At 40.7% G+C, this 211042-nt stretch overlaps 8 protein-coding genes across 11 annotated transcripts; 2 read left to right on the top strand and 6 right to left on the bottom strand.

Moving 5' to 3' along the window:
- Positions 1 to 28391: 28391 nt before the first annotated feature.
- LOC119745158 (alpha-1A adrenergic receptor-like) lies at positions 28392 to 29387 on the bottom strand. The gene has a single exon (XM_038221383.1). It carries the CDS (start codon positions 29385 to 29387, stop codon positions 28392 to 28394), a length of 996 nt encoding a protein of 331 aa, XP_038077311.1.
- A 4160-nt stretch (positions 29388 to 33547) lies between these two features.
- LOC119745159 (probable G-protein coupled receptor 19) lies at positions 33548 to 34567 on the bottom strand. Its single transcript, XM_038221384.1, has one exon. It carries the CDS (start codon positions 34565 to 34567, stop codon positions 33548 to 33550), a length of 1020 nt encoding a protein of 339 aa, XP_038077312.1.
- An 8093-nt stretch (positions 34568 to 42660) lies between these two features.
- On the bottom strand, positions 42661 to 65246 carry LOC119744515 (tyrosine-protein kinase CSK-like). The gene is given in 14 exon segments (XM_038220467.1): positions 42661 to 43568; positions 44014 to 44100; positions 44731 to 44926; positions 46104 to 46177; positions 49305 to 49345; positions 49348 to 49397; positions 53048 to 53150; positions 53862 to 53927; positions 55157 to 55259; positions 56523 to 56742; positions 58328 to 58428; positions 59304 to 59420; positions 62941 to 63026; positions 65161 to 65246. Coding segments are annotated over 13 exon segments (1353 nt in total). The 5' UTR covers positions 62950 to 63026; positions 65161 to 65246; the 3' UTR covers positions 42661 to 43382.
- Positions 65247 to 65261: 15 nt separating this feature from the next.
- LOC119744514 lies at positions 65262 to 71106 on the top strand. The gene is made up of 4 exons (XM_038220466.1): positions 65262 to 65727; positions 67411 to 67739; positions 68148 to 68420; positions 68806 to 71106. Exons 1-4 carry the CDS (start codon positions 65650 to 65652, stop codon positions 70358 to 70360), a joined length of 2235 nt encoding a protein of 744 aa, XP_038076394.1. The 5' UTR covers positions 65262 to 65649; the 3' UTR covers positions 70361 to 71106.
- A 2531-nt stretch (positions 71107 to 73637) lies between these two features.
- Positions 73638 to 105607, bottom strand: LOC119744513 (myosin-IIIb-like). 4 transcript variants are annotated; one of them, XM_038220462.1, is made up of 31 exons: positions 105276 to 105606; positions 104543 to 104608; positions 103739 to 103872; positions 101346 to 101448; positions 100464 to 100566; positions 99818 to 99974; positions 99274 to 99379; positions 97130 to 97252; positions 95989 to 96097; positions 94017 to 94136; positions 93434 to 93534; positions 92856 to 92942; positions 92068 to 92250; positions 91442 to 91553; positions 90654 to 90727; positions 90328 to 90378; positions 89885 to 90004; positions 89091 to 89176; positions 88593 to 88688; positions 87712 to 87803; positions 85881 to 86045; positions 84764 to 84858; positions 83852 to 84054; positions 83172 to 83261; positions 81013 to 81130; positions 80698 to 80745; positions 79964 to 80083; positions 78647 to 78766; positions 76195 to 76383; positions 74831 to 74860; positions 74546 to 74649 (listed from the first exon to the last, which is right to left on the bottom strand). In XM_038220462.1, exons 1-29 carry the CDS (start codon positions 105390 to 105392, stop codon positions 76207 to 76209), a joined length of 3276 nt encoding a protein of 1091 aa, XP_038076390.1. In that variant the 5' UTR covers positions 105393 to 105606; the 3' UTR covers positions 74546 to 74649; positions 74831 to 74860; positions 76195 to 76206. The 4 variants fall into 4 exon arrangements, with proteins under 4 accessions (XP_038076391.1, XP_038076389.1, XP_038076392.1 ...); XM_038220463.1 differs by lacking the exon at positions 76195 to 76383 and having other exon boundaries at positions 73638 to 74649; positions 105276 to 105607; XM_038220461.1 differs by lacking the exon at positions 74831 to 74860 and having other exon boundaries at positions 73638 to 74649.
- Positions 105608 to 106570: 963 nt separating this feature from the next.
- Positions 106571 to 169053, bottom strand: LOC119745161 (chondroitin sulfate proteoglycan 4-like). Its single transcript, XM_038221385.1, has 3 exons — positions 168933 to 169053; positions 114435 to 119207; positions 106571 to 113884 (listed from the first exon to the last, which is right to left on the bottom strand). Exons 1-3 carry the CDS (start codon positions 169051 to 169053, stop codon positions 111321 to 111323), a joined length of 7458 nt encoding a protein of 2485 aa, XP_038077313.1. The 3' UTR covers positions 106571 to 111320.
- A 4485-nt stretch (positions 169054 to 173538) lies between these two features.
- On the bottom strand, positions 173539 to 194595 carry LOC119745599 (nuclear cap-binding protein subunit 1-like). Its single transcript, XM_038222077.1, has 20 exons — positions 194440 to 194595; positions 193798 to 193892; positions 193078 to 193178; positions 192112 to 192196; positions 189338 to 189565; positions 188821 to 188894; positions 188024 to 188093; positions 187002 to 187220; positions 185770 to 185867; positions 184934 to 185108; positions 183822 to 183949; positions 181928 to 182002; positions 180677 to 180786; positions 179474 to 179602; positions 178260 to 178359; positions 177322 to 177415; positions 175856 to 176071; positions 174863 to 174997; positions 174166 to 174279; positions 173539 to 173653 (listed from the first exon to the last, which is right to left on the bottom strand). The coding sequence occupies exons 1-20, from the start codon at positions 194474 to 194476 to the stop codon at positions 173540 to 173542; spliced, it is 2397 nt and encodes a 798-aa protein (XP_038078005.1). The 5' UTR covers positions 194477 to 194595; the 3' UTR covers position 173539.
- Positions 194596 to 197021: 2426 nt separating this feature from the next.
- LOC119745301 (ubiquitin carboxyl-terminal hydrolase 3-like) lies at positions 197022 to 207418 on the top strand. Its single transcript, XM_038221566.1, has 15 exons — positions 197022 to 197675; positions 197999 to 198059; positions 198728 to 198811; positions 199129 to 199212; positions 199694 to 199790; positions 200492 to 200565; positions 200947 to 201060; positions 201665 to 201778; positions 202817 to 203028; positions 203826 to 203903; positions 204047 to 204165; positions 204707 to 204826; positions 205464 to 205528; positions 206008 to 206048; positions 206473 to 207418. Exons 1-15 carry the CDS (start codon positions 197570 to 197572, stop codon positions 206670 to 206672), a joined length of 1569 nt encoding a protein of 522 aa, XP_038077494.1. The 5' UTR covers positions 197022 to 197569; the 3' UTR covers positions 206673 to 207418.
- Positions 207419 to 211042: the final 3624 nt, after the last annotated feature.

Genomic DNA, 211042 nt, shown 5'->3' on the forward strand with positions numbered 1-211042 from the left:
GCGGGGGGTACGAGCGAATCGTTTGACTAGAATTTCCATCATCTTTCAGCGTTTAATACCGTCCCGGTTGCAGACAGATTGAGTGCTGATACTTTGTGATGTAGGCCTAAATGTGCGGCAAAACTGTCGAACATGACAGCTGAAATACATTCCAGAAAGGGACTCAGTTGTCAAAATGGAGTCTGTATGAATATTTCGCAGTGGCAAATATGGTGTTCTAAAGTCGCCAAATCTGCGTCGCGTTGTGCTTTCACGTCGTGCCGTCGCGTCGTACCGTCGCGTCGTGCCGTCGTCTGTCGCGTCGTGCCGTCGTCCGTCGCGTCGTTCCGTCGCCCGTCCCGTCGTGCCGTCGCCCGTCGCGTCGTGCCGTCGCCTCTTAAATAACCGTTTCTAAGCACGTACACCGCATGAGGAAGCGACGCACCATCAGACGTCGCGTCGTGCCGTTGCCCGTCGCGTCGTGCCGTCGCCTGTTACCTCGGCGCTTCTAAGTGGACTGCTTGCAGAGGCGACGCACACATTGCCCGTCGCGTCGTGCCGTCGCCCGTCGCGTCGTGCCGTCGCGTCGTGCCGTCGCGTCGAGCCGTCGCGTCTTGCCGTCGCGTTGTGCCGTCGCGTCGTGCCGTCGCGTCGTGCCGTCGCGTCGTGCCGTCGCGTAGTGCCGTCGCTCATGTTGGCGAAACTTGTAATTTCAATCCGAGTTATCTTGGAGGGTGTTTTTGGTCTTCTATAAAATCAAAAGGCTACAGAGCGCCATCTTTCTCGATCTGATCTAAAACACAGCACCTGCACGGTTCCCATACCACACACCAGTGCTATATCGCAATTTCTTTCCTTCTTCTGAAGCATACATCGTCCGGGGAATGAAAACTAACCAATCATATTCGCGTAAATCATAATTATTCATCACAAATCATGATTATTCATATCATCAAGTGTAGCTTTGCTATTCTCATGAAAAATAAAAGGGCCAGTACTAAATCGGGGCAATATTCTTGTGCTAGATTTGTGAAAGTAACAGTTCACTTAAATTTGAAAAGAAAGGGAAATTTCAACTGTACCTTTGTAAAAATGAACGAATTATGTTTTTATTTTCGAAATAATTTGTGGTTCCTGATTTAAATTACTAACCTTCCATTTTAATGTCCCTTTGAGTATTTTGCTCGATTATTGAATTTATACACAACAAATTGTTCTCTTCATTTTATTGTTTTTCGCTTTTATTTAATGTTCATATGGCGATTATAACTTTTTCTTATTAAAGTGCAACATTATAAAATGGATGTTTTTTCAGTTTTCTTTGTTTTGTGTTTGTATATTCATTATATTTTAATGTTCAAGTTTTTACCTAATTTTTATCGTGTATCTTTAAGTTTGCATTATAACAGTTTTCAGTAGAATTCTCTCCGTTACAGATTATTTTCTGAACCCATTTGCAAAACAAAAAAGACAAGCCAAGAGAATGGATGAATAATTGAAGAAAAATCAAATTAACCATTAGAAACCTACCAATCATTAATTCTCAGAATATATTCCAAAGTAAAGTATTTTTCAAACTAAATTATTCCATGTGGTGAGTAAGATGATTATATTCCGAATTTTCGATGTGTACTCCATGTAACAACATATCAAAGTCAATAACGAGGTCATCATTTGAATGGAAAATGACATATGGTTCCGCAAATCGAAGCGCTCTATGCACCAATGAGTCGCTTGCCCACTGTTTGGTGTTAAAACTCTGCAATCACGTAAGATGGCATCAATGACATTTAATAGCTTTCATAATTCTGTATAATTATAGGCTCTTGTTTTACAGAATAATCCTCACCTCTTCAGTATTCAATACCGTCCCGGTTGAAGACAGAGCGAGCGCCGATATGTGATGTAGGCTATTACAATGTCCAGCAGACCCTGGTATGTATCACAGCCTCCGCACAACGTATGGTTGGAAAGATTCCTGAAGAGAGTTTGATTGATAGTAAGCGCGTTACCTTCAATTCAGGTGTTGGGAATGGCGCATGAACAACCACAAGTTGCTCCTTTTTTAAATCCGCCGTGAACTTGTTGTTGAGGCTGGTCAAGACTTTGGGTTCAGTTGTCAAAATGGCGTCTGCAGTTAGTTAGACTGTATAGCTAGCGCATCGCGCTCATAATGATAGCTCAGGCGCTGAAGTGGTGTGGCAAAGTTCGAAGTACCATTGGAATGGAACTTGGTTGTTGACACTGGTCTCCTCATTATCGTTTTGACTGTGAATGTAGCTCGGGTCAGGAACTTTATATTTTTTAACCCGTTTTCTATGCAAATTAGATTTATGACAGGACTCGTATCTGACGGTTGAATTTTAAAGGGAATATACATCATTTGCTTTTGCTGTAATTTTCAGAAATGGATGGAATTGGGGGGTTGGAAATATATAGCAAATATAGTTACACTGACTTTTTTGAGGTTTTGGGTTCAAAAATGCTATAAAAACCAAGAAAAACAATCATTTTCCTGTAGTCTGGTTCCCTGACTCCGTTTAAGAAGAAACAGCAGTTTACACACATTGGGGAATGGTAAGGTCAGGGAACCAGTCTAGCTGGCTTGTACCCGTTCATAGGTGTGTAATCGATTGCAAACAAGTGCGATGGTCAACTGGGGCCAGTATTTGAAAAAAGCCAGTTTTTTTCCAACGCTGGTCGGCCGATCAGCGTTGGAAATTGATACAAAAATACCACTTTTCTTGAAAATGACAGTATACCAGGTGCCATGATTTTACAGGATGCTTTACACTGTCATTCACTAACAGTCCAGCAAAATATTTCAAAATGATTTGGTAGTTCTATATTTTGATGTTTGCAAATGTTGTATTTTCCATTTAACATTATTAACGGTAATTCGGAGCGCTAACTAAAGCCTGCCCTATGTTGGCGAAAGTTTTTTTCGACCCAAGTTATCTTTGGAGGGGGGGGGTTGTCTCCTGTAAATCAAAAGGCTACGGAGTGCCATCATTCTCGATCTGATCGAAAACACACCAGTTCCACAGCTACCATACGCTAGGGCTATAATTTCCCAATCGCAATTTCTTTCTTCGGAAGCACACATCGTCAAGGGAAATGAAAGTTAACCAATCATATTCGCGTAAATCATAATCATTCATCACAAATGATGATTATTCATATTATCAAGTGTAGCTTTGCTATTCGCATGAAAAATGAGACGGTAAATTGGGGCAATGTTCTTTGTTCTTGTAACTTTATGGCAAACAAGCAAACTAGAATGTCTACATACCACCTCCTTTATGTAAAAAAGAACGTTTGGTTAAAGACAGAGTTTTCTGAGTATTAAAATCACTTTCAAGTTCAAACACGTAGACTTCTTGAAGACAGACCTACTGGTTCTGTTAAGTTTACCAGTGGTTATCTCCCTTTAAAGTCCTTTTGAAGTTTTCCTGAAGGTCACGCTGTAAAATGTGCATACCCTGTATTCGAAGTAGCATGCATTGGGTGCGGTGCGCATGTACATGTACAATGTATTTTTACACGTATAATGCTCACACAGTGATGTGAACTTGAACGCGCAGTGGCATCCCCATTATGATAAATAGTCTCTCAACCTGTAAAAAGACCGGATTATAGGGGGACTATGTCACAGCCGGGGCCCCCTCCCCTCCCCTCATCCCCTCCCCTCATCCCCTCCCCCCCCCCCCCCCCACCACCAGAACGCGGGCGTGAAGCGACGAAATCGAATGAAATTTGGGACGCATGTAGAGCAAATAAATTTTCACATGACAAAGTGTTTTTTTAATTATTAGATTCGCAAGTTAGCACACTGTTACCACAACAAGCTGTACTACCCATGTATTGCATATACAAATGTAATGTCCGTGGTGCGCAGCCTCAAATTAATCTTTCTGCAGTGCGGTGACCCAAAGGTCAATCATAATTCTGTATCAAAATGTTCGCCATGCAGGCTTGAAGATAGAAAGTCATGAAAGCTCTAGGCGAGAAATGTGCTTTAAGCGAAGATAATTTATTGCTAAAAAAAAGGGACGGCTGGAGCACTGTCGTCAGGTATATACCGTATTCAGCTTGAATACCCGAATCCGATTCTGACACGATTGTTCACTCCCATCTGGATTCAAGCTCCAGTTTTTCAAGGTAAGAGAAATGCCCCATCTCTGATTGGTTTTTAAACATAGCCTACAAGGTAGCGAGATAAACCATGGACCGCCAGATCCCTAGTTCAAAGCCCACTTGTGCCCATTTGTTATCCACTATTTTACTTCTCCTGGTACCATCTATGCTAACTACGCATTATGTGTCCATTTTCAGGGCGCATTGTAAGGGTTTTGGGGCTTGGTTTTCATATTACTCGTTCATATATCAGAACCGTCTATACCATTTTGGGAAATGGTTACTGAAAACAAATTATTTAACATTTTGGGGCCAGATTTGTCATCGAGAGGGGGCACATTTATGTCCGCAAGAGGGGCACTTGGGTAAATGGGGGGGGGGCAAGTGGCCTCCTGCCCCCCCCCCCCCGGTTCCGCCGCGCCGCCCCTGCACAGGGCGAATAAAGCTAAACCGATTTGTCAGGGTGGACGAATCCTCAATGCCCCCCCCCCCCTCCCTTCTGGAAGAAACCATCGGATTTGTTGCAAGACATTGGCTAGCTAGGTAGGCGAGTGTTCGTTCTTACCCGTCTGTCTAACCCGTCCGCCTTACATATTTCTAATTATTTTCGGCCCAAGAATATTTCAGACGGATCTTTTGTGCGTTTGAGGCGCAAACGAAACCTCAGCAAAATTCCAAATCTGATGTTGTCGTAAACATTTCAAACAGATTTCATTCTGATGAAATAATTCAGATATGCTGCACTTAACATTACAAAGAGAACGAAACAAAGGACACACATGGTCCTATTTACAGCCAACAGACATTAAAGGTACATAGGATCTTTCTCTTTTTTTTTGCATTTTCTGAAGCAACAAAATTAATCAAAATATTAAGAAGGGTGAATAAAATCTTGTTCAAGTTTTCAGCTTAGTGGATACTATTATTTTAATAAGACAGAGAAAAGTGTATATATTATTTACAAAGTGATTGTTACAATGAATGACCATCATGACGCAATTGTCATCAAGATATTAATCTCACATTTACTGATAGTTAGTAAAATGATTTAATAAAATTAATAATAACTTTTTTTATATGTCCCTCTTACGAAGAACGCACACGATGCGGTTGTGTGTTTACTTTGACTGTACAGTCACTCAAAGCAACGAAATGATGTTTTTCAAACACTGATTTCTTTTTTTGGGGGGGGGCATCAGCAATTGATCAAAGTAACATTTCTTCCTTTTCATGAACACTTAAAGAAATTCATCTACAAAAAAATGGTTTATGATTCACGTAATATTTTAGACAAAGTCGTAAGAACTTTGGAGATTACGACCTCCACTCGTGACTTAATGTACTAAATCAATATTCAAATGAGAAACAATCGAGTACTAAATGAGTACTAAAAACATCGACAAGAATCTGAACTTTCCTTGCATCACTTGTTAATGTAATTAAGATAAAATGGCCATTTCATTCTTAAGGACAGTAAAAAAATAAAACAAGTCTTAGGCCAAAAAAAAGTCTCCGGTTTCTGGTATGCGCGCGCGTCGCCAAAGCCATGCGTGTCGGCAAAATGAAAAAGGTTTTTTTCAATAAAAGATGATGTCTCAAAACCGCCAATCTCACTGGTTTGACTGGAATCCTGCTGCTGCACAATTTTAACGTGTTTTTAGATGGGGTTATGATCGAGAATAAGCTTTATGTGGCCTCTCTGGACTCCCATATATTTGCACTATGTTTAGTCGGGCACCATTTGCAGTTATCAGCCGACATTTGAAGCAAAAAAAAAAACCAGGTAAAAAGAAAAAAGCCGCGTCGCCGCACCACTTTTTGCGCAAGCTCCATACCAGAAACCGGAGACTTTTTTTGGGCCTTAAGAAGGTTATCCCACTTGCATAATCTATGAAGGGATTTGGATTGGATTCATGAACTTAATGCGGTAAACACATTGAAGCCTGCATGTTTGGTTTATTTCTGACTAAGTCCACAAAAAAATCCTGTAAGATGGATGTCTTTTGGGAATATCTGACAATCAAAAGTGGAAGACTTGTTTCTAGCGAATCAGCTGTTACACATTGAATATTTACATTAATCGACTCAATTCCACACAAAATACAAAACGAGTTGTTCTTTTGATTTCCCTGTGGATGATTTGCCTAATATATAATTATCACACCAAAAATCAATTCCTCCATTTTTCTTTTCTTTGAGTTATTCACACAGTTACTATTTACATAAGATTGACTTATTTCAAAAGCTTGGCTTATTTCAAAAGATTGACTTGCTTTTTAAAAACAAATAAGTGGTTTGCATCAGGTGTTAAACTAACATAATCGTCAGTACACAAGAGTACAAAAAAGTCAAAATCCTAAAACCTAATATTTAGTTTTCGGCATATTAAAATAAAAGGAAGATTGGTTCGAGCCTATTTACAGCTGCTCTGTTGTTTTACTTACTGTTCTGTTTTTCGAAATAATTTGACAGGTCTCTGATTTAAATTACTAACCTTCTATTTTAATGTCCCTTTGAGTATTTTGCTTAATTATTTAAGTTTTACACAAACTGTTCTCTTTGCATTTTTTTATTTGCCGAGCTGTTTTATATTTAATGTACAATGGCGATTATAACTTTTTACTTAAAGCGCCACATTATAAAAAGTGTTCTTTGGGGTTTTTTTCCTATGTGTTTATATTTTATTTCTTATATTTTAATGTTTAAATTTTAATCTAATTTTTATCGTTTGTCTTTAAATTCGCATTATAACAGTTTTTTAGTTGAAATCCCTCTGTTAAAGTTGATTTCCTAACTCATTTAATTGAGTTTTATCATAATTTCCTTTGTAATCTAATTAACGGCCCGTGCAAAAAAACAATTTAGCAAAAGAACAATCCAAGAGAATGCATGAATAATTTGAAAAAAATCAAATTAACCACTAGAAACTTACCAATACTTCTCAGAAAATATTCCAATTTTGCAAAGTATAATGTATTTTCCAAACGAAACTATTTTCTGTGGTGAGTAATAAGATAATATTCCGATGTGTACTCCATGTAACAACATATCAAGGTCAATAACGTGGTTATCATTTGAATGAAAAATGACATGTAACGCTCTATGCACCAATGAGTTGCTTGCCCACTGGTTGCTGCTAAAACTCCACAATCACGTTACATCAAATCAATAACATTTAATAGTTTTCATATTTCTGTACAATTAGGCTCTTGTTTTATAGAATAATCCTCACCTTTTCAGTATTCAATACCGTCCCGGTCGTAGACAGAGTGAGCGCCGATATGTGATGTAGGCTTACAATGTGCGGCAGACTGTGGTATTGATCACAGCCTCTCCACAAACGTGTGGTTGGTAAAAAGATTCCTGAAGAGAGTTCTATTGATAGTAAGCGTGTCACCTTCAATTCAGGCGTTTGGAATGGTGCATGGACAAGCACAATTTGTTTCTTCTTCTTTTAAATCCGCCGTGAACTTGTTGTTGAGGATGGTCAGATTTTGGGTTCAGTCGTCAAAATGGCGTTTGCAGTTATACTCCAGCTAGCATATCGCGCTCATAACTCAGGCGCTGGGTGCGGCAAAGTACACACCATTGGAATGGGTTTTTTTAATCAGTTGTGAACTTGTTGTTGACACTAGCCTCCTCGTTATCGTTTTGACTGTGAATGCAGCTCGGGTCAGGAACTTTGTACTTTAAACCAATTCTATTCAAATTAGGTATATGACATGACTCGAATCTGACGGCTGAATTTTAACATTAGTAACGGTAGCTCGGAACGCTACTTAAAGCCCGCCCTATGCATGGTGGTAAAAGTTATTTCGATCTGAGTTGTATAAATCAAAAGGCTACAGAGCGCCATCATTCTCGACCTGATCAAAAACACACATGTGCAGGAAACCTGAACGGTTTCCGCAGCTACCACACGCTAAAGGCTATCGCATTTCTTTCTTTCTGTAGCACACATCGTCAGTGGAATGAAAATTAACCAATCGTATTCGCGTAAATCTTAATTATTCATCACAAATTATGATTATTCATATTATCAAGTGTACCTTTGCTATTCACATGAAACATGAGAGGGCAAGGACTAAACCGGGGCAATGTTCTTTGGAAAAAAAGGAAACCAAGACTTAAATGTAAATTATAAAACAAAATCTAATAATCATTTTTCAAATAAGTTCAAACATCATCAATGTGTCCTCTTTCCAATGATACCTTGATTATGCGTTTGTGGCAATGGATGGCTGAGCATTCATTGCTATTCTGTTAAAGGGTCAAAACCTGCACTGGGAAAAGTTGGTGCAAAAGCGTTACTAGTGTTCTGGACATGTGGAACGGCTCAATTTAAAGAAAGAAGCCATCCTTTCCTTTAAAACGATTTTATTCAATTTTGAAACAGTGATTTAACCACTCTCATTCTTGAAACGAACCACTCGATGGCCCAATGCCTTCAACGTGGCCACCACTTTCCACACAAAGATATGCAACATTTCAACTTTGCATAACAAACCATCTTAGCCAGGTAAAACTTGGCCCTGTGCAGGTTTCACCCTAAACAGAATAACAACAAATGCTCAGTCACACAATCAAGGTGTAATTGGAAAGAGAACACATTGGTGTTTTATGATTTGAAACAGATTTCGGGTTCAGTTGTCAAAATGGGTTCAATTGTCAAAATGGCGTCTGCAGTTAGTTAGACTCCAGCTGGCATATCGCGCTCATAGCTCAGACGCTGGGTGCGGCAAAGTACACAGTACCATTGGAATGTGTTTTTTTTTAAATCAGTCATGAACTTGTTGTTGACGCTGGTCTCCTCGTTATCGTATCTATATATATAAGAGCAAGTTTTACTGGGCCTCTGAGAAATGTTTGCTCCTGAAAGGATCCGAGACCGCGGTCTCCCGTGACGCCAAAATCGCTCCACGTCCGTGGAAAAATGTGGAGGGTGTCTTCTGCCGGGTCGGACACTTCGGGTCGTCCTAATTTTTCCGTACGGGCCGGCGATCCGTTCCGTCGATTTTTCGTGACTGCGTTTTTGCACAGGAATTGCCGTCGTATGCGCTCTCACGTTGACTACCTGGCCGCCCTCTGTGTTGGCTTTATTTCGAGTCAAGACTGTGCGTGCATGGTCAGCGGCTTTGACGTAGGGGCTCCGTTTACGTATCCTACTTGCCCCCGTTCTACCCCCGAGCAATGTTCTTTCGGGATATGCTGCAAAACTATCCACCAACGAAAATCGCAAATGAATTTATACATTCTATGTAGATGAAATATAACCCCACTGTCTTTTAAATTTCCTGTATGTACAGGGTGTATCACAACAAAAAGGAAACCCAGATGTAAATGTATTAAATTATAAAAAACAATCTAATAAATATTTCCAAATAAGTTAAAGATCATGTAAAACACCAATGTGTCCTCTTTCCAATCCAATGATACCTTGATTGTGTGTCTGTGGCAACGAATGATTAAGCATTAATTGTTATTCTGTTAAGCGTCAAAACCTGTCACAAGATGTAATTAATTCATAAATCAGGTATTTATCATTGGTTTTGTTCCAGTAAATTTATTACTTGATTTTCACTGATCAATTTATTTTAGTGCATTAATTTAATTTTCCCCTTCCAGAAATGAGGCTACCAAGAGTGTGGCAGAGATAAATATTCCTTATGTAAATGTATGCAGATTAATGATTTGGTTGAGTAATTTTGTTAGCTCTTAGATGCCATGTGCATTCCCCAGGGCACTGTTGTTCTAGCCTTCACTATTTGCAGTCAGCTTATATTCCCGTGGGAGTATACAGTGGTACTGTGTGTACGAGGACGTGGCCCATGATTTAAAAGCTAGTTTTACCAGTGACTGAATTTCTTCCTTTCATTTTAAATTTATCAATCACTAGTCAGTTGGACAAGTAGGCCTAAATAGTTTGCAGAATGGTGTAAGTTTTTTGGCAGAAAACTTACATTACAAGAACTGAATTTTGAAGCAAATCTTACGGATTCAAACACTGAGTTGCATTTAGTTTTAGTCAAATCAAATCAAATCAAATCAAATCAAATCAAATCACATTTATTTCCTCTTCATGACAAAAATGAAAATGTAATATAAGTACTTAAACATATAAAGGCCACTAGAGGTGGCAAAACCTTAAAAGCATAGCTTGTATCAGGCATGACATTACACAAAACAGACGAATAATAACAGGAAAAAAACAACTAAAAACAAAGACCAATTACACACATGTATAATTCTAAGCAGTTAGCAAAGTTGTGAAAAAGTTATAAAAATAATATTAATAATTAATAGTGGGCTACGAGTAGGATCGTCGTGGATACAGAGTCCAATTATGGCAGAGGCATATAACATATAAAATATATTACATTACATAAGGTACAATTTAAGTTTGCGTTTGAAAATATTATAAGACCTTAAACATCTGAGAGACAATGGTACATTGTTCCATATTTTAGGTCCGGTGTATTTAATGTTATATTGAAAGGCAGATGTTCTATGTTGCGGTATGTGGACATGTAGGTATCGGGACAACTCGTACCCGGGACAACTCGTACCCGGGACGACTCGTACCCCAAATTTGCGACCCGGGACAACTCGTACCCGAGACGACTCGTACCCGGGACAACTCGTACCCGGGACAACTCGTACCCGGGACGACTCGTACCCGGGACGACTCGTACCTTGTACTTTTCTTACCATTTACTTTTCAGTCCTTTTTAGTTAGATGTAATTGACAAATCCGAAGATGTGGAAAACCAAAAGCCGTTGAGTTTTGGGGAATTGCCAGTGGTGACAAGCAAGAGATTGTTCTGGAGAGATTCTGGCAGCTGGCCGATGATCGTGGAGTTCGCCGAATTCGCGGAAGGAGCTATAGCAATCATGAGCTTCTTAACTTATTTGATCTTCATTTATTGCGAAAACTTATTTCTAAAATAAGTGGACCGATTCATTAAAATTAGTGAGTAGCGTGAGATGCCATGTTTCACACGTCATTGTGTTCCCGTTTGCAGGGCTATAACGCCAGCTACTAGGGCGGAGTTTGCTCGTAACTTATTTGATCTTCAGTTATTGCATTACTAAATAAGTGTACCGAGTCATTATGAAATGTTACATAATTATGTGACCTTCTACAGTTTTTATGACATTTATTTTGTCTTTCATTTCATGGGGTTTTATTTTACGGGGATAACTCAATCAACACAAATCATCATACCATCAACAATCCGAGTAGCGTGTCAATCTTTGCCTATGTGAAATAATTAAAAAGCCACTTAATTACTATTATTAGCCTTGTATAAGTAGCGTGAGATGCCACGTTTAGCGAGTCATTGTGTTCTGGCCCAATGGATAGTTCTGAAGACGCCGCTCCCGTTTGATCGGGGCCGCCCACGCCAGCTACTGGGGCGTGCAACCCCGATGCGTGGAACGCGACGTCGCCTATTGGGTGGCGGCTCTTCAAAAAAAAGAAGAGAAATCTGGAAAGCGATTGGTGGATTAAAAGTGCCCAGAATCCATCATATGTCTATAAAAAGGGCACGTCGTCAAAGATCAGCATCCAGATGAGGCCAGTCCAAGTCAGATATAGCTTTCCAAGTCACTTTGCGAGATTCAAGAATCAAGATCAAGACCAAGATGCCGTCCAAGTTTCCCTGCGTCATTTGCCACACGAACGTCCGTCGCAACCAGCAGGCATTCCAGTGCGATGTCTGCGACCAGTGGCAGCATCGGGCGTGCAACACGGGTTTTTCGGCTGATGAGTACGTCCGGATTGTCGCATAGCTTTTGACTGGTTACCGCATTTTCATCATGTCTTCTAAATTGGCCCCTGCGCGGCGCGGCGGAAACCAGTCGTCGCCACGTGATTATAGTCGCCGTGACATCGAATTGCGAAGTAGCTATATCGCGAAGCGAATTTGTAAAATTAACGGAGGTTTCTTTAGAAAAAAAGCGAATGTAAGTAAGAAAACAAATAAATACAAGCATTTTTTTTTTTTGAGAAGGGTTTTATTTTTATTTATTCAATTTTTTTTTATATTTTTTTTAATAAAATTTTTATGGTCGCAGCCTAAAGATAGGGTCGGTCGGGTAACCGGAAGCAGAACTACTCTGTTTTTCAGCCTAATTGGTTGAAAATAAGTATGATAACAGTCGGCACAAGTAAGGCACAGATACGAGTACGCTGCACAGTGTTTTATTTTCAGACGGGTACGAGTTGTCTCGGGTACGAGTTGTCCCGGGTACGAGATGTCCCGGGTACGAGTTGTCCCGGGTACGAATTGTCTCGGGTACGAATTGTCTCGGGTACGAGTTGTCTCGGGTACGAATTGTCTCGGGTACGAGTTGTCCAACATTCGAAATGTACATGTATTTACGAAAATACATGGATGAAGTGAGATATAGTTGTGAGAGTGTGACGATTTTAGGGGTAATTTTCATGTCACAAAAAGTAACTTGAGTTGAGTTTGAGGATATAGCAAATTTTACTTTTATTTAATTGGTTGAAAATTTTTGGAATCTTATAGCTATATTGTCATTGTGCATTATGTTTAATCTTTCTTTAAACGTGGGTTTGCCTGTCCTAAGTGGCCTACGAGCCCATATAACCTGTGTGGATTGGGTTCAGATACTATGCAACCGACTTTTTAAGTTCTGTGTGAACTACCACAGCGTGTGTGTCTGGGTGTACCCAATTATGTGGAATTTTGGGCGTATGTAAATTCAGTTAACTCCTTCAACCTGCGACTTGAATTATGTAGAAAGGGAGTGAGCACCTTGATCCATCGCCCTAAATGGATACGCCGGACGTCCCTGAGTAGGCCCATTTACCCTCATCTGAGATCAGTGTTGGACAGATCGCGTGTGGGTCGAAGCGTCTTACTCACGGGGTAGACTTAAGTTACCTCAGGAGGAATACCCGACCAGAAATTACAGCCGACAACGTCGGGAGTTCATCTCACCTAGAACCGTCTGTTCGTCCCCAGGGGTCAAGATTAATTGTGTTGATTGTAAATAGATTATATTATAGTGGTGGTGGGTAAGTTGTTATATTAATTGAATAGTTTAATAATACTTATTTCTGATAGTACAATTATTCCGTCCTGTACGTGTTTTATTTTCTGTTCTACTGTTTTGTCAGTTCTATCCATTTGTCATGTCCACAATGGGAAAACGGACCCATGGTGTGACAAAAGTCATGCGTACTAATGATACATTGAAGAATGTGCATGTATTAAACTATTTATTTGACGTCACATATGCTACATTTTTGATAAGAATCTTCATATTACTGTAGATTATTTTACGAATCTATACGTAACTGCAGATTATTAAAAGAATCTACAGGGTTTTTTTTCTGTGAATAGCCTCTACAAACAATTCCAAACGAGTTAAGCTAGATTTGTGAAAGTAACAGTTCACTGTCAAATGAGAATAAATGGAAATTTCAACTGTAATTTTGTAAAAATGTTCGGATGATGGTTGTTAGTTTTTTGGAAAAATAAATTGCCAGGTACCTGATTTAAATTATTTGCCTTCTTATTTAATCAATTTTATCGACTGAACAATAAAATATTTTACACGCAGCACGAATAGGTTTTATGTTTAAGGGATTGATTGGAGCTCATGAATATTGCATTAATGAGCGGATTGGCTAGCCCAGCAGCAACGTGGTTAGACAGAGGCAAGGTGTGGGCTGTTGTCACGTGGAGAAGACCACTTCGTTGCAGTAACTGAATGTGGAAATCGTTATCGCTATTCTCCTGTTCAGCTTCAAGTTTATACTTCGAATTTCATCCGAAGTTATCTTCAAATTTCTTCGAGTAGTTTTGTTGTCTGGTTTAAGTTTGATCTCATCGAGTAACTTTACAAGAATGCCTCAATCCACCCGGTCGTCAGCTTCTGCGAGCATGATGGATGCCGTCATTGCCAGGAGGCTGTGTGGGAGACCCCGTACACGGGCCACGCAGTCTGGGGTGAGGGCACGTCGTGTTCGGATTGACGATGTGCCGACGCCGGTGGTCAGAAGTCAGCAGCCGGCGTTTGAACAACCGGAGCTGCCGATCGAACCTGCACCAGGACCGAGTGGAGCTGAGAGCCAACGAGCAAGGCGGGGTGAGTCTGGGGTGTCATCGTTGCCTGCAATGAACATTGATCGCGCTTCTTTTTGTGAGCCAGCCACGATTGGCTCACTAGTTAGTAGTGGTAGTATTAGTAGTACCGGTAATTTTGCACGGGTTGACGGTTCCGTGTCCCAGCTTGGCGATACTTAGCCTTTAGTCAAGTCCCACGCGCTTGCCCAGACACGTGATGCACCCCAGATGCTGACCCGTAAAAAGACTAGCACGAGCGGCGAAGCCGCGAGGGCCTTTACCATCTCGTGGAGAACGCTTATGTTTTTCTTTACATTTGTCTACTGATTTGGTAGACATGCATAATGCATTACCCGTTGTGAATTGACCAATGAAAATGCAGAATTACTAACGTAAATCAGCCGTCGTCTGGTGCCAGACAGCACGCGCGCCATGGCGCGGGTGCTGTTGCTGGTAACCGTAAACCACTGTTAGAAGATTGGTTTATATTGCTTGATTTATATTACGTGAATAAATGAATAAGTGATTAGTTCCACGAGATAGTAAAGGCCCTCGCGGCTTCGCCGCTCGTGCTAGTCTTTTTACGTGCCAGCATCCGGGGTGCGTTACGTGTCCGGATAGTCCGGGTATAGGCGCGTGGGACTTGAATAAAGGCTAGGCGATACTCGGCATGTGCCGGCCCCAGCATTTGACCAGTCTTTGTCAAGGCCCGACCCAGTCTTCTCAGGCCAGGGCGAGGCTCCGTTAGGGTTTCAAGTACCCATTGGGGTGAAAGAGAAAATATGGAGTGGGAAGTACATACATCTTTCTTTACTTTTTCATGATCCGGCCGCGACTTCTCTGGTGCAGCCAAATAATAAAACCTTAAAGTTAGTGCTTGAAAATGGGGCAATAGTCTGCAAGCCGAGTCTCCTAAAAGGAAACTCGATACCATTGATAAATGGCTAACTGCCTTTCACACATTTACGGCCATTAATTTTACGCGGTGCGCCACCCTCTCCGGGTAGGTGAATTACTCAAGAACGCGGAGACGGTGAGGATGGCTGCCTCCCAGTTTAGCGGCTTAGGATGGCGCGCGTATGACGAGCAGTTTCGTCTGCGCCAAGAAGCTAATCCGAGCTGTTCCTGGGGGGCCATTGACATGGAGTTGTGGGTTAAAGCCCCTTGAAGTAATTTTGTAATTTGGACACAAAATGTTCTCTCTTCATTTTGTTTATTTGCCGCGCTGTTTATTTTTTTATTTAATGTACGATGGCGATTATAGATTTTTACTGAAAGTGCATGTTATATTCTTTTTATTTTGTTTTTAGTTTTACTAATTTTTAACGGTCTTATTTTGATTTTATTATTTATATTTTAATGTTTAAATTTCAACCTATTTTTTTATCGTGTCTTTAAATTGTATCGTGTCTTTAAACCCCTCCCCCATTTGAAATATTGAATTATGCACCAAAATATATAAACGTTGCCCTCATTGCCCCATTGCAAATTTGGTGCACCCCCCCCCCCCCCCTAGCCTAACTTTATTTACGGAGCTGGCACGAATCTACAGTTCGTCGTCAGATTTTCACACTCACACTTTCTACTAAAATGCTATTTTCAACCACCAAGAGCCTTCGACGGTACAATCTGTGGACGTTTTTAATATATTGAGTTAGCATGAACGGAAGGTTCTTGTTTTACAGAATGGGCTAATCCTCCTCACCTTTTCAGTATTCAATACCGTCCCGGTCGCAGACAAGGTGAACGCCGATATGTGATGTAGGCCTACAATGTCCAGCAGATCGTGGTATGATGGTATCAAACAGTCACTCAACGAACGTGTGGTTGGACAGGATTCCTGAAGAGCCTGTTTACAGCTAGCTAGCGCGTTACCTTCAATTCAGCCGTTTGGAATGGCGCATGAACAAGCACAATTTGCTTCTTTTTTTAAATCCGCCGTGAACTTGTTGTTGAGACTGGTCAAGACTTTGGGTTCAGTTGTCAAAATGGCGTCTGCAGTTAGTTAGACTGTATAGCTAGCGCATCGCGCTCATATGATAGCTCAGCCGCTGAAAGGGTGTGGCAAAGTACAAAGTACCATTAGAATGGAACTTGTCGTTGACACTGGTCTCCTCGTTATCGTTTTGACTGTGAATGTAGCTCGGGTCAGGAACTTTGTACTTTAAACCCGTTTTCTAATCGCATTATAGGTATATGACATGACAGTCATGACTCGTCACTATCTGACGGTTGAATTTTAACATTATTAACGGTAATTCGGAGCTCTACCTAATGCCTGCCCTATGTTGGCGAAAGTTACTACGATCCGAGTAATCTTTGGAGGCCCGGGGTGTCTCCTATAAATCAAAAGGCTACAGAGCGCCATCATTCTCGATCTGATCGAAAACACACAGGTGTAGGAAACCTGCCCGGTTCCCACAGATACCAGACGCCAAGGCCAGTGGCGTAAATCTGTGCCTGCGATTGAGGCGGATGGAGGATGACCAAAGTCCAAGAATTGCCCAGCCGAGGAAAATCGAAAGGGGGGGGGGGAGCTGGACACGACAGATAAATATGTATACCAATACTCGCGCTTACAATTTATTGTTTCACCACTTTTCAGTGCTATCGAATACATGTTAGTTGTTGGGACGTTCGGAAAATGCCTCAAAGTCCGCAATTTTTTTTTCTCATCACAAAATAATGGGGCGGGGATGATTCAATAGCCCATCCCCCGGTCAAAAAGTGGAAGGATATATACCCCCACCCCCACCCCGGATTTACGCCCCTGGCCAGGGCTATCATTTCCCGATCGCAATTTCTTTCTTTTTCTGTAGCACATCGTCAGTGGAATGAAAATTAACCAATCATACTTGCGTCAATCATAATTATTCATCACAAATTGTTTATTCATATTATCAAGTGTAGCTGTGCTATTCCCATGTAAAATGAGACGGCCAGGACTAAATCCCACTGTCTTTCAAATTTCGTTTATGTACTGGCTATATAAAACAAAAGGAAACCCAGATGTAGAGTCTGGGTGCTGATAATTACCCGAGCAGGAGGCGAGGGTAATTATCAGCTCCCAGACTCTAATAGTCAGGTGGCTTAGTGAAATTACCGTTACTCGGCGGATAAAAGCACCATATTTGGCACAAGGGTGCCTTGCGGCTTATTAATTAATGTTAGCCTAGGAGCCCTCCGGAATTTTTAAAAAAAATCATGTAAAACACATAATTTCAAAATGGCCGACATCCATGACAAAATATTGCTTTTCTCGAGTCCTGGGAGTCATAAAAAGCACAGGGTGGTTGCCAAATTTCTGATTTTTAGGCAGTTGAAGGTTACTTTGGACATTGTAATAGTACCAGTATATTTTTAAAATATTATTAATATCAATATTCCAACAACAGGAAAATTTTCAATAAACGTCCACCTTCATCTGGTTGGAAGGGAAATGTTATCACCCCCCCCCCCAAAAAAAGTGAATAATCGCGAATCATGCATTTCAGTAATTAGACAACACTCTTTTTTGAAGCAACTAACACCACTGCTTAATTTGTTGGCCACCAAGTAGTTTTCAATTTTCATTACTACATGCATCTCACATCACAGAGACTAGGCCATTGCAGGCATTTGAGTAGAAATGCAAAGTATACAAAATTCTTACAGTTACTTACAATGTATGTGGCATTGTTCTGTAATGTCTAACACACACTTTACATTGTTACAACTGCAGGAGCGTATTTGATAAGCTCTCTGCACGATCTTGAAATTTCTGAAATTTTCATTTTTACTGGTACCCATGACTGATATCTTGGGCCAGGCAAACTCCTGCGGAGATGGAACCAATAGCTGTGTTTGTGAGCTATTCGTCCAGATTCCTGATTGATACACTGCCCGTCTGACATGCTGGAGTACCCCATCCTTGGTGGGTGGCAGTTTGTTCATTGCTCGATTCTTATGGCAGAAGAGTTCCCTTCTTATCCCATTGACAGAGCTCAGGGGACATGGTTTTGTCAAATAGGATTTAATACAGTCAGTCTCTCGATCCTTAGAAAATGGTCATCGTTGAGATCCAGCATCTAGAAAGGATGACCAGCCAGATACATGTCTCTGTGACGTCTTCATTGTCCTGCCACTGAGGCCTGCCCAACCGACCTCTTATACCCTTGAAGTTAAAATGCGTGGAACACAGGTAATGCTCATGATTGAGGCTCCCCCAGGTTTGTGCAGATGGCCTTGATTTGGTAAAACTTGTAATTTTTACTCATGCCAAAGACCACCAAGATGTCGGCCAAAGGTTGAGTCGCAATCAGACTTGGAATATGCCAACAAAGATGACTACAGCATCTGTGTCCCCAGTACACACATAGTCTTTCCCCCCTGTTTCAGTGCATGTAGCACATGAACCACAACACAGGTGTCCTCATGATTACAGTTTTGCATGGGGGTTGCTGCCACCAATGGATGCCACAGCTTGTTCTGATGTGACATGTACAGCTTTGGCTGATGGCCAGTTCAACTCTTCAACCTTGGAAGTCAAAAAGCAAACAGCTCCTTCTAGTTGATTGGGTCATGGAGGAAGTCCATCCAATTGCCTAGCACTGAGTTTGGTCTCACCCGACACTTTCCTGCGTACACCCTTACATCTTTTCCCCCGGATTGACTCCTTCAAACTGTCTGGGATGTATGTGTCCCACACAACATCCAACCTCGCGGCATCCTGCAGCTGCTTCCCATGTTAGGGACGAAGACCCTGTCTGCATACTCATTAAAGGTGCTGATGCCGATAGTGGGCAGGCAGTGTACGATGACGGCACCATCCAGGACTTTGCAGTCATAGGTTGAAAGGGGTTCTGATTGACGTGGCTGCTCAAGACATTTCAGCAGGTCAGACTTCGTACTTGGCAAATGAAGCTTGTCAAAGTCTGATAGGTAAGGAGGGAAGGACTGTATCTCATGTGCAAATAATTCGGCCAAGTCACCATCGCGGTTCTGCGTAGAATAATGTATAGCTGACCAAAGAGTGCCAGATTGTGCTGAAGCACTTTGATCTTCTTCACCTGCTTAGATGTTACCTTACGTTTAGGTTCCCTGAATAGTGCTATAGAGAATTACTCTTGACTGGATTATGGATAGAGTGGCTGCGCACATCAAGCACATTCTTGACGAAGCCTTGAACTGTTTCTTGCCTTTGTCCTCCATGGTTCGCAATGCGGCCACCACTGATTCATACGTGCAGTTGCGACTGTCCAGAGTTACAAGAAAGGATTGATCATTTGTCTGATGGTATCAGCGAGGCTGGCAACCTGTCTCTTGTGTCTCATCTGTGTTGAGAGACCCTGCTCATGGTGCTGGAAGTTCTCTTGGATCCCTGTGTCATCATTGGGAAGGTATTCTTCTTTAAATTGCTTCAGCAGCCTAGCCATCTCTGGTCCTGAGATCATCCATCGTTGAAAAAGCAACAGGATTTGCTGTGAGCCCAACAGCACCACCCAAAACTTTCACAATCTTGTTCTCAAACTCATCCTTGATAGTGTCGGGAAAGGGCTTCATAACCTTGATGTGGATAGGCATCCACATCAATGGACCCTGATGAAGATGAGAATGAGGGTTTCATATCTCATGATCAGGTCCCAGAACATGGAAGTACGACTCTTCTTCTGCATGTCGTTGCTCCAAGCCGTGGCCGACTCTTCATCTTTGGCGCCCTCGCTGCGCATGAAGGCCTCCATGTGTTTCTCGGCTCCGGCCTCAGCTAAGCACATCTCAACTGTAAATTCGTCACATTCTGGCACCGCAACAGCAGTAGTCTTCAAAGCTAGGGCTGGTACACAGGTGAGCTGTCAGGAAGAGTGTGCTTTTCATTTCCAGAAGATGGTATCGTAATAGGTGGTCAGCTCTCACCAGTTTGGTCTTGGTAGGCAACTGGAAAAGGCTGATTCCAGTCCCGTGGAATGAGGTTAATGGTTATACATCTCCTCCTCTTTTTAACATCCCCCCACTTGTTCAGGTATTTTTTTAACTATAACCAAAATTAATTCAATAGCACTGAAAAAAATTGAGATAAACAGGGGCGGATCTAGGAGTTTTTTGCAAGGGGGGTTAATCAGCAAATCAGTGCAGAACCATAGACAGGTTGTTTTTGTTTGAACACTTTGCTCCGTTATATCAATAGGTGGCTGTGCGGGTCGGGGGGGGGGGGCTCGCTCGTGCCGTTACCATACTTTCAACGGGGCGCTTATCATCCGACGATTATTAAGACTATATTACAGAATAGTGCACAAATACCCCCAACCAAGCTGGCTCTGTCCGTATTTTGTGCACAGGCGGACATAATACAAGTATAATTTGTTTCGGGTGTCAGAATGTTTTTTTGACAGAGCTGGGGGGGGGGCGCTTGGGGCCAAACCTCCCCACCCCCGGATCCGCGACATTATCAGTACATTCCGATATATAATGAATATCGTGCCAAAAGTGTAATGTGAAGCAGCCCCCCCCCCCCCCCCGTCCCCGCTTCAGTTTCGGATTCCTCAGCCGGGCGATTTTGGGCATCCCCGACCCCCCACACGCCGTCACAGATTTACGCCACGGAAAATCAATATTTTGCCATCTCTCTGAACTTCTTATGATTCCCAGGACTTAACAAAAGTGATAATTTCGCATAGATGTCGGCCATCTTGAAATTTAGTGTTTTACATGAGTTTTTTTAAAAACCTCCGGAGGGCTCCTAGGCTAACATTAATTAATAGGTCCTAAGGGAGCTTCATGCCAAATTTGGTGCTTTTATCCGCCAAGTAACGGTAATGTCAAAATATGACACTAAGCCACCTGACTATAAGCGGTATTAAACAGAGTGATAAATACCGACCGAGCACATATTTATTCCCATTCATAAATACCTTATCCGTAAAAAAAATATCAAATAATTCGTTCAAAAAATCCCGATTTTGTTCAACAAGTTCACTTCATGCTTTTTGAAACATCCCTCTAGCAAAATAATGGAGTGTTCAGCTGGCGAGTAAGATGTAAACAACCCTTTTATGGAGATTGACGCGCGCGTAACATGTTCTGCGCGATGTCACGCAGAACGCACCTGGGGCGTTGCGTTTTGAATTTAGAACTATAAAATTCTGACTCACTTGTAGTGTTGCGCATGCCTACGTGAGGATTGTGAACGTTCAACCAATGAAACGGTAAGAAGCACTGGATTTTTAGGAGTCCACATTTTATTGTGACACTGGAAAAGTGTTTAAGACCAGCTAGCCATGTCTTTATCATCCGTTTAAGACCGGCCACGTGACTGGCTCTCGACCAATAGGAATAGCTAAACTGTCTGAGGTATTTATGAATGCAAATTATAAAAAAATCTAATAAATATTTTTTCAAATAAGTTAAAGATCATGTGAAACACCAATGTGTCCTCTTTCCAATAATACCTTGATATTGGATCTGTACTTCTTTGCGAAGGGACGAGGAACACAGGAGAGAGGTGGTGGGTGAAGATCAAAGGGGGCTGTGAAAATACAGGCCTACAGCCTTACATTTCCCCCAAATTATACATATAATGTGATCAGTAAGCAGTTAATCCAATGATCACTTTACTTTGTAGTTGTCAAGAATTTATGCTATTTAATGATTAAATTCAAGAATGCGTACACCTTTAAAAATGCCGGTAAATCCACGAACTCCGTAAAGTGAAATATTCCGTATTTTTTGCCGTAATTTTACGGACTTTCCGTAAATGCAAATATTAATTATGTTAATTAGTGTAATTACAATCAACCACATCGGCCCAAACACCTACACATAATATAGTACATCTAGGTACATATTGTTACTCCACCCACAACCGTGTACACATGTCCAAACTCATCTTAAGGGTCTGTTTATTTTACGGAATGAAAAAAAAAACTTTTCCAGAAATTTTGCTGCAGGAAAGAAAATAGTGTTCCGTTTTCCTGCACCAAAATTTCCGGAAAAGTTTTTTCATTCCGTAAAATAAAGACTCTTAACATGAGTTTGGACATGTGTACACGGTTGTGGGTGAAATAACAATATTTACTTAGATGTTCCAGGCCTATTTTGGCCCGATGTAATTGATTGTAATCACGCTAATTGGCATAATTTATATTTGCATTTACGGAAAGATCCGTATAATTACGCCGATAATACGGAATATTTCACTTTACGGGCATTTTTAACAGTGTAGACAAGATACCCGGAAATACTTCTTCGACAAAACGTCGTGTTTAAAACTTTTTTGATCAAAGATAGATCAACGACTACATAAAACTGAAATTGTCACAGTCACAGTTTCTACTTAAGGTTGTTCGATGCTCAAAAACCTTCACAAATTATTGACCATTTCACGCTTGGCGACGATGCATTATCAACACCTTCAATGAATTTATTGTCGCTATGATCAACATGAATGGAAGACTCTTACTATGCAGCATAATCCTCACCTTTTCAATGTTAGGTTGAAGACAGAGTAAACGCTGATACCGTGCGATATAGGCTTACAATGTACGGCAGACTTGTGTCTGTACTGAGCCTCTCCACGAAACTGTGGTTGGAAAGGATTCCTATAAGAGGGTTCAGTTGTCGAAATGGCGTCCACAGTAATGTGCGGCTGTATAGAGCATAGCTCAGCTCAGGCAATGGGTGTGGCGAACAAGTACAGAGTACATTTTTTTTATTCATTATGGCCGTGAACTTGTTGTTGACTGGTCTCTTCGTTACCGTTTGCCTTGAAATGTACACGGCTCAGGTCGGGAACTAGCCTACTTCATTTATTTGAACAATCCAATTCAATAAGCCCAATAAAAGTTAAGTGTGAGCTATGAATTGTTGAACAGAATGTTAGATAAATAAATCCACTTGATGCTTAAATCTACGGAAGCCCGTTAGGGCCAGGTACCTCTTTCTCATTCGCGTAAGCCCAATAAAAGTTAGGTGTAAGCAATAAATTGTTGAACAGGAATGTTAGATAAATCCACTTGATGCTGAAATCTACGGAAGCCCGTTAGGGCCAGGGTACCTCTTTCTCATTCATGGCGGTGCGTTTCTCTGTCACTGCGGTGGTGCATTTCCATGGGCGTCGCGAGGGGGGGCAAGGGGGGAACTTGCCCCCCCCCCCCCCGGAAAAGCCAAAAAAAAAAAAGGAAGAAAAAAAAGAAAAGAAAAGAAAAGAAAAAGAGGCGCGAAGACAAAGTGGTGTAAATTTAAAGAGTTGGGGGGGGGCAAAATGTCCCTGCCCCCCTCTAAAACTGATAAATCGAGAATGTGTTGAGAAATACAAGCATTTTTTTGCAAAAAAAAAAAATTTTGGCACAAAATTTCCCCCCCCCCCCCTCTAGAAAAAATCCTGGCGACGCCCATGTGCATTTCCCTTCCATGGCAGCTGGCGCGAAAGCGAAAGCGAACGCGAATTTGTGACGTGATGGCAAGTATTCGCGCTGCGAATTCTTAAAAGTTGAACATATTTCAACTCGGGCGAATTTTACAGCGAATGTTTCATGACGTCAAATAGTCGCTTCGTATTCGCATTCGCGTGGAGTATGAACCGGGCGCGATATTTTTTATTACACAACTATCTGGGGTACCTTGTGCGCTTTCCTATGGGGCATGGTTATCCACTAGGCAACAGCGGTGCTCGACAATTCCGCAATTCCTAAATTATATACATTCGCACATGTGGAGAGAGCATACGCGCGCGCGCGTAGGTAAAATGTTACAGGATTGTACGCGGCGCTCTACAATCCTATAACCTTGATTCAAGTCGCCTAAAAAAATGGTCACCCTGTACTATTGTGTAAAAAAAATATTCGCGAACCGGGCTTAACTCGCGGCTGTGAATTATTGATCTCACGGCCGCAACTTATTAACTCGCGACCGCAACTCCCCCTCTGGCCGTTGCAGTTGTGTGAATTCGCAGGCAATGAAAAGGTCAGAATTTCCTCGGTCAATGTGTGGATTGGCGCATTGATGATAGGCCACCGTATATTTCGTTGGTACGGAAGCCCGTTAGGGCCAGGTACCTCTTTCTCTTTCACGGCGGTGCGTTCCTCTTTCACGGTGGTGCGTTTCTCTGGCGCAGCTGCGAGTTGGGGAGTCACCAACCTCATCCCCAGGGTGTCGAGCAGTACGCGCCCACCACTACCTGCTCTCTCACCCTGGTATTGGATCATTTGCATGTGCAAGATTTTTGCACACGTATGCAAATGAGGAACAGTCTGGTGCCTGGAAATGCGTTACACATTAGCGTTTGTTTTTGTATGCGGTGTCTGGGGTAAAAACAGAGTCAATTCGTAGCAGCGCGAGCACGGCGTGAGTTACGAAAACACGATTTTTGAAATCAAACTGTTACGATCTTATCGAGACAACATGCAGTATCATATTTCATATTAATATGAGCAAATTGGAATGGAAATTAGTATTTTTTAGAAGGCATGGACGAATGATCGCGAAAACACGTACTGCACGTTGTGAATATATAACACCAAGTACACGATAAAAATCCATTACTAGCCAATTGCGGTATCCAATCAGGATACAGGAAGAAAGTTTCCTATCCAGGGTTTACTATTGGAAACACGGTTGGAAATAAAGTAAGCACTGGGGACGAGGTTGGGGAGTCACAGCCCGCGAGTTACACGTTATGAAAGCAAGGCCAGCTACCATGGAAGAGAAATGCATCGCCGTGAACTTGGTACCTGGCCCTAACGAGCTTCCGTAGTAAGTAACCTCTTCACCTGAAGGGTGGGAAATCCGCCATTTTTGACGTCCAGCACGACGCTCGATCGATTGATGGTACAGTATGTACAACTGCATTATGATTAAGGTATAGTCCGAAGGTTCGATAGTCCGAAGGGGCGATAGTCCGAAGTGTACATTAGTTCAAAAATGGAGTAAGGTTAAATAATCCGAAGGTTCGATAGCCCGAAAACGTTCGATAGTCCGAATCGACAATAAGGTTCAACAGTCCGAATTGACATCATTGAACATTACAGTCAATTAGGACTATTGAACCTAGCGCGCTTTCGGACCAATAAACCTTCAGATTATCGAACCTTCGGACTATATGCACCGCCGCCGACTATATCGCATCAACATGCTCGGATTATCGAATCTTATTTCATTTTCGGACTGATCCCCGGGCATGGGAAATTTGTGTGTTTCAAACCTTCAGACTATCCCACCTTCGGACTATTGATTGGCCCCGCTTTTTTTTCTGCATTTTCTTGAAAATGTAATGAAATATTATTCGGGTATGAGAAAAGTGTGCTCAGACTTTCAAAGCTTCTGATCAATAAACCTTCGGACTATTGAACCTTCGGCACAATAAACCTTCGGACTATTGAACCTTCGGACTATCGAGCGGACTTCATTCATATTGGGTTTATAAACTACGATTGGTATCGGACGGTTAAATATTAATGACGATTCTCGGCTCGGAGCGCTATATTAAGCCCGCCCTCTGTTGGCAAATGTTATTTCGTTAATTCCGAAGTCCAACCTCCCACAATTAAAAAAAGCTACATGCTGCCATCATTCCCACACACAGGTGCACAAACCGGCACTATTTCCACAGACACCATGTTGACACCAGGATTATCCTTTCCCCGAACGTTTCGGCTTAATGAAGTTCGATCACGTACGAGCCAACACAATCTGTTCTTAGTTCAGCGTAATTAAAGTCATGCTTGCATAAAGGTCGTCAACTATCAAGTAGGCCTATGATTACAATATTCAGAAAAAGGATAAAAATTGGTCAAGTTTTGAACTAATGGCTGAAACTAGTTCGATGAATTTATGTTTCTTAATTCGATGGACCTCAACTCAGTCAGGCCCACCTACTAAGTGAGACACGGGACGCGTGGTTTGTCTCGATGCACTTTAGCCTAACCATGGAGCTATTATAGTTCCATGGCCTAACCTACTATATTTTAGACATAGTGTAGGCCTATTGACATTTTCTCACTGGCCAAAAATGCTCACATTTTCTGCAAATGCAACCCTCGTCTTACCCGTTTACACTTCAGAAAAATTTAAAGATCTGCAACATCCTTGAGTGCCAGTTGGCGTATCTAGGTTTGAGGGTCCAAGGGGGTGGGGATAAACGGATTTTCTTTTTAATCTGAAAAGGTGGCCCCCTTTTTGTTTTGTAAAACTGGTTGAAAGCGGAGAAAAATGATACAAATAATGGTTGTGACATTGAGCTTTCTTTTCCTACAAAAATGTATATAGGGGGAAAACAATGCCTTGGACACTGCTTAATCTTATCCGTAATACATGTAAAAATAAACGCGCTGAATTTACCTTGGACCAATTTTGTCCAGTAGCCACCCATACAAGAGCTATAGTAAAACTCGATTGGGGTACACGCCGCGCCTACATATAAAAGAGAGGAGGAAACCAAAATAAAAGGGGCTCTATCCTATTCTCTCGGCAAATCCTGTTCCCATGAAAAAAAACAATCTATAGACACGTTTGTTTAGCATGTATAATATTTCACATGGGCAGATATCGGATAGTGGGCAAAAACAAAACAAGGGGGTAAACGGTGCAGTCGGCACACACGACCGAAACGATGTCTCACAGTTTTGTACCAGCAGAAAATTGTCGCATTTTGTTCATATTGATGCTCGAAACGAGCGCATTGAGAGTCAAAGTGCATTTTGCATGATCAAGAAAACTTTATTTATCGCCTCTGAAGTCTCACTATTTTACAAACGTAGGGCCTAGCAATAAACAACTACGGCTATAGTTCGTTCGTTCGTAAGAAATCCATCTTTACATCTCGGCTGAATAAGGAGGTCAGACTTCAGTCAACTGATGGTGTCTTCATCTGACTCCAGGAGTCCAGGGCATGGGCGTCGCCAGATTTTATCTTTATAATGTCTTGCTATAAAAATAATTTACAAACTTCTAGAGGGGGGCAAAGCACATTTTCCCCAACAAATCCCTATATTTTCCAACATTTTCCCGATAGATCATCATTTTTTCGAGGGTGGGCAGGGACAGTTGCCCCCCCCCCCCCCCCAACCCATTAAATTAACAACAATATGACTTCGCGCCTCTTTTACTTTCTTTTTTGTCCTTTCTTTTTTTTCTCTCTCTCTCTTTCTCTCTATCTTTTTTGGTGCTTGTCGGGGGGGGGGGGGCTTTCCCCCTCCCTCGCGACGCCCATGGTCAAGGGACGCCGTGTGGAGATTTGTAGTTGGGGCAGGTATCAATGATGTGCTCTATGGTGTGGATCTCGACACACACACAGTTGGGCGATGACTCTGCTCCAATTGTGTGCAGGAATTGTACGTCCAACTCCGCGTCTGATTCTATTCAGGTTGACCCAGGCCTTTCTTGGGAGGTCACAGCCACTTGGTTTTGAAGAGGGCTCTGTAATGAACTTCTTCAGATTGGTGGTAGACGAATTCCACTGTTATTACCAGCATTCTGCTATCCAGGTGGGGGAGGCTCGAGGGGCCTCTATAGCGGCAGCTCAGCGGCTTGCGTTGGCTATAAAGTTATACTTAAAGAAAAATGCCGTCATCTGAAACACTGAAACATTCCCAACAACGTCGCTTTACTGAGCGACTATACTGAATATTTGAGAGTTACGTGCATATAGAGCGCCCTCATTGAGGACATGCCTGTGTTCCTCTGTGATACCCATGTTTAGACACTTTGCACTGTTGCAGTTATTGAATTTAGGTGGGGAAAAGACGACTACGGTGAGGGCGCTGTGTGCAAGGGGTATATGCAGTTTCACAAAAAGGGGTGAATGGATAGTGGATATATGATTGTGCATTCGTATTGGCAAAAAGGATCGACTGATGATCGAAACATTTTCGGGTTTAGACTTTCATTACCAGGTGAATTTGCACTCAAATGGAAACATTAATGAATAATTTAATTTCGTGCTTGGCACTGGCAATTACAACATTGTCCAAGACATTTTGGTGTACAGTCCAAAGCTATGTTGAGATTGACTTCTGACGAATACTAAAATTTGGAAAAAAGAGCCAATTGCAGTGGCACCTAATTTTTACTTTGCTTTCCGGTACATAATCTCCATGTCTTCTAGATCTATTCCACTTGAGAAATTCAAATCCATCCATCAAAACATGTTCCTAATGCAAACCCATCTGAGTGCAATGCAGCTCATGTCCGAAGCCTGAAACTTTGTCATACGTCTACGCTGTGTAGGTTTTTGTTTTCGCACCTACAGGAACAACATCCAAGAGTTTGGTTGGCTGTACGCTTCAAGGACCTATTGCTGTACAGGTGAGCAATAGGTAACGCACAGGAAACGAACAGAAACGCAATATTTCCAGGCAGCACCAGGTAGTTTGGTATCGGGTACAGACAGGCTAGATCTGGAATCAGGTCCATGGCCAGGAAAAACAAAGCGAAGAAACTGAGCAAGACCCAGCGGGCGATATTGAGCTTCAGCCGGCGAAATATCAAGACAGCGGCCCGGCTGAGGGTCGGGTCCGCACGGACGGTGTGTGGGGACGGCATGTCGGCGATAATACGACGCAAGTGTCGCCTCGCTATGAGGAGGAGGGAGCAGTGTAAGGCGTAGCCGATTACTGCAGGGATCAGCTTCACCAGGAGGTAGGCGCAGAAGTATACGGAGCGGGCGATGTCGTCCTTGAAGTGAGGCACACAGGCGTGCCAAGAAGACATGTACAGACCGCGCCAATCCGATAAGATGCCACAGAAGATCACAGCGAGAAGACCGATGGGTGCCATACCGGCGATGATGACTCGAGTCCGGCTAAAAGTTACCAAAACAGGATACCGAAGGGGATGCGCCAAATAGACGTACCTTTCGATCGAAAAGATGAACATGATGACCGAGAGAACTGACAGTATGGCCGCTAAGAGCAAACCCTGTACCGTGCAAATGCCATTACCAAGGATCCACTCCCCACCCGTGATTGAACTCAGTGCAGCCGTGGGGCCCAGGCACAGGGTCAGCCCCATGACAATGGTGCTAACACTCGCTACGTAGGCCTGGGTGATATCATTCCTCACGGGAGAGCGGTGAACGACTAGCAGCGAGAAAATGTTCGCAACCAGAGACAGCGGCGTTGCGACGCACCAAGACACCGCTGAAATGAAGTTGTACAGTGCATCTACTTCTTCAGCAGCTCCCCCTGTAACATTCGTCTCCATCCGAGCTAGTAAATTCTCCACATCTCAAGCGATTACGGGAAGCCGAACCTCATTGAGGACCTCTCCTCGACAAGAACTGACTGCGACTCTTCAGACATCTTCTACATCACGTTGGTTCAATTGCTATAAAACAAACCGTCATCATTCCTTTACTGTGTACCTACTGATCAATCATTTACAGATTACTCTCTCGCTTGAGGTAACACAAGCTCTCCGAGACAATCGATCACTTTAACTTTTTTTTAACAAAGCAAAAACTGATGAAGCTCGAGATATTTTGTTCTAAGTATAAAATGCGACGCTCCAGGAAGTGACACTTTGTGTCGGACGGATGGCCAGATTTTCCCGAAAGCAAAGAATCTGTACAAATAGTGAGTTTCGTCGTGAGCACGCACATCAAATTCGGTTTAATATGACAGCATTAATGGTTTTCTATTTATAATTGACCGTAATGGACGAGGAATTAACAGACTGACTTTGCAGGACAAGTGCACTGGACTACTCCACTGAAACACGTTTCAGGAGACACATCTAATAAGGCCAACACAAAATCAAGGATTGAGTTAAAATCTTAATTTTCACTTTTAAACCCCTTTTCTTTCATCAGCTGTGAAAGGCAAGATGCGAAAATTCACATGAATACGAATAAACATCATCGAAAATGTGTACACCCATGCTTTGAAGCCAATGTATCAGCACATTAAAGTTAAAGGAACATTGTGGGAATAAATTATACATTAGTTAATAATTTAATATGCTTCAAAATGATATATAGTTCATTTTGTGGCAGTTGGACCATTTTAATATTTTGGCATGTATGTATATTAATCAGTGGAATGCAATTCTGAAGAAAACGGAATTCCGACAACTTAAAAGCTTTCCAAAGAGCTGTCGACGGACTACGATAGGTTAGAAATCAATTACATTTTCGCATTATGAGCTCCCGAATGACTGTAGGGCCTACGTCAATTTAATACCTTTTCAAACCATATAGTAAAGGTTGTTAATTTCCCCTTCAGACAAGAGATAGGGGGCAACTTTCAAAATTGAGTGCAAACTGCAAAGTGACCAAAGTTGTCTCACATGCAAGCAAGTATGCGTTAAAGACTGGATACAGAAATTGGCTGATAGTATAGACAAGGATCTTGTCCCAGCAGAATTGTGGTGTGACATAAACAATCACGCATAAGGTCACAAGAAACTACGGTGGCCCACAACTGTCACGGCAAGCGCAAAAGCGCCACGGCAAGCGCAAAAGCGCCGCGGCAAGCGCAACAGCGCCACGGCAAGCGCAAAAGCGCCACGGCAAAAGAAAAAGCGCCGCGGCAAAACAAAAAGCGCCGCGGCAAAAGAAAAAGCGCCACGGCAAAACAAAAAGCGCCGCGGCAAAAGAAAAAGCGCCACGGCAAAACAAAAAGCGCCGCGGCAAGCGCAAAAGCGCCACGGCAAGCGCAAAAGCGCCACGGCAAAAGCGCCACGGCGAAAGCAAAAGCGCCACGGGTTTATTGGGGAGGGGCGTAATCATACATGCCGCTACTACATCAAAAAATAAAATGGGAAGGAGAATGGCCGCCACCAGGAATTCTTATTAAGCACAGAATTTAATTCTTTGAGAAGTGATTTTATGGCTGAGAAAATCATGGGCAAGGAAAACCGGTCAGTGAAGCAACGTTCAGGGACTGATAAATCGTCGATATTAATTTGTTGTAGGATGATTCCAAGATTATTCCAAGAGAGTTCCTGCCGTGAATCAGAGTTTATAAAGGAGAGGGAAAGTAGGACTCGCTATATCAGCACCATCAGGGCCGTTCCTCATTTCTTTACATTTCGTGGGATGCAAACAATTACGAGGACGGGAGGCTCTGTGAGCTGATGCATTTTTGAAGACATTTTTTTCCCCTTCCGACTAGCAAGCAGAGAAGAGTTCCGTTAATTTGAGCCTTTTTTCACAGGTGTGTATACCAGTGTAGGCACGCAAGTGAGCTGCCCAGAGTGTATGAGTTAAGTTTTTTTTTCTTTTTCAGTATATCATACACATCTAGGAAGTCGATTAAGGCTCTCCTGCAGGGCTGCGGCAGTGGGTAAGGCTTGTCAACACGTAACTCGCCCGCGGGCCATTAGGTTAGAAATTCCCAGAGAGCGGGAATTTCAAAACTCTTCCCTGAACGTTGCTTGCACTGACCGGTTTTCCTTGCTATTTTCTCAGCCATAAAATCACTTCTCAATTCATGGTGGCGGCCATACTCCTTTCCATTTAATTTTAGATGTAGTGGCGGCATGTATGATTACGCCCCTTCCTTGCCCCCCTCGCTACGCCCATGGGTGAACTAAGTCTCAAATTAACGGAACTCTTCTCTGCATGCTAGTCGGAAGGAAAAAAACTCTTCAAAAAAATGCATCAGCTCACAGAGCCTCCCGTCCTCCCTAATTGTTTGCATCCCACGAAATGTAAAGAAATGAGGAACGGCCCTGATGGTGCTGATAGTGAGTCCCACTCCTTTATAAACTCTGATTCACGGCAGCAACTCTCTTGGAATAATAATTATCCTACAACAAATTAATATCGACGATTTATTTCCTGAACGTTGCTTGCACTGACCGGTTTTCCTTGGCCTTGCTATTTTCTCAGCCATAAAATCACTTCTCAAAGAATTAAATTCTGTGCTTAATGAGAATTCCTGGTGGCGGCCATTCTCCTTCCCATTTTATTTTTTGATGTAGTAGCGGCATGTATGATTACGCCCCTTCCCAATAAACCCGTGGCGCTTTTGCTTTCGCCGTGGCGCTTTTGCTTTCGCCGCGGGCGCTTTTGCGCTTGCCGTGGCGCTTTTGCGCTTGCCGCGGCGCTTTTTGTTTTGCCGTGGCGCTTTTTCTTTTGCCGCGGCGCTTTTGCGCTTGCCGTGGCGCTGTTGCGCTTGCCGCGGCGCTTTTGCGCTGGCCGTGGCACTTTTGCTTTTGCCGTGACAGTTGTGGGCCACCGTAAGAAACAGATACCAAGCACGATATGTGTCATAGAGGTACCCCCTTCCAATACCCTATACCCTAGACTATATTATTGTAACCTAACACATTCCTCTAGATATCTCAAAAGAAATCCTGCGATTCAATGACCAACCCAAAAGATGGGGGTTTCCCTCAGTCACATCACGGATCCTAGACACCAGGATAAACGACTGTTCTGAGCTCTAGTACAAAATGCATTGAGCGGACTTGTCTTAATTGGTTAGACGCGTAATAACGGGCAATAATACCCGCTGGCGCGTAATCGCGTTTTTTCCAGCTGTGCCATTGTGTTGGGTTTTCGCATGACATCTAAAACGGAAATATTCATAAAACTGTAACCAAAACTACTCCTCATTTAAGATATAATTGTTCCAAAATTATTTAAAAATAAATACTTCAGGATATAACAGATGTTGTGCAGTTTTTGTCGTCATAGATGAAGTATTTACCCGGGAAATACACGTCAAATTTCGAAGAGAACACTGTTTACCCAAATTTCGTTTTTAATTAGGCTTTTATTAAAAAGCTTTAGAGAGATGTGATGCCGAACCGATGAAACAAAAGTGAAACAAAACAAAAAGAAACAAAACAAAAGAACCGATTAAAGCAAAAGATATTGTGCTCGGCATTACCATGGTTATGTAGTTATCACCTATCAGAATTCAATAATAAAGACCAAAAACGTTGATCATGAATATACAAAAATATAATTCGCTGGCTTGACAGACTTCGACGCCAGATCGGGCACAGATTCATGCAAATCTGACAGCCACCGCGCGCAGTGGTCTTTGTTTAAAAGTATTCATGGAATTTGCCACCAGTACAGGCCGTTATCACGCGTCTAACCAGGAGTTGGGCCGAGTCATTAATCCTTGTGTGTAGGATCCGTGGTCACATATCGTGCTGCATAATTATGAAGAAACAAGCCAGGCGATGATCGTTGACAAGGAACGTCGTCTTGATTCATTTAAATAGCTTTTGAATGACTTGAGACTGGAGGACTTGTGATTGGTTTGTAACTGGCTTGGTAAGACTCAGACTCTAGCATGGCCAAAATAATAATGCTGCAAACCTGCACATGGCAGTGCAGTCAAAGATCAATGACGTAAATGTCTTCAAGATTTAATAAACAGGCTCAAGTTTAAAAGTGACGACGATTACTCGTTGCTGTTCACGCTGTAACAACAGGTGAAAAGCTGCTTCGCGGTTTGCTTGAACACCCTGCTGTTGAGCATGACTTTCAACCCGATCAGAGTCGGTCCACTGAAGATACTAAGGTTCCCCACAAGGACTAAATACCTTGGTATCATGAAGCCGAACAGAGCAAGGTCTAGAATCAGGTACACTCCGAGGGCCAACGGTGAGATGAGGGTCAGAAGAATCAGCTGGGATTTGTTGACTCGGATCTTGCGGTCAAACGTGGCCACCTGCAGCCGCTGGCCGGTGATGGCCGCTCCGTCATCAGCCGTTTGTTGGCCGTTCGTATTCAACGACGTCCGCGGTATCTCGGCCATAATGCGTCTTAGATGCTGCCTGACAGTCAACAGCAGAGCTGTGTGGACGATGTAGGCGACCACTGACGGAACGACGGACAGAAGGATGAAGAAGGATAAGAACAACGCTTTGTTGAGAACAGGGTCGGAGTAAGGAGCGCAGACGTGACACGAGGGAATGTAGACTCCTTTCCAATCGGACAAAACCCCACTGAGGGGGATGTTCACGAGAGCTAGGATGAGAATGCATGCTACCAGGCGTTTGGCTCGTTCCACGGTGATCAGTCGAGGGTAGCGTAGCGGGTACTGCAGGAAAACAAACCTCTCCAGAGAGTAGCTTAACATCAAGAAGGCGCTAACGCAGTGCAAGTAGACCATCACGAGACTCTGAGCCGAGCACAGGAAGGTGCCTAGGATCCACCTGCCGCCTGCGATAGAGCTGATAGTGGACGGGAGGGCGAAGCACAGACAAATCAACAGGAGGATGAGATTGATGGCCACGATGAAGATGTGATTGACTTCATCTGCGTGGTTGGCAGTACGGTGTATTACCAGTAGTGTGAAGGTGTTTGTCACTATGGCCGTAGGGGTGACCATGGACCAGCACACGGCAGAGATAATGTTGAAGGTTATCGCTCCAGGATCCGTGTCCGCTGGCATCTCAGGCTGGGTCGTATTCTGCATCTTGATCAAGACGCAATCTACTCAGAGCATTCTTACAGCATGAATCCAACAAGACAAGGCCAGCCTAAACGCTGGTCCCAGAGTGCACAATGTTATGGTCGATTCAGAATGGCTAATCACAAAAAGTCTTTCATGCATGTGCCATGCACAATGGGCCGGATTTAGTCCGTTCAATTACCGGGTTGACCTAGTCTATCAAACGTTTCGGCAAAGGTGCGACCTTAGAAAGCAAGTCTAGTTCACAGATGACAGCCAGAGAGTGAGTAAGGTAGGCCTGCTTGCATAATGGGCTGGCCCAGTAAAAATTGTAAATCTTTCAGTTGATCGATTGCGGGTGCCTCTCAACAAATGTTCACGTTGGGTCTATTGACGATAAACTTTGAAGCTTGTGATGATCATCCGTTTGAAAGACTAGCAACAAATCTCAGCCTGCCTATACCACCAGTGTACAGAAATATGGTTTGGTTTGCCTATTGAATGTCGCACATGGTTGATTGCAATGACTTACCAGTGCAGACCTGTCGGCGAAAGCAATCAAAGCTTGTGGTGATCAGTTTGGGTAAACAGTGATGCTGCCTTCCTTTCACGTACATGCTATAGGGCTCACAGATTCACAAGCACGCCTCTTAATGTGACCATCCATTACTTTGTCATAGTTTTGACAAGTGTATCCAGAGCGGAGCATGTCTAAAGAGGCAATCTCCAGAAAGGTTAAAAGCAATGTCATGTATTGCACAGATGGCCCGATTTCTCATTCCGAGTCGGTGATGAATTCTCCAGAGGAGTGGCAGCTCCGTGATGAAGGGAATTTGCCTTGACGGTCACCCGGCGTGGTGGATTCATCCAATGGCGCAGCTTGGCGTTAACTTTCCAAAGACGAAGGCTCGGGCGTGAAATAAAACTGATTACAAATATATTTCTCGGCACGCTCAGTTTAGTGAAACACGTCTCAAAAGATTAAGACCTCTGCAAAGCTTTGAGAATCAATCAATAACTGATGAAAATGTTGTCAATGTTTCCATATGGGTTCAAATTAAGAAGAATGCGTACGAATGATCCACTCCGAAGCAAGGTAGTATAAATTGGCATGGTACATTACATGCCACTGGGGGAAAAAAACAGCTACTGAACTCGCCGCGGTGAGTTATGTTCCGATGGTAATTGACTTGTGCGGACTGACAACACGCAACGCCGGTTTCGGCACGGGATTGAGGCAAGTCACGCCATTCATTGCTCCGTTAGCATGGACAAAATAATGAAAGGATACGATGATGAAAGTTTACTTGACTCGTACCCAAAATCGATAATGTCGGTTAATGGCTAACGCTCTGCCTGTCAGCTGTGTCACCTGTACACGCCTTTGTTTTTTATTATAGCCATTGTACGTTGTATTCATGGGAGGCAATCGTCAATTTTCATTGGAGGGTTTACGGTTTATTTGTATAATAGTGAACCCCTGCCCTGGCTAGTGCACGCTGCAATTTATCTTCCTATTTGCTGTGCTATTCAAGTTGGAGGGTCGGTGAGTAATGGAGCCGAGATTAAAAACACTTGCGACGGAGAGAATCTGCTCGTCTCGGTTTAATAAATATCCCAAAGAGGTGATGGAATTTCGATCTTGAATGACGGCCACAAATCGGCGAGGCACTTTCCGTCGGATGGCGACGAGACAAACAACTTGTCATAAATTAACTCGGGCCTCGGTAATCTTAGAAATGTTAATTTCGATTCTAAACCTCACAATAGGCAGAAGATATTATAGCATTCAAAGCTCACATGCATGGCATACTACACGAGTTCCTTTCGTCTACATAAACAGTCCTGGTTGAATGCATACAAGTATGTAATTTGCAAATGCATACGATTTATGTTTGTTTTTTTAATTTACAGACCGAAATGATGATTTTGAAATTGGTGGTAACAAAAGACAACAACATATTTGTATACCTTTGCTGAAGAATATTACTGAGAAATATCCGTCTAGTTAATCTGATAGTGTAATAAGGTGATCTGGGAGAATAAATAACTGTTTCTACTTTCATTTTCGAGTATACATAAGTCAAATCTAATTAATTGTTGCGGTATGAAAGAAACAAGTTATTTCACTATGATGTTGCCATTTCCACACTATAAAATGTTACAATGTCGTTTAAACTTATTATACAGAGCAAAATGCAATGAATATGTAATGGTGTATTATAATGTACATGGATCAATACTAAAACAAATTTACGACAACATTTAGGTATAAGGTGAAGCGTCATGCTTTTGTACCCTAACCTATCGACAGACAAGTCGGGACATGACCGAGAAACAAACAGAGACAGCGACAAAGGACAAAATTGACAACAGTGCGACACACAAAGACACAACCTTGAAAAACACAAACCGATATGAGTCGAAAGTATAGGCCTACATCTAGATTCATAAATTATAACTGATTATTCGAATAACAATTGAGTAGATGTGATCTAAGGTTTTAACAAGGACAGAGAAGGAGGGTGACGATTTTAAGAAGTCATCTAGACTATTCCAGTATGATGTACCACGTTGAATAACGCTATTTTTAGACAGGCCAATCACAATTTAGAGAAGATTGATGCGTGGCACTGCGAACGAAAAGACGAGTCGTCTCGTATGATCGCCAATTACTTTCTGTATATACCCGTGCTTCCGAGTAACGTTCGAGTACCGTTACGTATAAAGTCTAATCCAACCATTTTGCTGCGGTATGCATACATTATGACAGGCCTATGTAAAATTGATGCATCATTACGATATACACGGGCGTTGGGGAGGGAGGGGGGGGGCACCGATTGACGCCTATGATCACGAACAAAAGGACGAGTAGTTTAATCATGCATTTCAGAGCTATCTGCACACTTTCGTCATACGCTACTGACGCCTCGCGTTGCCGGGCAACCCATTCCACACAAAACATGGCGAAGCGAAAGTACGGTGCCTAGTTTGTCATATTTTTTCATCAGTTATAAAAAAATAACGGCATCCGTCACGGTCTGAGTGATGAATACAGTTAGATACGCAGCACTGTCCCATTTTCCAGTCTTATTTATTCTTAATGTCTGAGAAATATCAACTAGAAAATGCCCACTTGAATCGCTCGTGCACAACGAACAGTAAAAAAAAAAAAATAGCGGACGAGATATTGTGTGGAACGGTCGCTACTGGAGACGAGCCGCGTGACGTCATACTTCTACGCGTCGTGTACTTGCTCATTATATGACTTGAAGCTTTGCATGGCGGATGAGAAATTAAAAAAAACAGAACAAGGTCGAGTTCTACACTCAACCAACTGGTTCTTTTCAGAACCATACTTCTTCCAAGAAGAGATTTCTTTCCACACGGGTGTTACCCGCAATTTGTCTACTTTATCTTGAAGCAGATGTTCCCTTATTCATTACAAAAAAATCTATTCGTGTAGCAAAAAGAAGCTGAACCCTTGAACGGAGATTACATTGATTAATGATTACTAGAAATTTTAAATGGATTGTAATTAAAGCTTGACGAGAATTACAAATACCGCAATCAAGGGCGGATCCGGGGGGGGGGGGCAACGGGGGCCATGGCTCTCCCCAAAACAACTTTTTGAAGTCACAATAAATGCAGGCAATGCGTACACCACATAGAGCTATGGTACACCACCATCTTTTCCTTTGCGATTTGCGATATTGCGATTTCGTGACGACTTCGTTACGACACAACGGTCACAACCGTTTGAGTACAGACAGAGAAGTTGATCGGTTTTTTATTTTTTTTGCCGACCATCACGATATGTTTCAACTGCCGACCATGCACGACCTGTAGGATGCCAAAACGGCGCTCAAGAAGTCGTTCAGATAAAGTTCAGATGTCGTTCCGAGTTTCACGATGTCGTCGAGTCTTCTTGCGTCTCAGCGCTGTCTTGTCGTGATCGGGAGGCTACATCGTGGCAGTGTGACAGGCGCCTCAAGCAGGCCCCGAACTCCTCGCCGTAATATTTTTGACCCAATGTTCGGACCAAAATTTGTTTTGCGCCCCCCCCCCCAAAAAAAATGTAATGCGATCTGGATCCGCCCTTGCCCATCATGGATGCTGCACGGCAGCCATCATGTCGATGGCCATAGTATCAACAGGAAGACCAACAAACACTGATAACTTGCCGAGACCATAGTTGGTGTTAGGTCCTTTGACAGTCCAAACGAAACCATTGGGTGAAAGTGAAAAACAAAAAACATGAGAAGCATGGCGTATCTGTACATCATACAATAAACTTTTATTGTTATCTTACACGTAAAACAAAGGAGTGCACTTCCATGCAACCTCTTTAAGTAAATGCCGCTTGGTGTAACCTTTCTGAAATAAATTCTTCACTAAATGGCCGGTTTGGTTTTTCGGAATAACATATTTATTATGTAGATGGGCCCAGAAATTTACTGTGCAACGAAACTGAGAATTTCAAATGAGCATTTCTTATTCTAATCCTCTCAACAAAAGACAGCACTAAGGCCCTCGGTTTCAATGTCAATTTGAAATTCTGTAACTTAGTTCAACATAGGTTACCAGCCAAAATTGGTCATTGTGATGCACACTTCTGGTGACTGGCTCTCGGCAGATATTTGCTTAGTTCGTAAATTTGCTAAGGCCAAAAAAAAAAGTCTCCGGTTTCTGGTATGGAGCTTGCCCCAAAAGTGGTGCGGCGACGCGGCTTTTTTTTTTTTTTTTTTTTTACCCTTTTTTTTTTTTTTTTGGCTTCAAATGTCGGCTGATGACTGCAAATGGTGCCCGACTAAACTTAGTGCAAATATATGGGAGTCCAGAGAGGCCACATAAAGCTTATTCTCGATCATAACCCCATCTAAAAACACGTTAAAATTGTGCAGCAGCAGGATTCCAGTCAAACCAGTGAGTTTGGCGGTTTTGAGACATCATCTTGTATTGAAAAAAAAACTTTTTCATTTTGCCGACGCGCATGGCTGCGGCGACGCGCGCGCATACCAGAAACCGGAGACTTTTTTTTCGGCCTAATCAGAAGTAAAAAAAAAAAAAAAAAGCTTCCCCTTACACTACTCAGGTGAGTCGCACGCAAAGGCGAATCGCACGCCGGCACACTCCGAACGATAAAGTTGATTTTGTACACTTAAATTCGTTCAGCAATTACGTGAGATAAGAATCGGTACCGGCCTGCCATTTGGACTCGAATGACTGTACTGTGCTGCAGAAATATCCAGTGTTTTTAGCCAGTCTAGGTGTTCCGCAGGATAGGCGTACTAGGAACCAGCACCAATGTCATGTTGATGCTAAGCTGTACTGAGCACTGGGATGAGATTGTCAATTAAAAAAAAAAAGTCTGAAAATTGGATGGAAGGTTTGAAAGATGCATTTTTTCATACTGAAAGTGTCCTTCTTTCAGATTACAAAAGTCTGAAAAATCTCATGCCTGTATTAAGCAAGCCAGGGCCAAACTTGTAGCTCAAAAAGTTCGTAGGACTTGACAGCACAGAATTGTCCAACAGTTCCCTCGTGATAGACAAAAGAGGTCCGCGTTGGAATGTGCTTATTTTAACTAACAAATTGAAGATGTAGTCATTTGTTTTTTTTGTTTTTTTAAAGCGTGCTTGGTTTTAGTATAAATGCTAGCCAACGATTTTTTGTATTGGAGGAAATTTGAGGACGAGAAAAGAATTATTCTGATTCCAATAAGATAGTTCCAATAAAATAGACCAGCAAACTTTCAGAAGAGGTTTCATGTGGAAATTATCCCAGATTTACACAAATACAACCAGCGCCCAAAGTTTTGATCAAGAAACTCGATATATTTCTGATCCCTGCTTGTATTTTGCTGGTGCTAAATCTTAAGCAATTTGGCCCAGAAAAAAAAGTGAGTGATACACAAATTTCACAAGAATTATGAAATGGAAAGACAACTGAAATGAACTATTAACTCATTAGTTGTTAAAAAAAAGGAAGCGAACGGATTTGTACACACTATCCAACATGGCTACCCTCAACGTAAGAAACTACTGTACCTTCCAGTGACAATGTGAAAACAAAATATAGACTATGAAAAATATAGACTATATGATGAAAGTATCTACACAAAGACCAAGATATCGCAAACCCTGCATGGCATATAAACTCAGTACATGTACACATGTACATCTATCATTCACAAGCGATAATCCATAGAGGAAGTTGTCAAGAAGCAAACCAACACAAATTCTATTTGGCGAAAAGGATGAAACAGGTTTAGTATAATAATGCAGGATGTTTACCAGTGAAGACATACATTCCGTTAATGTTTCGAGCGTTCAGTGTATTCCGAACCTGAGGGAGGTATAACAAATCGGAACTGACCACAAACAGTTCCATTTTTCAGCCTCGTCATTTTGCCCTGCTTCCGACACCTGAAGATACATGTATATATTTTGCATAGCATCTTATGAGTACATTTGAGAATCAAGACATGTAAGAGTATAGAACCTACCTATAGCCCCTTAAATGTGGCTCAAAATACTTGACTGCCTCCTCATTATGAGCTACACAGTGGTCATATGCTATTTGTGGGGAAATATAGGTTTTAGGGAAATTGAAATCGGGACTGTTTTTCTTTCAAACGGTATTCACTACGGAAGATAATTAACCTGATTAATAAAATGGGAAAATCAAAAGGTCAAGAGTACAATCTTTTTGGGACAAACTCACTGCAAATTTTGCCTGAAAATTACAGGATAACTAAACACCTACAGAAACAGAATTAAAATGTTCCTGGCTATTAACCAGGTAAGTATCTTCAACGGTGAAATTCAATTGAAAGACAGTCCTGAATTCAATCTCCTCTAGATCAACTTTTCCCCCACACATAGCATATGACGATGTGTGGCTCACAATATAAAGGAAGTCCAAGAGCGGATCCAGAACACAATTTTTTTTGTGTGTGTGTGTGGGGGGGGGGGGGGGGGGGGGGGGGGGGGAGGGCCAAAAAGAAATTTTGATCCCCCAAAAGTATGTCCCAAAAAACATACGGCATGAGGTTCGGGGCCCGCTTAAGGGCCCCTAAAATTTTTTAGATTGTAGATGCTCTGTGTTGCGATCCGAGGCAATTTCTGACCACTTTAACCAATGTTTTTGAGGAAAAGATGGTGGTGTACACATTGCCTGCCTTTATTGCAAAGTCACTAAAAATAAAAAAAAATTGGATTCGTTTTTTTTTTGGGGGGGGGGGGGGGGGGGGGGGGCATGGCCCCCTTTGGCCCCCCTGGATCCGCCCTTGAGGAAGTCCAGTATTTGAGCCACATTTTAAGGGGATAAACCTATCCTTACGTTCACCATTACAAATTGCTCTGAATTCCATGATATTTGCTGGTCCCAGAGGGCCAGCGGCCAGCCTAATGTCTATCTGACTGACTGACTGATTCCCCCCCCCCCCCCCCCGACTGACTGACGGACTCACTTGTCAGCCGGTCAGTGCTATCATACAGGATTACCCCGCAACACCAATAAATGGGCTAAATCCGGCCAATTGTTGAAGACCAGATGCATGAACAGACTTCCAGTGAATAGCCAATCTGAATCGATTCGGGTGTTTCACAATGCAGTGCGCCACCTAGAGTTTGCCATGGAGAGTTCATTTTTCCCAGTGCATTGGGGGAGATGGTCGACAAATTTGCAGCACGGGACATTTGAAATTGTTAGTTTTTTTTCCAGTCAGTAGTTTCGTAGTTTACAGGATACCTGTGCCCTTATCTATAACAAATTAGTTTTATTTTTCTACTGACACTCGTTCAATTGAGTCATGTTTTGTCGACTGCCCCTGTAAACTTGGACTCTCCACAGCAAACTCTTGGTGGCGCACTACATTGTGAATCTCCCGAATTGAAAAGACTTCAGTGCGCTCTGGGACCAGCTTTACTAGGCTTTCCTCGTCTTGTTCACAACAATTAGTCATTTTCTTTACACTAACCCTAAAACTAAACAGTGATTCATTGGCATCCTTAAAAACTTCCGTGCAGTATTTCGTCTTTACGTTGGCTTTTATCACAACACTCTTTATGATATATTTTAGTGTGTGGTCTTGAAATTAAAAAAAAAATATGTAAAGATATTCTAAATGTCAGAGAAAAACTCTAATAATTATTCCATGCACCCACAGTGGGTGTGGAAAGAGAGAGAACTATTTCCAATAATATTTGAAATCATAGGTAAAATACTGCTTGAAAAATCCCTGAAAAAAAAATGAATTGTATTTTCTGATATTTTTAATGTATGAAACAATTAGATACCGACATTTTGCTTGCATTAAGTAAAATACTTCAAAAATTAACAGGGAATGACCTATGAAGAATATCGTACAAACTTTTTGGTCGGATGTCACTACATATATGATTTATCACAATAATGTACTATACACATATCTGTTTAATATTTAAGACTCGAATTGCGAGCCCAAGTAACGCAACAATTTCAGGCTTTTAAATAAAAAAACCAAATTAGAGGGATTTTTCAGTCCTGATCCATGAAGCTTCTGCACACAAATCCAACGCTTCAAAATTTTAAGTCAATAAATATATATATTTTTGGACACGCCTGATACAAGTTGGACTATTAATCCCAATTCGCGATAGTAACACTTCTTTGTTAAGGTATGTGGCATTACATGTATAAAAAAAATGTGATAGACGGAATAAAAATATACACAGGAAGGCAACACTTTTGGGGTCTGTTTGAGGCAAAAATTTGGTGGCACACTGTGTCGTGAATCCCCCAAAATTACCAATGTAAACTACCTGTTTAAACGACACCCCTTATTTTTTTTACTTTAAAAATTAGTAGCAGGGTTTGATTTCATGCTTTTGAGTTGCCTGAGTATGTAGTCAAACGTTGGTCTGTTTCTGGGCTCAATGTCCCAGCACTGTTGCATGATCTTGTAGATGCTGTCCGGGCAGCTTTCAGGGGCCGTCATGCGATAGCCTTTCTCTATGTGTTCCACAACTACTGTCAGATTCTGTAGAACAAAAAAGTTGGGAACCGGAATTTAGCTGTGTTTGTGACCAAACCTGGCAAACTGAGGCATAAGTTGGCAAAGCAACTTTTCAGTTGTGGGTGCTTCAACGAATCTCGTGCAACTGAAATCAGTAGAAATGTTAGCATTCGCATACACAAAATGTCCAAATTCATCACGTCAAACAAATTAAAATGAACATCTGAGTATGCTTTATTCTGAATAGAAAATATATGAAAGGATTAAAATGTTCTTGGTATTAACAATTTGTAAGACTCCTGCATTTTTTGTTTTTGGTAGCACTTTCCAGCCTTGATACAGAAACATGTTTGTGTCTGTACCATTGTCATTTATCTTTGAAAAAACTTCCAAAAGGTTAGGCCAGGTAATTTTGTTGATTCTTTCCCTTGTTTAAGTAAGGGATGAACATGTAAGACCCAATACTCACAAGTTTTGGGTAGGGAAGCTTCCCAAATGAGTACAGTTCCCAAATGAGAATGCCAAAGCTCCATACATCAGACTGGACAGAGAAGGCCTGAAAAGATAAAGTCCAAACATATGGCAGACATGTCAATGATCAATGAATAGTTGAAAGGTGCTCATATGTGGCTTCGAAACTGTTCTTTGTACTCTGGTTCCCTTACCAAAAGCTTCAGACCAGACAGAACAATTTATACATGTAGTCGTCAAAGAATTGTCAGGTCAGGGAACCAGACTTGCTGGCTTGTGCCCATTCACGGATATGTGACCGACTTCAAACAATATGTGGACTCACTAAATTCAGTCAACTGGGGCAGTATTAAAAAAAACAATTTTTTTTGCCAACAAGCTTTCGTTGGAAAATGATACGAAATTCTGTTTTTTTTCTGGAAAATAACAGTATACCAAGTGCCATGATTTCACAGGATGCTTGAGCCTATTATTCACTTACAGTCAAGTAAGTTATTTGATAATAATATGGTAGTTTTATTTTTTAGTGTTAACAAAATGTTGCACATTATCTTTAACGCTGTAATACACAGTGCTAGGGTAGTTTTTGGAAGAATAAGACCCAAACAAACAGAGCACTTTAGGATGCTACAAGAGTCAACGAGTTGAACAACTAATGTTCTTTTTCACCATGCAAGTTTGTGATTGTGATTAACATCATTTGAAAGAAACCTACATTTTTTCGGAGGGCTTCAGGGGCCGTCCATTTGATGGGGAACTTGATCCCCTGTTGGGTGACAGTCACCTCTTTTGACAGACCAAAATCGGCAACCTTGGCAACGTCCATCTCCGAGACGAGAACGTTTCTGGCCGCCAAGTCGCGGTGGACAATGTTCTGGGCCTCCAGGTAGGCCATGGCTGAGGCAACGTCGCTGGGAAGAAAACAAAAGTAGTGTGGGAAAATATCAGTCCTTCTGTTTTGAGGCGTGCGATCACACCCCCACGCCATCACACGCCTAAATGCTTCCTGACAAGTGCGAATAATCGCACGCCTGAATCCCTCAGTACCGCACACCTCGACATACATATACGCCATACATGTACATTTACATCTTAATTATACTTCATAATTTGTGAAAAATACAGTACGTCGGTGAAGAGAAGATGGCTTTATTGTAAACCAAGATGAATATTATGAAAAAAAATACCAGATTGTTCAGTCCCACTCCCAGCTTGGACCACAGAATCACACACCTAGAAAAAATCACACGCCTAGAAAAATCACACGCCTAGAAAAATCACCCGCCTAGAAAAATCACACGCCTAGAAAAATCACACGCCTAGAAAAATCCAGGTGTGCGTTTTTCCACACACCTGTGATTTTCAAATAAGAAGGACTTAAATATCAGCATTTTCTCACAGTGCAAGTTTTTGCACAAACTAATTTTTCAATGAGACAAATGTTTGTGACTTTATTTGCCGAAATACTAAATTTCTACCCCACCCTGACCCTTTCCACTAAAAAATGAAACTAGTATTATTTAAACACTCAACAGACCACATAAAACCATCTTTCAGCTCATCCAAACCAACAGACCAGCTGTGACGTCATACTCACAGGCAACCAACATGAAGCCCAAACATTTAACCACCTTTGCATGGTATTTTGCCCACATTTAACAGTTTATGTCAACACTATTAAACACTCCACATTTCAAGAGATGTACCGGTAGGCCTACGTGCAGTGCTGAAGAGAACGGTATGCTGTAGGTTGGCATTACGTTACCACAACATCAATTATTAATAATAATAATGAGTACTAACAATGTGCACACATCCACCTACTAATAGGTGCTCATGGCGCTACAAAAGAAAACAAGTTAGCAAACGAGAAAATAAACAAAACAACCTGTACATTTGGGCCTATGTACAGTCTGCCAAGCATGAGAACCTATGCTGTGGTGTTGTAGGCTAGACTAGTAGTGAATTTTGAGAGCCATTTTGAATCAGCTGAGAGATGTGCTAGACAAACATGACAGGGTCTATACATGTATCCTTAAGCCAACTGGATTCTAAATCCTACTAATGTAAAGTTCCTGCAACACTCACCACGCAAATTTTAATAGTTCCGGCTGCTTGATCACTGTCCTTCCTCGAGATCTTAGATAATCTACTAAATTCCCCTGGAGAAAACATTGAAGAAAGAAGAAAAAGGAAGAAAAAAGTTCCTCTTGTTGTCTGTGAAGAGTATGTGATGGTATAAACCACCTCCACATCCGAGTTAAAACACCATTCCTTTAGACAATGACACGTTAATGTAAATTATATATTTTAAATTTAACAATGGTTTTGTTTTCCTTGTACTGTTAATTTCTAATTCATAAATACCTAAGACAGTTTACGCATTCCTATTGGTCGAGAGCCCGTCACGTGGCCGGTCTTAAACGGATGATAAAGACATGGCTAGCTGGTCTTAAACACTTTTCCAGTGTCACAATAAAATGTGGACTCCTAAAATTCCTGTGCCTCTTATCGTTTCATTGGTTGAACGTTCACAATCCTCACGTAGGCATGCGCAACACTACCAGGGAGTCAGAATTTTAAAGTTCTAAATTCAAAACGCAACGCGCCAGGTGCGTTCTGCGCGACATCGCGCAGAACATGATACGCGTGCGTCAATCTCCATAAAAGGGTTGTTTACATCTTACTCGCCAGCTGAACACTCCATTATTTTGCAAGAGGGATGTTTCAAAAAGCATAAAGTGAATTTGTTGAACAAAATCGGGATGTTTTGAACGAATTATATGATTTTTCTTACCGAAAAGGTATTTATGAATGGGAATAAATTGTGCTCCGTCGGTATTTATCACTCTGTTTAAGACCACTTAGAGTCTGGGTGCTGATAATTACCCTCGCCTCCGGCTCGGGTAATTATCAGCACCCAGACTCTAAGTGGTCTTAAACAGAGTGATAAAAACCTCCGAAGCACACATTTATTCCCTTATTTAAGCTGCTAGCACCTATATTACACTGTGTTTAATCACTGAACAATCCAAAACAATAGAGTGTTTGGGTGGTTCGGGGTGCTTTAGTGAGTAATACCCACGGCAGTTTCAGGTGTTACAGTGACTAAAAGGTTATCTGTACATCTTATAATTTAAAGAAAAAATGCTGATTCTATCGTAAAACTGTATTTAGTTATGCTTAAATGTAAATAAACCAGAATTATATTAACTTCAGGAAAATTGATGTAATGTATGGAGACTGTACGAATGCAACGAAAACAAAAAATATTTACAAAGCATGACTCTCGTTATGTGTATTCGTGCCAGTCAACTGCCAATATACGATAAAAGTAGAGTGCAGTAATGTGTGCACTCGAAGTTGTTCATATAGGCAGAGCTCTAAACTAAATACTGCACTGATAATTAGGCGGGACAGAAAACACGTCCTGTTGGCTCTCTGTCCAACGCATCAATTCATCTTGAAGGGTTTTTCAAGTGGGATGACGCACTTGTGACTGTCTAGAAAGGCCAACCCAGGAAGCTGTAAGGCCAGCATGAGTTTAAATGGAGAAAAAAATGCCTACTGAAACCCCATTTTGTTGCACTCAAATAATTGATATTACAGGGGAAAAATATATGACAAGCGGAGTTCAAAATAACTAGGTAAAAAACATTCAGATATACAAATTCAAATAAAATTTCAGAATTCTAGAAACACACAAACTGTTTGTTTTCCAGAGACTCTCGGTGATAAAATTAATAATTTAAACGAGAATACTATAAGCAGCTTAAAGCCAGAGTCCATCATTTGCAGCTATCCAAAAAGTAACTGGTGTAATTATTGTTGAAAAACATACTTGTTTGAAAGATAGTAAGGGGACTAAACTCCGTGTGAAATTATTCTTTATGGCAAGCTGTCATTTTGAAGAAATCAACGAAAGAAGGCCTTTCCAATGGTGCGTCTTAAGAAGCACCGTTGGAAATTTCCGTTAGTTCTTTTTTTTTTATTCGGCGAAGTGCGCACAAGCGCTGACACGACGCACACGCGCGCGTGGTTGCTTTAATTCGTCGGATCAGTGCGCGGCATCGCGTAGCTGCACTCGGCTAGTGAGAACGTGTCTCGGCCGCTGAATTCAGGCCCAATTCAAAACATGATTCAGCAACTTTTGATTTGAAATCGAGATCCTAGAATGTTGTTTTTCTCGAAATATACAGCTGAAGCTGACCTGAAACTTCAACAGATTAGTTGTTCAGCACCCTTCTTTAGATTTTGAGCACTTTTCTTGCTTCAAACGAACAAAATGCACAAGTTACAAATGATGGACTATACCTTTAAGGGTTACAAAATCACTTTAAAAAAATTCAGTGATAAGACTACAAGGCCATTAAGATAACTACAAATGTGCATGTAATGTAAGACGTTGAACTTAATATTAAGAACTCCTTGACTATGATGTTAAATAAAGTTTAGACTACTCTGACGTGCTATTTCAAACCAGGACAGCAGATACAAATTTCCCTATAATTACTAACTGGTTTGGGAGTAAGTTGAGAAAAGCATGCAATAAACTACCAGAAATCTCTATAATATGAGTCCAATGTCAATGGTTTCTTTGGTAAAGTAAAGTCTTTGGTATTATTTTTATAGAAAGTGTATATGGGTCATTCCACAAATTTGGGGCCCACAAGTGAGAAATGTTTGCGTCCCTGTTACACCTGACCTGTGTCATTTGCCGAACAAGTATCATTGAAATTGACTTCAAACTATTTCTTATTTGTTTTGCAAGTACTTTGCCTTACATAATCACTCTTGGAGATAGAAGACATTAACTCTAACCACCCCAACTCCATCAAAATCCCCCCCCCTCCCCCCCCCAAATTTTGGTGGATTTTGGGGGACTTGGTCCAGGAGGCCTGGCGTGACTAAATATTGATAAATATTGATGGAGTATGATGGACTTGGGCCTAATGGCCTGAAGCAGTGCTAGGGGTATCTGATTGATTTTGCCTAGCTTCCTGTTCTGCTATTGTGATAAAAGCCATGTGTAGCAAGTCCAAGAATGTCAACCAGTGCGTCAGTGGTGGATTCCATTATGTCATGTACAGTTTTGTATTGGACGCACAGTGATTGATGGATTTTGATGGACTTGGTCCAGTTCCTAGTAAAAGATGTTAGGGAGTTAGGGTTTAAAAAATGTGCCTGATGAATTTGCGAAATGTTATGTCAGATGTAATAGAAACACACAAAAAAGTTGGACCTCAAATTTATGGATCCATGTTGACGATTGAAATTAATCCTTCTTACCTTTTCTAGAAATTCTAGGACTATTAATATGGGGCTTCCCCGCTTGGTAAGGCCACGCCCAGTAACTGTACGAGGTTGGGGTGCTTGAGTTTCCTAGAAAACAAAAAGACAAATTTAGATTTCCAAAAATAAAAAAAGTAATTAAAGCCAGAGTCCATCATTTGCAGCCATCCGAAAAGTAACTGGCGTAATTATTGTTAAAAACATACTTGGTTGAAAGATAGTAAGGGGACTAAACTCCCTGTGAAATTATTCTTTCTGGCAAGCTATCATTTTGAAGTAATCAACGAAAGAAGGCCTTTCAAACGGTGCGTCTTAAGACGCACCATAGGAAAATTTAAATTAGTAGTTCGATTCGTTATTCGGCGCAGCGCGCGCAAGCATTGGCACGACGCACAGGCACGCGCGGTTGCTATAATTCTTCGGATCAGTGCACGACATCGCGTATAGCTGCAATTCAAAACAATTCAAAACATGATTTAGCAACTTTTGATTTAAAATTGAGATCCTAGAATGCTGTTGTTCTCGGAATATACAGCTGAAGCTGAGCTGAAACTTCATCAGGTTAGTTGTTCAGTATCTTTCATTAGAATTTGAACACTTTTGTTGCTTCAAACGAACAAAATGCACAAATTATAAATGATGGACTATGTCTTTAAATTTTTATTTAGTTTGCAGCCTAGTTTTGTACCTATCACACTGACTGCCTCGGTGATTGACTCGCTTGTGTGCTGGGCAGTGCTATTTTATAGGATTACCCCATAATGCTAATGGATGGGTTTAGTACGGCCCATAGACCTTATTCATGAGGAGTCCATTTTTGATCATGTTCCTGGAATGTAAATCATAAAATGTAATCTGTTGAATGGGATGGTGCCAGACTATTTATGTGTTCCAAGCATCGCATTCATTTTATTTTTTTAAATGTGGCTTAATACATTTGGGTATATTTAGTCACACATTTTGAATCATTCATCAGAGCAGACTGGTATTAAGTTGTAATGAACTTCATTTCACTGCTTTCATTTCTATTCGCAAGTTCCAAAAATGAAGATTTTACCGCGCTTTCAATTTGATATGGCCGACTTGTGAATAAAGCCTATCGTGTAGACAAAATGGATCAAAAGGCTTCCAGTGAATATTCAATCTGAATCAACTAAATAGAATTTGTGCGCTCTTAAAGGGACACTAGGTCCTGGAACAGCCCAATTGGGCTACAAAACGGACTTTGAACGAGATGATGATAATCGGAAATAACTTTTAAAAGTAGGATATAAACATCCACACAACTATCCTTTCAAAACTGGGCGTTTTTGTGTTATTCCTGTATTATGCGTGCGAAAAAGAATTTCGGGGTCCACTTTTGCGACCCCCATAAATTCGAGCTGTTTGGATGCTAATTGTGATTTCATTCGTACGCGTAAAGTGTTCGCCTTTTGCGGACGTTGAAGAAACCACAGTTTTTTGCATTGGTGATTGGTCACCGCACGCTTTTCCCGAGACACACAGCGTGTATAGCGTACATGAGAACGACACGAAAAACGTATTCGTACTCCGTCACGTCCGATGTAAACAAGCAGGTTTTTTCGTCTTTTCTCGGGAACGGTAAGACATTAGGTTGGTTTCCTTTCAACCAGATGTTTGAAATAGGCTAAGTAAACAATCCAAAACATAACATTTTCGAGGATTTCAGGACCTAGTGCCCCTTTAATTGTACCAGCTTTACTAGCTAGGTTTGCCAAGTCATGTTTGTTTAGTTGTGGGTAGCAGCTCAACAAATCATCATGTCTCTCGGGGAGTCAGTCAGTCAGTTAGTTGGTCACAAACGTTGACATTGTCTATTGCTCCTACATATTTTGACCGATTTCCACCGAACTTTGTCAAAAGTATCAGTATCAGTATCAGTATCAAACTGGGGTCAAAGGTCATCATGGGGACACTAGGGTAAAAAAAAACACTACTCCTTCCAGAAATTACATGGCACAATCACGTGACTCATGCATGAACACAAATTTGTAGGCCCACAGCTTCCGAGATCTGATCGCGCTTTTTTAATTGAGCGCTAGCTGAGTCTAATTCTACATTGTACAAAACGTGAATAAAGAGTTCCATTTGGGGTTATTAAGGGGCATTATCCTCAGCCAAAAGTGAAATTGCGGAACGACATTTCACAAATCAAATTCTTTAATCAAAGGTCACACAGGTGAAATGACTCAGTGCTTTTCCTTTTGTCACTGTTAAAACAAGGAAGAAGGGAAGGATGACATGACATCATTTTCAGTTTCACTGGAACAGGAAATGGTTGAAAAGAAAATGCAACAGGGCTCCAATTTCAGTTATCTTTAACCCTAACGTCCTAACCATTACTTTGGGATAGAAAACCGAGTACTGCAGAATACTACACAAATGATCTATGCAGGCACCAAATACCAAAAAAATAATATGAGTGCTGTGCCCACTTATATGCGAATGCCCTGCATACTACGGTTTACTAAATTTGGTAGCTTTAGGTGAGGTTAGGGTGAAAGGTAATATACAACATTTGCAAACATCACAAAACGAAACTATCAAATTATTATTGACTGAAAGTGAATAATAGTCTCAAGCATCCTGTGAAATCATGGCACTTGCTGTGCTGTCATTTTTAAGAAAAGTGGAAATTTTTTATATTTTTTTCTAGTACTGCCCCCAATTTACCAATTCACCAAATTTAGTTAGTCAGCATTTTGTTTGCAATCAGTTAAAACATCCATGAACGATTGTAAGCCAGCTAGTCTGGTTCCCTGGCCTGACAATTCCCCGAGGCTATTAATTGCTCCATTGCGTCTGAAGTAGGGTCAGAGAACTAGACTAAAAGAACGTTTTTTGTCTTGGTTTTTCCAGCATCTATGAACACAACATTTTAAACAGGTCAGTGTAAAAATATTAACTAGAAATAATTGACCCCCAAATCCATTCATTTCTGACAATTTCAGCAAAAGCAAATGTTGTATATTCCTATAAGCCAAGAAAAAATATCTGTCGTTCCTAATACCTCACCCAACCTAGAAAACCAAACAGAACCGGAATCTTTTTATTCAAAACAAAAATAAACAAATAAAATAAAATGAAAAAATATGGTGTCGCCCCCACCCTAGTTTTTTTGGAAATTGTCGTGCATGTTTTAAAATGTTTTATAACATTCGTTTTCAGTTGGTCAACAAAGCCAATCAACAGCTCAGCAAATGCAGAGTGAACAGTTGGTTCACATAATAACTGTTATGAATGCGTATAAAAAGATTGAATAAATTTTTAAAAATCACAAACTTCTAAAACTCTTGACACTTGGTAAATTTTTGGTACTATATCTGAATTTATATTCCATCTTTGTACATAAACAATACTAATACATTTGAAAAACACTATCAGTAAATGAGCAGTTCATTAAGCCTTTGCCCCAATAATGCACACATGTATGCGTCTGCACTACAGAGGTTTTGTAAGGTGACGTCTTAGCATTGTCATCTTTTTAATTCCTATACTGTGTAGAAACCTAAGCTGGAGTATACTCGCAAATTATAATTGAGTGTTGCATCAAAAGCACATTATTTGACTTTTAATCTATCTAAAAATAACATGCAATTCAAAATGTGTGAGCTCAGGATAGATTCAGGGTATTCTGTACAAGGACACAAGGAGTTATTTAACCTAGTAATTTATTATTGTTCAACGGTTGGGTTAATATTCTGTTCTGCAATACTCACGTCATAACGGACGCTTCAGCCAGGAATGTTTGTGCTGCTTTGCTGTCGTCTTTTAGTTGTTTGATAGCGACTTTTCTTCCTAAGTAGTAACCTTTTCTTACATCTAAAAAAGAGAACAATGACAATAATAATTCGAAATAGCTCCCAAAAACATGTCGAAACCTTTTTTATAACACTTGATTTTATTACGATTACAATCAGATTGGGGGAGGGGGGTTCCCAAAAATTAAAAAGCCCCCCCCCCCTCGAACCCTTTACCGGTAGTTATTTTTTACCAAATTCGGTACTATAATGTGCCAACATGAAAGGGCATTGCCGGGTTTAAGAGTGCCACCTATTGTCTGATACTGTCCATGATAGTCCGCTTTGAACAGCGCCCCCTATGAGCTCTGTGCGATGACGAAACATGGGCGGGACATTTCGCTGGTTGATGCGCACCGTTCCTTGTGTGTGACGCACGTACACCAGGGGATTTGTATTATGTACACGCAGTGGCCGCGCTTCGCGGAAAATTATTGCAGTCAGGCAAGATGGCGTCGGTCGGTCACCCCCAACTGTACTCCCTTTGCCGTTGAGGGGGTACTTGTGAACGGAGTGGATAGGAAGATGGTTTTCGGCATCGTCACCCCTTCATGAAAATTTGAGGACCGCCCCACTTTCAGAAAATGTCTAGATCATTGGTGATAACAATGAAGAATTTTAAAAAAAACTTGCCTTTGTTAGAAACTAGCAATTTATCTCCTTTGCATCTATGCACCCAAACAAGTTTTCTACTAATTCAAAAAAGAAGGAAAATAGTGACAAAGAATCTTACCTCCGAAATTTCCCTTCCCAATAAGATCCCCAACGTGGATGTCTTTCCTATTAATGGCCCAGCCAGCTGAAAAACAAAAGAATTCCATTATAAGCATTGCAAAGATTCGATTCCTTCGCAACCTTCTGATACAGAACTCTTAAAAATGGAGTCAGCGTCTCAATGCTTGGAACGTCCCCATTCCTTCGGAATTAATCCAGTTCCTGTGGGAACATTCCCTTTTTGATTAGGAATACTCCAAATCCTCAGGGAACATTCCTTTCAACCGTCAACATAGACTTTCCTTTCGAGAATTTCCTAAAGAAACATTTGTAGAGGAATAGGAATACTCTTACTCCTTTCTGATATGGAATGGGAAAAAGTATTGTTCCCCTGAAGCATTCCTTTTCCTTTTAAAACTCTCTTTTTTTAACAGGAATGCTGTCAGGGAATGGGAATAATCTTTTTCATTCCGGAACACTCCTCTTACTTTGTTGTAAAGGAATGGGAACACTCATGTCTTCCGGAATAGTCATGTTCCTTTACGAACACTCCCAAGCAATTTAGAAAAGGAATGATGTAATGAAACGGCAACAATCTGTTTTTGTTTTTTTCTTTTTCGAAACACTCGTACCCTTTCTGGAACATCCCAATTCATTTTAGAAAACCCTTTTTTTTTTCTTTTGAAACATCCCTGTGCATTTTGAGAAAAACTCAGTTGAATTTACTGTCTTTAGGATGGTCAGAAATAAGAACCACTCCAGGATTGGAATCAAAAGCAATGTTAAAGGGAATGAACAACATTTGATTTTGCTGCAATTTTCAGAAATAAATGGATTTGAAGGATTAGAATGTTATAGCAAATATTGTTAAACTGACTTGCTTCACGATTTGGGTTCGGAGATCCTGGAAAATCTAAGAAAACCAAACATGATCTTGTAGTCTGGTTCCCTGACCCCACTTATGATGAAACGGAGCAATTTATAGACTTTGGGGAATGGAAGGTCAGAGAATCAGTCTAGCAGGCTTGCACCACTTTACATGTGTGTAAACAATTGCTAATAAAATGCAGAATAACTAAACATGAAAAATACAGAGCAGTTTTTTTTAAAAGCCAGTTTTCTCCAACGGTGGTCGGCCGACCAGCATTGGAAAATACAAGTTTTCTCAAAAATGTCAGCACACCAGGAGCCATGATTGTACAGGATGATGTGGACTGTCATTCCCTAACATTCCAGTAAGGTATTTCGTGATAATTTGATCATTTCGTTTTTGATGTTTGCAAATGTTGTATCTTCCCTTTAACTCCAACTCACATTGCACAAAAGCATCCGAGTTAATTGAGTAGTTGAGTTCTCCCTTCTTAGCCAAAGCTACCTGTAGCCTTGTACATAAACCATCGCTGTCTTCCTCATAGTGCTGCCAAGGATTAAAAAGAAAAAGGCAATGTACTTGAGACACGCTTTGATTTGAGTTACATGACAACACATATGATAACATGAGAGGTTCCTTCCTTGAAAGTGCAGCCTCACATGTATGAAGACAAACGCACTGCAAGAAACACCGGGGCGAACCCCCACTCTTAGCGATAAGTGTTACTGGGTTCTTTTACGTGCACAACTAGTATACAACGCACGGGACCTACTGCTTTATGTCCCATCCGAAGAACGAAGCAATAATGCTTACGTGCCTTGCTTAAGGACACAAGTGTCCAGACCGGGACTCGAACCCACACTCTGCTGGTCAGAAACACCACAGAGCTTGAATCATGTGCTCTTAACTGCTCGGCCATGACACTCCCTTGTTTTTTTATCCGGAAACTTGAGCTACTGTTTGCACGTGAGCGTACCATCACTGCTTCAGAGTGTCAAACAAAGCTTTCCCAGCCACTATCTATTGCTTTCAGGAGTAGGATGTGTAAACGTGATCTGGCAATGTATATTCGCAGGGGGGGGGTTTGACTTGTTAAATCGTCAAGCTTTCCCCAAGTCTTCGGCAGTCGACATACATGTATAAATACATGTACACATCAGTGATGCCCGTTGTTTTTGTACCCACTTGTGTGTTGATCTTTAACTTGGCCATTACAAAAGACCTGTCCTCATAGCAGATCTTACACCATGACGGCGCCTCATAGTGTTGTAAGATATGAAGATATGGTGAGAAGTATCACACAAATATGGTACAAATGAGAGTCAGAAACCCCACGGAGCAGTGTTTCTTGTGTGTGACCTTGTTTAAAAAAATTGGCAGATATAGTTTGGATTTTCAAAAATATTGCTTTTTGGCCCAAAATAAGTTGTTAAAGATTCATTTTGATATGAATTCTCAAAGCTATGTAAAACCAATAGAACACTCTTTCAATGTGCAAAACATGAGTAACTTTAGCTTAATCAAGCATTTTTGTGCGCTTGTTACAAAGTTCCTTGCAAAGTTGTTTTTTTTCCCCTTAATTCCCTGAGTTTCCCCCGACAGGAGAAATGAAAAACACTGTCAAGGTTTTCCCTGATTTCAAGAGTGGCTAGGACGGCTGTGTTTGATACTGTGAGGCAATAATGGTACACTCACTTGCAAACAGTAGCACGCCTTTGCACATAAAAACACAACAAATGGCAGTGTCTAGCTATGGCCCTGGCTCCCTGCCCTATTGTTACGAGCAAAGTAATACAATTTGATGCCTACCTCAACTAGTTTGGTCAGATTCTCAAAGTATCTCTCCTCATCGATGGTGAGTTTGTTGTTGCGGTACAGTACGTGATAGTGCTCCACGTGGCCCATCCAGCCCACGCACAGCGTGTAGTCACCAGGGAAGTTGGTACTCTCTCGGACCAGGAACAGACCGTCTGAGCAGGGCTGGAGTAGCTCCTCTGCCTTCTCTCGACTGATTTTGCCGTGGAACCACCTGCAGGTGTCAGACAATTACTCGAGGGTCAATTACAATTACTAGGCTGACAGGTGTCTGACACAAATTTGCATGAAATGTTTGTTTATGCTCCACATAAAGATCCAAACTGTAAGTGGTTTCCAGGATATGGACCCCTATTAACCCTAACCTTACCAACTCCATCAAAATCCATCCCCCCAGTTTGGGGGATTTTGGCAGATAAGCAATGTGTACCAAGTCCATCAAAATCAACCAGCACTAGTGGTGGACAAGTGGTGGATTTCAATGGATTTGGTCCTGAAGCATTATGTGAAGCATAGTGAGTGATGGATTTTGAAGAACAAGGTCCCTACCAAGTCCATCAAAATCCACCAGCACTAGTGGTGGATTTCAGTGGATTTGGTCCTGAAGCATTATGTGAAACATAGTGAGTGATTGATTTTGACGGACAAGGTCCTTACCAAGTCCATCAAAATCCACCAGCACTAGTGGTGGATTTCAGTGGATTTGGTCCTGAAGCATTATGTGAAACAGAGCGAGTGATGGATTTTGACGGCCATGGTCCTCTGCTTAGGGTTAATACAGCCCCACCTCCCTTTTCCAATTCGCTGTTGTGCTGGTGAAGTTTTTGTGCATTAACCCTAACTTCCTACTGAGTTTTACTAAGTAGAGTACCAAGTCCGTCAAAATCCATCACTGACTCTGCTTCACATAATGTCTCAGGACCAAATCCATTGAACTCCACCACAAATCCATCACTGCTATAGGCGGATTTCGATGGACTTGGTACTCATGGCTTATCTACCCAAATCCCCCAAAATGGGGGATGGATTTTGATGGAGTTGGGAACGTTAGGGTTAACTTACAGGTCCGTGCCCCAAATTAGATTCTTTCAATTCATACTGGGAACTTGTTATCTAGCTAAGATTCTGAAGTCAAACGTAATTATGCTACTAAATTTCCTCTCCATGATATAGGGCTCCACATATTATTTTTTTGTTAATTTTACAAGCCCTACCCGATGTCATCATGGAAACATAAAGAGCTTCACAAAAAGTTTATCTATGAAGTCCTTTTTTTAATAACCAACTTCTGATTTATGGTATTGTACATTTGTAGTTCCTTGAATCAGCAAAGACACAACACCAAAATCAACCCTGGTTTTTCCTCACTGCTTTTATCTTAAAGATACGAGAATGTCTAAACAATAACCCTCACACTCTGGCTGGCAAATTCAACAAAGCTAACCCAGCAGTCAAAACCAACCGAGTGACGTTTTCAATAGTTGAGTGCTCCCTTCTTACATGTGCGATGTAAAGCAGGATTGACTGTCTGTGATTGTTACTTGATACAGCTATGCATGGACTGTAAGGAGATTGATAAGCCAGCTGTACCTACCAGGTACCTGCTTTTGTCTGTTGATGGAATTTGACTAGTCACAGTGCTTACAAGAAATATGATCCGACTGTTGGTGACCAGCCTGTGTATAAGGCATTGGAGGGGAAGCAGGTTGAATTTCTGACGGTTTTCTGTGCCTGATCAAATAGTAGGAGGGATAAGCAGTTTCCATATGTTGCAGAAAGAAAAACAGGCCTAAACTTACGGCATGATATTGCGTTTGACCCCCTCCCTCTTCTGCACATAGTTGGCTGGTATCATGCCCACCTGGCCCCTCTCGTTCCTTGCTTGATACCAGTTAGGGTCCTGTTAATGGAAGAGACAGCAAGTAACCAATGGTGTTTCATAGCCTAACAACTGGGATTAGGACATGCAAAATCTACATTCAGCTGAAGTCACTTGGTTTATATTTGGGAAATCATTGCAAACACTTAAACAGGGAAAGTGGTGGAGTACCACAAGTTTGGATGCTGTAAATTTGAAAAACGGTTTCTCGTCCAAACGATGCTATGAAAGCTGTTGCCATTCACAGTCCTCAGGGTGCATATAATAGCGCCCTCACTGCCAGTTAACATTTATTCACTCCATACACATAAGGGTAAATCTGCCTATTTTTCTATTTTTTTTGTAGGGGGGGGGGTGGGGGGGGGGGAGATTTTGAGGTAGTCTATGGAATATGCCCTAGCATCTGCACAGCAAAGGTCTATGGTATTCGAGTAGATTCGGCGATTAATTATGCAAAACAAGACTACATTTTGTCTTGACCTTCTAATGGGTCTCCCTGAAACATTGTATTCCAAAAAATATCACAGCCAAATTGACCAATCAACAGCTTAGTCCACATTTCTGATCAAAATTACGTCACAGTTTCTAAAGTCGACTCCAAACGGCTAGCGAGCTCGGTTGCATAAAATTTGTACTGCTGACATAAATCAGGCGTTGGTTACGGAGAGTGCTCCATTGGACAACGGGTGAGATTGAGACTATTTGGGGGGGGGGGGGGATTGAAATAATTTTTTGTATTACTTGTTTTTTCTCTATAGCTGCACTGCACTTTACAAGTTAGGCACTGCACTTTACCATCTAAAATCAGTCCAATTGTGACAAGAAAATATTCAATTTTGTTATATTAATAAAAATAAAAATACCTGAACAGATAAAAAAAAGCTGATTAAATTTACCTTTGTAGCCTTGGTGATGAAGACAATTTCCCCCTTCTTGAAAGACAGGTCGTCTGCCGTGGCTCCCACGAAGTTGAACTTGGCCATACATTCTGTGCCTGGTAACCACTTCTCCTGCTGTTTCATGCAAACATCAAAGTTGGAATATAAAACGTACCATCAAACTCTCATAAAAAAAAGAAGAATTCTTTTGGAAAGGGGAAAGACAAAATGTTTGATGGTGTAGAAATTGTTACATTTCGAAAAGTCAACACATTTTATATATTATTCACAAGCTCTGTTATGAACTACTTTTTTTAAAATCAACTGCAATGATATTCTACATATATGTACGTTTGATTTAATTCAAGGCAAAATAAAAAACAAAACATGTTAAGCGTCCTGCCTTTTTGAAAAAAAGGAAGGAGGCCCTTTTTTTCTTCTCCAAACCCATTTTCCAAAACGACTGGCCGGGCCATTTTTCAAGATGGCCGCCAACTTTTTCTTAAAATGGCCGCCACTTGGACTCAGGAAATGACATACCAGCTGGGCTAGATGCAACAGACAAAGAGGCCAAAATGATGTCACTGTTTAAAATTTCAAGTTTTTTTTCAAAAAAAAGAAGAAAAAAGGAGGGGGCCTCCAAAAAGCAAGCGGGCGGGGACGCTTAACATGTTTCTTTTTTTATTTGGCCCAACATTTGGCTGAACAAAAAAATAAAAGCTAGATTTCTGAACATCTGGGTGACACTTTTGAACTTGAATATATGGCTATGCAGACACTGATGATAAATGTCACAACTTTATAATCAGTGAATAACCCACCCCCACCCCCTGTACTCCCATCTAGATTTTTTTGTCTATTTATCATCTCCATTATTCCTTTTTGAGTTGAGGCTACTGCTACTGAAATATGTATTACTGATTCAACAGATCTGTACATTAATCAATCTACCATGTATGTAAATTGTACTTGTGACGTTTACTTAGACTTGTGGTTGGAATATTTGGCTTTTCTTCGCTGAAAGTCCCAAATACCAGTGGACAATGTACACGTACTGCGAAATCTGTACACATACACGTACAATGTAGTGGCACGTGAATACATCAGTACATAAAATAAATGCCATAACAGTAACACACAACGCTCATCCTGAAAACTAGATCTTTATGTACATTCACATTGGGCATGTACTTTCACTTCCTGCCTAGTATTTGTACAACCGACATAAATTATTTACATGTACAGTGCATGCTGAAACATTTATGCATGCTGAAACAGTAATATCTCTTGTCTCACTCTCACAATAGTCTTGCTGCATAAACCAGGCACCTGGTTTCACGCACAAAAGCAAACGTTTTTGATTCTCCCCCAAAAAAGATAGAATTCAGCAAGTAAGATTTGAGGCTTTGCATGGTGGAGATACTGATGAATGAAAAGTGGGAATAATTCTCAACTCGACGTTCTGGTCAGTACATGCTCTTAAGCCTCTGATCGTCTTCAGTATGCTCTGACCATCTTCAGTATGCTCTGACCATCTTCAGGAGAGAATTCAGTAAACGGTTTAACCTCAATGAACACATGCCACATATAATAGTACTCAATTACTTTTCACAGTGTTTCGGTGTTTACTTTGCATTTTGTTTCTCTTTCAAAGTTTACATGTCCACATGTATTCACACTTTTGAAATGTAAATTAAAGAAAATGCAACAAAACAGAGAGAGCAATCTTTCCTTTTCAAAAATGTTGAAATGCATTCCAAATGGTGCAAAAGTCTACTATTAGCCCCGAGAATTGGGCCAGGGCAGAATCACAGTCAAGCTCTTGGATTGTAGAGACATTCCCTCGGGCAAATGCATATCAATTTCAGGTAAACATGCTCCTTCAACCAATTTGACTCGCTCCATCCGAACTGTTTGGCTAGGGTTATTTTTAGCCTTGAGGGAGATCATTGCAAAAATGATTAATCACGTTCAGCCTGATCATGTCAAGGATGCACTGCAGTGAAGTGAGTTATTTTTCGTGGTATTTTGTGTGGTCAGAGCTCAGAAGCCAATAATAATAATAATACCGGAGTCTTACATGTATATAGCGCACGTACATTGTATCTACCAACAATTAGGTACTCAAGGCGCTGGAAATTATGTCTATTATTAAAGACAGGTAAATGAAGTTAATGAGAAATGTGAGACCCACTATGCAGCCCTTCTGATTTGAAAATCACAGGTGTGTGGAAAAACGCACACCTGGATTTTTCTAGGCGTGTGATTTTTCTAGGTGTGTGATTCTGTGGTCCAAGCTGGGACTGAACAATCTTTTCTTTTCTTTTCATAATATTCATCTTGGTTTACAATCAAGCCGTTTTCTTTTCACCGACATACTTTATTTTTCACAAATTATGAAGTATAATTATGCCGTAAATGTATGCCGAGGTGTGCGGTACTGAGGGATTCAGGCGTGCGATTATTTGCACTTCTCAGGAAGCATTTAGGCGCGTGATGGCGTGGGGGTGTGATCGCACGCCTCAAAACAGAAGGGCTTACTATGTAGCACCTTATAGGGGTTTACAAGGTGCTGCTGCGGCGCAAACACCAGGGCAAACCCCTTTTCTTAGCGATAAGTGTTACTGGGTTCTTTAACGTGCATCACACAACACACGGGACCTACGGCTTTACGTCCCATCCGAAGGACGAAGCAATAATGGTAAAGTGCCTTGCTCAAGAGCACAAGCACCATGTTCCCACGGTCAGGTTTCGAACCCACGAGTCGAACACCGTAACCATTGGACCACAGCACCCCAGCTGCTGCCATGTTGTGCTGAGACGCTGAATCATGCCAAACACGTTGGTCACACCAAGGATTGTCATGACTGGTGTGATTCGCCTATGTCGGCAATTTCACACAGGATGTACGTTGGCAGGATACAGATTTTGGTGTTACTTCACTGATTTTGAGTTCAAGTCATTTTTTGTTTAATGAGATAAAATTTGTGCAGATGTGAATCCTCGGACAACACCGAGTATGTGTTTATAAATAAGTCGGCGAAAGGGCAAAACCATAATATTATTATTATTTTTTTGGGGGTTCTTTCAGCAAATGTTTTCCCATTACAGCAAATCTGGGTATCCTATTTCCAATGTCTCACCTGTTCCAATTTCCAATCATCACCTGTTAGGGAAATGCATCAGTGAACACTAAAAAATGAATTAGTCTTTGTCAATTTGGCAAAGCGGAATGTAAGAAGAGAGTAACAAGATTTCTGGCTTTTGACTTTTTTTTATGAACATTCAGATACAAGTACCGGTATGACACAGGTAAAGAAACTTCACTGGAACCGGTCCCTGTCATCGTTTTTGTAAATGCATAACAAATAACTTGATCCTTCAAACTTTTCTTTTGTGACTTTTTCTGTGAATGTTGTACTTGAAATCAAGTGTTGTTTTGAAGTATACATACATGTACATGCAGTAGTATGCAGGATTTTACTGGGGGGGGGGAGTGTCAAGCAGACACTCAACGCTGGAAGGTTGCTTTGGTTTTTGTTCTTTTCAGTCAACCGGCCGTTACAAAATCAAAAAGTGGCGGCTGGGGGTGTGGGGGGGGGGGAGGGGCAGGATTCACATATGTAATATGAACCTTAATGGCTTTCCAGCTTACCTGAGCCATACTGCAGGCTTACTCTCTATCTGCAACTTCAACGGATGAGTATATAGTCTGTGTTTCACGGTTCACACGAGAGAAACCTGTATACAAAGAAATTCGAAGGGAGAATATCAGACACATACACTGTGCATGTATCATCAGGTGAGTTATTTCTCATCATCATTATGTTAGGGTTACATGGTTACAAGTCTCCGAGTATGAGTACTTGTACTTCCGAGTACGAGTACTTTGACATTCGAATATGAGTACGAGTACTAAAAAAAAAGTACTCGAGTAGTACTCGAGTACAAGTATGAGTGCTACAACACTGCTGAGAAAGTGCAGATACTTCCTTTCCATTGCTACTAACAGGGTAAGTATGCTTCAAAAGCATAAATAAACTACAAATAAAGTCTGAATGTGAAAATCCAATTATTACGAAGTCCAACATTTATAAGTAATTATGCGAGTGTGGCATATTTACAGAGGTAAATTGGCAACATTTGTGGGGCTCTGTTTCCTTCTGTTGTTGAGTCTCACTCCCTATCCATATCACGCTTTTTTGGGAAAAAAATGCTGCAACCCCACTTAGAATTTTTCAGTCCAATCTCATAGGGTTTGTACACAGGGTGTAGAGTGAACTTTGTATTATATGGAAATCTTTCCCATCATTTTTGCAATGAATGACCTTCATTGAGATGATATGTGAAGAAAAAAGTTGCGTCAGCTTGCAACTTTTTTTTCTGTTTTTTTTTCCGAAGGAAAAAAAGGGGTGTGTGCACCCCCCCCCCCCCCCCCCCCCCCCCCCCCCCCCCCCCCCCCCCCCCGAATCTGAGCGCTGAATTAAGTACCTGGGGGCTCCGCGCAAGTTTAACCAATATGGCATCAGATTACGACATCATTTTTAACTTAAGTCTTAGAATAAGAGGATATTTTTCACAAGGATACCCCTTTTTCAAAAAAAGTTGCATTCTGACGCCACTTCAGCGGTTGTGTACAAAGTCTATGGAGAGTCAAGAAAATTTTCTCAGTATTTTCCAACAAAATTGGAAATGTTTCTCAGAATCATGTCTTATCATCTTTTTGCAAATGAATGACCTTCATTGAGATGATTACTCCTAGAACTATGAGGCTCCACGTAGTGGAGCCTCATAGGTTCAGAACCCCGCAAAATTGTTGTCGGCACAAAACACTAATTAAGTACAAAAACGTCCATCCCAACCAAGCCGTTTCCCACAGAACCGCTGCACAGTTTGCCCCTAAACTCCGTACAATACCTCATGACATACTCACGTTATGTGCACCCAACAAACATCGGTGGATTCTGTCGGTTTTTTTGGCAAAATGATGAAAAATATGCCTTTTCCGCACTGAGCCAACCTGACACTTGAAATTTGCACGCGCGCAGAATGATCGCAGTCATTTTCGGGTTCGATAGCTCGTAGCGCGCCGCGGGGGGTACGTACTCGCACTTGTACGCATGCGCATACTATCGTTCCGCTCCTACACCATACCCCCCACGGCGCGCTCCGAGCGATCGGACCGAAAATGACTGCGATCATTCTGCGCGCGTGCAAATTTCAAGTGTTAGGTTGGCTCAGTGCGGAAAGGGCATATTTTCCATCATTTTTGCAAAAAACCGACAGAATCCACCGATATTTGTTGGGTGCACATAGCGTGAGTATGTCATGAGGTATTGTACGGAGTTTAAGGGCAAACTGTGCAGCGGTTCTGTGGGAAACGGCTTGGTTGGGATGGACGTTTTTGTACTTAATTAGTGTTTTGTGCTGACAACAATTTTGCGGGGTTCTGAACCTATGAGGCTCCACTACGTGGAGCCTCATAGTTCTAGGAGTATGAGATGATATATTATGAAGGAAAAAGTGGCATCAGGTTGCAACATATTTTCCCCCTTTTTCGCCCGCCGGCCTGCCCCCCATCAATCAAATTATAAATGCCATAATTCACAAAAATGTCATTAAAATGTGTTACAACCATGACAACCAAAACAATATTGGCTCTACTGCACTGCCACAAATTGGGCCAAAAAATGTGGACAAAAGTTATCAACCGATCAATCACGTGGCATAAGAACAAGTGCCATTGCGTTTATAACTTTACCTGAAAAAATCCCACATCATATTTACCGCCGTGAGAGTGAGACGGCCTTTTTTTAGTGAGACAAGCAGCAGAAGTTGAACTTGACTTGAAGTTAAGAAAAGAGTTATGACAAACCTTGCTGCTGCTTGAAGATATCCTAGTTCCTACGATGCCACAGTGATTTACATTGAGCTAGCCAACTCCTACTTGATGTTCCTCCCACCGCTTTGAATTCCAATCCTATATGAATGATCAAGAATACATGTTTAGCGCAGAGTTTCACACATTCAAGAGAAAATCATTCTCCGCCATTTTTTTTGGCATGGACTTCCGCTTATAGCATAGACTTTTTCGAAATGTTGGCTTCGTCTCAACTGAGGATTCTTCCTTGGCGCTTCAGCAAATCGATTAATGGGGGACACTCTGAACTTTAGCCTCATAAATTGTATGGGAGATATTTTAAAAGCCGAACACAGTGCACATTGTGCCAGCATTTAGTCCATCACATCACACCAGCAGGGCTAGCATGGCTAGGCTGTCATGGACGTCGCGCGTTAACTATCCTGCAGCCGAAGCGAAGACAAAACCGACGTTTTTGAAACCTTTAGGCTTTACACATCGAACATGGCGGTGCTGAATTGCATGCATTTGACTGAGCTCGCATCTGTGCACACCGAGCTTCAAAGCTATCCTGAACTATCGGTAAGACGAATGTCGGACACTTCGCCCCATTTCCACGTCGCCCCATGTCACTTCGCCCCTAACCACTTCGCCCCATCCCCACTTCGCCCCATCCCCACATCGCCCCATCCCCACTTCGCCCCATCCCCACTTCGCCCCATCCCCACTTCGCCCCATCCCCACTTCGCCCCATCCCCACTTCGCCCCAGCCGTTACATGTAAAAAAAAAAATCTCATCTATTTTTTTGGCTTAAAAAAAAAACTATTTCAATAGATTCACTAATTGCTAACCAACGGAAAGAATTAGCCCATCACCAAATGAACAATTCATAACCAACCTCTCAAGCTAGGCTCTCCCCTACCGAGAAAAAAGCTTGAAGTAAAAGATCCAACTTTGTTCCCAACCCGGCTATACCAACCCGTCTCCCACTTATCTGAGAACGACAATACCTTTGACATCCTAATTTCACTCTTGGAGGAACCAATCTCATCAATGAAGTTGTAAGTCTCACATATCAGACAAATTTTGACGGAACATTTTCCTCAAGGCAGTGAGTTCCTTTGAACTCAGTGACCCATACCTACGGGATTCTTTTGAATCCAGCGGCTGATGATTTTATTTAAGCCATCATTTCTCTCATCTGTGTCTCGAGCACCTCATCAGAGAGTTTGTATTTTTCCTGAGTTTCTAGAATTGGGAGCATTTATTATCTGGGGTCTTTGGCAGTTTATTTGGTCTGCACCCCTAGCCTTCCCTTTTTTATACTACATGGGGCGAAGTGGGGATGGGGCGAAGTGGGGATGGGGCGAAGCGGGGATGGGGCGAAGTGGGGATGGGGCGAAGCGGAGATGGGGCGATGTGGGGATGGGGCGAAGTGGGGATGGGGCGAAGTGGTTAGGGGCGGAGTGACATGGGGCGACGTGGAAATGGGGCGAAGCGTCCGACACCCGGTAAGACATATGATTCATTGATTGTGACCATCTTGCAGTTAAGAGAATCGGCGTTTATATATGACAATTAGGTATTTGATTTAACTATTGGGTGTCTGTGCAAAGACATATCGTCGGACCCACGAGATCCTATTTTGACGCACTCGCATTCAATTTGCGTTTGAAAACGTGCGCGCATTGTAAGCGTTTAATACCTGCGCCAATTATGATGAACCCTGGAGGATACATTGTCTTTCAAATTTGTGCGCGCGTGTGACTAGTTGAGTTCACTCCATCCAGCTATGAAGTAAACATGTGCGCGCAGGACAAAAAAAAAAAAAAATCTCCGCAAGCAGTGCAGCCTGCACTCTGCAGCCAGTGCAGGGTCAGTGTGCGCACATCCACTGCATGCAGCTCTAATTTATTAGCCCACTGCTGGGAAATTCAAAGGTTGATTATTAATGGGTAGAATACATGTGAATCGCGAATGTATTTTTTTCAGTGAGATGTAAATAATCAGAGTTAAAAAACAAAGTTTCAAAATGTAGTTAGTCTACTCTTACTCTTAGCATGCTTAGGAAGCTAGTTGCTCTCAGGGATATTATAATAAAATTTATTAAATTTACATTCAATCATTAAACTTTGGTAAATATGGATTTAGTGGGTCGGATGGTTTTCTGTGGTTAATTAGTGATTGGATTGTTGTCAATTTTGTTTATTTTGATTATCTTCTTTTTGTTTGATCATGTACATTTGTTTAAATCCATTCTACAGAGCACCCTCCCAGATGGGTACGAATATCACCTGTGTTCCTTCAGCCCCCTGGAAGGAGGCTTTGATGCAACTGTTCGGGTTGCCTTACAAGACGAGGAGGGAGCAACTGAGTGGCTTGCAGACTACCAAGAACACAGTCGTGTGACATTGCGGGTGAAAGCAACAAAGCCAGAGAGTGGGCGAGTCAACCTCTTCAAGGTGTACTACAGGTGTCACCACAACACCATACCCAGATCTGAAAAGGCAGATTTGCGGCCAAAATCAAAGAACACAAATTGTCCAGCCCAACTCACCATCACAGTCAAAAGGAACCCTGGAAAACGTAGCCAGTAAGTTTGTAAATGCATTTGTTATTATTATTATTATTAATCATTTCTGGTAATGAAACCAAGGATTCCTCAAAAGCGCCCTAGGCACTGTAGCTTGCAAGCCTGAAGAAACCTGTGGAGAGAAGACAATGAGAAGAAGTTACAGTTTTAGAGGTGGGAGGAAAACCCTAGAAGAATATTCTGGGGAAAACCCACGGAATCAGGCAGGGGCTGAAAACCCAATCCACATATTGGCCCAGGTGGGATTCGAACCCGGGTCACAGCGGTGGAAGGCGAGGAAAGTACCGCTACGCCAACCTGACTCCCAAAAGACAAATCCACTGATTTAAATCATGCAGAAATAACCCATTTTTGGCACATGTTTATCTTTGTTAACAATTTGAGGTACCCTTTTTAAAAATGTTTCAGGGCCAAAGTCAGAGATCCTCATCTGCCACTGTTTGCTACTATAGTACATATTAAGCACATTCACAATCACCAAATAGCCTGCCCCGATGCCTTCAAGTTCCGTGATGTTTCAAAGGATGTGATTGCCAAGTTCACTGAGCTGTACTCCAAGGGATATTCGCCCTCATCGGCCCTGAACACCCACAAGTTGGATTTGCAGTTGGAACATGAAAATGACTACCTCTATGTATCTGCTGACCGAGCACAGTGCCCCGATCTGCAGTTTTGCCATAGGTATGAAATTAAATGTTGTGTAGTATTTGAAGTCTTTTCTGCTTTTGTATCCAGAGCAAAAAAGTCTTTGATTGGTTGATTACAAATTATATCATCTTCGGGTTGTAATAGGGAATGAAACAAAATCAGACCATAACACAGTTTGCATCAGTGTTGTAGTACTCGTACAAATTATATATTTTTTTCCAAAGCAGTATACAAAAAGGTCAAATTAATGATGTGTCCATTGTTTGTGCTCATGCTTTAAGGGAAACAATAGAAAAATTACCCACATCTTTTGGCTTTTTTCTACCTAAGTATTAAATCTCTTGTGATTATTTGTTAGGAATTCAATGCCATTAGTGCTGTGTACCTTTTTTTCCCTCCCATTTCTTTCATCCTTCAGATTGTACAAGAAAATGTTTGACAAGGCGTATGGGGCAGCTTCAGGTGAGAAGATGATACAGGACCTTGGAGCTTCTATCGAGTCATACAATGAAGAGCAGGGTCTAGAGTGCTGCAAAATGGATCAGGTGAATGGCAAGATGGTGATTGCTGTATGCACACCCCTTATGCGAAGGATCCACTCAAACCATCGGTGTAGTGGTGAGCTGGTATTCGTTGATGCGTCAGCTGGAATTGAAAAATATGACTGTAGACTGTTCATGATTCTGACACACAGTGTGGCTGGAGGATTGCCTCTTGGATGTTTGATAACAACATCCGAGTCTAGAGAGGCTATTGTTGCAGCACTCAAGTTGTACAAGCAGCTGATTCCAGATGATGGTTTCTATGGAAGAGGAGACCAAGGCCCAGTTGTTTTCCTCACCGATGACAGTGACGGCGAGCGCCAGGGTCTTCAAGAAGTGTTCCCCAATTCAAGCACCATCTTATGCGTCTTCCATCTACTTCAGGCTACTTGGCGGTTTCTGTGGGAAGGGAAAAACAGCATCTGTGAAGAAGACCGACCCCATTTGTTGGACTTAGTTAAGGGCATGGTGTATGCTGACACAGCTGAACATCTTGAGGAGAACTATGACAGAATGAACAGAGATGCCATAGTCAAGAAATACAGCTGTTTCCTCAAATACGCGAAACACCTGTACAATCGGAGACAGCTGTGGGCAGTCTGCTTCAGACGTGACCTACCCCTCGGCGAGAACAACGTGACTAACTACATGTATGTGGAGGCCGCGATGCGAATCCTCAAGGATCAAATCTTTCGGCGTGTGAGGGCTTACAATCCTGTTCAGCTTTTGGATTTCGTGTTGACAAGACTGGTCAGTTACTACGAAAGAAGTTTATGTGATCTAGCCAATGGACGAATTGATGTGACCATATCGAAGAGATACCTTCCCGGGAAGGGTAGGATCACTGCGGAGATGGTGAATGAGTTGCAGTTCCCTCTCTTTGAGGTTCAAAGCGAGTCCGAACCAGAGAAAAAGTATCAGGTCGACATGTCAGTGGCAATGTGCACATGCACTGCGGGCCTCAATGGTGCACCTTGTAAGCATCAGTATGCAGTTGTTGAGTTCCGTAAGGTGCAGTCTTTCACTTTTCCTCCCATCCATGACGAGATCATGCGTCGGAGGTTACTCTTCTTAGCTACTGGGCAGGAAACTGGAGATATAAGAAGGCATGAAGACCGTGGAAATTCTACACAGGAGTTCAGACTAGAAGATTTGGAAGCAGGGTTGCACTCCATGGCAGCAACTCTCACCGACCAAATGAGGGAATATCCAGAGGAACTAGCACCAGCTGTACGCGCCTTCATCACACAGTTCAAGAACTTAAAAACTCACTCTGCAACAGTTTCAGCCTTGATGGCATTTGGAAAGCAACATGAAGTTGCCCAATCATTCAGGTCATCGACAGCAAGACGTTCTCAGAAAAGGGGTTCCGATCAGGGTGCAACAAACCACTGTCGCTCAAAGAAGCAGGCGATGTCTTCATACTGGTAGAAAATGTAAATGAACAGTGCAAGACCAGGGCCAACTTGTCCCCAGAAGGAGACCAAGATAAGGGCACCACATACAAGTTATCTAGCAAAATGTGTTCAAACAAATGAAAATACATCTATTCGGGAAAACCATACGTCTATATGGTAATTTTGCCATTTTCCTGTGCAGCAAAGTACTATAGAAGCACTCTACATGTATATGATCAATAGCGGTAGTCCTTTTTGATGCTTGGATTAATTTCAACCAATTTACCACTTCAAGACGCCATTGCCAGTGTTAAAATAAATGATGTAGTTGTTTTGTTTAATAACGAAGTATACAAATGTAGTTAAAAAAACAACAGGACAATATGGTCACATTATTAACTTGTGCAAGTGTGGTATTAAACATCACTGTTGTCATGCACTAGTAAATCCTTGTAATTTCTTGTAATTTTTTTATCAAGTTTGCCTAATCTCAGTCAGTCTAGTGGCAGAGCATTTTTGAGAGTTTATCACTTCATGCTCACCACAGGCATTCACTACACTCCTTCCCTCCCTCGCCTGTGAGTTATTGCATCAACATTCATCGTCAGGAAATTTAAATAATAATTTAAATAAAGCTTGGCCATGCCTGTTCTTCAGAATTTGTTCTTATAAAGTTGTGTAATTTGTTTTAGGAACATTGTTTTTCTTCTAATATCTGTAGTCCCTATGATAGCCAATTCGAACTTGGAGTTATTTTGTTCTCCTACATGTATAGCAACATATCTACAACTTCAAACAAAGTGCACAGTGACATTTCTTTACAGTATTTGTTTGTTGTTGTCATGCTTCCGGTAGGTTTTCCAAAGCCCACGTCAGTTCTATTTTTCAGTTAAGGTATTTTTGTTAAGTGGAACAAAATAGTTTCAGGACTAAACCAAATTGAGGTTTATTGAAATAACATGTTTGTGTGTCTTACCTGATGAAGCTTGTATTTTACTGATAATGTATACATGTACTTGTACCTTTGTAAGTAAAATGGAACAAAATATGTGTAGTTTTGTAAAAAACAAAACAAAAAAAACACCAACATGCTTGAAATAAAGCACAATGGAAAGCGAGTAGCTAACAAAGTCTAACCCAGGAGCCCTTTATTTCCAAAAAAATAAAAATGTTCACTGTTCACATTATACAAATTGCCCAACAGTGAGCAATAGTTGCCTGTGCATATAAACTTATATAGACGGGCGGAAATCGTTGGAAGTACACGTACTCACAAGTAACCGTGCTCTTCTTTCCCTTCATTTTTTACTTCTTGAAACAAAGCGTATTTGTTTTTTCATTGGTCCGTATTTTTTTAATGTACTGTAACTACATGTATTTCAAAATGGCGACTATTTCACGACGCATGGGATTCAGCTGACCCCGACTGAAAACTGTGGATGTTTGAGAAATGGCGATCGTCTATGACGTTTGTTTTTTTTCATGAATGCATTGTGCTTTCAATGATGTAATGGTGAACAGCCAATCAGGCGCTGTGAAAGTACGCTCCATTCGGATGTCGTTTGGGAGAAAAGAATTGTGGGCGGGCAGGGGTAGGCGCAGATAGACATCAACGTACCAATGCATGACCTACACCCAAGACCTGCAGCTCCAGGCTTTAAGGTCATTGGGGGAGTGTGTAGTGTCACACAAGAAAAAAACACTTTTAGATCATTTCTATGCCTATGGTTTTTGCTGAGGGGAGGGGGTGGGGCCTAGATTCACGCCAGGGTAGAAGTCAATACACACAAAAACCACACACGGAGACATTTAAGTAAAACAGTTTCAAAATATATTCCTGATTTAATGGGACTAATTCAATTATATACACAAAGTACTTCCCAGTAAAAATAGAATGAAACTTAAAATAATTAATTTTAATATAGAAAAATAGCTACAACTGCTCCAAAAAATCAATGAAAAAAGGAATACATGTTCAATTTGTTTCAATTATCTATTGCCATAAGAATGTTATATAATTGTGAAAGACTTTGCGTTTATAAAATACAATTTTGATTGGTTGGAATTTGAATACAGTACCTGCAATAAATTGTGTAAATATAAAATAAATGTATCATATGCAATTGCAAGCATAAACCCATACAATTCACAATACTATTATTAATTTAAAACCATTGTGCCCAATGACAATCAAAACAGTACTGACATCATCTCGATTCATTTACTAATATGGCATACAAAAACATGTACAGCAATGTCAATTAACAAAACTGAAAAAAAAAACCATGGAATACTTGATGAAAATTGTCAAAGGTCCCCAAAAGAACATTTGGAGAGCACTTAAATTTGACAAAAATTAAAAAAAAAACTAAAAGAAAACCGACATCTCAATGAAAACAAGCTGGTATTCAGAACAGCTGTAGGCATGCATGCAAAGAGTGTTCCATCAACAGGGATGAGATTGTCAATTTTAAAACAAGTCTGAAAATTAAATGAAAGGTCCGAAAGATGCATTTCTTTCCGTGCTGATGTCCTTCTCTCTGGTTCAAAAGGTTTGAATTCAGACAAAATTCTGAAAACTCTCATGCCTGTATAAAATGTCGTGTTCCAGGGTGCTTCACAGAGAATGGGTGTTATACAAATTTCGTACGAGTTTCTAACTTTGATATTTATTAAAAAAAATAATAACTGCACTCTATAATAGGCCTTTCATGACTAAAGCTGAACTATCTGACTTTGCTAGAAAGATTTTTAAATTATTAATGGCATAAGGAAGAACAAACTTCAAGTGAAAATCAAATTTTAAAAGGGGACTGATAAAAAAAAATTGAAAACCTTAAAAAAAAATTGAAAACCTTAAAACCAATTGAATGAAGCTGCTGCAAACTAAGATACCTAACACCACGTACATACAGGCATGTGTACAATGTCTAGTTCAAAACAAAGCTCTATAAGGCCAAAAAAGTCTCCGGTTTCTGGTATGCGCGCGCGTCGCCATAGCCATGCGTGTTGGCAAAATGAAAAAGGTTTTTTTTTCAATGAAAGATGATGTCTCAAAACCGCCAAACTCACTGGTTTGACTGGAATCCTGCTGCTGCACAATTTTAACGTGTTTGTGGATGGGGTTATGATCGAGAATAAGCTTTATGTGGCCTCTCTGGATTCCCATATATTTGCACTAAGTTTAGTCGGGCACCATTTGCAGTCATCAGCTGACATTTGAGGCAAAAAAAATCAGGTAAAAAAAGCCGCGTTGCCGCACCACTTTTTGGGCAAGCTCCATACCAGAAACCGGAGACTTTTTTTTTTGGCCTAATGCAACTCTTTTTGCCACCAATGGAACATTACCCGTCACCCAAATATTCTTCTTTTTTTTCCCCTTAAAATCCTGCTGTACGGACTGCAGAAACAGTTTTTGGTTTATATTCCGTCAATTACCAATGAGTCTAATGTTAAAATGATAATCAAAATAACTTTAAAATATAGATTTCTCTACAAAACCTTTGTTTTTTCTGAAAAAAAAGTAGGACTATATACAACAAAAATTATGAAAATAAAAAAGTAGTGCCAGCTAGGCTTATGAAATTTCATTCTACCCAGGTAATAAACCCACTATAAGTTAATGCAAATGCAAATGCAATTGAGAAAATTACAGAATAATCGACTGATATTTTCCAGAAAAGTTTTCTGAACGTTGACCACTTTGGCACATTTTCTTTTAAGATGTCCACTTCACATCTGCATCCACTTGAAACATGATAAAAATGGACTCGTCAAGAACACAAACTATGCTATTCATGCTGCTGCTATGTTCACTTAAAACAATACAATTCTGATAAAAATGTCAACCAAGGTGCATAAGAGAAATGTTGTTCACAGTTAAACTTGTGAGGGTCAATTTGTTCGTCATTCACCACAACTTTTAGATGTGATGATGCTGTCCACCAGATATCTTTTAAAACTACCAAGCTAAATTGGTCGGGTAATAATCAATCTCTTATTAAAACTTCAAATCACTACCTATTTCTATCAAATCCACAGTTGCTTGAGGTGACCTGTGTAGTAATTGAAAAGTTTGCGCCGTATAATACAGAAGAATTATGCTAATAAATGCTAAAACCATGTACAGACATAAACACCCAAGCTTATTGAGTAACAACCCAGCAATTTTCTGAATACTTTGACAATTAAAATACAAATCTGATCAATCCATGTATGCATGAAAGCTCATTTATCCATGCTCCCCCGACGAATGCCCGACTTGTTTTCCCTCACAGCTGAACGTCTTGCACTGTTACGAGACATTTTGCTGATCTGAGGCCCCTGTTCCAGAAAGAGAATGATAAAAAAGTGGGGGAAAAACACGTTGACTATCAAATTTAGTATCGGGTTTTGCCCTTCACCGACGTATTTCATAAACATGGTAAAGTCAGTATTGTACAAGTGGTGGTGCGAAGAAAAAAAACACACAAAATTAAAAATTGGGCACAACCCAATACATTACCCCGACTCGAATTCCATCGCACATTATTTGCTGAAAAAGTAAATTATACACTTCATTGATACAAAATAAGGCAATGAAATTTACACAATATTCAAAACTTAGTTGTTTTGATAAGTATACATTTGCAGTTAAAACTACCTTCTCACATTCTCACAATCTCACCAACATCTGAATCATTTCCTTTTAAGGATTTGACTGGCGCCCCTTACAAGCACCACGTATATGTTAAGAAAATGCGTTCATTGTAAAGAAAAAAAAATGCATGTGCAAATGTTTAGCGTTGCCTGTTAAAGTGGGTACATATTTTCCATCAACTGGGTATATTGTGATCAGATACAGCACTGCTTCACCACACACAGCATACTACACTGTTGAAAAGTATTGGCGTTAGTGGTGTGATTCATATCCAGATTTGTTAAAATTGGGTTTGAATTCCACTATTCAGTTTTGATTTTGAAAACCAGATATTCAAAACCTTCTTAACAAAAATAAACCCTTCCATTTTTGTGACACAGGTTAAAGAAAACAATTGCAACATCTCCCAGTTTGCTCCATGGTCTGTGACCGCATTCACTCGCTAGTGGTCTTCATGCATGGATCATGAATAGCCTGCCCATTTGACTGATCCCGCCCATTTTTTCACCATTACAAATCTGGAGTGCATTGCAAGTGGCCACTTATGCTCACTCTTTTTGTGAGCTGGCTGGAAACTTTTGGTGAAATCGGATAATCATTATTCGGTTTGAAAAAATTGAAATGCGGATTTTGAAATCTCTGATTTCTCACACCACTAATTGCTTTTGTAGTGATCAAATAATATGCCAACATTGAAGTGATTGTGCGTTGTCCTAGTGCATTTGTTTTAATCAGAGTTGTAATAGAGTCAGTTACAAGCCAATCACAAGTCAGGTACGGTAACAATTATCATCATGAACAATGAAACAGGAATATTGCCTCAATTGTCACATGTATTTACTTAGCATGTGACTTCACTTGAGACCAGGGCCCATTTGAAAATGTTGCTAAGCACACGATTATCTGCTTACAGAGCCTCCATCTATTTCATGGAGACCGTAAGCAGCAAGCACAGCAAAAGGCACGCTTACTTAAGAGGACAAATTTGCTTAGCTTTAACGTAACAATAGAAATCTCCATGCACGCGCGACCGTTAGCACGTCCACGCCGTGAAATAGTGCTAAGGGTTAGCAAATTTTTCTGCTATGCTAAGCAAAACTTTTCTGCTAACTGTTAAGCAGCGCCGTGAAATTGGGCCCAGATGACTTGTGACTAACTTGTGATGCCTCGATTAGTCTAGTTTTTAATTAGTGTCCAACATAAACAATTCAAGTTAACATCCAGCATACCTTTGCTCCTTCTTAGCGCTTCTTTGGGGTATAGGGTTTAGCGGGTGGGGCACGGGCAGCCGGAAAAGACTTCCTATCGCCCCCTTGGGGTGGGGGTGGGGCTGGGGGTCGGGATTGGCGGAGAGCTCCGGAATATAGGCGCTCGGGTAGAGGCGGAGGCACTCCGTCAATGCTGTTAGTGCGACCAGGCTGTAGATGACAAGCAGATAGACAGACAGACAGACGGACAGAGAGACAGGTGGAGTGTGAACAGACATATCCGCAAGAAGACACAGTGACACAGACACGGTGAGAAAAAAAGAAAAATTGTAAAAGAAAAGGTTAGAATGGAATCCAGCCAACTGAAAAATTAAAAATACTTGGTATTTTAGTTTACGTTTCACTTGTGATTAACAGCTGTATTTCACATTTATTATGACATATATAAGAAAGTTTTTCGAAAATCCATATTTGATCTTTGTAGACTGCTGCATTTTAAACTTCAAATGCTGGCAGGTTGTAGGACCTGCATACAATTAAGTTGCACTACAGTTGTTGACTTTTTAATTTTTTGTTGCCATAAAGATGAGTAACACCAACATTGTGGAATTTTGTTTTTGTTCCTGATGGTTGTCTTCTCTTGTTAATTGTTAGAAGGTGAAGAAAAGGTGTCAGGATTAGGCCTACAGTGTGAAACAAAGGAGCAAGATGTGAGCATGATCATGCAGAAAAGTTACTGTTAGCAAAAGGATAAAAAGTATGTAAACTCCGCCACTCGGTACACATGTACCCCTTCAACAGGTGTAAGTAGGAGAGTTGGGGGAGACCACTAGAAGGGACTCTTGTATGTATTGCTGATGACGCCTAGCATTCATGTGAAGATGCCACAGGTGTGCGCAAATTTGCAATACAACAAGTTGTGCATACTTGGTGCCATACGCAAGCAACCCAGAGCACACAGGCAAATTAATTGTCCCTCCCACCTTCCGGTTGAGGGGGTACTTGTGTAGGAGCCCATTGGTATAATTGTCGTTTGTTAACTATTAGATGGCTTAGTTTGTTAGTGTTCAGCCTGACCAACAGAGAAAAAAGGGAAAAAGATTGGTGCATAAGAGGTGCCTCACCCAAAAATCGCAATTTCACTAATGTTCATCACCTCTCCTGTGTTAAGTTCTTACAGTTCAAATCTCACATTCTCTTCATCAAGTTCCCATGCATTTATAATCTCTCGCATTATCTCAGCTTTGTCAAATATATTCTCTCTTTATTCACATCATATTCTCTTGCTACCAATATTCATGTTGCATTGGTAATATTCTTCTTACATTAAACCGCTCACTGCCTATACATTTTCTAAGAGAAAGTGTTTCAGTTATTAATATAGTGTCCTATACAATCCTAAAAACAAACCAGAAAATACATCTGAAAACATGTACCGGGTAGTTCTTTAAGACTTAAAAAATTTGTTGTAGTATAGATTTTGCCAGTACACAAGGAGCAAGTTCGGCTAAGGACCATTCGTTGACTAGTGGTTTATTTGTGACGTACCTTACGCCTGCGCACTAATAGCAACGTGCGAATGTCTCTTGTCAAACGCTGGTCAAAATGTCATCGCAAAACTTCTGGGTCCTGGCTCCCTGCTGCTCATTTTAAATGCGTGCAGCTACTGGTTACCAGCGATGCAACCAGACCCAGTAGGCTGGTTCCAAATAGTCGACTAGCGAAGTCAGCCATCGTCGACTAGACAGAGTTCGGGCTAACTTTAGTCGAATTATGGTTAACATTGGTCAACAATAGTTCCTGCGCGAACTTGCCCAAGAATGTTCCATAGGTTTATAAAGTGTGCTTTCAGTTTTGCGTTTTGTTTTCTGAATGTGAAAAGATAAGAATTTCATTCATTATACAGGAATGTACTATTGTAGACAGGTTATGAAAAGTTACAAGATACTGTAAAGGAATTGATGAGAAGATACATATTCAGGAAGAATTAAATTGCATGTCAGAAATGTGGAATAATTCTTGAATGTACACTTTTGTTGAGTGAAAAGTAAACTTTTTCAAACAAATTTAAATGTAATGTATTTTTGATATTCCAAATTTAAGTATGTAGATATCAAAAAGTTTCTCGTGGGAAATGTGTGATGTGCATGTACAGATGTCATAAAATTGTATCAATGTTCCTGTAACTGTAAGTTTCATCAAATCTACATGTGAAATAGAATGTGCTCCTTCAAAGACGTGTGGACTTGGCATGCGTTCCAATAATAAGAAGAAATATGGAAGTCTGAAGGACGACAGCTGCCACCAATCCCTCTATGAATAGCATCAATAATTGATATCAGAAAATATTAACACAGCAAGCATCAATTTAACTTTGATAATTTAGCCTACCCAAGACTCTCCTACTTTTACGAGGAGCCTGAGGGCTGACTTGGAAACCTATGATTCTGTTCACTATCCCGTTTAAGATTACCTCATTTCCATTGGAAGGGTCCACATAGAGGTAAGATGCCTCACTGACTGGTCTGGGAGGCTTTCCCTGGCGGGAGTCTTGAGGTGACCCTAGGCTGTAGCCATCAGGCGAATAAAAACCCTGCAGATAAAACAGCAGCGAAACTCATTGACGTAACTGCACATTACTTCATCATGAAAATAAAAATATAGACACATAATATATGTGATGCGATCAAGGTACATGAGTCGTTTGTAGACCCTGGTCAAATTTGTTATAATAGATTTAAAAAGAGCACAATCTCAGCACTACTGCTGTGAAAACCACATGCTGATACCATCTTTAGTTCAAAATTATGGAAGTTGGAACACCATGAGATGTGATGAAGTGATGTGATGAAGTGGCCCTTTTTTGGCCTGTATGTCTAAATAAAATTTCCCGACAAACGACTCATTTAGCTTGATCACATCACATATTGTCATAGACCAATCAAGGCACATGATCACGAGTACTGCACAGTGGCCCCCAGTGATGGCGTATGCACTGTGCAAGCCGTTCTGCTTATTATCGGACAGCAGCTGGCACAATGCTCTGCCAGATTTGGGGGCCATCATGAGTGAACAATGACCCAAGTGCAGACTAGTCTATGACTTATTATAGGATCTAATATTATACAGATAAAACATGGTCTGAGGGTCGATAGTCGATATTAGCTCCCTGGGCCTCAGGAACTAGTCGGTCAACTTCCAATACCAAGAGGAGCTAATATCAACTATCCACCTGAACGAAACCATTTATTATTTGTTTCACTATGTCGGTAGAGTCAGCGAGGGCAACTGCAGCAGAGGCACGAAGTCAATGGCAGCATGAAGCATTAGCCTCCCAACTGAATAATCCCAATCGTAACCAACAGGACTCACTTGTGTGTACAATCTGTGGCCGTCTCTGTTGCGCCCCGATCGGGCTGATTTCACACATGAGATCTCACCAACGACGTGACAAACTGGTCTTTGGAAATTAGTCTTCCTCGACATCGAGGGACAGCCAATGACACATATTCACAAAACTTTCATGAAGTTATGCATAAGTTTTCTCAGCAACACGTTGTTGTGCGCGTGCCGCATCTTTTCATCCTGCATGTTGCTAGGGCGATATCAATGTTCACGCATGCGCACTATCCCCTTGCACTGATTCCATGATTTGTTGTTTTCTCAACACAGAACGTGGGCCAGAGTCCTTCAAGTCAGGGGCACAAAATGTCCCGAGGCCACAGGATTGAAATGAAACTGAGGCTTCATTAGCCTCTCGTCTGAAACCGCTCTGCCTGTGTCATATTACCTCTTCGTTATCCTCCATTCCCTTGTCTTTCATCTTCTTGATGAGCGACGAGGGTACGCCAGACCCACGCTTGTCTTTCCTGTCAGCCAGCAGCTCAGCGTAATCTAGCTCATTCTCAGCCTGCAAGCGGATAATAATAATAATAATACCGGAGTCTTATATAGCGCACGTATCTACCAACAATTAGGTACTCGAGGTGCTGAAACTTATGTCTATTATTAAAGAAAGGTAAATAAAGTTGATGAGAAATATGAGACCCATTATGCAACACCTTATAAGGGTTTACAAGGTGCTGCGTCGCATATTGCAGCCACTACCCGAAACACCGGGGCAAACCCTTCTCTTAGTGATACTGGGTTCTTTAACGTGCATTACACAACACACGGAACCTATGGCTTTACGTCCCATCCGAAGAACGGAGCAATAATGGTAAAGTGCCTTGCTCAAGAGCACAAGCACCGTGTTCCCAAGGTCAGGATTCGAACCTATGTACCATGACACACTGATACCCAAAACATAAAAATCCACTAATCCCTTTTTTTTAAATGAAAATGTTTCAGGGTGCATTTCGTTTTGGGTCCCCCTTTATTTCACTTGAGGTGACTGAAATAATTGCCCCTCAAGACTGCATGAAGATAAAAACAAGATTAAATACACTTGGCTGAAATTAATATTTTGAAATGATTATTGGTTCTTATTCGTTGTCAAGACTACAATGGAACTGTCATTCTTACTTGTCCACAAGGCTGTTTCAGAACATCTCCAAATGCTGATATAGGCTTCTGTAAAAAAGAAGCATTTTAAAATAAAGAACTGATTATCAAATGGAATTCACTACTTAAACATTCATTGGGCATCAGCAATAAGGCTGAAAATCAAAAAAAAATACAAACTGTGAGTAAAATCAAGACGGAAGTTCACACTAAAAAATATGTTCATTCTGACAGACTCTTTCAAGTAGAGTGCTGTGCTAAACACACTACATATCTATGGACTGCTGAACGCGGTTTCTTTTTAGTTAACTTTTCTGGCTGAAATTAACTCCATACCATCTGGTAGAATTTCACAAGCCCTTGCAGATCCTTGAAGACTGGCATCTCACCAACAACGATGTACTTTCCAGTCGGAGTGAGGTCAATCATGAAATGCTTGCAGCGACCTTCCGATCTGTGAAGTACGACAAACAAATTTTACTTCAATGGTCGAACAACTTAAAGGGAATGTACATCATTGGCTTTTGCCGTAATTTTCAGAAATGAACTATTTGAGGGTTTAGTATAATAGATCAAATATTGTTACACTGACATGTTTTAAGTTTTGTGTTCGGAAATGCTGGAAAAACCAAGCAAAACTAAAATGTTCAAGGAGTCTGGTTCCCAGACTCCACTAAAGATGAAATTGATCAATTTATAGATGCCGGAAAATTGTAAGGTAAGGGAACCAGTCTAGCTGGCCTGCACCCGTTCATGAACATGTAACCAATAGCAAACAAAATTTAGACTGAAAAAATGGTAAATATGGAGTAGTAGTTGAAAAATAGTAAGGTTTTTCAAATGGTGGTCGGCCGACCACCGTTGGAAATTTATTCAAAATATCACTTTCCTTGAAAATGACTTCACAGCAGGTGCCATAATTTTACAAGATGCTTTAGACTGTCATTTACCAACGTCCTAATAAGGTATTTCATAACAATTTGGTAATTTTGTTTTTCGATGTTTCCAAATAATGTATATTTCTTTTAAGTTGCTTTTGTCAGTTTTTTTTAGCAGTGTAAAAAGCTTGAGATTCCAGAGAATACAAGCCCAATTCTTTTTTCAAAGTGAAAATTGATTCTAATTGTGACAGCACACACCAGCCACACTTTTTTATTTTTTATGTGACTATTTATTCCTTGTCATTGATGATTGTTATGACACCCATCAGAAGAAATGATCGGATATTATTTTACAATCTTGTACTGTGGTCAGCTGCCTTGTTTTGTAGTACATCCACGCATGGTGTAACTTCTTGTATCCCAATACTCTTGCGAGCTAGGATACATTTATTGGAACCTACTCCTACTGAAGCTTCAGTTTATAAGATTTGAGGCTTTGCATGATGGAGTATCGGTATCGTTTCGGTTTGCGGTAACACCATGTAGTAATAACTACTGCTTAGAAGATATTTAGTTCTGAAAAGAACTTGTCCTGCTTATTATCAACTTTCGCTAAGTAGTTTTTGTTCTGATAACAACAGTCCTGCTTTAAGTTCTAAAAGAACTTGTCTTTGGTCTCAACGTTTCGACTAGCCTGCTCTAGTCATCGTCAGGTCTCCTGACGATGACTAGAGCAGGCTAGTCGAAACGTTGAGTGACGATGACTAGAGCAGGCTAGTCGAAACGTTGAGTGACGATGACTAGAGCAGGCTAGTCGAAACGTTGAGACCAAAGACAAGTTCTTTTAGAACTTAAAGCAGGACTGTTCTTATCAGAACACAAACTACTTAGCGAAAGTTTATAATAAGCAGGACAAGTTCTTTTCAGAACTAAATTTCTTCTAAGCAGTAGTTATTATAACACCTCACCCGCAGATTCTGTGTCTTGATTGGCCGAGAGTGAGTCACATGTTACTTTCTAATTTTGCTATCTTTCTGTGCACGGCCAAAAGTACTATGCGCATAGCAACCAAAGTACTATACCATTAGCAACCAAAGTACTATTTCCACGGCGCAGTATTTGTGTGCAAATGCATGCTGGTGTGCGGGTTGCGCGTTGTGCGTATTATTCCAAAGAGAGCGCGCCGCAGACTTGGGTTCAAACATTTCGTGAAGGGTTAGTTTTTAAGAGAGAAATACATTTTCCACCAATTTTGTATTGAAATTGAAGTTTATTTCAACTGTGTTCAGATTTAAATAATGTAAAATATTAAAATCAAGCAGAATCTGTGGGTGAAGCGTTATAAAACAAATATTGAATGCTTTATCTCGTGGTGAAGTAAAACTAGCCTCCCTCGGTGATCCATGGACCATTCTATTTTCCCTCGGCTTCGCCTCGGGAAAATAGAATGGTGCATGGATCACCTCGGGAGGCTAGTTTTACTACACCACTCGAAGCATTCAATATTTGTATACTACCACATGGTGTTACTGCAAACCGAAACGATAAGCTTCAGTTTGTCATCATGTACCAAGGACCTATGAAGGGTAGGTCATGAAAGAATCAAGGACTCACTTCAGAGACAGGGAATAGCCAAACCGACTCTCACTGACACGAATCAGGAATGAGCCAATCGGCTCATCTGCAAGTAAATCTTCAGCTCTCCTGGGAAGAGAAACAAGTTATCCAGAGAAATTAAAATAAATGCACATTCATGTAAAGCCGGCCTCAGGTCCACCTTGCGATGACACAAATCAGTCAGCGACTAACTTTTCAGGATCAAGCTGCGCCTGAGCTACGACCGTCGGGAACAACTCAGTCGCCGTTTTTTTTTGCGACCTGAGTGTAACTACGACGATATTAAAACGATCGGCATCAGTTGGTGCTAAACAAAATCACCAGTCGCAAGAGGAGAACAATTTCAACTTCTGCAGCCTGTTCCGCGACCATCACACGGTTTCTATGTTTTGTGACCTGAGTATAATTTTGTGCTTGATGCTGACGGTTCCGTCATGGCGCAAAAAAAATCATGGGTCGACCTGAGGCCGACTTAAGGGTCACTAATAACATCTATGATTAGTCCTCCAATGAGTAGTGACTTGACTTGAAATGAAATTGTGATGGACTCAACTACAACACTGCATGGTATCAGCACCCCAGTCATTGTTCTTGTCATGCAGTTACCTATCCCCTTACCACCAACAAATTACCGTCTCCCCACCGCCACCTTGCATTCTCCCTGGGGATGATTTTACCTCCTAGTTATGATTCCATGGAACCATGTAGCAAAGGTTCCCATCTTATCCCTGGCTGCCATGGACTGGGTGGCCTTGAACCAGTGAACTGACGCCTGACGGGTGCCTTCCTTGCCGAACAGGTTCTGCTTGATGCGGACAAACTCGTCTTCGATGATCTCATCATCTTCGTCATCGTCGTCTCCTTCTTCTTCCGAGGATTCCTGCAGCCGACAAGGATGTGAAAATCAACTACATCTGGGTATTGCCTTTCCTTGTTGTCAGTTTCATTTGCCACAGCATTTTTGTTTTGTAAAAAAAGGGGGGGGGGGGGGGACAGCACACATATTCCCTTTGCAACCAATTGATCCCCATGTGTTTTTGAGTTTGGTATGGTCCGCATTGTCCAACTGCTGACAAGGAAAGAAACAAATTCCCATGCTTGCTCCGGTGGGCCTAAAACCCCCTAGTCTCCTGCCTACCAGTGCACAGGTCCGAACCACTTCAGTTTACCGGGATCAGCTGGCCGGTCCAAAATCTTACATGTATATAGCAGCAGGCGGTACTACAATCAACAGCCTGAATGATAGTTAATATATTGTTGGAAATAGTTAAAAAGGTGCACAATTTTACTCCAACATGATGAGCGCCAAGAGCAGCAAGTGGCACATTTTCACACTTTAAAAGTTGAGCAGAACAATGCTGATGAGCAACAGTACAAAGTCGCTGACAAATTGGGAGACGGCCAGCATAGGCCTTTATAGCTGAGTCGGTAGAGGACAGATTTCTTCAGTGCCATAAGTATTTTAGTATTTCGTGAACTTTACGGACCTTGATACATGATACTTTTTTTGCACAGGGGAATAAAGAGTGTAAATATTGAATTAGGTCATGATGATTCCTTTTTAACAGTGGTCGGTTTCCAATTCTTACCTTGTCTCCCTTTTGATTGGCATCCTGCCGAATCTGAACGGCCGGGGCCTCAATCTTGATGACTTTGTCGCCTCTACGAATGGATTCAAAGAAGGCTGCAAAGAACCAGAATGCAGCAAATCATTCCCAAAACAATGCCGTAGCTTAAAAGGTAAACTCTGACAGCCAAGGCATTCTCAGGGAGCATTCCGTCAAATAGTACATAAGAAGTCAGCATTCATCCTATATGGAACTAACCTACATCTGTTTCACTGCAAGACCCTTCGGAAGATGGGGGAGGGAGATGACACAACTTGCCCATGGCAAAATTAAAGTTGGCAATACTGACATTTGCCATCCACCAGAGATTCAAACATAGGTGAGAGCAGTGTTTCCCCTGCCCATTCAAACATGAGGTGGCCCACCTTGCTACTTTCAGTGTCAATATCACCACTTCGCTGTGAAGATTTACAATATCAATTGAAAATTGTTCATTTTGTGTAATTTATGAGCGTTTTTCTTGACCTCCATGTATCAAGAACTCACAATAAGCCATTTGCGAGTAACCTATACCCTTTGGAATTTACATTTGAAAAACGTCTGGTACAATGACTTGCTCAGAATGCTTGGCACATTTTAACTTTGAATTCTCCAGACCAAAGACACTGTTGCTAATCACATGATTCGGGGCAAGCTCTTGCATAGTTACGTAAGAGACGCTCAGCACCAATACATCGTTCACAATGGGTGAGAATGGCACAAAGACACCAGACCATGCCGGAGCTGGGGGTTGCTAGCATAAGGCTTGCCCCGAATCACGTGATATAGTAACAGTCTCTTTGGTCGAGAGAATGCTAGGTTAAAACGTGCAAAGCATTGTATTAAGTCAGCGTTCCAGATTTTATTCAAATTTAACTCGCAAATGGCTTATTTCAATGTGTTTTTGGAATCATCGTGTATTTTTGTGAGCGCTGCATTCTTTTCAGTTTGCAGACTGTAAATTTCATTTCAAATCATCAATTTGAATTGTTACCACCTCGCTCAGTTCATTAGCCAGTAGGAAGAATGGGAGGATGTCCCACCCCTAGTTACTTCCCTGGATGAAGAGTGTGTGGAAGGAATGGGATGTATGTCTTACACTTTGGAATCTTCTTGTCTCCCTGCATGACCTTGGAGAGTTTATGCTGCTGATCCAGACTCATTTTGGCCAGTTGCAGCAGGAAGGCGTTCATCTCGTCTTTCTGCTGCTGGGCCTTCTTGACTCTTGCCTTGTACCGACAGCGAGCCAGGAAACCACGCACAACTGTACCAAAAACAAAATAGCAAATGAATGCTTGGATATTATCAAGTCTGATTAGGGTCAAATTTCAGTTTCTTCTAAGTGGTGTTGCAAGTGGGATGGAAAAAGGACACAAGAGGTTCAAGAGTATCTGTGCCTTATGAACTTCAATAAACACTCTCAAACACTCAGTTCAGGGTCATTTCAAATGTTCTTGTTGGTTTAAAGATATAGTCCATCATTTGCAATTTGTGCATTTGTGACCGGCTCCACAAAAAAGGGTATTAAGTCGCGCTGAGCATTATTGTGTAATGGCCTGCTCAACATTGAGAGGCTGAAAATTTTGTCAAAATGTGATTGTCATTTTTTGTCATGAATGACATCTTTAGTACCTAAAGTTTCAGGTTTCACTAGCAGAAATGTTGATTTTGATGAACAAAGTGGAAAAACAACCATTTTGTGTGCATCGTTCTGTTGTTCTACAACAAAGCCAGCTATTTCAAAGCCTGTTTTCTCAGTTGTGTAATTTGAACTCCAAGGAAGTAATTAATATGCAAATACGTCATATCTCCAGAACGGGAGGGGCTATGGAGCTGTATTATATGCAAAATGAAAGCTTACATTGTGGGCTTTCCAACCATGTATATAACTTAATTTCACTTTTTTGCGACATAATACCCTTTTTTGTGGAGCCGGTCACATTTTGTTCGTTTGAAGCAACAAAAGTGTTCAAATCTAATGAAGGATACTGAACAACTAACCTGATGAAGTTTCAGCTCAGGTTCAACTGTATATCCCGAGAAAAACAGCATTCAAGGATCTCAATTTCAAATCAAAATTTGCTGAATTACGTTTTGAATTGTTTTGAATTGCAGCTATACGCGATGTCGCGCACTGATCCGACGAATTATAGCAACTGCGCACACGTGTGCGTCGTGCAAATGTTTGCGCGCACTTCGCCGAAAAAAAAAACAAACTCCTAATTTAAATTTCCTACAGTGCGTCTTAAGAAGCACCGTTGGAAAGGCCTTCTTTCGTTGATTTCTTCAAAATGACAGCTGGCCAGAAAGAATAATTTCACAGGGAGTTTAGTCCCCTTACTATCTTTCAACCAAGAATGTTTTTCAGCAATAATTACGCCAGTTACTTTTCGGATGGCTGCAAATGATGGACTATAGCTTTAACATTTAACTGTAAAGGTCAGTTTAAATTTCACACACGTGGACGTGAGAAGTACAAATGCAAAAGAAACAGAGGCCACAAAACTTGCCGAGGTTAAAACCTGGTCCGAGTTTGAAATTTTGCCTGCTAATTAGCGTTGGCTTTTATATTGATTACAAAAGTGGCCTCAACCCATTTGCAACTTTGTTTTACTCGGACCTAACTAGTCAAAGTATTTATCAAATTATGCTGAATTTAACAAAATTCAAAGGCTAGGCCTAAGGTCTTCATCCAATGCACCCAGATCAACCACATCCAACAAAAATTACATCTGTTTGGATATTGTATATTTTCAAACTTTATTGTTTAGATGAACCAAATCTGAGACTTTACAAAGAAAAAAAATGTGGAGAACATCCCCGATAGGCCTCCAAAGACAAATATTCATGATGTAAGTTTATTCATTTTGTTCTTAAATCTGTCATGGTTGCAAATATTTCCCAGTAGCAAGTTTGATAAGGTGACGTACTCTTTTGAATGTGCATGGCTGATCGTCCCAGTTTCTGCATGTGTTCCTCCAGCTGATCCTGATGATAGTACTTGAGAAATAACTTGGTTTTCCTGTGAACAAAAAAAAATACCAACCAAGTGGACTATGATTACAAAATTCGTAATTTAGCATTTTTACTTTTAGAAAACCTGTTGCCTTGTGTCCAGTTCACTTTTTGTTTGTAGTCACTCTCAACTGTCTAACACATCAGAATTATTTCTTAAAGGCATTTACGATAATTAACTTCTTATGCATTTTGTTCATTCCACCACTCAATATCCAAAGATAAAGTTACAAAACCTGACCTCTTGAAGTTTCAGCTCAGTGGATATCGTATTTTTGGAGAAAACAGTGAAAAACCATGGTCACATTTTTGGTCACGTAAACACCATTTTGTCAAGTAGGCCTAGCACTCCTTTCTTTCCAAATATCAGTAACTAGACCGATCATTGGAAATCACCTACATTTTCTTGATTTCTTCTAAATGACGGCAAGCCAGAGGGAATAAATCAGGGGTGTTTAGAACCAGTCATCCGAGGAAAATCCGCTCAGCACAAACACTTCAAGGGTTCAAGAACTGTCTCAAGACTTTTCTGTTCAATCGTTAACTGCTTTCACGTTTTCACTAATTTTGAGTCTTAGTTTCTGTAACTTACTTTGCTGTTAAGCGCTGTGATACCTTATGCGTAAGAGCGCTCTATAAATGCTTGTTATTCTAGTATGATCTTCAATTCAGTTTGGGATAAATGCAAATGATCCTATATGCCTTCAGAATTGTCATACTTTAGTTCGTTACAACAATGGATCACCAGTCTGAAATGGGTGTGGGTGGTAGGGTTTACAAGGTGAGCTAAGCTTACCCAACATGCCAGTCTGTCAGACCGACAGTCTTCAGGATCTTGACACATCCGTGCTTGTCCTCTGACAACTTGGCACTCCTGGCCAACACTTTGTATCTGGAGAGAATTTCAACACACAACAGCAGTTACAGGTACATGTATGTCACCTAGGCAATTTCTGAAACCTGGCTTCATCTCAGTATTGACTTCAGGTGCTGAACTTTTTGATTTAATAGATGGGTCTGTTTTAGTTCTGTGACAAAATCAAATGCTTTGCGTATGATGTCATCAGTCCTATAGTGAAATGCACAACATGACCTCACGGAGGTCAAATCTCGCATATAACTTTACTGTGGAAAAATGGCTGTCCTCTATAATATAAAATGCCATACTTTGGAATCTTTTAAGTTTGATTGGACGGTTTCAAGGACAGATAAAACTAACATTTATGGGTTCCTTAGTTAGTCTAGAGGGATAGCATATTGCCACTGAAATTTGTTGGAAAAGGAAAACTATTACCTCCTGACAAAGTCAGCAAACTGCGGCCTCAGCGCATATCCCAAACGCCTGATCCTGGTGGTCTCAAGCATACCAGTGTATCGCAACTGAAAAATCAAACACAATTACATTAAACTCTGATCAAGACCCCAGCATATTTTTTGTTTCAGTTTTATCTAACCTGGGTTCCGCTTCAGAAACTTTGAAGTCATGGATGAAACAGTCTCACATCAATACTGTAAAAAGTGGTCAGAGTATTTGACCAAGTCAGTTACAAAAGAATTTTAGTAAATTGCAGTAAAGGCACAAAGTCTGTAATTGCAGTTAGAACACAAACCAATGGCTGACAACAAAACTTTTGGTTAAGCTGTAAGAGTCTTTTGGGCTAAAAAGTCTTTGCAAGTTCAGTTGCTGTTGGAAATTATTTGATCCAGCAGGCTTCTAAGTGAAATAGTATACCCTGGTTTGTTAATTTGTTCCTTTAAACAACGAAAGCTGCTGTGAAGGATAGTTTGCCATGTTTGCTGACTCAATTGTGGTGTTCACTAGGATATAAATCTATGCTACCAGACCGCACTAGGCAAGATGGCACCCAAATGGTCCTTAAATATAAATTATGATTCACACTTTTACTGTTGAGGTGGTTACTTGTACACAGAGTAAGAGACACACGCATGTATGAACATTTGAAGCATGATATGCCACACAGAGGACCCTTCCTCTATTGTGTTGGTCACTGTGTTCCCGGAATATCAGGAATTCTTTTGAGATATTAAGGGAGGCGTGTTAAGTAACACATATGAACGCATTCTCACCTGGGCTGTGACAAACTTGTCTTCAAACAGCTTGGCAGCCTTGCTGGTGTTGGGCTTGATGCAGCGGACGAAGTGTGGGTTTGACAGGTTCAGTAATTCCATCAGAACAGACAGGGAATTCTAAACGTGGTAAAGTGGAAAGAGGATTAGAGAATATCTGGCCAAACTGAATGCAAAAGTTCATTGATATCTTGCCCTTTAAAGAGGCAAAATTATTCACTACTACTAGTGATTATAATTCAATTAACCCCTTGATTGTCATGAAATAACGATAAGACAAATGCTCTACTACAGCACCAACATTTTGGCTAACTCTCAAGCAGCTTTGTGAAAGTAACATTTTCCCAAAATTATCATTAAATCATTTTGTTTTCACCGAAAAATATCTTCTTGCAACAATATTACAGTCTCTGAGCTTGGATATCAAGTCAACATCAACTAACCTTGAACTGTGCACCAACAGTCATCTTCTTGACAGTTGCCCGGGTTCCAAGCTAACAATATAAAAATTGTATTCTAATTATTGTTTTACGTATTTCCATGCAACACAAAAATAATGAAATGAAGTTTTTTTACGCACTTTAACTAAACATGTCTTATAATCCACCCATTTTTGAAAATAAATTATACTCACAGTGCATAATAGAAGAACTTGAATAATTTGAAAGTCAGCACCACATGGCCAAAACATCCACTTTTGAGAACAAGCGTGAAATAATTTGTAAGAAATGCATGGGAGTGATGTCTTCAGGATGCAATTAAGCCTCACCTTTGGTCTGGCTGACTTGCGAGTTCTCCTGCGCCGGCTCTGCAAGGCTAGAGTTCCTGTTCTGGTGACAGTTCCTGAACAGACGACATAACGGGAAAAAAACAGAGGCGTCATGACCATATGGCAATCTCGGCAGCATTCATGAATGCGTTATGTATTTCACAATAGCGGGGCTCAGCTTGTGAAGTTTGACATCTTTGGTGTCATGCACCTGATTTCATGGAAATTACTTTCTGCGACTCTTCTGTGTACTATTTAAATCAACATTTTCTTCAGGTGACAAAATGTTAAATGCCAAATCATTGTTCACTTGTTAACCCCAACCAAGTGAAACCAACAAAATTTGACGATATCTGATAGTTGACACATTCTGCTATTTTGTTATAGAAACAAGTGTCCTTTTTGTTATGGTTGTTTCATTCTGTTGGTTGTAGATGGCTTCACATTTTGCTGAATATTTGATCTACAGACCTCTCTCATAGGACGTCATCTTCATAGGAAAATTACAACTGTGTGTTCAACGCTATCAGGTGTGTGTGCGCGCAGTGTGCAAAAAGTTCTAAAAAGGCACGTGTGTTGCTGGAAATTTCTTCGCAATACGATGCAGCATACGCGTCACTTAAATGCCTTAAATGCAGATGCACGTGGCAATCTGTATGAAGTGACGTCATTTGAGAGAGAAAATTGGACTCAGCAGAGTGGACACAGAAAACACAAAAGGGATGGATAGCAACCTTTTTTGACGGCTTTATAAAAGACCGAATACATTAAAAGAAGTTTTTCCCAACCTCTGAATATCTGGCTGACCAGATCGTTGGTGCTAGTTCGTAGCATCTGCATGACCTTAGATGGTAGTGTGTCGCGGTTCTTCTCCAAGAAGAGATTGGCAGTGTACTCCACCTGGCAAAAGACGAGACAAAAAATGATGGAGCCAATGTTTTGAACTAAGAAATGTTCTATTCTCTGAAAAAAACACCATCGGCATTGTTTTAATCACTGAAGACCCACTGGGCAGGAAATGATATGAGGCCCAATTGAACTTCAGGCAATAATGATGCCCTAACAAATTCACAATATACTGATACTACACCTCAAATTTAAGGATCATGTAATGTGCACACGAGCGTGGAAACATTGAAAATGTCAGAGTATAATGGTGAACTTGGACAACTGCACGGACCTTGCACACATTTAATTCCTCAATGATGAGAAGAAAAATAGACTACCTCTTGACAGTTGTGTATGCGGTACCCACATGAAGATATTACAGGTTTGTGCACACGAAGATGAAAATCAGTTGTGCATACTTTGCTCAATATGCATACAAATCAATGTGGGCATACAAAGTGCTAAACACATTGAGCTTTAAATGAGTGGTCACTCAGCATAATCTCCTGTTCGTAATATGACTTACCCTGCCTGCATAGTGGTCAATGCTGAAGTTGTTACTGGTGGCATTCTTGGCCTTGATGAAGTGGTGATTGCGGGCAAAGTTCTGGTTGAGCTTCTCGACAAAGGTGTGATCGGTGGCCTTGGGGAAGAGACATTCCTCATCCAGGAGACCCAAGACACCAATGGGCTTGGCAAGGAACAGATCCTGGTGTAGATAACGACAGAACCGTGGTCATCACGCATTTAATATTCTAATTGAGGGTGAAGAAAGGCTGACTACTGATAGAGGTTTTTGTCAGGGAAGAAGCAAACTTTAAATACTGGACTATATACTTCACCAATACAACAACTGCAGCATGGTTGGAAATAAATGTAACTTATTAAGTTGAGATTGAAACCCACAATCTCCTGCTTAGTGCAGATGTCTGAATGGCTTGACCATCAAGCTTGCCAGGGTCGACAGGCCAGTTCATTTCTCATATAGCAAAGATAGCACAAACTAGATCTTATATTATGGAATTTTGCATTGCGAGATCTGCATTTTAATAATAGGCTTCAAACTTCAGCAATGCTGTTTTATAAAATACAGTTTTTCAAAACAAGATATCTTAACCACTTAAACTTCTCTTTGCCAGAGATGACTGCCAGTTTGAATCCAATGTACCAACGGAAACTTAAATCAATGGAAACAACAAAGTCAATTTGTATGGCGAAAATATGTAAATAAGATTCTGTCCTCAACCGACAAAGAATTGTAGAAGTCAAAGACCTTTTAAAAAAGCATTGCAAGATAAGGAAGAGATACCCTACCAGAAGCGATTGATTGTTGACAAAGGGAACATAGGTCCAGTCAATTCCTTCATTCTTGTATTCTTCCTGTTCCAGCAGGAAGATGTGCTGTGGGGGAAATATATAACATCCGATAAAGTCATGTCTGAAAAGGGTTTCCAGAACTATGGGTATGTCTACATGTTCGTATGTAGGTGAAATCATTAAAGACCTAGACAATATCTCTAGTTGCGAGATTCGGATGCAGCTTAGCCCTAAACCTTGCCCAAAAATAGATATTTCTCAGAAGCCCTACATCTAGCTCTAGTTGCATAAAGTAAGTTAACTTCACAATTTGGATCATTTGAAACCCCAAAAAAATACTTTAATGCGGGAAATAAACTTCCTTTATTAGTTGGAATTAAAGTAACCTGCAAATCTTGTCACATCCAAAGCACCATTTTAAGTCTATATATCAGCTCACTGAAAGAAGATTTTACAAAGCTGCAGATAAGAACTGTCCACCAAGCTAGTGGAACAAAATTCATACCCTTATGTATAATGTAACTGGGACAACAAATACAGAGGCAACCTGCAAACTGAGGTTTAAGTCCACAGACCTGATTGAAGAAGTACTGCAGTTGTTCATTGGCTAGATTAATGCACATCTGCTCAAAGCTGTTGGTCTGAAACTGCTCAAAGCCAAATATATCCAGAATACCTATAAGGAAATGTTTCAAAAGAGTTGTCAATTTTGAGTGAGGGATAACCAAACCCCCCCCCCCCCCAAAAAATACCTCATCCGTTGGAAAAATAAAAGAATTCTTAAGTACAGATGAGCCAAAGTACAACACAAATGCTCGCACGGAATGTCTCAATTGGAATTTAAATAACGGTTCAACTTTTATTACTCCCCACAGAATTTCGCTAAAATCCTCCCTAAATCCTCAAAACTCAACAATTTTGCAGAAACTTACAACACATTCTTTAAATTCGAACTTTTAAATAAAAGTGTATTAGCCCCATGCAAAACAAAATAATCTTTTTACTATCCTGCTAAATTTGGCAAATTTTGTACTTTTTTTCAAGTGACTACTCATGATTCGCTTGCTAGTTTTTAAAGTTCCCTATTGTGGTTTTGACTTCCTTATTTCTTGTGGAGGAGGGTGGGGGATGCACTTCCAATAATTTTGTATTTCTCACCAATTTCAGTCGTATCCGATACGTGCAGTGATAATTCCGGAGCTAAGAGCTGATTGACTTTATTGACGATCCAACTGAAGAGACGTCCATACAGTGTCTTGGTCATGGCATCACGTGCATCTAGAAGGAAAAATCAATGAATAAAAGTCAATCATGTTTAATTTCATTACTCTATTCACAATTCCCATGCATGGCTAGAATGCACTGTGCATGCCTGATTACACCCTTTTAGATTGAACATGTTTTCCTTCTCGATGTATAGCTCTGCACTCTGGTGATTGAGGATGAAGTGGATTTTTCATCTGCATAAATGCAGCATGCTTCACTGCATGCGCCTGATGAAGTAAACTAAATAAACTCTATGAAATTGATAAGCTGTATGATAATTCCTAATCAAGTTCAACGAAGGACTTGGTAAATTTGTTGTGAAGCATGCAGCTAGTTGCTTCATCTTCTATTTGAATCAGAAATTGCAGAGGCATTTTTTTGTGCAAAAGTCATTCCTGAGTATTCCAAACTCCAAAACATGGAAATATCAATGACGGTTCACGCATGGCATATTTTTTTTCTACTGTGCATCAAAAGCAAGCAATATCTGTAATTTCATTTCCTCTCAAATTTCTCAATTTTCACCAATCAGAAACAACCGGTGTCAAACACATCTTGAAGATTTGTCATAACCAAACACGAATTACCGTTACAAAAAAAATAATCAAAATGCAAAATTGAACAAAATCAAAGAGGTATGAATGCTTGTCAATCGTTGTTAAAACTTCAAAAGAATCTGCACAAAACAACAGCATGCTTTGATGATAACCCCGCTTAATGTTCCCCGGGGCTAAGTTAATAAGGTTTTAACTGGAGCAGAAAAACAAAATAACATGCCCCTAGGCACTATCTGCTAGATCGGAAGTATTTCATTAGCCCATGCCGTGATGGCCAAAGTGAATGCCGTAAGCCGCAATCCACCAGCCAAAGTTCTTGTCATCAAATAATCCAGGCAGAAAGACGTCAATAAAATGGATTGTATTTCGTCGGAGATGATTTTTTTTCTCTTTTTCCGCTGTATCGCCTTCGTTCTTTAGCCCGGGGCAGGACAGTCGATTATTTCCCACCGTCAAGATAGAAATGTGGACAGGCTGAGAGATGGTGTTATGATCGTGAGGTACAATCAAGGCATACTTGAGTAAACTCTTTCAATAATTGAGAGTGGATTGACCGCTTGACAGCACATTGCCCAAGGCAAACGATCCAATATGTTCCCATGAATTCTTTAACAGCTATGCATCTTCCATTTCACATGTTTAAATGTGCTTGAAAGCAGAACATGTAAATTGCATATCTAATAACAGTGGGTTGAATTATATACCAATTGTGATAGAACTAGCGATGATGTGCATTTTGCCAAGAGACACATATCACCTGAAGTAATTTATTACTAAATGGTAGGTAACAGGTCAAAGGATTCTTCTTTAAAGGTGATTTCCTGTGCTATTTTCAAGTTTCACCTTGAAAAATAGTTTTGTTTTTTTACCAATTGCTATAGAAATATAAACTTTATTCATTTTGAATGAGATATCGAGCAAAAAAATCCACCAACATTTAGTTATTGAATTCTTTCTTCACAAAAATTGAATAACTGGCTGCCAGACAATAATTCGGCTTTTGCACTTGAGGCGGGTTCATTTGAGTGCAAAATAAAGTTCCTTTTCAAGAGGGTTGCAGACTCCCAAAAGAGAAATAGAGTAGTTTTTTTTCTTTCGTTGAAACAAAAATGCACCAATTGGAAATTTGTAAGGAGAAAAAAGAAATCCACTTTTTGAAGAGCACGAGGTATCAACTTAATCAGCAAGCAAATCAGAGGAGCTCAACAGTTGAAAAAGACAAAAACTGACAAATCTCCTGGTGTTAATTAATTATATATGTATTTTTACATTTGGAATTTAGAAATTGTAAACAAATTCCAACTCACCTAGAGCCTGATGTTTGGTGTAGTTCCTCTGAAACACATCCCCTCTTGCCGAGCTGAGGTTAAAGGTCAACACTTGCTTCAGCTCCTCGTCATTTATCCCAATCAGTTCCTTTAAGAACAAACAGTACACATATATATATATTGCAGATGAAAATATAAACCATTTGCAAAAACGATTCAATCAATCAATCCAGGAGCAAGTTAAATGATATGGGCGTCCTGCCCATACTTTCTCCACAACTTGATACTCTTCGACCAAACTCTTTGGCCTTGATTATCTGGAATGATTGGACTAAGTATGACCATTTTTCTGTTAATCCCACTTCCTTCGGAAGAGTTTTGTAAGAGTTTCTTTCTTTATGTTTTTTTTAAAGGATTTTGGCTCCAGAATACTTTAGTGCTCTAAACTGTTGTATCATCTGAAAGGAAGCCATCATTTCCACAAAGTGTGTTTGATTGACTACTGAACGAACTGCAGTCCAAGTCCACGGAAAACGCGTATCGGATTTGTCAAAGAGGTAACGCCTCCTGGGTTTGGATTACTCGTCCCCGGTCAGGTTGGTGCAGGGGTACTTTCATCGCCTTCCACCGCTGTGACCCGGGTTCGATTGTCCCTGGGCCAATATGTGGATTGGGTTTTCAGTCCCTACTTGATTCCGTGGGTTTCCCTCAGAACATTCTTCTGGGGTTTTCCTCCCACATCTAAAAGTGTAATTTCTTCACATTGTTTTCTCTTTACTGGGCCCCATGAGAGACAAGTGGATTCCATTGAATGGGCTATACCCAGTTACAATAAGAATTACCAAAACAACTAAAAAACGTAAACAATTCAAATAACCAACAATTCATTGATTAACAGAATAATCGTTGTGGGCCTACCAAAAATGCTAATGAGTCTTCCTACAAACTTGGTGTCCTTTCCTGTCCTTTACATCTGACGTCTTTGATTTTATAATTCTAATGCTAGCCAAGTTGTCCTCCAAGTGTGATTATGAATATCAGACTATCTACCCAACAAATTGTTTGAAGTCGTTTTTAATTAATGAGACTTGAATGGCAAACTACAAAATACCAAGATAACACGGACAGGAAGAATGTCAAACTTTGGACCCTGAATTTCCAGAATAACCTAACTACTTACTGCGACTGCGGACACAGCTTGATCCGATCCTTTGATGAATGCGGCATCATCTTCGTTTGCATCCAACTGGATTTGTCCCATCATCAACGTAGCAGCCAAGACAGAGTACATCTCGTCTTGCTCCTAGATAATATAAGAGTATATACCCCAACTCCATCAATAGACCCTCTCAAAAGAAATGTAATGAGCGTTTTCATCCCCTTGTACGTAATTTTTAGCAGATCTGGACAGAATGATCTTACAGAAAGGTTTCACTTATCAATGTGAAGTTTGCTCACCCTGTGAACATACAGAACTTTGATGACACTGTTACATGCTATATTAGAAATACATGTATTTCTTTCATCTCCTGATACATGTATGTGTACATCATGTTCATAGAAATTCTAACTTACGCTTTCAATCTGTTATTATGAGAACAAATCTTTGATAAATGTAACGATATTCATCCCTTTTTTCCTATAAGCAATTTTTATGCCATTCCCATTGGCACTGACATTAACATAAAATTTAAAACAACGGAGTGTTGACAACAACCTTTTTACTGTCAAAGTGAACTAAAGGTACGGTAAAATACTCCGTGGGCCCTTTAATGCATCGCAGAATGAATTAACCTATTTAAGAAACAGATCTTTATCATGAACACCGCGTGTCTCGAGACAACATTCACTAAGTTACATGTTCCCATGCGAATAGTAATAGGAAACTGAGGATTGATGTCAACCAAATGGGCCAACAAGCCGACCGTGCAAGATTAAGAAACAGTATCCTAAAAAACGGCACAAACATAAAAGTGAAATATTGGAATAATATACACAAACAAGTGAAGCGAAAATCTTGAGACCTAGAAATTCCTGAACTGTATAATCATTTGCATGCAACGTTCATGTGTTCATTATGACAATCATGACATGAGCATCGGATGACGGCAAACACATGTAACTAATACAGACCGAGTGCGGTGGAAGTACGCTAGAATTTCACGACTCGGGCGCCACAACTGCAAAGGTTTACGATTCGAGGATGCAGCATGCCGCTGAAGAGGCATCGAGGGGGCTTCAGAGGGGCCTAAGGTGGCACCTAGGGGTCCTACAGGATCTGGTCTATACATTTGGGAGGTTTGCCCTCCGGGTTTTCCTGAAGTTAGCGTCAGGAATGTTGTTTACAGGTTTAAAGTTTCAATGGAGACAAGACTTTCATATTGGGCGGTATTGAAGATTCTATAGTTGCAATTCAAAAATAGCTGTGTTTTCATCATTTGCATTTCCCCAGAAAACCATATCAGAGGGGCGCATGTTTGTTTCCATAATATCAAATGGTAAAATTTGACCAACCGACAATTTCTTGCATGAACTCCTTAACCCTAACCCCCTAGAGTAGTTTACTAGGAACCTTCCTCACTCCTGCAAATTCCAACACCATATGGTAAACTCTACAAAAAAAACATTCTTGGTGGTAGGCTTAACTCCATATTAAGCATAAATTATCAGTTAACTAGTGCAGTACTCACTCTAACAGATTCCAACAAACCCTGGTGTGGGAGTTTGACTGGATGGGGATTTTTAGGGTAAAGTACGTTTGCTAGGAATTGTACTGGATCCTACAACATCCAACACTCTCCAGTAACACAACCATACATTCTTGTCCATGTCCATTTGTACATCATGTTTCATAAAAAATAATGGTGTCATATCTATAGCTCTACCTTCCTGAACCAAATCCAGCAAAATCCAGCATTGGACTTTTGGTGGATTTGATATGGTAAGAGCTTATCAGCTGTAACATCCAGAAAGCCAACAAAATCCACGACATTGTTCATTCTAGTCAGCAATCCCAATCCATCAAATCCCATCAGTACTTGTTGGATTCTGATGGAATTTGCATGGGAGGGTTAAGGTAAATTGATTTTTACCTTATCAAGAAACCCCACAAAATCTAAAGCATCGCTCGGTCTAGCCAACAATCCCAAATCCATCAAATCCCATCTGCACATGTTGGATTTTGATGGAATTGGGAATGCAAGAGTAAGCTGACCACACCCTCATCCAGAAAGGCAACCAAATGAATATCCATCAAATCCCATCTACACATGTTGGGTTTCTGATGGAATTGGTATGGGAGGGCGAGAGCAAATTGATTCTTACCTCGTCCAGAAAGCCAACCAAATCCATGGCATTGCTCAATTCAGCCAGCATGTCCTTCATTTTTGTTTGCTTTGTTTTGGCGCTGCTTGGCCCATTTGTCAAGTAACTATACACAAAACAAAACAAAACCATTTCCTTATTTACAAAAGTGCATGCGACTCAGTTCGGTTTAATATATGTAAACACAATCACAGCATTGATTCATACCACAAAGGTCCCAAAAAAATCTAATCACTAAGAGGTTTTAAAAAGGTATGTGAGCCTGAAGTTTCAATCCCTGCAGAATTTTTTTCAGCTTCCAAGCGTGTTCTGGATATGACTCTTCCAAGTTGACAGTGACATTTTCAAGACTGCCATGACAATTCTTCCATTTCATTTCAAAACCATGCAACTCCAAGCCGCATGATCAAGAAGACACGCGTCCACCATCGGTTCTTTACGCAAAGTTAACCAACGAACAGTGGTTTCAATGCAGAATTTACGAGTCAAAGAATTTTATTTCATAGAGATGACACCATCATCAATCCCTTCTTCGCAAACTCACTTGTACTTGTCAGCGGCTTGCATCTTGTATTTCTTCTGCTGTTCAGGAGTCAATCCCGCCAGCATGTAGTAGAAGATGTGGAAGTTCTCCTCTCCTTTGTTCTGGAAAACGACTCTGGATTTCTCCAGCAGATACTCGGAAATCTTCGCACCCATTACTGCGGTGACAAAATGGATATTGTTTTTGTGAGTTAAAAATTTATGATTAGTTATAGAAGCTAATTGGCAAATGTCAGCTCAACTCTATTGGCAGCTTTGTTAAGTGTTCCAAAGTCTGTCAAAATTAATCACTTATTTACTATGCAATGATTCCGATCCTTGCACTTTAACAAAACTGGGAAAAAAACCTGATTTTTTTTCCAAAATATCCAGGACTCTGAAGGAGTCAGTCCTTCAAAATCAAGCAAACTGAAGGGTTGAAATGGGGGTATACTTGGTAGATAACTAGGTTTGGGTTCATGATTTCAAATCTTTCGTTTTGAACTTCTTGTGAAGAATGAAGAAAAGTTCAGGAAGACGGACAAGTCCATGACACAACAAAAACACTATTCCTTTGACAATCATATTCAAATTTGCAACAAAGTTTCAATTTGCTTTCCCTAGAAAATAGGCATTACTGATGAAGGCTACAAAGTGTTTGAAATCACCTTTTCCGTCCTTAAACTTGAGCTGGATATATTTGCCGAACCTGCTAGAGTTGTCATTCATGGTGGTCTGTGCATTACCAAAGGCTTCTAGGAGGGGATTCACCTGCACATAAATACCAATCAATTGTCTTTACCACACTTTTTAGTGGCAGGGATGGTCGTAAATTGAGGCCCAAAGAAAGGAAAGTTAACGTACAAATTATTTTCTGGCAAAGAGTTTCTGCCATTGTAAATCCAAGTAAATGAATCTTGTTTAGAGGCCAGCTCATACTTAACACAAATGCAACTCTGAAAGCGAAATTTGAAGTCATGAAATAGTCCTGGTGAATCTTGCTAATTGCTGGCATTGAAAGGAGTTAAACTTTTGCAAATTCACGATGTGAATTCTTCCGTGATGTCACAATTTGGGTCTCCCATGTCAAAGTAGTAGGCTACGCACTCCGTCCACAAGCTGATGCGCACAACAATGTCCCTTATGTCTTCAACAATATGAAGTTGGCGCAGAACTTGAAAGAACATTTGTGTAAGTACAGGTACGAGCTTGGCCTTTACCCAATTAATGTTTCAAATCATTATATTATCTTACTTTGCTTTTTTATTTTTTAATAAGTTGAACAAAGAAATTGATTTGAGCCGGCTTTGAACCTGCGACAACCGGTTTGCCGTTACAACTGAGCTTTCCAGCCCTATGATGGCGGTTCCCCATTTTTGCAATGCCTTTGTCAACGGGACACCGTGTTATTGTCTGACAATCATTATTGTACATTATGAAAGTAAACGTTTGTTTTGCATATTCTTGATGTATTCAAGACACAAATGTAATGTCGGAGGCTTCTGTTAAGAATACTTATATTCATCGCGATCAATAAACCCGCCACATACCTGCAGAATTTGTTGTTCTAGTTGCGACTTCCCTTTGCACAGCTCGATGACTTGCTTGATGATAAATTTGGTGCTCTCTGTTTTGCCAGCTCCACTCTCACCACTGAGTAATTGGGATAGTATGTTAAATCGATGAGCACTTACACTAAATTGTATTACACTGCATTCATAATTACCTGGGACAGTTTACCTGTTCCCATAAGTCACATGAGTGTTTTCAATAGCTGATACAGGACGAGTCAAAAAAAGCGGAACCCAAACCCGAAAAATTATATTTCATATTTACAAAAATATGTATTACCAAAAATAATAGCGATCGGAAAGCCAATTTCATATGATACTTTTAGAAGAAAATATGACTGAAATTGGTCAATCCATTAAGAAAATATCACCATTTAAACACAATGACCCTGAAACATGTCTCGTCCAAACAAAATGCGATTTCAAGAATCGTTGTCGCAATTGTCTTCAAACGTCACCAGCGATAAAATCTCAGTTTAAACGTTAAAAAGATTCAACAGAATCCCTTTGAAGGCCCATCCTTTAAAAAAAGGAGATTTTATAAATCATATTGTTTACCTAACCAGGGTTGTTAATAAAAATATTGTGTACTACAGTTGGTGACAGTTGTTGAAACAAGTATTCTGTGTCATTTTCTTTGTTGCTCCAAACACACAATGAATTGCCTTTTTTGGACGAGATAGGTTTTAGGGTCATTGTATTTAAATGATGATATTCTTTGAACGGATTGAGCAATTTCAGTATTTTTTTTCATCTAAAAGTAGCTTATGAAATTGGCTTTCCATTCATTATTATTTTGGTGCTACATATTTTTTTAAAATGTGAAATGTATTTTATGGGATTTGGGTTCCACTTTTTTTTGACTCACCCTGTAAAACACTGGCTTCTTTAAAACACAATTCCTGTGCCACATCGTGCGGTATGTACCAATTTCCACTAGATATTTAGCACCATTCAAGCAAGGTACATACCATAGACATGAGGGGTGCTTTTCAAGAGATGAAGTAAGTTGTTGAACAAAATCGTTGGAAATTTGTGAATTTTTGACTTGTTTTGACTTATTGACCAAAAGGTATTCATGAATGTGAATAAATATGTCCTTGGCCGGCTACAAACATACGTTAATTCCATTATGAATCCACAAAACGATACAGGGGAGGGAGAGGAAGTAATAAACAGAGATTTTGGTGCAGTACAGGAAATAATAGGTTAGAAACAAATATAAAATATGAGAGTTCTGTATTTTTTGTGACCAATTCCATTTTTCACCTAAAAGTGTGATTGAATTGAGAACAAAAGAATGTCAACATTTTATATATCATGTATATAGTTTCACATGTGATTTTAATCTGGGAACAATAATTGCAAAAATACCCTTTTTTATACTTGGAATACAACTGTTATATCACCCATGCAATATCCCGTGACTATTTTTTTTATCTTTGACATATTAAACAGAGATTGTTTTGTATTACGTTGGGACTTTGTGTAAAATGCACTTTATAAGCACTGTTCATTATTATTACTATTATTATCCATTTTCCGACTTCACTATATGAGGGTCTGATGGATGGTCGTGCCAATAGGCAGAATAAAATGAGGAAAATCAACAAAATATACAAACGATCAACTACACAGTAAAGAAAAGTCTCTTTTTTTCTGTTTGAACTTGATCCGGTCATAAAATTCTTATTTTTCCATGACCATGCATGCAATCCAAGGGGCCATTTTTTTTTCAAAGTGCAAGGGTAAACAACGCGCCATACATATACATGTATTAGATATCTTGTAAATAGTCAAGTCCAAAGGTTGCATGTACATGTACATGCATGTATCTTGCTGACTAATACTTACGTGTATCAGCCTTTGCCAACTTAGAAATAAATGAGAATAGGCACACCCAAAGTGCTTTTCTCTATTAAAAATTTCAAGAAATTACTTGATAACAAATCCTGTATTATTATCCAGATATACATACAACATATATAAAAAATATTGCAATGAATGGTTTTTAGACAAATATTCAGCCTAAATACACCTCATGCGATAAGGCAGAGTAAGTGGGCAATGGTCTTGTATTGCTAGGCTAGGCTAGGCATGGGCAAATCTATTGTGCATTCATTCGTAACAAACAGAATATATCCTCCAAGACACCCATAATGCATAATACCCTCAGAGACACCTGCAACGCACAAGGTCTATATGTATAACCGGCTCAGACAGAATATCAATACTAGAATCAAATTGTAAGTTGTACATCCGGTTGCAGTTTCTCAAGTGAGGTTCATCCAGATCAAATGTTTCTCAGAGTAACAGGTGTATCTCTTCTCCCAATCCAATTTACCCTGGGGCCCCTCTACCTGTAACCCTACCTGATAACGACGCATTGATTCTTCTTGCCACTGACAGCGCTGCCTGTGAGCATCGACTGGTACGCCGCATCCGACACTGCAAAGATGTGCGGTGGGTTGTCCACCCTGATTTTGTTTTTGTACATTTCTGCATGCTACATGTGGGAACAAAATCAATAAATAAATTAAAATTTGGCATGATAAAAACGATTAGGGGAAAGTATCCCATTAATTTTTTGTTATTATTTATTGCAAATCTGAAATGCACGAGTAACTACTTGGGAAAGATTTCCATACTAGGCCATCACTTTTTTCAAGCGTTTTGCATCCTTTATCATGGTTATTTCCTCCACTTTCCCTTCTCTAACCCTCTCCTTTCCCTTAGTCCTGTTTATTAATCAGTCACTTACTTCATCAAGATTGAAACTTCTGACTCTTGTTTGAAACACAACACTTTCATCATCACTAGGCCGCGCACGGTCACTTGTTGCAATGATCAATCTTTGGACATATTTACAGTACCATTGAAATAAACTAAATATTCATGAGAAATTAAATATTTATGATGATGTATTGCACTGTCATTGGTTCAGGCGTTGCCATGGTTGTCGATGTCATGGGTATAACGTACCGCTGTCTTCCAGACACTTCAATCAATATGATCGGCTGCCTCCAACTTAGTTCTGCACGACGTGTGCATCCAAAATGTGCTCTAAAAACACAATTTTTTTCACAAAGCTTCCTGGATTCATCTTGGGTGAAAACAAAAGGTGAGGTGAAATTGATGTGTTTTGGATTTCTCTTTAATTTTCAACCGGTACTCACTTTCTGACCACAGATGCCAAGATCCCTAAATGGATTGATTGCCACAAGGATATCACCAACATATGTCTGGAAAACAATCAAAAGATCATACGTCAAATCATGGAGGTAATTAAATGATCAATAAGTACACACACAATTCTACATGTTTCATGGGGTTTTTTTGACTGCAAAAAACACTTCATTCAATACTGACAAATTGATTTGTCTCTATCCACAATATTTGTGTCTCACTCCGAGTCACTCACTAGTCATGCTAGTAGTAATTGGAAAGGGATCCAATTTGTTCTCCCATTGAATGGGAACTACAGCAGCAAACAGGCAACCTTTTTTCCTACTTCTAGAATTAGAACTAGAAGCCACCTTTCCAGCACCTTTCCGTTACTTCTAGAATTAGAAGGCACCTTTCCGCTAACGGAAAGGTGACTTCTATAATTCTAGAACTTCTTTTCCTGCCTCCATGTTAAAAACAAGTATTAATTCTGTTGAAAAAAATACTCGAATTAAACTAAATAAATAAAAAGTAGTATATGTGCTTTAATTTAATGACAGTAAAAGTCATCTCTGGTTATTTTTGTGCCATATCATGCTCAAAATAAGAAAACTAGCTAATACATGCATTTCTTACTTTTCCTAAGTAAGCACCATTATCATCCGACCGTAACATTCATTTACTTCGGCCAGGGCTACATGAGTACGAGCCCGTGTATGGTGTTATTGTAGCACACAAACTCACATAGATTTTGTCGTGGTTGTATCTGTATTTCAGCTCGCCCAGGAGGATTTTCTCATCCAAGTTCCCAAGAGTAGCAAGGTCGTTCGTCTGCCCGATCGGTACGTCTGGGTTGTCCATGTCGACGAGTCCGAAGGGCCAAGATCACCGGTGGGTCACTGGGAAAAATTAAGCCTCAATCCCACAAAACTTAACTAGTTTTCTTCGGTGCCAATTTATTTTGTACTCTTCCCTAGCTTCGATGTTGCATGTGCGGTGTACTGCACACTGTTCTCAATACAAAGCTTTATAATGCTCGCGGTCGATTGCTGTGTATGACGTTTTTACAGGTGAACAGAAATAGGTGGGCGCGACCTCTCTGAAGTTTGGTGTTCAGTGAACCGTGTCGTGTCGTCTGCTATTTCTAGTTGGATTGTTTTCATGAGTCGGGAAACGTGATTGGTGTAAGGCCTAATGGATTATTGACACGCTGTCTGTGATTGGACAATTCTTCACGTGAAGCTTAAGTTACAGCCGGCGGCAGGTGATATTGCGTCAATGTAAACATGACGTCGCAGAAAACTTGTTTGATTCGCCTAAGTTTTAAATCAATGCAAAGGTTCAGCGGCTCGTGAGTAAATCGTGTTATTCATGGAACAAGTCGCCGTGAGTAATGTCCTAAATCTAGTTTGCATAGACAAATAGTTATCATATGGCTATCAATGTGTCATTACAAAAGGAAAATGATTAAATCCCAGCCGCCTTTCTTTGAATGAAATGAATTCACTGCTAAAAATTAGTCCGAGTAACTAGGACTCTACGGATCGCATTTTTTAAAAATGTTCGGGCGACTAGCTAAAAAAGGTCTTCTGTTATCTTAATATAGGAAAATAAATATTGTTTCAAAATTCAAGAAAATATTTCTTGTCTCAAATATTTCTTAACAGACAAGAAAAGTGGCCTTGAATTTTTGAAATATACGTTTTTCTAATTTTAAGTAAACTTTACTTTTAGCAGTGAAAAGATTACCATATCCAAAACAGACAGTTATCCTGTATATGAAGATGTCTCTCTCTGTTATAAATAAGATATATGGAAACAAGTCATGTTAAGTGAATGCGAATCGCAAGCGTTCCAGAAATTAAACGATAAAGTGCAAGGGAAGAAAATACCAAATTAATTTTAAACGAATTTTTGTCAACAGGAAAAATCAACACAACAGGGCAAAGGCACCATCTGAACATGTAGAGTATTCTCAACTATCTATGGTCTGCTACTGCTTGGCAAATTGACGCACACAAAAAGGAAATCAAAAACCGTTTCTTAGTAATAAATATTTATTTGTTTATTACAGATACATGCCACGAGTGCTGTGTGACAGAAAAGCTCAAGAGTGTCGACAGATTGCATATTATTTACAAGTTGTACTTGACAAGCAGCAGGACTCTGCCGTGATTTACTCTCTGTTCGCGGTTAACAACTGCTACAAAATTCACATAAGTTTTGGACTTACTTTTTCTTAATAACTGTTCCATCATTAACCTAGGACTTAGCTTATACAGCTACATTGCTTATGCAGCTTAGTGAAAACAATCAACAGGGTTTCCATTCTTCATGACACAATATTATAAACATGAAATAAAAAATACTTTACCAAATATTATGCGGAAAATTTGAAAATGTACATCAAACCAAATTTCAAACTCGGTAAATGTTTTCAAACTCGCATTTATGTTTGACAACGGTCAAACACAAAACGGATGATATTGATATAAGGAAAGGAGCAATGCTTACAAAAGAACTACAACATTTTAAAACGATTATAGTTTCATGCTCTTATGAGCATAACACCGATTTACATTTTGAAGTACAAAATAAATACAAGAGTTAAAAGTGTAAATGCAAGGACAAAACAAAAATATACACCTTTCAAAGGGTTTACCTTACAATTCTAATAAAATATGGAAAGGTATCTTACCGTTAAGCTACACATAACTTAAAATGTAAGTTATCCAAGTTTAAGATAGCATTCTTGCATATCTGCCACGGTAAAAACAAATTACAAATACACAATAAATACAGTAATCAGAAATAAGCACCAAAAGTTCTTAATCCTGAAAGGCACGGTGTGTTGTCCTGCGTCCCACAGGTCTCAACCAGCACCAACGTTAAACAAAAAAGGGTTCAAAACAATTATGTAGTATTTTCTCATCGAGCATTACATCCTCGTACCCCGTCAAAGCCAGTGGTTGGCTCATGGTAAAAGAAGTACAAAAAGATTCAAAAGATCGATACGAAACATACATATTTTACCCAGAGAGTTCTAGTGGACAGCCCACAAGAACTATGAACCCAATTGCTATCAACAGACATGCACTTAAGTGCACATTTCAAATATTTCAACCAAAACACAGGGATTTCAGACCATTTTGTGGATTCGTTTGTAGTGCAGATGAAAAACCTATGAATGATTAAAAACTGTAAATGGTGGAAAACCATTTTGAGTAGATGGATAAAAGATATGTGATGCGATCAAGCTAAATGAGTCATTTGTCGGGAACTTTCATTTGGAGATTCAGGCCAAAAAAGGGCCATGTCACTTCATCACATCTCTTGGTGTTCCGACTTCCATAATTTTGAACTGAAGATGGTATCAGCGTGCAGTTTTTACATCAGTAATGCTGAGATTGTGTTCTTTTCAAAACTGTAAAACAAACAAAAAGTGACCAGGATCGACAAACGACTCATTTAGCTTGATCGTATCAAATCACACGTCGTGTCACAAGCAACAGGCGCTGAATCATGATAAAGGAATGACTTGTAATTAACTTGCGAGGACTTCGTGACATCTAAAGTGAATAGAATTAAACAATACTTGCTTGTCTTTTGTGAACCCAAAGAGTAAAACATTGTTTTAATGCTCACAATCTTTTCAGAATAATCACGAATACCCTTTTTTTATAGCACACCCAAACTTAACCACAATATCACCACCTTTTCCAGGCCTTATATTTTCTTTACATGTCAACACAAGCTCAAGAGTTAGAATAAGAACACATCTTATATTTACAGTGTTACATTTTAAGACAAATTACATTTCAGTTTTGTTTTCAAAATAGCTGTATGTGATGCAGTTTCAAACACCGAGCTGAATACGTAGCAAGTCACAACACTGATGTGCTTCTAGTTGCTATACACGTACACCTTCATTTTTTTTGCTATGTACATGACAACACGAAGCAACAGTGACTAAAACTAAACTTTGGATTAGAATAATTTTATAAGCAATAAATACCATAGTATTATAATAATAAGCAAGAATGATTTGAACACAAAAGATGGCTAACTGATTGAATGTGAGCTTGACAAGCTTGAAAGCTTGACGCTAAGGAGGAACATACATGTACATGTGCAGTAAGGATAATACAAAAACTGCTGGTTATAGTAACTGTAACTGACGCCATGGTTTAGAAATTTGTTTCAAGAAGTGATATTCCACAAAGCATTTACAAATGTTGAAACGAATTTCATTCAAACAAACAAAACGCTGCATTAAAATATTTCGTTGAGGTTCTGTCCCTTCCTGCTAACAAAGGGCCGAGCATGGGTCGTCAACAAAATCAATTTTTGAAGGAAAAAAAAAAGACAAACCCACATATTTGCTCTGGCAGTTTTATTTTTTCTACCATCAAAATATGTGTAAGTTATCAAATGTGTCAACTAAAGACACTTCAAAACCACAGGTTAAAATTCAATTAATCTCTTCCTTTTCATCAGAGGCATGCTCTTTACCCACACTCCTTTGGCCTTTCCATCCCCGCTTTTCGGCCCGCTTTTTTGTTTGATTTGTGTATTACAGGTCAAATCCAGTCAGCAGTTTCTTGCAGCAGTTTTATTCATTTTCACGTGCTGTAAATCTGATGCAATTTGATTGTCTTAACAGAAGAGACATTCCGCCAAGATATTCATGCCAGGCCCCAAGACTCCTGTCTGCAACACTTTCAACTTTTTTAAAGTCATTTTTTTTTTGTAAGTTCTCTAAAGCTTACGAACCTCAATATGCCTTTTTTTTTACTTGACAAAGAGAAATGGTAATCAATACAAACATGTTTTGTTCATCTTTGATTTGTGTCAAACTCTTGGTAATGATTTGTCCCTTAATTATTTGGCCCAAGATCACAGACTGATGAAAGGATATTAAATTTCAGTGGAAAAATTGGTCCAGTCTTCAATGAATATTCTTCACTTTCATTTCTTAGAAAGAACTTAAGTACCCAATTTCACATACCTTAGCCTTGTAGCTTTTACATACATGTAACTTAAGCAATTTCATAACAACATTGTGTAGTCTTAAATTAAAGAAAAGAAAAGAAACTAAATTTAAAAAATGTAAAATAATGAGGTACTCAAGCATTAACAAAATATGCATATTAACGATTACTATAAAATGAGTACAAAAGAATACAAGACATTCTCATAAAAATCCAAAGTACCAATTCGTGTACTTATTTAAAAAATAAACAAATTCCTGATTCATAATTAAACAACTCAACCAAATTGCTCCTCAATAAATAGTACTTTTTCGTCGGAATGAATGCAATGATACTTAGATTATTAAACAAACTCAAAGCAATAATAACCTGAAGTTCTTTAAATATTATCGATGAACATAGAAAATATCAGATTTTCTTTAAAAAAGGGGGAAAATATAGGTGTAACAAAATTAGATTCTTTTAATTTTTTTTGGTGGCAGACATACAGCCAATTCAGAAATGTCCCAGATAAATCTACTAATAATCAATGCAGTGTGAACCTAATCTGGTTGACAAATGTCTCAATCGCAGAATAAATTTTGAAACACCAAATGTTATATGTTAAGGTAGTGTCAATCACCAAGCCCATAAATTCACGGAGTTGATTTTACATCGTAAAAGACATCCACCAACACCACTACAAATATTTGACATTCACAGAATATCCAGAATGACTTACAGGTGCATGAATGCGATATCTTCCACACTCCATAAGTATAAGAAAAAATCTCTTGAACTTCTCTATTTTGCAATCACCCCGCCAGAAAAATATCTTTTTCCTAAAATTGGAACTGTTTTCTCCCCACAATATTTGAACATACATCGTCGCATCAGTGCAACAAGGTCGTAACTCCGTTCTGCAACAAATTCTTATCTCGCGCGAATACGCTCCGTGCATCAAGTCATATCTTGACGTCCATTGACTTTGTGTGTACATCTGGGTTATTTTAAGTGAGATGCGACCTTTTGATATTCCCAAGAAGATACGACCTTGTTGTACGGACATGACAACATGTATCTATACTTAATTAGAAGATTCTCCATAAAGTCCTTCACACAAGTGACACTTCTAACAAGAGTAGGAAGTTTTTTCTCAATTTTTCAAGTATAACTTTTCTCATTACATCACAAAATGGCGGCTGCAACATACATCTTCATGTGCAGACCCTATAATTTGAAATGCCAACTCGCACACTTACTGATGAATCGGACAGCATATTCTCAAAACTTAGTGCAATGCATTTTAGATACAAAACTGCAGACAGACTCTTTTAATGTTGCATCTTTGTAAAAGATAGCACACAACAGATCTTTGTGAGACCTGGTGAGTTTTGGAGATATTTTGGAGGTGTATGATTTTTTATGTGTGTGATTTACTTTAAAATTCCCACTAATCCAACAAAACAATTTGTAAAGAAAGCCCACTGATTTTTCTTTTTAATTTTCTTGTAGCTTTTTTTGAAATTTTTGAAAGAAAACAAAACAAATAGCTACAATTTGTTTCCCCGCATGCTTTATGTAATACAGAGTGCAAGGTTGCCAGTGCATTATTTGGGTTTTGGGACTTAGACATTTGTACGTCAAGATGTGTAGGCCTATGTGTTGCATATTTTTGTTGGCCTTGATGTGCAATACCTTGCATGATGAGTTTTCTCATAAAATTGGTTTGAAGTTGGTATGAACCTATCCTATTCATATTCTACAAGTGTAGTATTTGAAATTTGCTGATTTGAATATGACATCAAAGAACTAAATACTATACCCAATACTGGCTCTTTTTAAGAGTGGGTTTCTTGGCTGGACAGTAGTCTATGACTTCTGGCTTGTAACTATCCCATTTAGTAAAACTGCTGTGACTTGAGCCCCCAGATTGCACCGTCCCGTTGGAGTTTACACTGGCAAATGATGACGGGTAATTGGGCGAAGGTGGTCTACCAAGCTGCGTCACGGTAACCTGTGGAACATAGGGGCCCTGAATGGGCACTGGTCGAACCATTGTGACCGGAGGTGTTCCGTTCAGGGAACCAGTGCTGTGGTGATCTGGGCAGGCACCCGAGACCTGTACAGTGGGCATCAGCCCGGTTTGCCCGGGACCGGCCTGGGCACCTGGGTACGGACCCACATCTGGTTCCGGATACGGACTCTCCCGGCCAGACACGTGCTTCTTCTCCTTGCTTCGAGACCTCCAAATTAGGACAAACAGGACAAGGATGATGATGACAATTATCACGATGATGGGAATGATGACAAATACTGGGTTGAATCCTGAAGGCTCAAACGATTTAGCAATTGGGGTGTTGCCGCTAGTTGCTGTGGATGTCGTCACCTCTTCGGTTGGTAATGGAATCTCTCCAGCGCGGTTGATGCCAAAGTTTATGGTGTTGATCCTCCGTGTGACAGGCTGAACAGTTGTTGACAACGGTGCAATCGAGGTGGTGGATACCAGTATTGGGGGTACGATCCTGACTTGGAATGTAAGAGTCGCAGGTTGTACCCTCTCCCCGCTGAGCACAAAGACAAAGCTGTCATCCAGTGTGTCGTTCACACCAAGGTTTAAGAAATCAGCAACGTATAACACCCGTGCATTGACAACGTCCGAGTATGGAAATTCTGAAATGGCAAGATTGGATGTGGAGTTCAGGATGAGACCTCGTTGCGGGGACCTGGTTATTTCAATTGCTAGACCTCCGCCGATGCTGCTCGATAGTTCACTTGCATTTAGATACTCCGTAGTCAGGGCTAAAGATTTGCCTGTCGTTATGTTCATGAGCTTCAGAGTTATGGCTGGTTTAATGGTGACAGTCAGGTTGAGATCTTCCAGTATGTTGTAATCATCAAACACGGTGAACTTAACGAGGTCCATCTCTGAGGAGAAATCAGTTTGGGAATATTGCACGCTTCCCTGATTCAGCTGTGCTTGTGAGAACGAAGAAGTGGCAACACTGTCAACAAGAATCTCTCCATATTCTGGAGCAGTGGATATGTTGTACCTGATCCTTTCACCATCATCGTTGGTCGTCACATTAAATATTGTCGACGGGATGACAGCCAACGAGTCTCCTTGAGTTAGAGTAAGGTTTCCTGTGATGGCCACATCGAGTGTCACTGGCTCAACTATAATGCTGAACTGCTTCAATTTCATGCGAGCTCCATCAGTGAGACGGAAGAGAAATCCTCCGGACACAACACCTCCATCATGAACAAATGTTACCTCTCCGTCATTGATCTGTTTCTGCGTAAACTCCTGAATGACAGTGCTCTGGTCAGAGGTGAGGACAATCTTCCCGTTTGATGGGCTACTCAGAAGCACATAGCTGATTTCATCAGGGGGATTGTCTGCATCGACAGTGTTCAAGTCATCCATTGTTAGGGTCTTGTTTGACCCCTGGGTGATGGTCATGCTCAGGGTGCGGGTGAGGACTCTGAAAGGTTGATCATTGACGGGGTCGATGGTTATCACAAATTGCCCAGTGTAAGCTACAAGCTGCTCAGTACTCCCGACAGCAGTCGCTGTGACAGTGAAATTGAAGGAATCTTGCCTTTCATCGGAGTGATCATGTATGTACTGAATGCCATCATCGACAAGGTCCTCCTGCATGAAGGTGGAAAACGCTGTGATCTCCTGGTTTGATTTCTTCAGGACCCCATGGCTCGGCAAACTGACAATGTTGTACTCAAAGACAGATTCAACCTCTCCCAAGTCCTCGGCCAGAGTTGCAATGTTCAGCTGCTTGTCTGTAATGGATGCAGTCCCTCCCTCCTGGACCTCGATGCCGAGATTCAAGATGAGAGATGGTTCCGTCGTTGGCAGTATTGTAGTCGGGATAACAGTTGTTGCCGCTGTTGTCGTCTCTTCTCTCAATCCGATGGATATTTCAAAAATTTGATCAGTCAGATTCTGAGAGAGGGGTAATACCACACTGAAAGTAAACTGGTCTTCCGTGACTGGGGAATCCAATATCTGTTTGTATGCAACAACGTTTCTGTCGATCTGCGCCTGTGTGAATGTTGAAATCTGGGCGAAACTCAGGATCTCTTCATCAATCTCATCTCGGTCCAGGATCTCAACAATGATGCCGTGCTTTGGTGCCTCGGTGATAAGGAACCTGATTGGCTGGCTCAGGTTGGTCTTGGGCTCCTCATTGGTCACAGCCTTCAGGTGCTGGGCTGTGATTGGCTCAATGGAGTTTGGTTCCACGTACAGCATGGCATGGGACTCCAGGGATACCAAGAGGGGTCGAGCTGTGATGCTGAAGATCTGCTGTACAGTGGAGTGTACGCCGTCGCTGACGGAAAAACGAAAACCACCAGTGTTCAAACCTGTGATTTAAAAAAAAAGGAAAAAAATAGAAAGGAAAACTAAATCGCTTATAAATCGAAGAACATTCACATCTGTTTGTAGTAAGGGACCAACTGAGAAAACCGAGACGGCCATTTCAGCTCATATTTGTCAATTTCTTTGTGAAAGATCTAACTCTAATGTTTGTAAGGACAGGCCAAACCGTTCCAACAAAGTTGATCCAAAAAGACCACATGTGTATAAATGCGTAGTAATTTAATTTTCATGGTTATTACTGTTCCAGGGATATGCGGACAGAAGTTGTCTTCTCAGCATGAGAATACACTCTAGAAAACCATCAGAAGTTGTGCAAACATATGCATTTTGTTGGAGCTCAAGCTCTGTTTGACATATTTACTGATGTTCAAAAATAGAGTTTATGCTGATTCAACATGACATGTTTATGAACAGGGAAAAAGTACCAGTTGTATACTTTTCCAATGAAGACCTTTATCTCTTACATGGGGTAAGAATATCTTTGTTGAATATAGTTTCGGGTACCTGAGACTGATTTAGATTTCGAGTACAAACCTGACTGAATAAAGACGATGTCACCGTTGTTTAGATCCGACTGTGTGAAGCTCATCACCTGCGTTGTCTTATCGGGAAGCTTGACCAAGTAGCCATTGGTTGGAGCAGTCAGGATGTATGTCAGGCTCTGGTCATCTGTGTCCAAGTCCATAGTACTAAGGACATCAGTGGTCACCTGAGCCTGTGTCCCGATGAATAGTGTCAGGCCATTGTTGACTGTAACTTCAGGCTTCTGGTCATTGACTGGTGTGACTGTGATGTTGATTGTGTAGGAAAGACTAGTTTTGCCAGTCTCTGAAGAGATAGCAGCGATTGTGAAGCTATCATTTAGTGTATCACTGCCGTCATGCACATAGTATATGAGCTCATTGGTGAGGTCTCTGGTGCTGAAGCTCGTCAGGCGTTCACCGGCATTCCTTGTTGTCTCCAAGAAGCCATGAATGGGCTCCTGCTGGATGGTAAAGTCAAAGTACCACTTTTGGTAGTACGGGTTGGCAACTTGGATAATCTCGTTGGTGATGGCTTTGGAGCCCCCTTCGGGCAAGAAGAAATCGGCCACTGCCAAAGGCACCACTGTGGGTGCAATCTCAACAGCAAACGTGAGGTTGGACACCTTGACAAAGCCATTGTCAACCTCAAATGAGAAACGGTCTACTCCAACTCCAGGCTCAGTCTGGACATAACGGAGGCGGTTGCGGTTGACATCAAGCTGGGTGAAGGTCTTGAGCTGCTCTTCTGCTTGTCTCCGCCCTCGTCTGGTGGGTGAGAGAGACTCATCTGATAGTTGCAGTATGCCAAACTTTGGCTGGACAGTCACAGTGAAGACAATCTCAATGGGCAGGTGGTTTGGATGAGTGATTCTCAGGTGGGACCGATCGATGATCACTGCCTGTCCTTGCTCAACCACCAGCGGCTTCAGCTGCTCCACTTCAGGGAGCTCTTGGTGGCTGGCCACATATATCCGAATGTTGAAGACTGCCTCCTTGACCATACTTCTGGCACGGATGGTGAAATTGAAGCTGTCCATCATGGCCGTGCTATTGTCATGATGGTAGACAACCCTTCCAGCTTCCAAGCCCTCCTGATTGAACATTATGGCAGGATTGCCTCTGTAGAGCAGCTGTCCATGAGAAGGCTGAGATGTTATAAGGAACTCGATCCTGTTATCTTTAATACCCAGGTTGGTCTCCGCACTGAGATTGCAAGATGTTAGGACAACTGAGGAGCCACGGGAGATCTTCAAACCAGAATTATTTAGAATGCCCACAAAAGGCTCTGATGCTTCAATGTCCAAAAAGTCAGATGCGAAGCGGCTGCGGTCATCATCAAAAACATAGAATAGCATCCGGCCAGCAAGAATATCTCCTCGTTGCCTGAAGGCAATCAAGCCATCTTTCAGTTGTCTCTGGGTAAACCGATACACGCTCGATTCATTCGCGGCATAAATGAGATCACCGACATCAGTGTTTTCTCTCTGATACTCAAGGTTGTCATCATTAAGGTTTTCATCCCGGTCTGCAGAGAGCAGATTCTGGTCAGTTAGCGGAGTCTTGCCACCCTTGACTACTTTGAAGAGACGGTTGACGACCACCTCTGGCTCATGGTCATTTTGAAGCAGGATGTTGATGTCGAAGGTACCTTCGTGGTGGAGACTCCGTTTTCTCCCTGACAGGTCGGTGTAAGATGCAGATGCTGTGAACTCAAAACTGTCAGCCTGGGTCTCCGAGTCATCATGCATGTACCGGAGGAAATCATTCATGAGGTCATAGTTCAAGAAGGTGATAACATCACTTGTGCTGACCTCAAAAGTACTAGGGTCAGTCAAAAGCAGCCTTCCATGCTCAGGAGGCTTTGTGATTGTATACGCAAAGTCAGTGATATTGTCAGCAGTCACAAAGAATTTATCTGTTGTAATAACCACTGTCCCTCCTTCAGTAACATTTAAGCCTTTGTTTGTTACTACTAAGTTTCGGACATCTGGTATGAAGGTGATGATGAATGACGTCACAGAACTCTGGGCATTTACGACTGACACTTGGAAGAGGAAGGTGTCATTAAGTGCTTCTTCTTCGGATGGATCAAGGAAGTAACTGACCATCCCAGCGGCAATGTCTTCCTGTGTGAAAGATCCTCCGATTGGAATTAAGCCAGTGGTTTGCTTGACCAGCTGACCTCTACTTGGAGGACGTATCACAGTAAAGGTCCGGGGTGATGAAAAGGTAATGGGAAGTCGCACCTCAGCAGCAAGGTTTTCCGATGTGATGACACCCTGTCTTACAACATTTAAAATTAGACCAGTGTTGTTGGTCACTTCCACAGAGGTCACTACAATTTTGACCGGAAGGACGACATCAATGCTGACATCCTCACTTGAAGCCGACAGACTTATTCTATCATTCCAAATGCTTCTCTGCTTATCGGAGACAGTGGCTACATACCGGATGATCCCATCATCTACATCAGCTTGGGTGAATTCAGTCACGTCAGCCCACCAGCTCAGCAGTTCAAGCTGCTGGAGTCTGCCAAATCGCAGGGAATCAGTTAAACGATAGCTGACTTCAAAGTGGCCTTCGGGGTCGTTAGTAGCAACGTTTAGTTCTGCTGGGGTGATCTCAACTGAAGATCCTGGGTTTAGTCTAAGTTCGGTGGCATTCAGGATGGACAGCTCCAAAGGAATAACCTCGATTCTGAAAGAGTACAGCGGGCTCTTCTCCAAGCCATCAAAGAGGCGGATTACAATTCGAGACTTTGTGCTCGGTCCTGTATGCACATATGATATTTGTTCATTGTTAATATCTTCCTGTGTGAAGGAGACAATGCTTTCTCCTGCATTGCTGACCTTTTGGAAATATCCCACATTTGCTTGCTGATTGACTATTGTGAAGAGAAGGTCACTGGGGTCATTGTCAGGGTCAATGGCCCCAAGAAAAGAACTATGTATTGGCTGGACTGACCCTTTTATCATTCGGAGCGTAGCATCATCAGCAAGCGCTATACTAGGAACATCATTTACTGGGGAAATGTTGATCCCAAGGGTAAAGTTCACCACACCTTGGAGCACTTCAGGTATTTCAACATTCCTTCCAAGAATTTCTACTTTGATGGTAAGTTCATCGTAGAAGTTTTCTGAGCCATCATGGATGTAGAAGATCTTACTTCCCATTAGATCCAGTAATGTAAACCTGCTGGAATCATCATCATGTCGAAGCACCCTGCTCTCAATGCGTCCGTGCAGAGGGGGCTTTACGATCAAGAGCACAAGCTGGGATTCTCGCAGACCATATGAACGTAATTTCAGATTCAGATGGATGTTGGACGACGAAATGACACTGCGGCCTCCCTCTTCCACAGAAATGGGAACCAGTGAGAATGTTCCTTCAGGCAACTCAGTCTGGATGTTGATGGGGATAACTGGTTCTGTCTCTGCTCTACTGGGGATGCTTGTCTCTAACAAAGGCTCATCTGTGGATGGTTGCTTGGACTCTAAGCACTCATCGGTAAGGCACTGGCACACAAAGTTTTCCGGACCAGTGTCAGTGCATGTTTCCGTCCACAAACAAGGATCAGTTGAGCATGGAAACTGGTACACACAGCCAATCTCGATACCATGAGTGACGCGCGAATCGCCGAGGGTGAACAGCTCATTGTTGACTTCAACATCTCTCATGCAGCCTTGGAATGATCCACCGCTACTGGCATGGGTTATAGACTTGAGATCGCTCCTGAAAGCCTGAGACCGAGCTTTGTGGATGACTCCTCCCACGTGAAGCATCCCTGAAAGGGCTTGTGCACTTGAGGTATCACTGAGCTTCACATTTTCAGGTTCATAGTCAATACTGATCCTCAGGTTGCCTGGGGCAATGTCTATCTTTATCCAATGCCAGTTGCCATCGTTGATTGGTACTTGAGATGTAAAGTCCACCACACCATTTCCTCGATCCATCAGTACACGTATCCTGCCATCTGCTACCTCTGCTGATACAAACTGTGTTCTGAATCCACTGCTGAACATTAGGAGTCCCAGTGGGGACGATGTCTTCAGCCAGCAGGCAAACGAACCGTGAGTGTCCATCTGCCATCGAGGATACAAGACAAAAGCTGTCTCTTTGACAAAGCTGATGGGCGAGTCTGCCGGAGCCTCAAACTCCTCGCTGCAATCCCAAGTGATGTCGTTCACCGTGCTCCGCTTGTCTGCCGCAGTGGCGTTGAACACCAGAATGTCGTTGTAGGTGATGTTTTCAATGCATCCACGGAAGAAGCGGTCGGCTGATTTCAGGTAGCTGGCCTTCTGCATGCCCGTGCCACCGACGTAGATCCCATCCTGGACGTTGAGCGTGTCAGCCTGCCCAACAACTCTCTCCTCCCGGTGGAGCACACCATCGATGTACAACTCCAGCCAGCCTCGAGCCAGCTCCACACGGATGCTGTGCCAAGTCAGGTCGTTCAGCTTCTCCTTGGGCAGGGAGCGCACCGCCAGCTCTCCCCCACCCAGGTTCACCCGGGCTTCAATGACCCCTGATCTGATCTGGATGATGCAGTAGTCGGTGTCACCCGCAGCCAGCAGCAGCAGACCCTTTGATCGGCTGGTCTTGATGACCAAATGGATACTGGTTTCCGTTGAGGCCTGGGAGAGGGGTAGGTAGACATGACTGGTGCCATAGAATGAAGCTGTAAAGAAGCAAGAATGAAATTCAGGTTTACAAAATGGGAAATCAAAGGCCAAAGAAGATGCATGCTCAAACCAAACAGATTTCTTAGAAAGCACTCTTGTTACTCATCAGGTGGTATTTTAAGAATCCAAATTTATTTATCCTTCAGTGCATGTTATTGGTTCATCATGAATACCGGTAGTTTTGCTATTCAACCCACATGCATACTGTTTGTAGTAATGCAAGGGTCAAGCAAATGCCTAACGTACTTCACTTTGTAGTAAGTTGGAAATTAAATAGCAGCAGAAGAAGGGAAAAGAGAAACAAGCAAAATCATTGACATGGCTCTTTATACTCAATTACACATGACAACATTCTAAAAATGTAATTTTGGGTTCCGCCAACAAATGATTTCAAAGTGTTTTCTCGAAAAACCAATAAGGCATTCAAAGACTTCAGAAGTCCTCGAATGAATTCCATAATCTGATTCAACACTTCTCGAAAGTGTGCAACGAAAACAAACTAACACTAACTCTAAGAGATTCTTTGAGCCACTGCATTTTACAAGTGACAGCTGCGACAGACTGAAGGACTATTACGATTCGGAAGATGTTATTCTTCAGTCAACTCAAGATCAGCCACTCGTGGGAAAACAGCCGGCACTCAAACTTGGGACATTTCAACGGCAGGGACGATATCACCATGGCGATGGTACCAAGGCCACAAAATAGATAAACTGATGTGTATCTACATTCAGCACTAGACTTGAATGAAAGAATGAATTAATGGATCTAAAGGTTTTACATTGCTGTCAGCTTTGCTGACTTAACACTAAAAATTCTGACAAGGTTTTGCGCTTACGTGAACAAGTATTATGCATGACAATGCTGACAAAACCGAGCTCGCTGCTTGAACGCTGTCATGCAAATCAATATCCGTTATGATCTTAGACTGTCAGAGTAATATGCAAAACAGTGTGTGCATAACATGTCCAACAATTGCAAGCGAGGAATAATCACTGCAGTACACCCTACTTAATATTCAACAAGATATTTACAAACTGTAAAATTAAAGAGCCCTTTGACTGAAAGCACAAACATTTGATGCAATGTCTTTATTTGTACCTACTGGTTGATAAATAAAAAAGAGAGATGTGCCTGTTCACTGACAACCTATGTATACAGAGCTTACAAAGTTTGGGTTTTTCTGCAATTTTTTCAAACCCAAATCAATCAGTAAACTCAAAACTCTATGAACGTGTAAACACGTTCTTGCCAACATGTGAACATCACACTTGAAATCTGAGTGATACACAAATGTCTATTGCAGTTGTATCAAGTACACGTACAGCCAAAATGTCCTAAGGTGTATTAAGTTTGTGCATTTGACAGTTAAATTTCCGTGTTAGGCGTTTTTTTTTTTAATCCTTTCACAAACTTGTGTGATTACGTTTGTGTAGTAAACACTTTTGCTCACTTTATGAAAATCCATCCTTGTGAAATGCGAGATTAAATTTTCTCTACGCATGTCCAGGAACCCCTTACATTTCCCAGCGGGATGGTTACCCTAGGCCGGGCCTCTTCAATTAGGCAGCCGAGTGTGAAACTATCTACTCAGCGAGGGTCACGGTTACTTGAAGGGGAAAATTGTGCCCGTCCGAGCGCCGTGGATGAGCGTTCATAGAAACGCTTTGACGTTTATCATGGGTCTCTTGCAGTATACATCCGTGCTGAATTTTTTTTTTTATTCTCTGCTAGAACTGGACAGAGAGGAAGGAGAGATGAGATTTTCGCATCAATAGGGGAGAAGTGAACCTAGGGCCCCCGATGGAAATCAATACTGCTCGATGCAATAATAGCGCCAATGCGCTGGGATGAATGTTAAAGGTCACGAGGGAGAAATAGTGAATTAATGTTTGCACGTACATGCAGTACAGCGAAATTTGATTTCTCTCTCAGCACCAGTCAATGATATTGACTTGATTGTAAAAAAGAGAGAAACCAGAAAAGGGACAAAGTTTTGCATTTCATATCAGTTCATGTGCTGTCCACATGTACATTAATGAACGTGGTCTCGAAAATAGAGGGCTTTTTTTTTAATCAAACACTTGTGTACATTATATGTACATGAGGACCAATCGTGTACACAGTTAAGGAGATAAATGCTTTCCTTTATTGGTATCTATATCATTTGTCATTCGTGTACTCAATATCTAAAGACGGGTGCTTAAAACAACTAACCTGATGAAATTTTAGCTCAGTGAATGCTGTATATTCCGAGAAAACAATATAAATACAGGATCTCGATTTCAATTTAAAAGTTGCCGAGTCATGTTTTGAATTGCGCCCGAAATCAGCATCTCAGATGCCCAGATTATCTGGGACACGTTCTCATTCGGCCGATTGCAGGTACCGGTTCGCATTGAACTGACAACTTATAGCAACCACGCTCGCATGTGTGCATTTTGTCAACGCTTAATTGCTCACACCCATTCATGGCTTGGCTGAATTAAAAACGAACTACACACTGTACTACTAACAGAAATTAACCCTCAAAATAAGTACAATATTCCAACACTGTCCGTGGGTACATGTATGGCATACATGAGATTTGCATCTTGAATGACTCCACCTGTGAATTTTGCCCAGAACCACTTGATTCATGCTTCAAGGGAATGTACATGTACATCATTGGCTTTTGCTGTAATTTTCGGAAATGAACTATTCAAGGGGTTAGTATAATAGATCAAATATTGTTACACTGACATTTGTGAGGTTTTGTGTTTGAAAAGGTTGGAAAAACCAAGAAAAACAAAAATGTTCAAGTAGTCTGGTTCCCTGACTCCACAAAAGATAAAATGAATCAATTTATAGATGATGGAAAATTGTAGGCAAGGGAACCAGTCTGGCTGGCCTGCACCTGTTCATGAACATGTAACCAATAGCAAACAAAATTTGGACTGAAAAAATGGTAAATTTGGAGCAGAAGTTGAAAAATAGTTAGGTTTTGCCAATGCTGGTCGGCCGACCACCGTTGGAAATGTATACAAAAATACCATTTTCTCGAAAATGACTTCACACCAGGTGCCATAATTTTACAAGATGCTTGAGACTGTCATTTACCAACATCCTACAAGGCTACATGTAGTAAAGGTATTTCGTAAAAACTTGGTAGTTTTATTTTTCGATGTTTGCAAATGTTGTATATTCCCTTTAACATCCATGATAGCATGAACAACCTTGCAGTATGGTTTGATCATACTGAACCAATGTTTCTAAACATACATGTACTGTAGGCCCACTCCTACTCACATTCGGCACATACCAGTTAATGTACATGTATGTGTACAGTACACGCACCTGCCCACAGTGTGTTTTCACAATTGTGTCTCCTATGCTAGAAATTGTTTATAATAAATCAACTTGAATTGGACGCTTTATTTTTACTTTAGTCATCAGAAGTAAACACAGAAATCGTATTTTGGGGTACCACTCGGAAATTTGTAAAAGTGTAGACAGATTTACATGGAGCACATTCAACAAAACAAACAGTGCAGGCACGAAAATAAGAAGAGTGACACTATGCAATATACTGTGAAAGAAAAAAAAATGATTTTGTGTCAATCTCAATCCGTTATTCAGTTGTGGAAATTAAAGGGAATGTACATCATTGGCTTTTGCTGTAATTTTCAGAAATGAACTATTTGAGAGGTTAGTATAATAGATCAAATATTATTACACTGACATTTTTTAAGTTTTGTGTTCGAAAAGGTTGGAAAAACCCAGAAAAACAAAAATGTTCAAGTAGTCTGGTTCCCTGACTCCACAAAAGATAAAATGGATCAATTTATAGATGATGGAAAATTGTAAGGCAAGGGAACCAGTCTAGCTGGCCTGCACCCGTTCATGAACATACAACCGATAGCAAACAAAATTTGGACTGAAAAGATGGTAAATTTGGAGCAGTAGTTGAAAAATAGTTAGCTTTTCCAACGCTGGTCGGCCGACCACCGTTGGAAATGTTTACAAAAATACCATTTTCTTGAAAATGACTTCACACCAGGTGCCATAATTTTACAAGATGCTTGAGACTGTCATTTACCAACATCCTAGTAAGGTATTTCGTAAAAACTTGGTAGTTTTATTTTTCGATGTTTGCAAATGTTGTATATTCCCTTTAAATAATTGCCGAAGAATAGAACAAATATGACCACTGTTTTTCCTAAAGCAAATTGAACAAAACCGCTCTTTTTAAAAAGTGTAACCTCATGCAGGCTTTGACTGTGAGGAGAGACCTCATTTCCTTTTTTTCTTTCAGTCCGCTTGATTTGTTTATAACCAAAAAAAAGGGGGATGAATTAAAAAAAAAAAAAAAAAAATGGATGTCCATGGAGCAGTCAAAAAGATACATGCAATACCCCAAGGCGACTTCCTGGGACATGGCAATAACTCAAATTTGCAGACAATTAGGGAGTGGCTGTTGTACTTTCCTTCAAGAAGATATTCTAGACAAGATGTCTCAGCTGCCTGTTCCATCTTTGGTTGTCCTTGGCCTTGCATTAAGCGAGGAAAGACTGTACCTGGCCTTTCAGTCAGGCACGATAACAAATATCAGGAAGGGGAGATTTATCTCTTGAAGCCTGAATTGAAAAAGTTCAGGTCTTTTTTTAAACCGTCATTCTGCAAGTTTATTATTTTTTTTCCCCCAAGAGATTCTGCAACTACAGGGTTGAAACAATAACGAGAGTCTCCGGCGTTTCACAATTTATGTTTTGTTTTTATTATATTTTCACAAAAATCCACTTTATGTAGCTTTTTCTTGCAATCACTATTAAGTTGAGCCACAGAAATTTTTTAGAAAATTGAAAATTTTGGTTAGAAATTACATTGTCTTTTTTTTTAAATTTAACATTTCATCTTTCAAGTTTTGAATCTTCAGTATTTGATAGTCGAATGAATAATATTCACAAATTTAAATATTTGCCAGATCATTGATTACATGTAACTGGCTGTTTTGGCAGTTTATAACTCCCCTAACATCCATTAACTTCTTTTCAGGGCACTGAACTTCTTAAAACTCCACGACAGGTGTACCGGTATGTGTATGCAAGCATGCTGTTTGTGAATAACAACTCGGAGCACGTTCTATTGCAAAATTCATGCCTTTATGATGAGATTCTGAGCAATAATCCATGCGCATCAAAGAGGAATTATTTTGGGAAAAATCCACTGGATCACGAGCACAGATGAAATGACTCCCGACATGAATCTACCATGAGGGTCTGGAGGCATGAGGCTTGCCAGATTAATGGAGATCAAACTCAAACAAAAATCGCACGGTGTGTATAATGTCGCCTCACGGTGAATAATAGCACCGCACGACCCTCCGGGATGTGTATTTGATCGCGCTATTCCATCAGTGTCACGCATTGTTGCCAAAGTGTACATTGTACATGTCTCCGTGAAGCTTACGGGTAAAATGCCAGATGAATTGTCTCCTTGATTTCGGGAAGAGTATTGAATTTGACTTTGTAATAAAAATAAAAAAACCATGATGAATCACCAGTCCGTGAGGAGGTTTCTTTAAATTAAAAACTGTTTTTGCTTGTTGGCCGACTTGTTGATTTAAATTAACTTTTGCAAATTGATCGTTCTTTGTCAATTCAACCAAATGTCCCCAGGTAACCTTTTTCCGAATCAGGTTATTCAATGTCATTTTTGCCTCGGTGAAAATAGTGATTTGGGACCATTAGTTTTTAACAGTACAAACAGAAATTTGACAAATTGGCAACAATTTATCTTAAGTTATCCACTGAATTTTAACTCTTGAAAATTAAACATAAGAACAAATACATGGTAAAATGTTAATGATTTACCCTGAGACTTTTTATCATGTCCTTCCCACCCCCCCCCCAAAAAAAAACACTTGTGCTTCTTTTTTTTAGCACCGAATTACTTTGGTAAGTACTACTGCTAAAAGAACAAGCGAGTGTTATGTGATTGTACTTGTACATCATGATGTTCAATGGATCAACCAAGTTTTACCCCTGTCAAAGGTGTGACTGATTTCCATGGCGATGGGCTTCACGACTACTTTTAGGGGTGATCATTTTTGGAGGGAAGGGAAAAATCACCTGAAATTCATTGGTAAACAGAAAAGAAAGAGGGTAAGCTTTAATTTGATTTTTGTCCTGAACACCTGTGAGAGTTGTGATTAAAAAAAAAAATGTTGGTGCATGTCTGTGGGAATCTGTTTACCAGTCTGCACCCATACTCCACCATAGAAGCTTTGCTGTGGTGCTGCACAAAACACAGTCAGCAATTGCACACAAATTGTCTTTTTCTTAATACCCATGAAGAGGTTATTTGTGCGTGGTCGAAAGATCACAGAGTACACAATTGCAGGAAGTAGCCAGCCGAAAAACTGAGGTGAACCCCTAATCGTCCAGGGATAATTTTCTGTAGCATGCCCTGATCAATACAGAGGATCTACGTACAGCTTAACGTCGCATTGGAAGAACGTGACCCTCGCAAATGACAAAAGAGGGTCTTCCAGATCTATGCCCTTGGCTTAGGGAACATCAATCTCTGCAAGCTATGAATCCAGGATATTTATGCAAGTACTGCTGCCAATCAACGTTGCTTAACTTCAATAGGACACATGGTGCTTGCTTCTCCATTGATCCCAATGCATACTTGTGGGATAACCTCTGAAAAGAGTGTTTGTCAGATCATGGAGGAAGGAACACAAACTCAATGTAAATGTAGTGGGAGTAGTGTAAATTTTCTTCCAAAATTCCTGAAAAAGCCAGATTAAAGGGAAAATACAACATCTGCAAACATCAAAAAGTAAAACTACCAAATCATTTTGAAATACCTTGCTGGACTGTTAGTGAATGACAGTGTAAAGCATCCTGTAAAATCATGGCACCTGGTATACTGTCATTTTCAAGAAAAGTGGTATTTTTGTATCAATTTCCAACGTTGGTCGGCTGACCAGCGTTGGAAAAAACTGGCTTTTTTTTCAAAAACTGGCCCCAATTGACCATCGCTTTTGTTTGCAATCGATTACACACCTATGAACGGGTACAAGCCAGCTAGACTGGTTCCCTGACCTTACAATTCCCCAATGTATGTAAACTGCTCTGTTTCTTCTTGAGTCAGGGAACCAGACTACAGGAAAATGATTGTTTTCCTTGGTTTTTATAGCATTTTCGAACCCAAAACCTCAAAAAAGTCAGTGTAACTATATTTGCTATATATTTCCAACCCCCCAATTCCATCCGTTTCTGAAAATTACAGCAAAAGCAAATGATGTATATTCCCTTTAAGTAATAATTGTCCATTTGCATGTTGGATCATGAGGATTTGAAAACTAAAGAACTTCTGAATCATCTTCTGAATCATATTTCTCCCTAGAACTGAACATTGTGGCAATTTTGAAGGGCCTCCTTTTTGTGTACAAGAAAAGACTGATTAGAGCTCTGGAACTTATTTTTCCCTTTGTTTAAAAATTTGGGTTTGCCATCAGCCAAGTCTATCAGGGTCTAGTTGTTTTTTTAAAGTCACATTGACAAGTTTACTGATATCTCAACTCCTCAACAATTTCAGGACTTCAGCAAGGAGGCGCACACAATGTACACAAAGTCCAGTAGGCCTACATGTATGTGCTTGGAACGATGTACATGTATTTACTTTTTGACGGCGTACTGTTCGTACTGTACATGTAGCTAAAGAGCCTCAAGATGCGCAATCAATACCTTTTTCTGTGGATGACACTGTCCTAAGTACTTCTCTGAAACCTGATAGTGGCACGAGCTGTTTTTCTTACAGCAATTCTCCCACTCTTGTTTCCCATATCTCCCAAACCATCCACACATATCCCCAGTCTGATCCAAAGAGTGCGCGGCGTACATTAATACAACACTTCAATGAGGATGGACGACATCGTATACACACATTTCTGTTTTTCCAATCACTGGGTAAATCAGTTCGAGTCTCTCTGGAAATCAACATCGGCAGGCTCGGCACAAAAGCGAGGCATGCTGTTTGCGGATTGGGCCCTCGGGCAGGTATCTGGGGGCCTCTCTTTCAAAGCAATCAGGCCAGTTTTATCACCTTGATTGCTGTAAATTTGCCACTTTTTTTCCTGGCGGAACATTACCCTGGGAAAGACAGTGATACCCTTGCTGGTCACTATACATGTTTGGAAGAGTGTTTTGAAGCACAAATGCAGGAGGGGCAGTTAACACGTTTTAGGCCACTTCATCTCAGCAGAGGGATATCATATTTAGCGATTCAGATATTCTGCGATTTGTTCCATCAGTAATTCTGTTATATATCTGGAGAAAGGTTGTTTTTTTGTCCTTGAAGTCTACAGGGCCAACTGAGGGCCAGTTTAACATTTGTCACTTTGTGGCAGGAAATAAAATGTAATTCATAAGTGATAGCTACAGTGTGACCATCTGAAGGGCTCTATGGGCTCCGTGCACAAACAAGAGAGGGCGCTTTTTACCACTTTCAAGAGCCTAGTGGGCAGGACGCACTGTGTGCGCGTATTGGTTCGCGTAAGGCGTGAAGTACGCAGGACTTTTTTTATAATGTGCACAAAACCATAGCGTCTTTGCGTGAGCATCAGGCGTTGCATGTGGCAATGCGTTCGAATGTCACTCAAGTGGTCTCCCTGAACTCTCCCTTCCCTTCCTTTGAGGGGTGGGGGGGGGGGGGGAGGGAGAAGAACATGTGCATGGAGGCCATTTGTTTGGGGATACACTTGCATTTACCCATGCATGGACATTGTGTTTCCTTGCTCTGTGGTGACCTTTAAAAGGCTAAATCGTCAGTGTAACAGTGCAGATTTTGAAACAATTAGCCTATGTGAGGTATTACAAAAATATTATAGGATCTCGTTTTTCTGTGGTAGGATGGCTCTGTAGAGGTGCTAGTCACCTGTTCCATCTTGCCACTCACTGGCTTAATCCGTACGTATTCTGCATCTGGCATAAACTATTTTTTTAACAATTTATTGAAATTGTACATTCACTGTATTTTTTATCTGTGATTCTGTATATCTTGTAATAATTTTTTTAATTTTTTTTTTTATATCAGCCAGTGGAGAAGTGTAATAAAATTAATAAACTAAATAAAATAAACACAAAAGACTTAACCCAAATCAAACAGTACCCACCTATTGTCTCTGCCATACCTCAAACAGTCTTAATACTGGTAGATGCTAATTGTCCATTTGCTTATTATAATATTAATACCGGAGTCTTATAAAGCACACGTATCTACCAACAATTAGGTGTACTCAAGGCGCTGAAAATTATGTCTACCATATTAAAGACAGGTAAGTGAAGTTTGTGAGAAATATGAGACCCATTATGAAGCCCCTTTAAGGTTTACAAGGTGCTGCGGCACATATTGCAGCCACTGCCAGAAACATTGGGGCAAACCCCTTCTCTTAGCGACAAGTCAATATGTCAAATATGTCCATAAAAATATGTCAATTGACTGATCGTTTGGAAATCACCTATTTCTTGTTTTCTTCTAAAAGACAGCAAGCCCAACAGAATAATTTCACGGACTGTAACACTCCGTGAAACTAAACACTGTGTTTAGTACCAGTACGATCCTTAACCCTAAAAGGGCTGGGTTATTTTGACCATCTCTCAGCCGGATTCCGCCCCCCCCCCCCCCAAGATCTCGGCCATCGAGCTGAAAATTTTTGAAACTCGGTACATGCATAGAACAACTCATCATGAACATACCCAAGAAATTTCATGACTAAACGTCAAAGGGTTTTGGAATTATGGCTTATTAATTATTCATATGTACGAATGGTAATTCTGCTCTGTGTACACGACGTATATATGGGAAAATTCAGTTTTCAAGGGGCGTAGCGCCGGAAAATTTTTCGCTGCGCGGCAACCTGTGGTCTGATTTTTATGTTTTTGGTTTTTAACAGCTCGGGTCGCGACAATTTTTTTATTAAGGCTATCGTGAAAAAAGTTGAGGGCCCCCCCCCCCCCGGCCCTTTTAGGGTTAATCAAAGTAACTTAGTGTTTTTGGAATTCAATCAGTAGGTTACTTTGGGATAAATGCATATGATCCTTTATGCTTGAAAACTACAGAGAATGATTCAAGTCGAAATCTAGTATTTTGACAAACAATCCATCCGCAAGTCCAAGTTCAAAGTTGGGATACATTTTAATGTAAAGGAATGCTCTGATTTTTTTCCAAAGAAAGAAAAAACGCAATACAAGCCGCACTGAAATAGACATTTTCACATAAATTTGTCAATATACCCCGATAGGTACTTGTGAAAGATATGTGTAGTTTAACAGTCTTATATCTGGACTGTTTCTGTCTTCAACTTTTACGCTGTTTTGTTTCAATTTCGCTACATGTATGTCGTGCACGACTGGCCGGCACGTAGCAGATGGTTAAATACTACAGACATGCGAGTGCAAATAAAAGTAATTTGGGTTTGGCACCCTCAGGAACAAAAGTGACTTAAGAAAAACACATTTCGTGACCGAAGTTCATCCCCCTGCTACTTAGCCATCTGGGCAAATTGAAAAGCCTCAATTCCGGGGACGAATACTCTCGTTTGGCTGTAATCCCAACTGTACTTACATGTATGTTTGTAATGCGGAGTACCGGTTCAGACCAGTGTCTCAATTATACAGTGTTTACCAGTGCAGTGCCACTTTAATCGCTTAATGAAATTGAACATGTGAAAGCTGTGTCGGCAGCTGGTCCCTAATGCAATTGGGCACCAACCATTACTAACCGAGGCTTGCTGAACTGCTATCGCGGAGTTCACTGCGCTCCTACATGTAAGCACAGAATCGTGCTGAGCACAGAAAAGAAATTGCCTAGCAAGAACAGGTCGCCATATTGCTTGTGAATGATTCTCAACTGCAACTTGCTTAGAACATTGAGCCTCCTGCTGTTTGAACAGTCACAGACAGTCAAAAATTCCATCCGCTTTGAACACCTGCCATGCCTTAAACTTTAAAGGCTAGTCACAAACAGTCAGATCATATTTAAAACTGGCACTCTGACTAGTCAAATTCAGACAACGGACAAAAGCAGGCAGTTTTTCCAAGATGGAAGATGGATTCTTCCATTTTCTTGACTCTTTTGCTGATACTTTTGGATCCAAAGGAGCTGTCACTCTACCAGATACTACACTTGCATGTGTTGGAAACTAATACAAAGATGAAACACATGTAGCAAATGTATGAATGACGAGAAACTGGTATACATGTTTTGTGTATTTTCTTTACAATACCGGTACCTTATGTGCAGATTAGGCCAAAAAAAAAAGTCTCCGGTTTCTGGTATGGAGCTTGCCCAAAAAGTGGTGCGGCGACGCGGCTTTTTTTTTTTTAACCTTTTTTTTTTGCTTCAAATGTCGGCTGATGACTGCAAATGGTGCCTAACTAAACTTAGTGCAAATGTTATGGGAGACCAGAAAGGCCACATAAAGCTTATTCTCGATCATAACCCCATCTAAAAACACGTTAAAATTGTGCAGCAGCAGGATTCCAGTCAAACCAGTGAGTTTGGCGGTTTTGAGACATCATCTTTCATTAAAAAAAAAACTTTTTCATTTTGCCGACGCGCATGGCTACGGCGACGCGCGCACATACCAGAAACCGGAGACTTTTTTTTTGGCCTTAGGCCCTGGTTACAAATGTTCGCTGTCAATGTGTGTTCTACAATGCAGTCTTTGTGCATTCATGCATACATGTATACACTTTTCGTTCCCCAAACAACAAATTTACTTCAAAACCAAAAGCCAAAACTGAAATAAATGGACGCCATTGTGATGTAAATGTCATCTCAATCAATGGGAGAAATTTCACAGGCTCTTAACAAATGTAACAAGTGTGGGTGTGGGTGATTGTGTGACACACTACACACCAGCACACCGTGTTTTCAGCAGAGCAGTAGGCAGTTTTGCGGCCCTGACATTTACAAGTGTAAGCGCCGCTGCAAATTATTGATCTTTTATTTTATTTTTTAAATGCAGACGCTGTTACCAAACTTATCAAAAGAAAATATTGGATAAGAGACCATGTGTGGTACTACAAATAAATACAGTTTGTTTTACGCATTGTAGTCCAAACTCCTGAAGCACGTTACTTTGATGACTCTACAAAAAACAATTCCACAATGTGCATTAACTTGCAAGTTTTGTGCTTAGCCACTCCTTAAATGTGGCACCAGGTGTTGGACTGACTACCAGTCACAAACAATGGAAATTACATACAATTTTAGCTGGTAACCCCTTCAATTTTTTTTCAATTCAAAACACATTTATTTCCTCTTCATGACAGAAATGAAAAAGTACTGAACAAGTTATAAAGGCCACTCGAGGCGGCAAAACCTTGAAAGTATGGTATATCAGGCATGCCGTTACACAAAAACAGACAATTACAGAAACACAATTGTATACTTCCAAGCAGTAAACAAAGTTATGAAAAAAATAGTAAGGCCAAGTAAAAAAAAACATGTTTCTCGTCCGGGTTTTTGAAAAAAAGGAGGAAGCGGGGCTTTTTATTTTTTACTTGTTTCAAGATGGCCGTCATTTAAAAATTTCCTGCAACCGTTGGTGTTTCCACTATTCAAAGACACTTTTAAAATGAAAGATAAGTTGAACAAGAGAACTGAACATATTTACAGTGTTATTTAGACTTGTATTGGTCTACAATTTATTTTCCGATGAATTTGTGGACTTTTTCGGTGTTTTTTTACTGCATTTTTCAAAAATAAAAAATTATAAAAAAATCCAGGCGGCCTCCAAAAAGGAAGCGGGCGGGGACGAGAAACATGTTTTTTTTTTTCTTCGCCTAATAATAACCCCTTTGTTTCTGGGCAGCTTCATGATTTTGTTCCCGAAATTGGTTCATCCCAGGACAATCACTTGGTAGCCATTAAGACCGCGGCTAATTATACCAAGATGTGGTAACTGCATTACCATCGATTTAATTGACACACTTGACTTGCCGCAACCATGCTCCGGCGCCTTAGAATTTGCTTCCCATCCTAAACTTGACGATAATTGTATCGTAATCGAGAGAGCAGCTGTGAGTAAGCAGCAGCGCAGTGCCTGCCAACTGCAAACAATAGACTATAGACAGACACATGACTCATTAATAATTTACTGTCCAATATTAGTTGCCTTCATGGACTTGGGTTGTCTGTCTGTGCATTTTCTTCCTAACAATGACCCTTCTTTCATTTCAAACATGAATATTTGAGTTCTGGCCGCATTCATGACTCCAAGGCACCAGGCTTCGATTCAGGGGTCTCTCCTTTTGTTTGCACAGCGCGGTTACATGGCGCCAATATGTATTGAGCGGCCATCAACACAGTTATGGAGTCAGATAGATATCGATAAAAATCTACCCCACCAAAAAAAAAAAACACTTCTAGTAATTTATATAAAAACATGTGGGAAAAATTACGAAGCGCCGGGCAAGTCAAGTCTATCCCTTTGTGTGTAGTTTTGTTAAGTCAGACTGATATTCCGATACCCCTGCTCCACATTCATTCCATTAAAAGATAGCAAGACTCATCAAAAAGACCCAAAGGCAATTGAGGGTTTTTTCTCAGAGGATGCTCATTTGCTTATCACAGGAGTGGCTTTGTATTTCTCGGAGTGTGTGGCTGCTCGTGTCTACAACCTTAAAACTCATAGGCCAATTTTCTTAGAAGCAAAAATTGAAAAGATTTGGAAGGTCTATTTAACCTACATGTAAGGGTTTGCGTATACTGTACAATTCACAGCTCCATATTTAGCACACCTGTTACGTACACGTGCTACTGAAGGGATACGAATAGCGACTCTTTACAGATTTCTCTTTGACCATTAAGTTTACACAAAAATAGTTCAAGCAACTCTTTAAGGTCATTGCCCCCTTTCCCCTTGTCTGGTCTGGTGCGACTTGCAAATTGACCGGGAAAAAATATCAACAGCTATTAAAACAGCGATCATTTTTCCCTTCATCAAAAATTCTAGCGGCATTCAGCCCGACACAAAAGAATTCACTTGATACCAGACCAAGCGCATGGAGAATTGCAAATAGGTTTTTAATATTTGAACAGTTATGGTAATTTTCCCTCTGGTGGATCAAAACAAAATGTCTACGATAATCTAGACGAGCCATCTGCCGTCACTGGTGGGCTTTAGTGTAATCGACCAGCATCTAATTGATGCAGAGGGCACAAAGAAAAGTTGTCTCCGAGACATAACAAGAGCACTGCCCCCTGGGATGTCGAGGCATCAGGGTGCGGCGGGAGAAATTCTAGAAAGAGACACAGTAGTCACAAGTGGCTAGCGAGACCATATCTCATCCCGCGGCAAAATTGCTTTGCATTCTGGCAACGCGAGACTTCTGCTCGCCCGTCCATTGGAAGACGGAACTGCATCGGAGATCTTTTCTGGTGATTGTACACAAGCGAGACGCAACAATAACGTCGCTGAGACCTGGAGGGGGAACTCGTGATAACAATACGTTCAGCTTTCTCCGCGTGCTTGTCAGAGTGCGTTGAATCGGCAGGGGAAAAAAAGGGGGACGCTGCCACAAACCATGTCCGCTCACACTCAGTCAAGCTACATTTGGCAAGACAGATAATGTCACATAGTTTGGACATGATTTCTTTGAACACGCACTCTTTCAATCACATTAAAACTACAAAGTACAAGTGCAAGGCACCCTTCATTGAGAATCTCAATTTGAGATACCGCTACTGTACATGTATACAATGTACATGTATGTACACATGTATTCATGAAGCGTGGGCCTGCGGCATCAATTTCATCTTTGGAGCGAGGTTATTACAATACGTGTAGTTCAAGTCTCTTACATTGGTTTACGTTTATTTTTCAATTATTTCAAATAAATATAATCCTGCACATCGTGCACGCCATTATCAGAAATAGATCCATGTATTAATGATGAAGTTCATTAAACATCACTATTTTTATACTCAACGTACTCTAAATTTATTCTAATTTATGCTCTGAAATTGTCGGCATTTGTTACAACAAAATCCATCCATTACTTTGAATAATTGAAGATTTCTCCCAGCATACATCATGAAACTGAGAGCATAAATATCTAATTACTAGGCCAAACCCAGATGCACGTTCACGTGTATCCACATTATCACACACAAAAAACGACGCTTTTCAAAGGCGAGGCAGAATTGATCGCCCGGAAAAACTCCGAGTCTTCTCTTTTGATACAACAGGAAATTGGTCGTCGGCTGTTCAAATTGCTCTTTGTTGTGGGCGGTATTCATCAGCCAGATTCAGGGCCAAATACTGCCACAACCAACAAAGCTCCCAGCGTTTGATTCTATTACATGTATATGACAGCATTTGCGGTGTTCACTATTTTGAGACGTTTTGTTTTTGAACAAAAGTAGTCTCCAATATTGGTTTACTTTTTTGTGGGGTGGGGTGTAACATCCAAAATAAACTTCTAAACTTTTGTCCACAGTCCAGCACTGATTGTGGAGTTTTAAATGTACTGGTTTGAGTTTCTCTAAACTGGAATATTGGTACGACACAGACCACCGAAATACCATTTATTTTCGAGCATGAAAGTTTGTTTCTAATTATTTCATTTTAATTTTTCCGTATGATAATGAAGGACGTCTTAAGCACAATACTTTCGATGCCTAGTCCGGTCTGCGGGATAGCAGCTCAACAAATCATCAAACATATTTTGACCGATTTCAACTAAACTTTATCAAAAGATTCAGTAGCCCAGCCCCAACATATCACATGACCAAACTGGGGTCAAAGGTCATCAAGGGGTCACTGGGGTCAAAAACCTATGCTTAAATCAATACTTCTTCCAGAAATAACATGGCACAATCACGTGACTCATGCATTGACACGTATTCATTGGACCGCAGCTTGTCAGATCCGATCAATCTTGTTTTTTTTCCATGTTATGCTACCAAAATATGAATTTACCAAAAATGTAATCTGTGATCATCTGTGAAAAAACTACCGGTAAGTAACAACTGATGCTTTTTTGCTTCAACAAAATATTTTTTTAAAGTTTATATTACCGGTAAAATGCTAGTCTGAGTACCATCCGTTGTCCAACGGAGCCCTCCCCGTAACCAACGTCTGATATCTGAGCAAATTTTATTTGGCAAATTATATTCGCCCCTGCGTGCCAACCAATTGGAGTCGACTTTAGAAATTGTGACCTCATTTCGATCAGAAGTGTGAACTAAGCTGTAAATTGGTTAATTTGGCTGCCCTGTGTTGATAATACCGGGTACAACGACGGGTTATGGAAGACCCAATAAGAATGCGCCTACTGAATGTTCAGAATCTCGACGTCAAGAAGCAGTCTTGTTTTGCATAATTAATTACCGAATCTACTCGCATATCATAGACCCTTGCTGTGCAAGGGGATATTCCATAGACTAGTAAAATGCTTGAGGGAGAGTATTCTTTCAATCAAAAAATAATACTAAAAAATTACCAATGATGATTTTGAACTGGTCTGCAGCACAAGTCTCTCAATAATATCATTACTAGCCATGTAAACATTCGTAGAGCAAATTGTGCATTCATAATGGCCTAACCGTCCCCTGGGTCAATATTTGCCATCAATGTAATTGGAACAGCCACAATGTCGACGCCACCCTTGAGAACTTAAGTCATTACCAACAGGACATATTGGAGGGGGGGGAGGGGAAACAGCCCTTAACCTTGAGGGCAAATTAAGCCCTGCTGATGGGCTGTTGGGCTAATCAGTCAAGCCCCAGTAAACCTTTGCAGCTGTATGGGGGAGGAAGATTTCTCACTCCCTGAGCCAATCATGGGAAGGTTATGTTTGACAGGAAGGTGTCAGCATTCCAGGGTCCGCCAGTTTGCTCTCTTCTCACTATAAACGAACTTGATTAAAAATGGTCCACTGTTTTAATGCCGTTGTCCAGGGTATACATGTTGTTAAATGTATGGAACACCAATGTCTTTCTCCACTTAGTCATCATGTACTGTAATTCTCTCTTATGCTCCTCAATCTAAGAGTATGGGAAGTCTTAGCACAGCGGTACATAATACTTTCCTCGTCTTCTACCTATGTGACCCAGGTTCGAATCCTGTCCAGGCTTACAGGTTTCCATGCCTTGTCTTGGTAAAATTTCAGATTTATTCTCCCACAGCAATCACTGAACATTTCTTCATGTCATCTGCTTTCTTGGAGTTTCTTCAGGCTTAAGCTACCTCTGCTTTACACTTCCAGCTTAATTGTACGTAATTCTTTGGCCTTTGAATAAAAAACGAGGGGTTGCCAACAGGCGATATTCCTGCATTGTGTAACATTCAAGCTCGGTGAATAAACCTGAAGATGCATTTTTCAAATTGTACTCATCATCGTAATTGTCAAGGAGATTACAGACTAGGAGTTTTACCTGTAGATCATGGTTCTGAGTCATTAATTAGATACCATAGTTAATTGGCTCTGTCAAGGCCATTACACTTCCTTTCTGAAATTACTAAAATTGCCCCAATGCTTTACAACGAAATGAATACAGCCTTGCAACACTAGCTGTACATGTACATCCCTATAGTACATGTACGGTAAGTAGTACCGGTACATGTAAAATGTGCAAGCAATACATGCATGCCTCAAAGTAATGTATGAAAAAAAAATCCACGGGTACATTTTCAATTCTGTGTGTGTGGGTGGATGGACCTGCAATTGATTGATGTTTGACTGTATGCGTTGGAGGTGGTCGCCCTTCACAGCCAACACTACATCTGCTGCATGTCTGAGGCCTACAGACAGGTACACATATATGTACTTGTTTTGTTTACTGGATGTACTTGCTACGTACAGCAGATGTTTGCTGACTGTCCCCTTAAGTAGAATGCACTTTCGTGAGCACAATATCCTCCCAAGGCTGCCAACTTTGAGTAAGAGCTGCGAGTGAGAATCTGGCGATGGAGCTTAAACAGAATTAATGCGAGTGCGAAGCGCAAAGCCCTAACGGCATGGGGTTCGGGGCATGCTTAAGGGCCCTGGAAAATTTTGGATTCTGGACGCCCTGTGTTGCAATCGGAGACAATTTCTGACCATTCTCTAACCAAATTTTTGGTGTAAAAGATCCCCATTTAAACATCATTTTTGAGTTTGGAGTCAATTACCGGTATTAGTTTTTAATTTTTTTTAGCGTTAGAAATCACGTGTGGGTGTGAGAGTGTTAGAATAACCTATATTAATGCGTAAGTCTCACACCCAATGCGTGAGAGTTGGCAGGCCTGTCCTCCATTCTTCATTTACATGTAACATACCGGTATTGCTTGCAGAGTATGTGATGCACTACACGTGTATACACCTTGCGCATGGCTCTTAAAAGCTGCTTTAAACTGCTACATGTAGAGCACAAAACTTTTGAACCCAAGCTGATTTTTTTTTCTTTTTGCCTTCCAACTGTTAGGCAAGAAATTACATAGGAAAATATTCAATGTTTTTGCACAAACACTGCAATTCATGGTAAACAACCAGTCAGCTTTTGGTTTCAGAGGATAAACAAGTAAATGGAGGATTTTTTCCTAACAGACCAAAGAAAACTGCAAGACTGCACGTCGCATTGAAAGTTGGCCGACCAGCGTTGGAAAAACACTGGCTTTTTTTTTCAAACAGTGCAGCCCAATTTATCATATTTTTCTTTGCAATCAATTACACACCTGTGAATGGGTACAAGCCAGCTAGACTGATTCCCTGACCTTACAATTCCCCGACGTCTATAAATTGCTCCTTTTCATCTTAAGTGGCGTCAGGGAACCGGACTACTATAAGAACTTGATTGTTTTTCGTGGTTTTTCCAGCATCTACGAGCCCAAAACGTGAAACAAATCATTGTAACAATATTTGCTATAAAATACTAACCCCCCAAATCCATCCAGTTCTGAAAATTACAGCAAAGGCAAAATGACATATATTCCCTTTAATCCTACACTATATATGGAGGATGAAGTGCTTTGTGTACAAAGACACAAAGACTTTCCGATGTAGGATTTCCGATTTGCAAATTGAGATTTAAAGAGTCGGGCTCTAATCCCTCGCTAACTGACCAGGAATTAAGTAAATCCCTTAATCCAAGACAACAGCAATCTGGTAAGACTGGGAATTCGGTCTCCGAACAGTGACTCATCAATTTGCGTTCCCAAATGAAACCGTTCCGTTCTTCGCGAGGGTCGCTTGCCAAGTTTGATTAGGACCCTCACCGCCGAAAAAATACAAACGTGACAAGCCGCCGAAGAGAAAAAAAAGAGAAGAAAAAATGAGCACTTTGAGAAGTGCTGGCCTGGAAGCATTTCATTGAAGTTGACCGCACTGACGGTGACTCAGAAGTGAGACTCGTTTTCAATAAGAGCTTGCTGGAAACATGATCGAATATGGAGACTAATGTGGTTTAAACAAGCACTACACTGTGCGGATGTAAGACTGGTTAAAGGAAGGGGAAAAAAAACCACTGCCATCCACTGCATGAATAATTGCATACATCAACAACAAGTTTTTATCTGTCTTTATTGACTGTGGTATGTGTAATTGTACAAGCTTACAATGTTCAGTAGTTTTAAATTTGCAATGTGAGAACAAAAAGTTGGTGATGACCTGGGCCCAATAAGCCATTTGCGAGTTAAATTTGAATAAAATCTGGAACGCTGACTTAATCCAATGCTTTGCACATTTTAACTTTGCATTCTCCCGACCAAAGAGACTGTTACTACATCACGTGATTCGGGGCAAGCCTTATGGTAGCAACACCCAGCTCCGGCATGGTCTGGTGTCTTTGTGCCATTCTCACCCATTGTGAGCGATGTATTGATGCTGAGCGTCTCTTACGTAACTATGCAAGAGCTTGCCCCGAATCATGTGATTAGCAACAGTGTCTTTGGTCTGGAGAATTCAAAGTTAAAATGTGCCAAGCATTCTGAGCAAGTCAGTGTACCAGATGTTATTGAAATGTAAATCCCAAAGGGTATAGGTTACTCGCAAATTGGCTTATTTCTTGGCTCTGCTTACCGTTAGCGAAAAATCCCTGCTTACTATAGCAGAAAATTGTGTGCTTACAGTAAGCGTATTTCACAGGTTAGCCAGGAATTGTGGCTTCTGCGCATGCGTACATCCTGTAACTATGGATTCTGTGCTTACAGCAGAAGTTTTCTGCTTGTGCCGTTAGTGCAGGGCCCAATTTCATAGCGCTGCTTAACAGCCGACTTTGTGCTTACCGAGCCTCCATCTATTTCATAGGGACCATTAAGCAGTAAGCACAGCAAAGGCACGCTTAACCCCAGAAGAAAACTTTGCTTAAATCAGTGACGTAACAATAGAAATCTCCATGCGCGCGCAACCTTTAGCATGAAATAGTGCTTAAGCAGCAGCATGATTTTCTGCTATAGTAAGCACAACTTTTCTGCTTACTGTTAAGCAGTGCTATGAAATTGGGCCCAGATTGGTGATCATAAGCGCGGAATTCTGTGGTTAGCAGAGCCATGAAATTGGGGCCGGGTTCTCTGACCACAGATGTAGATAGTATACAGAATGAAATAGATCCCAGCACATGTAGTTGCTTGTTACATGTGCCCAGTACTTCTCCACAATGGAGCTGTAGTCAAGTCTAAGACAAATAAATCCCAAGTTAACTCACAACTGACAGTTCACAACAGTGAATGAACAATAACAAAGAAATGCCTTTGTCATGTTTCATTTGATTTTAAATAGCTCATGACTTTGCTCGGGACTGAATGACTTGTGATGAACTTTTGAGCAAGAATTGTACAGCCCTGCGAACTGTGTGCCAAGGGGTATTCAATTCAAATGCTTTCCAAATTGGTTCTGTGTTCAAAAAAAGTGTTACTTCACTTGTGTCAGGCAATATTTTGCAGAAATGTTAAAAACTGGATGATGGGTTGAACTTAAACTCCTTGCTACATACCGGTACATGTAAACATTTTTCAATTCTATATACTCTCAGAAAAAGTCTCTTTGGGCAAAAGAACTGGTGACTTTAGAGGATCATAAAAAACAGCCTGTCTGACAGGAAAATATCACCATAATGTGTTTTGCAACCAGTCCAAATAATCTTGCCACTGAGTGTGAGTTTATAAAGTTTTCTTTTTAATCATTTTCCATGTAAGTCTTTAGGTAAACACAATTAACCCCTACAGGGCCTTTACAAGAATCGCTAATTAAACAGTGTATAACATAGTGACCACATGTGTGTCAAAGTGTTGGCTGACGCAGTGCGTCATCGCTTCAGTTTGTGGGTCGGCTGGAGGCAAGGGTGTACCAGTGTGAATGCAAAACAGCCAACTCCTGTGTACATCAGCTGAAGGGCCTGCTGTTGTCATGGGACCAGCTCGGTACTGGGGGGCAAGAGGAGGGGCAGAGTTGGTGTTTCAGACCTGTCAAACGGGAATTGCGGAGTACAATGGCTGAAGAGGTCGCAAGCAATGGTGTGAGAACATCAGGAGTGGGACAATCGTGGATGTGTAAGACCGAAGTCCTGCAGGCAATCTAAATGCTAATTTGCTACATGTACACGTGTATGTAGTTGGCCACAGAAAACCAGAAGGTTCAAATACATCGACACCAGTTGAAGAATTGCTGTCCTTCTTCTCCCCCCCCAAAAAAAAAACCCCCAGGAACTCCCTAAATGCAACTCTCCCATCCCACCTCTAGGTCCACTATTGTCACTATAAAGGTTTGAATGCAACACCATCAGCCAACCCTTCCCAATTAACAAATGCAATACTAAATTACTATGTGATTAAATCTCAAACACTTAAGGCACGTTGAAGCTATTAGTGATCAATATTTCACACCAAGCTCACCAGGAAAAAAAACCCAGAGGACAAGTAATTCTTCAGATGGTTATCCGTAATAAATGTCATCAGCTGCAGTGCCAACAAAGGCACAGGTAATTGTAAGACTCGTTGATGGAATCCACTTTATTAACACTCATTGAATGTTTAACAATCCAGGGCTGTTAAAGAAGCAACATTTACAACTCAAAAAACAACATGTCCATTAAACAATTAGGGCCTACCATAACTGTACAGAACACTAGCCAGTTGGTCATTTGTAACAGGCTACAAAACAGGGATTTGATTTTGCATCCCATTTACGGTATCCCTCACTTTTTGAAATTATCTTCAGGTACTGAGCCCCTATACCCCAGCCCAACAAGAATGTATTAGCATTCTATGAATAAAATCTACAAAAATTTTGAAACGGCTCAGCTTTATTCATGGGCTTTCAATTCAATTCAGTTCAATTTAATCCAATTCAAGGATGGCTTATTAATTTGAAATCAACATTTCGCGGCATAACAACACATTTTAAATGGATAACCAATAAATTATAGTAATTCTTAGTGAACTGGAAAATGTTAAGACTTAAAAAAAGTGAATAAATGATAATTGTTGAAAACCACTGAATTGTAAAAATGGTGTACCATAAAAAGAGCGCGCTTCCATCAGATTAGATGCATTCTTAGATTAGAATACGTTCACTTGTAAATCCTTGGTTGCGTATGAACATCTTCTTTAAAGAAAAATATAATAAAGCCAAGATGTCTGCTGCGTGACAAGGGTCTATAGGGATGCACCTCACACATCCAGGTGATGATTTGAGGCCGATCAGGGCACGGTTTATTTTAGAAATCCCATGGGGAAGATCCGTAACAGCTTTCGGGTTTCCATTTCATGGGGTAGGCTGCGCCAAGCTTATGTGAAGCACTGCTGGGCGCGACAGGCCTGTTTGCCTTCATTATCGAGCCCGAGACAGAGTCCTCTGCCGTTAAATCACGTTTGGCGCTAGTGCTGGGGGCTTAGCTATAAACACTCTTGTGTGAATAAAGAGAAAAGTTCACATGCTTGTCTTAGGATTGTGTTCCAAGAAAGGTCACAGAGAATTTGTACCGTTGTTCTAGTTTAGTTTCCTTTTATTTTCTTGCTGGACATTGACTGAAAGTGCATTACAGCCACGAAAATGAGCAGAAATGTACTGAAATCACGTTCAGATTTCCTGACATTTAATACTTGTGTTAAGTAATTTGCTTACATTGCAAGGCAGCACATACTGGTAGCGGTACATGCAAGTATAAAATGGTTGACAACTCTATAAAAATTTGGTGCCAAAACTGCAGATTCTGTTAATCTTTTAGAGAATGAGGGCTAATGTTCTGTAATATTCAACAGAAGGAAAGGCAAGAGACTTTTTCCACTTGGATCAATGCTAATTCGTAGAAAAAAATCTCAGAATGTGTCTGACTTTAATCACTTGTTGACAAATTCTTTTTTTGCAGCAATGAGTCCAACAAATTGGAAATTTCTCCCAAACTAAAAACTTTTTGAAACAAACTTGCAAGTATACCTTTAGAGGAGGCCTATAACTGGAGGGTCTTATTGTCGGAAGGTTTTATTCCTTTGTGCCTTGAAAGTTGCAACATAATGAGTGCAAGTGGAACACACCTCTGCACCTTTTTTTCTTGTGTTTCACAAAAAAGATGGTTAAAAATTTTACGTTTTGAAGTTCTTTGCAACTTGAGGGATAATGCGGTAAATAGGCTATGTGTACGCTGTGATCACATTTTAGCTGTGTCCAGTTGCACGTTTGTTTGGTAAGGAAAGTGCACACATCTTAGAATAGCGCTTGAGACACACTGTGCAATCATATGATACACCCTCCAATACAGAATGATACCACACTGTTGTTGCCGAGATTTGACCAATCAGTATCAAGGTTGCTTGAAGATGTATGTATTTCCTCATTTATCCCAGACTGTTTTCCAGATACATAAACAGTTGGTTTTCCCACTGGATCATGGAATGTTCTTCTAATTCTGCTTCAAGATTTTCCCAAATCCAGCATCTTTGCGCCTCTCCACAAAATCTTGTGGCTTTCATCAGATTCTCCAGAAAGACAAGAGAATTCACCCCCCAAAGAGAGAAAACGGTGTTTTGGCGGCGTCAGGTCTGTCGTGACAAATTAAACTCTCCTGGCGAAAATCCTCTCTCGTATTTTTACACCCTCTTAAGCCTTGACACATTATCACCCAAATTCACTTAGAGAAACCCCCCACGGGAGCCAATATCTCCTATGTATTTTGCCATCCACGCAACAATAAATCAACAGGACATGATCTTTTCTTTCTTCCTTCCTTGTGCGGTACAGTTAATGCCATGTACGGTAACACTGTAAGCATGAGCAGAAAGTCAGAAATTGTTACAGGGTGTTTTTTTTTAAGAAGAGCGAGTGTTTTGGCAGAGCGGCAGAGCTAATTTGAAAGTGAAGCCTGACGCGCCCTGATTAGGCTGTCAGGCGCTTCCGTTGCAGGCAAAACGTGGGTGGCCTGTCAGATCTTGACGGCATTTCATCCCCCGACAAGCGCGGCGGGTGTGAAGTCCAACTCCTTCTGAAATGCAAGGAAGGGATATATTCATCTGATTTGAAATGGCTTCAGCTTTAAACTTTCCAATTCGTCTTTACCCCGATCTGAATTTAGTGTTTCATGTCGCCCGCAGAATGTCGCAGGCAGTAAACACTTGAAATCACACGAGTACATTCCCCCCGCTTGCCTCTTTTTTTTCCTCTTTCTTTTTTTGGAACTCCGTAAAAACATCTCTGCAGCCGCAACGACGGCATTTTATGTACGTGCACCTGCGGTACTCTGCGGAGTACGTGCACAAGTGGCACTGAATGACATTTCAAATGTCTTCTGAACATGCACTTGCTTTAATTTTTTAGCACACCGAGTTATCCTGCTCTGGTTCAACGGTGACCTGAATTTAAATGTAATGGACTGCTCCTTGTGGAGAGCGTTAAAAAAAAAATGGGGTTTTGGGGGGTGCTTTTTCAACATGGTTTTATATGCCAACATTTTGCTTCAAGATTAAAGATATACTGTCAGTGATTTTCAACAAGTTCAGACGATAACCTACAGTATGAGTAAAGCAAGAACATTTTTTGGTTCTATTTTTAGCATCTGCTTTGACGAAGATCCTGCTAGGATCAAAAGGTTAGGCCCTCCGACTTTTTGTCCAGCCTACCTTATAAAAACTCATCAATTGGGAGGATTCAAACAGAACTGTTTGTAAAGTAATTTGCCTAAAGTTTTTTGGAGGGGGGCAATGTTTCATTCAAAATGTATGTATTTCTGGAAAAACAGCTCAATTTAAAAAATATAATCCATTTTTTTGGGATGAAACTGACAGAATAGCATGGACAGTTACCCTTTACATACGATCCAATGCAACATGGATCTCACATAATGGAAAATGTTAAGAATAAACTCCCTATACGTTACACTGAACATTACTACATATACCGTATACAAAAATTTGCACAAAATTAAAGGCTGCATTAAAGGGAATATACAACATTTGCAAACATCAACAAATAAAACTACTAATTTTTTTATGAAAAACCTTACTAGGATGTTGGTTAATGACAGTCTAAAGCATCCTGTAAAATTATGGCACCTGGTGTGAAGTCATTTTCAAGAAAATGGTATTTTTGTATAAATTTCCAACGGTGGTCGGCCGACCACCGTTGGAAAAACCTAACTATTTTTAAACTACTGCTCCAAATTTACCATTTTTTTTCAGTCAAAATTTTGTTTGCTATTGGTTACATGTTCATGAACGGGTGCAGGCCAGCTAGACTGGTTCCCTTACCTTACAATTTTCCGGCATCTATAAATTGATCTATTTCATCTTTAGTGGAGTCTGGGAACCAGACTACTTGAACATTTTTGTTTTTCTTGGCTTTTCCAGCATTTCCGAACACAAAACTTGAACATGTCAGTGTAACAATATTTGATCTATTATACTAATCCCTCAAATAGTGCATTTTTGAAAAGTACAGCAAAAGCCAACGATGTACATTCCCTTTAAAGGATGGCACTAAAGGAAAATGAAATGTTATCATTTCAACAACTGGTGCAGTATCAATTTCCACTTCACGATTTCAAATAGGGGAGGGATACAGATACCCCCCCCCCCCCAACTGTATCCATGGTGCAGCCTCAGGTACCGATGCATGTACGGTGCATGTTTCCGTTTAACGACAAACTTCCGTAGCACACTACTCCAACCTCATCAGCTTAAAAGGATGCTGCTGTTTTCAGACAGTCGCACTAAACAGCCAAAAAACATTTTTCATTTAGTTTGAGAGCCTTCATTTCCTCAATGAGAAAAAAAAATCCATCTATTTGAGTGATCGCCAAACATACAATTTTTAATGTGAATGAAAATTGGGTAGTGCAGATGAACTCACTGTACAAAAATATACACTCCCAGTTAGGGGTACACCCAACCCAATAAATTCCCATAGACACCAGTGTTTAAATCCCCATACTTCAAAAATCTTTTAAAAATACTCAGAACTCTCACAGGTATTCAGGCTGCACAGAAAGAACAAATGATGATCAACATGTCGTCTTTCATTTTCTTTTCAATTTTTGGTGGGTTGACTAATGAATTTTTGAGAAATTCTCACCCAAAGGAGACGACCTCTAAAATGAGTTATGTTTCCCAAAGTGGAAAAACAGCCATCTTGAAAAAAAGATCCCTCCACAACATGGCTAAATAGCGCTACTTTCAGCCAAATTGCATCCAAGGCCAAGTTCGGGCAAGGACCATTAGTCGACTAGTGGTTGATTTGTGACGTGCCTTACGCTTGCGCACTAATAGCAAAGTGCAAACGTCTCTAGTCGAACGCTGGTCAAAATGTCATTGCAAAATGTCTGGATCCTGGCTCCCTGCTGTACGTTATGAACGCGCGCGGCTATGGTTACCAGCGAAGCAACCAACCCCAGTAGGTTGGTTCCAAATAGTCGACTAGCGTAGTTAACCATCGTCGACTAGACGGAGTTCGGGCAAGCGTTAGTCGACCAATGGTTAACTATAGTCCTTGCGCGAACTTGCCCCTGAATGCTCGGAATTGGAAGCCTTAAGTCTGGGCCAGAGGTGCATTGCCATATCTCTTCAATTTCCCAATACCATGGCTCTCAGAACTCTCTATACATGTGTGTGAGTGTGTAACATTTATATATTATTCATGAGCTCAGCGGAGGAATATTTGGCCTAGTATTTACTGGGTTGCACCCTCACGGGTGTGCATTTACGGATAGAAGTACAGGAACTGTGTACCCGATTGAAAAAAACAAACATGGGTACCAGTTCAAGAAACCCAGCCTCAAAAATACAAATTCGGAAGTTGCTGTTCAGATTGTTCATAAAGGTCCATACGATAATTCTACTGTAGACATCGGTGCTTCAATGCAGCACAAAACAGGTGTGTACACTGAGCTTTGTGGTGAAACTGAAGCTTTCTCAAGCATCATAAGTGTGAAATCTGTTGTGTTTTGCCATGTAACCTGGTTTACATTTTGAAAATCCCCACAAAAGGCATTCAAAATCTTTCTGTTTTCATTGTCTGAGAAGTTACAAAGTAATTTGTAAAGTTGGTTACAAGTGCCCAATCCCGTGACATGCGCAGCAAAATTAGTAACTCTAGAGATGTACATTTTGTAAGACCTCTGAATTTCATTGAAGTCTTTGTAACATATATGCTCGACATACATCCAGTATTCAAATTATGAACTCAATGTATGGAACTCTTTTTACAGATACCATTTCTGCCATTCCTTTCAACACAGGTTGTGATCCCCACAATCAATCATACAAGCACATTTTAAGCAAATAATTGTACAACTCTTTGACACAGCGACCTAGCTCTTTATGGACCACTTAGCCTCCTGCTGTTTAGTTGCAGGTGAATTCCCCCATGAATGGATCCCTGCCATGCTGAGAGGCTGGTGCTTGTGTTTACAATGTTAGGTCAGCGAGGTCAAGTTGAGGGGCCAGTCTAATAAGATTGTTGGGAGCCAATGCTACCCCTGAGGGGATGGTGCAGATACATATCCCTGGGGGGTGGACAGTAATAAGAAGGGGGGGGACCGTGGAGATGAAAAATATAGGTTGCAGTATTGCTAATACATGTAATAAATCATGCAATATTGGGTCAGGGATGGATATAATAACATGAAGTACTAGCTGCGCACATGAAGAAGTACACTATACCGTTATATACACATGCACATGGACATCACTGTGCTGAAAGTACCGATAGTGTGTATGCCAACACCCATACAGATTTATTGTTGACCGCTGTGAGTGGGGGGGGGGGGGGCATTAAAGGGAATATACAACATTTGCAAACATCGAAAAATAAAACTACCAAGTTTTTATGAAATACCTTACTAGGATGTTGGTAAATGACAGTCTAAAGCATCCTGTAAAATTATGGCACCTGGTGTGAAGTCATTTTCAAGAAAATTGTGTTTTTGTATAAATTTCCAACAGTGGTCGGCCAACCACCGTTGGAAAAACCTAACTATTTTTCAACTACTGCTCTAAATTCACCATTTTTTCAGTCCAAAAGTTTGTTTGCTATTGGTTACATGTTCATGAACGGTTACAGGCCAGCTAGACTGCTTCCCTTACCTTACACATTTCCGGCATCTATAAATTGATCCATTTTATCTTTAGTGGAGTCAGGGAACCAGACTACTCCACCATTTGTGTTTTTCTTGGTTTTTCCAGCATTTTCGAACACAAAACTTCAAACATATCAGTGTACAGTGTAACAATATTTGATCCATCATAGTAACCCCTCAAATAGTTCATTTCTGAAAATTACAGCAAAAAGCAATGATGTACGTACATGTACATTCCCTTTAAGACTAGTTTTACACTAACTTGATACATGTAAATGGTGCCAGAGGCGATTTCAGGGTGTCATTGTTCATCCTACATTTTGTTCAAAGGGTGAAAAGTTATATAGGCCTACTGTACATGTACCACTGTCCACATCACAAATATCAACAATTGTTATTGTTACATGTATATCATGACAATGTGCATCACAAGAAATGAATCGCAACATCGCAGTGTAACTTTTATTGGATTGCTAAGAAATTTTCTGCAGGATACGAAGAGCTGTGCAATTGTGAAGAGAATGATTCGCAAAACAATATCTGAATGACATGCAATACATAACTGATGTCTCAGTCAATTTTATAAACATGCCACGCCCACTCTAGTAGAAGCAACACAATTTCCAAAAATGATATTCATCATCCTAAATACATACATACATGTACATGTATCTGCCATAGAGTCTGCAGCAATAAAATGCACACAGCATAGGATGTCGTGTTGTAAACGCACTGCTGTGCATGGTATCATGCTGTAAAACGCTGTGGAAAAGTCTTGGGATAAATGATAAATTTGAGTTCTTTTGTCCGTTTTGTTCTTCAACAAGCCAAAAAAAGAAATCCAGTACAATACGCAAACATAGTGTAAACAACGTACCAAATTAGTCTGTGCTATGGTAGACAAGTGTAGATTGTGGTGAAACTAATAACGAGCGCATTTACAAGTATACACAACACGCGCCTACAAAGGAACCAATTACGATCCTTCGCATGTCGCAACAGATTACTCCAAAATAAATCACCCCACAGGATAATCCTGACGCGCTCAACAACGAGGGGCACAAAAACCAAATTGCAAATATTGCCGCGTCCTCACAAAGCGTATTTTTAATTTCGACAGGTGCATTTTCTCCGTTTGACCACCAAATAGGCCTCGTCATCTTGCCGTAGGGGGAAAACTGCTATCCAGTTCCCAGGGAAGATGGACCCAGAGTCATCTGGAGGAGACGGAATGGTTTTTGAAAACCCTGGCACCAGACCCCCTGGCTACTCGGAAAATCCTCAATTATCAAATCTAATGGGTAATACGTCCAGTGTTGAGGAGAACAGGGCTAATCTTTATTTGAAATAAGATAGAGAGGCGAGGATCCAACGAGGTTTATCCGGGGAATATTGAGATGGGGTCTGAGTCAGTGACCGAGGGTTTTCTTTGTTTGGCTGCACCGCGCTGGCTTTCTTTGTTCTGGCGTGGCGTGCGCTGTCACCATAGGAAAATATTTTTTCCACGCAATTTCATTTTTGGGCCACATGCATTGTATGTGTAGTACACACTATGATGCTCAATCGTCAATGACAAAATATGGCTTTCGTTCGGAATTGTAAGGCCTTGAATCACATGTTGCAAATTTCATTAAAATTAAAATTGATCTTTTTAAATGAAATCGAAGTTCAATTGGGAATGTTATGATTTTGTTGCGGCAAAAACGTTCTTTTCACACAATCAGTGGTATTTACCTGTTGTTTAGGTAGGCCTAAGCTTTCGCTTGCTGTTTGTGCAGGCTTCCTAAGATGGCATTTAAAAGTGTTGCACTTCTCGTCCACGAGAAGTTCATCGACACTTCCGCCATCGGTCTGAGGAAGCTAGCAGAATCAGCAAGCGAAAGCTTACCTTAACAACAGGTAAATGTCACTGATTGTGTCCAAAAAAATAAAAAATTCGTCAGTGAAATTTCTCATCAGATGCAACTCTTCAGTGACTTTGTTATGTACAAGACTCAAGCACAAACATGTAAGTACCGGTAAACGTACATCATGTCAATTTAAATCATTACGATAATGTTTGACAGATCTTGAAAGATGTACCAATACCAATATGCTCCCCAAATAACATACTGGTAGTACCGCTGCATGTACATGTACACGGCATTTGTGAATTTATTATGGTAGTTCAAGGGACAAGTTCAGATGTGACATAGACCCAAAGTACACTGCCCCTAGGCTACAATCATATGCAATGTCAATGCAGCGAGCCATTTGTTATTCAAATTGCTGCATTAAAGTCAAAGGAAAGAATTCGCCCGGAACGGCATTCACACAGACAGAGTGCTACATCTTGAAAGTCCTGCGCCTGTCTCTGACATTTGAATATTTGATGGAAATTGGTGCAGGCAGGGTGCTGATACATCACTGTCACTCTGGATTAGCGCGTTCCTCCATCAAAGAATTGGAACAAAATTACCCGCTGTCATAATGTGCTGACATCTCTTTGTAATGTACGCATTGTACATACAGTACATAGATACTGTGTAGTTGAAGTTGAGACCCAAAATGAAAGGTGCATAGGGGTGTAAATCCCTTGGGGTGGGGATTGGGCTAGGGGTCGGGGTCAGAGAGGAGGGGGGATCTTCTTTGGAGTTTCAGCCAGCATATATTATGTGCCGGTGTCACATGAAAATCGGACTCGTATGAAAATCAGACTCTTTTTCCCTTTTATTGGTTAAACCCTCTCACGTGACCGGTCCCTCTCCTAATTATCTATGCATGAGCATGCGCAATACCACCAATGAGTCCGTATTTCATAAAACCGAAATTCATGCTACACCGGCATACATGTACATGTACATGAGGTGAGAATTGGTTTTGAATTTTGAACAAAAGCCATCAAGGTGTTATGGCTTGAAGAGTGTGAAGATTAATCACAAAGTTGTCCATTATTTAAAGATATAGTCCATCATTTGTAATTTGTGCACTTTGTTCGTTTGAAGCAACAAAAGTGTTCAAAATCTAATGACGGATACTGTACAACTAACCTGATGAAGTTTCAGCTAAGCTTCAGCTGTATATTCCGAGAAAACAGCTTTCTAGGATCTCAATTTCAAATCAAAAGTTACTGAATCATGTTTTGAATTGCAGCTATACGAGACGTCGCGCACTGATCCGACGAATTATAGCAACCGCACGCGCGTGTGCGTCGTGCCAATGCTTGGGCGCTTCGCCAAATAACAAAACGAACTACTAATTAAAATTTTCCTATGGTGCGTCTTAAGACGCACCGTTGGAAAGGCCTTCTTTCATTGATTACTTCAAAATGACAGCTTCCCAGAAAGAATAGAGCCTAATTTCACAGGGAGTTTAGTTCCCTTACTATCTTTCAGCCAATTTATTTTTCAACAATAATTACGCCAGTTACTTTTCAGATGGCTGCAAATGATGGACTATAGCTTTATTTTTCATCATCTCCTTGAGACCTCAGACCTCTCACATTTTTCAGATATTTCAATCGAATAGGCCTAATGCTATTAAGATACATTTGGTTGATATGGCTGTACCGGTATTCAAATTTGCAGTATTCGGCAGAGCCCTACTGAGGGAAGTTGGCATAGCAACAGATCGCTCCATTAATTTAAGCACTGTCCCAATGCGCTTAAATAGCCAATCACAGCCATGATTAACATGTAGCAATGTACGTTATGACATGTATGACATGCGCGGCTGGAATGCACTGTGGCATTGCAATGGGGAGGCGCTCATCATGTGCAGTGGGTGTGGCCTACTGGATCGTCTGTACTTGGTTTGTCTTCCACTGCTGTGACGTGGGTTTGAATCCAGCGCCTGCCGATTGACAATGACATGGGTTTTCAACTTGTGGGGTTTCTCTAGAATGTCATTTAAGGGGTTTCCCTCAAGGCATTTCTTTCCACATACGGGTACGGCCAGTGAAAAGACTTTCGTGGGCTACACTGACAGAAACCCAAATACCGGTTCGTTTAAGCTCACCTTTGCTTATGATTGTTATGGTTTGATTTCCAGTTTGCACCCCCCCCCTTGGATGGTTCCCCCCTTGGATCACCACAAAGAGACTCATGTTCCCCCCCCTGCTCACATGTGCTCATCAATTATTAAATTAAAGGCTGAAGGGCAAGTAAAAAAAAAAAATAATGTTTTAATAACGTCCTGCCTTTTTGAAAAAAAAAGGAAGGAGGAGTACCTTTTTCCCCCTCCAAAATGCCGTCCAACCGGGCTATTTTTCAAGATGGCCCCCAGCTTTTTTTTAAATGGCTGCCATTGGACTCATACCAGCTTTAAGGGGCTACATGTATTTGTAGATCAGCTAGATAGTGTTCCTAGCTCCATGATGCAACAGACAAAGAGGCCAAAATGATGTCACTGTTTAAAATGTATCGTTGGAAACAAACAAAAAGAAACAAAAAAGGAGGCGGCCTCCAAAAAGCAAGCAGGCGGGATACGCTAAACATTTGTTTTTTTAAATATGGCCTAATACCGGGTAGTTAGTTGCCAGATTCAATTTTCTTTTTGCTACCCCCCCCCCCCCCCCCGGATCACCGCAAAGAAACATTGTTTCCCTGCTTGCCCCCACCCACCTGATGAAATCTCACTGTTCGTGATTTTGTTTTGGATTAGAAAATCTAGAGTCAAGTAAAATATTCAATCAATTTTTGGAAGTTCATATTACAGCAAATGAAATGAAATGTAGGGCATTGGCCACTTGCCAATATTTTGCAAAGGTGTACGAAGAACGAAAGTACAGCAAAATATGTGTGGCAAGAAAAATATTGATTCAAAATTCACTCAATACAATTCACCGGTGATGCCCTTGAAGCACACCCTTATATATTCCTTGCCTGTGTGATGAATGCAAATGCACAATTCATAAACACACACACAGACACTACACTGCAGCGTTTCCTCAACCATGGAGCTTCAAACACTTGTCGTCACTCATCAGCCCATGGGTAGACTTATGTATCATTCAACACTGTGCTGATTAGGATCTCAAGTACACAGTCACATGTACACAATTTTTATGTGTGTGTACATGGACATCTACCATACACCTGCATACAGCCAGGGGCATACACAGTAAATCAGGAGGCGCCCACTTCTTAAAGGGAATATACAACATTTGCAAACATCAACAAATAAAACTACCAAGTTTTTACGAAAAACATTACTAGGATGTTGGTTAACGACAGTCTAAAGCATCCTGTAAAATTATGGCACCTGGTGTGAAGTCATTTTCAAGAAAATGGTATTTTTGTATAAATTTCCAACGGTGGTCGGCCGACCACCATTGGAAAAACCCAACTATTTTTCAACTACTGCTCCAAATTTACCATTTTATTCAGTCAAAATTTTGTTTGCTACTGGTTACATGTTCATGAACGGGTGCAGACCAGCTAGACTGGTTCCCTTACCTTACAATTTTCCGGCATCTACAAATTGATCCATTTCATCTTTAGTGGAGTCAGGGAACCAGACTACTTAAACATTTTTGTTTTTTTTGGCTTTTTCAGCATTTCTGAACACAAAACTTCAAACATGTCAGTGTAACAATATTTGATCTATTATACTAACCCCTGAAATAGTTCATTTTTGAAAATTACAGCAAAAGCCAATGATGTACCGGGTACCGATACATTCCCTTTAAGGGGGAGGGCTATTGAGTCATCCCCCCCCCCCTGCACTTGTTCGTGGGAGAAAATCCAAACAAAATTCAGATTTCAAGGTATTTTTCGAAACAAGTCCCAACAATCAAACATTTCAAAAGCACTGAAAAATGTAGAAAAAAAGCGCAACGCAATAAAGATGTACCTGTACATCTTTATTTGGTGACCAGCGCGATTATACCACATTTGTACTAAAAGATACACGTACATGTACATTGTATGTGGTGTCCAGTTCCCCCCCCCCCCCCAACTTTTCGAATTTCCACGGCAGGCGCTTTTTGATTTGGGTCATCCCCCATCCCCCCACTCTATGTCTCAGATTTACACCACTGCACAGCAAAGATTGCTTGCCCACTGTGGAATTCAGCGTACCAGACACGTTCTCACTGAGCCGTTTGCAGCTACCCCCGGTACGCCATGTCGCACAAATGCGCGCATATATGTGCATCGTGTCAACGCTTGCGCGCACGTTTCCGAATTAAAAAAGAACTACTAACGGAAATGAGTCTTTAGACACATCGTTGGAAATAACCTTCATTGATTTCTTCAAAATGACAGCTTGCCAGAAAGAATAATTTCACAGGGAGTTTAGTCCAATTACTATCTTTAAACCAAGTATGCTTTTCAAAAATAATTACCTCCTTTACTTTTTAAATAGCTGCAAATAATGGAATGTAGCTTGAACTGTTTATAAAATATATCTGCAAACGGAAAAAAACACACAATATACTGGTAAAATAACCACAGATCTTTCACTGCACTTTGAGGACCACTCTGAGGAAAAAACAAATTGAGAGCAGCACGTACACAGATATGCTATCATGTTCGTTTCATTAAAGTTCACTCCAGACATTAGGGATTTCCTCTTTTCTGATGGGATGCTGCTTACCCCAGATTTCTGTAACTCCAATTTGATCACCCTGCTCAGTATCTCCGACAAGTCACATTAGTTCCCATCCCTTCTCTTTCAACCCATCTCATCTTCCAGTTAATCCATAAAACCTTTAACCTTAACTCGTTCACGTACAAAGCCCCGTTGATTACATCGCCGTGCATAACCCAACCTCCACCGAGCGTTGGAGAAATCAATGGAAGGGCACACGCCAAGAGCTGGCGACAGTCTCCTCAGAAACACTAAACAAAAAAATGAAAGTCAGAGCCCCGACAGAAAAAGTCCCAGGGCGAATTGGCGCGACGTTGCCGGATAATTCTAAAACGGCTCTGGCTGCAACGCAAGGATCGTTGTAGGGGGACAAGAATAGCTCATTTCTGATTCTAATCAGGTTTTGGGCTGTTGCACTATGAGAAGAGAGTCAAAGGACACGTTCCATCTCTTGTTTATTGGTGCGGATGTCCAACGAGAAACATTGAGCCTGAAATGGAGACATACAGTCCACATTCTCGCTCTCATACATTCAACCCCCCTACATGAACATGAATAACTTTCCAAACTCATTAACCATGCAGGTTTGGCAAAACATGTTGCTAGTAGACACGGTAGAAATTTCGAGTTTTGCTAAACCTGCAGTACCCGAGGGCTACTTTTCTGTATATTACATGTAAATATTCTGGAGGGGTACATGTATAGTGAAACATCCATGTTGAACTAGACTGGAGGGTACTAATGTTTCCATAATAGAATTTTGTTATGGCACTAGAAGGTGAGTAAGGCCAAAAAAAAAAATATTCGGTCTCTGGTCAGACCAAAGTTCCGGAATTGACGCGGCCACGCGGCTTTTTTTTTTTTTTGCTTTTTTTTTTCTTTCTTCAAGCTTGGATTGTACAGACAAGGTAGGTACTATTTTGCTTCTTTGGTGTCCTCATGTACATTGGTGTCCTCCATAATTTGCCTTGGTGCTTTCGATCATTTGCCTTGGTGCAATTTCCCATTCCTTGGTGCTCTTTGGTAAAAAAAATTGAGGAGGTGCAGAAATAGAGGGCGCTGTTGGAGCTACCGCGGAACATTTTGAAGAAAAAAAAAGATCGCACGCATGATTAAAATCGACGCGCGCGCTGACCAGAGATCGACATTTTTTTTTTTGGCCTAACAAGTATTCAAAATCAAACGACTATGTGTACGTCCCAGGGCCCTTTTGATTGGAATACATACAAGATCGGCGATACACATGCTACCGGTATGGTAATTTACCTATTTGTGCCCGAAACTCATTTGGGCTAATGTATAATTCAGAGTGTGGTGAAGGCTTCAAATTAATTGGTATGCATCAGCACGGCAACTTCATGAAAATGTGCGTCTGCATGCTTTCACTTGCGTCAATGATTTTTTGCATGAACTCCATCCACAGATATGGTGGGGGAGACCACTGGAAAGGACATCAGAACGTACATACTGCCAGAAGTCTCTGACACTGGATCAGGCAAAGAAGCCACGGGTTTACTATAGTGGTACGTACCGCACTTTGCGCGTGAGCCAGTACGCCCATCCCTCCCACAGTCCCACTGCAGCTCTTGAAATTGGCCACACAGCGCCATCTGTTCGCGCAAGGAGTCCATTTAAACTTAAAGTGTTGTGTGTCTGAAAGTTCTTAAAGGGAAAATACAACATTTGCAAACATCAAAAAACGAAATGATCACATTACCACGAAATACCTTACTGAATTGTTAGGGACGGAGAGTCTGAAGCATGCTTTAAAATCGTGGCTCCTGGTGGGCTGAAATTTTCAAGAAAAACTGTATTTTTCCAACGCTGGTCAGCCGACCAGCGTTGGAGAAAACTGTTTTTTTTTTCAAAAACCGTTCTTAATTTTTCATATTTAGTTAAATTCTGACGTTTCTTTGCAATTGATCACACACCTGTGAAGGGGTACAAGCCTGCTAGACTGATTCTCTGACCTTACAATTCCCCAAAGTGTTAATTGCTTCGTTTCATCTTAAGTGGGGTCAGGGAACCAGACTACAAGAACATGATAGGTTTTCTTGGTTTTTTTTAGCATCTACAAGCCCAAAACATGAAACAAGTCAGTTTAACAATATTTTATATAACATACTAATCCTCCAAATCCATTTATTTCTGAAAATTGCAGCAAAAGCAAAAATTGTACATTCCCTTTAAAATACATGTACCGGTACTGTACATTGCACAGTATGTATACCTTACTGCATGAACATTTACTGGGAGAAATGCAAGGCATTGATCAGTTGAATAACTTGCTGATATCACTTTTTAAAGAAATACACGGACCCAACATATTTGAAACACTATATCCTAGAGCTCCTCATTCTTGGTTTTTAACTTAAAAATACATTACCTTAAAAATACAAAGCGCATTTTCAAAGATTTAGAAAGTCGCAAAATGCGTCAACAAATTATACATTGTAGCAATAATAAAAAAAACAATGTAATGGCTGTCATCATCCGTCAATGGGAAATTAAAAAAGAACCGACTTTCACTGGCTTCCTGTAAAAAAAATAAACAAATTTCAACTGAGGTCCAAAAGTTCCATTCCTGAGTAATGTAAACAATCTGTATCCCTGCATGACCACCATCCGTTTCAGGGATCTCACTATGCACAGGTTTAGGCAAGCATATGGGCAAGCTTATTGGAAATCATGCTGGCAAGGACTGGAAGTTCTTGCCAGATGCAAATTATCCGATGACCTGTGGCTTGACCTTGGATTTGGAGGTGGTTTTGGGTGCATGGCTTGTAAGCTGTAAAGGGCATGGCTTGGATGGAACATCTGGACAGAGTGCTTTTATTTTTGCTAGGGAAAAATTGTGGTTAAAGCATGGAGCTATAAAAAGGATGGGCAGTGCAGATGCAAAAGTGTGTCAGTGTACAAATGTATGTACGGTAGTTGCAGTACTTACATGTAGCATTTATGTGTACAGGTTAATTGGTTTGGATAGTAGACAGATGTCATTAAGCAAATGACCAGTATAATTTTATAACATTTTGTTTTCAAAATACGTAACTCTCATTACAAAATATTTAGTACCAGTAGTACTCCTGAATACAATATTATGAATTTTAGGTAATTTGAGTTTGAAACGAAGTCAACTAGAACTGCTTGGATGCATGGATCTCACAGATGAAAAAAAAAATCAAAATACTTTTTGATTAAAATGTAAGTAAAACCTATCAATTCTTTTTAGTTTTTTTTTTACTTAAACACTTTTCAACATAAAAACCCACTTCGCATACATTTTGTAGATATCTCAAGCAGAACCACAAAATCATCTATTTCTCATCAAGTACAAGGGCAGATTATCATGAAAAGAAAAAAACCACTCCAGGAGTACAAAACTTATGAACAAACCTCTTGATTGTACGCTTTGTCAACAAAAATAATATAAGTTTGCAGAGGTTAATACCTCAAACTTCAAACAGTGAGACCTTATCTTTGCCAAGCTCTTGAAAATCACAACCTGTCACTGGGAGCTCACAGTGGTCAAAATATTCCCATAAGTGGATCAAAATCTTCCTAAAATAGCTGTCAGCTTTTTCTCCGAGCAAATTCCGTCTAGAACTTACATGTTCAACCTTTGCACAATTATCAAACAACTGACAGTTACTGAAAGTGTGAAAGAAAGTGTCCTTCTTAATGGAAAGCGATTCCCAGGGAGGATTGTTGGATTCCCTCAAATTGACTATCGCCCCTCCGGCGTTTGAAGTCTCTCTTGACCCCTCTTAAGACAGACAGGCGGCGGCAGCCCAACACTTCACAAAACCGACCTAACGTAGGAAATGTTGGACTCTGGACTCTTGCAGTGGTTTCGGGTGACATTATACAATAACATGAAAGTGCCATAATAATACTCGTCAGGATAGAAAATAACTCAGAGGTGTGGATCTGCTGTGTTTTCGGGGACACCTTGGAAAAACACCTGTATTTTCTGAGTTTGGAGGATACTGGCCGGAATTCGAGCCATGAAGGAATTGGCACGTCTCTGAAAAGTGCACCTGGCCAGTATGGTTTAGATTTTATTGACTTGGCAATGGCTCGGCACCTTCACAATTTCTACTCAATAAGCCTTACTCCTATGTCACATTTTGAAAAATATAAACACTCTGCAGGAACCCAATTAAAGGTGCACATCGTCCTGAAATCGCCGAAATTTCTGTGTTACTTAGGTAAATGTACCCTATTCAAAGGTCTGGTAGAAAGGAAATTTTAAACCTAATGTCGCACTGTTACTGAGAAAAGACGAACTAGTAACAAAATTGTGTCCAAAGTAGCCATAACCATTTCTACATTTTGTTGAAAACAACTAAGAAGACAAAATACCGGTAGTGACAAATTGCAATAGGAATAAAACAAAAAGGCAGCAGCCGGGAAAAAAAGGAAGCGGGCGGGGACCAGAAACTGATATATTTTTTTACTTGGCCTAATGTTGTTTCCCGCACGTCCGTCTGCAGCATGCGATGCGGACGTGCGAGAAACAACATTTGTGTATCAAGGTGCAGTATGTATGTGACACACACACTACACAACGAATGGACACAGCTAGAAATACGTACACCTGTATACTAGTATGCGCATGCGACAAAATGTCCGCCATCTGATGTTTATCAAACAACCAGTTTTTTTTCTTTCTTTTCTCGGAAACGGTAAGACATTCTCGTTTCCTATCAACTAGACCTTTGAAATAGGGTAAAGTATAACATTTTCGGCTGTAATGCCCCTTTAATATTTGTTGTTCTGTAACTTTTTTTGCAGTATCAAGCCCATAGTGCAAGTGACTGGGCCCTATGGGCTCCGTGCGCCGACAAAAGAGGGCGCCCTTTTACCTAGCAACAACATTCCATGGGCGGGACATTTCGCTGGTTGACGCGCACCGTTCCTTGTGTGTGACGCACGTACACCAGGGGATTTGTACTATGTACACGCAGTGGCCGCGGCTTCGCGGCAAATGAATTGCAGTCAGGCAAGATGGCGTCGGTCGGTCACCCCCAACTGTACTTCCTTTGCCGGTGAGGGGGTACTTGTGAACGGAGCGGATACATGTATACCTTTTTCAATCCTTCCAAATCCCACAGTTAAACAATTATAAAACTAAGTCTTCCAAGGAAGAAAGAATGAATTTGAGATTAGGGTCCGACCAAATTTACAGCACTTGAAAATTATCCAAATGTTAAAATTACATGTAGTTTCTCATCTCCGCCAGCTTCCGTTTTCAAGCCCGCCTCTTTTTGTTTTGTTTTGTTTTTTAATTCCACATTTGCAATTTATTTTGTAAAATGTTGTCAATATATTGTCTTTTTATTTGTTTCCTACCCAATTGTTGCTTAAGGTGATGGCTCATTTGGAGTTTGGACACACAATTTGGTATTAATTTAGCAAAATAGTCGAGAAAATGGAAGATTGCATGGATATCCGCAATCTTGAAAAATCTTGAAAAAAAGGGGGGGGGGCATCCTTCATTTTTTCAAAAAGCCCAGACAAGAACTTTATTTTTTTACTCAGCCTTAATGATAAACATTAAATATTTATATCAAACTCATTTCACTGAAGCTGTTACGGAATTCACAAAAAGAATACCTTTTTCCCCCTCCAAAATGCCGTCCAACCGGGCTATTTTTCAAGATGGCCCCCAGCTTTTTTTTAAATGGCTGCCATTGGACTCATACCAGCTTTAAGGGGCTACATGTATTTGTAGATCAGCTAGATAGTGTTCCTAGCTCCATGATGCAACAGACAAAGAGGCCAAAATGATGTCACTGTTTAAAATGTATCGTTGGAAACAAACAAAAAGAAACAAAAAAGGAGGCGGCCTCCAAAAAGCAAGCAGGCGGGATACGCTAAACATTTGTTTTTTTAAATATGGCCTAATACCGGGTAGTTAGTTGCCAGATTCAATTTTCTTTTTGCTACCCCCCCCCCCCCCCCCCCCCCCGGATCACCGCAAAGAAACATTGTTTCCCTGCTTGCCCCCACCCACCTGATGAAATCTCACTGTTCGTGATTTTGTTTTGGATTAGAAAATCTAGAGTCAAGTAAAATATTCAATCAATTTTTGGAAGTTCATATTACAGCAAATGAAATGAAATGTAGGGCATTGGCCACTTGCCAATATTTTGCAAAGGTGTACGAAGAACGAAAGTACAGCAAAATATGTGTGGCAAGAAAAATATTGATTCAAAATTCACTCAATACAATTCACCGGTGATGCCCTTGAAGCACACCCTTATATATTCCTTGCCTGTGTGATGAATGCAAATGCACAATTCATAAACACACACACAGACACTACACTGCAGCGTTTCCTCAACCATGGAGCTTCAAACACTTGTCGTCACTCATCAGCCCATGGGTAGACTTATGTATCATTCAACACTGTGCTGATTAGGATCTCAAGTACACAGTCACATGTACACAATTTTTATGTGTGTGTACATGGACATCTACCATACACCTGCATACAGCCAGGGGCATACACAGTAAATCAGGAGGCGCCCACTTCTTAAAGGGAATATACAACATTTGCAAACATCAACAAATAAAACTACCAAGTTTTTACGAAAAACATTACTAGGATGTTGGTTAACGACAGTCTAAAGCATCCTGTAAAATTATGGCACCTGGTGTGAAGTCATTTTCAAGAAAATGGTATTTTTGTATAAATTTCCAACGGTGGTCGGCCGACCACCATTGGAAAAACCCAACTATTTTTCAACTACTGCTCCAAATTTACCATTTTATTCAGTCAAAATTTTGTTTGCTACTGGTTACATGTTCATGAACGGGTGCAGACCAGCTAGACTGGTTCCCTTACCTTACAATTTTCCGGCATCTACAAATTGATCCATTTCATCTTTAGTGGAGTCAGGGAACCAGACTACTTAAACATTTTTGTTTTTTTTGGCTTTTTCAGCATTTCTGAACACAAAACTTCAAACATGTCAGTGTAACAATATTTGATCTATTATACTAACCCCTGAAATAGTTCATTTTTGAAAATTACAGCAAAAGCCAATGATGTACCGGGTACCGATACATTCCCTTTAAGGGGGAGGGCTATTGAGTCATCCCCCCCCCTGCACTTGTTCGTGGGAGAAAATCCAAACAAAATTCAGATTTCAAGGTATTTTTCGAAACAAGTCCCAACAATCAAACATTTCAAAAGCACTGAAAAATGTAGAAAAAAAGCGCAACGCAATAAAGATGTACCTGTACATCTTTATTTGGTGACCAGCGCGATTATACCACATTTGTACTAAAAGATACACGTACATGTACATTGTATGTGGTGTCCAGTTCCCCCCCCCCCCCAACTTTTCGAATTTCCACGGCAGGCGCTTTTTGATTTGGGTCATCCCCCATCCCCCCACTCTATGTCTCAGATTTACACCACTGCACAGCAAAGATTGCTTGCCCACTGTGGAATTCAGCGTACCAGACACGTTCTCACTGAGCCGTTTGCAGCTACCCCCGGTACGCCATGTCGCACAAATGCGCGCATATATGTGCATCGTGTCAACGCTTGCGCGCACGTTTCCGAATTAAAAAAGAACTACTAACGGAAATGAGTCTTTAGACACATCGTTGGAAATAACCTTCATTGATTTCTTCAAAATGACAGCTTGCCAGAAAGAATAATTTCACAGGGAGTTTAGTCCAATTACTATCTTTAAACCAAGTATGCTTTTCAAAAATAATTACCTCCTTTACTTTTTAAATAGCTGCAAATAATGGAATGTAGCTTGAACTGTTTATAAAATATATCTGCAAACGGAAAAAAACACACAATATACTGGTAAAATAACCACAGATCTTTCACTGCACTTTGAGGACCACTCTGAGGAAAAAACAAATTGAGAGCAGCACGTACACAGATATGCTATCATGTTCGTTTCATTAAAGTTCACTCCAGACATTAGGGATTTCCTCTTTTCTGATGGGATGCTGCTTACCCCAGATTTCTGTAACTCCAATTTGATCACCCTGCTCAGTATCTCCGACAAGTCACATTAGTTCCCATCCCTTCTCTTTCAACCCATCTCATCTTCCAGTTAATCCATAAAACCTTTAACCTTAACTCGTTCACGTACAAAGCCCCGTTGATTACATCGCCGTGCATAACCCAACCTCCACCGAGCGTTGGAGAAATCAATGGAAGGGCACACGCCAAGAGCTGGCGACAGTCTCCTCAGAAACACTAAACAAAAAAATGAAAGTCAGAGCCCCGACAGAAAAAGTCCCAGGGCGAATTGGCGCGACGTTGCCGGATAATTCTAAAACGGCTCTGGCTGCAACGCAAGGATCGTTGTAGGGGGACAAGAATAGCTCATTTCTGATTCTAATCAGGTTTTGGGCTGTTGCACTATGAGAAGAGAGTCAAAGGACACGTTCCATCTCTTGTTTATTGGTGCGGATGTCCAACGAGAAACATTGAGCCTGAAATGGAGACATACAGTCCACATTCTCGCTCTCATACATTCAACCCCCCTACATGAACATGAATAACTTTCCAAACTCATTAACCATGCAGGTTTGGCAAAACATGTTGCTAGTAGACACGGTAGAAATTTCGAGTTTTGCTAAACCTGCAGTACCCGAGGGCTACTTTTCTGTATATTACATGTAAATATTCTGGAGGGGTACATGTATAGTGAAACATCCATGTTGAACTAGACTGGAGGGTACTAATGTTTCCATAATAGAATTTTGTTATGGCACTAGAAGGTGAGTAAGGCCAAAAAAAAAAATATTCGGTCTCTGGTCAGACCAAAGTTCCGGAATTGACGCGGCCACGCGGCTTTTTTTTTTTTTTGCTTTTTTTTTTCTTTCTTCAAGCTTGGATTGTACAGACAAGGTAGGTACTATTTTGCTTCTTTGGTGTCCTCATGTACATTGGTGTCCTCCATAATTTGCCTTGGTGCTTTCGATCATTTGCCTTGGTGCAATTTCCCATTCCTTGGTGCTCTTTGGTAAAAAAAATTGAGGAGGTGCAGAAATAGAGGGCGCTGTTGGAGCTACCGCGGAACATTTTGAAGAAAAAAAAAGATCGCACGCATGATTAAAATCGACGCGCGCGCTGACCAGAGATCGACATTTTTTTTTTTGGCCTAACAAGTATTCAAAATCAAACGACTATGTGTACGTCCCAGGGCCCTTTTGATTGGAATACATACAAGATCGGCGATACACATGCTACCGGTATGGTAATTTACCTATTTGTGCCCGAAACTCATTTGGGCTAATGTATAATTCAGAGTGTGGTGAAGGCTTCAAATTAATTGGTATGCATCAGCACGGCAACTTCATGAAAATGTGCGTCTGCATGCTTTCACTTGCGTCAATGATTTTTTGCATGAACTCCATCCACAGATATGGTGGGGGAGACCACTGGAAAGGACATCAGAACGTACATACTGCCAGAAGTCTCTGACACTGGATCAGGCAAAGAAGCCACGGGTTTACTATAGTGGTACGTACCGCACTTTGCGCGTGAGCCAGTACGCCCATCCCTCCCACAGTCCCACTGCAGCTCTTGAAATTGGCCACACAGCGCCATCTGTTCGCGCAAGGAGTCCATTTAAACTTAAAGTGTTGTGTGTCTGAAAGTTCTTAAAGGGAAAATACAACATTTGCAAACATCAAAAAACGAAATGATCACATTACCACGAAATACCTTACTGAATTGTTAGGGACGGAGAGTCTGAAGCATGCTTTAAAATCGTGGCTCCTGGTGGGCTGAAATTTTCAAGAAAAACTGTATTTTTCCAACGCTGGTCAGCCGACCAGCGTTGGAGAAAACTGTTTTTTTTTTCAAAAACCGTTCTTAATTTTTCATATTTAGTTAAATTCTGACGTTTCTTTGCAATTGATCACACACCTGTGAAGGGGTACAAGCCTGCTAGACTGATTCTCTGACCTTACAATTCCCCAAAGTGTTAATTGCTTCGTTTCATCTTAAGTGGGGTCAGGGAACCAGACTACAAGAACATGATAGGTTTTCTTGGTTTTTTTTAGCATCTACAAGCCCAAAACATGAAACAAGTCAGTTTAACAATATTTTATATAACATACTAATCCTCCAAATCCATTTATTTCTGAAAATTGCAGCAAAAGCAAAAATTGTACATTCCCTTTAAAATACATGTACCGGTACTGTACATTGCACAGTATGTATACCTTACTGCATGAACATTTACTGGGAGAAATGCAAGGCATTGATCAGTTGAATAACTTGCTGATATCACTTTTTAAAGAAATACACGGACCCAACATATTTGAAACACTATATCCTAGAGCTCCTCATTCTTGGTTTTTAACTTAAAAATACATTACCTTAAAAATACAAAGCGCATTTTCAAAGATTTAGAAAGTCGCAAAATGCGTCAACAAATTATACATTGTAGCAATAATAAAAAAAAAACAATGTAATGGCTGTCATCATCCGTCAATGGGAAATTAAAAAAGAACCGACTTTCACTGGCTTCCTGTAAAAAAAATAAACAAATTTCAACTGAGGTCCAAAAGTTCCATTCCTGAGTAATGTAAACAATCTGTATCCCTGCATGACCACCATCCGTTTCAGGGATCTCACTATGCACAGGTTTAGGCAAGCATATGGGCAAGCTTATTGGAAATCATGCTGGCAAGGACTGGAAGTTCTTGCCAGATGCAAATTATCCGATGACCTGTGGCTTGACCTTGGATTTGGAGGTGGTTTTGGGTGCATGGCTTGTAAGCTGTAAAGGGCATGGCTTGGATGGAACATCTGGACAGAGTGCTTTTATTTTTGCTAGGGAAAAATTGTGGTTAAAGCATGGAGCTATAAAAAGGATGGGCAGTGCAGATGCAAAAGTGTGTCAGTGTACAAATGTATGTACGGTAGTTGCAGTACTTACATGTAGCATTTATGTGTACAGGTTAATTGGTTTGGATAGTAGACAGATGTCATTAAGCAAATGACCAGTATAATTTTATAACATTTTGTTTTCAAAATACGTAACTCTCATTACAAAATATTTAGTACCAGTAGTACTCCTGAATACAATATTATGAATTTTAGGTAATTTGAGTTTGAAACGAAGTCAACTAGAACTGCTTGGATGCATGGATCTCACAGATGAAAAAAAAAATCAAAATACTTTTTGATTAAAATGTAAGTAAAACCTATCAATTCTTTTTAGTTTTTTTTTTACTTAAACACTTTTCAACATAAAAACCCACTTCGCATACATTTTGTAGATATCTCAAGCAGAACCACAAAATCATCTATTTCTCATCAAGTACAAGGGCAGATTATCATGAAAAGAAAAAAACCACTCCAGGAGTACAAAACTTATGAACAAACCTCTTGATTGTACGCTTTGTCAACAAAAATAATATAAGTTTGCAGAGGTTAATACCTCAAACTTCAAACAGTGAGACCTTATCTTTGCCAAGCTCTTGAAAATCACAACCTGTCACTGGGAGCTCACAGTGGTCAAAATATTCCCATAAGTGGATCAAAATCTTCCTAAAATAGCTGTCAGCTTTTTCTCCGAGCAAATTCCGTCTAGAACTTACATGTTCAACCTTTGCACAATTATCAAACAACTGACAGTTACTGAAAGTGTGAAAGAAAGTGTCCTTCTTAATGGAAAGCGATTCCCAGGGAGGATTGTTGGATTCCCTCAAATTGACTATCGCCCCTCCGGCGTTTGAAGTCTCTCTTGACCCCTCTTAAGACAGACAGGCGGCGGCAGCCCAACACTTCACAAAACCGACCTAACGTAGGAAATGTTGGACTCTGGACTCTTGCAGTGGTTTCGGGTGACATTATACAATAACATGAAAGTGCCATAATAATACTCGTCAGGATAGAAAATAACTCAGAGGTGTGGATCTGCTGTGTTTTCGGGGACACCTTGGAAAAACACCTGTATTTTCTGAGTTTGGAGGATACTGGCCGGAATTCGAGCCATGAAGGAATTGGCACGTCTCTGAAAAGTGCACCTGGCCAGTATGGTTTAGATTTTATTGACTTGGCAATGGCTCGGCACCTTCACAATTTCTACTCAATAAGCCTTACTCCTATGTCACATTTTGAAAAATATAAAACACTCTGCAGGAACCCAATTAAAGGTGCACATCGTCCTGAAATCGCCGAAATTTCTGTGTTACTTAGGTAAATGTACCCTATTCAAAGGTCTGGTAGAAAGGAAATTTTAAACCTAATGTCGCACTGTTACTGAGAAAAGACGAACTAGTAACAAAATTGTGTCCAAAGTAGCCATAACCATTTCTACATTTTGTTGAAAACAACTAAGAAGACAAAATACCGGTAGTGACAAATTGCAATAGGAATAAAACAAAAAGGCAGCAGCCGGGAAAAAAAGGAAGCGGGCGGGGACCAGAAACTGATATATTTTTTTACTTGGCCTAATGTTGTTTCCCGCACGTCCGTCTGCAGCATGCGATGCGGACGTGCGAGAAACAACATTTGTGTATCAAGGTGCAGTATGTATGTGACACACACACTACACAACGAATGGACACAGCTAGAAATACGTACACCTGTATACTAGTATGCGCATGCGACAAAATGTCCGCCATCTGATGTTTATCAAACAACCAGTTTTTTTTCTTTCTTTTCTCGGAAACGGTAAGACATTCTCGTTTCCTATCAACTAGACCTTTGAAATAGGGTAAAGTATAACATTTTCGGCTGTAATGCCCCTTTAATATTTGTTGTTCTGTAACTTTTTTTGCAGTATCAAGCCCATAGTGCAAGTGACTGGGCCCTATGGGCTCCGTGCGCCGACAAAAGAGGGCGCCCTTTTACCTAGCAACAACATTCCATGGGCGGGACATTTCGCTGGTTGACGCGCACCGTTCCTTGTGTGTGACGCACGTACACCAGGGGATTTGTACTATGTACACGCAGTGGCCGCGGCTTCGCGGCAAATGAATTGCAGTCAGGCAAGATGGCGTCGGTCGGTCACCCCCAACTGTACTTCCTTTGCCGGTGAGGGGGTACTTGTGAACGGAGCGGATACATGTATACCTTTTTCAATCCTTCCAAATCCCACAGTTAAACAATTATAAAACTAAGTCTTCCAAGGAAGAAAGAATGAATTTGAGATTAGGGTCCGACCAAATTTACAGCACTTGAAAATTATCCAAATGTTAAAATTACATGTAGTTTCTCATCTCCGCCAGCTTCCGTTTTCAAGCCCGCCTCTTTTTGTTTTGTTTTGTTTTTTAATTCCACATTTGCAATTTATTTTGTAAAATGTTGTCAATATATTGTCTTTTTATTTGTTTCCTACCCAATTGTTGCTTAAGGTGATGGCTCATTTGGAGTTTGGACACACAATTTGGTATTAATTTAGCAAAATAGTCGAGAAAATGGAAGATTGCATGGATATCCGCAATCTTGAAAAATCTTGAAAAAAAGGGGGGGGGGGGGCATCCTTCATTTTTTCAAAAAGCCCAGACAAGAACTTTATTTTTTACTCAGCCTTAATGATAAACATTAAATATTTATATCAAACTCATTTCACTGAAGCTGTTACGGAATTCACAAAAAGAATACTTTTCTGTTATACTTTTTCTTCGATAAAAACAGCCACTATAGTGTTTCATATCACTGCTATCTATCTTCCATTATCAATTCCAAACAAACAAAACAACTTCTATCAATTGATAACACAAGCCTGACAAATGCATGCCTACAGCACTATTGCTCCGTCTTTAGTTAAAGATCTGAAAACAGTTTAACAATTTTACACAAACGATATCGTTATTGAATCCTCCTAGTCTCATCGTCTGAGAGGCTACAGCTCTGTCACATTTGCTCTAGAGCACAAAATCTTGATTAAACTCTTCCTGCCTGGCCATTTGATTTTCAATCCTTTTTTTCTCTTTTGTCTCTAGAGCTGTTCATATATGATTAAATCAGACACATGAAACAAACACTAGTAAGTTGGCAAATGCTTAAAATGTCGAAGGGGCTGAGTTGGTTCGCATGTCATTGAAAATCAAATTATAAAAGCTAATTCGATATTAGATATCATCCTCGGAATAATAATATACTGACACGTACATGTAGGTCTACCATTCTTATGTCTTTCCAAATGGGTTATTATGTGGAAATAATGTTGACAACACTGTTTTTATCATGTCTCAATGAAGGTCAGTCATTGCAAAAATGTTGAAGACAATGAATCTGGGACTGAGAAACATTATCATTTTTGCTAGAAAATACTTTGAAAATGCACTCAACTCTCCATAGTCCATGGACTTTGTATACATTACAACCAAATAGTTGGTGTCTGGATCCTGCATTCTTTCCGGCATTATGTAAAAAAAAAAGTAAAAAAATTAACATTTTTTCAACCACAATGCTGCACAGAGCCGTCTTGTCAACAATGGAACATATAATTTCGTAAACAAAGCTAAGACAGTGTCGCCTAAAAAAGTAAAATTACATCCAATATTTAGGGCCTCAAGGTCACAGGTTGATTGTTAGAGCACACTTTTAAACAACAACTTAGTCTGGGCATGGGCAGTTTTAGTACTTTTAAAACATGAATTCTGCAAAACACGTTTTATGTGTGATCATGGCAAATGTGGCCAGGGTGAACTCAAGCGTAAAAAGGCGAGACTAAACTAAACAAACGAACAACCAAAGATAACCCTACCTGCCGAAACACCGGAAGCTGCCAGCATCAACTGCAGCGCGACGACCCACATCACCACGCCGGCCATCGCATCGCCGCCCCGGTATCGCCTCTCCCCTCCGCGATGGTACTCAGGTCTCATCTCGGGCAAGGTTGCCGTTCAAGCCTTGCCTGAGACAAACTACCCATGGTGAGTAACGGATTCACGGAGGAAGATTTCACTACCCGGAGCCGGACTGTCAAATACTAGTGTGGAGTTAAATGACATTCAGCGTCGTGCCTGTGGCTAGGCTGTAGATTCTGCCAACACGCGTTGCATGCACGTACTATTCGCATTCATACTTGTACACACACATAAAAAAGCTTTTAAGTTTATTGCGCAAACCATAGGCGCGCGTAGTTGATGTCATACTGCCTGGGGAATGATTCCATCACATTGTGTAACGGAGATTTAGTTTCTCTCTGACAGCAACTACATGATGTAACTTATGCGGGCTGCAGGTACAAAGGAAAGTAGGAGAGCGCCCTCTATATGTCCCAAAGGTGATTTGGGGCGAAATTAAATAAAAATCGATCCTCTGGATTTAGAATGTGGTGAAAATTTAATTTCTGACTGCTGCAAATGTTCACCATCCTCCCTTTGGCCTTTTCTTTTTTGCATGGGGTCTCCCCCCAAGTTGTTTCCTTTGCCCCCACCCCTCCCCCAGTCCCCCCCCCCCCGTGTCAAAGTGTCAAAGTTCCAAAAGAAAACGTCACACTATTTTGTAGTTTACATCTTAAATTTTAATTCAATACAACAGAAAGATATTTCTTTGCATTTTCCAAAAACATTCAAATTGGATACTGTTAAAGGTCTGCTCACAACATGCATGATGCTGTAAATCAAATAAGAAAATCAGTCATACGAAAGGACTAACAATAAAACTATTTAAAAAAAAAAAAAACCTAAAAATAAAAATTAAGAAATAATTAAGGTAAAGGTAATAAGGTACAAAAACTCATCCGAAAGTGCACATTTCCCCTGCATTCCTATTTACACATATGAAAATACACATATGCCGTGTTTATTGTGTTTCGAGTCGAATATCCCTGACAATAATAATTCTAACAAATTTTACACTTAGAAAAAATGAAATTCTGCACATTATGCCAGACACGCTCGGTGATTTTACAAACACGAATTCTGTACAACACAGGAGGAAAAAAAACAGAATTAAGCTAAATTGTTGCTGCCCAAGAAAAGTTTTGAAAAGAAAAAGGTGGCACAAGCAATTTCAGCCGTGTTCCTAGTCATATGAGTCATGTTTAAATAAAATACTTCTAACTCGTCATGAGTTTTGAGTTGAACAATAACCTGCAGCTTGATCGATACACAGAGTTCCCAAAAGAAATTCTAAAAATGAAATTTCATGACTTTTCTCTGGGACTTTTTTCCAGGACAAAAGCAGGACTTGCCCAGACCAATCTCTTTGCTGTTTTGACATCTTAGGAGCCTATTGCTATAGAGGCAAGGGACGCTGCTCCCTTTCAGCCGTCCAGTTTGACACAAGACCACTGAGCACCGCAAAAGCATCAAAATGGTGCATTGAACAAGCAAGTATATAGGACATACATCCATAAAGAGGAAGTATAGCAAACTGGAATGCAAACTGGAGGAACGCAGTAGCCAAATATTACCCATCATCACTTATCGGTTGTGCATTTTTCCGTGACTTTTCCAAGGTTTTTCCCTTGAAATATAAATGGCTCCTTGTTAAATAACAAAATTCCATGATTGCTTTTAACTTCCAGGATTTGCTAGGACTTTTCCACGACTGTGGAAACCCTTATTAGGTTTTTGCCCTTCACCAACGTATAAACACTGTATACTCAGTGTGTTGCCACCCGAGTTAACGTTGGAAAAAAATCACATCTTATGAATAGTTAATGCGGTACCCGCTGCTATGTACATCAGATTCGTACCAGCCAGCCGATCCCATTAGCTCGATGGTCGAGTGGTAAGACGTCTGCACTAGAAAGCAGGAGGTCGTGGGTTCGAGTCCCACCAGAGTGATTTTTTCTAACTTTCACTCGGGTGGTAACACACCGAGTATACAGTGTTTATACGTCAGTGAAGGGCAAAAACCTAATTTGATTTACATCACCCCGACGCAAAAAAAATTCCATTTTATGTGGGGACCCTTGGAGATATAAGAGTCTTGGGAAATGAATGGAAAATGCTTCAATTTAATCTTGTCTCACAGGTATCCAAACACACCTGAGCAGCAGCATCCTAAAAATGTTTCCTCCATCAACCCTCCTAGGCAAACATAAATTATGTGCAAAGTTGTCCTTTCAGTCAAAATCAATCAAGTGACTGTTTTCAACATTTAAAAGCTCCCAGCCTACATAAAGCAGGATTGACTGGCTGTGACTGTTCGTAACTTGATACAGCTATGCTTTGACTGTGGGTGATTGATAAACCAGCTGTGCCAACCACTTGCCCGTTTTTGTCTGTTGACTGAATTTGACTAGTCACAGTGCTTGCCTGAAATATGATCTGACTGTTGGTGACAAGCCTGTGTAAATGGCATGGCAGGGAAGAGGATTGATTTTTGCTTGTCTGTAGTGTGACTGTTCAAACATGGGGAAATTCAGTGTGGGGAGGGTTAAATTCTTAGGTTTTTCCATCTAAAAGTAGGAGCACACGTTTGCAGTAACAGCAAAAGCAACATTTTCCATGGCCAACATTGCTACCCTTCATGGCCTGCATTTTTTCACACACAATCTTCACCTGACTACCAAAGTACGAAATCAATCAGACCGCTTCATACCACTTTGGACCCTTGTTCTCACTATTTTAAAGTTGCATTCCCCGTGTTATTTTGCGACTTTCACTCAAAAAATATATTTTATTTTCAACCGCTGTTTTCCCAGCAATATAAAAGTTATTCACTTTTGAGTGAGACATCGAACGAAAAACATCCACCGACATTTGAATTGAATTGTTTTCTTCCCAAAATTCAAATCATTAGCTGCCAGACAACAATTCAGCTCTTGCAGGGCGGGGTCATTTGTGTGCAAAATGAAAGCCCTTTCTTATAGGGTTGCAGATGCCCAAAGTCAAATTGAAAATTTGTTAGAAGAAAATCCATCGTTTAAAAGGCACAGGGTATGCAACTTTAATGTAATCTTTTCTTGAGCACACATAAAAAATACATACAAATTGTTTTGAAATGGTGTATATACATTTGTTCATCTAAAATATTGGGGGAGGGGGGGGGGGGAATTTACATATTTTAGGAACTCTAACCTCTGACCTGAATATGCATGCCTGCAAAAAGGCTGGTCCTTGATTCTTTATTAAGGAGAGGCAAGAACCAATAGGGTCCAATCGTATGACGTCAAAGTACCATGTGACCATTCCATTTCCCCCTGATTGGCCACCATTGCAGTAGGCAAGCGTTTCATTAGAAACCACATAGTACATTCTGTACATTGTTAACCAAACAGTAGGGCTTATTTTCACGTAAATTTTTTTATCAAATGGCACAATAGTCACTACCTGTGCCGTGTATGGTTGCCATAATCATACCGCTCCAGAACTGGGTGTTCTCTCCGTGTTTTTCTCACAGTTTTTGCCATCCATCACAGCTTTGAAGGTATGCCTACTACCTACTGCGTGGTGCACCATACAATCTTTGCCTACTACAGCGTGTGTCAATAAAAACGCAGGATTAGAAACAAAAATATTAAGAATATAAACCACCCCTATTCATCATAATGTTAACCCTCTTTTCAAAGTACCTTTCCTTCTCTTCACTATGCTTTTTATCCCATCTCATTTGGACAATCCTGTCCAGAGATAGAGTACATTGAAGAAGGGTTATAAATTCCAAGCTGGTCTGATTTGTGAAATCACACATAACTAATGAAAGGTTTGAATTCAGTACAGGTGAAAGTATTTGTGGATCACAAAGAAGGACATGTGTGGCAGGATTAGGCTTACATAATCCTTTAGTCCACAATCAATGTTATTAGTCAATAATTCATGATGCTTTGAAACAATGATGGTCCAGTTATTAAATTTAAGTGATACTTATCATCAGTTGTTTCAAAGAAAGTTTTGTTCTGGTTTAATTGGCTTCAATGCATACCTGCATTGTACATAACTGGTCGTTGTGTTAAGGTCATTGAATCAGACCAACCCGCTTCAGAAGGGCTTCACAAAACTTGTCATAACTTTTGAACCAAAAGTCCAAATTCCACCAAACAAAAATCTTGTCAAAGATGAAATTATGGACAATCAAGTCCTTATCAAATTAGGCACACCAGTAGCATAATTTTCTCAGAAAAAAAATTGCTTTGAATCCTGCGTTTTTATTGACACACGCTGTACAATGGCGGCGCTAGGCCTAGGGTCATGTGGGCCAGTGAGAGAGCCCTACACAGAAGTACGACCATTTGCCTTGCATGTTGTCATACACCGTTATATCCTAACAAAATTTACAAATCTTTGCAAACTACTGACATGCCATAAATGGAGAGTACCGTCTCGGTTTTTTTTAGCCTTCGTCACTGTTGGAGTATTTTGTTTTCCAGAGTCATTACAAGAGGTTTTTGGTTTTGGTGTTGGCATCATGGTTTCATCATGAGCTGAGGGAGCGGAATTGCTGAAATACTTTAAGGATGTTGGGGTCGGTGTCGCCAGTGAAGACTAAATCCTCTAGGGTGCCCGTGTAGGCCAGGACTTGGCTGTAATGCTGAAAGGAAAAATTACAGAAATAGAAAATCAACTAAATTGAAGTGTAGAGTGATGTAAACATGACATCACTCAAGTTGCAATCCTCGTGCAATTTTCAAGTTTCATCCTGAACAAAAGATTCCTTTTCTAAATTGATATTTTTTGTTAGCAATACAAAACTTAATTGAGACATTGGCTGAAAATAAAGATCGGCATACGTTTAGTTATTGAATTATGACTTTGGACATTTTCAATTATTTGTGGCTCAACAATAATTCCGTTCTCCATGGATATCCTGGTTCCCGTCCCACAATGAGTATTAATAATGTATTATGTGAACAAAGTTATGTATTAAATAAAAAGGTATGGACCGGTACAGGCAATATTATCGCTTAGTACATGTAATGTGTTTTTGGCTTGAGATATATTTTCTGTCCTTGACAAATTTGTGTGCGTAGTAACTCCATTAAAATTGGCCCCCACAAACTAGAAGTCAAAGAAAGAAGATATTGTTTTGTTTTTTCCACCCACCATTAGGAATATCTGCTCTAATCTCTGGATGCAGTAGTCATACCACGGCGTGTGGAACGTGACGCCGCGGTTCTCGTTGGTCACAATGTGCTCTGTCAGGATCATGATGAATCGCTGGAGTGAACAAAGGGAGAAGACACAAAAATGAAGGGGAAAAAAAGACAGATACACAAGAGACAAGAGACAAAATGCATGCCATGCATGGGCAGTGGGGGGGCACACCGCATGCATGTACTGATTCATGCACGATTAACCCTCCTGCTATCTGGCCAGCCGCAGACAGTCACAAAATCAATCCGCTTCCTTGTCATGCCTTTTACATAGGCTAGTCACCAACAGTCAGATCATATCTGAAGCAAGCACTGTGACTAGTCAAATTCCATCAACAGACAAAAAAAAGAGGCAAGTGGTAGGCAGAGCTCTGGTTTATCAATCACCTACACTCAAAGCATAGCTGTATCAATTTGCATAAACAGTCACAGCCAGTCAATCCTGCTTTATGCAGGCTGGGAGCTCTTCACTGTTGAAAACAGTCACTTGACTGATTTCGACTTAAAGGACAACTTGGCACAGAATGTCAAAATAATCCTGGCGTGAACTAGTTAAGGTCAAATATTAAGGTACCCATGGTAAGGTTTTTTTATTTAAGTTTATACCGACAGAAGGCTACATATGATTTCGTCATTATTTTTGTTACCTGAAAGATGATGAGAAACAAGTTTTTCTGTTCACTCTGGGCCGTTTCTAGTGCTTCCTGCAACCTCTCAATCTGAGATTCTGCATCCGAGTCAGAGTCACTTTCCTCCGAGTCTTCATCATCACTGTCCATACTCTAAAAAAAAGAAGGAAAAGTCCATTAAAAAGACCACAGTTTGACCGATGATAAACTCATAAGACTTGTAGGTTGGTTATGGTGAAGAGAGCGATAAGTGTATTAGTTTACGGATGCACTGTGTAACAAATCTCCCAAAGAGAGGGAGAGCAGCATACTATCCGAAATATTGAGATTTCTCCACTTCTTTTCAGAACCTCACAAACTCACAAAAGAGATGAGTTACACGGTGAGTAAACTTACTCTTAATAATGATAACACGTTGTTTTTATTCTTGTGACGTCATATTAAATGTGCATATTTTGAAGGCCTATATCTACAGAACGACTGGTCTGATTTAGTTGAACGTTGGTATGTACCTAGACTGGGATGTGTTATAGATGAAAATTGAATTGACATAATCATGATGTCATCACGTGTCACTTGACATCACATTAAAAGTGCATAATTTGAAAGTCCTTATCTACAGAACTTCTGGTCCGATTGGGTTGAAAGTTAGTACGTACCTACACTGGGATATGTTATAGATAAAAATTGAAGTAACGTCATGATGACGTCATCCCGTGTCACGTGACGTCACAATAAAGGTGCATATTTTGAAGATTTATATCTACAGAGATTCTGGTCCAATTGGGTTGAAAGTTGGTATGTACCTAGACCGGGATGTGTTATAGATGATGTCATCACGACGTCATCATGTGTCACGTGACGTCACATTAAAAGTGCATTTTCTCTGCATTTTTAAAGTTAATTCAGTTCAATTTTTTACTGACGTGAAGAATAAGTAGACTTATGAAGCTCTCGGTTTTGCCACACGCACTAAACCTAATAAATGTTTTCTCCAGCCCGCAGACTGACCTTTTTCTTCTTCTGAGCCTTCTCCCTGGCCTCCTGAAGTTCTGCGGTGATCTTGCCCACGTGCTTGCTCATCTTACGCAGCGTGGCGTGCAGGATCTCCCAGACGTAGTGCTTGGTGAAGTCCCCGCTCATGGAGCCAGAGAACAGCCAGTTGACCACGGCCGGGCAGCTCACGATCTGGGTCCGCAGCATCTTGTCGATCAGCACACAGATCATCTAAATGGGGGATGAAGGAAGTTAAGGAAATGTACATCATTGGCTTTTGCTGTAATTTTCAGAAATGAACTATTTGAGGGTTTAGTATAATAGATCAAATATTGTTACACTGACATGTTTGAAGTTTTGTGTTTGAAAATGCTGGAAAAACCAAGAAAAACAAAAAAGTTCATGTAGTCTGGTTCCCTGACTCCACAGGATAAAATGGATCAATTTATAGATTCCGGAAAATTGTAAGGTAAGGGAACTAGTGTAGCTGGCCTGCACCCGTTCATGAACATGTAACCAATAGCAAACAAAATTTGGACTGAAAAAATTGGTAAATTTGGAGCAGTAGTTGAAAAATAGTTAGGTTTTTCCAACGGTTGTCGGCCGACCACCATTGGAAATGTGTACAAAAATACCATTTTCTTGAAAATGACTTCACACCGTGTGCCATAATTTTACAGGATGCTTTAGACTGTCATTTACCATCATCCTAATAAGGTATTTCGTAAAAACTTGATAGTTTTATTTTTCGATGATTGCAAATGTTGTATATTCCCTTTAACTTAGTGCAGGGTCAAACCAAATATTAAAGGGACGCTGCATCCTGGAAAGTGCCCTATTGGGCTACAAAACATGTTTTAAAAGAAATGATATTCATTGGAAAGAGCATTTAAAAGTAGAATATAAATGTCCACACAACCATTCTTTATAAATATTTGCTGTATTTGTGTTATTCTTACAAGAACAAATTTGGGGTTTAAAATTTTGACTCTCAAAAATCCAGCTGTTTGGGTGCTAGTCATGATTCCTGTCGCACATGTTCCACCAGTGCATCACATGATACGGACGTGCGGGAAACAATGTGTGTATTGGTGCTGTGTACTTGTACACTATACACACACGATGTGTACCATACATTAAATCATCTGACATCATGGACACAGTAGCTGGGGCCAACGTCTAAAGAGAAGACTTATATTTACAGCTGGAAATACGTGTGTGTATGCTACAAAATGTCTGCCGCGTCAGAAGTAAACCAGGTTTTATTTGGTCTTTTCTTAAAAACAGTGCGACATTAGGTCAATTTCTTTTCAACCAGATCTTGAAAATAGGATAAGTAAACAATCTTGTACATTTTCAGGACAATGTGCCCCCGTTAACCTTTGTCTCAATGAAGACACAGGTCACTATTTGGGATGAATAAACAAACCAACCAACCAACCAACAAACCAACTAACCAACCAACAAACCAACAAACCAACCTGTTGGTGATTACACCAGAGTTCCCGAACCATCTTCAGGACATGGATCTGGCTCTCTTCCGAGTCGGCAAGAACTTTGAACACATCGTGGAACCTGCAAGCAAAACACAACCGATTAATATTACAGAATGTCGTTAATATGTCTTGGCTTTGACACCCCCCCCCCCCCACCACCAGAATAAAAAAGATATAAAATGTTTTCTTGTTTTCTACTGTAAAACTGCAAACCTAAAAACATGAGTTCTGTGTCCTATGGAATGCTAATCTGAGTCCTGCGCATTTACTTGCCCTTATTTACTGAGACAGAAATCCACAAGGTGGATTCTGATTATTTACGTAACGTAAGACGCTACTACGCTCCTTTAACCCTAACCCTCCTCAATCCTCCAAAATCCTCCAGGCAATTTTTGGAGGATTTTGGAGGATTGAGGCTGAATGGCATAAAAGTGTTGGTTGATTTTGGAGGATGTATTATGCCGAGGTTGAACACTGTACCCAGCATTTACGTTCAGTTGTGCATAATTGAGCCCTGCATTATGCTTGATATCATCCGCACTGCTTCTGAATGTCATCAGCACTGCCTCAACCCATTAGCAGTGATTGTTGGAGGATTTTGAAGGTTTGAGGCAATGGTCACCCCTCCACTGAACAAATTCAAGAATAACGGACGATTTTGGAAGATTGAGGCTGAATCCAATTAACAAATGGTGGCAATTAAAGGATTTTGCAGGATTGAGGATGGTTCCTAGTCAAAAATGGCATAGTGGGTTACGGTTGATTAAAGTTCAAGTATCTAAGTACTGTGCCAGTGGTTTCCTGCAAACTGATAATTTTTTTTAAGGAATCAGAAAAATGTCAAGTAAAAACATACCCAACGACTCTCAGACGGGTTTATATCAACATTTTAATGATGGGTAAAAACGTTCATGACGACATACTTAGCGAGTGCACTGAAGGAATGACTGAAGGATTTCTGGCCCAGGAACAGCAGCGTCTGCACAAAGATGTCAATCTTCAGAGGGTTGAATGTCGACTCATCTGAAACAAACCAATTATCAAGGGGGGAAAAAATGTTTATGTCCGACTAGGAACAAGTGCTGAATGCTAGTATTAACAGTTTTCAACTCCTGGGCCCAATTTCACGGCGCTGCTAAGCACACGATTTTCTGCTAACAGAGCCTCCGTCTATTTCATGGAGACCGTAAGCATAAGCACAGCAAAAGGCACTCTTACTTCAGAGGAAAAATTTGCTTAACTTAGTGACGTAACAATAGAGATCTCCATGCAAGCGCGACCGTTAGCACACAAACGCCGTGAAATAGTGCTTAAGGTTAGCACCAAATTTTTCTGCTATGCTAAACACAACTTTTCTGCTAACTGTTAAGCAGCGCCGTGAAATTGGGCCCTGGTGATTACATCGAGCACAGGGGTTCAAAAGTGTGTCAGGTGTACTGCTGTTTTGCAGTCTCTATCACTGTGCAGGGCAAATGGTGGAAAACACCTTACTTCAGGGGCTTAGGTTGATTTTTTTTGGCTTTTCTGCATAGTTGCGGAAAAGCCTTTGTTTTTGTCAAGATACTTTTTGTATTTTTTACTTTTCTTTTTGGGACCCAAATCCCATGGACTTTGTACATGTTTTATTCCACCGAGCACTTTTGACAATTAACAAAGTCATATTCCCTGATAAAACTTAACTTAAAAACCCCATAGTGAACTCGTGGCCTGCATAGTGACGTCATGATGACGTCATCATGGGTCACGTGACATCATCTTAAAAGTGCATATTAACTCCCATATGTACAGAACTGTAAGTCCGATTGGGTTGAAACTTGGCATGTGGGTAGAATGGTATGTGTTATAGGTAAAAACTAAGGTGAAATCATAATGATTTCATCATAAGATTGAGATTTTGAAGTTTATCGCCATATCATGAATGCAGCATGCTAAATTCAAAATTCTTTTTGTAAAAGGTTTGTTAGGTCATAGATATTTAGTAATTATTGTTCCATGGGAACCAACTATTACAGTTAAAAGGGACCCAGATCTTAAAATTCCCCCTCCTTATAAAATCACACTGCTTCTTGTCATGGCTGACCAATCAGAGAGGTGCAGATGCTTATAAATATGCATGAGTTCTTATCGTCGTGCCTACCTTCCATGCTGTCCGGGTCCTGGGTCGGGTTGGGCACGTCGTCCAGGACAGCCGTGACCTCAGAGGTGGTTGCCCTTGCCTTGATGGTCTCCATGAGTTTATGCGCAATCATGGTGCCAGGTAAGGAACCTGAAGGAAGCACAGTAAGCATCGGAATGACTTGGCTACGGCTTGCTGAATCCATTTCCCATAGACATGTGTCTAACTGCTAGCCGTAGCCACTTCATTTTGATGCGGTCAAAATTGGGTATTTTGTGGCTAGGGCTATGGCTTTTGCTATTGACTTGCTGTGATAGATAGCTGTAGCCGTAAACAACAATGAACACTTTGGACACAGTATTAACCTATCGCGGTAGAATCGCGTCAACGCAGCTTGAGAAATATTGTACAATTACAATGATATACAAATGGATGAGGAACGCGCAAAATCTGAGACAAACAAAACTTAGTGTACAAAAACTCCATAGGGTTGTCTGAGGGGCGTGGCTAACTCGCAAATGGAGATTGGTCAATTAGCGGATGAAGCTCTGCTTATTATTATTCAACGTACAGCAGAAAAAGACGTGCTATTTATTAGCGTATTTCACAAGTCCTGTACCTACGGATGCCGTGCTTAGTGCTTTAAGCACAGAATGATGAATATACTAAGCATAGAACATTTTGGTTAGCAGGGCCATCACATTTGGCCCAGGATGCAAACCAGCACTGACTGCACACTTTTGCATTGTCCACAGGCACGCAAACCGGAAAGCCACAAAAAATACTGCAAGTAAAACTTGCGTGATCCCCCTAGCACCCTGCCAGTTTGTATACATGTACATGCACAGGCAGTTAGTAAGGACAATTTTCAGTGACGGCCTTGATTGTCCACCCAGCAGGTACCAGTTCTCAGTTGATTGGGGAGTTTGGGTTAAATTGAGAGTTTGGGTGAGGCACCGGACTAACATATGTTAGAGTCATACTGAGCTGAGCTCTCCAGAGACCTCGTAAATATCCATATTGGAAAGGATTTTTTAATGACAGACAAGGAAATACAAAAAGAGGAAATCAGTTTATCCGAGGAAAACTTGCATGTCTGTAATTCCCATGCTGGATGGGATTTATGGGACATAAGATGCGAATTACTGATAGCCCACTCATTTCTAATGTTAAACTTTTTTTCCTAAGCCGCATCCTCTACTTTTCATCCCTCACATGACCTACCGGCCCCTTCCTCATTGTACTTGTAGACAGGCACAGGTTTGGGTGGCATTAGCGGAGTGAAGGGCTCAGGGTTGGTGAGGCTCTCCACAATGCGTTGATGATAGGACAATCTAAGGATTACAAATCAGATTCGTTTTATTATTAACCCTAACTCCCTAGGCATTTTTGCGACAATACAACCTCAATACAAAAAAAATGAAACTGCGAACTACAGGTTTTCCCGACTTTTTTCAAAAGTCTATCATTCGAATTCACCGTTTCTTATATTCAAATTCGCCCATCAACATCGATTTAATACATTCCCAATATTTAATTTCATCTTTTGTCAGACAATTTCAACTTCAGTTTAAGCGAATTCAAACAATGAGCAGTGTTTTCGTTCCGGAGTATTCGATTTCGTCTCGTCTATGCCAAACCTTGTTATTCAGAAATCAAATTCACCATTTCTAATTCGATCAATGAATGCTGCCATTCGGCAATAGCTTAGACGAATTTGATCTGTAATGACGAATATTCTTGACCTGGAGACCAAAGAGGGTGACCAAACTTTGAAATTGAATGGTAAATGACTAAATTGGTGTTGTTAAAAAGCGTGTGAAATTTTTCTCGGACTAAATGGAATGTTAGAGTTGGTGAATCTGAATGAAAACTGTTTTAAAATAGCCGGGAAAACCTATTTTATGAAATATATTAATTGACTGTAAGAAAATCATAGGATAAAGCATTCTGTGAAATCAGTACGCCTAGTATGCGGTCATTTTCAAGAAAAGAGGAATTACCATCATTTCCTGGCGATGGTGAGGACCAATCCACCGCAAGAAAATAAAAAGGCAGTGGGGGGGGGGGTCAAATACTCCTCCCAATTGACTGAATTTAGTTTAGTTTGCAATCAGTTACTGGGAGATATCCATAAATGAGACTTAGTTTTCCAAGTGGCAAACTGGGATCATAACACAAAAGTCTACAAGTCAAAACGTATCAATGAACATTTTAGAAGGGAAGGCTTTTCAACGGGTAACCTTGCTTGGCGTTGCAATTAATGAAGATGCTTTGTTTTTTTACAGAGTTTTCTCAAAAAGTATATCTACCTAGCTGAATTTCCACAGGTTACATGTAGTTTGTCAATAACCTGCTTCAGATTTATTGTATATAAAAACACATTTTTTCTTTAAAATGGTGTCCAATAGATTTCAGTTTTAAATCATGCAAAAAATGACATTTAGCTTTTTGGGGGCTAGTATTGATACATACCTCATAGACTTCACTAGGACTTCCTGCACAAACTTTGGTTTGGGCATCTCCAGATCCATGCTGACACAGTCAGCCCTAAACGGGAAGTTGAGAAAAAAAAATTTAAAAATTTAATTTAAATTTCCAAGCTACATTTGTTTGATTGTGGTTACCTCTCTGCAATGAATAATGAAATGAGTAACGCTCTTGTAACAAAAACTTTCAATGTCTTTCTAGACCACTCTCCATCTTCTCAAGATCATATTCCTGGACTTATTTCACTAGAAGTTGTTCCAATATGCTCAGCTGAAATTTAAAACAATCCTCAAAGAAAAATGCTTTACTTGACTAAAAGTCTGACTGACTCAAGCCTCAGTGACTGCAAGTCGTCATGTGTAGTGTTGCAGTCCAGTCCATCATTAGTTCTTAAAAAGTCACTCACAAGTCCTCCAGCCCCAAGTCCAGTCACAAGCTATCCGGTTTGTTAGTGTGACGTCATCTCAATTCCATCATGCGTACTTCACACGGTGTAGCATAGCACGAATGGAAGCGGAAGTTAACACACGTTGGCGTTTATCCAATGGGCGTTAGTTATTAGTGGTGCGCGCGCGTGTACGACGTTTTTTGCTAACGAACCGGATTCTACTGAACTGTGACGAAGGCATTCCTATGTCACATGCCTTTTGTCAATGGACAGGACTTTTGATGTATTCGGCCACAGCAGTAACTATGTGCCAATCGGGCCAATCTCCTACAATGTCCACTTCAAGCCAGCCTCCACTCCATCGGTGCGTGCGCATTCCTTCACTAACCCCTTGCCGCGAGGAATACGTAAACGACTCTGATCGGCTATTCAGAGCATACTGCGCACTTATTTCGAAGGTTGCACCACCTATTATGCTACACGTCACGTCACGTACAAACATTTTTTCAAGACTGTGTGATGCCTGTATGATATGGTTTCTGAAAGTATCGTTTTGTTGCCCAAAAAACCTCTTTGTGTTGTAAAGGGACGGCAGAGGTATGTACATTCAAAATAAATGTTTGCTGAATAATGCGGCGTTGACATCTCATATTTGAAAAGATTGATTCCACAAAAACAACAAGTTCAAACTTTAAAGCACTGCATTCCTAAATTAAGTATCCCAAATAGCGGGACATTTAAATCACACAGTACCAGGGGTTAAGATCGCGCAAGGCATGATGGGAAACAACATGGCGCAGCAAGATCGTACCCATGGAAATGAGGTTGACTTCCAGCAGTGTTGTACTTGATTCCATTCCATCACAAGTCAATCACATCTTAGGCATGATATCCCAGTGTGAGACTTTGCCAAGAACCAACGTAGAAGTAGAAGTACAAGTAAATCAAAACGTCCAGTCCCAAGCTACAAGGGATGAACAATGACAAAGGAATGCCCTAATCGTAATTCACTTGAATAGTGTATGACATGACCTGCGCCTGGATGACTTGTGATGGACTTGTGAAGACTTACGACAGACTCAACAATAACAATTTTTCCAACTTTCGCTCGGGAGGTAACACACTGAGTATACAGTGTTTAAACGTCGGTGAAGGGCAAAACCTAATTTGATTTATGTCACCCCGACGCAAAATTCCATCTCAAAATAGTTAATGCGGTACCCGCTGCTATGTACATCAGATTCGAACCAGCCAACCGATCCCGTTAGCTCGGTGGTCGAGTGGTAAGACATCTGCACTAGAAAGCAGGAGGTCGTGGGTTCGAGTCCCACCTGAGTGATTTTTTCTAACTTTCACTCTGGAGGTACCACACTGAGTATACAGTGTTTAAACGTCGGTGAAGGGCAAAACCTAATTTGATTTATATCACCCCGATGCAAAATTCCATCTTAAAATAACACTGATTTCAAGACACAATGGCACACAACTCACCATTCATCCCAGCTCCATCGGAACTGGAAGTTGCTGAGATGATGTGAGAACCAGTTGACAAAGCGATCGATGCAGTTGAGATTCATGGTGTCCAGTCTCTCGTACAGTAACTCGGAGGCTTGAGCAAGCTTTATTCCATGAAGTCAAGGTTCCTTAAGACTTTCCTTTCCTTTTTCAATTAAATTGATCATGAGACAGCGCCGTGTGCTTGGAAGAGGAGCATATACGTGTACGCCCTTAGGCGCGAACGCAAAATTACCAAAATGTTCCCAGCAAAAGGACAACTGCCTCAAACTGCGGAAAACTGCTCTATTTTAATGACATCTAAACAATTCCATCGGAAATTAACATACATTGTTCCAAAAAATATGATTCACACGTGTGACAAATTGAACATTCATATAATTTATAATACGCGTGGGAGAACATTGGATTCATAATATGCATTGGGAACATCAAAACCTTTCAATGCAATTTTCTTGAAAAGCGATTTTTTTTGCGTCAGAACACTCATATGCCCTTCTGCCTGACATCCAAGGACAACTCCAGTGCAGACCCTGGGATAAGTATCCAAAATTGTCAAGAGCCAACTGTCGATTGTAAGTTTCATGGTCCGTAACAGTAAGTTTTAATAAACCAACTGGGTAGGAAGAATTACCCTGTTATTTTTACGCAACGAATGACTTTCCAGAGGCCAAAATTAATCCAAGTACATCAACGTACGGTAGAATAACCACAATGGAATGTTAACAAACACTTTTTCACAAAATTAAGTCCAATGTGAACGGGGTAATTGACTTATTGCGGTGGAATCGCGTCAACGCAGCTTGTGAAATATTGTCCAATTACATGATATACAAATAGACGCGAAATGTGCAAAATGTGAGACAAACAAAAGTTAAGTGTACAAAAACTCCACAGGTTGTCTATGGGGCGTGGCTAACTCTCAAATGGCGACAGGTCAATAAGGAAGTAGCCAAAGCAACTTCCCATAGACATGTGTGTTGCTACCGGCCGCAGCTAAGTTATTTTGAAGACAATTTTGTTTTTGATATCACCTGAAGGTTTTATTTTAATACCAGCCCGGAGCTTCGCTGGCGATAAAAGGATACGACTTGAGGCAGGGAGCCGGGCTGCAGTTTACAGAGCTCGAGCAGCAGAGCGGTGTAGGCTACCTCCTGCTTGACAGCCTGGGGCAAGTTGAAGACCTGGCCAAACACCACCTCCACGATCATGTAGTTGAGCGGCACTTTGGCCTTGCCGTGGAAACTCACTAACTGAATGGCACTGGAGAAAAGTTGGACAAAACGAGAATCATAATAAAGACAAATTTGAACATGTGACTTGGGATTTCAAACCTGTGACCTCCGGACCGCAATATAGGTATCTCTCTATTGACTGAGCCATCCAACGCTATGTTGGTGGTCTGCCAGAAAGTCCTTGTTCAAGGGATGCTAGCCAGAAGCCATAAACCCATATATGCCAGTAGCCCAAAACAACGGAAGCTGCCAGCGGTCTAACAAAGATATTGACTGGAGTGAGATTTGAACATTTGACGTCTGGATAGCACTTCCGGTGCTCTACCAACTGAGCCATCCAGCCTTATGTTGGTTGTCTCCCAAACAGTCAATTCTTGTTCGAGGGAGGCTAGTCAGACGCTAAAAACGGTATATGCCATGCAGCCAAAACGCTGGAAGCAGCCAGCATTCAAACAAAATAATTTGACTGCAGCTGGATTTGAACCTGGATTTGAAAGGCTCCTCACGAGTGGTTCCTTCTTTTGTATTTCCCAGACTTGTATAGCCTTGCTAATGTTGCTGGCATCAAGAGTTCTGCCGTGATTTCAAAATATTGGGGGTCATTGGCAAAATTCCCCGACAAGTCAGAGTTCAGACTTGACATGAGGGGAGCAAATTGAGAAAAAGAGGACTGATTAGATTCAACTAACCATTCCTTGCGGTCCTTGATGTAGGCATTGATGATGCAACTCAACTGCTCCTCAACCAGGTACCGTTCAATGGAGTGATGCCCAGGCATGGTAGGCCCCTTTTAAAAGAATTCAGAAAAAAACTGGTAAGCAAACATTCAACTGTGAACCAGTCACAATCAGTATACATTGCATGGTATTGTGGCTGGTAAACCGCTGTTGCTTAACAAACATTTCCTGTGCAGAGAAAGTAAAGGGTTGAACCCGGGTTGAACTCAACCCTGGGCGAACCCAGTGCCACCCCAGGATGATTTTTTTAATATTTAACCCTGCGTTCAAACCCACGTTCAACCCCGCATCGTTTCACATGTTTCGTGCAAACCAAGCTTATTTCACTCGGTAGCTGTTTTGAACCCTGGCGAGAGTTTCAACCCTGGTCGAGTTCAATCCAGGGTGAAATCAATCTCGGGGTTGACGCAGCGTTGGCGTTGGCATATTATCAACCCTGCGTCACCAAGTGTCTACCCGAGATTTACCTAGTGTGAAAAGGGCTTAAAGATATAGTCCATCATTTGTAATTTGTGCATTTTGTTCGTTTGAAGCAACAAAAGTGTTCAAAATCTAATGACGGATACTGAACAACTAACCTGATGAAGCTTCATCTCAGCTTCAGCTGTATATTCCGAGAAAAACAGCATTCTAGGATCTCAATTTCAAATCAAAAGTTGCTGAATCATGTTTTGAATTGTTTTGAATTGCAGCTGTATGTCGCGCACTGATCCGACGAATTATAGCAACCGCGCGCGCCTGTGCGTCGTGCCAATGCTTGCGCGCGCTACGCCGAATAACAAAACGAACTACTAATTTAAATTTTCCTACAGTGCGTCTTAAGACGCACCGTTGGAAAGGCCTTCTTTCGTTGATTACTTCAAAATGATAGCTTTCCAGAAAGATTAATTTCACAGGGAGTTTAGTCCACTTACCATCTTTCAACCAAGTATGTTTTTCAACAATAATACGCCAGTTACTTTTTCGGATGGCTGCAAATGATGGACTATAGCTTTAAGTATGCTTATCAGCTCTATGAAATGTGCCCCAGCTCATGACTCAAGACTTACATCTGAAATGATATTGAATTTATTCTCTGAAACACACGATTAAATCCTTTCTAGTAATGAACTCTTTGCAGGAATGACAGATGCCACTTTTGGACCGAAAGAGCTCAATGTTGGCACTGAGAAGTTTGAACCCACCTCAGGCGCGTCGGTGTAGTCAAACATCCTGAAGACCACCCTGGGGAGTGGATAGAAGCTGTCGTCGGGGGAGTGGGGAGGGACAGTGAAGGCTGGCAGGGTATGCTGGAGGGCCTCACACAGGACACTGTCGAAGGCCATGTAGGGACGCAGGAGGCTCTGGTGGGTCCAGTCGTCTTGGCGGAGCTTGACGGTCTGGGCCCACAGGCAGTCCAAGAACTGGAAGATTTGGGGAGACAGTTGTAATCAGGATCAGTCAAATCGCAAATCACAAGTCCCTACACGGCTTGTGGTGCCTAGAGGTCACAGGATGGTTGCGGAGAGGTCATTGTCTATCTGTGCAACTAGATTGTGGAATGACCTCCCATCAACCATCAAATTGGCTCCTAACCCACAAACATTCAAATGTCTCCTAAAGACACACCTGTTTGCTTGGTCTCTTATATTTTTTGGTTTCCCTCGCTTATATCTCTTTAAGTGTAATTCTTTGTGATATCATTTTTTTTTGGGGGGGGGGGGGGTTGGGGGGTACTTTGTAAAGCACATTGATCATTAGTTTGGAATTGCATGATACAACCACTGGTATTATTATGTTACCCTAACTCCCTACTGTCTTTTGTTAAGTACTCGACCAAGTCTGCCAAAATCCATCAATCACACTGCTTCCAATGCATGCTTTTCTTTAGGCCTCCAGGCCCAAGTCCATCATACTCCGGCAAAATTTAGTCAGACCAGGCCGCAGGACCAAGTCCCCCAAAAATGCACCAAAATGGGGTGGATGGATTTTGATGGAGTTGGGGCTGTTAGGGTTAAGTCAAATTGCAAAACAATAACAAGTCGACCACAAGGTAATTGACAAGGCAACTGACAGTCACAGGTCACCACAAGTCAAGGTCAACACAAGCCACCCAGTCTCAGGGCAAGTTGCAAGCTGTTCACATGGCACTCCTTCGTAATTGTTCATCCCGTTACTTGTGGTATGACTTGGGATTAGAGTTTCGCTTGAGTTGATTAAAACTTACGTCTTCTTGCGGATGGGGGCTGTCACTGTGCCACACCCTCAGCATCGCTACATGATCTTTTTTCCTTGTCCTGAATAAATAGTAAAAAATGGTTACAAAATTTGTTATCAATCCTGCAGCTGATTTCACGAAATAGTGTGTTACTTACACCATGCTCAGGACCTACGCAACAAATTTATTGCACAGCTGCGCCATAAAATTAGGATCGATTTCACGAAACTCATGGCTGTGCAACATTTTCAATAATAAAAAACTTGGACCAAGATAATAACAGCATTTACGACGGCTATTATTTGTGTCTGATTTTGTTCGTTCACAAAACAGTTGTTGAATCACCTCTGCCCGCCATTTTGAACAGATTTTGTCTGACTTTTTCGGAATCATGCGCAACTCTAAACACTCTGTCAAGAGTAAAACAGCAATTCTTTTACTTCAGACACAAAGCTGTGATTATCTTGTACCAACCTTGATAAGTTGTGTAATAACAGGCTCCACAACGATCATGATTTGCTGGTAAAATAGGTCATTTTCAGTTGCTACGCCGCAACTTACAATCCCTACTCCACCTATAGTGATTGCGTAAGTTAAGCCATATTTTGTTGCGCAAGTCGCAGACTTTTGCACTAAACTTGTCATAACTGAAATGTTGTTCAGTGTGAAATGTTGTGCAACTTGAGCAATAAATTGTGGCGCGAGTGGATGTATGCCATTGCCTAAAGTTTCATGAAATAGTCTACCGACTTTTCTGCAGGCATTTTGCAGGAAACGTTATGAACACATAGAATTAAAACACTGACCTGAGGTAACTTTCAATCTTGTTCAGTATTTTCTGCAATTCCTCATCTTTTTTCTCTGAAATCTCCGCTCCAACCTAAAAGGACAACAAAAGATAATCACGTAAAGAATTCCAGCCAAATGTACAAGAAGCTTTCACACTGACAGGAAGCGTACATGAATTTCACACTTGGAATTTTGGCTTGTGTGCATGAGCATATCCAGAAACTATGGAATCTCTGCTTACTATCTGTAAAGTACAGAATTTCCGTGCTAGTACTCTAAGTGTAGAATCATAAGCGCAGAATTCCGTGCTTAGCAGAGCAGTAAAATTAGACCCAGGGTCTCCAGTCTTATAGAGCTGGGCTAATGAAACAGAATCTGCTTTGCAAAAACAGGTTACCAGCTTAAACATAATGGGAAGTTTATGGCTGTTGACTGGTTCCCAACTTAATAATGCTTAGCACATTAATCTGCTCAGCAATTTTATATTTTCTACTTAGCAGCTCCGTGACCTCTGTGACCCTGATATGCACTCACCCATGGGAGGCTGGAGAGAATCGCGTAGACGAACCAATCTGAGCGGACCTGGGGGATGCCCTCCTCCAGCGTGACGTTGGCGAACGCTTCGTAGAGCACCACGATGGAGGAGACGTCCACCACGCGGCAGTTGACAAGGTCGGCCAGGAAGCGCGTTAGGGTGCGCGCCTTGTCCCACTCATTAGCCTTCATGAGATCTCGCAGGTGCACCCACAAATCCTCCACAAACTTGAAATTTTAGGCAGAAAAAAATAAACAAGTCAGGTGTGTTTACAAACACAAATGCCCCGCAACCGTGACTGTTCCCATGACATAACACCACTCTTTTAACATCAACTTACATGTACCTTGGTCACATGGAATGTTCATTGACAGCATTAGTGTCTTCTGTAGGTTTTATATGAATTAATCCCTAATCCCTATGATCTCAGAATAAATACAAGATTTCGATTGTTTTAGCCACTGTGCCCTTGACCCTTGACCTTTTGGCCCCAAATGCAAAAGGCTTCTTAGGATTACCAAGGACAATCCACAAACCAAATTTGAAGTTCATATGTAAAGTATTTCTCAAGTTATCGCGCTGACAAAATTTCTATTGTTTCAGCCACTGTGACCTTGACCCTTGACCTTTCGGCCCCAAATGCAATAGGCTTCTTAGGATTACCAAGAACAATACACAAACCAAATTTGAAATTCATATGTAAAGTATTTCTCAAGTTATCGCGCTGACAAAATTTCTTTTGTTTTAGCCACTGTGACCTTGACCCTTGACCTTTCGGCCCCAAATGCAATAGGCTTCTTAGGATTGCCAAGGACAATCCACAAACCAAATTTGAAGTTCATATGTAAAGTATATCTCAAGTTATCACGCTGACAAAATTTCTTTTGTTTTAGCCACTGTGACCTTGACCCTTGACCTTTCGGCCCCAAATGCAATAGGCTTCTCAGGATTGCCAAGGACAATCCACAAACCAAATTTGAAGTTCATATGTAAAGTATTTCTCAAGTTATCGCGTTGACAAAATTTCTATTGTTTCAGCTACTGTGACCTTGACCCTTGACCTTTCGGCCCCAAATGCAATAGGCCTCTTAGGATTGCCAAGGACAATCCACAAACCAAATTTGAAGTTCATATGTAAAGTATATCTCAAGTTATCACGCTGACAACATTTCTTTTGTTTTAGCCACTGTGACCTTGACCCTTGACCTTTCGGCCCCAAATGCAAAAGGCTTCTCAGGATTGCCAAGGACAATCCACAAACCAAATTTGAAGTTCATATGTTAAGTATTTCTCAAGTTATCGCGCTGACAAAATTTCTATTGTTTCAGCCACTGTGACCTTGACCCTTGACCTTTCGGCCCCAAATGCAATAGGCCTCTTAGGATTACCAAGAACAATACACAGACCAAATTTGAAGTTCATATGTTAAGTATTTCTCAAGTTATCGTGCTGACAAGATTTGTCCGGACACACACACCCACCCACCCACACACACACCCACACACCCACCCACCCACCCACCCACGGAAGGACAAGGCGGAAACAGTATGCCCCTTCGGCTTCGCCGCGGGGCATAAAAATAAACTCCATAAATTTGGGATTCTCAATACTAGAAGGTCAAAAACTTAAGACATTCGAGAAAAGACATATGAGAAAAAAGAATGATTTATGAAATAACCAGTCCATCACTTCAGTAGTGCTGCATCGGTGTTATGTAAAAAGTAACATCAGTAAACCACTGTTAAATTAAATGAATATAAATACTGAAAAAAATGGGTATTGACTTGACTTTCAAACACTATAGACTCTATGCCCAAACGGGAAATGGCGGGCTTTTTTTTTACCACTTTCGCAAGCTCCAGAGGGAGGGACACACCGCGTCTGTGTATGAATTCGCAAACGAATGGCACAAAAGTATGCAGCACTTATTTTATTCGGAGTGTGCATAAACCACAGCGTCTTCACGTGAGCGCCAGGCGCCAACAGTGACACGTTTGAATATTCCTCCCACTGAATTCTCTATTTGTAATCGTTGAGGGAGGACTTGTGCACGGGGTCCACATGATGACGATGGCTCTTTGTCTCGTTAAAGGGAATGTACATCTTTGGCTTTTGCTTTAATTTTCAGAAATGAACTATTTTGAGGGGGATTAGTATAACAGATCAAATTATTGTTACACTGACATGTTTGAAGTTTTGTGTTCGAAAATGCTGGACAAACCAAGAAAAACAAATGTTCTTGTAGTCTGGTTCCCTGACTCCACTGAAGATGAAATGGATCAATTTATAGATGCTGGAAAATTGTACGGTAAGGGAACCAGTCTAGATGGCATGCACCCATTCATGAACATGCAACCAATAGCAAACAAACTTTCGACTGAAAGAAGTTGGTAAATTTGGAGCAGTAGTTGAAAAATAGTTAGGCTTTTCCAACGGTGGTCGGCCGACCACCGTTGGAAATGTATACAAAAATACCATTTTCTTGATAATGACTTCACACCAGGTGCCATAATTTTACAGGATGCTTTAGACTGAAATTTACCAACATCCTGCAAAGTATTTTGTAAAAACTTGGTAGTTTTATTTGTTGATGTTTGCAAATGTTGTATTTTCCATTTAACACAATCAATGGAGCCCAAAGCTCTGCAATATTTTCCGAGCGCCTTTCTAAAACATAACTCACCTCTGGGGTAAAGCCGATGAGGTACACAATTTTATCAATAGTCAAACAGTAAAGTTTGATGGACCCTAACAGGTAGACAGACAAACTTACATCTCCCCCACATCCGTAGTTTTTCACATTGATGAGTCCAACCAACGTTGTGTAGACACTCAGCTTCTCTGGCAGTTCAACCGCACTGTAGCAAAAAAAGACATAATATTGACCCTAACTTACTTTTACCAAATAGAGGACCAAATCCGTCAAAATCCATCACTGATTTTGCTTCACATAATGCTTCAGGACCAAATCCATTGAAATCCACCACTGGTACTGGTGGATTTTGATGGACTTGGTACTCATGGCTTATCTGCCAAAATCCCTCCAAATGGGGGATGGATTTTGAAGGAGTTGGGAAGGTTAGGATTAAGGTTAGTTGCAAACGTACAAGAGTTGATAAGAGACACAAGTGTGACAGGATAAGAAAATATTTTATTTGTTGCCAAGGCAAACTGAATGTCAAAACAAACAAGTTAATGAAATGATCATCTTTTTGGGGATGTTGGAAAAGATTTCTGACCTTGACATTTGACTATTTGACACTGAGCTTGTTCTACTACTGAATTTTGATGACCAACCCTCCTGCTATCTGAACAGTCACAGACGGTCAAATTATCAATCCTCTTCCCCTTCCATGCCTTTTACACAGGCTAGCCACCAACAGTCAGATCATATTTCAAGCAAGCAGTCTGACTAGTCAAATTCAGTCAAAAGACAAAAAAAGGCTTGCGGTGGCCACAGCTGGCTTATCAATCACCTACAGTCAAAGCACAGGTGTATCAAGTTACATAAGAGTCACAGCCAGTCAATCCTTTTTTATGTAGGCTGAGAGCTCTTAACTGTTAATAACAGTCACTTGATTGATTTTGACTGAAAGGACATCTTTGCACAGAGAGTATGTTTGCACAGGAGGGCTAAAGAATTGAAGTGCACTAGGGGATGATAGCATGCCGCTTGATTGTACACTGTGGTCAGCATACAACCCTGTACTCTGATTTCAACAAAGATGCCAATGTTTACCATTCACGTAAGATACTGATGATTTTCAGCTTGTAGTTGGGGAGGTCAGCCTGCAGCACAACTGCCAATCCTTCCAAGTTACTCTCCAAGGACGACGTACTCTGCAAAAAAAATACCCCAAAAGACAAGAATTAATAATGAAACTTGAACAATTACAGTGCAGGGATTCACCACACAAGACCAAGAGTCTGAAATTATTGTTTGAAGTTGAATGCCTTTGGAGAATTTACTACATTTGTCTGAGCAAATACAGGTTTGTCATTTGTTGAGTACAATTTTGCACAGTACGTATTCTGTGACAACTCAAAACTGAATGTGCTGGTTCGTTTCGTTTGAGCAGTTTGTGTCTAATTTTCATTTCACCTATGCAGACCCAGTGGCTTTACCATCGGCAAGTTATCTTGAAGTGTTTAGTGTGCCACTTATCCCCATATACATTTTCAGGAGAAAACTATGGCAAGTTTGCTTAGGAATGCTGTATAAAGTGTAACAAATAATAATTTTTATGAGTTGTCAGGAGACATTTTAAAGACATTCTGAGAATTCTAAAGGACATGCAAGACTGTCACACTTTGGCTTACAGCAAAAAGACTTTTTTAAAACATGGCCACTAGTGGCAATTAAACTGTAAGTTGGCAATGAATTTCATGAATGTCAATGAGTATTCAGTCACTATCAATTTTAGGTGTCTTTTTTTTTTCTTTTTTCTTTTTAATGTACCTTTTCTCCAACTCTTGTGATGAGCGATTCCAGTCTCTCTTCAATCTCGTTCTGATCAGTAGTTGTCCTTCGGCGTTTCTGACTCCTGGAGTCATCTGTCAACAAAACATGAACAGTGTTCAAGCAATGGACGCCATTTGCAAACATTACAAAATGAAACTGCCAAAATATTATGACATTTCCTACCCGATTGTACGTAATTATTCTGTGAAATCATTGCGTCCAGCAGGTGTTATGGTGAGTGGGCCCTTGAACTCACTGCTTCTCCCCATCCAGGAGTAACTTGGGTACCTGTATCTCCCCCCCCCCCCCCCCATTTTGTCATTTTTTATTTTACAGCATAATTCCCCTCAAAAATCAAAACCATGCCCTCTTTCTTTCCACAAAATTAATCTTGCAGATATTCAACATGGTGTCATCGGCATCAACTTAGGTGAGTCCAGAGAGTTAATAGTGGATTTTCGTTCTCTCTTTTTTTTTTTATAGACACGGGGTCCGGAACTTCACAATCGCCACAATAACAATATTATTTCACGAAATAGATGCAACTACAGGAAATGTAACTAAACGACCCCGTCATGAGTTCTGACAAAGCACAAACAACATTAATGAGACATTAAGCAGCTGTTAAGAAAATACTACCATCTCCATCATCCTCCAATCGTCTCCTCCTAGACATGGTGTATTCTAGAGAAATGTGTAACGCTACTGTAGTGTAGTTGTCAAAAAATGTGAATGTTTTGTCAGCTCAACACACAGTTCTGTACACGCCGCCGCAAGAACTGGTATTTGGCTGATATTAAACACAACTTCATATCATACACATGTAATGGACACCAGCGAAACAAAATTTTCAATTGTCAACAATAGGTGGCGCTAGCGCAAAAAAAGAGGACAATGCTTGATTGCTTGTGCTGCGCTTAATTAAGCGCTTGTACCTAGCATGCAGCAAGCGCTGTGCATCAGCAGCGTGTTTACCAAAGTTTGCTAAAGGAATTATTTTTCGTGGGTGGGTCAGAAAACACATGCCACATTTCAAATGAACACGCAATATTTCATTACTGCAGTGTGAGCGGAAAACCTCCAAATTCATACTTTGACACTTAAGTATATAAATCGCTGGACCATGGAGGAATAAAACAATATTTTTTTCTCCATGATGATGGGAACACTTGGCCTCATCTTATGATGAATTAGAGTCGCTCTTTCCCGCGCTATTTTCCGTCGCGTTTCCGTGCAATACAAAATCGCTCCCTTTTAAATGAGACACGGAACGATACAAATCCGCCAATGTTTAGGTATGAAATAAATGCAACAAACTTCGAATTATTTGCGGCCCGACCCAAGGGGCGGCGGAGCGACTTTTCAAACTGGCCGGCAACATTGAAGGGGCACTTGCTCAAATGGGCACTGTTCCCCGTCGGTACGGTGAACTTGAAGTGGAGGGAAAGAATATGGTCCCGTTCATTTCGCTATAAACCTATTTGACGAGGAACAAATGATGAATACGTTGTCCACCTTGCTCTTTGTGTTTCTTTTACCGTACCTTGTAGAGCTAGAGACCATTTTTATCGCGAGAGGGGCACTGTTGCTTTTGATGGCCAGTTCCGTGACCATTTTATTCCCGTGAGGAGCACTATTATTTGGGGGGCCAGTTGTCCATCTTCATTACCAGCACATTTTCGCAAAACCTCATTGGCCGGAGGTTTTGTGCGTAAACCTTATCAGTCAGCTGATCACAGTCAATTGACTTCGGCAACTTGAACCGCAAGTCCCATCATAAAGAATAGGTTAACCGGACCATTTTTGCCGAGAGTGTGATTGTTGAGAGCGGGGGGCAATTTTAATGTTGCAAGCGGGGCACTAATTGTGCTTTCGAGGCGCAGTTTTTCATCTTGAGAAGTTATTGCGAGAGGAGCACTGTATTTTTTTTTGATGGCCAATTTTCCATCTCGAGAGGTGCACAATTGTTTTCATCTCGAGAAGGTGCACAATATATTAATGCGAGTGTTTTTGAGGGGCCCTGAGTATTTCGTTACAAGAGAGGGGACAATCTTATTTAGCGCGATCATGCGTGTGCGTTTGAGGGGCATGCAGTTTCTTGTTTTCATCTCGAGGGGGCACATTTATAACCGCCCTGCCCCCCCCCCCCCCCCGGCCCGATCATAATTCAGGCGGATATTTTTGAGTGTCAGAGGCACAAAGCAACTCAAACTGAAAGCCCCATTTCAGTGGTCGTAGACGTCCCGAAATGGTGAAATTGATCTTTTTTAAATTTAAAAATAGAACATAGAATTTGGCATAATTATGTTAATCGCGGCGAGAAAAAAAATACAAATTTGTTGAAGAGCACGCGTGGAGAGAAATAGGGCATGAATGAAGATTATTAACAAGGGCAATACACTGCACTCAACGCTTTTCAAGAAAGATGCATGAATAATACATGTGCATTGTACTTGTGAAGTGCCGTGGCGCTATGGCCTCGTGATCTGGAGCCTGGAACTCGTGGGACGTCTGCGGGTGATTCTGCAGGTTGCGGGTTCAATTCCAGCCTGGGATTGTGGCGCGTGTGTCCTTGGCTATGGGCAAGGCAGTGTCACCCATAGCTGCTTCACCTAACCCAGGAGTAAATTGAGTAGGCCTACATGATGGTTATATTGTGATTGAGTTTAGCTGATAGTTGCATCGAAATGGCTGCATCGAGCTGTATACTCCCGGTCCACTGCGATCGAGATTGTATTTGGAAGTTGGCCCAATGTTCAGATGTAATAATAGTGTAAAGCGCTTTGATCTTAAAAACGCTATAAAAGTACCCGTAGTATAGATCTCCGTGTTATTTTCGAGTTTTATCCCAACTTAAATTTCTTTTCTAAATTGCTATTTTTTTTTCCATCGACAAAAAAATCCGTCTGTGGGATTGAATTATTTGGCCTCATTGGCTGCCAGCTCGTGCGGCCGTCGCGATTTGCGGTGTCGGAACCTCAGACAGTGATTATTTTTCCAACATAGGCCTACTCGACTCATGACGGAAAAAGCAAAATACATGTTTAACATTAAATGTCAGGTCAATTGTTAGAACCTTTTCAAATTCATTCAAAAAAGAGTAAAATGCGCTGCTTTATTTGTCCCACAACACAAAGAACCTGTTACACAAAGGGGGCATGTAGGACGAGTTTGAGTGCCTTTTCTTAATCTTGATCATATCGATGCATGCAGCGCGCGCTCTAAATTACATAGCGCCCTCATACCGTCAGTTTCACATACGCGTTGTCAGAAGTATGGAAGTTCCCAAATCGGCGAAACTTTTTATTATTTCTTCTGCAGTTCAGCTTATTACGGCGTCGATGACATTGGGAACTGAGTGGCAGGTAGTCGAGACATCGTAAATCCCGAAATTGGGATTCATAACCCGGAGGTAGGACGAAGAGTAGGTGAAAATTCGATTTCAAAATCGATTGCAAGCAAAAGCTCACAACACACGGTAGCTACGTAGTAGTATTGCGCAGTACATACTGTACATGTGGTGAGGTCACGCACGGTACGGCCGTTTGTGTGTACATTGCTGTAGCCAGCGTAGCCGGAAGAGATTGCGGTGCCGCGCACCGTGTCGCGCTCCACTGTGCACCGGTGTATTGTTCGCCAGGCTGGGGCGGGTTATGCATGGGCACAGCTACATCAAACGACGTGGAAAAGTGTGGGCACAGGCAAGATAGATCTAAAATCTGACTGATTTTTTTTGTCATTTGGTGGAGTTTGCTTTGGTGTTTCTGCGATGGATTGCCCACACCTGGTGAACAGTGTTACAGCTGGGGTGTCCGCCATGCCGGTGACTAGAAAGTCTAACAATGGAGAGACACTTTCTAATTGGGTTTGCGCAGGTAAGCATTGAGGTCGAAATACTTAAAAATAAAGGTTAATTACACAGTTTTAATTACATTCAGAATACAGTGCCACTTATTCCCCCTTTTCTTCAAATTTAAAGTTCAGACCCGACCGTTGACAAGATTCTAATGCAAAATACTCTGGACGCTTGTTTGTAGTTTAAACAAAAACACCGCAAACTATTTCACTGAAAAGTCCATTTTTGTGATCCGTTTGCAGTTTGCAGTGTGCTCTCATTTCTCTGCTAAGGATTCTTAAGTTGGATTAAATGGGAAGTTCGAGTTAACAAGGTGTTTCATTTTTTTTCTCTACTGAGCAGTTTGCAGGTCAAGCAAAAGCCCATGGATGTGTCTCTCGTGTGGCACCATCACTTGCGGAAGGTATTACTCGACATCTGATTAAACCTGACTTGGACAACCCCACCGAGACATTTTCTTGTTGGAGATGGGATCAATAACCTCGAAAATGTTTCTGTAGTCCACACCCCTCCTTATTTGTTCAAACAGCTTTTGTCGTAACATTAGGATACAAGGGGATTTTAAAGTAAATTTGCAAGTTAAACTTAGTCCGTAAGTCCAGTTTTGTTTTAGTACACCTGGGCATCGTCAGTGACATGATGGTATACAAAACATTGCATTCCCCCCCCCCCCCCCCCCCCGGAAAGAATGTTGCATACTGACGCTCATTTTTTCCCATCAGATATTATCTCAATGAAGGCCAGTCATTGCAAAAATGTTAAAAAGACATGCATTTGAGACTGAGAAACATTTCCAGTTTTGTTCGAAAATACTTTGAAAATGCACTCAACGCCCCATAGACTTTGTACACAACTGAAGAAGTGGTGTCTAGATACTAAATTCTATCATTTTTTTTGGACAAAAAAGAAAAAGTACATTCAGGATTTGTGTCTATATTTTATAGTCACCCCAGAGGGTTCAATACAAAGAAGTACCATTGTATCCAAACAGCCATACCAACATGATTACTTTCTCACAGACATACTGTACTAATTTTCCTCATATTTTATTGCTGGAAATTCTTTGCCTAGGTACGTCAACGGTCACTCCAAAAAGCATTTCGAAGAGTGCCAGCACAGTGTGTGCATCAGCTGTGACAATCTGAGCGTTTTCTGGTAATAATTCCTTCTCATCAAAACCCTTTTAAAACACACTGTTAGCGACACTAGCGCAGTGATACATAGGGTGCATTCGAGTAGCTCCCCTGGATCGACTCGGGTAAAGGCAGACGGGTTAGCCACGACAGTGTTATTTGCAGCCGTAATAAAGTGATTTTGGACACCTAACACTACGGATCGTGGCATGTTAACCAAGAAAACCAAATTTGCTTTGTATTTAAATATGGTGCCGTTTTACATAATGCCATCCGTAAATTGCTAAGTTAATTTGGAAATATTGATTTCCTTATTCATCATTCTTTGTTTATTCCCAGTTATGAATGTGACGAGACTGCTGTGAATGACACAAAATCTGGAACGGTTCAGCAAGTGAGACAAATCTTACAAGATATAGCCAGGTGAGATATAGTTGGAATGACTTATGACTTTGAGTCAGATATTTTTGGGGGAGGGTTGTGGCTTTGGCTTTCTACCATTAGCACACGCTGCTGAATAGCCATAGCCGTAGAGCATACTGTGCGTTTTGGTCATGGCTTGAATCTGGTCCAATGCAATTTAGTCTGGTGCTTACTTTGTTTCTACATGCACTCCTAATGAATGAAGTCTAGGTACCAGACTGAAATGGATTCTGAAAAAAAGTGTTATTTCAAATGAGAGTCTCTGGCTTGATCTAAACTTGGGCATCTTTTGTCTATGGTTATTGATGTTCAGCGTAATACATCTTTCAGAAACTGAAGTAAGTCGTATATTAATATGCTGCTTCATTTATATCCCCCATATGTAGCACGAATAAATAAAAGTCGAGACAACTGTCTAAGTGAAACCTAATATTTTATAGGTATTGACCTGAAAGTTTTGTTTTTTAATCTTTAATTTCAGTGCACAGTTTGACAACAAACGGCTAAAAAATAGTAAAGAAAACGTCACCGATAGCGACGAAGAGGGACCCCCCAAGAAGAAACTAGCCACTAACAATGTAAGTACACGGGAGACTTCTTGTGGTTTCCATGGTAATATAACCACCACTGAATGATTTGGCGTTGGCCGGTGATTACTTTGGTAGCCGAATGATTTGGACATGTGTTACAACTGATAATGTAGTAACCAACGGATAATGTATCACCAACCGATAATGTCACACAAATTGACCGATACTGTATCACTAAACGATAATGTAACAGAAATTGACCGATAGTGTAGTAAAAATGTACTATTCTATCAGTCGATCGTTGTTACATTATCGGTCTTAACCAGTAATGTAGCAAATATTGACCGATAGTGTAGTAACATTTACTACACTATCGGTCAATTTCTGTTACATTATCGGTTAGTGATACAATATCGGTCAATTCGTGTGACATTATCGGTTGGTGATACATTATCCATTGGTTACTACATTATCAGTTGTAACAACATGGCCTACCTTTGACCTTGCATATATGACCAGCTCTGTAAAAAGTGTCATTATATGTTAGGGATCACGCCTAAAGTCACGATGCCTCATGGCATACTTGGGTTTATGGCTCCTGACTAAGTTTAAGTTAATTTGGGGTTGATTAAATCTTGTATTATATGCCATTTTTTACTCTAAGGTTGGACTATATTGGCCTTTTTTTTTTAAAGGGAATTGTGTACAGTAATTAAATATATTCCGTTAATTGTTTTGAACATTTGCAGGTAAAATCGACCATTCCCGGCCTGAGGAATCTAGGAAACACATGTTTTATGAATGCAGTACTACAATCACTAAGGTAACAAGAAATGAGTCCAACGAAATGTAGGATCCAATCAGTCCCCCCCCCCCCTACATGATATTCTGATCACTTACAGCCATGACTGCTCAGCTAAATGTCTTACAATGAAAATGACGTGCGTGGAATAAGCCATTTTGCTGACTTGCCCGAATGCTTGGCACATTTTAAATTTGAATTCTCCAGACCAAAGAGACTGTTGCTATATCACGTGATTGGGGAAAGTTCCTCAACAGTCATTGCATTACTGGATGACTACACTTTGAATGCCAGTTACTGATTTTCATTATCTTTTTTAATTTTTTTATTTTGCATCCTTGGCAGCGTAAAATATAACTTCAATTTGTTTTTCATTTGCGGCTGTAAATTTGTCTTCCCCAGCAACATACACCAGTTCTGCTGTTACTTCAAGGATCTCCCCGCGGTGGAGCTGAGAAACGGCAAGTCCGCAGGAAAGCGCATCTACAACACACGAAACCTCAAACACGACGACGTGTAAGTAGGAGAACTTGCGCATTCTTGAACAATCGCACACTGGGCCGTTATGTGTAATTGATAGAGGGCGGTCTTTATTATTCCCATTTTGGATTATAAACAGCATTAATAAACATCGTTTAAGAAGAAGTAATAGGTGCGTAGTATGTACACAGGTATTGGAGGGCCCCGGTCACTGCGCGAATAACTGTCAAATCTGTCGCAAGCCAATGTGACCCATCATGCCGGCGTTTATCCACGGGTTCAGTGGCACGAAACGACTGAGAATATATATAAAACCCCTGGATTGGAATGCCAGTCCATCACAGGTTACTCCCCAGCTAATGCCGGTAGCCATTAATACTCCTGGGTGGAGAGAGGCACGTGGGGGTGAAATGGCTTGCCCAAGGACACAACATGTGGCCAACAGCTGGATTGGAACCCCTGACCCTCTGATCATGAGTCACGAACCCTAACCACGAGGCCACACTCCCCCAGTCACTGCGTTAACCAGTCCCACATGTCCATCTTGGAATGGACTATTTATTTTCCCATTTCTACATCTACGTCACAGTTCTGTGTTCTTTGTATGGCAACCTGCCATTTGATCTATGTTTTTTTCCAGGTCTTTGGTTGAAGAGGTGCGTAAGACACTATGTGCCCTCTGGCAAGGCGGTCAGTCAGCGATCTCCCCGGACTCCCTGTTCTCAGTCATGTGGAAGATCTTCCCAAGATTCAGGTACGTAACCAGAAGAATTAGGTCTTTTTTTATTCTTCCTGTTAACCCTCCCTCTATTTAAGAGGTCACCAATGGTCAAAATGTTTGTATCTCACCTCCTGGCATTTGTGTACAAACCAATGGGGGTCTTGTCCAATATTGACCTAAGTAATAATCAGGCTGACAATGCATGTTTCCATAGGAGGGTTAATCCGTTAGTTCCCGTACCGCCCTTAACCGCCCTGCCTAATTCTCCCTATAATGCCCCAAATCGCCGAGCACACTGTGGTTTTATGGGTTCATCGGTGAATAAATTCAATGCAATACAATGTGGCGCAGGTGTGCATGGTTAAAGGCTGTTTCATATCTCGTGCAAAACATTTGCAGCAAATTTTGTGGGTTGGGTATGCATTCTCCACCAAAAAAATGTAACCGTGAAAACTGACACAATGGGGATTAACTACTCAAACTAAACTAAATTCAGGATCTTTGAAAGGAACGGTCGTGAGGAAATTGAATTAATAGAGACAATGGACACAATTCTAGAATTCAAACCAAAAAGGACCAAAAAGAATTCATTTACAAATACCTTAAATTAAAACCAGAAACTAGAAGCAAAGAATAAAACCTAAAAACCAAAGACTAAACCCAACACAAGTGTGTAATAAGTGGATCGAAAAGAATACACTGACAGAATATCAAATGACTCCAACAGCAGATTAACTTCAAGCAGAAAACACTCTCCAGGTAAGAGGAACATAAATGTATGTAGAACTTGTCTCTGCTGGTCTGCTGGGTAAACTGAGTGAGGCTAGAACATGTGGCAGCTTATATAGGGGGAACATGTGGGCTAAAATAAACAAACGGGGGGACACACTACCAACAAAGGGGGGATCTTAAGTAAAACTAAAATGATTTTTTTTTCTAAGGGGAGCTACTCCTATACAATACACTTTACATTAAATACATGAAAATATACAAGTAAAACTGGGCCCTGCCACACACACAGATACCAATGTTCAGCTGCGTGTACACAACGTGCCTTTTATCAATCGACAGAGGTTACCAGCAGCAAGACGCCCATGAGTTCATGCGCTACCTACTGGACAGGCTGCACACAGAGCTCCAAGGTACGCTGTGGCCTGGCAACCCACGACGGCAGACCAACGGAACCAGTACTATCGTCACCTTCATGTTTGGCGGACTCTTACTGAGCCAAGTGCATTGTGTCGTGTGTGAGAGCTTCTACAAGAAGATCGATCCATTCCTTGGTGAGATGGGTTTGGGTTGGGTTGGGTTGGGCTGGGCTGGGGTGGGTTGGTTGGGTTGGGTTGGGTTGGGGTGGGTTGGGTTGGGATGGGTTGGGTTGGGTTGAGATGGGATGGGTTGGGTTGGGTTGGGTTGGGTAGGGGTTGGTTGGGATGGGTTGGGTTGCGTTGGGTTGGGTTGGGTTGGGTTGGGTAGGGGTTGGTTGGGTTGGATTGGGTTGGGATGGGTTGGGTTGGGCTGGGCTGGGTAGGGGTTGAGTTGGGATGGGTTGGGTTGAGTTGGGTTGGGATGGGTTGAGTTGGGATTGGTTGGGTTGGGTTGGTTTGGGGTAGGGTGGGTTGGGCTGGTTTGGTTTGGGGTAGGGTGGGTTGGGTTGGGTTGGGTACAGTTTGGTTGGGTTGAGATGAGTTGGGTTGGGTAGGGTTGGGGTGGGTTAGGTTGGGGTGGGATGGGTTGGAATGGGTTTGGTTTTGGTGGTTTGGTTTTGATTGGGGTGGGATGGGGTGTGGTGGTTAGGATTGGGTTGGGTTAGAATGGGATGGGTTGGGTATGGTTGGAATTAGTTGGGTTTGAGTTGGACGAGTTGGATTGGGGTGGGGTGGCTTGGGTTGAGTTGGGTTGGTTGGGTGGTTTGGATTGGGGTGGGGTGGGCTCGGTTAGGTGTGGTTTGGTTCGGTTAGGTAAGGAACAAGAGAGGAAGCTGTGCCACCTAGCAACAATATCCTGTGTGAAGGATCATTAGACCCCGCGTTATCATTATTATAATCAGCAACTTGGTACATTTTCTCCTCTTGTGCAGATGTATCATTAGACATCCCCCATCGGTTCAGGTCAAGAAGCAAGTCGAAAGACGGTTCCAGAGTATGTCAGATACAAGGTGAGAATTGTATATTAAACACGGAGGCATTCATTAAAGTATTCAATGTAATGTTAACAATATCTTGAAAATGTTGGTGATACATGGATGAATGGAATATTTTCTTTCATCTGTTTTCAAACTGCTTGCCTCTCTCCTGCCAGACTGTCTGCAGAGCTTCACGGAGGTCGAGGAGCTGGCCGAGTCGGAGCACTACATGTGCACAAACTGTCAAAAGAAACAGCCCTCCACGAAGAAGTTCTGGTTCCGCAAGTTGCCTAATGTAAGTAGGGGGAAACTCTGGAGGAAAGGTGGACACTGGCACCAGTCTGGCAGTGTTTTTGTGCAGTTTTTGTTTTGTTAAGAAAAAAAAAAGATTAAAAAAACCCCAAAACTTTAGATTTATTTATTCATTTATTTCTGGTAATGAAACCAAAGATTCCTCAAAAGTGCCCCAGGCACTGTAGCTTGCAAGCCTGAAGAAACCTGTAGAGAGACGACAAGGAGAAGAAATGACAGTTTTAGAGATGGGAGGAAACCCCAGAAGAATATTCTGGGGAAAACCCACGGAATCAGGTAGGGACTGAAAACCCAATCCACATGTGGACCAGGACAGGAATTGAACCCGGGACACAGCGGTGGAAGGCGAGGACAGTAACCACAGCGCCAACCTCATTCCAAAATGTGTACCCCTGAAATTGTTATAATTGTTTGCTTGTGTATACCATTTTTCTATGTTTATAGACTTGGGCAAGTTAGAAATGAACTTGACTACAACATTTGGCACATATTTTCTATTTTTTTTTCCGCCTTCATTTTTTCAGGTACTGTGCATGCACATCAAGCGTTTTCAGTGGACAGGGTTTCTACGCAGCAAGATTGACGTGTTTGTGCAGTTTCCGCTCAGGGGTCTGGATCTCAGACCGTACATACTCAAACCAGAGGTAAGTGCGCAATGTAACAGGAGATAGTCTGGTACCCTGCCATCAGAAGTAAATACCCTTTTCCTCCCTTTATGGGCGGAGTAAGAATGGGGACGGTTTGGGTTGCTTACAGCCTCCTTCCAGCAGAGCAAGACTTCTTTTCTATTTCTAGGAAAAATCCTTGTAAAATAACATCTTACAAGTTTTTCCAAAATTTGGTTCATTGCTTCGGACCTTGGTTTCTAAAGGCCAAGTAAAAACCAGAAATAGTTTCTAGTTAGGGCTTTTTGAGAAAAAAAAAGGAGGGCCCTCTTTTTTTCCCCACCAAACACGGCAAATTTTCTCGTTTTTTTTCTCGTTTCTTTTGCTGAAACTTTTGTGGCCAAAGAAGCCGTCACCCTTTCTACCACATTTTGAATTTGCTTACAACGTTACAACTTTCCTAGAAACAAATAAAAAGCCAAATATATTGCAAATGTATGATTCATATAAGTTTTTTTTTTTTTACTTGGTCTTACATGTTGACTTCATCAGCCCCTGCATTTTTCTACTAATTAAGCAGCACCTCACTGCCTAGAATAACTGACGATACGAAACACCCGCTTGCTTCAAACCTTCTCAAAGCTAATGGTGGAATTTCTGTTGTTCTGATGCACAGGAATTACCAGACAGCGAGAGTACAGTATATGACCTCAAAGCTGTGGTTATTCATCAGGGATCTGGGTGAGTACTTGCCACGAGTGAACAGCGCCACCAAGTGTCAGTAGGTGTTCGGAACAGCGCCACCAAGTGTCAGATGATGTTAAATCTCCGACTCGCACTAGCCTGGTGCCACCTCAGAAAATGGCCGTCGCCAAAATAGTCTGTAACAAATCACACCACACCCCATCCAGCTTTTATTAAAAATTATCTGGCTAAAAAATTCCGAGAACTATTTTTGAGAGGTGTACCCCATCCCACCTCCTTACAAATTGTTGAGGTTGTTTATTTCTAAAACGTTTCACAGTAAAAGGGGTCAAAGGGGCGACCATACTGGAATCCTCCGGTTATAGGTAAAGGAAATGTACATCTTGAAAGCACAGTTAAATTTTACAGTTACCCCTTAGTATGTTAATCATGCCAAGTTGGAAAGCAAATGCTAGTTTTCTTTTCAGTTTCAAACCTGAGATTTATTATTATATAAATTAATTTGTTCTTTGCAGTGCTGGGTGTGGTCACTACGTTGCCTTTGCTAAGAATGACGGTGAGTAGAAGTAACATATTCTTGTTAGACACCTGGGTTTCATGAAGATATAAGGGTAGCCTATGAGCAAAGAATTATTTTTATTGCCCGATTTCCATAGCACTACAAGAACAACCCATTTGTTCACATGAGGTTGACTTGCCAAAACAACCCGAAGGATAAATGTTAGTTCAAATAAGTTTTCTTGGATGCTTGAATATACGATGAGTAGGATTAAGTCAGTGAAAAAAAGGGCCCTCATTTTGCATGAAGTTGTCATGCATTAACATTTTGAAATACGACAAGTTTTTAAGCTCGCTGGCTTATCACGTGCGCACTACAAATTGAAAACAACGCCATCTGTTTTATTTTTCCGCACAGAATCCCGTTACAAAGCGCAGTGTATACAGGCCCTTACACTAACTTCGGGTGTTTATCCTTTTAGGTCAGTGGTTCTGCTTCAACGACACCACGGTCTCGCAGGTCCACGAGTCGGTGGTGCTACGCAGCAAGGCGTACATCCTGTACTACAACCGTCGCAAGGCAACGCAAGACGACTGTTTCCAGCTGGTCACCTCTTTGCAAGAGGAGCTGCGGTTGGAGTTGAACCAGAGGACCAGCGCCACCACGAGTACGGTAGCTTAGCTCGGGGGTTGGGGGTTTGGGTATTGTGTATGTGTTCATTTGGATATGGTCATCTGCTTGTCATAGCTGCACCCTGAACTCGGAAACAAGTGCGAAACGTACTTAAACGGCTGGTCAACTTGGGCCAAGAAGCTCTATCAGAGATGTGGTTTAGTCAATTACAAGTCACTCACTTGTTAAACTTTTAAGTCGGGTCACAAGTAACAGGGGATAGACAGATATGAAGAGGGGATAGATAGTAGTAAAGGTATGTCTCTGTCTTAGAATGGTTGAAGAGCCTGGCGCTTGACTTGAGACTGGATGACTTGTGATTGAGAATCCACAGCGTAGGATCTTTTTTCTGTCCAGATCTTTGGACCGTCTTCAGAAGAGTCAACAACTGTCCCTGTTATTTTCCCTGGAAATAAAAGATTACCCATGTTGGTTAGAAACTAACACGCTTTATTTCAGCCAGTGATTAAGACCGACTTGGACGACCCGCAGCAAAGGGCCGTATGAAGACCATTCAAGAGAAGCTACTTCAAGACACTCAGCTTTGTTTTTTTTATGGGACGCAAAGCCCCACGTATTCTCAGAGGTATATCTGTTCTGGTCGGATGTAGCCAGCGGTGTCCAACTATAAAAAATTGCGAAAGTTAACTTTTGTCTCACTTGTACAACCAGAGATACCTTACTGCACAACTGCAAAAGTTTTTTTGCACAACGTATGTTCTTCACAGTCGGCTTGTGTCGTCGTGGTTTTATTTGGAGATTTTGTAAAAAATAACTCTTGATGCATCCCAGTCTCCGTTTCCCAGGTTTGCAGCATTGCTAATGTTGCTAGCAGCGTGCTAATTCTTAATGTTTAATTTTTTTTAACTGGGTAGCCCATTCAGTGGAATCCACTGATCTCCCTTACGGCCCAGTAAAGAGAAGACAGTGTGAAGAAATTACAGTTTTAGATGAGGAAAGGAAAACCCCAGAAGTATATTCTTAGGATATTAGGAAAACCCACGGAATCAACTAGGGACTGAAAACCCAATCACATATTGTCCCAGGCAGGAATTGAACCTGGGTCACAGCGGTGGAAGGCGAGGAAAGTACCGCTACGCCAACCTGACTCTTTGGGCGTGATCTCTGGCAACATGGCACATGGGTTTATGGCTTCTGACTAGCGTCCCTTGAACAAAGACACTGACAAATTTGAAAGCTTCCAACACAGGGCTTGATAGCTCAGTAGGTAGAGTGTTGGTACAGTGTTCCAGGGATTGCAATTTTAAATCCCACGCGTAAATTTCTTGGCTCATTCTGATATTCACAGATAAAGATTGTCGGACTTGTGTTTGTACGCTAACCGAAAAAGTTGATACAATCTTGTTGTTTTTCTTGGAACGTAAAACAATCACTAAGCTGAAAGTTCATCAGGTTAGTTGTTAAGCACCCTTCTTTAGATTTTGAGCACTTTTGTTGCTTCAACCAAAAACAAAATGCACAAATGACAAATGATGGACTCTACCTTTAACCGTTTGACTTATAGGGAGGCAGAGGACTCTTTGAATGACTTCAGAAAACTTGGGAATGTTGGAAACACAAACTTAGGCTACAAAGAAACAATTTTTTTCACAACCAACAAATACTTGCAACTGTCTCCTCATGATAACTCACAGCCACAGCACATTCCATATCCATGGTATTAGCCAAATAAAATAGAAAAAAGGTACAATATGGAGGTGCCACCCAAAAAAATATTAAAAACCGAAGAAAAAAAATTGTGAAAAAAAAAAAAATTCAAGATAAATGAATGAACTTTTGATTCATTTTGACTGGTGCCGGAACACGTGTTCCTTGTTTACCTATTTATTTACATTTATCAAGTTTGTTGTTTATTTCGTCTCCCGCACTATTGTGTTAAAACTATGAGCAAATATGTGCAAGAAAGTACTAACAAAACAAAAACAAAAAATTGTAAAAAAAAAATAAATTCTTTTGTTATCTGTTCATTGTTTTTCATTTCTACTTGTTTTTGGAAAGAAATGAAAAACAGAAAAAAAAAACCAGAAGTTAGATTCATTTGAATTTTTTTTTAATATTAAATTCTTTAAATTTCAATTTTGAAATGCTTTTTGGCATTGCAATGATCATGCTTGAAATTCATGTTTTTTGAGTTTTCATTTCATTTTGTTATGATTAATTTTGTTTTTTTTCCCCAGAGAGATATTTGTACAGGGAAAATAATACCATTCGAATTGACAGTGTCACTCTTTTTTGCCTGTATATATTTTGACATGAATGTTTCATATGTTACAAAGCATTAAAAAAAAACCACTCTAGAACAAGTAGCTGGTTGTTTAGGTGTTAGAATGATGTTTGTGTAGAAACAAGTAGTAGAATTAGTCTGTTAGATGTTAGCAAAGTAGTGTTCATAAGGGAACATTGTAAAAAAAAAACTAAAAAAAAAAATAACGAAAAGTCGCTGTGAAGCAAGCGACACGGGAAAGAATGTTGGCTCAAAAAAAAAAAAAAAAAAAAAATAGCCAGAAAGTTTTCCAGAGCATATTACTAAAATGACTGAAACAACTAAATTGGCTTATGGGACATATAAACCTTTTGAGGGACTTGCGTCTTTTCAAATACTAACAGCAGCTACGGTAGAAGACATGTTTTACTCAATTTTAAATAGTTGGCGTATTATTTGATATTTACCATTTCATAAAGCACAATGGTGTAACCATATCATTAGGCCCAACTCACGGCGCTGCTTAGCACACGATGTTCTGCTATTAGCCTCCTTCCATTTCATGGAGAACGTAAGCAGTTAGCACAGCAAAAGGCTCGCTTACCTCAGAGGAAATATTTGCTTAAATTTGTGACGTAACAACAGAAAACCCCCATGCGCGCAAACTCATCCATGCCATGAAATAGTTTTAAGCTTAGCACAATTTTTCTGCTATTATAAGGCAACTTTTCTGCTAACTGTTAAGCAGCGCCATGAAATTGGGTCCTGGTAACATACCAAAAACCATAGCTTTTTTATGTTTAATTAACCTTTAGCAGCTTCAATGATTCTGTACTCCATCTGGAGAAATGCTTTCTCCAAAAAAAACCGAGTGAGCTATTTTAATCCAGCTGCAGAAAGTTTTCTGAGGAAAACATCGAAACCTCCTGTGTTAAGTAGAGAAAATCCAGGTTCACTTCTTACATTTCAATCATTTGGGTTATTTTTTATTTTGATATGTTTATCCTCTTTCGGGAAAGAAAGTAATAAAATTAAATGCTTTTGAGGAAAAAAAATCAATTGGGTTTTGCATTAAAATGAAACTATTCCAGGATAAATTTTGTTGTTGCAATTTTTAGTACAACAGTAAGCTTTTCTTTCCTTTTTGTTTTAAGGAACGCATATCTAAAGTTGATGAAGCACTTTTAACAAAATACGATTGCATGAGATTGTCTTTACCCTATTTCTAAACATCATTATACACATTTACCTAAACCCTTTGCGATGAAATGTAATATGCAAATTTGCCTTAAAGTAAATTAGGAGCTACTTTGATGTGGCATTGTTGCATTCAAATTAAGGAAAAAGTTACTGCGTGGTCGATCGCAAACCGTGTCTGATGTGCGTGAAATTCAAAATAAAAGTTTGAAGGATTTTTGCAAGTTTTCCTTGGCGACAAAAGGAGTGGAATTACTAGAACCAGTTAGATTCAAGATCGTGTTTTTTTTTAATTTCCAAAAAAATGTTGAGGCAGACCTCACCATAATGCCTAAGCTTTGTGTGTTATATAAATCGATAACATTTCACCCAGTGACCAATGTACTCAACATGTATTAGTAAACTGTTGCTCCAAATACAGGGTGAGTAAAAAAAAACAATGAAACCCCAATGTCCGAACCATTGTTTAAGTGAAGTTCTGCATGCAGCACTTTCAAAATCTAGGATATGAAAGCCCAATTCATAAGCTTTCTTTTAGTACAAGAATCATTCAAATCACTCATGGTAGTACTTTTCAAGTTACAAAGTTTTAAACACAACCACCGTTTTAAAGTTCTGTCTATGGATCATAAAAAAAGGTGTGCGTTCTTTCAGCAAACGAAAACAATTCACACACATCCTTATGTGATTTGTTGTCGTTTTGCTGAAAGAATACTGAACTTTTTGTGATCCGTGGACAGAACCTTAAAACGGTGGTTGTGTTTAAACTCTGTAACTTGAAAAGTACATGAGTGATTTGAATGATTCTTGAACTAAAAGAAAGCTTATGAAAAAAAGCTTATGAAAGTGCTACAGGCAGAACTTCACTAAAACAATGGTCCCGACATTTGGGTTTCAGTTTTTTGACTCGCCCTGTACACAAGTCTTTGCAGTAAATGTATTACGAGTTACAAAATTG

The sequence above is a fragment of the Patiria miniata genome, unplaced genomic scaffold (genome assembly GCF_015706575.1).
Source record: "Patiria miniata isolate m_02_andy unplaced genomic scaffold, ASM1570657v1 HiC_scaffold_7, whole genome shotgun sequence".
Taxonomy (NCBI): Eukaryota; Metazoa; Echinodermata; class Asteroidea; order Valvatida; family Asterinidae; genus Patiria; species Patiria miniata.

What these genes read in the sequence shown, in the direction of transcription:
- LOC119745158 (XM_038221383.1), bottom strand. Translation starts at nt 29,387, where the DNA reads ATGGAGACGAATGTTACAGGGGGAGCTGCTGAAGAAGTAGATGCACTG.
- LOC119745159 (XM_038221384.1), bottom strand. Translation starts at nt 34,567, where the DNA reads ATGCAGAATACGACCCAGCCTGAGATGCCAGCGGACACGGATCCTGGA.
- LOC119744514 (XM_038220466.1), top strand. Translation starts at nt 65,650, where the DNA reads ATGGCGGTGCTGAATTGCATGCATTTGACTGAGCTCGCATCTGTGCAC. An exon ending in AACCCTGGAAAACGTAGCCA is followed by an intron (nt 67,740 to 68,147) that starts GTAAGTTTGTAA and finishes AAAATGTTTCAG; the next exon opens with GGCCAAAGTCAGAGATCCTC. An exon ending in GATCTGCAGTTTTGCCATAG is followed by an intron (nt 68,421 to 68,805) that starts GTATGAAATTAA and finishes TTCATCCTTCAG; the next exon opens with ATTGTACAAGAAAATGTTTG.
- LOC119744513 (XM_038220461.1), bottom strand. Translation starts at nt 105,392, where the DNA reads ATGGACAACCCAGACGTACCGATCGGGCAGACGAACGACCTTGCTACT. An exon ending in TTTGCTGACTTTGTCAGGAG is followed by an intron (nt 88,689 to 89,090) that starts GTAATAGTTTTC and finishes AATTCTCTCCAG; the next exon opens with ATACAAAGTGTTGGCCAGGA. An exon ending in GAATGGAGGATAACGAAGAG is followed by an intron (nt 78,767 to 79,963) that starts GTAATATGACAC and finishes TTTTATCTGCAG; the next exon opens with GGTTTTTATTCGCCTGATGG.
- LOC119745161 (XM_038221385.1), bottom strand. Translation starts at nt 169,053, where the DNA reads ATGAGACCTGAGTACCATCGCGGAGGGGAGAGGCGATACCGGGGCGGC. An exon ending in AGCTTCCGGTGTTTCGGCAG is followed by an intron (nt 119,208 to 168,932) that starts GTAGGGTTATCT and finishes CCACCTGATGAG; the next exon opens with TAACAAGAGTGCTTTCTAAG. An exon ending in CATCGTCTTTATTCAGTCAG is followed by an intron (nt 113,885 to 114,434) that starts GTTTGTACTCGA and finishes TTTAAATCACAG; the next exon opens with GTTTGAACACTGGTGGTTTT.
- LOC119745599 (XM_038222077.1), bottom strand. Translation starts at nt 194,476, where the DNA reads ATGTCTAGGAGGAGACGATTGGAGGATGATGGAGATG. An exon ending in TTCTCTCCAGCCTCCCATGG is followed by an intron (nt 188,895 to 189,337) that starts GTGAGTGCATAT and finishes TTGTCCTTTTAG; the next exon opens with GTTGGAGCGGAGATTTCAGA. An exon ending in GGACCCGGACAGCATGGAAG is followed by an intron (nt 178,360 to 179,473) that starts GTAGGCACGACG and finishes GGTTTGTTTCAG; the next exon opens with ATGAGTCGACATTCAACCCT.
- LOC119745301 (XM_038221566.1), top strand. Translation starts at nt 197,570, where the DNA reads ATGGATTGCCCACACCTGGTGAACAGTGTTACAGCTGGGGTGTCCGCC. An exon ending in GCAGTACTACAATCACTAAG is followed by an intron (nt 200,566 to 200,946) that starts GTAACAAGAAAT and finishes TGTCTTCCCCAG; the next exon opens with CAACATACACCAGTTCTGCT. An exon ending in TGCCTTTGCTAAGAATGACG is followed by an intron (nt 206,049 to 206,472) that starts GTGAGTAGAAGT and finishes TTATCCTTTTAG; the next exon opens with GTCAGTGGTTCTGCTTCAAC.